This window comes from Mercurialis annua, linkage group LG7 (genome assembly GCF_937616625.2).
Source record: "Mercurialis annua linkage group LG7, ddMerAnnu1.2, whole genome shotgun sequence".
NCBI classification, from domain to species: Eukaryota; Viridiplantae; Streptophyta; class Magnoliopsida; order Malpighiales; family Euphorbiaceae; genus Mercurialis; species Mercurialis annua.
The window spans coordinates 45,011,237-45,250,055 of NC_065576.1; the positions used below are offsets into that span (position 1 = coordinate 45,011,237).

The window sequence follows — 238,819 nt, forward strand, 5'->3', positions numbered from 1 at the left end:
TTGTTGTATATGTAGATGATGTATTGCTTGCAGGTGATAGCATGCAACAGTTAACCACTGTGAAACAGTTTTTGGATTCTAAGTTCACTATCAAAGATCTGGGTCCTTTGACATACTTTCTTGGTCTTGAAATTCATCGTGATTCTCATGGTATTGCTTTGAATCAACAAAGATATGTTCTAGATATTTTGGCAGATTCTGGCTTAACTGGTGTCAAACCAAGTTCTTTTCCTCTTCCTTCCAATGTCAAGTTGTCTGCTACTGATGGAGATTTGTTATCTGATCCAAACAAATATCGCCGGCTCATAGGAAGGTTGTTATATCTGAATATCACCAGACCAGACATCAGTTTTTCAGTAAATGTTCTTAGCCAGTTTCTCAGTTCTCCTCGTCAGTCTCATTGGGAAGCTGCCATACATGTCCTCAAGTATCTGAAAGGTTGTCCAAACTTGGGGTTATATTATCCTGCTCATTCTGATTTACAGCTTCAAGCCTACAGTGACTCAGACTGGGCTTCTTGTGTTGATTCCAGACGTTCTGTAACTGGTTTTTGCATTTTTATGGGAACATCCCTAGTTTCCTGGAAGAGTAAAAAGCAAGTGACAGTTTCACGCTCCTCAGCAGAAGCTGAGTATCGCTCAATGGCTTCTACCACCTGTGAACTGCTCTGGCTCAGTTTTTTACTCAATGACTTACAGGTTTCCATTGCAGCTCCAATTGTATTACATTGTGACAACAAAGCAGCCCTCCATATAGCTGCTAACCCAGTCTTTCATGAGAGGACTAAACACTTAGACATTGATTGTCATCTGGTTCGTCAACATTACAAAGATGGGTTCATTCTTCCTACTTTTACTCCCTCAAAGTTTCAGCTTGCTGATCTCTTTACAAAGTCCCTTGGTGCATCTTCACATCAGTTTTTATTGTCCAAGTTGAATCTTGTTTCTTACCAAGATCCAACTTGAGGGGAGGCTATTAACTACTGTATTTATGATTAGTAGTTTTAGTTACTTAGTTACTTAGCAGTTAAGTTTTTTTACTTAAGCTAGAATGCCAGCTGATGCCAGCTAATATCCAGCTGGCTCTTTACTTGTATATAAACAGTAGCTTGTAACTAAATAGCGGTTATCATTTTTTGATCAATACAAAAATCTTCTTCTTCTTCTCTCAAACTTATTCTCAAATCCAGATTTAACAAATAACTTTTGCGATAATACAGACTTTCATGTTGCGGATTCCTAATGAATAAAAAGTTTGTGTAGATCCAAACAATTATGTAATGTTATCTTTTTAATGTTTGTAAGGTGGTTTGCAGTCAAGGTGTCTGTAATATAAGTGTCTTGTTCAACGTCAAATCATTATAAATTTTCCAGTACTGGCTTTTGCAACTGTTTTAGTTTTGAGCTAATATGTTGATCTAAAATAGGTATTATTGAATTTTTTTAGAGTTTTTACATATTAAATTGTAACTTTTTACGTTTGTAACAATTTAATCACATTATTTTAAGACGTTGCATCATATATTTTATTCTTTTTAAATTTGACATTCTATTGCATATTTTTGTTTTTGACGAAACATAAAGCTACGAAATGTGCACTAAACGGTATCGTTTTGTATAAAACAATGCCAAAAAAACGGAAATGTGATATGAAATGCTAAATTGAAAAAGAATGAAATGTGTGATGCAGCGTTCTAAACGACGTGCTTAAATCGTTACAAAAGCAAAATGTCAGAATTTAATATGTAAGTAATTCTATTTTTTATTGGAATTAAATATCAATGGTTGCGTCCAAAAGAAGTATGTAGTGGGCAATTAACACTGAAAATAGATTTTTTTTGTTACTGTTTTGATAATTAATTCTGACAAAATTTAATTATTCGGTTAAACAAATATCAATCAAACCAACCAAATTATTTTAGTTCGATTATTGTTCACTTTGTATGTATTTCAATTACAATTCAGTTAAAAAAATTCACTTACTCGGCTTTAGTTAATTCGGCGCGATTTGATTTGATGACCAATCGACAAATGCACACCTCTAACCGTGAGAGCTAATAGATGAAATTTACCAATAAATAATAATTATATTTGTATCCCCGGACCTCGACACCAAATATGGCTATAGAACAATTCAAAAGCATCAAGTTCGGTTCAATTTCAACGTTATAAATATTTGAAATCAGTTTCGGTTTGATAAATTTTTTTTAAGTTGGAGTAGAGGAGGTCATGAACCGGTTCAATCCGTAACCAGCGCGGAACTGAGAAAATGCCAATTTCTAATCGATTCAACATTTGTTAGAACCAAACCCATCAGTTCTGGGTACAAAACGTATTCTTAGAAATAATAATAAAAAGTTCCTATAATACATATAATGAATTTATTGCATATATAAGTTCAAGTTCTTTTATTGTAATTTTCTAAAATTAAGAGAATACTATTTTATATCAATAAAAGTTTAGTCTATACCAAAAGTTATTGAGTTGTTGAAATATATAAAAAATTATATTATGAACAATGAGCAAAACTAATTTTATATTTTTTTTTAAATTCGAAGTCACATTATTAAATCAAATCATCAATAGTGGAAAACTTTTTTTATTAGTTAAATATTTAGTTGTACTTATTAACTATTTAAACTAATTTTATTTCAATTTTAAGTTATTTTTTTCGAACGGACCGGAATCAAAATCCTTAATCAGAGCCGGTTTCAATTTTCCTTAAACAGTGGCCCGGTAGTTCCGAACGGGAACCGCCTAACTGTGAACCTTCACCACCTCTTAATTGGAGATCTAGTATATGGGTCAGCAAATTGTCTGATCGATCGGATTAACTGACCGACCAATAATTTTTGGTCGGTTCAATTCAATTAGAATTTGAGTCAGTCTAGTTTTGATTTTAATTTTAATCTTAAAAATTAAAATTAATCGAAACGGATGAATAATCATTTTTTTTCAAAATGTTTTTTGAAATTTTATCTCTTTTAATCGAACCGACCTATATTTCATAATTTTTTATTTTTGGTTTAGTTTGGTTCCGATTATTCTTATCTGTTCATTTTTGGTTAAAATTTTAAGATGATTGGTTTTTCAGTTGAAAATATTTAGTTTAATTTTAACTGATCTGACCGAATCCTCATCCCTAGTGTAGTAGACCATGTGAGCTATGCAAACTAGATAAATATAAGGTAAGGAGACTCAAACTCGACCCTCTCAGAATTCTCACAAACTAACTGAAAATATCAATCAGACCACTCGTCACAATGGAATTTTAACAAACCGATTCGACTTTCAGACCGAACCCGGCCCCGGCCGGGTTAATGCCAAGCTACCCACCCCGTCCAAAATTCCATGAGAAAAAAAAAACGCCACCAAACGGGTCAATGAAATGGATCATCTCTGCGTGCTTAAATGCAGAGTTGTTAGTTTGTTTTGTTCCTCACTTTCTCACCTCTCTCTCTCTTACTTTCTCTCTCTAAAACGCAACTCTTTCTCTTACTTTCTCTCTCTACTGCAATTCTCATTACCAATACGGTTCTTGTCCTTCTAAGGTATTTATTTCACTTCGATATCTCCAATGATACAATTTTTATATTCTTTGATCTAAATCTTCTTACTCTTCTTGCTGTTCATCGTAAGTCATAATGTGTTCATTGCAATGTTCACTTTCAAATCAATCTTTCAAATTTGTTTGTACAAAGCTGCACTTTTGAGTAAATTGGATTTATTTTACAATTCAAAGGTGCTTCATTTTTGTTTTTATCATTCGCGCTCATGGGAGGAATAGAACCCATGATCTCGCAGATTGCTGCTTAACGCTTACACCATTTTCATTGGTTTTTATTAGCTATTTTAACATTCTTTTGTTGGTTTGTTTTGTTTGTTCCCTTATTTTCTGGAAAGATTTATAACCGTCTAGAGTGAGTTGGCTGAAAGCATGAAACTTTAAAAGTAACAGATTTTTTTTATTGTCAGTTATTAGTGAATCATACTTTTAGTGAGATCTTAATTAAGCTTAAATGATCAGAGTACTAGTAGAGTAGAACAGTCTTAATTAAAAGCTTGAGCTTACTAATTTTAAAATTTGGATTAGATTGTATATATATTTAGCAAAAAGTGATTGCTAAATTTAGTGCTTTTCTACTTTTTGTAGATTTTGACTATTTAGCACTAATTCATGGCTCCAGAAATTAAGCCTAGAGGTAAAAAAAAAGTTTTAGTTTCCTATATTATTATAGTTCAAGTTCAATTTAAAATGCTAAACTGAGTTGTTCAATTTGCCTTGTGCTTTTTACTTATTTTGAACAGATGTTTGCATTGTTGGCGTCGCTCGTACGCCTATGGGTGGTTTTCTTGGTTCATTGTCGTCTTTATCCGCTACCAAGCTCGGATCTATAGCTATTCAAGGTTTTGTTTTTATATATAACCTAATATGTTTTGTTCTTTTTCTGGTTATTCTTTGTTTGTTTCTATTAAGTTGTTGATTTCATTTTGGCTAAATGCTGTTTTTTTGGTCAATTTGTACTGTAGCTGCTCTGAAAAGGGCCAATATTGATCCATCACTTGTACAAGAAGTTATCTTTGGTAATGTTCTTAGTGCAAATTTAGGACAGGCTCCTGCTAGACAAGCTGCACTAGGTGCTGGAATTCCTAACTCCGTAATCTGTACAACTGTTAATAAAGTTTGTGCCTCCGGAATGAAAGGTCCCTTCATTGTGCTTTTTGGTATTTTTTCTCTTCTATTTTACTCATTTTAAAGCGTGATTAATATGTTTGGCGTCTGTTCTGTTTCTTTTTGTGATTATGTTGCAGCTACTATGCTTGCTGCCCAGTCTATTCAATTGGGCCTCAATGATGTTGTTGTTGCTGGAGGCATGGAGAGCATGTCCAATGTTCCTAAGTATTTGGGAGAAGCAAGGTTAGTGTCGTTCTTATTGATTTTTGTATAATTCTAAAACTCTATTAGGTATTCCCTGATTCCTTTATAACAATCAGGAAGGGATCTCGACTTGGACACGATTCACTAGTTGATGGAATGCTTAAAGACGGGCTGTGGGATGTTTTTAATGATGTTGGTATGGGGACTTGTGCTGAGATATGTGCAGATAACCACTCAATTACAAGAGAGGACCAGGTATTGCATTCACTTCCATCTGTTCCTTCAATCTCATTGTTCATTGGAATTGGATCATTTACTTTTCTACACTCGAAAATATGTTTTGTTGGACAAACTTAGCAAATCATCCATAGTATTTGCTTGTACTGTCTAATCATAAAAAACATTTTGGAGATCAATCATTAGTAACCTGCCACTGCAGATTCATACTTTGGTAGTTTAATCATCTATAAGGGATTAGGATGGTTTTATATCCCATCATTTGTGGAATCAAAGTGTGTGCTCAGCTAAAGTGCCAAGACACCAGGCACAAAATTAATATGCAGCCGTATTAACTGCATTAGAAAATGCATTAACCAGTAGATCACCGGTGTTGATTATTTTCTTTTGTGTGCTATAACTTCCTTTTATCTTTATTTTAAGAAGTATGTTGGGGATTCTCGCAGGATAATTATGCTGTTCAAAGTTTTGAGCGGGGTATTGCTGCACAAGACAGTGGTGCCTTTGCATGGGAAATTACTCCGGTTAGATGTCTGTTTTTTCTAAATTTTGATGGAATCTTTGCATTTTGCTGTGAATTTATGTTTACTCGGGATCTTGCAGGTTGAAGTTTCTGGAGGTAGGGGAAAGCCTTCTACAACTGTTGATAAAGATGAAGGCTTAGGAAAGGTACTTATTGTCTATCCATGTTCACTGACACATGAAGTTTTGGCACTTTTATTTGTCTGAAGCTCTCCATGATATACTTATAATCTGGTGGACAAGAATACATGAAAGTCCTAGAATTTATTCAATGTTTTCATGTAATCTTTTTAGTAAGTTGTTTTGTTTGATTCAAACCTAATTACTGTTGTATTCATAAGGTTTTCATGTACTCTTGGTTGAGAGTAAATTGGTCTATTTGGTCCACAACCAATTAGCGCCATCCCGCTTGCTCTGATGTTATTTCGTTTTGCTGTTGTCTTATGCCAGTTTGACCCTGCAAAATTGAGGAAGCTCCGACCAAGTTTCAAAGATAATGGAGGAACAGTGACTGCCGGCAATGCCTCTAGCATAAGGTTTGCTATTTCATAGCTCCAGTTTTCTTGAGCATCTCAACAAATGGATTTCAATATATTATATGCTTTACATGACCAACAGCACATTTTTATCACTCCTGTAGATGTTTGCCCCTTAGTAGTCCATCTTCAATTGTCTTAACTATTTGATGTTTGTAGACTTTTGTCTTGTTATAACTATCTTGAGAGTTATCGAGTAATTATGCTTATACATTATGCATTATAAGCACTATGCATTCTTCTTCCAAAGATTGCTGAGATGTTTTTGCTATTTGTTTTATCATTATGTATATGTCCTCTGATGAGCTTCAATAGCTTAGATTGTCGTTTAGCTTTTCTTCTGTATAAATCTATCGTTCTGTCTTTCTGTTGGTTGCGCAAGTCTTATTGAGACATAGGCCTAAGATTTGTTTTGAATCTGATATTGTCCTCTTTCATAGTGACGGTGCTGCTGCTTTGGTTCTGGTGAGCGGAGAGACAGCAACTAAGCTTGGATTACAAGTGATTGCGAGAATTTCAGGATATGCTGATGCTGCTCAGGTAATCAATTTATACATGGAACTTTAAATCTCCGGCTAGAGCATGGACTGTTTGATATTATGCAGTTTAAGTTCCTTTGTCTTATGTTTTTCAATTCACTGTGCAGGCACCGGAGCTATTTACAACAGCTCCAGCCTTGGCAATACCTAAAGCTCTATCAAATGCTGGCGTGGATGCTTCCCAAGTTGATTACTATGAGATAAATGAAGCCTTCGCTGTAAGCTTTCAGACCTTTTTCTTTCATCTTCCATTGTAATTGATCTATGAATGAGAAATCTTAATATGCGGAGGTTGCTTTACGCAGGTTGTGTCTCTTGCCAATCAAAAGCTACTTGGAATTAATCCAGTGAGTAATTTAACTTTAACCCATTTCCTCCATTTGTTTGTATGTACTGGCTATAGGTAAAGAAAAAATTGCACATTTCGTATCGGGTATGAAATATATGAACACTAGACTTGTATGAATCATTAATTCAGTTCTCTGTCTCTCTTGGTCAGTTACAATCAGCAATAGAAATTCTCTACCTAATTTTGTTATTGACTTCTATTTTTTTAACACTTCCCAGGAAAAGATTAATGTGCACGGTGGAGCTGTATCTTTGGGACATCCACTAGGTTGCAGTGGAGCTCGTATATTGGTCACACTTTTGGGGGTATGTAATTTCTGGGTTACTGTGTCAATCCCATGGTGCACTACTGGCTGCTGCTTCTCGTACTGTTTGTTGTGTTGTTCTATCGTTTTTGCTGCATTCGAGTGTCGCTATTTTGTTACTGATTGGTGCAATGAAAATGCAGGTGTTGAGAGCGAAGAACGGGAAATATGGTGTTGGTGGAGTTTGCAATGGTGGAGGGGGTGCATCTGCTCTTGTTTTAGAGCTTCTATAGGCCCTTTGTATGTTTGGTAAGTCGTAAAACTCTCCTACGCATTGAACTAAAAACCAATTTTTTTAACATTTTCAGAAAGAATCGAACCAAATTTGTCGGTTCTGTTTGGTTTGCTTATTTGATTTGTTTTTCGGTTTTTCCACGCTTCTATCATTGACTATCGATGTGATTGTTTGCTCTGTTCTTTACAGGCTCAACAAGATAAAATCTCCATGGATGTCTAAGTTTTATTGTTGTGAAATTTTACTGTGCTTCTTTTTCAATTTTTGTTGTTCTTTTTAGTTTGTTATCCAATAAATTAGAAATGTAGCTATATTTTTAAGAAAATATATTATCATTCCTCCATGATGTTCAATTTCTTCCCCTGTTTAATGGACAGAAAGATTGTTAGTGTTGTTTTTTAGTTCATACCTGCTCTTCAAAATGTTATCCATTTTGTTTTTTGTTTTTGTTTAAAGCTAAACTTTATTCAATTAAGTGCTCAATAATAATAAATGAGTAATTAAAAAAAATGAGTTGATCAAAAATTAAATTATTATTACCGCAAACACAGTTATTTATGAAGATATTTTAGCTACCGAATGAATCATTCAACAATTATAGATACAATGTGCAAATTGAAATTTAGTTGAAATTTAATTTTAAAATATTGAGAAACTAATTATCAGTCGAATATTTTTATCGTCATTTATAAAAAATCTCTTAATTCTTAAAAAAAATGAAGATAGAATAATTCGTATAGAAATATCAAAATTTCAATGTGTTTATCATAACATTGTTTTTAACAGATATATTTATGATAACGTTAAGCTCTAATCAAGATAAAAAAATATCAACTATTAAATGTAGTTGTCTTGTATGATAATTTTATGTTTTTACATAGTTCATGTTACTTTAATATTTTTAATTTGTAAGATACCAACATCAATGAAAATTAGTGTCATTTTTTCTTGTCCATTGAGAAATATATATTGCAAAAATTCCCCTCAATATCAAGAGCTGGCTGTTGACAAAAAAATGCACGAATCTTTGCAATATCGGTTAAATATAGAGTGAATCATAATCATTACTTTTCATTTAGGCATAATCACTCATAATACTCAACTTTTTTGATCTTCTTTTTTATGTTCTTGTTTTTCAAAATTTTCAATTTTAATCTATTTTTTAATCTTCATTTCCAATTATAGCCATTGTTTAAATTAAAGTGAAAAAAGGTTTACATAAACTTCTCATATTACTTCACTATTAAAATTAATTATGATAAACATGCAAATTGAATAAATATGAAATAATGTAAATGACATATTTGAACTTTTTCCAACCCAAATTTAGATAAATGGCTATAATTGAAAGTGAAAATTGAAAAATAAGCTAATATTGAAGATTATAAAAAATGAGGCAATAATGAAAAAAATCGAAAAGGTGGGATATTTTTGAGTAAAGATTAAAGGAAGAAAAATCAGATATTCACTTAAAGTTTGACTTAGGATCAAGTAAGCCCTCAACGTCCGTAAATGTTCAAATATGCTCTAATGTCTCTAAAAATGAACAACCAAGACCCTAACGTCTCATTTATGCGTCAAAATTAGGAGTTTTTAACTGTTGGAGGTATATTTGAACCTATCATGATGTTGCGGGCTTACTTGATTCTGAAGTCAAATTTTAGGGGCATAAATGATCCTTCTCTCAAGATTTAATCATCCAAAAATATTCACTCTTTTTTACTTTTTTTTTATAGTCCAAACTTGCAAAATTGTCAATATTAGCCAATTTTAGTCAATTTTTAATTTTCAGTTTCAATAATAGCCATTTTTCAAATTAGAGTAGAAAAAGTTCAAATATACCCTTCATGTTGCTTTATACTGTTCTAATTTTCTTTTTACCATAAAAATTTTAAATATAAAGGATAATTTATACCTTTTTCTATTCCAATTTAAACAATTGGATGCAATTGAAACTGAAAATTAAGAAATGATTTAAAATTAATAATTTTAAAAGTTTAAACCTAAATGATAAAAGTTAAAAATGTGAAATATTTTAAATAATTAAGCTTTTTTAGTTACGCCAAACTAAAACTGTGTAAACCAAACATGTCCTTATCCCTCAATTTTTGTTTCTCTTTTTCTTTTATTTTTATTATGACCATTTTTTAGGTTATTTTCATATTGAATTTTAATATTTTATGTTTATAGCAATTTAATCTCATTTTCTAAAATATTGTAGAGTACAAGTTGTACATTTTTGGCATTGTTTAGCACATTGCTGTTTTATGACAAAATGGCGCCGTTTTTGTATACATTTTCTAACTTTATTTTGGATAAAAATAACTACATACTACACAATGTAAAAGCGTGAAAAATTAAAATGTGTGATGCAATATTTTAAAAATAAAATTAATTCGCCACAAACGTGAAACATTAAGATTAAATATGCAAATAATTTTTTTATTTCTAACAATAATTTTTAAATTTAACAATACAAAAGATTATTTCGTCAGTTCATTTTCGATTCTATCAATTCAAAAAACTGACGTGGAGCTTAACCTAAAAATCTATTTGGCACGAGAAGTTCATATCTTGTCATTTCAATTTTTACCGCCATAAACTATGTAATTTGATTTTAATTTTTTAAATAATATGAATAGTATTGAATATTTATTTATCTAAATATTATGTTCTACGTTAAGAGGGTGTTTGGTTCAGATTTTCGGTGGAGTTTTTAGCTTTTGCTTTTCAAAAAGCTCCACCAAAGCGTTTGGTGAGATTCTTTTAAGAGTTTTTTGAACTTCCAACATCTGTTGTTTGAAAAACTCTAAAATGAAGCTTTTTGCCAACAACTGATAGTTGTTTCAATATTTTTACTTATTTAGACAAAATTACCCCTAATTAGAATATATCATTATTTTAATATATAAAATTATTTAAATTATTTTTAAATACTCTAATTATTTATAAATTTTATAAAATTATTTTATTTATATTAAAACAACTATAATTTAATATATTTAAAAAAAAATTATAAATTTATCAAAAAAATATATCTAAATAAGTTCAAACTAAATATTGTTTTTTGTAAAAAAAATAATTATTAATATTTTTATTAAATATTATGTAATATAATTTATTTATAGTTAATAAATAAAAATAAAAATTATAACCTTTACGGTTATTTTATATATAAACAACATCTAATCAAATCTCACCAAACACGTATGATATATCAGCTATCAACTAGCAGCTAACATCTAACAATTATCAGCAACAACTAATAGCTATCAAATACAAAAAAACAACTGAATCAAACAGGTCTTAAATCAATAAAAATATAATGTCAACATCCATAACTATTTAAGATATAGCTCAATAAAAATGCTTTTATTTATCCACTTGGTATTCTAAATTTCCAACTTTGTTTTAGGTGCTCAATTCCAAAACATAGAATTTCGGAATAAATGCCTCTGTATATAAATATCGTGCAAACAAGTCATGTGCCTGTTTATTTAGGTTGGCTTGCCAAATTGCATTTTATCATTTATTTTAATTTAATCCATACACTCTCACTTACAATTGGGTTTCTTAGATTTTACATTAAATACAAATTTCATTGCTTTATTTTATACTCCCTCCGTCCCATTTTATTTGTCCACTTCCTATTTACACACATATTAAAAAATATTAAATATTAACAATTCTTTTTTTTTTGTACCTTTTTTGGTTCTTGAATTAATTTAGAATTACTATATTGAAAAAAAAATAGTCAATACAATAATAATAACATTAAATGCCAACAAATGCAAGAATAATATCCATTAATATTAAGGATAAAAAAGGAAAATATGTGTATATAATATAATTGTGACAATTATTTTGAGACATCTAAATATTAATATAGTGGACAAACAAAATGGGACGGAGGAAATATATAATTCTTAGATTTTATTCCAAAATACAAAGTTGACCTACCCTTTATACTTTTTGAATTTTTTAGACATATCAATTTATACGTTTAAAAATTCTAGTATTATATTTAACTATTTATTTGTGCGTATCAAAATTATAAGGCTCAATTATTTAAAAATCACCCACTTTGAATTTTTTTGTCGTTTATACCCTGATCTAGGAAAAAATTCGTTTATACCCTGACGTATGTGTTTATATTTCACCTCTACCCCGAAGCACTAAATTAACCTCTTTTCATTTAAAAAAAATTTAAAATAGTTCTTCATTTAGGAAAAAATTCATTTCTAATCAAATTCTAATTAGCTTAGGTTAAAAATGAAGAATTATTTTAAACTTTTTTCTTAATGAAAAGAGGTTAATTTAGTGTCTCGGGGTAGAGGTGAAACATAAATACATACGTCATGGTATAAATGAATTTTTTCCTAGGTCAGGATATAAACGAAAAAAAAGTTCAAGGTGAGTGGTTTTTAAGTAATTAAGCCAAATTATAAATACATCAATATGGCTAGAAACTATGTAGTTTCAAACATTTTAGTGTTTGTTTATTTTCAGAGGACCATTCAAGAAATATGAGTATAATGTTGGACTATATAATAAGAAATAATTTTTCAATCAATTTTTACATTAAATGTTTTGAGATGACATTAGTAAATAAAAAAGATATACAGTTATGGAATTTGGGAGCCAGTTTGGCTTTGTATTAGTACTAAATTTCATGTTTTATGGTGGCACTACGAAGAATAGGTAAATTGAAATAAGTATTAAGTCAATCTATTTTGATTAAATTGAATTTTTTTTTATAAATATATGTTTTTTATTTAACTTTATTTTCTTAACAATAATTTTCAGTTCTCATTTTTTTTATACAAAAAAGATTGACCAAAGTCAGAGAAACACCTAAGGAGACCAGCACATACGGGGCATTGAAACACCCGCAATGCCGTTGGAGATGAAACTAGAGAGGCTAACAAGCATAGTGTCGTAGACAATAAGGCCTAAGTTCTGAGAAAAACTATTAGTTGCCATTCTGTCGACATAACGAATTTTAATATGCCGGATGCTAACACGCCAATCACTTTAAAAATATATTTAATAGCATTCAACAAGTTAGTATTAGCGTTAATCAAAATGTCGTCCTTATGAATAGCCCCCACGACAAGCATGCTAATGTCCCTGAATCCTCTATTTCAAACAATCTCTAGATCATCATAAGCTCCCCAAAGTTCAGCTTGGAAAATCAAACACTGACCGGTAAATCTACTATAGCCAAACATCCATTCTCTGTTATTGTTTCTAGCAATGCCGCTAGAAGTTGCGTTGTTCTTCGGGGGACGAACAACTCTGCCCGCGTTGATCTTCAAAACAATCAGAGGAGGTGGATTTCAGCAAATAAGGTGCTCCTTTTTATATCCCAGCCATGCCAGACCTAGAATGAGGAGGTAACAATGAGTTTGAGTAGTGAAATGCACAATCTGACGAATATGAAAAACAAATGACTCCGAGCTGCGACTGGAGTTATTAAAAATCAACTTGTTACGTTAATGTAAAAATTATGATTAGGGAACTTTGATATTTGTTTAAAAGATATTTGTATAAAAAAAAAAAGTCACCATCTATTTTTGTATAGAAAATTTGATTCAACTTGATATTTGTATAAAAAATAAAGTCACCAAATATTTCTATAAATTAAAATATTTTTATGAAAAATCGCACATTATAATATTATCCAGCCCCCTCTCTATGAAGGCCCAATAGGCCCATATATACTTCTCCCTTCATTTCCTTCTTTCTTACAGACAAAAAAAAGAATCTATTTTATTTTGTCTTCCATTTTCTTTTTTGCATTTTCACCACCACCTCCATCACCAACAAAGGGCTAATTTCGCCGCTGATTTTCTCCCTCTCAAGTCTTCCCCTCATCTCCCTTAGATTATATCATGGCGGTAATTTACCTTTCTTATCTTTAATTTTTATGTTATGTTTTTAATTTTTGAGATTTAGGCTAAATTTTGATAATTGATTGCTTTTTTCTTTCTTTAATTTTTCAGATTTTTCCTTTTTGTGATGGGTTTGTTTTTAGATGTAGATTCTTTCGTAAAGGCTGTATCTTTTCTGAATTTATTGTTATTATGGAAATAGAATTTTGAATAATTTAGTTGATGGATTTCATGCTGATTTGTTGCCATATTTTGAATCTGTTTTCATTTTTTTCCTTAATGGTTTGTTGTTATTAGATTCTAAATAAGGGGTGTTATAATATCATTGATTAAATTCTAACTAAAAATTTAAGCTTTTTGCCATTTTGTTTCCCTAATTATTCACTAATTTCATGTAATAAATGATATTTGTATTGGCCCTTGTGTTTAGATGCTCATTGGTGAAATTTGATTTCTTTCATCAGTTTCCTCTATTTGTGGGGAAAGTTTTTTAAACAATATTTGCTGTTTGACTCTTTGAGGAACAAAAAGCTTCATCACCTGTCCGACTAGCCCACTGTTTTCAATGAATGCTCACTATGTTGATTTTCTTTTCTAATCCTTAGTTAGAGCTTGTTATAAGATTGCAAACAGAAAATCCTTTACTGTAGTTCAGTTGCTTTTACGGGCATCTCTTAGATGGACACTTAACGGAGAACCTCGGAAAATAGGAAAAGGGAAGTTTAGGATGTTGGACAGATTTGAGAAATCTATCCTACAAACGGTTCAGTAGCCAAACAGCTGAAGCAACCATTAGTTCAGAATTTCAGGTTTAGAAATTAAGAGAGTAAAGGAAAGATAGATAAATCTTCTAAGAATAAGACCTAGAAGGTATAAGTTGCTATCATACCTTTTCAGTTAATGCTAATTTGGTTGGGTAGTCAATATCCAGTGAAATCTCAAACTACAATCATGAATAAGTGGCTCTTACAAGTCACTATAAAACATAGTTATAAGTAATAATCATGGGTAAAGTTGCTTCTAATTTTGTTTAAGTGTTTATTGGCATTCCATTTGTCTAAATCAAGGGTGTCCATTGTCCCTTATGAGTGCATAAGATTCACTGCCGCTACCTCCAAACTCATGAGAATGCACTACGTTTCTGTATTCAACTAGTGTATTTGCTAACATACCTTTTCAGTTCGTCAATATTTAGCTTCAATTACAAATACTCTTAAGCGGATGGGTCCTATCTTCCAACGTTTTATGATTGTTCATTCCTGTGTATTATCAACACAAACCATCTGAACTTTCCAATAGTACATTGTCCTGTTTGAGTAAATCGTTGTTTTAGAGACACCTATGTCCATTAAACTTTACGATGATGCTGGTTACTTGTTTTAGTATTAAACTATATGTCGAGTACAAAAGTGACCATGCATGGGGGGCTTGCCACATCATTTACGTATGAGGTTACAGTTTGACATTAGCTTAAATGTTGACAAAAACAGAATGAAGTCAGTTGATCAATTTTAATCCTAACATTCACAAAGCGTAATTTACAATACTTATTAGTCTGGTTCAAGCATTCACGTATATGTTACAATATTATCACTAGGTTGGTTGGAATGCATGTTTCGGTGTTTTGCATGCCACATTCCTTGTATTATTTAGCGACTGTCTTCTATTTTGATGACTGAATTTTCAAGTGAACATTAAATTCTATCAGGATAAGGGTCAACCATTGCCCAAGTTTGGCGAATGGGATGTTAATGACCCAGCATCAGCTGAGGGGTTCACAGTTATATTTAACAAGGCTAGGAATGAGAAAAAGACAGGTGGAAAGCCCGACTCACCAGCAAAAGACAACTCTGGTTTCAAGCATGGCACTGGTACTCTTGGTGGAAAACCTCAGTCTGTAAGTTGGAACCTTTTTTAACTTTATTTTTCTAAAAAATAACATTTTCCTTAGTAAATTATAACCATTGTGCTGCAAATATTTTGTTTAAAACTGCCAATTATGTGCCTTCATTCCTGAAGGTGACTAGTTTCCTGATGCCATGTACTTCAGTAAATGATATAGTCTCCGTAAATTTTTCTCAATGGTTTTGTTTGTTTTCATCCTGAATTCTCTATTGTTTCAATGATTAACACTAAACTCAATTTTCTGTCGACTCGATTTGTATATTTTTGGGAATGGTTTTATTATTTATAATTACTGCTGGGTACCTCAACTATTCTCGATATAGTGGGATGTCACTGTCTATGGCATCGGTTGTCATGTTCATAGTCGCCTATATTTAGAAGCGTTAACATGATTAGTGGAAATGTTTAACTAAAATGAAAATTTTACTTGTATCTGATTATTTCAAACTGCATTATTGGGTTGCAGAAAAAATGGTTTTGCTGCATACAATCTGCTCAGGCAGAATAATGAGGCGACTCTTACCTGGTAAGAGCACTCAACGGGAGTGTATCGATTTATGTATAGCTGGCCCTAGCTTATAATCCAGAAGACTGGAGCTGTATCAGAGGCTGTGATGGGTCCTGCTGGAATTTGTTTGTTGTGACTTTAAGCTTTTTGTGATGATGTGGGCATGGGGAAGTCTGTAATGAAAGAACAATGTCATTTTTATATTTATATATACTGGTGGCTTATTTATTGAGGTTTCTATTTCTTTTTTATTTTCACTATTCTGTGTTTTACCATGAGTCAATACTGTCATGACATTGAATTTCTTGTGTATCCATTTGCTTACACATACTGAACCTCTCATCTTTTTTTACTTGAGATATGAAACATGGTGCTTACTGAGCTTCTAATCTTGAAATTCGAACGACACAACAAAAGTTTCATGATTTACTTTAAGAGTTAAAGAGGTGGAAAAAGGATGTTAAACGGGGAAGGGGGCATAATAAGACGATTAATTAGAAAAGAATGATGTCGGAAGGTATAAGGAGATAACTGGTGACTAGCTGCCGGGGGGAGACTACTCACATTATCTCTAGGTTCAGCGCTTGGTTGTTATGAAGAAGCAGCGGTAAAAAGTGGGGGTTAAAGTTACTTGTGGTGAATTATAAGTTTTTTACACTTTGATCGTCATGTTATTTTTTATATTTAATGACTAAATTTTTATTTTTCTCAAATGAGAGGTTACTATAACAATTCCGGCTAATAATTGCTCATTTGTCAACTGAAAAATTGGGTAGCCACATCTAGTAGGCTACATTAGCAATAGTTCGTCTTGAGTCTACCAAGTAATCTCCCGTTGTTGAAAAATTAGGATTTGGTTATTAAAATGTAAAAAATAGAAAGATAGTAGTTCAACCGTAAGAAATTTTAACCCCAACAAGCAGATAGGAAAAAAAATCTATAAGAAATACTTGCAAATGTTGTCTGTTGTACATCATGCATTGCCTGAATGACCTCGGAACCAAAAATAAAAAAGCACGCCAGAGACGGCAATGGGCATCAAAAAATGATGTTTGTGGGCGCTCAACAGATGAGTAAATTCGTGAAGTTTTAGACTCGGGACATGTGAAGCTTCCGATCAAACAATCGTTGCATAAGGTATATCTGAAGAACGCTTGCCCCGATTAGGGCAGCCGATTCAAACATCGACTTGTGCAATGCTCTTCTGCTCATGTTATCATTCACTGCAATTACTCCATCCATATATCCAACATCAGAAACAAGTAGGAAAAATTGACTCTACTAGTAAGAAAATAATAGTTAGTCTTATTGCATAGCTCATTCGACGATTAAGAAAACGTACGTATTACTTGTCGGTCGGTTTGAGCCTCTAACCAATGTTGTTCAAATTGGATGTTGTAAAGAGCTTCCTCTAATCTTGATATCTGCTTCAACAAAGGAGCAAAATGTTCTGCACAAATTGCACATCCTTGTAAAGCTCAACTTAGAGTCAATTAGAGTTACAACATATGGACCTAAGTATCAATTTACCCCATGAACTTGCGCATAGTGGATGATTCACACCAACATTAACTTTTTTTTAATTAACTAATCCAATTAAGGTTCATTTCGACCTTGCCAATTTGAAATAATAAGTCGAAACAATCTAAGTTCGTGACTTTAAAAGAAAATCCACAATTTGTCAAATTTGAATCATCTTTAACCGTCAAGACTAACGTCAAATTAGAATGTAACTGGTCCCAAATTGTCAAGTTGAGGGTATGGTTTTCCCAAATCACAAACTTGGACTCTTCTAATGTTTTTGTTCCAAGTTGAAGAGTCGTAATGAACCTTTATTGTAAGTAATCCTATGATCTTGTTAATTTCTATCTAGTAGCTTAAATTTCGATCAAATTAGCTCAAAATTTTAGTCAATTAGCTCCCTTGTTTTCAAGATTGATACATATGATCTAATTGATAAAAATTGACAATTTTAAAATACTAAGTAATAAAATATAGTTAAAACCGTGATGTTAATTGCTCGTTGCGTGCAAGTTCATGGGGGTAATACTCAAAGAAAAAGGGACTCACCATCTTTGGCATGTTGATCATGGTAAGTGAAGTGACCAACATGAACATCAAAATCAACGGTTACAAGAAAAGGAGAGTTGTTGGTGAAACAAAATTGGTAAAGCCCTTTTTTGTATACAACAAATTCATATTTTTCACTTGTCTTATCATGTATATCATGTAGCTGTTCTCCTGATGGTCCCTTTACCTGTACTCATTACATGCCAAATTCATCAATTATAATAATAAGCTGAATCGAAAAATAAATCAAACCGACTGGTTTATTTTGATTCGATTTGAGAATTTAATTTTTACAAAATCATTTTGGTTCGATTTGAATCAAATGTACATGTTTATACAGGCTATATTACTTGATGATCATAGCAAAAGAGGAAGACCATACATAAATCCATTGCAAAATTTACGATGGATAAAAAATTGTGATGTCTTTTTAGCAACGATAAAGATTCGCCATAAACAACAATTTGTGACGGATTTTGCAGCAACAATTTGACTGTTTTTTTTTTGTAGTGCAATGAGATGTCACCCAATGGCGGACCTAATTTTTTTTAATAAGGTGGGCGAGATAATAATAGAAGTATATAACAAAAAAATACATTTATAATTCACATCTATGAGTTTTCATATTATGATAATGCTTGATTGTTTACTCTATTGAAAATATATTTTTCATTATATGTTATTAATCGATCACTCAAAAATTGATCACCAATTCAATTCCATAAATTGAGCAAATTTTAAGATGATATCATTAAATTTCATTTTAATAACTTTCAAAAAGTTATAAGGTGGACAATCGCCAACCATACTCTTTTTTTAATTCCGCCCATGCAGTCACCTAGAATCGTGATCAGCAAATAGACCGTAAAATATAACCCCATATATCGTAGCGACAAAAAGAGAAACACATACCAGAAGATCAACACCAGAATCCGCAACATGAGAAGGCGAATCGGATTTGATCAAAACGAAAGAGAAATGAAGAATGTCACCTTCACTTTCCACTTTATGAGAAACACATTCTTCTTTGTCTATCACAAATCTAATCCCATTTGCACATTTCATTCTCCATAACAAACTTATTATTACAATATATCTCCACAAACACATCTCCATTTCTTACAATGCACTTCTTTAGGTTTAGTTTCAGTTTTGTTGTTTTACAAATGTTGTTTCAGTTCTGTTACTAACAGCTAAGTGAGGTGGTTAAGATCTTAGTTTGACTGAAATATGTTTTACTAACTCATAGTGTACGTAGCTAGGGTATATGCACATAGGATTTCGGTTAGATTCGGTTCGGAAGTAAATTTGTCAAAACTGATTAGTTTTAAAAATTATTAAATCGAATTAAGAGTAGTTTAATTATTAATTTTATTATAATATAAGTGTAATTTTTCTTTCCTAAATAAATAAGGGTTAATTGCAAATTAATACACGAACTTTACCCTAATTTGCAATTACAACATAAACTTTGAAATTTGGCAATTTAGCTCACCAACTTTCATTTTTTTGACAAATTAGTACACCGACCAATCATACAACAACACGTGGCTGTATATGACAATGTCCACGTTAGTGTTTTTCCAGTTTGGTGTGTCAATTCGCCAAAAAATAAAATCGGTGTACCAAGTTTTAAAGTTCGTGTTGTAATTGCAAATTAAGATAAAATTTGTGTATTAATTTGCAATTAATCCAATAAATAATAATAACTCAAATAGCATATATATCATATATTTTAATCTCTTGAACACATAAATAATTCACATCTTATATCTTTAAAGATTACATAATTTATTTTTTTTATTTATTCTGTTCTACAAAATTAAAAATCAAACTTAATAACACAATTTATAATAAACAAACCAAACCAATCATTTGTAGTAAAGTTCAATTAAATTTTTGATTAGTTTAATTCGATTTAATTTTTTGATCAGATCAATGGACTTTTTTTTTTGTGATCCATAAATTGAGGTGAAACATTTATAATGTGCATGTTAAATAAATTTAAAAAAAAATGTGGACATTTTTCTTCTTCAAGAAGTAAATCAACTCTTGCACTGCAATAGAGGAAGATCTTACTGCATAATTTCTTTTAAATTCAAGACCCATCAACAAACAAAACCTTGATCCATAACACACTATAACAAGAAATTAAGGAGAATTCAGGAGCAAAGACAAAATTAAGAACACTTCCCCATAGCTAAAAGAAGTTACAGAAACTGAGAATTGTATTTCCTACCGAGAGAGGCGCAATGTACAAAGAACTACAGTCGTTGCACCATCAAAAACAACATAATCGATCAGACAATGCCGTCTTGCTAACAAAACTTCCTATAGATTATGTTTGTATGAGCCACTACCTATTTTTTCTTTTCAGTAATCTTTTTGTAATAATATGCAAATTTCAGAGGTTAATTCGTTCATATATATCCCTTCCTAATAGATGTACATTAATAAGGGAGTGGTAGATTTGCTAATGTCAAAAGTGATGGCTGTAACTATACCGGCCGTGTGTGACGCATACCAACAAGCTTTACGTCTTTCAATTGCAACTACATTACCAGGGACGGCTGCAAGATCTTTCTCTCCTCAAAAGCTAGTGACTTGTGCAATCTCTCTTGATGTTTGGCAAACTCTAAAAACAAATCTTTCAGCTGCTTTGCCAACTTGTATTCATCTGATCCGGAATGAACAAGTTTTAAATCCTTATGTTCTAGCTTGTCCTGTGGATTTACATGCAAAAGTTAGCCCAAAATATAAAAAGAAGTCCAACTACAAAACTGAAAACCTTTTTCTACCAGTGCTAGCATTTCAGGAAAAATATTAAACTGAACATGCACATTATTTGTAGTTCCTGGACATATAGCGCGTTATGTTTAGTATTTGCTTTAACAAAATGATATAAACAAAAGGGATGACAACAGTTTATTCTAACACTTTAAAGTTCAGAATATTATTGATATCACTGGAAGTCTGGAAGGGGAATAAATTTACCTGTATGATTTACCAGAAACAAAGTGACTAAAAATACACAATAAAGTTGTAGATTTAAGGAGCTTTAGGCTTAAAGTTTGAACTATGTGATTTCCCTAACAAGTAATTAATACACTTAAAAAATTCACCTGATAATTGGGCATCAAGTTCCCAAGGGGCACCAAATATGAATCATGCCCGGACAACCTTGCAGTGATCACCCACGGCCTGTAGATGTAAATGAACATCGTCACTAATTCTTTTTAATTACCAAAGCTATAAGTTGGAAACAATATTAACCTAATGTTTAATAAAACTTAAGAATATACAACAAAACTATATTACGGCCCTGCCCATCTCTTGACTAGGCGCTATATAGTAAAATACCATGCACAAATTCAACTTTAAATTAAAGATACCATGTAATAAGTCAACAGGCAATTACTACAGAGAAAGGTGAGGGGGAAGATACCCAAACAACCATTAGTTCTAAAAGCAAAATAAGCATTCAACTTTAAGTTTAGTTTAAAGGTCTTCTTCCAAAAGTGGCGCTTATTTCGAGCATTTAGTCAACTTTCAAAAATGTTGAAGCAAAGAGAATTCATGTCATATTAAGCAATAAGCGCACTCAAGGCGAGATAGTTCTTATATTGTCAACGCGGAAGGTGCAAAAAAATGAATCTCCCGAGCCAAGTGAGGCACAATTTTTTAAAACATAATTTACAGCAAAATTGTCTCTTCCTTACAAAAAAAAATCATAAATTAACTTAGAAGTCGAAAACTTCCAGAATCCCCTTTCCTCCAAAAACTCCAAGTCACTCGCCTAACTGAAGGCGCCTCGCCTTCCAGGTGTATAGGCGCCTTCAATCAGCAGTACCTCGCCTTTGCGCCCTTACATGCAAAACGAGCGCTTTTGACTACATAGATTAAAATCTTAATTACAAGCAAATCAGCAACACATTATGAGTCAAATGGCAATAATGTATCAATGAGGCATTAATAAAGCTAGGCCAAACCCATTCAAACGTTTCCAGCATTAGTTTTTATTTCATTTGATCCTTACAGATTTTTTTAGTTTTAAAGAGTCCATTATACTAATTTTGTGTACATGTGATCCTTATTTGGACGGAATTACTGAAGATATTGTCGTTTCATGCAAGTCAAAACAAAGAAGTTTCATGCAAAAAAGAACCACATGTTAACAGTAAAAGACTCGACAAAACAGAGTAATTTAGGTAGGACCAAGTAGAAAAAAGCTAATAATACATAGTCTTTTGGTGGGTTAAGAAAAAAAACCTAGAAGTGTTCCGGTTTAGTGCTAATTTTGGTGATTATAGAGGTTGTATGAACTAAATATGCATGGAATATTTGATATGTAGTGATTTATGATCATATAATAGGTACAAGGCCATTTGAAATAACATCATGCTCAAATGCATAATAAAGAACAAAGGTCGAAGTTGCTCAAGAAGTGCTCGAGCAACTCCTCGAGCAACAAAGAAGACAGCTTTCATCTCGATCAAGCAAAACAGGCAGGAATAAATAACTTTATTACATATTGTTATAAATTTATCAAACCTGCACAAGAACAACATACCTCCCTCTACAGGACATGATGATGTGATCTGGACTATTCAAAAATTCATATAACTTCTGAAAACTTTTCTTACAGTCCAAAACAACAGCTCCTTTCGTGTATGTTTCTGATGACAAACTTGGGAAGACATATGCTTGAACTATGACTGAAGTCGTCCTGTGTATGAATTCCATAATTGTTGAAGGCGATAAATTCTTATCCAGATTGTCAATCAACATAATATATTGGTTGCCAATCCCTCCAAAATCAACTTCCTCTCTGATTCTCTGGGCATGGTCAAATATCCTCTCTGAAAGTTTAAACAACGGAAGAAGAAAAAAATAGTGGAAGAGCAAATCAGGGGGAACAGTGTCAGTCCATAATTATACAGACATAAACTTGATAAAACTAAAAAATATGAAGAGAGATGGTAACTAAGATGAAAAGTGATAAGATCCATGCACAAAATATATGTGATTATTTCTTAATATATGTCAATAACCAACTCACCTAAAAGTTCAAGTTGTTAGATGAGGTTTGTTGAAGAGGGAGTATTCCACATTGGCTGTTTGTATGAATTGACATGTGTTTAAATATTGGTTAGGTATCTCCACTTAACATTAATTGGTTTTAAGATGGAATCTAACATAATATCAGTCTTATCTCACGCAATTTGAATTTGGCCTAACCCATGTTAGATGTGTGAGGGGAGATTGGTTGCTCGGTCCGGACACACTATGCATGATGGAGAGTATTGAAGTAGAAGTATCACACATTGGGTGTATGTATGAATGGTCATGTGTTTAAATATTGGTCGGACATCTCCATTAACACCAACTGGTTTTAAGATGAAATCTTATAGGATTCAAACTATAGTATTGTCTTTAACGCACTCACACTCGCACGCGATTGTGATAGGAGTAGAACTAGTCCCATTTTCCTATATTGTTATAGTGTAATTATCGTATATTCATGTTTGTTATTTAGCTTCTTTATACTCATTTCATGTTTGAGCATTTCAAGCACAATGCTTATGTGTTTCGCGAGTTTCAAACCATTTGAAAGCCATTAGGATCAAAAGTGAAGTATAGCGAAAATTTGTGGGAAGAACCGGTGGGAGCACAGAGAGCACGGTTGCTTATATGCGGTTCTGACCCTTTTGAATTAAGTGAAGATTCTAAAATTAATAGAAACGTATAATGAATTTATATTTTGAATAAGAAATAAACTAGACATCCTAAACTTTTCAAAGAATTAAGAACCAATTTATTCGGAGGTATCTACATCAAGTCATGAAGTTTTGAAGTTGGTGGTCGAACAGTGAGGCAGTGTTTGTCCATCCATTTTTGTCCGTTTTCACTTGTTTTGGCTCTGTTTTCACTCGGATTCGACTTTAAGTAGAGTCACTGAAACACATGGGACAAGGGAGAAAACCCTAATCTAACTTAACATCACTATAAAAGCAATACAAAAGTTCAAAGCAAAGAGTTACCTAGTTTTATTAGTTTCATATTTACACAAATAAGCTTTAGGGTTTAGGGTTTAGAGTTTTACAGCTTTCCACCATCAACAAATTATCCATGGAGTCGAGGCACGAAGACGAAGATGACACTATTCAAGAGAAATTTGCTTCATTTTAATTTTCTTATTATAAACTCTTTATATATTTATGTGTGGTTTTTATCATTATGTATAATTAAACCCTTTTTTGGGAATTGACACTTAGATTATGCTTTTTTATAATAATGTGATTATGGATTTTAATGACAACTGTGTTTCGGTTATTGTGCTTAATGCTTAAATTTAACATGACTAATTAAATTTATGTCTTACTTTTACTCGAGAGATCCAATTATGCGAGAGTAAATTGATGAATGTGTGTGCAATAAGTTTGATTAATAATTCTGAAAATGTTAATTAATTGAATGTATCATATTATGCGGTATTGAGTTATATGTTTCTTAATCAATTGATTTAGGGTTTTACTAGTTTATGACTCGAGAAAGCGTAATTAGTACTTTAGAATAGCGTGAATAAAGTATATGAAAAAGTGTTAATCCTTGATTGTTTTAATATACTCCTTTGATACTATTTGTCCCAAATTATAGGCAGTCATTTATTGCTTAAATGATAAAATGGCATAAATACTCTCATTAATTATAATATATTACATTAAAAAAGGAGCAAACACCACTAGTAGTCAAGTCAACACTACATTAAATAAGGGTAAATGTGGTATGTTTTTATGAAATTACTCATCTTATATATATTTACTAAATTTCTTAATACTTGTGTTTGTCCTAAACTGTCTATCAATTTAGAACGGAGGGAGTAGTTTCAATCTGTTTAATTTCAATTTTTTATTTATTATTCTTAGATGTTAATTTTAAGGGTATTGGCAAAACAAATCTTAACGTTTTATTTTTTTTCGCGATTTAACCCTAACGTTTAAAACTTTACGAAACGAATCCTAACCTTTTCAATTTTTGCATATTGTAGCCTAAGCCGTTTTCCGGCCATTATTTGCTTATGTGGCAGCCATATTATTAGTATATTAAATCTCAATGTTTTAAAATTTTGCAAACAAAATCCCAATGTTCTGCATTTTTGCAACTTGTAGCCTAAAAAAAATGACAAAATGGCTGGAATTAGAACTTGGGCTACAATTTGCAAAAATGGAAAAAGTTAGGATTTGTTTCATAAAGTTTTAAACATTAGGCTTAAATTGCTAAAAAAAAATGAAACGTTGAGATTTGTTTCACAAATACTCCTTAATTTTATTTTTTGATAATATTCAATTCAAAGTTTCTATTCTTAGACAAATGAAAGTAAACTAATAGGTGGTTAGATAGTTAATCTATGTGGGTACAATATCTGAACTTTGATCTATATTACTTGTGACGACTGCATTCTCTTGCGGATTAGCCTATCGCAATGTCTATCGGGCATGAAGCGTGAACAAACAAACACATGTACACCTCATTTTGTACTCAAATATTTTAACTAATCAAAAGGGAATTGCTAAGGATTGAACTCTAGATTTTTAGATCATAAAAGTAAGGGTTATCCCCTTAAAAACCCCCCACCTTTTAGCCCCAATTCGTTTGCACCCTCACGTTGTAAAACCACCAAATATACCCAAATTACGGCCTTTCACTTTCAATTGCACCCTCAAGCATCAAATTGACCTCTTTTCACTTGAAAAATGTTCAAAAAAATAGTTTTATTTTCGTTTTAAATATAATATTAAGACATATTTAGAATATATGTTAAAATTTAAAGTATTAATTTGAACATTTTTCAAGTGAAAATAGGTCAATTTGAGGCTTGAGGGTGCAATTGAAAGTGAAAGGTCGTAATTTGGGTATATTAGGTGGTTTTACAACGTGAGGGTGCAAACGAATTGGGGATAAAAGGTGGGGGTTTTTTAAGGGGATAAACCTAAAAGTAAATACGAAAGACAAACCTTCAGAAGGCGAAGTATTACTCAGAGACTGGTGTTGGACAGTACGCTTTGTTTCCTATAGACAAGAAAAGAAAAAGAACACGTCATAAGAAGTTGTTACTTGCTAGTCAAGAAAGAATTCGATATCATTCAGTATGAGAAACACTTGCCTTGTCTGTAAACTTTCCTAGAGAAGTTGATTCAGGTTGTTTCACGGACATGCGATCAACACTTTCACCACAACGCAAAGTTTTAGAGTTCAAAAGCAAATCAATTTTAGAAAGAGTAGCAATTTGATTTTCAAGTTTCTCTCTGACTATCTTTGAAAACATAGTTATACTAGAGTCAAGCTGAGCATTAGACTGAACAACACATACATTCTCTACTCTTTTATTGGACAAACACCCAGAAGCTGGACCATGTTGCAAAATAACCACAAAGGTGCACTTGCATTGTTCATCTCCGTTATCAAAACTGTGATCTTTCTTAACCACCTGTTTAAAATATACTCAAACCCCATTTACACAAGTTAAAAAAGAGAGAGCATTGCATTTATAATATAACAAAAGAAAACAGTCAAATACTCCCTCTGTTTCAAATTGATGAACATATTTTTATTCTTTTGTCTCAATTTATGGAGAGTAATTTATAATTTAAATTATTAACTGTTATATATACACACCCATTAGTTATATTAACATACACTAAAAAGAAAATAAAAGTAACTAAAAGACAAAATATAGAACACACTAAATATGGATAGGAATGATCCTTTTTTATAAATTAACTCATTTTGCATCGACATCGACGTGCACATCAAACAACTTTAGTCCCAAGCTAGTTAAAGTCGGGTATATACTCTATAAACTACGATTTTGGGCAATCTCTTCCGACAGGCCAACAGCTGTAAAGTCACTTTGAATTACTCCTATTTATGTTTCTTAGGCGTTTTTCTCCATCTCTGGATTCCCCTTACTTTAATATGTTCAAGCTTTTTAAACGGAGAATCAATTTATCTACGACTCAGATGACCAAACAATTTAATCTATACTCATTATGTCCTCAATAGAATAACTCTTACTTTTTTTCAAATACAATCATTACTTATTCTATCCATGTTTATATGATTGCACGTCCATCTTAACACGCTTATCTACGCTGCACTTATCTTATATATATGTTGCCCTTTTGTTGTCCAACATTCACTACCATAAATTATATAGTACGATTAAAAATACCTTTTAGTCTGATAAGAATCTTACGATCACACAAAAGTATTGTGGCACTCCTCCATTTCAACCAACCTTCTTTAATACAATGACTAGCATTCCCTAACCTCGCTCAAGGTAACTCCACATTCTTCCCTACTCTTATGCTCACTAAATGTACAATGGATATACTCAATCTTAATCCTACTTACCTTAAACCTTTTAATTTAAAAATAAGATCGATTTCATATTAAATCACTAGCTTTATACTCTTTTTTCATTTTTATCACTTTAAAAGTTATCATATAAAACCACCACTTTTAAAAAAATACAAATCTATCACAGTTTGAAAGAAAGGATAAAGATGGTGACCTAATATGGAATCAAACCTTAAAAACAAATGAGCTATACTTCAAATTGTATAAGGACTAGGCAATATTATACTATATCGTGGGTTCATTTCCTCCCACGAGCGCTCCACTTCCTCAATTATCAAAAAAAGTACATCTTTAAAATACCCCTCTAACAATATTGTATACAAACATTTTTTTCGTACACCAAAAAGTATCACCTTAGATACAATTTCTCAATTCATCTATTATAATCATTATCAAGGAAAAGAGGTGGGAGCTCAATGCTAGAGGAACCGAAAGTAAACACTAATAACTGCCCCTGCAATCTGCATACAAGCCCTTCCAAGACTTATATATCTAGCCGACGCTCTTTTACACTCTCAAGAACCCTCTTAAAATATGCCTAAAAACTTTATTGTAAGCTCTGTCCATCTATTATGCAAACATCTACAGAACCAAATTACATATAATAAACCTAGTTGATAATTTAGTTTCACTAAAAATTAAAATTAAATCACCATGATAACTACATTGTAAACAAAAATTCCCTGTAAATTTTTCCTCTGCCCTGCTCTTTCAATCTACAAACTTCATAGTATTATTTTTTTTCTTATCATTACTAGCACATTATTATTACTGCATAATTTTTAAAAGTATTGCCTATAATTTAAAGCAATACAGCTAAAAAACAAAAAAAAAATAAAGAGAAAAAGAGAAAATACTGTACAGTAGTGTGAGCTCGTAATTTACATCATCCACAACGGCGTCGTAGAAGAGGACGTCGGAGCCATTGAAAGAATGAGAAGCGCAAACAAGAGTGCCAGGTTTCAGCCGTGTACACTCTTTGTCCTGCAACTGAGCCGACACCGGTCTGAACCGTTTCTCGAACTGGTCTATTTTTTCAACCGAGTTAAAATCATCCGCCTTGAAGACATTGTCGTGTTCGTCGCCAAAATTGTCGTATTTGACTATTAATTTCTCTCCTTTGAGAATAGTGCGGACGCTGTACCAAGCGTCGTCCGGAATAGCGCGGAACTCGACGTCGTAGGCCGTCGCCGGCTTCCGAGGCGGAGGAGGAGGAGGAATGTCGCCGGAGGAGGAGAGTTTTGACAACGACATTTGGAGGAAGAGAGGGAGAAATGTTTCAGTAGTGGCTTTTTTTAAATTTTTATCGTGTAGAAGGCGCTGCTTGACACGTGGCAACTTTGTTTCCTTTTTGTGAATACCGCAGAGGGAACAATTATGACTGTCACGCTGCACCCGTCACTCAACTCGGCGGTGCATGTCTGTCAGAGAAATTGGAGTATAGCTAAAGGGTGATTTGTATTTTGAATTTGTTCAATCACACTCATTTATTTTTAATAATCTAATGCATAAATTTAAAAAAAAAAAAGGGTTTACTATTCGCCGCCCCAAATTACTACCCACCGTCCAAGTTTTGACTGAAATGCCCCTAACATAATTTCAATTCGAAAACAAAAAAACAAAAATCCTCTCAACTCAAAATTCTCTCAAACTCAACCTAAAATCCCGACGATAACCGGAGCCGATTTATGTCGCAATCAACGAGAAATAAAAAACGGGAACCTCCGGTAATTAATTTTTTTCGTTTTTAACTGTTTTAATAAAAAAAAAAAAATTTATTTTTTTCAAGGGCCATCGCCCGGCGATGGCGATGGCCCTGTGCACCATCGCCTGGCGATGGCGATGGTGCACAGGGACAATCGTCTCCGAGGGACGATTGTCCCAATGGACCATTGTCCATGAGGGACGATGGTCCCAGTGGACCATCGTCATCTTCTGGCGATGGTCCACTGGGACCATCGTCTTCCTGGGACGATTGTCCACTGGGACAATCGTCCCCCTAGGACGATGGTCCACTGGGACAATCGTCCCCGATGGACGATTGTCCCAGTGCACCATCGCCATCGCCAGGCGATGGTGCACAGGTCCATCGCCATCGCCGGGCGATGGCCTTTAAAAAAAATAAAAAAAAATAAAAAAAATAGTAAATAAAAACCGATTATTTACCGGAAGTTCCGTCTTTTATTTTTAGTCGATTTTGACATTTTTATTGTAAATTCACTCGGATATTCGTTGGGTTTTTAATTGAATTGAGAGAATTGAATATTAAAAAAAAACTGAAAATGGCTTAGGGTATTTTGGTAAAAAGTTGGGCGGTGGGTAGTAATTTGGGGCGGTAAATAGTAGTTCACAAAAAGAATTATACTATCTCCTCTTCTTTAATTTTTTTCAAAAAACTCACATTTAAAAAAAATAAATGTATACACATTAATAAAACATACACCATATGCTTTTGTTTGTTTATTTTTAATCAAACAAAACTACTTATTTAAAAAGATGTTAGTTTTATTTTAAATTATTATGTAGTTTTAGTTATTGAATTAATATTTTAATTTATTACTCCCTCCGTCCTATAAAAATAGGCCACCTTTTTATTTTTGGCGTTCCAAATTACAGGCCACCTTCAAAATTTAGTAAGCAACTTAAAAACTTAAAGTCTTATATACCCATAATAAATATGCCTAGTTATCCTCAAATGAATTAATGATTTCATGTTCTAATACAAAACTCACCAATAAACAAATTAGTCATTAATATATTATTTATATATCTAAATATTATACAAAGATAAAATTGGAAAGTTCAATAAAAAAACCTAATTTTAACAAACTTAACTATATTTTTCTTAAATCTTGTATTTGTCTAAATGGTCTAACTTTGTGGGATGGAGAGAGTATATAGATATATGAAGGTAGAGTTATTAAAAAACTATTAAAGTCTATCCGTAAAAAACTATAGATGTCAAAAGTTTTTCATTTATTTTTCGTTTCAGCAACGGTTAATGGTATATTTTAATCATTAGCAGTAGCCATTTTTTTATAATTTAATTTATATAAAATAAAATAAATAGCCGACTTTTTTCATTATTTTTATTTTGTCAGTAAATTTATCGACGACGCATCAATTTTACATATATACGAATCAAAAATTAAAAATAGATAAGCCAATCGGTTTCGTGTTAAGTATCATTAACATCCACTTGTATGTCACTTCAATTCCTCTTAATGTGGGATTCATTCACATCTCTAACACAATTATTTTAAGTTATAACTGGATACTGCATTGATTATTTGTTTGCCCGCACGGGTTTGGTCTAATGGTCTAAGTCTAAGCCATCTGGGCGCCAAAGGTCGTGGGTTCGAATCCCGGCTACGCCCTTTCTTAATATGAAGTGGTTGAAATTGGGTTGCTGGCCATTATAACCCGGATTTACCAGGTATGTGGACTTGCGGGCGGTCCACATCCCAGGGTTTGACAATAATATTGAGTTTCGGTTCAGTAGAGTGACTCCTCGTCACCAAAAAAAAATTAAAAATTGATTAAAATTGAAGATGAAATCATCTAGAAGTTATAATAATTTTTTATTATTTTTTATTATAGTGATTACCTTTCTTTTTAAAAATTTATTGTCCTTTTTACATAAATGATTTTTTGTGTCCGGCTTTTTTTCATGAAAAATAGGCGAGGGTTGGTGAGTCTTCTATTAGACGGCAAACAATTAGACTCTTATCATGGTAGATCAGTTATCTAATGTTGGTTTTTGTTTTATAAGGTGATATGCAACCAACATTTAGCATCTTGTTTTATGTTAGATTATTAAAAATTAGTATACCATTTTAAATTTTTTGTAATTGTAATTGCTTAATTAATGAAATATTATTTTTTTATGTCAAAAATATATAAGAGACTCCGTCTGTTTATTTAAAAAGTCTCATATTTTATTTCGAAATGTCCTATTAAATTTTTGAAATATTTTCTATTGAACTTAGTTTGCCCTTTTTAGGTCTTTTAGGACTAAGATATGAAATAATATAAAAAGGTAAAAATAATAAATATATTTTTAGTGTGTAAAAATAAAGAAACCTATAAAATGAGATGGAAGGGATATGTGATTATAAAGACACACATTTTATTTTATAAGTTTAAACCACATATTTAAAATAAATTTATAAAAAGTTAATTTGAAAGATAAGTGCTAAAATTATTTTTCAAATTTGAGGACAAATATATTTGTCTAGACTGACAATCTAATGATTATATTGTTTATTTATTCATATTAATTGTTTTTTTGAAATTATATATATCATAGATTCTCTTATAAAATATATTGAACCAATAAATAAAAAAATATTACAAGAGGAAAAATTATATTAAAAAAACATTTTTTTAATTAAACATAAAAAATGATAAAATATCTTGATCCAAAAAATATTAAGGTAATATTTTAGGATACCATGTTTTATACTCCCTCCGTCCCAATAGAGTTGTCTACTATGAGAAATTTTTTTGTCTCAAAATTCTTGTCCACTTTAAAAAAGTAACTAACTTTTACACTTAATTTTTCTATATTACCCCTATTTAAAATCCACTAATGAAGAAATTGAAAGTGGGCCCTATATTAAATAGGGGTATGACAAGAAAAGTACGGAAAATTTATCAAAACCCATGAACAATAATTGCTTTTTTTAAATTGTGTGATAAAGACAAAGTTGACAACTTTATTGAGACGGAGGGAGTAACATAATTACCACGTTATCATATTTTTGGATTCATTTTTATTTTATATTTTTTTATTTATCAAGTGACCTTATTTAATATTTTTAATTTTAAAAATATATTTTTACTGTCTTTCTTTATCCAATTTTTTGTTTGTATTTTTTGTGGTTTTTTATAATATTTTTATGGTGTATTCATTGTGTTTTTCTATGGTGTTTTTTATAATGTATTTTTATAATATATTTTTATAATGTATTTATGATATATTTTATGGTTCTTTTAGTGTAAAAACACCATGAAACATATATAAATTCGTTGTGTATAAAATCAGTAGTAAAAACACCACAAAAACACAATAAAAATATAAATAATTCGTTGTGTACGAAATCAGTAGTATCAAAATAAGAGAATAATTATATGAACAAGAGAACAATTATATTGATAAGAGGACAAGAGATCTAAAATAATATGTGCACAAAAAATCTAAACAACCACAAAAATCTAAAATAATCTAAACAATCACAAAAAATTAAAAAGCGGATCGACGACAATGATTATAACCAACGGAACGAATACGACGGTGATAAAACCACCAGAAGAAACAAGAAGACAATTAAATCACTAAAAAAAAGACGATTAACAATCGAAAGAAATAATAATAGCGTTAATGCTTGTAGATTTGAGAGACAGTGACTCTTTGTGCTCGTAAATCTAAGAGGAAGAGAAGAAGAGAGGACGAGAAAAAAATGAATGTTGCGGCTGTGTGAGAGAAATTGAGAAAAAAGGTATAAAAAAATGTCATTTTTAAAATTATTTTGCCAAACATGGTAGTCCTAAAAATTAGACAAAGTATAATATTTTATAGGCATAATGTTTTAAAAAACCCTGACCTTTTAGCCCCTTTTCAATTATACCCTGACGTTGAAAATTTGTCAATTTTACCCTATTTTTCATTTTTGTGTTTCAATTGTACCCTGAAAAATTAAATTAACATCTTTTGCGTTTGGAAATTTGTTTAAAACATTCTCCATGTCTCGCATATATTAATTGTATATTTTTAAAATTTATTTAAATTTATTTAAATTAATTAATAATTTAAATTAGTGTTAATTTGATTATGGTTTTTAGTTAGTTTTTAAAAATAAAGGACTTATTTGTACTTTTTTGAATAAAAAAGAATTTAATTTCATGCTTAGACTTAATTAATTGAATGATTTCATCATTTAAGTAAAAAAATTAACAAAAATTAAAATATTGGGGTACAATTGAAAACGGAAAATTCAAAAGTGGGTAACATTGACAAATTTTCAACGTCGGGGTGGAATTGAAAAAAAGTTTAAAGGTGAGGGGTTTTTGAGTGATTAGGCCTATTTTATAAATAATCCCAAAAATATCACGTAATCATACATTTTTAAACTAATTTAGTTCAATAAATTATATTTCAAATATCTTAAATTTTTTGTACACGTAAATTTAATAAATTGTTTTTGATATGTCTTACATATTTCAGTATTAAATTTTGAATTCAAAATAAACTTAACTTAATTTAAAATAAGAATAATATAATAAAAATACTTTTATATTTATTAGATATAAGTAATAATGAATTAAATTCACAATCGAAACGTAAATAAATAAAATTAATTTTTTATTACAAATTATTCTTTAACTTAATAAAAATATTATTTAATATTTATTTTATTATTATTTTCTACTATTTTAAATTTTTATAATGACTTTGAGAATGAAATCAATCCTTCTTTATTTTAGCATAACTCAAAATAATACGAACCAAATCAGAATTATCCAAACCTTCAATAACTAAAAACAATCTAAATCCGACCAATAAACTATAACTCAAACGATATAAGCGAAGGTCAATAGTCTGGTTTTGCTTTCAATTCTTGCACTGTACTCCCCCTTCCAATGATCAAAAATAGAATAATTTAAATCCGAAAAGATCCAACACAAATATGCTCAATCAATCAAGAAAAATCACACATGTTTCGTAACTGACTTTCAACAAAACCTAAATTACCATCCAAAATGGAAATCAATTATATGAAGAAAAGAAAAATGAATTGGTGTTGTGAAAAGAGATATCACAAGATATGAAGAGATACATCACAACATACAAAAATAAAATAAATTTTTGTTTTATAAATTATTTTAGATTATCAATGTTCTGAAACCGATATCAATAATTATTCAGTGTGTTTTGATGAGTTACAACAACAAAGATTTGGTAATACATTTTATGAAGTAAAATGTTAAATTCAATTTCTAAAAAAATAAAATTAAGAAAGGCGTCCGGAGGTGCAGAAATTACATATGATGATGAATGAGCTGTGTTTATGCCAGTTCTATTACTATGGCAGCTGCTGCTGTAACAACAGCTATTCCATTCCTTTTTTTGATTCACAATGAAATATCTTTACCAAAAAGTCCAGCTATTCCCTTCCCAGGGTCACTCTGTTTCACAAGAGATTCCCCAACCAAAACCTGCAGTTGTAACATAACAGATTCAAACTTTAAATATGAGACACGGATCAGTTAAACCGTTCTAACACGGATTAACATAAACACGCAATGAAAGGCATTTAGTTCGGATGAGATATTCTGAAATTCGTTTTGACTTACTGCTCTCACACCAGCTTCTTGTACATAAGCAATATCGTCGGGAGTAAATAGACCGGATTCCCCAACTATCTGAAAAATTCCAAAAAAAAGTTGATTATGAGATCATGTGAGCAACCGAAAGCATTTGTTTGCTTCTAGCCACAAGAATAGCACACATGCATACTAGTGAAACCAATTCAGCTCACGAAAGAGGAGTTGCTTACAATTATGTCTCTTTCTCGGATAAGTTGACCACGTTCTCCTTCAAGGAGCTTCTTTGTATTACTGATATCGACCTCAAATGTTTCTGAGGGCAAGGAGAGTAAACAAGTGGTTATTAACTGATATAGTTCTCATATGGAACCAACTATACTGATGCTGAAGAAGCTTACCAAGATTACGGTTGTTGATACCAATAAGTTGAATTCCCTCTATTCCGAGAACACGATCCATTTCCCTCTCATTGTGCACCTATAGATAAACATTAAAACAATTACACTCCAAAGTACATGCAAACTCTTTTATCGTACCTATTTCAGTGGACCTTACAGTGTCATAATGAAAGTAACAAACGATGACGAGAGAAAAGCACAGAAACATTTTACTAGCAACAAAAACCTTTCAAGAAAAGCAGGCATAAACACAGAAACTACCTATCCCGATACAAAGTTACCAAGGCCAAAACTTTGCTGTAAACTTATCTATGTTACACCTTTCTATTATTTGACAATGTACATCAAAAAATTCACTTCAATGCATGGTGACAGCTGGTGGATTTAGCTATTTGGGACTTGGGAGATCGTCAACCACCAAGGATGAAAGTTTCTTTCAACAAAATTGCTAGGACTAAACCTCCAGCAATACAACGATTGACTATTTGGTATCTGGGATGACTAATTGCCTATTTACCCTGGCCATGCTAACGTCATGCACTAATTTATTTAAAAATGATCTCGTCTCATCATTTTATTGGCAGTTGCAGAAAAGAAGAACTTGGGTTCAGATGATTTCAACAAATATTCAAGTACTATAAAAACATTCAAAAAAAGATATAATGCTTGATAAAAGTACATTAGTAGTTTCTGTCAAAAGCATCCGAGTCTTCAGAACAAGTAAGTTTCCTTAGATGAAACGAATATATAATTCTTATGCAAGTGTCATACTAACCTCGACAAGTACTGCCAAACCAAGCATTTTGCATATCTTAGTCATGTACTTGATATCAAGATCAGGCAAAACAGCAGCAATTAAAAGAACAGCATCTGCGCCTTTAGCCCGAGCGTAGTAGAGCTGCCATGCATCTATGATAAACTCTTTACACAACAGTGGGCACTGAATCAAATGGTAACAAAAGATGATGATTAATACTTGATATGACTATAGAAAGCATGTAGAACAGATGATATGCAAATAGCAAGAAGATAACACACCTTAACTCCTGCATTCCTTATGGCCTCCAGGTTTTCAAAACTCCCCTTAAGGAAAAAATAACCATTCGGTGTTAGTTACGACATTCATTCGTGACAACATCCAGAGTCGGAAAATGAAATTTAAAGGAAAAAGAATAATACAATGCACATAAGAGATAAGAATGACCAAAAATATAGCAGGCTTACCTTAAAATACTTTTCATCAGTCAACACACTAAGACATGCAGCGCCACCCTTTTCATAAGCTCGGGCAATTTCAACCTATCGTTAAGAAAATTAAGATTCATCATCAATAAACATAAAATTTCTGATCACTGCCTTAGCAAACCAATGCAAATAAATAGCTTGGCTTATGGAAAAGTATCAATTGCAGCACTTTTCGTTGGATAAAAAGCTAAATATTGAGAACCACGCTTGCATTAAATTACAATAACAAGTGTGAACGAAATAAACTATAGACTGATGACATTTATTATGGAAGTAAAAGCACAAGCCAATAAAGAAAAGAACCAAAACAAAGAACATATCAAACTGATCTCATCCAGCATGTGAATTCTAGAAAACTCCTAAGACGGCATTTATAGATCCATAATATGATAAAACGAATATGAAATTATACACGAACAAAGAGGAGAATAAAGAAAGTCTATCATTACCGGATCAAAATCCTCTCTTAGAATCCCTCTACTTGGCGAAGCCTTCTTAACTTCAGCAATCAAACCCGGAAACCCAGTTCGAGCACTAGCTGCCTTAAGAGCTCCAACAAAATCCCTAGTAGGAGGAGCATTCGCCAAAGATTTATGCAATTGAGCAAGAGGCTTTCTCTCTTTCAACTACAAAAACAACAAAACTCCAATATCAATCACAAATCCAATGCCATAACTGAAATTAAACAAATAAGAAAAAAAAAAAAACTTTTCATTACTTGAGCAACTTCAGTATCCTTATGCCAAACAATTTCCTCAAGAATATTTCTAGGAATATTGCCCTCATTCTGAATACGAAACTCGAACGGTCCAACATAATGCAAAGGCCGCCCAGTAGGCGGGCGGCGCCTAATTCGAATCCCTTGAATAGCAGCCACTTCATTATGAAACATATTCACTTCCCATTCCTTCACTTTTAGCACACTCGATTCATCCAACTCCTCTTTTACCACTGTACCATCTGTCTCCGGCTACAAAACATTCCCAAATCAAATTTTCCAAGCAATTATAACAGAGCTATAATATATAAATATATATGAAATCAAATAATCAATTAAAAATGTGTTACCTGTTGAGCTCTGACTGATAAATTGGAGAAACGGGCGTTAATGGGAGAATTGAGGTTGAATAAGCGGTTAATTGAGGAATTGGATTTGAAATGAAGTGAAGGAATAGTTCTAAGAGAAACCCTAGGTGAAACCAATCCTTCCATTTTCTTGTGGATTTGTTTTCTGATTAATTTATTTGATTTTTGAAGATGAACAGAGTTGACGGTTAGGTGTTGGTTTGGTTTTTTTTGGCTCGAATGTGGGTATTGATGTTGATTTGCAAAATCGAATTACAATTAATATATAATTAAGATAATTATTTTTTACTTATATTTTATTTGACATAATTTTCTTTTCTAAATAGGGTAATGAATTTTTTTTTTTGATAATTGGGGGAGGGGGAGCGCTTGTGGGAGGAATTGAACCCATAACCTTAGCAGTTTTCTGCTGAGCGCTTATACCATTTGAGTTACAGCTCGTTGGTATTGAAAACATTATTTTATTTTCAGTTCTTTAAATATCAAACGTGCCATTATCAAATATAGTATATTTTTAAATAAACATTAGGCACATGTGACTTACTAAAAATATTGATTTCATACCTTATTTAAATTAGGCATCTTAAACATTAGGTTTCTAAAAATTCTTTTAAAGTATCTCTTATAGCGAAGTTAGATATTATGAGTGTTTTTCTTTTCTAAGCGCATGTATATTAGATATTTTTTATTTTGTGGTACTCTACCAACAATGGATGATGATTCAATTTTTTCGTTTGTATATATAAATTTAAATGTCGAACCATGTAATTTTTTTGTATTATTTGTTTATTTTACTTGTTGTTTGTTGAATACATTTTTGATTGCTACCAAATAATCTTAATTTTGCTGCGCAATACTATTTGGGAAAAATCATACTACTTAACAACTATTGTGTTATATTCGGACAACAAACTAAAAATGTATTATCCATATGGAATATTTAATGATAAAAAAATAATTAAAAATATTTTTAGATATAATATGGCACAACTATTATATGGGATAAACACTCCCAAATCCCAAATCCGTTCACCGCAACATGACTAACCCAAATGAATTTTAGAAATTGAACAAAACAAGGGTAAGTGACCAAATATCCAATTCAAATTATTACAATGTTGTCTGCAATAACAGAAATTGGAGCCTAACCCTCTCTGGTTGGCTTAAATATGAACTATGAAGTAACACTTGAATATATCATTTGAAAAGGTTTCTAAACCCTTCAAAAAGATTCAGAGCTTTCAATTCACCCTTCCTTATATCCCTCAATCTTGTCCGCAATACCTGTCGGAAACGGAAATTGGTGAATGTTATTTTTTTCAAGAATATGTTATATTGATAAAGTTTCGTAGTTTCAGAACTGGTCAAAATGTAAGATTCGTCAAGCTTCCGTGTAACAAAGACGAATAGAAAGCGTGCTTCGTTGATGGACCAATAATCGAGTCACCACTTAAAGAAGAACTAGCTAGCATACTGTGAAATCAAGAGAGAAAATATTCTTACATTTTGAGCACGAAACAGTATCCTCCGCTCGCTGTTACACAAGTCTACTGCTAGCTGTTTTAGAAACAATCTTCGGTTAAGTTGTTTCGGGGATGTTACATCTAAATCCATTGATCCGCTTTCCTAGAATGACCGAAGGTGAAGAACAACATAAGATCATTTAATTCTGTTACTATTATGTATCTTGTGAATAAAATACTCCTCACCTGCAAAAATTTGGTGTATTTTGATATGCTTATTTCACAACTATCCAATACAAATTGCAACGCCTTTTCCTCCATTTCTGGGAATTTGACATCCTTTTTGCTGTTCGTCTTATTTGATGCTGCTGCAGCCAGCTGGACGCAACGAAGCACTTTTAGAAATATTGTAAGATAGACAATTTTATTTCATAATGTAATCATATGCAATTAAATTAATAAAGCACAAACCTCATCGAATTGCGTACTCATACTTGGAGGGCTTACTGCTAAATAAGCGAATGCTATTAACTCCACCGGCCAACCAGTGACTCGAACAGGGAAACATTGAGATCTAATAATCAAACAGAAATATTCAAATTCTTTGAGAACAACATTTGGAGGACCTTTCAGGAGTCAGGATATGAGTTGATGTTATATGAACGCATAAAGATATTAATTGAAATACTGTAAGCAAAACTGGTGAACGAAGCTGAATCTGATTAGCGACACTTACGCTGACAAACCGTGCTTCTTAAGAGCTGCTAACTTCTCCTTGTAGCATTTGTCAGACTTCTTCAGAGACAATGACAATTCTACTGAATCACTAGGATTAGTGCCTTCCCTTGGAACAAATCCATATGATAGCAACAGCTCTCCATTAGATTTTCTTCCGTATGATATGAACACCTGTATACAAGTATCATCGTCGCAAGCTCTTTGGAAAATCTCATGTCTGTTTTCAATATTCATGTTTCATATATTTTACAGAAGGTTTTATATGCTAGCTATATTGCATGGAAATTTATCAAGTCCAGAGGTTCAATATTTTGTTCCCATTTCCGAAAATGCTTCTGAAACTCTATATTTATTACTTATTCTTGTAAAAAAATGTTTTGCTGTTTTCTGTTTCGGCACGTTTTTTGTTTCCATTTCCGTACCACATAATCTGTTCGTATCTAATAATGGTTCAATATATAAACTATGTGAAATAATTACTAACATTCTCATCTTAGGCAACAATCCATTTTTAGAGAGGATGGATTGCGAAACAAACATCACTACTCTTAGTAACATATGGTTTCAGCTTGTGAAAGAAAGTCTTCTTTACCTGCTCGCGTAGCTGGTATTGTCGATCTGTTGTGAAGTAAACACCTTGAGATGATTTATCATAATCCAAAAAGGTCTCAACCTGGATCAGTTAAATGCATAATTGCTTATTAAACACAAATCTTTTACCATACCAGAGCAAATTTCTAGACAGACACAAATAAATTACCTCACAACTATGGTTTAGCATATCTGCCCAAGGAACCAAGGCAACTTTTCCATCCATTGAAGGTAAACGAACCTATATAGAAGAGAGGATTCAAATCAAACACACTGCTACGTTTCGGATTATAAAACGAACCCTTAAAATTAATTTGATGGCATTGATGAGAAAAAAATAAATGTAAATGGAATGATTCCAGAAACATGAAAAGCAACATATTAGGCCCGCCATTTGCAATCTAATATAATGCTGGAAAGATCAACTTACCAAGCGGGAAAAAAGAATGCCAAATGACCACTTGAAAGTCTCCAGGTTGAATACCTGTAGCACATTAATAAATATTTATATACGGACAAGAAATTGGTAACAGAATTCATACATGTAGCATTCAATAGAATACTAAGATTTTGAGCGTTATCAAATGTATATGGATAAATTAACAATGAAACTCAAGGTGTTTGATAGAAGACCAAGGATGGCTAAGGTGATTAAGCTTAATTTAAGTTATCAGACATACAAATCAAGGGAAGCTCGACCTATCTCAAGAACATATGTCCAAAGAAGTCAGCTAGCCTTAAATTGAAATCATGGAAGGATAGTGATAAAAGGCTCTACAAATTCTCAATAGGTCCTAAATTCCTAATCCCGTAATGTAATGCAAATTCCACTTCATTTTGCAGAAGAAAGGAACTACATACCTCTTCAGGAAACAAGTCAGGATGCTTTGAAAAGATCCTAAGCCTTAAATCGTTGTATCTGCAAGGGAAAGGGAAAAGGCTCAAGAAAACTCAGGAACTCATACATTCAGCAATTTCCTCAATAGAAAATATTGATCAAATCAACACATAAATTAAAGTAATGCTCAAAATATAGACTATTGAGAAACTTTATAAAGAAAATAAAAAGCATACGTTCCGATAACATTGGTAATCCTTTCAATTGCACGCACTCTGATCTGTGAAGCTTCCAAGTACCTATCTAGTTCTGCACGTGTCCTGAAATGATATATAGAGGCTGGAGAGGAAGAAACTGAGACAAGACCCTTTCTATATACAACAAAAAAACTCTGGAAAAAGCTCTAGAACATGAGCAACAAGAATTTACCAGTACAAAAGAGAATAAGGTTGTCGAGGGAGCGCTGAAATGTAACTGCTCCATCTAGAAGACTGCTGAAGATTTGCCTCACTAATCAAGTAGGTCGCAAGATAAGGCCAATCAGGAACGGAATACTGTTTTAACACTTCACCAGCCTCTGGACAGGTCCATTCCTAGCATTTACAGAAACATAGCTACAATAATCACACACATAGATTCACCGCATAACTCATATCTGGGTTCCTGCACTATCTCACTTTTAACAATCGAGTCTTTGTATTTAAAAAAATGTTTACATTGGATTCCTACATACCAATTGCATACATATTGAGTCCTTCCGTACACTTCTGTTAGAGGCGAACTCAATGTATTTGTATGGATGGAAATGAAGGGAAGGACATAATTTAGATAAAATTGATAGTGTAAGAACTCAATGCGGACGTTTTTTTATTAGTGTGACAGTGGAAGGACCCAGAAATGCATTAAACCTAGACTCACATCTTACAACTTAAACCACTTAATGTGCCATCACTAAAATACAATCTTAAGCCTCTTGATAACAGTGGCGGAACCGGGATTTCTTTTCAGCTCGGGCTAAATTTTATCAAACTATTTAGTTTATTTCTGAACTTAACTTTCATCTAACCTTAATTTCACTAAATTTCACTTCAATATAATTTTACTTAATTTTACTTTTTGGTAACGAGAACTCACTCGACCTCCCGAGCCGAAGTCCAGAATAACTGGCAAATCCCAACCGGGGTTTGACCCGCAAGGATGGTGCTCAGATAGCGAGACTTAGACCACTAAACCAAACCCGTGCGGACACTTAATTTCACTTTAATAAACCTAATTAAAGACAAAAAGAAACGAACTTTATTCACAAACTCACCGAGTCAGCAGTGATAACAAGAGAAGGAGGAACAAACAGCAACTTCTCACCATTCCTAATATTCTTCAAAGCAACCAAACCTCGTTCCCCTACTTCAACTTTATCAATACCCATTTTCTGATCAGGCAAACCATTACCATACAGCCATTTTTCCAGCGCCGCCGCATTCTCTAAAGAATCTACGTCACAACCCCAAGGCACCATCTGGGGCACAATTGCTGTCGCCGTCGAAACTGACGGTGCCGATGATGATGAGCAGCGAATTGCTGTAGTTTGGTGTTTTTTGTGTACTGAATTTGGTGGGTGGTGGTGGAAGATAAAGCACGGCGGTGGTTTGAGGCGGAGAGGAGATGGGATGAGTGTGGTTTGGAATATTTTAGAAGCTTCCGCCATTGCTAACCTTATCTCTTTCTGAAGAAGAAGATGAGAGTTCTGCTTTTTTATGGATGAGTAGTTTTTACTGTTGGTAAACGGTCGTTTATTTTCTTCACGTGGACGTTTTGACAGTTAGTAAACGGCGCCAATAGATATATAACGTGAAAACGGTGTCGCTTTGTCATTTTTTTAAGGGAAAAGGTTTGTTTATGCCCTTAATGTTTACCCTAAGATCCGGATTGGCCCTTACGTTTTATTTTGGCTGAAATGAACCCCTAACGTTTCAAAACTGGCCTGTTTAACCTCTCAATTTTGACGGATTAACATTTTCAAATTTTCCGTCCTCTCTTTCCTACGTTGATGATGACATGGATGACAAGACTGGTACACCTAAGCACACGTTTGTTTATGCCCTTAATGTTTAACACAATGCCCAGATTAGCCTTAAATTTAAAATTAATTATAATTATTTTAATAATAAATATTGAAGGGCTTTTAAAAAAAAATTACTCTCCAGCAAGTTCATCGGAACAAAAATTGGTACGAAATCGTAATTAAAACGTAATTAATCTTTATAATTATAATTTGCTTAAATTCTAATTAATCAAAAAAACCGTTCATCCATAAAGGATGAACGGTGGTTGTGGATGAACAACCACTATTCATCCTCAAGAGGATGAACAACCAAAAGGATGAACAGTGTCTGTTCATCCCCAAGAGGATGAACAAGTGCTATTCATCCTCTCTGAGGATGAACCCTCTGAGGATGAAAGATCATCCTCATTGAAAATGAACCCACAATTCATCCTTTTTTAGGATGAACAACAACTGTTCATTCTTTTTGAGGATGAACATCCAAGATGAACAGTGATTGTTCATCCAAAGAGGATGAATGGTACCGCGATGGTGCGATATGTTAAATTAAATTGTTTTTTATTAGAATTTTTTTTTCTAAAGTTGATTTTTTTATTAATTAGAATTTTGATTAAGTTATAATTATTTATGATATTTTGTATCAATTTTTATTCCGATGAAATCGTCGTAGCTACAGAGTGTAATTTTTTCAAATTAATCCTTCATTTTTTATTGAATTTTTTTTAATTATTGTTTAATTTAAGGGCATATCTGAACCTTAGAGTAAACATTAAGGATATAAAAAAACTTGTGCTTAGGTGTACCAGCCATGTCATCATCCACGTAGGAAAGAGAGGACGAAAAATTTGAAAAAGTTAACCCCGTTAAAATTGAGGGCTTAAACAGGCCAGTTTTGAAACGTTAGGGGTTCATTTTAGAAAAATTGAAACGTAAGGGCCAATCCAGGCCGTAGGGTAAAAATCAGGGGCATAAACAAACCTTTTCCCTTTTTTAATGTGAAAAGATATTTTTTATTTCGTCGCACAGCCCCGTTTTATTGCGACAAGTAACAGGGGCTTTTTTGAGTCAGTTTGGAAACATTAAGTATATTTTTGAGACACAAAAATCATAAGGTGCCGATTTGGTCCTTCGCGAAAACATTAGAAGCATATTTGAACCTTTTTTTTTAAATATATAACTCAAATTTCCATTGTGCAACCCTATGGTATCTCTTCAATGGAAAATCAATTAGGATTAGAGATTCACCTGCACTAGCTCTTGCTCTTCAATATTTTGATGTTTGTAGAGTTCGATATACCGGCACTCGCGCTTGTCCTAAGAATGTAAAAAACAATGAAGATGTGGGAAAACTTGCCTGAACAGGTTTTAGTTCAAATAGTAAGCAGATTTCCTGTCAAGTCCATCATAAAATTCACTTACGTCTCCAAGTTATGGAATTCTATCATTAAAAGCCCTCATTTCATCGTGACTTTCTCATCAAACAAACATCGCCATTACATCTTATTGCGTTACTCCTACGCCTTTAACCAATACTCTTTTCGTTTCGACAACAAGGATTTTGATGAGTACCTCTCACTCCTTCCCTCTTTCAACGAAGTGAATACCTCCACTGTGGTTGGCTCTAGTAACGGTCTTGTCTGTCTCTATTGTAACTCTCGGGACCATTTCATTTACAATAAGTTTATTATCTGGAACCCTTCCATTAGAAAATCCTTGATGATACCTGACTCACATTTTCGTCTTCTTGGTTCGTCCTCCAAAAAATTATCAGGGTTTGGTTTTTGATTCAAGAACCAATGATTACAAACTGTTAATGTTTTTAATTGAATTTTTATTTGAATTTCTTTACAAAAAATTCTATATTTCTAGCATATATTAATTAATATATGTTTTAAATTTTTTTAGATTAAATTAATTAAGAATTTAAATTAGGTTTAATTTAATTATATTTTTTTATTAGTTTTTAAAGATAAATGACTTATTTGTACTTTTTTGAATAAAAAAAAGTATAATTTTATTGTTAGACTTAATTATTTGAATGACTTCGTGGTTAAAGTAAAAAATAATTGTCAAATTGAAAATCTAGGAAACGACTGGACCACGAAAATATAAAATAAGATAAAATTGGTGATATTTCGAGGTGGTGATAGGATCGAAAAGGAGATAAAGGATGAGGGTTTTTCAATGTATTAGCCCTTTTAAAACTAATCAATCATAAATATGATTTAAATTTAAAGACACATTAATTGAAGATAATATATATCTATAACATGGATAGTTTTGGAAATTTAAAAAATATATATGTTTTATGACAAAAAAGTGAATTGTTATGGTTAAAAAATTTAACGAATTTTGGTTGAAGTTTATAAGTTATGAAAATTTAAGAGTCCTAATTGATGTTTATTTGTTTTGGATTATGATTAGTTCCTATTAATGTCTATAATATTATGAAATTAAATTTCTAAAATAAAATCAAAAAAATATAATAAATTTTATTAATATAAATTCATGAGACTAAAATTTAGAAAGGCAAAAGGTCTGAAAAACCCTTCAACTTATGCATGAGGAATTAATATGTCCTTAAACTTTGACTCGGTGCGACTCAGCCCCAAAACTTTCAAAATTGGATTAATTAAACCCTTTGGACTGAATACGTCTATTCTGAACATAACACCGTCCATCCTCCATCTTAAAAAAAGGCCCAAGGCCTCAAAAAAACCCGAAATTTAGAGGAATTAATATGCTCTTAAAATTGTTTTAAAATCTATAACATGTTTATAAATATTTTATATTTATATTTATATTTATATAATATTAAATTATAATTATAATTATAATTTTTGTTATTAATTATTCAATATTAAAATGAAATTTAAGATTTTCCTAAATAAATAATTTTATAATATACATTTATATTTTATGTAGAAAAATACATTTTTTTTGTTTTAAATGTACATTCTCATTTTAAACAATATTGATGCGACAACTTTATATTGCTAGAAGGGTTTTTTTGTTTTAATTAATAAAAAAATGCTAACTTGTCTAATGTATAATGAGATAGAAAATGATTATTTTAATTTTATATGTTGAATTTTAAAAAATAATCTCACATATAATTTAATTATTTTTTTATTGAATTTTAATATATAATTAATTAATTAAAAAAATGTGTGGTGCTCACTAAATCTACCACTATATATATAAGATATTTATTTTTAAAAAATTTAAAAGAATTAAACTTTATGAAAAGAATGAAAATATATTATATAATGGTATATATAGTATAAAAATGAGGATTTTTAATATTCTTATATTAAATTGTCAATATATTTTGTAAAATGAAAGTTTACGATAACGGATAAAAAAATTAAAAATGAATAGAGTTTTATTGAATTAAAAATTTAAGGACATATTATTTAGTCAGGCATAAGTATAAGGGCTGGTTTGAACGTTTTGCCATTTAGAAAGCACTGGCGGGAAGCTCTGTTTGCCGTGGATGAAATCAGAATCTGACGGCCGAGATGATAGCGGTTATTTAACGGGTACAAAATAGAGTATAACGAGCTCACAAAACCTCAGTAACAGAAAAGAAAAAAATCAAGAATTCAAGAAACCAAGAACTCATTTCTCAGTTTGGACTTTGGAGCTTTAAGTCTTCGTTTCAATTCAGTCGCACACTCTCTCCGATCAGATAACAACTCACCGGTATCTGATTACGTCTCTGTTTGAGTTGATTTCGTGTTCTTTTTTAACATTTTGATTATAATTTGACGTTTGATTTGATTTCTAGGTAAGATTTTTGGAGATAATAATGGAGATTTCTTCCGTAGACTCAACTCCGATCAAGATGATGAGCCACCAACTGGTAAGTTGCATTGCACTTTAGTTGATCATATTTTTACATGTTAGTTAGTAGCAATATGATAAGTTATTGGATTGATTTGTTTTTTTAATTTCAATTTCAGTAGTGTATTTTGAGTTATATATTGCAAATATCTGTTTCTTTGTCGTTAGTTAGTGAGTTCTTGGATTTATTTGTTTTTTTGATTTCAATTTCAGTAGTGTATTTTGAGTTATATATTGCAAATATCTGTTTCTTTGTCGTTAGTTAGTGAGTTCTTGGATTTATTTGTTTTTTTGATTTCAATTTCAGTAGTGTATTTTGAGTTATAATTTGCAAATATCTGTTTTCTTATCGTTAGTTAGTGAGTTCTTGGACTAATTTGTTTTTTTGATTTCAATTTCAGTAGTGTATTTTGAATATCATAAGTTCTTGGATTACATAAAAAAACTTTAAAATGACACCGTTTCGCCGTGTCCAAGTGCCCCCTTTCCCCGTATCCGTGAACTGTTGTGATAACAAAATATCTAGGTTGTGTAAGACTCTTGTGATAAAAAAATTTAGATTTGTTGAATTGCGCTGTTCATAACTTAGAGAAAATAGGTCTTATTACATGCTTTGTATATTAACTCTGTTTTTTCTCAGGCTGTGTCGTCTCTCTCCCCTCCTCCCACGGCAGATACTTGTATGCCTCCAGATCTTCCTCCGCCTGCTGCTCCAGCTCCTCCTACTCCTACTGGTGGTGGCGGCCGCCGTCGTCGAGTGAGGCCTGTCCGCTTATTTTACTTCAATTCCTACACCACCCTTGGGCCGAACTGGGAGGAATCAGCTCAACAACCACCTGTGGCTGCAACACTCCATGGACAAACGTGTTATGGGAACAGGAGGGCCAACAAGGAATTGTGCCATGCAATCAACAAACGTTTCGGGTAGTACAATCGAAGTTCAACAAAGTACTGTCAGTCCAATGTTGTTTCTATAGTGGTCGGTCAATACAGTATTCCTGATTTCCCCGAGTCATCGTCATAAAGGTTTTGTATGTACACCATTTTAGTCGGTCAATACAGTATTCCTGATTTCCCTGAGTCATCGTCATAAAGGTTTTGTATGTACACCATTTATGAAAATTAACTCAACTAGATCTGAGAACACATGTTATATGGGAGGCAATAACATCTTAAGAGTGACATACACATACTGTGATACCATTTAGTCCTTACCTTTTGCTAATAATATTGTTGTTCTCGTCTTCAATTTTGAAATCATCAATTCTTCTTCGATCACAAAGGTCAGGAGCTACTCCCTGAAGGTAGTTTGTAACCTTTCAAGAGGGAAAAAAATGAGGAGAAAATGTCAGACTTCTCCTTGTAGCATTTGTCAGACTTCTTAAGAAACAATGACAATTCTACTGAATCACTAGGATTAGTGCCTTCCCTTGGAACAAATCCATATGATAGCAACAGCTCTCCATTAGATTTTCTTCCGTATGATATGAACACCTGTGTAAAAGTATCATCATCGTAAGCTCTTTGGAAAATCTCGTGTCTGTTTTCAATTTTCATGTTTCATACATTTTACAGAAGGTTTTATATGCTAGCCATACTGCATGGAAATTTATCAAGTTCAGCATTTCAATATTTCGTTTCCGTTTCGGAAAATGCTTTCAAAACTCTATATTTATTACTTATTCTTGTAAAAAAAAAATGTTTCTCTGTTTTCTGTTTCAGTACATTTTTGTGTTTCCGTTTCCGTGCCCCATAATCTTTTCGTATCTAATAATGGCTCAGCTTGTATAAACTATGTGAAATAATAACATACATTCTCATCTTAGGCAACAATCCATTTTTAGAGAGGACGGATTGCGAAACAAACATCTCCCTTCAGCTATATAGTCATTTCATAAGTAGTTTAAATTCACAGTACACTCCAATAACCAGTTTTCCTATCATTCTCTTAGAACCTATGGCTTCAACTTGTGAAATAGAAAATCTGTTTTACCTGCTCGCGTAGCTGGTATTGTCGATCTGTTGTGAAGTAAACTCCTTGTGACGATTTATCATAATCTAGAAAGGTCTCAACCTGGATCAGCCAAAAGCAAGATTGCTTAATAAATACGAATATTTAACCATGCCAGAGCTAATATCTAGACAGACACAAATAAGATTACCTCACAGCTATGGTTCAGCATATCTGCCCAAGGAACCAAAGCAACTTTTCCATCCATTGAAGGTAAACGAACCTATATGGAAGAGATAATTCAAATCAAACACACTGCCACGTTTCGAATTAACAAATGAACCTTTAAAATTGGCTTGTTTATATTGCTGAGAAAAAATATTAAATGTTAAATGTATTTGGAATGCTTCCAGATAGAAGATTGTGTCGTCTCATTTCCTCTAAGCAACATATAAGGCCCATCTATTATAATCTACTATAATGCTGGAACAATCAGCTTACCAAACGAGAAAAAAGAATGCCAAATGACCACTTGAAAGTCTCCAGGTTGAATACCTGTAACACATATAAATATTTATTATACGGACAATAAATTGGTAAGCAATATCATACATGTAGCATTCAATAGAATGAAAAAATATTTTGTGCTTCATCAAAAATATTAACAATGAAACTCCAGGTGTTTGCTCGAAGACCAAGGATGGCTAAAATGATTAAGGTTAATATAAGTTATAAGACATACAAATCAAGGGAAGCTCGACCTATTGCAAGAAAATAAGTCTACTAGCCTTTACTTGAAATAGCGGAAGGATAGAGATAAAAGACTCCACAAACTTTAAAACGGCTCTAATCCTACCCACGAATCCACTATAGAGATCCAAAAGTAAGCATGCATGTGTTAAAGGGATCCCTCTGCTGAATTTAATTCTACCAAATATAGCTATGCAATATTGACAGTTTCACACCATACGCCACAAATTCCCTGCGCATACATATAGCTATGCAATATATGGGATAAACACTCTCAAATCCGTTCACCGCAACATGACTAACCCAAATGAATTTTAGAAATTGAACAAAACAAGGGCAAGTGACCAAATATCCAATTCAAATTATTACAATGTTGTCTGCAATAACAGAAATTGGAGCCTAAACCTCTCTGGTTGGCTTTAATATGAAGTAACACTTAAATATATCATTTGAAAAGGTTTCTAAACCCTTCAAAAAGATTCAGAGCTTTCAATTCGCCCTTCCTTATGAAACGGAAATTGGTGAATCGTTGTTCTTTTCAAGAGTATGTTATAATTAATAAAGTTTCGCAGTTTCAGAACCGTTTCCGGACTTGTAAATGGAAAGTCAAAATGTAAGATTCGTCAAGTTTCCGTGCAGCAACGACGAATAGAAAACGTGCTTCCATGATGGACTATTGATCGAATTACCACTTAAAGAAGAACTGGCTAGCATACTGCGAAATCAAGAGAATAGATATTCTTACATTTTGAGCCCGAAACAGTATCCTCCGCTCGCTGTTACACAAGTCTACTGCTAGCTGTTTTAGAAACAATCTTCGGTTAAGTTGCTTCGGAGATGTTACATCTAAATCCATTGATCCGCTTTCCTAGAATGACCGAAGGTGAAGAACAACATTAGATCATTTAATCTGTTATTATTCTGTCTGTTGTGAATAAAATATTCCTCACCTGCAAAATTTTGGTGTATTTTGATATGCTTATTTCACAACTATCCAATACAAATTGCAATGCCTTTTCCACAATCTCTGGGAATTTGATATCCTTCTTGCTATTCGTCTTATTCGATGCTGCTGCAGCCAGCTGGGCGCGACGAAGAACTTTTAGAAATATTGTAAGAATAGAAAATTTTCATAATTTGATCATATGCAATAAAATTAAGAAAGCACAAACCTCATCGAACTTCATACTCATACTTGGGGGGCTTACTGTTAAATAAGCGTACGCAATTAACTCCACGGGCCAACCAGTGACTCGAACAGGGAAACATTGAGATCTGATAATCAAACAAAAATATTTCAAATTCTTTGAGAACAACATTTGGAGGACCTCTCAGGAGTCAGGATAAGAGTTGATCTTATAAAAATGCATAAAGATTTGAAATATTGTAAGCAAAACTGGTGAAGGAAGCTGAATCTGATTAGCGACACTTACGCTGACAAACCGTGCTTCTTAAGAGCTGCTAACTTCTCCTTGTAGCATTTGTCAGACTTCTTAAGAGACAATGAAAATTCTACTGAATCACTAGGATTAGTGCCTTCCCTTGGAACAAAGCCATATGACAGCAACAGCTCTCCATTAGATTTTCTTCCATATGATATGAACACCTGCATACAAGTATCATCATCGCAAGCTCTTTGGAAAATCTCGTGTCCGTTTTCGATATTCAAGTTTCATATATTTTACAGAAGGTTTTATATGCTAGCTGTATTGCGCGGAAATTTATCGAGTCGAGCGTTTCAATATTTCGTTTCCGTTTCTGAAAATGCTTCTGAAACTCTATATTTATTACTTATTCTTGTAAAAAAAAAATGTTTCGCTGTTTTCTGTTTCGGCACGTTTTGTGTTTCCGTTTCTGTACCACATAATCTGTTCGTATCTAATAATGGTTCAATACATAAACTATGTGAAATAATTACTAACATTCTCATCTTAGGCAACGATCCATTTTAGAGAGGACGGATTCCGAAACAAACATCACTCATTTTCCCTTCTTGCAATCCATTATAACAGATGGTAATTATGCTTTTCCAACCCAGAATTCTCACTGGCAAAAGTTCACTTTAAAACTTTGCATAAATTCAAAGAAACATAATGTATAATATAGTTGATGATAGTTCCTCCACTTATGTTTTCCTCCCTTCATCTATATAGTCATTTCATAAGTAGTTGAACTTCACAGTACACTCCAATAGGCAATAACCAGTTTTCTCATCATTACTCTTAGCAACCTATGGCTTCAACTTGTGAAGTGGAAAATCTTTTTTACCTGCTCGCGTAGCTGGTATTGTCGATTGTTGGCGAAAACCGCAAGTGTACGGTGTCGCAACTAGTAATACTCGGTAAGACCGAGGTCGAATCCCACAAGGACAATGGATTTGATGAGAATGAATCGATTCTAAGTCTCAATTCGTTTAGCACACAACAATAGTTGATTTGGAATTCGAACAATTAAAACGTTAACTAAAGCAAACACAACTACTAAACAATTCAACTAGTAAAAAGCAATAAGCAAGCGACTGAATGATTAAGATAAACTATGAATAACAAGCTTGAGGGTTGATACTACGATTAACCAATTACTATCAAGGGGTCGGACTATGGCTTCTAAACGCGAACCGAGCTTTTTCTAAATCACAACTCCCGCTCTCTCGAGCCTCAAAGAGTTACAAAACCACAACTAATTAAGCTTAACCTACTCTCGTAGCACTAAACACAATTAGAGGCAATTAGCAATTAAACACAACTCATAGGCCACCTAATTACTAACTCACTCTCATGGTGTTACTAATTAAGCATCTAATTAATTAATTCCAATTAATAAACCCTCTCTCAATGTGGAAATTAATCTAGCAACAAATACTAGGTGATCAATCTAGAATAGGCATTAAGCAATTAATTAGAACACACAAGCCAAACCCTAACCCAATCTAGCAATTATTCAACCATCATATCAACCTCCAAACATGGGGGTTTAGCCAATCATGTTAACATCACATTAACTCCTAAATAAAGAGAAATAAAATATAAGAAATACTTACTTGGAAGAATAAGATTGAAATTAAGCACTTGCATTCAAAGATAAATCTTGTTCTTACAATAAGTAAAGCTCCAACACCACAACAATGGTGGAAAAGATGGAGGCACAAGGCCTTAAAATTAATCTACTCCTAATTAAAAAAGGAAACTAAAAAAGTAGGTGAAATGTTCTATATCAAGTCTATACCTAATTTGGAGATAAGGTGCCTTATATAGGCAATACAAAGGAGGAAATAAAGACAACCATGTATAAGTTGTGTCTAGCCAAAAGAGGAAGTGGTCCCAAGTCTTGTTTCTTTTCAATTTTAGCTCCCAGCCACATTTTTCACTAAGGCTCGATCGAGCCCTTCACTTATGAGGAAGGGCTCGATCGAGCCCTTCATTCTTCACAAGTTCCCTGCTCGTTTTTTGCCTAAGGGCTCGATCGAGCCCTCCCCATAAGTGGGGAGCTCGATCGAGCTCTGCTGATTTTCTGCTGCACAATTGCTGACTTCGAACCTTCATAACTCGATGTAGAAACGTCCAAATGAGTTGGCTCTTGAACCCCTGGAAAGCTTAGGATGTCTACTTCATTTCTTGTGAAGAACACAAACTCTTTAGAAGCCTCTAACTAATCCAAAATCTTCAATTAGTGCAGCAGGGTCAGATTCTGAAATGTGCTTTCGGCATCTTTTTGTTCCAAGACTTCGCCCTTTCTTAGATTCGTTGATTCTTCCATCTTTTAGGCCAAAAGGACTCCGTTTTGCTCCATTTTCCCTATAACACACACGCGCGCAATAAGGTATACAAAACAACCAAAAAGCACGGTGAAACATAGCAAAAGCATGCGGAAAACAACTCAATACATAGGAGTATTTTACTCCTATCAAACCTCCTCACACTAAATCCTTGCTTGTCCCCAAGCAAGAAATGAATCTCACTAAAGCTACAAGATTAGCGACCTTAACGACTTGAACAAATGTCACAACCATACTCCCGACCGATGAAAACGTGAAAGCAAATCATCCAATGCCAACAACTAAAAGGCATGCAAACAAATGATGTATTCAATTATAACGACGTGTTCCTATGATATTGAGGCTACAACCATGTCAATAAAGCGCTACTCAAAACAATCAAACATTGCAATCATAGGCGGGACATGCAAACATTTGGTTAACTCAAAACACGGCAAGCATGGCATATCATTCATAGGCATTAGACAACCATTTTCTCTCAAGATTTCACTCTAACGCTCAAGTGTTTCGGGTATGAAAATTAAGCACAAAAACATGCGGAAATTCACCATAGGCTTGCTCTTAGTCCGATCTCCACTACTTAGTTCGGTATTACTCATCATATGGACTTTTGAAGGGTTGTAACTTGGTCAAGGGTTTGGGTAGGTAATTTGGATACTTGGCTAAGATTCAACTTGAACAACAAAAATGCTTCATTCACTAACAATGATCTACACTCGGAACTTTTTATAAGTGAACTACTTCCTTTTTCCATATGCCTTTATCTTTTTTTTTCTTTTTTTTTCTTTTTCTATTTCTCAACTTCCTTTATTCTTTCTTTCTTTTGTTTTTCTTTCTTTTTCTTCAAGGCATTAACTTATATTTTTAGCACTTGTTCACTTTTCTTTCTAATACATCGAGCTAGTATCATATTTTTCTTAATCCTAAGTTATTCAAGTTAAATCCGGGTGTTTAGAGAGGTAAATTGTTGAAAGGTTAAATGTGTAGTTGTGTGGTTAGTCAAGAAGAGGTTTAGGCTCAAAATTGTGCTAACTAATGGAAAAGGGGTAGGCTTTTAAGTTGTCTTTTGAATTGTGTGATCCTAATGCCATAGTCATCTAAGTTGTCAACACTCAACCATATAATCTCAAACGGACACCGAGCAAGTTCTAGGAATTCCGACACTTATACACAAAAACAATAGGCTCGAATATATCAATCAAAGAAGTGTCATGCATATAGTTATTTAATTCCTATGAAAAACATGCCAATTATGTCCACAAATTTTTGAAATTAACACAAATTTGACAATTTGAAATACATATCATGCATCCGCCTCATGTTCAATAATCGTGCTAGAGTTGGTCAAAATTTAACAAATGGTAACACCCTAATATCATCAAAACAAGTTACACAAATTGACTTTCATTAGGCAAGCATACACTTTTAATTGTTGATAAAAGATGCAAACATTCAACATTTTCATTAACCGGGGAGTACATTTGTTGACAAAATTTCAAAAATGCTAAAATCACTAATCAAGCTTATCACACTACAAGCCAAATTTAAATTTGCTGTGGAGATAAAGTGAGGGGGTTTGGTTTTGCTGAAGAAGATTAACAGCTCTATCCATCTCCACTTTTATTATTTTAAGTCCTTCCACTTTTCTTATTTTTTATTTTAAGTCCCTCCACTTTCATTTGTCTATACCAGGTCCTTTCTTTGTATCCTACGTTCTTGCACTTTCAACCAGATTTTCAAACTTTTCAATTATTCCAGTTTTAGTCCTTAAACTTATAGTTTTCCAAAAATTTATACACTTTGATACCGTCAACTGCGAGCCTACTCTTACAAAGGCGGAATTCAAGAGTTACTCAGAGATCCTAAAATTTCGGTTCGGTTCGGTTTTTAAAAAAGGCCTAAATTAGGTTCGGTTCGGTTCGGTTTGAACCGAATGCACACCCCTAATAGTTAGTATTATTAACCATATTCTTCAGAACGGACTTGAGGAATTCAATATGAAGAGCTTTCTTTGCGATCTTTGATTCTTCGTACATTTTCCATCTTAATTTTTGATTTTGACTATTAACTTTCTGGGGTTCCACAATCTCTCTGTTAGTAACAGGACGATTCCCAAACTTGATAAGGTTATCAGACCTTTCCATCCTCTTCATATTCCAGCATTGTACTTATAATTTAAAATGTAACAAACCTAGATGTCTGTTTAACATAACTTAAAACTATTTGCACAATTTCTGGAAATACTGACCGGGGAGTTTCTAAATCCACTTCTAATATTGAAGTTAAACTTGCTTCTGTAAATTTTAGACTTTCCACCACCATATCTGCTTCAACTTGCAAGCCAGGCCATCCATGTGATTGCCAGTGGATATAAGGTTGTAACATAGAACATTCTTTGAGAGAACGATCTATCGAATCAACTATTTTCTTCTTGATGGTGTATCTTACATCTGGGGGCAAATACTGATCCATTCTTTCTAGAAGTTTTTTCCTCTCAGAAATATGTTCAAAGAAATTTTCTTCTCCTGTTGAACGGAGTCCAAGTCGTTTTTCTAATTTTAGGATGTACTAAACAACTTCTTTTGCAAAGTGTGAAATTTGCTGAAATTTTTTATTTTGTTGATTTTTTTTATTTTAGATTCATCCTTTTAGACCTACACACAAAATAGATCCGTCTTTTGAAAGGCTAAGAATTTCGTCTTTATAATAATACCATGTTTTTTCAACCTCAGGATTTTCTAATGGTGTAAGAAATCCTCCAAGATTAATTTCTTCAGATTCTATCTGGCTACATACTCTAATCTCAATATTTATATGCTTATAATGTCTACCTCTCACTCTAATTCATTAACACCGGTGATCACACAGTCCTATTGTTGCCTAATAGATAGCTCGTTTCAATGGATCTTCCTTGGCTAAGTTTCATACTTAGTGCGACTTATGATTTAAAACAATTGAATACATATATTTAAAAGTAAACAAATAAACTCACAACACCGCCATATCTGATACTTAATCCCGAGGTATGCGTGTCAAACTGCCTATGGTCGTGGTCTGACTGCTGGCTAACTGGTCGGACTAAACACATAAAACAAACAGGATAAAACATCAAAATATATTTCCTATATAATTTCTAGGTTCAGAAACCTATTTCCCGATAAAGCATATAATCATTTAAACACATAACACTTATGGTCTCTTTTCTTTTAAAACCATATTAATAATTCTCATTTTGAGAAAACGTTCAAACTTCTCTCTAGAAGTCATTTTAAATATAACAATACCTAAACAAAACTATTTATAGTATAAACTTAGTTGTCAAAACAATTCTTAGTCATATACTAAGCCTTTAGCAAAGCCGATTGCTAAATCCTTATAACCGTTTAAACGTTCACTTTAACTCTTTTAAAGTCCGTTATAAACGTTTAACTTTACTTTTAAAATCTCATTTTAAAATTTTTTAGGTTTAGATTTTAAACTCTTTTCACTTTACTGTAAAAGAAATTATCACTTTTAACGTTTTTGGATCAACAAAATTATGTCAGATCCTTAAGGCAAAAAGCCCTAAAAAGTCCCCTCCCTTCAGCCAATCGGTATGGTGCACGATCATGCAGCCCAGGATGCACGGTGGTGCACCCTGGATGGTGCATGGTCGTGCACCTCCAAATGGTGCACGTTCGTGCATAAAATGTGCACGTTCATGCACCCGAGTGCATAACCCCGGAAAACTCAATTTCCCGGGCTTTCCGACGTGCTCTAAGCTCATTTATCCACTCCTAACATGTATACAAAATCCAATCTATCCAAATACATATTTGGAATGTAAAAACAAAACGTATACGTTCAATTCGATACGGTAATCGTTTATAAACAAATATATTCGAAATATATCAAAATATATTGAAATAACCGTTTAATACGGGTATAATACCTCGATTACTTAAGTAATCGTTGAAGAAACGAAGTTAGAAACAAGAAATCGTCGGAACGGATTCGAAACCCTAGTTTCGTCGCTCTAAGTGGCTCATTTTGTTCTTTCAAATCAAGAAAATGAGCTTCTGATGCTCAATTCATTTGGTTTATAAAATATATATATATATATATATATATATATATATATATATATATATATTTGGCAAAAGTGCGGTTTAATACTATCTCAATCATGCACTTTAAACCAACTTCTTAACTAGTCGTCCGTAGCCCAAACGGAAACGACTTTCAAATTTCGTGAAAATTTACCTAAAAATCTAATAAAATATAAAAAGAATAAAGATATAATTTTTATTCTCATCCGACTTATATTTTATTTTTAATAAATCATTTTTGATTTATTAAGTCTGTATTGACTATGTTTGATAAAATTTCTACTTTTAAATTTTATCAAATTTTCACAGTAATCTTTGTAAAATATTTCGCGAATATTGGCACCAAAAATATTCGCTCGGAACTTATGAATTATTATGCACTCAATTCATAAGTTTATTTTATTCCCGCTAACTATATAGTTAACCAAATTTAAATTTCAAAAATTTAAATTTGCAATCCTATTGCTATAATAGAATTTTAGAGACATTTATAAATTAGATATATCTTTAAATCTAATTTATGTACTCCCGTCTAATAAATTATTAGACACGTGGCAATATTTAATCCTTTAAATTTTCGGATTAATACATTCCCTCGCTCTTATATAAGTTCGTCATTGAATTTATATACGAAGTTATATATACTTATCTTTTTACTTTATAATCTAAACATCACTTATACTTATTTTTTCATTCTATGCTTCAGAAAGCATTGCACCATTTTAACTGACATCATCAATCATATCTTTCTTCTTACTACTTTCTCATTACTTCTTTCTTCCATAATACTTTCCTTAACAGCAGTACTAGCTGTGAATTCAATCTCAGTTTATTACTTAAACCTTCCAATTTAATAGTTCGCATGGTTGTACATTTTGTTGTACACCCCATATTTGAGTCTTATAGTCTTTCTACAACCTTTTCATGTCCTTACTCCCTTTCAGGGTAATACTATTTAAATACTTGATCTTTACTGTTGCTCTTATCATTTCTCTGAACTTCTGTTGGCAAATAATCGCAAGTGTACGATATCGCTCAAGTAATATAACTTGGAAGACCAAGTATCGATCCCACAGAGACAATGGACTTAATCACTAATTTCAAATATTCTTTAATCGGCTAGCTAGAAAAATCAATAGGGTTTTGTAATTTAATTAAACTAATATAAACTGAAAACAAATAATAAAATAGGGTTTAAAACAATAAGATTAAAAAGTTCAAGGATTGATAATCCCAAATAAATAAGTAAAATTATGGAATAGGATTTCTTAGTGATTTTATCGTGAATCGAGCTATTCTAAAGCACCGAATCCCGCCCTCTCAAGCCTCAAAGATCCGAATAAAATCACAACCTAATTAATTAACCAATTATTAACTCGCTCTCACGATATTAAAATTGAATTAAATAATCAAATTATAATTATGAAGCAAACTCAATGACTACCTAAATTCCAACCCGCTCTCACGGCGTTTTTCTTTAAGTTCTTAATTATCTATGTCTATTTAATTAACAATCTCTCAATTAGTTAACTAAACACAAACTCATGAACTAAGTAGCTAATTTAATCCAAGCAATAAGATTAATAATTAAGACACGAATTAATACTAATCCATCCAATCCAAATAATTACCAATTTATAAGTTCATATCAACCCTCGAACAAGGGTTTTAGTTACACATATTAAAACTGAAACAAAACAAGAAGGATGATGAAGAAGAAAGCATAATTAAACAATAAATACCGGAGTTGTCAATTTCGGAAAGAATCGTCTTGATTAAACTTGAAATCTTCAACAAACGTCTTGCAGAAACTAATTATAAACTACTTATAAACTGCTGGAAAAAACTAAACTAAAAGCTATTTAATGAAAACTAAATTATAACTAATGTAATCTAATGTCTAATTTATTCTACATCTTAAATTGAGTCTAGTACAAGGTCTTTATATAGTAGGAGAAGTTCCGGAGTCTTCTAATTCGTATTACAAATCAATTTGTAATAGGAATTGTAATTGTAATTTGAGGAGGAATTTCAGTCCAATTCAAAGTCTGCTGCACGCGTAATTTCCTTCTTTCCCGTTCGGGAAGCCATAGTCTCGTTCGTGACATGCCCAATTTTAACATGGTTCCCGAACGGGAGCCTTATTCACGTTCGAAAAAACGTAAACCGAAAGCTTTGAGATGTTGATTTCTTCTTGAGTCCCGAACGAGACAAGGCCTTCTCGTTCGAGACTCATGCTCATTCTGCATGGTTCCCGTTCGGGAAACCTTTGTTTCGAACGGGAACAACCTAGTTTTGCTCAATCTCGTTCGTGAAACTTCAATTTCTTCGTCCGCAAGCTACGCTTTACTCGTACACGCAATCCACCATAAATTTGCCCCAAATAGTCGTTTTTCACCTAATTTCCACTGAAACACTAACAAACACTATTAAACGTAAAAACGCCAAATAATGTATAAAAACAATACTACACATGATGAAAACCGAGTAAAATCGACCCTAAATATAGGAGTAAAATACTCCTATCAACTTCCGTTCCACAAACAGACTATCAATTCTATATGCTTCCCATGATCCTATAACTTATACATATATGAACATATTGAAATTTTATTAATATTAAATAAAAAATATACCAAAATTACACATCGTATATTAAAGATTAAACAAAACAAATGTAATTTAAAGATGTGTATTTGTTGTTTCAAAGTAAACTTGTAAATTCCTAAATCATTGTAAGTTAGAGTTTATTTTTGGAAAAATTCAACCCTTATAAATTAGAGATTAGTTATAAATTACTAAATTTGGAGTTAATTTAGAAAACTCTTTGTAAATTTCAAAAACTTTAATTACGAGGAATAAGCGATTATTCTTTCTTCAACTCTACTCGACCAATTTTCCTTTATTTCTGATCATGTCATTCTCCAAGTAAGCAAGGGGTAATTATCAAAGCATATACATGACAGGCTTCAGCTATGGCAAAGCAATTTTCGGTGGCGGTGGATAGATAATTGCAACTGACGCCTTTCTCTTTAGCGGTAAACAGATTTTGTTTTTGTTTTTTTTGTTTCGTTTTCTTTACTAATTATTTGTAAATTTAATGCATCATAACAAATTTTTAGGAGATCATAACATTTTTATGAATCTTGGTAATTACGAAAATGAATAATTTCTTAGATATGGCTACGCTGAAAATATTTAGTAACCGTTTTTTTCTTGCTTTTTGTTAAAATAGTAACTAGTTATCCTTCATTATTTCTTTAGTTTTTTCCTTTTAATTCTTTATTTCTTAAATTCTTTTCATGTTTCTGAGTTTCAATTACCATTTTTAAAATTTTAGCATTTTACGAGTGGATAGTTCTTTGCTGAAACTGCATTTTTTTGAAAATTTTATTTTTGTTACTGTTCAATTGATTAACTGCAAAACACTTTTGAATTGACTAACATGCCAACTGCAAATTGTTTTTTTGTCAGTTAACCGAGATTTCATTAATAAAGGCTAAAAAACGCCCACCAACAACAACCTAACACTGCTAATACAAGCTGTTACACCCAATAGCTATTAACATTAGAGTCTATGCTAAGATTAAGTTTACTACAAACAGCAAACCTAACTCTTTTGATAACTTCACTTTCCTTTGGCCTGCAACCTTTGAAAATTGCATTGTTCCTTTCCATCCAGATGTAATAGACAGAAGCACATAAGGCCAGCCTACACAGACTATTCCTCACATTCCTACCTTTAAACTTCCTGGAAAACCAGCTGATCTCTCTACTCCATCTTAATGAAATTCTGATGATTCCACAACCTTTAAGAACACCCCTCCATACTACATCAGAGAACTTACAGGGAAAAAACAGATGCACAACTGTTTCCGTTCCATCATTACATAAGGCACAGCAAGGACTGTTGACAGAACCCCAACTGCAAATTTTGCAACCAATAATTAGCTTTCTATACAAAAAGGGTTCAAATGGTTTGAATATCATGATTTCTATGCATATAATATGTTTGCAATTTCTTCAAGAACACGATATATGTTATCTTGATCCGATTATTATTTCATCTGTCATTAATATAATTTTATGCGACTATCATTCTTGCTATTATTACTGTTTTATGAAAATTTTGAAATTCTCATAAAAATTTATTTTTTTATGTTTTTATTATTATTTTGGCTTAATTGTATATCATTATTCACTACTAGAATACTGCTCATTAGCGACAGATATTTGCGACGAAAAATTATGAAATTTGCGACGAACTTTGTGGGATTTGCGACGGACATGTCTGTCGCCAATCGCCTCGGCCTTGGAGACAAAAGCTGAGGCATTTGCGACGGATATGGTCCGTCGCTGATTTGCGACGGATAAATCCGTCGCAAATGCCTCATCTTTTGTCTCCAAGGCTGAGGCGATTGGCGACGGACAGTTCCGTCGCAAACCCCACAAAGTCCGTCGCCAATTTGTCTCCAAATCATATCGTTTGGAGACAAATTGGCGACGGAATTTGTGGGGTTTGGCGACGGAAGTGTCCGTCGCTAAATTAGCCACGGACACGTTGTTGGTCGCAAACTGTATTTGCGACCAAATATGTTGCGACGGAAAACCACATTTGCGACGGATTTGAGGGCTTTAGCGACGGATATTTCCGTCGCTAAAGCCCTGTTTTCTTGTAGTGATTTGCGCCTAAGAAACACAGATACTAGAAAACACAAATATTTTAATATTTTTGCTTTTTCCCTTTCGGAAACTGAAAACTATTGAAAACTCATTCGATAACTAATCTATTATTATAATTTTTTTTATTTAAATTACCTACTAGATATTTCATGTTTAAATATTTATAGTATTACATATTATTTTTACTCATTCGAGATCTCACCTGTTATCTATAAAGTTTACTATTCAAATTATCTAAAAGATATTTCAAATTTAAATAGTTGTAGAATTATATAATATTTTTGTAATATTTTTAAAATATTAACTTCATTTTTTAATAAAATTTGAAGATTTTTATTTGTTATGAACTTAAATTTTAAATATATTTAAATGACATATTTCTGTAATTTCCATAAATATATAAATTAAATTTAGTATATATAAAATTTACAATTTTTATTATTAACATATTTTTTCCATATTTCATGTCTTTTGTTTTTTTTAAATGTCATTTGACCATACCTGTTTTATGTCTTTTTTGTATCTGTGCTACCTAGTTTTTGGCGTGATTTTATATCACTATGTTGGCGTGATTTTATATCATCACTAATTTGGCGTGATTTTATATCATCGCTATTTTGGCGTGATTTTATATCATCACTATTTTGGCGTGATTTTATATTATTATTTTGACACTATTGTTTTACATGATGAAATTGTCATTTTTAACAATTATATTATGTATTTTTCTTTTAAAACATCAATGACAACGATAATTTTATTCTATGATCAAATAGAATGCATTGTTTTAAAATTATAGTATCTTAATATTTAGAATTAAAAGTATGATGAATCAATATTTTATGGCTATTCTATAATTATTTTATAAAAAAAGAATTATGTAACTATTATATTATTATTTTACTAAAACACATATTACTTATATATAATCATTTAATAGTTTATTAAATCATTATAAGTATTAAAATAAAATAAGACTTTATGGCAATAGTTTATTTATATATATTTAATGACTTTCTATAGTTACTTTATTTTTGTTTATTTTATCTATTTTAGTTTATTAAATCATTATAAGTATTAAAATAAAATAAGACTTTATGGCAATAGTTTATTTATATATATTTAATGACTTTCTATAGTTACTTTATTTTTGTTTATTTTATCTATTTTACCGTTAGATGAAAATGACTTCATCTAACGGTGAAAAATGGGTAACCTTTAATTTGTTAAAATTAATAAAGTAACTATATAAGATGTATATGCAAGTTGGCAAAATTATTTTATCTTGGCAGGCTTGGCGTTTTTAATTGTGGCTGAAGCATTGAGATTTCAAATGCTAATAGAGGAGCTGTTGTTCACAGACTATCATCATTTCATGATATCAGAAGTTCTTCTTTTAATAATCATAGAATTATTTGGGTGATAGCTTTTATGAATACATTGTTACTATCAGTGGTGACCCATTGGTGGTTGAACAAGCCCTTTTGGATGGCTGTGTTTGCAGTATCATCATTTACTTTTAGACTGTTTCACTCATATTGTAGAGGAGTCACGTATTTATGTGATTTTGACAATTCTACGAACACTACAAGAAATTTGACTTATTGTGATGAAAACAATTATCACGATATAATCAAAATTTGTCACAACTTCCATATTGTGACCAATTATTTTTATCACTGAATTCGTCAAAACAACCTTGTCTCAATAACATTATTATTATGATAAAAAACGTATTTGTCACTATAATTTTTTAATGATGATGAATATCTTTTGTCATATTAGATATAAATTATGACGGTCGATTATATCACAATAATAAAACTTTTGTCATAATTAATATTGATTTTTCGTAATATATACCTATTTTTTGTGACAAAATTTATTTTTTTGACGGACAAAATTTCTCACAATAGTTTGTCAGTTTTGATAAATTTATTTTGTCATAAAGATTACTATAATTTTTATGATGCAACTTATTAGTAACAAATTTTTATTTGATAAAATATATAATCACAAATTTTTATATTGATAAAATTTATTGACTATGTAAAGTCAAAGGATAATATTGCGGATCCACTAACCAAAGAGTTAAATCGAGAGTTAGTTGATAAATCGTCGAGGGAAATGGGATTAAAGCCTATAGTAAAATGGATCAATACAATGGAAACCCAACCTAGTTGACTGGAGATCCCAAGATCTAGGTTCAAAGGGACAACGTAAATTGTAAAGACCCAATACGATCACTGTGGGGGTTACCCCAACCTATTCCTATGATGCAAAACAGTGAAACCCGTAAGGAAAGGATAAGCTATTAGCTTTTAATGATTCTTGTATCGAATTCTTTGGAATTCGAATGAGTAGAGTAAGCGGGTTACTCATATGAATACTCAAATAAGAAATCACCTATGTTAGAGAGAAGTGGGGCCGCTTTAGAGAAGAATTGTTAAAGGCTCAATTCTTCAAAAACTCTTGCAGAACCAGGCAGATGATTCATGGCCAAAATGAACATAACCATGAGAACCTGATTATGTTAGGAAGGATATTGTGTGACATATATTGTCGTTTACACAAACGGTTAAAATAGTTTAAGGATAATCAAATCTACTATTCCGCCAGTAAGCTAAGTATATTCTTTCGAGGGAAGGTTCAAAGGATAACACCTACCTATCCTATGCTATATCCGACCGTTGAACTCTATCATTTCTGTGTCAGTTTTCTACTTCATCAATTTCATTCATGTGGGATTGTTGGAAAATATTAAACATGGGTGTTAAAATGACATAATAATTTGTCATTTTAATGTTTAATTTTGAGATGGACCTACTATCCGAAAGTCTTGGTGGTTTTGTATTCTCTACCGTGAGTAGATCAAAACCGTATATTATATGCTCAAAATAGTTCAAAGGGTGAATGAATTGATGCTCAAAAGTCACACCTTAAAAAATGAATTTGAAAAGGAAATTATCCATTCCCACATTTGGTTGGGAAACTTCACTTGATGTAGTTTATATTGAATTATTCATTATCTTATTTACAAGCTAGTGAGTCTAAGGGCTCACAATTCAATCAACCAACTTTAAGGGACAATGAGTGTGCGCTCGATCAGTGCACACGAATGCAACGATAAAACTAGCCTCATGCAACTTTTATTTTGCACTTTTAATTTTCTTTTTAAATTACATAACACCCGTTGTTTTATTTTTCTAACTTATCAATTTAAATTTTGTAACTTGCTATTTAAATTTTGTAACATGTCTCCTTTATTATACAATAAAGGAGATGCATGTTATGAAATTTTGATGGCTAATAAAGCTATCAATTCCAATACAAAAGAATATAAAAAAATAGTTTTAATTTTGCGCTCCAAAATTTTCATTATTTGTGATAGAGTTCGGACGATGATTCTGGTTCGTTGAGAACAACGCTTCGGTGTTGTTGTGTTTCGTTTTATCCTGAAAAACAGTTGCAATTCACATACGGTGGGGCAAATCTGTTTTAAGGAAAGCGTGTGATACACGTGACTCGATTCGATTTAGTTACATTTTCTATTTTCAATTGAATTTACTATTTTTATTTATTGTTTATATTATCAATAAATTATTAATTTTGTCTGCGTATTATTTTGCCTAACACTTAGCTACATGAATCAATAAAAGCAAAATTTACATTGATCTTGTTCTTTCGTTCACATAAACTAAAATACTTGGCGTACTTTCCTCAATTATAGCAAAATAATATAGTGTACTTTCCTCTTTATTATATGTCCATTCTCCATCCATAATGTATTTGCCCAACTCTTTTTGAAAGATCTTCTGTAAATTGATTACCCTGTAAGAGAATATCTTAATTAAAATATAAAACATTTAAACTCCAAGTGCAGGAAAACCAAAAGATAATTGATTTCAAATAATGAACCAATAAACACATATAGCATTAACACAAAGTAAATAAATCAAAAGAACGTAAGAAATTACAAAAAAAAAATTATGTAGCTGTGCGGCATAAAAATTATGTAGCTGTGCACCATAACCACATAGCACATTTCAATTCACTCCATATTTCCTACCATCTTTTCAAAATATGAAAAACCGATACTAATTTTTTTAGAGTGGTTAGTGAAAGGCTACATGTTTAGATTAGAAGGATTAAGATTAATAGACGTGGGTAGTTGTTGGATTAGCCATATTTATTTGCTTACCATTATTAATATTTTATTAAATAATATAAATTATTTAAAAAAATAGATATACAGAACATGTCATTAGTATATATTATATATTGTACCACTAACAGAATTTTTTTAATATGATTTAATTTTAACATAAACAAAAAATTATTATATGATTTATGTTTTTATTTTAATTAATACATTTTTTATTATAACATAATTCCATATTATGATAAAAAAATTATCTTCAAAAATACTTTTATAAATATTTAATGACAAATACTTCATTATAAAAAAATGATTTTTTTATAGTGATAAAAATATTTGATGAAATATAAATTCGTCATAATATCATTTATTTTTTCTTTATTTGCAATCAAAAAATTGTTGTCACAATAAAAATAGCGTATTACGATAAAAAAATAAATAATTTTACGGCAAATACTTCGTCACAAAAAAAAATTATAGCGATAAAAATATCTTGACAAAATATAAATTTATCATAACATTGTTTATTTTTACATGTGTTGCTACAAAATAAATATTCGTCACAATAAAACCACATATTATAACAAATTTTATTTTATCATTAATTTTTTTTATCACAATATAATGAATTTTTTGTAGTGATCATAAAACATCTGTTTATTCTGTTTGTCCATATAATAATATAATATTAAAAGATAAAAGAGCAAAAAATAAATATGTTTTTTAATTGCAAAAGAACCATATCACATAAAAAGATTTGATAAATATCGTAAGTATTATAAAATATAGTACCCGATTCACATTTTATAATATTCAATATTTTAAAAATATGCATTGATAGAATTATTAGAATATATTTATATTTTATTTTTCTTTATTAACTTAAACATTACGGATTTTTAGTTTCTTAAATTATTTATATTACCTTTTTTATTTAGATAATCATTTAAATTTAAGATAAATTTGATTCCGCGCAAATGCGCAGAATTACGACTAGTACTTATATAATTGAGAGGACCAAATGAGCATTCTCATAAGTTTCCAACTTAAATAAAACAGTTATTTAACTTTAAAAGTTGTTATTAATAGATAATTAATTAATTTTTTATTAGTGTCCAATTTAAATAAAATACTTACTTAAATTATAAAAGCTATTATTAGGTGATGTTTAAAGCTTAAATTTAGTTAATTTCATGATTAATTTTTTTTTATAAGAACATGATTAAATTAATTATGCGTATATGTTAATATTTTAGGCATGTGCTGCTGTCATGAAGTATATCTGCTACTTATTTTTTTTATTTAATAAAAAATTATTTTTAAAATTAGAAGAGCAAGCTTAGTCAATTTTAAAGCATAATATGCATGTAAAAAAAATTGCATGAAACTTAACATCTCACAGTGAAAGATTTTGTATAATGTATAATAATATAGTAAAAATCCCAAAAAAATTGACAAAAAACTCAAAACAATTCACATAAAAAATGCAATTTGGATATTATTGCAATAAAATAATACAATTTGGATATTATTGCAAAAATTAAAAGGTTTGAATATAATTGCAACAAGTCGTAAAGGTTTGTGTTTTGTTTGCCATTAAGCCTTATATTTATATCAAATTAAAAGTTATGATTAATTAAATTTTTGTCTTGTACTCCACATATTAAAATTATGATAAAAATTAATGAAATAATTAAATTAAAAAAGTACTTTTAAACAGATAAAAGGTAATAAAAATGATTATTTGATGAGATTTAATGAGACGACCTAAATAGATTAACTTCTTTAAATTTTAAAAATTATTATTATTAGACCTTTACCAGTACTTTCAATTAATTTTTAATTTAAATAAAATATTTATTTAATTTATTAAAAATACTAATAATAATAATTCTTATAAATTTTCATTTTTTATAAACCAGTTATTTAATATTTATTTTTTCTTTTTAATTATAGAACTTATCATTAATGGACAATTACGATTATTATTATTACCAATTGTTTTAAAGGTATCATTTTCATGAATTCTTAATATAAATAAGCTACTTATTTAATTTTAAAATAATTTATATTATTACAGGTTTGCAATTTGTATTATCTATATTTAATTATAACTTTATGTGTAATTATTACGAAAGTTATTAATTTCTATTATAAAAATTATTATTTTTAAAAAAATTACCATTCACGCAATATTTTTTTATGAGTTTTAAGTTTGTTAATGTTTATTTTTTTATTATATAGTTTTTATTGATATAAAATTATTTAATTTTAAAATTAACTTATATTCTCATGATCTCCCAATTTATGTTTTTAAGATTACATAAATTTTTATATTTTTTTCTTATAAAAGTACTATTAAAATAAAAATAAAAACTTATTGAAATTCACAAACTTTTAAAATAGTTTTGAGTTCTCAAATTTTAAATTATTTATATTAGATTATTTTTTAAAGAACACAATTTTAAGATTGATTTAAATTATATTTATAAATTTAAATTAGGTTAAAAGAAGAACAATTGTAGTTGATTCGCGCTCCTGCGCGAGTATAGGACTAGCTATCTATATATCCTTAATCCTATTTCAAATTTAAAAATAAAAAACAAAATCTTCTCAACTCATTCAAAACCCGAGGAACAAATATAATAAAAATATAGGAAACTAGCTGAGATAAAGGAGGGGAACCTCCGGTAAGTGATCGATTTTATTACTAGTTTAGGGGTTCAAATAAATAACAGGCAGTCACAAGTGGTCTTAAAATTTTAAATTACCAGTGCCCGTTCATAACAGTAATCCCAACTCCCAAGCCAATTAAGTTCAGTTCAGTTTCTTCTTGCTGCGATCGATCGGTGATTTAGCAATGGAGAGCGTATCTATCTTTTCTGTTAATAACCTGTTTTTGTCATGAATTCACAGAGCCAGTGCCGCTGCTAAAAAATACTATAAGAATAACTTCACGACATCAATTTCACTGAATAAAACATCTCCACGATTAAGGTTGTTTGTTGTAATTTTTTTAAATAAATTTGCAAACAGTTGATACATTAGATGAATGAAAATTAAAACAAAATCAATCTAGGTAATTTATAAAAAAATTAATCCATGTCAAACAAAAAGAGGTTCTTGTAGCTGCTCCTGGGTGAATAATTAGGGATAGGGTTGCTCCCACGAGCGAACAAGTGTCGAGTAGGAGTATCGTTTTGAATGGGGTGACAAATATCGGAAACAACTAAATCAGAGTTGTTAAAGTAGATTCGCGGTTTGCCTTTTACCAAGAAGGATGAAAATCTGTCGATGCACCATGCTGTGTCCTTCGTATCACTTTCACATAATATCTCCCACTCCATCTTCTTCTCATTTAGTTTGTAACATGTCAAGTCCAGATACCATGTTTTTTTGCTTTTTCCCCTTATAACATAAAACTTATAGTTAACGTCCAGTCGAACAATCCCATCTTTATCTTCCGCGATTCTTGTCCAATCGCACGGAAAATCATTCAATGCTGGTATTTCCATATACCTATCTTCCCAGCCCTGACTTTTCATGTTGTATATTTTGACCCATCTTCTTTCATCAACGCAGTATATATAATCTCCCACTACACATAGAGCCAAGATTTGTCTCTCGAAGTGGAGATGACAGCTAGAGCGGCCCATCTCTGTCCAACAAGTATCTCCAGGACGCCATATTCGTAGAATAATGGTATTCTCTTCGTATGTTCGAACCAGATCAGCAAGTAATACAAATTTGGGCTTGCCATCCACAACTGAAATAGCAAATCGGTATATGCCGGTGCCGGTACCAGGCAACCAGATTTTCTTATTGGTTAGTGGATGGAGTAAAAATAGACAAGTTAGGCGACACTGGTTCCTCAGTACATGATCATAACAATCCTTAGAGTCGGCCGCCGTCTGTGCCTCCGTGGCCAGTAACCATCCCTTCCGGGAGTACAAAGGAATAGTGGATTGATGATGGAGTAGCTTTTTATCAATGCGGAGCTTGAGCGCGGTTTGAGCCGTTGAAACTCGAACAATATCCAGATTATCTTGAGCCTCATCGTTGGGGCTTTTATTTATCATCAAAAGCCAGGGAAGTTCATCCCTACGGTAGTTGAGCTTCGTGGGCAGAGTGGTGAAAGCATGTCGAAAATCCTTACAAACCGCCGCTAATCGAGTGTTATCAGTCAGGTGTAACTTTTCCATAATCAACCAAATTATATCCACCGGTAATTCTTTCCAGCCTCCAAAGTTACTACTAACATCCATTAGATTTTTCTTTTGTTTGTGCGGTGGGTAACGTGCATGGTATTTACCTATATATAGGCATAACAAAAAAAATTCCTAAACATATTTAAATTTAATAGAAATCTTTTTTTTAGTAGGAATCTAACTCTTTTTTTGATATAAGAAACGATTAGGATTCCTATTCAATTATTCTAAAAAACGTTTCCTAATATGAGTTTAGTTTTTATAGAGGAACTTACACCATTATCGTTAATGAGAATAATATTACAAATATACATTAAACGAATTCACATTACAACACTAACTTTTACTCTTTTAAAATTTACTATTTGAATTTATTCTATTTACAAATTTATTGTTCTTCTATAAAATGTTGGTTGTCGCAAGTGGAGAGGAAAGTTTCTGAAAATTTTGGTTGTCAATGGAGGAGTTTCCGTTGAGTTTTAACGGTGAGATGAAAGTTTCGTCAGTGTTCACGGTTGGGAGATAATAAGGAAGAAGATAATAGAATGCGGGGGCTAAAAGAGAAATAATCCATACTGAACAAGCCACAAGGGACAGCTTACATATTGTAAAAAGTCCAACTTAACCATCAAAATATTACTTTGATATGTAATCAGCTCCTAAACTTTAGAATTTAATATATTATATATTTATTATTACACTTATAGTAATAAAAAAATAAATATAAACCAGTTTATAAACATCAACACACACTAAAATTATACTCTCTCCGTCCCAATAGAGTTGTCCACTTTTCTTTACTTTTTTTTATCATACCCCTATTTAATATAGGGTCCATTTTCAATTTACTCATTAGTGGATTTTAAATATGAGTAATATAGGAAAATTGAGTGTAAAAGTTAGTTACTTTTATGTTCCAGATTGTATATGGTAGCAACTATAATTAAGCTATTGCTAAATTTGCTACTACAGTTTATTTTGATAGTGTGTTTTAATTTGTGAATTGTTGATTGATGCTTCGGTATCGCTTTCAAATTCTTATAAGAGATCAGTTAGCTATGAGAAGATAGAGACCCAGAAGATTGCATGCATATTAAGAGGCTATTTTGAACTAACAGATATGTTACCATTTTTCAGGTTTTGAACTTATAGTTTTACAGGCAACATATGCTACCATCAGAGGCGTTTTCAGAGAATTGAACAAATTGTAATCTGTTTTCTTGAAAATGAAAAAGAATACAATCTTCAGCTTTTATAGTTAGCTGGAAAACTAGCAGAAATAACTGCTCATGACAGATGTCATGATTACATTGGATAGAAATCTAACAAACTAATCACACACTTTACATCATTCTATAACTAACTCAATCACACTAAAAGGAGCTGACTTCATACACACAGCATCAATCCAGCTCATCAGTCCAGCTCAGCAGCAGAAGATATATCTGTTAATACCCCCTCTCAAGCTGGAGTATACAGATTTTGGATACCCAGCTTGGATATAGAAGTCTTGAATACAGCAGGAGGGAGTGGTTTAGTGAGAAAATCAGCCAATTGGTTTTCTGAAGAAACAGGCAGAAGATGAATGACCTTTGCTTGAAGCTTTTGCCTAACTAAATGGCAATCAATCTCTATGTGTTTCGTACGTTCATGAAACACAGGATTCTGAGCTATGTGTATAGCAGATTGGTTGTCACAGAACAACAACACAGGCTTGGAGTGTGAAATACCAAGATCTGTTAACAAATAAAGAATCCACTGAATTTCACAAGTTGTTGCAGCTAAGGCCCTGTATTCAGCTTCAGAAGAACTTCTGGAGATGGTAGATTGCTTTTTAGACTTCCAGGAGATTAATGAAGAACCAAGGAACAGACAAAAGCCTGTTATGGATCTCCTAGTGTCAGAACATGTAGCCCAATCTGAATCAGAGAAGGCCTTCAAAGTTAAATCTGTAGCAGCAGAAAAATAAATTCCTTGTCCAGGAGATGACTTCAAGTATCTGAGCAAGTGATGAACTGCTGTTAAATGGATTGAAGTTGGCTTGTCCATGAATTGAGATAGTTGCTGCACAGTAAAGGAGATATCTGGTCTAGTTGTGCACAGATATATCAATTTGCCAATCAATCTTCTGTAGACAGAAGCATCTGCAAGAGGTGTGCCAGAGGAATCTGAGAGTTTCAGAGTTGAAAGCATGGGAGTGGAAACAGGTTTGGAGCCAAGAAAACCTGTTTCCTGTAATAGATCAAGTGTATACTTCCTTTGACATAAATTGAGACCTTTTTGAGATCTGGCAATCTCTAATCCCAGAAAAAATTTTAAATCACCCAAGTCCTTAATCTTGAAGCTGTCATGAAGATGTTCTTTGATAGACTGAATCTCAGAAAGACTATCACCAGCAAGAATTACATCATCTACATAGATTAGGAGGGCAGTAAAAGAAGAAGCAGTTTGTCTGATAAACAAGCTTGAATCTCCAGCAGCTTGTGAATAACCTTTTTGAGAAAGAGAATGAGATAATTTTGAATTCCATTCCCTACTTGCTTGCTTAAGTCCATACAAGGACTTTTGTAGTTTGCACACTTGATTAGATGCTGAAACAGAAAAGCCCTGAGGTGGTGTCATGTAAATTTCTTCATGTAAATCCCCATGAAGAAATGCATTATTAATGTCAAGTTGATGCAGGTACCAATTCTTAGTAACAGCAACAGCAAGTAAGAGTCTGACAGTTGTCATTTTGGCAACTGGGGAGAATGTTGCTATGTAATCAATACCTGCCTGTTGTGTATATCCTTTTGCAACCAACCGTGCCTTATGCCTTTCAATAGTCCCATTTGAATTGTATTTGGTCTTAAATACCCATTTACAACCAATTGCTTGCTTATCTTTAGGCAAAGTAGTAACTGTCCATGTTTCATTTTGTAATAGAGCATCCAATTCAGCTTGCATTGCATTTCTCCAACATTCATGAGTAATAGCTTCTTTGTAATTCTTTGGTTCAGGTGTGGTTGAAATAGAGACTGAAAAAGCTCTATGTGAAGGGGAGAGTTTGTCATAAGACAAAACAGAATTAAGGTGATGAGGAGTAGAAGAAGCATAAGGAGTTTTTATATTGCAATGATAGTCCTGCAAAAAGGTAGGTGCATACCTTGTTCTGGTAGATTTTCTAGTCTCAACTATAGGTGGTATAGAAACAGAAGTAGAATGGTTTGGGTCAGAAACATGCTGAAAAGATCCAGAATTGGATTGTGTAGGTGAATTTGATAGATTTGAAATGGCTTGTGTATCATTATGTGGTGTGAAATTTTGGGGTATAGGCAAATCTTCAGAAATTATATCAATATCATCAGTGAAAGATGTGTTCATAGCAGGATTAATAGAACAAATATTGGTAACATCAGAAAAAGCATTTGTTTGTGCCATAGCAGAAAATGGAAAAATACTTTCATAGAAGATCACATTGCGCGAAAGAAAAATAGTTTTGGTCTGTAAATCATAAAGTTTAAAACCCTTTGTAGTTGAACTAAAACCAATGAAAACACACTGAGATGCTCTAGCATCAAATTTTGAACGCAAGTTATTAAGTGTACTAGCATATGCCAAACAACCAAAAGTCTTCAAATTACAGAAAGTTGGAATGTTATGATTTAGAAGGAAATAGGGAGTGTTGTTTTGAATAATGGGTGAAGGGGTTCTGTTTATGAGATAAACTGCATGAACAATGCAATCTGACCAGAAAGAAAGGGGAACAGAGGATTGAAAACGAAGTGCACGAGCAACATTTAGGATATGTTGGTGTTTTCTCTCTACAACACCATTTTGTTGTGGAGTGTAGACACAACTTGTTTGATGAATGATACCTTTTGATTTGTAAAAATGAGGCATACTGAATTCTAGACCATTGTCACTTCTAATACATTTGATTTTTGATTCATATTGTCTTTCAATAAGAGCAATGAAATTTTGAATGAGACTTTGAACTTCAGATTTGAATTTCAGCATATAAATCCATGTATACCTTGTTTTGTCATCAACAATGGTAAGGAAATACTTGTGTCCATAATGAGAGCTTATTTTGAAAGGACCCCAAATATCCATATGTATTAGATCAAAGTTGGATTTTACAACTGATGTACTAATTGGAAAAGGAATTTTCTTTTGCTTTGCAAAATGACAGACTTTACAATGATGAATTTTTGGTTTTGTGATTCTTGAATCTATTGAATTCAATACATCCATTCTGGAATCAGAAAGGTGGCCTAATCTATAATGCCAGAGTTGAGAAGGTTCAATAAGAGGTTTGAAAGATTGATGTGAAGTTGTAGTAGCTGCAAGCTTGATTGTAGGAAAATGAGGTTTATCCAGGATGTATAATCCATGTAGCTTTCTAGCTAATCCAATCGTCCTCATTGTTTGGATATCCTGGATGAAACATATATCACAATAGAGGAGGATGTAAATCTGTTTTGTATCTGTCAATTGACTAGCAGATATCAAGTTGAAGGAAAAAGCAGGAACATAAAGGACATTTTGAAGAATGAAAGAGTCTGAAAGATGTACAGTACCAACATGAGTAACTGGAGTCTTTTGATTGTTTGGTAAGTTTACAAAACAGTTTGAAACAACTTTATATTGTTTAAAATAGCTCAAAGAGGAAATAATATGGTCTGTGGCACCACTGTCAATGATCCATTTTTCCTTTTGTGAACATGATTTTTCAAAACATGATAAAGACATTATACCTGATTCTTTGCCTATGGAGTTGATTGAAGTTGAGACTGTGTTGACAGATGGTGATGAGACATTTGCATTCTGCAGCAACTGCATAAGCTGAGAGTATTGTTCCTGAGTAAACTGCATACAATTTGTCATTGCAGAATCCATATTCAAACCCTGAGGTTCAAACTGATGATGAGGATCAGTTTTAACACTTTCAACTTGATTAGCATAGGAAGAATTCTGAGATTTTCCTTTTGGCTTATAGTTTGGAGGAAAACCATGTTTCCTATAACAAATGTCTATTGTGTGACCTGAATATCCACAATGAGTGCACTTCAATGTGCTATTGTTAAAAAATCTCTTATAATTTCCTTTCTTCTGAAAATTTCCAACAGCAGAAGTAGAACCAGCAGAAGTAGAACTAGCAGAAGTAGAAGAATTTGCCTTAGTATTGTCATTCTGAGTATAGAAGACACTTGGTTCAACAAGTTTTGATGAGCTGCCAATGACTTGCCTTTCATGTTGACTAGCTAAGGAAAAAACTTTGTTGAGATTTGGTAATGGATCCATAATCAAAATTTGAGACTTCAGTGTGCTAAAATTCTCATTCAACCCTTTCAAAAACTTTATCACAGCATCATTATCTCTATAACTCCTTATCTTTTCATAACCCCCACACTTACATTGAGGATCACAGCTACAACCTGGAATAGGTCTCAGATTGATGAGTTCATCCCACATTTCCTTCAAATGTGTGAAATACTCAACTACACTTAATGTGTTCTGCTTGAAATTATTCAACTCCTCTTGAATATCTGAAACTCTATATGCATCTCCCAGTGCAAATCTTGATTCAAGATCAATCCAAGCTTCCAATGCAGCATCAATCCATTCTATACTCTTGCTGATAGAAGGAGAAACTGAATTCTGGATCCAGGACATTACCAGATTATTGCTTCGTTCCCACACAGAATGCAGAGGATTGTCCTTAGAAGGAACAAAAATTGATCCATCTATCAATTTCATCTTGTTCTTGGCCAAAAGAGCTCTCTTCATGGATCTTGACCAGGAATGGTAATTAACACCATTCAACAAAGGTGTAACCAAAACAAGAGCTGGATTCTCATTTGGATGAATGTAAAATGGACTAGCAGGATTCTCTTCCTGTCTCCATGGATTTTGAGTAGCAGCGGTTGACATTTTTGCAAGAAAATTTGATCGCAAGAATCACAGCAATTCAAGGATTCTGGATCTGTAATTTGTTTGTGAAAAGAAGAAGAGAATCAAGTGATTATGGTGTGTTTGTTTCCCGAGAAAATTAAAGGGAAAGAAGAAAACAGTAACTGCCAAAAATATGCTCTGATACCATTTCAGAGAATTGAACAAATTGTAATCTGTTTTCTTGAAAATGAAAAAGAATACAATCTTCAGCTTTTATAGTTAGCTGGAAAACTAGCAGAAATAACTGCTCATGACAGATGTCATGATTACATTGGATAGAAATCTAACAAACTAATCACACACTTTACATCATTCTATAACTAACTCAATCACACTAAAAGGAGCTGACTTCATACACACAGCATCAATCCAGCTCATCAGTCCAGCTCAGCAGCAGAAGATATATCTGTTAATAGGCGTAGCCAGAAATCGAAATTAAGGGAGATAAAATAGAAAAAAATTCCTATAATATACAAAATTTAAAATTAAGGAGGTCAATATATAATAATTACCAAATAACATTATAAATGTTAAAAAAAATTATGTGACAAATTTATATTTTAAAAAAATTAAAAGGAGCAAATGCCCCTCTTGTCCACCATGTGCTCCACCACTGGCTACCATCATAAGGTTTTGAACTTGTACTTTCCATGCATATTCTCAAGTAAGCATGGAGTAAACTGTGAATAATTTTATTGGTGCTTTTCATCTTTTTTCTTAGGATTAATCCATTTTAAGGTCTTTAAATTTCTTTTTTAGTTTGTATTATTTCTGAACTTTACGTTTTTGGTTCATCTAGTACATGAACTTCCATTTGGTCTTATCTGATATTTGCACTTTGATTTTTTTTCTTCCTCGGATGTCAAACGGATGAAAGTTCTGGGACCAGATAAACTAAAAAATATAAAGTTGAAGGATCAAAGTTCAAATGGAAATTTAGGGATCTGATAAATTAAAAATCTAAAGTTCGGGGACTAGATAAGGCCAAATGGAAGTTTAAGGACTTGATAAACTAAAAACGTTAAGTTAAGGGACCTTAATGGATTAGTCCTTTTCTTTTATATTGTTTTAGTTGGAAAAAAAAATACTGCCACGGTGCCGCTTTGTCACTTTGATGATTTACATTTTACACACTTTAACTTAGAAATCACTATTTACGCCTCTGCGCTTAATTTTTTTATTATTTTTAATATTATTTTATCTTAATCAGTTTAAAATTTAAGCCAAATGTTGTAAAAAGTCAAACCTTTCACAAAAGTTTCACAAAATCCTGACCTTTCAATTTTGTCGATTTTGGCCAAAAACTGATTATTTGGTTTCACAAAAGTCCTGACCTTTCAATTTTGTCGATTTTGGCCAAAAATGGATTATTTGGTTTCATAAAAATCCTGACCTTTCAATATATGTGCATGCCACGTAGGCGCCACATAGGCAAATTGAAATCAAATTGAGAGTTGGCCACAATTGAAACCAAATAATCTATTTTTGGCCAAAATCGACAAAATTGAAAGGTCAGGACTTTTGTGAAACTTTTATAAAAGGTTTGACCTTTTTACGACATTTGGTCTAAAATTTCAGATCTAATTCTAAATTACATACATTCAAATGAGGCTGTCAATTATTTTACTTGATTTTCTGGCAATATCTGGCTTATTTCTCAAAAAAGAAAGCAACTAAATTTGTATTTATATTACTTCGTGCTCTATCTTTTCTCTACACCTAGAGAGAAACTTTCTCGGGAGCGGTCATTTGATTTTTTTTTAATTTCAAGCATACAAAACAGTGATTTTCAGCTTTTAGCCGAAATCATCGTCTCTATAAATTTATGTCTATATTTGTGTTTTTTTTTTATAAATTGTTTTGTTAACGAGAGATTTTTGTGTTTTTTGAATGTGTTTTTGCTCGTTCTCTGTTTTGTTTATGTAGATCATTGGCTCGTTTAAAATTTTTCAGTTTTTGATTAAATTTCAACTTCACATTCTTAATAATTTAAGGTTTTTCTATTCTCGTTCGAAGTATATTAGCAGCGAAACCGGTGGTTAATAGAAGTTACGATGGTCCGATGGTGGCAAAAAACTCTTAACACTTGAATTTATCATGTTTATAGTCATCTATCGAATTTGTATTTTTAAATTTCTATTAATGTTTCGTTTTTTTTATCATAGATCTATTATAGATTTCCATTATTTTTATTTTTTTTAATTTTAGTTTACGACGTATTTTAATGTTCGGGTGTAACCGTTTGCTTATCAATATATAAAACTACTTTTTGACACACACAAAGAGCAATTCTATTTCTCTGAGAAACAAATGATTACTGCAGCAAATTAAGATAAATGTTAACCGGATTTAACCGTATGCACACCTGAAGCATTATGGTGCCATATATATCAATGTGTCAACTATTCAGGATTAAATACTTTTTAGGTCACCGAACTACAGTCGACCCTCTAATAGTTAATATTTAATAAATTAATAATTTTAATAATTAATAAAAAATTAAGAGAACCAACTTCGTTCCACATCAGATAACTAATAATTCTATTATTTAATAATTAATAAAATTTTAAATATATTTTATATGAATATTAATTATTAGAGAGATTTTTTAAAAAAAATATAACAATTGATGATTTATTTGAGGCAATACTAACCTTAATTCATAAAGTGGAAGCTAAAATACCATCAAATTATGGCTTTTTTATTCGTTTGAGAAATTTTAAAGGAAGTTATTAGATAAACAAGTCAAAGTAAGTGAAACATCTCTAGTATAAAAAGATATTAAAAATTATTTTATTTTATGAATACAACTTCTTAATAATTATTTTTAGTTTGATATCAATTGATATTTTTTAAATTAAATATAAAATTATTTTTTTAAAATTAAGTGATTGTAAAGTGTATTTAGTTAGTTTTTTTTATAATATAATATTAATATTAGGTCAATTAGTATAGATGCTTTAAAATATTTTTTATATTTTATACAAATTCAATAAATTAATAATTCTAATAATTAATAAATTTTGATCCACCATGTGTATTAATTATCATAGGGACGACTGTATAGAGTTTTTACAAAATGGTTACCGAATTATAAAAAGTTATGAAATGGTTATCGAACTATAATTTTTTCACAAAACGGTTACCGAACTATAAAAATTTATAAAATGGTTATCGAACTATAGTTTTTTTACAAAATGATTACAGTAATATTATTTTTTTACAAACGGGTTACCATCTTAATGATGTGGACAAAGAAAATATGCATAATAAGATAATCTTTCTGTAAAAAAGTAACAATTCGGTAACCTTTTAAGGCGAAATCTTTGAAAAAAGTTTCACAAAAGTTTAAATTTTTCAATTTCATCCAATTTGTCCTGAAACGCATGATTTCGTTTCAATTTTGTCCAACATTCAATTAGCACATGCTTTTGCTGATGTGGCGTGCCACCATGCAATTATTAGGTTAAAGTGCAAATAATTTTTTAATGTTTCAAAAACTTATCAATTATATACTTATAATTTTTTTAGCACATTTCACCATCTTCTTAATTTAAATATCAATAATATTTAAAGTTAAAATAAATTAAAACTAAATCAAATTATTCAATCGTATCCGCCACCACCTTTTTTTGGCCACTGCCACCCATCTATGGCTGGAAAAAAAATCTGTTCAAACATTAAATAAATAATTAAAATTATTTTTTTAACATTATAAATAATTATTTATTTATATTAAATACTTTTTTAAACGGAGAAGACGAACGGGTGGACCGTACTCGGAAGTAATCAATGATCGTTAAAACAATTATTCGGTTCAGTTTTTACACAACCATACTCGGAAGTAATCAATGATCGTTAAAACAATTATTCTGGTCACTGGAAGGAAATGATATTTGAAAGGTAATCAAGGATTATTAAACATTCATTTTTTTAATCAAATTCTATAAATATATTTTTATTTTCAAGTCTCCTCTTTTTGTTTTGTTATTTTCTGACTCTTTTCCTCAACTTATCCACAATGATAATAATTAGCCCAAAATCTGTGCTGTTTATTCATTAAATTAGTAATATTCCTGTTTTATAATTAGGAAATTAAAATTGAGATAGATAGTAGTGTAAAATTTAAATGTTAAATTTATGTAATAAGTAGAATAAAAATTATTTTAAACCATTAGCTTGTTTATGTTTTGAGATTCGTACTTGTTTGAGGACCTGAGAAAGTAAAAAATCAAAGTTCAGAGACCTTAGAAAGCAAAAGATTAAAATTCAGAGATCAGCGAAAACAAAAGTAGAATTCAAAAATCAAATAATCAAAAAATAAAAAATTAAGGGACATTAAAATAGGTCAATCCAAATTTAATCAATAAAGCTCCTAATAATTCAGATTTTATGGATCAATATAATCTAACATAGCCTATAAAACGACGTTGTTAATTAGAAGCATTCAGTATCAGTTCAAGCTCAAAATAACTGTCCAAAAGAGATTCATTATAATTGTCCAATGTTAACTACCACTGACCTGTTTGAGCCAGTTTGGATACATTAAGTCTGTTGTTGAACCACAAAACTCATGAGGGGCCAATCAGGTCTTTAGCCAAAACATTAAGAGTATATTTGAACCCTTTTCTTTAAATATATAACTCAAATTTCCAATGCGAAAGCCTATTGTAGCTCTTCAATGGCAGCAAATCAATTAGGGTTAGGGTTTCACCTGCACTAGCTCTTGCCCTTCAATATTTTGACGCTTGTACCGGCGTTTCGCTTGCCGTAAGAATGAAGCAAACAGAGAAGATGTCAGAATACTTGCCTGAAGAGGTTTTAGTTCAAATATTAAGCAGATTGCCAGTCAAGTCCATCATAAAATTCACTTGCGTCTCCAAGTTATGGAATTCTATCATCAAAAGCTCTCACTTCATCTCGACTTTCTCATCAAACAAACATCGCCATTACATCATGTTGCGCAACTCGTATGCCTCTTACCAGTACTCTTTGCGTTTCGACAACAAAGATTTCGATGAGTACCTCAGTCCATCCACCTTTCAACCTAGCTAATACCTTCCATGTGCCTCTGGTTGGCTCTAGTAATGGTCTTGTCTGTCTCTATCGTATCTCCTTAAAACATTTCATCTATAATGAGTTCATTATCTGGAACCCTTCCATTAGAAAATCTGTGAGAATACCTGAATCTAATTTTTGTCTTCCTCTCTCGTCCCTCCAAAAATTATTTGGGTTCGGTTTTGATTCAAGAACCAATGATTACAAGTTGTTAGTGTTCTCAATTCATGCTATTAATGATGCGGTTCTCTATTCACTCAATTCGAATACTTGGAAGAAAGTCACTAACTTTGCTTACAAACAAAGAAAGACGGAGAACTGGGTGAATTATCCAGCTTTTGTCGATGGACGATTCTACTGGTTTATGGAAGCTGAGAAAAAGAATATGGTGTTGGTGTTCGACTTACGGAATGAGATGTTTGGAGAGATATCATTGCCTGAAGATTTGGAAGATTTGGAAGATGCTCGGGACACATATTTGAAAATAAAAGCATTTGGAGAATCATCTATTGCAGTCATCCATAAAATTTTAAGGGACGGCTTTTACGAGTCTGATATATGGGTGATGAAAGAATATAACAGTGGTGCATGGATGAAGTTAGCAACAGTTGGAAACCGTTCAGTAGGAAGTTCAGAGGTGATGGAGTTTAGAGATAATGGTGAAGTACTGGTTGGGTTCTATACTGGAGGACTAAACGTAGCCTCGTATAATTTAAAGAATGGACGGATCAAAAATCTGATAGCTTTGCGTAGTGTATATGGCTTTCATTATGCGTATAGGCATGTGGAGAGCCTAGCATTACTTGACAAAGGTGATAATATATTGATATCTCACTCCATGGCCATTCATTGTTGAAATCAAATATTTATATTTATTGCCTGAATTGTATTGTCAGTTTCTTATTTTCTTTTTTATGTTCCAGATTAGCTATATATTGCTACTGCTGTTTATTTTGATAGTGACTAGAGGGAGGACTTTCATGAATATCAATACAAAACCGGTTATCCAAACTGAGCGAAACTAAATGATCAGCTACAAAATTCGTTTCTCTGAAAAACATGCACAACACGGATTTCCCAATCTCTCCCTTATAACGCACGGATCGCCGCTAGGATATTAAAGTGTAACCCAGCCGAGTTGCTCGTATTAACAGCTATCACTACATTTTTATAATCAACTTCAAGAATTACTCCTCTCATTCGTAACTTCCAAGCCAAGAGGAGACCACGATAAACACCACGTAATTCAGCTTCAAGCACAGATCCTATTCGACTGTCATACAAAAACTGCCTATAGACACTGACCACACCAATCTCTGATTAACCCACCGGCCTTAGCAATAGAAGCAAATGAGATCTAAATATTCAAATGAGAATGCCAATTATTTTATTTCAATTTATGATTTTTTTTAGCAGAAATATTAATATGAGTAATTGGTTATATCCTTTCCAAACAATAACTCAATCTTAATGTTGTAAAGCGTATACTACTAGTCTTTTACAAGATTGAGCTACATTATGTGCTAACCTATTATCATTTTTATATGTATATTTTTATTTTCAATTCTTCTCTTTTTCTTTTGTTATTTTTTGACTCTTTTCCTCAACTTTATCCACTGTACGTGTGTTATCAATTACCCCAAATTTTGTCCTTTTTAATCAATAAATTAACAGTATTCCTGTTTTATAAATAGGAAAATATAATGAGTAGTGTATAATTTAAAACTTGTTCATGTTATATTTACGACAAGCCAATGAGTATTTAAAATTAAACTTTGACACAAGTTATAAGACATACAAATCAAGGGAAGCTTGAGCTGTAACACGAAAATAAGTCCAAAGAAGTCTATTATCCGTAACTTGAAATCGCGGAAGGATATAGATAAACGACTCCACAAACAATCAAAAGTGTTCTAATCCTATAATATAATGCAAATTCTACTTCATTTTGCAGAAGAAAGTGACCAAATACCTCTTCAGGAAATAAGTCTGTATGCTTTGAAAATATCCTAAGCCTTAGATCATTGTATCTGCAAGGGAAAGGGGAGAAAAAGTTCAAGAGAAAATCAGGAATTCACAACATTCAACCTATGTTGTACGAAAACAGAGATATTGAAATGGAAATTCTGAAACAGAAAATGGCGAAACTATTTTGTATAAGAAGTTATAGTTATAAGTTTCAAAGTTTCAGAAGGATTACTGGAAACGGAAATGAAAAGCCAAAATACAAGACTCGACAAGTTTACGTGCAACAGGGCATTCTACAGTGTCATCCACTCAATTGAAAATATCAATCAAATCAACACATGAATTAAGACAATGCTCAAGATGTAGATAATTGAGTCACTTTAAAAGAGAGAAGAAAAAGCATACGTTCCGATAAGATTGGTAATCCTTTCAATTGCATCCACTCTGTTCTGCGAAGCTTCCAAGTACCTATCTAGTTCTGCACGGGTCCTGAAATGATATAGAGAGGCTGTAGAGGAAGAAACTGAGACAAGACCCTTTCTACATAGAACTAAAACCTCTAGAAAAGGCTCTAGAATATGAGCAATAAGAATTTACCGGTACAAAAGAGAATAAGGTTGTCGCGGAAGGGCTGAGATGTAACTGCTCCATCTGGGTTTTTGATATTTGGGTGCCTCATAGGCACCCAAATTTTCATTGTTGTGCCTCTTTTGGAAGAGTGCCTGGACCCACATGTTCCGCATTCGCATTTCTAGAATGCGGAACATGTGGGTCCAGGCACTCTTTCGGAATTATATCTGAAAGAGGCACTGATCCGGAAATTTGGATGCCTTTGAGGCACCCAAATATCAAAAACCCGCTCCATCTTGAAGATTGCTGAAGACTTGCTTCACTAATCAAGTAGGTAGCAAGCAAAGGCCAATCTGGAACGGAATACGGTTAGCAAGCAAAGGCCAATCTAAACAATAATTGTTGAAGTCAAATATATAAATTTATTGCCTGAATTGTTTTTGTCAGTTTCTTATTTTCTTTTTTATGTTCCAGATTAGCTATTGCTACTGCTGTTTATTTTGATAGTGACTAGAGGGAGGACTGTCATGAAAATCAATACAAAAACGGTTATCCAAACTGCGCGAAACTAAATGATCATTGTCAAGAGTTAAAGTTCGTGTTTTAATTGCAAAACACGTTAAAGTTCATGAAACCCTTAATTATATGCTTTATGAAAACTTTTTGAATTGTATGTTTCTCGACATTTTGTTTCCGAAATGTTTATGAAAGTGTGAAGTTCTATATTTAAAATGTGTATTTGTAAAATATGGTTTTCATGTTTCTCGTTTGGGCATTTCGGTTTCAGCATTCGTCGTTTACTGCTATATATATTGCTAATTGGACATGTGTATTTGTTTTTCTCAGTCAACAGATATGTATTTCTTGGAAAAGCTGCTTAATTTGAAGGGGGGTGATGGCTTTGAGATGAATCAAGTTATTGTAGCTTTATGGTACATTATGGGTTTATGGCCTTTAATGTACAGCATGATTCTGCTTCCTACCGGCAGAGGGTACATTCAGTTTCCCTTATGAACAATGATCTTATGCAGCGTTTTAGTTTGGATTGATTACCCTGCATCTCAGTTGTTAGAATCTTTAGAGGGAAAAGTCATGATTAATTTTCATCTAGTATGATTTATAAAATTATGTTTTTTTTTGTATTAACTTATATTGCACAACTTGTCGGATCCTATGTTCTAGAGTTTCAGAATTCTTTTCCATTTCCGGACACTTCTGAAACTCTAAAACTTTATACCTATTTCTGTAAAAAAAAAAATCTTTCGCCATTTCCGTTTCATCGTTTTTGTGATTACATCTCCGGTGCAGCATATGTATTAGTAATAGATTGTACATGTGGTGACGGTCGAAATCCACCTGCATATGCTCTTCTTCCCTATTTTGTTCTTTGGAGACCACTGCCACCGCCTGTTGAAGAAAGTGAGCTTGGCAAGTGGTCTCTTAATATTCTAGACTCAAAGTTGACTGGCGGGGTAAATTCTTTTAACTTCGCCTTGGTTGATCTTCCATTTATTTTGATTACAATATATTAAGGATGCTATTAGATTGCGGTATAGGACTCTTAAATACAGTTGATGACTTCCAGAGTTCTAGTCATATCAATAGAAATTAAGATATGTTTCAGTAGGGTGAAAATGGTTCCTTTCTCTGTCAAATTTCGGCTCAGATTTTGTTAATACTCATGTGGAAGGTTAAGAAAGATTGTTTGCAAAAAAACATTCGGCAACTTCTACTTAATCAATGTATTGGCTTTGTATTCATCTGTGTTCTACTAAATGCTGTTTTCCGAGAGAGTTCTGTAATCTGTAATAGGATTAGTGTGATTTCTGCATGTTGCTGCTGATAGTTTATTTGCAATGAAAAATTCTTGAAATCTGAGTGTTTAACAAGGCTTTAGATAGTTTATTTGCAATGAAGAATACTTGAAATATGAGTGTGAATGTCATGGAATTTGAGTGTTTAACAAGAATTCGAAAAGCTGATGGCACATTAAGCAAACCTTTTCTGTTTACTGCAAACTCAGAAGGTTAGAAAGTGGGCAACCATATGAAAACAATGTACAGCAGCAGTAGTGTTTTCCTGAGCAATAAGCTTTTTTTGTTGTCTTGTAATTTGTTTTGTTAACTTTTGGTTTGGGTGTTTCCTAGCTCACCTCTAAGTTCCCTCTCACTCTCAAGAAACTTACTAGTTTGGAATAATGGGTGTTAACAAGTCCATTGCATTTTCTTACTGTTTAGCTTCTTCATCGATCACTCACTTACTATTCGTTGCGATCTTCAGAATGACGCTTTTTGTTCCTGGTAAAATATAGTAAAACTTAGCTGCCTACATTGTTTTATTTTGGTGATCAAAGTTGGTTCTTAAGGATACTGAGGTGTTTCTAGGACGCTTATTGTTGGCTGGATACTGTTCCTCATCATCATTGTCACTCATATAGGCATATACCTTTCTTTTACACATTTTTAGTCTCTTCTTGTGAGAAGTTCCATTGTCAGCATGTACTAAACTGATTCATTAATTTTCTTATAACTTTTAGGTGATGGAAGGTGGGGTGAATGAATGGGCATTTTTTCAAAGGAAAGATGGGGAATTTGTTGATAACAAATCCCATATTATTAATGTAAGTATTTTGAATCATATCTATTACAAAAGTTCATATTATGTATTTAATTTATTGGTTTAATGTATATGTAGGATAAGATACAAGCTGGTGTTAATCTTGCCAGTCAACATGGAACTATACCTGTAGTTGACATTAACGCGATATATTATGATGTTGTTGGTGGTGAGAAGAAGAGGCGTGTATATGGATTGGGATCTCAAGCATCGGTCTTTTATCCTCGACATTTGCCATCTACGTCTACTCCGTCCAGTTGTTCAACCTCTGATGATGTGAAAAGGACGATCGAGTCTTTGAAGGAACAACATAAGCTCTTGTCTAAGAAGGAAGAAGCTGTAACAAAAAAGATGAACTTCTTAGTTGAAAAGGAAAAAGCTATAGAAGAGAAGATGGAAAAATTAGAACGTATGCAACAAAATTGTTTGCACGGTTTTCAGAACTTTAACAGTGATATAAAGGTTTTGGCGGTTGTATCACATCACCGAAGACTTTACCGTAATAGTTTTTTTATCGTTGTATTTTGTAATATTCGTACTTAGAGTACTTTTGATATTATTAAACTAGTATATGTAGCTATATTTTGAATTTAATGAATAGCTACCATTAAATTTATATCTTATTTATTTTCTTTTCTTTAGGAATTTTATTTATTGTTATAGTAATTATTTCAATATATTAGAAACAAAAATATAATTCTACTGTAAATCCATCACAAGTTTTTCAAGAATTTGTGACGGATTTAAAAAGTTTTTGTCACAAAATCATTGCAACTTGTGATAGATTTGTGAAGTAATGTTCGTCAGAAAATATACTCCTTCAGAAATTTGTGATGGACTTGTGACGAAAAGAATAGTCACAAATGAATTTCCTTCACAAATCCGTCACAACATTGTGTCGGATTTGTGACGGACAGATCCATCACAAATGGCATTCCGTCACAAATACGTCACAATAAGTGACGGATTTGTGAATGAAATCCGTCATAAATTTGTGACGAATTTTTTAATAATCAACCATTGACTTTGGCGACGGACATATGCGTCAATAACCCGTCACAAATTTGTGACGAATTATTTTTTCCGTCATAAAATCTTTGTGACGCCTTTTTTATGACGGCTTGTAATCCGTCTTGCCTGTTTTTTTTGTAACTTCCGAGCCAAAAGAAGACCATGATAAACACCACGTAATTCAGCTTCAAGCACAGATCCTATTTCCGCTGTCATACAAAAACTGCCTAGCCACTGACCACAACAAACTCTGATTAACCCACCGGCCCTAGCAATAGAAGCAAATGAGATCAAAATTAGTGTCAATTATTTTACTTTAATTTATGATTTTTTAGCAGAAGGTAATTATATTAATATGAGTAATTGGTTACATCCTTGCCAAACTATACTAAATCTTAATGTAGTAAAGCTTATACTACTAGTCTTTTACAAGATTGGGATACATTATATTCTAACCTATCATAATTTCTATAAATATATTTTATTTTCAATTCTTCTCTTTTTCTTTTGTTATTTTTTTTGACTCTTTTCCTCAACTTATCCTCTATGATGTAGCCCAAATTTTGTCCTTTTTATTAAATACATTAGCAGTATTCCTGTTTCATTAATTGGAAAATTGAGATAATGAGTAGCGTATAAGTTGAATGTCATAAATTAGAGTATTTTGCGATACAAAATCTTTTAAATATTATTTATTTTTTTACCATTAAATTTTTCATGTGGCTAACATAATATTTATTTGTTGTACGGACGACATGGTGCAACGGTCGTACTGAATAATTTTTTCTATAAATTATACTAACATGTATGAATGTTTAGAGTAATTCGCATTTCAGGCAAACTCTCCTAAAAGAGAAAAATTTAATCAATGAAGCTCTTAAATAATCCAACATAGTCTATAAAACGATGCCGTTTAGAATCATTCAGTATCAATTCAAGCTCAAAATAACTGTCCAAAACAGATTCTAAGAAAAACATATCTTGCAAAATAAAATGTCAACTACCACTAACCTCATCTCCTGCAACTTCACTTCTCTTCCTCTACTCCACAAAAAAACTCCAAAGCTCAAATCTTTTCTTAAATCCCAAGTCATTAACCAACCCAATTCACTAACTTTTAAGTGCAATTCCAACTTTTTCAAACCCAATTTCTGTAAAACTTCAATTTTGCCTTGTAGAAAAAGAAATGGTTTTTTTGTAGTGTGTAAAAGTGTAGTAGATTCTAAAGATTCTGATAAAGATCCAGTCTTTAATGATAAAGAGAAAGAAGGGAGAGATTGGACTACTTCTATTTTGCTTTTTGTGCTTTGGGGTGCTCTTATTTATTATGTTTTCAATCTTGCCCCTAATCAGACCCCTGTAATTTTCACTTCTCTCTCTAACTTTGTGTTTTCTCTCTCTTGCTGTTTTAGTTCTTTATTCAATTGTTTTATTCTTACTGTCATTATTGGTATTGTGTTTTTTTTCTTTCTTGTTAATTTGCAGTTGTCATGTGTATGTTATGCTGTTAAGACCAAAATACTGAGCAAATTTTAGGAGTGTGAGACTATTATCTGATTGAATTTGGCATGCCAGTATAATACAATGATCTCCGATCACAATTTCTCTTGTTCTTGTAGTTAATGATAGGCTTAATTGTTTTAAAAATCACGAATTTTAGACAAAAACTTTCAATTTTGGCAATGTCCGACATTGACTTTTGAATTTTTGCAATTCGAAACACCGAGGAATTTTTTATTAGAAAAATGCTGGTGTGGATGCCATATCGGCATTTTTTTAACAGAAAATTGCCCGGTGTTTCGAATTGACAAAAAAACGATAGGTCATGTATTAAATTGTCAAAACTGGAAGTTCGTGTTAAAATTGCAAAACATGCTAAAATTCATGAATTTTAAAACAAGCCTTACTAATATGGTGTACGGTTTTCTATGTTTTTCGGTATTTCATTCCCGAAATGTTTCTGAAACTGATGTTTTATATTTATAACTTGTTCTTGTATGAAATATGGTTTTCATGTTTCTTGTTTCTGCATTTCTGTTTCGTGCTACATGTATTACTAATTGGATATGTTTTATTTGTTTTTCTCAGTCAACAGATATGTATTTCTTGGAAAAGCTGCTTAATTTGAAGGGGGATGATGGATTTGAGATGAATCAGGTGATGGTATCTTTATGGTACATTATGGGTTTATGGCCTTTAATGTACAGCATGATTCTACTTCCGACTGGCAGAAGGTACATTCGGTTTTCGTTGTGAAGAATGATCTTATGCAGCATTTTAGTTTGCATTGATTAGTCCACACCTCAGTTTTTGGAATCTTTAAAGGGACCAGTCATGATTTATTTTCATATAGTATGATTTACAAAATTATGTATTTGTTTTTTCATATTGATCTATGCTACACAGAAACGTATTGAATGTCGAGTCCTACGTTTTGGAGTTTCTTTTCCGTTTTCAGAAATACTTATGAAACTCCAAAACTTTATATTTATTATCTATTTCTGTAATAATGTTACTTAGTTATTTTCCGTATCAGAATTTCTCATTTCACCATTTCCAGTGCAACATAGGCATGAACAAGAATGAAGTATCAACTTCAATCTGATGTGTTCGACTCATATATTTGCAGCTCTAATAGTAAAGTTCCAGTTTGGCCGTTCCTTTTACTCTCATGCTTTGGCGGTGCATATGCTCTTCTTCCCTATTTTGTTCTTTGGAAACCACCGCCACCGCCTGTTGAAGAAAGTGAGCTGGGAAAATGGCCTCTTAATTTTCTAGATTCAAAGTTGACTGCCGGGGTAAATCATTTTAACTTAGCATTGGTTGATCCTCCATTTATTTTGTTACAATATTAAGGATATTATTAGATTGCTGTAAAGGACCTTTAAACACTTGACAGTAAGGACTTTTAAATTTAGTGATTACTTCCAGAGTTCTAGTCATATCAATAGAAACTAAAAATGTTTCAGTAGGGTGAAAATGGTTCCTTGATCTGTCACATTTCGGCTCATATTTTGTTAAGACTCACTCCCGAGGTTAAGAAACAAAGTTTGTAAATCATACGCAACTTTTACTTAATAGATGAATGGCGTTGTATTCATCTCCATTCTACTAAATGCTGTTTTCTGAAAGTAATGTCAGTAATTTGTTATTAAAATCTGCATTGTTTCTTAATTTTAATGGAAAATCACAAGTTAATTCTGTTATGCATCAGATATCACTTGCTGCCGGACTAGGCCTATTCATCTATGCAGGTTTAGCAAATGGCGATGTCTGGAAGGAGTTCTATCAATATTTCAGAGGAAGCAAATTTGTAAGTGCTTGTCAAAGTTTCTTCTTCTCATTTCTGAATAAATGTCATCATGCAATTCTCAACAAGATGTAGAGTGTTCAGATCTGTATCTTGTCCCCTTTGCGAGAACTTGATGTATATGCGTAACTGGTGTGTTTTGCAGATTCACGTCATGACAATTGATTTCACCCTATTATCTGCATTTGCTCCTTTCTGGGTTTACAATGATATGACTGCCAGAAAATGGTGAGATTCCGGAACAGATTGCTTAATTATCTTGAACTTTACTTTCCATAGCACAAGACTCAATACGAGAATGTCTTATGTAGATACTGTTCGCCATATTATCTGTGAACAAATTTAATTGAATTTCACTCCATCACTAAATGATGATGTCTTATCAAGAAAAAAATGAAAGTAATATTTTTTGATACGATGAAATTTAAATGAATTATTCAACATATAACATGGAGTACAAAAAATTCTTATGCATATATTGTCCGCCGCTTCATTTATAGATAAAACCAATTGATTTTCACTAATTTAGAATGATGTCATATCAAGAATAGTTAGAATTATTATTTAGTGATATGGTAAAACTCAATTGGATTATTTCACGGATAATGTGATGGACATAGTATTTGTCCCTCAATACATTGTTGTTGTGCTTTTCACAGGTACGATAAAGGATCTTGGCTTCTACCTATATCATTGGTGCCAGTCTTGGGTCCTGCACTATACCTGGTTCTGAGACCTTCATTATCAGATATGCCGGTTTCAGTTGGGCCACCGTCGTCAGAAAATGAGTAATGCTGTATATATATAGATCGTTTTTATCAACTGACAAGAAAAAAAAGGAGCAAATGTTGGCTACAGGATTGACCAGGATGGAAAATAGTTGTTAGCAATACGGGATCATTCATCCTCGAAGTCGATTCTACATATAAACAAGAGAAGGATGCAGTAGACATTATAGTACTTTCAGTTCAAATGAATGCCGTAAAATTTTGTAAAATCCATTGTAGATTCATATTATTCAGAAGCGAAATATATTTTGAAGATTTTGCTTGAACACATACTGGGGAATGTACTGCTGTTTTAACTTTTTTTTGTAAATCAAAATTTATATTGGACTTAATGACCACTACTTTGTTTTGATCAAGTGAGATAAAAATCAACTTTTTGAAGACTTTTTTACTTCAATTTTAGGACATTTAATTAGTTTGATCTTGATTTATTTTCTACAGCAAGTATAACATGGCCTTGACTTTTTTATTTATCTAAAGTACATATTTTCTTGCATGCATAATACTAGTATTAATATCAAAAACATCAGCAAGTTGCCTTGAGAAGCAAGCAAAACGAACAGGCAAGATGCTTTATTAATGCAGTTCTCTATAAAACATCAACATACATTATCCTGGTTAGGAGAAAAGTATATTTCTCTAATAATTTAGAGATCAAATTAATGTTCAAACCGGCAACTTACATTCTGTCCCACAACATCATCAACTGACAAGATTCAACCGTCACAACCGCCAAAACAGACCTCCAAGCTCCAGCAGAGGAGCATACAAACCCGTCTACTGAAAAAGCTTCATAGCAGCTACAGAATTTAAGTGCCCAAAAACAAGAAAGAACACATATTCAACATCATTTCACTCGTAAAGCTTTTGGAGCTCTTCTTTAAATTTGGCTTTCAGCTGTTCCCTCTTTATTTTGAGAGCAGCTGTAACTAAGCCGGACTCCGGCGTCCATGGTTCCGGTAGCAGCTTCACCTTCACAGGAATTTCAAACTTGTCCAGTTTCGAAGCTTTCCCTGCCTGCAGACACACAAAGCCCTTAGATATGCAGCATAGTCTTTAACCTTTAGAATCTGGATTTAAAATATTCCACGGAAACTTTTTGAGTCCTATCTTTCAGCATTTCATTTCTATTTGCGGAAACGCTTTTGGAACTTCAAAACTCTTTATTTATAACATATCCTTATAAAAAAAATGTCAGTTTCTTAGTTTTTCCGTTTTAGCATTCATGTTGTTTCCATACGACTCTAAATGGAATGCACCACAACAAAAGTAAGAACCATTTGCAACCTACAGGACTAGATCCAACACGGAGTAATGTAAAACATACCATGTGACGTATTATGCAAGAAATAGTAGAAAGAGCTATCAAACATAGCTTGAGCGGTAAAATGGTTTTTTATATAGTCTTAAATCAGACTCGCTAAAACAAACTAACCTTGGAAAGAGATTGTAGAACCTCAGCAACAGCTTCTTTCTTGTCACAGAGCTCTGAAAAATTCTGGTATTCTATACCAGCTTCCCTGGCCCATTTCTCGAGTGCTTGATGTGATGGGACCACTAGAGTAACACAATAGTTCTTCAAGGGATCTGCGTATACCATTATATTATCTACATAGCTACTCGATACCAATGATGCCTCAACCTGCAGTTACAGCATCCATCAACACAATTAGAAAATTACAGTATATATTTGTTTCAAAAATATCCAACGAAAAAATCCGAATGAAATTTTTTATAACCTCGAAAGAAGGGGAATATTAATGAAGTTGCATACAAACCTTTCCGAGGGAGACATATTCACCATGTTGAAGTTTGACAATATCCTTCTTCCTATCAATAATTTCAACGCAACCATCAGGGTGAATGCGTCCAATATCACCTGTGTAAAACCAACGCATGCCACTATCATCAACCTGTACAGCGTGCAAGGAACTGAGATTAAATTTTCCAAGGGTATAGATTTAAGTCCCGTACAATGAATAATATATCCTAGAAACACAATTACATGCATAAGACACGCAGATTATACCTTGTAGACCTCGTTAGTCTTTTCTTCATTATTAAAGTAACCAGAAGTTATACTGTGTCCCCCGATTACAATCTCTCCTCGGGGCATTGGCTTGTCAGATGTCAAATAACTACCCTCTTTCCAAGACACAAGCTGCAAAATTAACATGAGAAAGTTCTATTAGACCAATTATGCAGTGAAGAAAGCTTGGAAACCATTGTAACTTCCAGAAAATCCAGCTTATGATTAGTAGTTTTCCTATAAAAATCCTTTCCCTTCAGATGTGTTAATAAATATTGAAAAATTCAATGTATGTAATACCATTTGTATAATCTTTTTAATAGGAAGTATTTTACTGAATCTGAAATTGAACTAATTTTTCTTTATGGAGAAAAACGCCAGACCTTGGTATAGCAACAAGGAAGAGGAGGTCCAACACGGCCCACAGACGTGTCATCCCACTCAGAAAAGGTACCTCCTGCACATGTTTCTGTCAAGCCGTAAGCCTGGCCAATGATAGCCCTGAGGATTAAGATCATGAACACCAAATCAGGCTAAACCAGTCAAATAGTAAAGAAAAAATGACGACTGTACGCAGCTTAAGAAAACTACCGCAAAATTAAAAGATCTACAAGTATCATTTTTTTTTAAGTCAATGTAAATTTAGCGACTTTTCACAATGTTTTATGTCACCAGCCACTACTACATATTGCTTTATCAACTAATCCAGTCAATAAAATGAGCTGTAAGAACTGATAGTCTTTTTCATAACAATCAAGAGCACAACCACTGATTGCATATCGGTGAGAAAAAATTCAAATCAAAGCAAGCAAACTTCACATACAAGCATCTGTAAGCAGGTCAGCTCAGCTCACAAAATTACTAATGAAGTAATAATGCATTTCAAAGTAAGATATCACTGTTACACATTTGACAAAACTCTATTTTCACCGAACATCAAGAACAGAGAACTTCTAGCCACATCTGTTCTAAGCTTGCAAGCATCATACATGATCAAAAGTGACTAATTTTTATTGTTAACTTCTTCATGCAATTATTAGTCCAATTAAAATGTTCTTGGAAACTATTTGTTAGTTTTGTCTAACATAAGACTCACTTAACTGATTCCAGTTACAGAAAAATGACATGGACAATTATTTCGAAGGCAACCAAAGGCAATCTTGAATAATATGAAAAATTCATATATGTCACTTATTATATGAATATTACATGATAATAGCTATGCAAACTTGTCAATGAACAGTTATCGTCATATCAGTGAGAAAGTAGAATAGCATGAACCTTACTATTTACTCCCCTCCGTCCCAATTTGTTTGTCACCTTTTCATTTTCACACATATCTTAATAGAAAAAATATTATATATACATTTCCCTTTATCCGTCATTTTTATCTTGGAAATATGATATAATTAAGTATCTCATTTATTTTACCCATTGATCTATATTTTAAACTCATAACTGATAAGGGTAAGGAAATATGTATTATTAGTACACATGTGACATTCTTTTTGTGACATCAAAAAATTGAAAAAATGACGAACAAAATGGGGTGAAGGTAGTTAGCATCGCCAATAATAAGAAAATTTCTTTAACATTCATAAATTTTAGTAAGTTAGTTTATGGACGGATAAAAGAATATCTGAAGATGAAGCCATTACCCCATACAGATGTTGATGAACCGCTGAGAATCCCCGGATAAAGGAGCTCCACCACAAAGCATGAATCGAACTTGTCCACCAAGTACTGCACGAACTGGTTTGAAAACAATAGAATCCCAGAGCATTCTCTCTGGTCCCCAAGCACCAAACCAGCTTCCTTCTATGGCTTCCAGCCGTCGCTTATATGCAATGTTGAAAAGCTGTTTTGCTAGTCCCCCCTTCGCATCAACCTGGAGCACATTATAATAATCAGTACCTAGAAGGAATATGGTATTTACCTGACATCTTAAACCTAGATTGAAGCGCCAATTAGGGGTGAGCATATTCAGTTGGTTCAGTTAATTATCCCAATCAAATTAACTGAATTATTTTATCTATTCAACCAAACCGACTAAATTGACCAAATAACCAAAAACCGAATAAACCAAATTACCAAAATTTTAAAAAATCAAAATAACCGACCAAATAAGTCGGTTAATTTGGTTAGATCAATAAAAATATTAAGAATAATTATAAATAAAAAAATCCAATTAAGCATATTTCTAAAACCCTTAACCGTAACCGGGCTGTATCAATGTTTTTCATAAATCGAGCTGACCAAAATATTGAATTAACAATAATAGACCGGTTAATTTGGTTTCGGTTATTTCGGTTAATATTCGCTACTCCTAGCACCAATTACTGTAACGGAAACCTCATAGAGAGCAGATAGCAGCATTGATTTGGTTCACACCTTTTTCTGAACTCCTTCCCGGACACGATCTAGTATAGCTGGAACTGCAGCCATGAGAGTTGGCTTTAGAACAGAAGCATCTCCTTTGGTTCCTTTCTTGATTTTATTGGACGTGTCTGTTAAAGTCAATGCGGAACTATAGCCAATTGCACAGCCTGAAGTTAACATTACACACTGTACAACAACAGAAATATGATTACCATCTTTCAGAAATAGCAAAGATTATAAGAATATAGATTTTAAGTTACCTCAGCGGCCAGTTCAAGAACATGTGCTAGGGGCAAGTACGCCATATAAACATCGTTCGTACCAATTTTTGGGATTACTGACATAACGCCTGCAGTGGTGGCTACAATGTTGCCATGAGTAATTATAACTCCCTGTTGTGTTAAACAAGAAATGGTGTTAAAGCAAACTACATCATATAATTTTGATAATGCACGAATTACGACTTAACTCTAGTCTTAAGATAGAAGGTAAACAAAAAACAAAAAAAACCTTAGGTAGGCCTGTGCTGCCACTTGTATACATGATAACAGCAACTGCATTCTTGGAAGGTAGACTTGGAGGAAGAGGTTTATCTTTTCCCAGTTTCTCAACTTCAGAAATAGATGAAACTGTCCAGTCGCTCATACTTTCAGGGATAGCACTTTCCCCATCTTCGAAGTAAATTATATTCTTAATTGCCGTTAATTTTGAGCTTATAGCAGCCAACTTTTTCAATAGCTTGGAATCACAAATCAAGGTTTGCACTTGAGTCTGGCAACATTTTAAAAATAAATATCAGGAATATCAACAGTGTAAGGCGAAGGATAATACCGTAACAGACTACAGAGTTACATTATATGGAGATAATTACTACAATGATATTGAGATCTCACAAATGAAAGGAAAAAAAAGACGAAGTCCTACCTCGTTGAGTGAATGGATTAGGGCCTCATCACCAAGTGAAGAATATATAGTAACAACAGTAACATTTTGCCGCATACATCCCTGGATTCCATAATCAAACTCAGTATTGTATACCATAAAATTTACGAAAATTAACAGAAAGTGTAAAAAACAGAATACCTGTAAGGCAATGAACCATTCTGCTCGAGTATCGGAAAAAATTGCAGCACGAGCATCCTGATCATGGCCCAATCCAATAAGCCCAGAAGCAAAATTGCAAGCACGATCAAACACTTGACCATAAGTTTGCCATTCATACTCTCCCAAATGCAGCTTCTCAAACTTCTTACCACTACCGTCACCAGCTTCAATAAATTCCCGGCTAATTTGCTTCCTAACTCCAAGAAACCGATATTGCGAATGCTTTTTACAAGACTGCTCAAACAACGCGGCCATGGTAGTTGCCCCCTCCCAAGGGACTTCGAGCAAGCTCGGATGTTTAGCATTTCTAATGGTATAACCTTCCCTGTCGCCAACTTCTACGGGAACTCCTCGTACCTTCATAACCTTCTTCTTCCCCACAAACACAACAGATATCAATAAAGGTATAAGAATAACAACAACAACAGAACCAACAGTTCCATAAGTTCCATATCCTGTACTTACAGACGAGTGATCACTAGACCCTGAGTCTTCCATAATAAGGGCACTTCGTTCGGAATCCGCCTTTAAATAGATGAATTGATGACACAATGATCTATAGCATTACTTTCCAGAGCAAACCAACTAATTTCCTACAATATTAAACAAGAATTACTCCATAATATACCATATCCAAATTCCTTCATCCCAGCAAAAACAACAAAATATCACCAAACTTGAAATCAAAAACCTCAAGAAATCAAAAACTTTTGAATCAACCCAAAAATACACTCATATCAAACTCTTGATCTCACAGTCAAACTTCATAAAAACTTCCCTCATCACAGCAAATTTAACAACACATCAAAGCAAAGAACCAAACTTTAAATCAAATAATATTGTTGAATCAACCCAAGAGTAAACTTATATAAAACTCTTGATCCCCACAATCAAACTTCATAAAAAAAGTTGAACTACATACAAATAAATCCAAGATCGGGCAAAAAAAGTGCTAAAGACCAAACCAAGAAACAAAAGTTCATATAGACACAGTAAAGCTGAAATTTTGAAGCACGAAAATGAAAAAGTACTGATATTTATACATATTTTAATTACCTTTTTAAAGCAAAAGCACAAAAAAGAAGAATCTGCAGTTAAAAAACAAAGAGGTGTTACCAGAAGAAAAAAAGTTGCAGAGAACTCAAAGTGGTAGAATACTAAGCGTACGTATGTGGTTATATATAAATATGAAGTCTTTGTTGAATGTAGAAAAACTTATTTATAAGGGCAGTTCTGCTTTGTTTGTTTGGGAAAAATACAAGGGGCAAGTTTGAGCAAAGTGGGACAATTTCACTTTGATATGTCTCTTTTTTAAGATATTCACAAAATTAACCTTACACCTACTCCCAATTTATTAGTACATGACAAGTGCTGACTCAATGTAATAAATAATTAATTAGTCAATATCTAATAATGCAATTTAATTGAGATATTATTTCTGTAACTGATTAATCTATCAGTTCAAAAGAAAAATATATTGAGCAAAAATATTGGTGTTGTATATTTTTAAAAAATACATTAGAATAATAAGGTTTGATTCATTCAAATAGATATTATTAACTCTGATGATAAGCTCAATTGCGTAATATTGACTTCAAGTACAAAAAAGAAACTTAATTTATATCTGTAGAATTAGTCCTAAAAATAAAAACAAAGTTTCAAATTGAATTTTTATATTATACATTAACAAATATAGTTGTGATCTATCATCTAATTGACAAAAATACTTTTTTATAGAATGATTTTGACTTTTTCGGTTCTCGATTTTATAAACTATGATAAATATATTTAAAAAAACAAATAAGAAATGAAAGTCTAATTAATAAAAATAAATATTAGACAATTAATATAAATTTAGAAAATATATATTTCAAAAATAATTATATTTAATTTCTTAAAAATCATAAAATATCAATTTTCATAAAATCAGTTATACAATTCTAAATTTTATTATTTTAATTATAGGATTATTTATTATAAAACTAAATTAAAAGACTAATATATATTTTATTTTTATCAATCAGATTCTTCATTTTTCATTTATTTTTTATATTTAGTTATCAAAATTTATAAAATATAAATATATAAAATAATTTTATTTATTATTAATAAAAAGAAAAAGAAAAATGGAAGTAGGATTGCGGTCTTTCTTTACTGATTTTGAACAATCCAAACACGGCGTTAAATTTATAGATGTGAAACAGATTAAGCAAAATTTTGACCACCCGGTATCCATATTTTGATACCATGTGGACCGCCATGAAAATGGAGTCATGTTTTTTTTTTTTTTAGAAATTGGAGTCATGTTTTTTGTACCCCCATTTAAAGGAAACAGCATTGAAGTCCGGTTAGGGGCAAAATTGAACCAATTAAACTCCATTTAAAATTATAAAAATATATAATTTTAATGTAATTCAGTTTTAAAATTATTAATTGCTTCGTGTTTTGTAATTTTAATAATGTCGAACACCAACTTTCAGATTAATAATTAGAAAACCAAATTATTTTTCTTTAAAAAATATTGATATGGACGCTCGAAACAGTGTTTATTCTGGTGCTCACGTCTTCATTTGTTGGCGAATAATTAATCGGTGATTCGAATTGCAAAAAAATGATGGTTTTTGCATTGACTCGTCAAAACTGAAAGTACATACTATATAAATTACAAAACACGCTAAAATTGAATTATACCTTTAGAAACAAAAAAGATCAATTGACTTTTGGAAAAAATGATCTAGAAAAATCAATTGTTTTAATAAATTTGAATCGATTTTTTTTAACAAAATTAGAATTTATTAATATGGAGAAAAACAATTGAATTTGTATAAAATCAATTCAATTTAACTTTTTTTTTTAAATTATTCAATTCAATTCTGTTCTAACCAAATTCACACCTTTAACACTACCACAAATAGAAGGGAAACATGTCTGAAATGGAGCATGTGGAGGCACACACCTCTATAGTGCATCTAAGTCAATCAATAGTCAATGGTAACAAACTTAATAATAACCAATAAATTACTCCAAATTTTTCAAAAATACCAATAACTACAAACGACGTCGTTGATAGAAGGTTCTATTTGTAGTAATAAATAGGTAGAGTGAAGAATGGGCGTGGAATTTGTTTAATGCAAGAAGATGAAGGCTACAGCTAGATAGAATAGAAAGAGACAGATGACAAAACTGCACTTATGTTTTCTTTCTAGAAAGTCAAATAAATGCTGTGATGTGTGTAACAGAGATCCGTAAGCACATCGATACAGGATTGATGGTGATAGAAACGACATAATTCAACAGGTCGGGCGATTCAAATGAGCGTAACGTAGAACCTATCAGGCGAAAAACACCATTTGAAAGACTACAATTGATCCTGGAAAAAACAGCATATATTATGATACGTAGAATTCGGAAAATGTTTCATTTTATAGGACCATGCCGAACCTTATTTTATTTTTCATTGTAGAACATAATAAATAAATTCAAAATGAAAGCAAACAATAATAGACTATCGTATCAGCTAGACAAGAACACGATTAATAATTGTGTTCGACTTTGTTTCAGGATATGCTTATGTAATAGAGAGAGGCAGAGTAGTAAAAATGTTTCTGCACATACTAAATAATAGGGTTGTCTACTGATTTTCTTCACATCCTTTCACCTATGTGCTAATGTGCAGAAACAATTTTATGCATGTATGATAGTATTCAAAAAGTTGCGGACTTTTTCCAGCACGATTAGTCATGACTTGCTTTTAACACTTTCTTCAACACGCGTGAGTGCACCTGTGAGCACGTCAATTGTCCAGTCCTTCACATCTTGCTGCAGGTAATAAGCGAGAACAAAAAAATAAAAGGGTTAGCGTCTGTGGTCATATATAAATACTATGATACATTACGGAACATAGCATTTTGTTCTAGGGAAACTGTTCGGTAAGTTTGAGCACAGGCATGCAAGTCAATTTCCTTTAATCTATTCTTTTGCTGGACAAACTAGAACATAGGTTTCAATAATGTAATCAGTGGAATAAATTTCTTAGTTCTCTCCTTACAAATAAGGATAGCAACATTTGTTTGACTAAAACAAGATCAAGTATGGTTTACTAAACCAAGTCCTGGCAGAATTTTCTTTCATGGATGCCACTACAGAACAATCCATCTATGAGTGTGCAAAAACCAAACCAAACTGAAAAAACAAACCGAGTCAATTTTTTTCGGTTCTGTTAGGTTCTTGACATAAAAAAATTTAGTTAAGTTGTACTATAAACCGAACCGAAATAACCAAACCAGACCAACTGAGCCGATTGATTTGGTTCCATTTGAAAAAATATAATTCCTAAAAAAATCAGTTCATTAGATTTTGAAAAAAAAAATGAAAATTTCATTTAGGCTCGGTTTGAACCGAATGCATGCCCCCACTAGTCAGGAGGACACGTCAATGCAATGAATATTATATAACATTGTACAAGATTAGAAGTCAAAATTACCACTTTCAAAGGTTTATGACATAGAAGCGAGCTTCCTTAGGGTATTAACACAAAAGAAGAAATCAAGGAGTATCAGAAAATGAACCATCATAAAACCGGTCGTAGAAATGTTTAGGCAGAATAGGATATTTACATCTATGGTAAAAAAACAAAAAGAGTATTAAGATTGTTAAAAGGCATCTCTATCACCTGATTACATCACATGAAAGGCTAAAAGAGAAACCACATATTTTTTGCATAATTTTAAAAGGTAAAAGGACCAAGGCAAAGGGTATTGGAAAATATCTTAGAAAAATTGACTCTGTGTTTTTGTGCAAGGTTAATTACCGAGAGATATTGAGCTTATAAAAATTCATCAATTGAGGGAAATAAGAAAATATATTTCTAAGTTTAATAACTAGGAAATTTGTGTTTTATTGATAAAACTATTGTTGAGCCTCACCTCACAGTTTGACCTTTTGGGTAAATTGGTTATTTGATATAATATCAGAACTTTTACAATCGAAAGGTCTGGAGTTTAATCCTCAGACAAGAGAAAGCAGCATGTACGAACTTTTTGGATGAATTAGTTATTGAGAATGTGCATCAACTTGCTCCTCCTGTATATATAGGACATGTATGTCCTTCAATGAATCATGGTATCTTAGGGAAAACATCTAACAAGCAGGTTGCACCACTTTTAATTATCAAGGAAAAGACGGATCCTTTAAAGAATTATAGTATCTGAGGGAAAACATCTAACAAGCAGGTTGCATCACTTCTAATTATCAAGGAAAAGACGGTAACAAATGAAGTGCCAGCACCAGTCTTTATGATCACTTCCTAAATGAAACCATCACATGGTACTCCACTACATCTTGTTCACTGATGAATTATAATATGCATTAGTCCCCTTTAAGGCTGTAATGATATCTCATCCAAAAAGTTATATGAGAAGAAATTATGGCATTTCATTTCAGTTATTCATAGAAAAAGAAGTAATAGAAGGATAGTAACTCACCATATGCATTGGTTCTCCATTTCTTATTCTTGCATGTGGACGAGCAAGCTTGGATTCAAAAGGAGTCCTTGGCCTCACCTCTCTAAATTCCTCCCACTCCTCACGTGTAAGCATCCTAACTGTTCCTTGACCAGGCGGAGCATTTTGTATTTTCCGTTCAATCGTTTCTTGGGATTTCGAATCATCATACTGCAAATATACATAACTAAGTATCCAAACCACAAGATGGAGCATAAACCTTTAAAATCTAAATAAACTAATCAGCTTGAGAAAATAAAATTCATTTCTGGTGCACATGGCATTGAAATTCTTGAAGAAGTTTCAGCATTCTAATGTGCAAGCTAGTAATTAGCAAAACCAACAAAAAATAATAAAACAGATTATTTCTAACAGGAAATAGATCACAGCCCTATACAAACAATTTGATCTTTATGTGGATTTCACAATTCACCATATGAAATAAATAAGCTTTATCTAGATTTCACACTCTAGGTAGCACAGACACTTCATTCGGTCAACGTGTCCCGTTTGAGAAACGTTTCGGACACTTGACATTCCGGACACGAAACTTCATTTTCAAATAGAAACTTTAAAATAACACCGTTTCATGCAGTGTCTGTATCCAGGTGTCCCATGTCCGTGCCCGTGCTACCTACTCTAGTTGTACATAACCGAATTTGAGACAAAGCATAGAGAAACAAACCATCATGAGGAGCTTTGTGAACAATGCAGTACCAACAACGACGAGATACATCGGCAAAGTTGCTGTGTCAAGAAACGATTTCGATTCCGGAACCTCCACAAACACATCATCCTTCTTTAAATTCCTCTTTTTCCTTTTATTTTTCCCCAATTCAGCAACCCTTCTCTTCAGTGTTTCCGTGGGAGCATCGCGAGACAGTGTATGCAACAACCGCCTACTATACAGAAACATTTTTTCTCTAACCCAATATATTCTCAAGACATAATCAAAATCGAAACTTTACTCAATAATCTCGGTGGGTATCCTTGAAAATGAAGTGCCCCTATGAAAACAAAGAAAAGGGCAAGCATAATGTGAGTTTGGAGGTTAAAATTTAATCAAGAATCTCTCAGAGTAATTTTGACAAACACTTTGTGCGCATTATTGAAGTTCAATCAAGAAATATAGCAGAAAATGAATCTACTTGTAACATCAATTGTCAATATTAAATTGATAATAAACTACTTATAATCAAAGGAATCGAAATTCGAAGGCATAACTAACCTTTGACTTTTTATGGACTTATATTGTTGAGCTTTAAAACTTAAATTTGGTCACCGGAGGTATGTATTCAGTCATGTGAGTGGCCGGGAGTTATACATTTCATTTTATTATTGTTCCAACAATTTTTGGTTCAATTAATGCTGAGATAACTATTTTCTCATTAACTAATTAAAGAAATTAAATTTTCGGATAGCATCGTCTTTGATAATTTATTTAACTAAAAAAGTAGAAAAATTATCTCCCTAGTTAAATAGAAGTTGGACCCTCAACTTTTTGTATAATAAAATACATAAAATAAACCAAACGAATGATATTTATTACTAGTTTTCAAAAAATTCTATCGATTTACTGTACTTACGAAACGGAAAATAATATAACAAAAAATGCTGAAACGATATTTTTTAAGAGAAAGTGTGAATATAAAGTTATAAATTTTAAAATTCAGAATCGAAAACAAAAAACTCCAAAATAATTATATATACAAGTCTTATTTTATTTTAGGTTAAATTCATATAGCAACTTTTTTCTTCTCTCACTTCCCTCTTTTTTTCAAAATCCTCTCTTCTTTATTTCTCTTTTCTGTTTGATTTTCCGTTCATCTTTTCCAGCTTTTATTTCGTTCGCGCTTCCGTTCACTACTTCATTGGATTTCTCATTTTTCGGTCGTTTTTTCGTTCGTCTATTATGTTCACGTTTTTTATTCTTCTCTTCCGTTCGCGATATGACTCTCTCGACATCTTTTTTATATTTTTTTTATAATTTTTAAGTTTTTTATGATGATTTAAATATTTTGTAAATAAATTATTATAGACCCGTTATTTTTTTATTTATAAAATTTTTTTATTGTTCATATAATTATTTTGTCTTGTTTTTGTTCATAGATTTTTTTTATATTGATGATACTTATTTTGTAAACAACCAATGATTTATGGTGTATTTGCAGTGTTTTTTGGTGTATTTACGTTATAATGTATTTTTAGTTTATTAATAGTATATTTCTGGTGTTTTTCTTATTTATCCATATTTTTCTGGTGATTTTTGGTGTATCTATATTTTTCTGGTGTATTTTCAATATTTTAATAGCACACATTATAAAAACACTATAAAAAACACAAAACATGTACTATTGATACACTATGAAAATAATATAGTTACACTAAAATAACATAATAGATACAATAATAAAAAACGATAAAAAAACAGAGCAAAAATCAGTAAAAATAATTGAAAAAAAAAAGTATTTTTGAATTTAAGGTGTTTTTGGTAAATAAAAAACGTACGACTTGTAAATATTTTTGAAAACAATGTAAAATTGTAAATAAAATACAAAATTGTGTATTGTATAAAATTTTATTTTATTATAATTATAAAAAATTATAAATAAAATATTCAAGTTATAATTAAAATAATAATTTATTAAAATTAGTTTATCTATAGACAATTAAATAATAATTAAATATTTAAAATAGTCTATTTTAATTAGTACTTAGTACTCTATATAACTATCTTAACATAAGAGTTTATTTTAGTTAATACTCTAACTTTAATAATTATTTTAATAATTTATAATTTATAATTATATTTTTAAAATAAATAAAACATTAATGTAAATGTGTATGTCTCTCCATCCATATTTTTATATATAACATAGATATAAAAAAATTTATGAGAAAACATGCAACAAAATCCGATCATCCTTTAGAGACAGAGTCTGGCCACTTGAATAAACCGTCAGGAAAAAAAATTAAAAGATATAATTTACTCATTATACTTTGGAATTTTCTAAAGTTATTTCGTTATCGTCAAATTTATGTATTACATAAGTATAAATATATATTAATGGCTTGATGAATTTAATTTAATTTTTTATTAATTATTAATTTTACTTATTATTCTTTTACTTTTTAAAAGTAATTTATTAAATCATTAATTTGGAATTTTTTATATTTATGTAATTAAATTTCTTAGTGGACTAACATCAAAAAACTAAAATATTTAAAACAAAATAGAAGTGGAAGATCATTATATCATTTGCTTTTAAAATAAGATGAATGAAAGTGTAAATTATAATAAATAGTAGGCAAGTCAACTAAGAGATTTAACTAATGAAAGATGAAAATAACAAATTATATCAAATATTAGGAATAAATAATTGAACTTTTAAAAGTCATGAAAATAGTAGTATTTCATAATTAAATTCATGAGATTAATATTAATTATTCCTTTATAATTAAATCTATTTTTCTTAAAAATAAAAATAAATATAGGGAAATTTACATATTTACCTAAAAAATAAAAATATTTATATTTTTTGCCTTAACAAGAAAAAGTTATAAAAAATACCTCATATTCTTTTCGTATTTATATTTTAACTCTGCGTATTAAAATAATATGATTTTACTCTGTTATAATATAATTGTTAGTGACATTATCATCTCGGTATCATAATTTTTCTGTAAAATTATTTTTCGTACTTATCATACTATTATCTTTAATATTATCATACTATTATCTTTAATATTATCATACTATTACCATAACTTGTTTTTATAAATGTTATCATAATATATTTTATGATAACAATATCATAAAATGTTATCATAACATTATCATGGCATACTTTATCATAATAATATAATATTATAACATTATCATAACGTGTTTTATCATAATTATATCATAATATTTTATCACAACCTTATCATATTATTATCAAACGGTATCATATTATTATCTTAAAATTTATCATGCTATTATTATATTGTTATCATACCGTTATTTATCTATTATCATAATTTTATTACTCTATTATCATAACTATATCACACTATTATCATAATCGCATAGTGTTATGATATTGTTATGATAATTATTGTACATACATGCTAACGTTAAAGATACCGAAATGATAATCAAGCACATTTCTTGACAGAAAACCGTTTTTCTCTGCAGTGTTATGATACTGGTATGATAACATTATAATCATATCAATATGATAATCAGGCGCTGTTTTCTGCAGAAAACCGTTTTTTTTTAGAAAATCATTTTTGCCATCATAAAATCGTTTTTAATGTAGATTTTTAGATCTTATACTGAAAACATTCAAGATCAATTTTTAAACTGTTTGAAACCTTTTGTAGACAGTTTGAAATTGTTTGTTTGAAATCGTTTGAAACTGTTATTTTGAAGGACTATTTGAAACTATTATTTTGAAGGACTATTTGAAACTGTTTTTAACTTTTATAATTTTTTTAAAACCTTTAAAGAATATTTAAAACTGTTTGAAACCGTTTTTAGATAAATATTATAAATTGTGATTTGAAAATTGTTTAAATTTTTTATAAACTGTTTTATAACCTCTGTAAACCGTTTGAAACTATTTGAAATCTTTGTAAACTGTTTTAAACCATTGTATAAACCTTTTTTTTAAAATAGCTGCAAAACTATATTTACAAACCTTTTTAAAACTATTGGAAACTGTTTGAAACTGTTTTTAATAAACTTTTAATCAAAAATAAATAAATTATTACTTTATAGTGTTCTTTCATTTTAGAAAAAATTATGATCGTTGAATTTAAACTCGAAACAAAATTTGAAACGATTTAGTTACGAATTAAAAATTCGAGCGAATCGAAAATTAGATTTGAAACTAGGAATTAAATTTAAAAAGTAATAATAGCCTCCCGGTTGTCTAATGCAGATCAAAAATTAGATTTGGGCTTACCCCTGTCGTCTAAGGCGGTAAAGGCTAATCACTGGAATCCGATTGTTAACAATTTTTCTTCTCATCTCGCGACTTGGAAAAAAAACATGTTTTCTCCTGCAGGTTGTTTAACCTTGATAAAATCTGTTTTGAGTAGCCCCCCGGTCCATTATTTGTGCTCCCTCTGAATTCCTGCAGCGGTGATTAAATCTCTTTAGCGTTCTATGAGATGTTTCTTGTGGAGTGGATCTGCAGACCATGTGGGTTTTAGTAAGGTTTCTTGGCACGATGTTTGTCTTCCGATAGAACATGGAGGTTTAAACATTACTCCTTTGCGAATCAAAAATCAGTCTCTTCTCTTAAAGTGGATTTGGAAGCTAAGAATGGGTAACAAATCGACTCTTTGGTTTACCGTTATTTCTTGTAGTTCAGGCATCTCGAATTGGCGTGGTATTGAAACAATTAATTTGTCAAAGCTATCTCACCTTTGGCGTGGGATTTATTCCACTTGTGTCAAAAACATAGATGTTTGGGATGGATTCAAAGGAGGCATATCAGTTCGATTAGGCAGCGGAAATAATATAAATTTTTGGAATGATATCTAGGTTGGAGAGCGTTCATTAGCTTCTTACTATCCAAGATTATTTCAAATAGTTTCAGAAAAGAGAGCTTCAGTTAAACAATATTTTGATTCAGCTTCTCAAACATATTGTCTGAACTGGAGCCATAGTCTTCGTGTTGGTGATCGTGACCTTCTCGCCAGACTTCAAGCTCAGATTTGTCATCTTCAGCCAAGAGAGGGAGCTGTTGATTCAATTTGTTGGGAAAAATCTGATGGTTATACTCCGACAGCTCAAAGGCCAGTGATGAACTCTTCTACAATGGCAGTACAAAATGCAGCGGTTTTAACTTTTACTAAGTTATGGAAAATTAAACTCCCGCCTCGAATTATTTTCTTTTTCTGGTTGCTGTCGAGAAGCAGAATTTCCTCATTCAGTTTAGCTTACAAAGGCGTAATCTTATGGGAAAATACGGGCTGCACATATTGTTCTTTAGAGAAAAATAATTTGCATATTATCATGCACTGTCACTTTGCATGGGAGGTTTGGAGCAAGCTTCTTCATATGTGTAATACTAGTTCTGCTATGCCAAATTCTTTGCTTCATTTTTTACAATTTATGGGAATCACTTTCAGATATGAAACATCGTGTTTATGGAGGACAATTTGGTTTTATTGTGTTTGGGATTTATGGAAGGCAAGAAATAGACGGGTTTTCAATGATGAGATTATTGAGGCAGATTTTGTGGTTTACATGATGATTAGCAAAGCGGTGAAATTTTACAAATTGACTAATCATGGATTTGCTTATTCCGGAAATGATGTTTTTCGCAGTTTAGTATTTTTTTGTAATCATGCTTGAATTCCTTTGCCTTTTTTAGAATTTTGCCAATCATGGCTTTGTGATTGAGCTAATAAACCCATCATTTATCAAAAAAAAAAATCACATGAATCAATTTATTGAAATGTTATGAGTTGAAGATTTAGAATTGATTTTTTAAATTGTTAATTTTTTTAGAAGAAGAAGATGAAGAAGAAGGAAAAAAATAAGAAGAAGAAGAAGAATAACAAGAAGAAAAACTGCTGTGACGTAAATATGGAGTATAAAAATAAAAGAGTAGGGTAAAAAAATAAATATGACACACGTTGAGATACAGAAATAAAGATAGAAAATCAGAATTAAAACATACTAATTTTTTTTTTGAGGCATTCTCCTAATTGTCCAAATATTTAATCATCCATTGAAAAAGATGATTGATCCAATTTAAAATTGTATAGAGAAATTTTGCTATAACTATATAAACATTTGGAACTTTACAATGAATTTACAAAATTAAAGTTTTGATAAATTTAAGCCAATTTTTTTTTAAAAAAAATTATTCATTAGTCAGTAAAATTTATAGTAAATTGACATATTTTTAGTCAGAATGTAATTAATAATTTATCTTTTAAACAAAATATTTTTTATTTCTTAAGATCAAATAGAAAAACATCAAACAAAAGAGTAAGAATGAAGACAACGCCAAAGAGAAAAAAAATGAACGAGCAACTTGAGTAAAAAATAAAGATTGCTCTGAGGATAACATTTTATATTAATTGAGATGAGACCAAGTCAAAAATAAAATATTAAAGAGTTATTATATTTTGAATAAAATATTAAAGAGTTAAAGTATCTAAAATGTTTCGGGGTTCATTGTAGTTTACAGGTCAAAAGGGGGTAAATTTATCCATATAATAAAGTTTAAGGGTGAAATTGAACCTTATTCCTGACAAATGTTCTAAGATATTCCCTCATAGCTTGTAAGTTTCAAACGAAACTCACTTGAATTCTAACACAGAGCAATTCAGAATTTGGAAAACACAATTTTATTTGACAATACATCTTTAGACAATTTCCATAATTTTTCCAAATTGCAAAACTATGACCCTTTCCATTAATTTGTATAGTATTTGTTTTTCCTCATAATTTTCCTAAAATTATATCTTATTATATGATTTAATGTAGTCTATTTTTTATAAGAAAAGACGATAAATGTAAATAGATATAATGATCTTTAGCGCATTTTACATGTAACAATACGGATTCAATTGGTTCAAATTAATTTTAAACTTTAATCTATTCGTCAAAATGGTTAAACCATATCAATTTACTAGTTGAATTCTAAATATTATAAACTACTCAATCTATCTTCACATTTTTAATATGAAATTTTATATTCACCCCCTTCTTAAATTTACGACGTAACAATTCTACCTTTGTGAGATGAAAAAAAAAATGAATTGGAGAGTTTTCAAAGGGTTTAGCATAAATCTAATTAAAGATAATCAAGATTTTGTACTATATAACGACAAGTTATAACATTAATGATGTCTAACTTTTTTTCTTCGATCACGATATTTATACTTTAATTCGTCATTGAAGTATATTTGACCACCAACAAACCCCAACTCAGCATAATCTAGACAACATTTTACCAAGATCGTGGGTTCTATTCCTCCCACTGTATTTTGTTAGTAAAGTTTTAGTTTTGTTTAAATAGAATCGTGTAAGCGTATTTTGATGTAAATAAAGAATCGTTAACAAATAACATTGTAGTTAGGAATTAAAGTTTAAGTACCGCCTCGGTAAAGAAAAGAAAGCTCAAGTACCGTTTGTGAACATTTTCCCTATCTAACATATGTTCCGAAGTAATTCCTTTTATAGTTAAAACAGATAATTATTCCTTTTGTAAGTTTCAATGAACCTACATGATTCATATATGCAAATTTCATAGAAATTACTTCACAATACGCTTTCATTTAAGAAAATCCATTTCATTAAACTATTTCTAAGATTGCTTGAAATTACAACAATAAGCATCCTCTTTATTTATATGTATACTTTATTTTAGTAGAAAAATAATCATATCTAAGAAAACTCAGATTCCAATCTCCTCTGGACGACTCTTTTTGTAATATTATCACTAATTTTTAATTATTTCACTCAATTTTATGAAAAATACACTTTTTGTATTTTTTGGCAATTATATCAATGTAGATTAAGCTTTACAAAAAATTCTTCTTATTATTTATTGAAAATAATAAAATATTACAAACTTATCTCAATAATAGAGGTATTATATTTATATATGAATCACGATATTTCCTTTTTTTAACTATTATAATATAAAAAACAACCATCCTCAATTTTCTTTTAATTTTGTCTACAATGATACTTTATTTTGTCACTTTTACAGAAATATTATATCATCTCATAAAATTAGGTATAACCTACTATTTTAATATTTAATCATTAAATAATTAATCTTTTAATTGAAAATAAAGTTTAATTAAACAAAAGTAAAATATTAAAAAAGTAATATTTTAATTTTAAAATATTAATTTGATCCAAAATGTGAAAATATGGTAATTTCCTTATAACACAATTCATTATAGAAATTATAAAATATTCATTACAAGAGTTCCTCATAACAAAATTATATTAATATGTGTTAGTGCAACCAATGAGCTGTATTTTAAATGTTATAAGCGTTTGACAGCAAACTGTTAAGAGTTTCTCTTCTCCAATTATATTAAAAAAAAGTGTGTTTTTTTTTTAAATTTTTTTTTATAAAAAAAAAGCCTTATGACATAAGGCTTCAATAAAACACTAGCTCCCTCCTATTCATTCCATTCTTTTCTTTCTCATTTGGATCAAAAAAAAAATTGAAAAGAAAAAAATAAAGAAAACAAATAAAAACACTTCTCTCCATTTTCACTACCTATAAAATCCCTTCTAAAAACCTTCCATTTTACATATTTATACACATAAACAACACTCTTCTTCCTCTTCTTCTTTATATTATAAATTACAAATTACAAATTACAAATAAATAAATAAAGATTGCAACTTTGCATAGACCCAACACCAAAAAATTAAATTAAAAGATTAAGAGAAGAAGGGTTTGTTTAGAAGTGAAAAAATGAGCGGTCTTGGGGTTAAGATTTCAATTCCGGCCACCGTCCGCAAGACGATCCAAGATATTAAAGAGATCACCGGTAATCACAGTGAAGAAGACATTTATGCAATGCTTAAAGAATGTTCTATGGATCCTAATGAAACTGCTCAAAAACTTCTCCTTCAGGGTAATTTTATTATTAATTTTCTTGGGGTTTCTTTTAATTCAGCTCATTATGTTCTAATCAACTGCATTTTTTGTTAGTTTGATGGGTTTTCTTTGTGATCCATGTTTTTTGTGGAATTTTGATTGTAAAGTTTGGGGCTTTGGATTTTGTTTGATTGGATTTGAATTGGGGTTTTATGGGTGCTTACTGTTTTTCTTCACTTTGTTTGTTTATTTTTTCATTGTGGAGCTATGTTTGATTTTACAATGGTGATGCCTTTTTCTAGCTTTCCAATGAAATCGATTTGTTTTGAAATTTCTTTTATCGCTGATTGTGGAAATGTCGTTTCGAGATGTTAGTTGAATTGAGTTAATGAAGAGAGTGATACGTATTTGTCTGAACTTAAACAGCTGCAAGCTTAAGTAAAAAAATGGTCTTCGTGAAGAAATAATTTAACCAAAATGCTTGATGTCTGAAAGGACCACTTTCTATCAAAAAATGCATTTTCATTTCAAGTTCATCGGTTTCTTTTGAGCTATACTTTGGAGTTTCTCGTGAACCTAGCAAGTATATATGAAAGAAAAATTTATTTTAGATTGCTATTGTGCTGTGTGTTCTCCTTTGTTGTCCTATTTTTAAATGTGACATAAATATGTATGTATTTTCACAGATACGTTTCATGAAGTCAAAAGGAAACGGGACAAGAAAAAAGAGGTATGTTTATTGTTTTTTTCTCATTTCTGCGAGGGTCACGTATATCCCTGATTTTTCTATTGCAATAACTTCGTTGAGCATGCTTTAGTGTTTTATCAGGCATATTTTCTTACGAGCTTCTTTGATGACTGGACTAAGATGATGGTTCTTGTACTTGTAGGCTGCTTTGAGTTTGACATCTTGTAACTTTGTCATAATAAGCTTTTATCGCGTGTTTTGTTTATTTGGCATCAGGATATAGACATGTTCACTGCGAATATACTATATTGCTTAAACGGGTGTATAAAGGTCGTGTTGTGTGCACAACCTTGGAAGGGGAATGGAGGTATTCGAATTCTGTGGTATAGTGTAGAATATTTACTAAATATTTGATAGAGAGGGATAAGTAGATATGCTAAGGTGCTGTAGGTTGATCGTGAATGAATGCATGTTTGGGTGGCAGGGGTTTGGGATTAGAATGAGGGAAGGCAATAGGTGGTACCATCGTGTTTCATCAATTTCATGTTTTTTTGTAAAAAATTACTGTTACTGTGCGTTAGCTCAAATGTGAGATCTTTTATTTTCATTAACCACTTTAAGTTGCTGCAGAATGTAAACAACAAAGAATCTGGAGATTCCCGACGGAAACCTAGCACACAAAGTCGAGGTAGTAGGGGTGGTCGTGGAAACTTTCCATCCCGTTACACATCACATGGTAAATCACTAAATGAAATAGTTGGTCATAGGCATGATCTTTCTGCTATATTTAGTTATAGTCATTTGTTGGCTGTATATATGCACATTTAAGCTTATAATTAATTAATTACTAGTAAGTGAGAGCTAGTTGCCCGGTCTAGTTTCTATTTTTAGCTCTTCATATATTATCAGATTAGTAATGGCTTTATTTTATGGGTGGGGTTGATCCTTCATGTAATTATTAACTCTGGGTTTGGCTCAGATGCTGGTGGCAGCAGGGTTCCTGGCCCTGCAAGGGACAATGTAAACAACCAAGCTGCAGATAAGGGAGCGGGCATTTCTTTGCCAGCCTCTCAAGAGAAAAGTAAAGAAACAAGTCCATCACCAAGGTGACTACTATTTTCAAATCGACATTCCTTTTTAAATGTGGTTGTTAGGTATTATGTTCTGTATGATTGTTAATTTTTTTCTTGTCTCACAGCTCTGCTGGTGTTTTGGCCAACGATGCTACTGCTGAAGCTTCTGCAAGCACGAGTGTAAAGCCTAAATCAAATTTTCCTGCTGGCAGTGGCGTAAGTAAAAGCGAAACAATCTCATCAACCATTGTTGATAAGATGGGAAGTACAGTATCTGCTGTTGATGCAGACAAATCCCCTGAAATTGCTTTTGGAACTGGGGACGCACATGGGGGGCCCGTTCCAATCTCTAGTAACTCGGTATCTGTGGCTCCAACATCTTCATCAGCTGTTTATTTCTCATCATCAGATCCTGTACTTGTTCCATCTAATGATCTACGAGTTCCTGTGGGTACAATCAAACGTGAAGTGGGTGGTCATCGAACTTCTGGCGATTCAAATGCAGTTATTCCTATTGAGAAATCAGGTAAGCAAGTATGGTTTCATTCTTATAGATTTCAGTTTGAACTTTTCTGTTTATCTCTCTAACTCTAAGACAAAACATGTCGCTTGCTGATCACAGCTTCTGAGACTAGTTCTGCTTTTCCTCAAGGGAAGATGCCAAGTAAATCCCAGGTTGGGAAGGGTCAGCTCAATGACTCTTCCCAACCCTCATGTGCACCAATCCACGGTGGTTCTTCTGGTAGCAGGCCTTCCTCTAACTACAATAGCAGGACACAGCAAATTCCTGCACTTCAAAAAGGTATATATATTGTTTGGATTTTGAATGAAATAAATTCCAATTATTGTTCTGTCATTATTGAGGTGAAAATGCACTTTCTGAATTTATTAATTCTGCGTTAGTTTTTTTCATTTTTAAATCGATATGCTGCATTGTAAACTGTTTGACCTGGAGAAGTTAGTGCGTAAGTGTGCTCTCTTTTATTTTACTTTGAGTGTTGGTGTTAAGAATGTCTATCTGTAAAAGGAGCTTGTAAACAGGTAAGGTGAATCACTGAAGCGAAATTACCAACTGCAACATGCATTAGCTTCACATATAGAGTTTTATATTTTCAGTTCTGCTCTTCTATTTTTTGTTTCTTTGTAGTTTAAGCATGTGTATACATTTAATCACATGTATTTCACTTAATAGTAAAGTTTGAGTAGGTTAAACATGCATGTCTCATATTTTCGCAGTTCTTAATAGGCATGCATACTTAAGGTTGGGACATAGATTTTCTACATTTGTTTGCTTGTCTTCTACTCTCAGTTACTTGCTGTTAGATGTAGGAACACTCTTTGGCCTGATAGTGATAGATTAGATGAATAATTTAGATGCTCTGTTAATACATTTGAGGTTTTTAACCTAGAGGAAAAAGGGAGGAAAAATGTTTTTTCTTCTATGCACATACCCGTTTGGTTGGTACTTACTATCTCTATCTTGAAGATAATATGATGTGATTAGTTCTAAACAAGAAACATACACTTGCTGTCTTCAACAGTTGGTTCTACTAAGGAGTGGAAACCAAAGCCAGCAAACACAAATGTGAATCAGGGTTCTGGAGCAGCTGGTTCATCTGATATACCTAACATTCCAGTTGAAGTGCCACTGCCTCAATCACATGTCCTTGATACAGAAGAGGCAACCTCTAAACTGCATAAGAAGTTGGAGGAGTTGCATCTTCCACAACGTCGGCATGTTATTATTCCAACCCATATTCATGTTCCTGAATCTGAAAGAACAAAATTGAGTTTTGGAAGTTTTGATGCTAGTTTTGCAATTACGAGCTATGTCAGTGGTCCAGGGAGTGACAAGAGTTCTACACCTTTGTCTGAGACTTCTGAGGGTGTTAACGGAACTGTGGAGGAACATGTTGCGAGGTATGCATATTAACTGTAGTAGTTTTATATTTATGTGTTCCAAGCTTCTTGATCTGCTTGCCCATGTAGCTGTAACACTTTGGGGAATGTTTTTGGGTTCAGCAATCAAGATACATTAGAGACTGCTGAGGAGGGAGCCTACCCCGATCATCCAGACTCACCTTCGCATGCACCTGGAAACTTCTCTTCTGAGGGAGATGTCTCGTCTAGTGCAGTTCCTGACTACAATGAGTCCAAGCAGGAGGCTGCATTTTTGTCTGGGGGCCAGCAATATTCAGTGGTACATACTTCTCCGAGCTATGGTTTTGGTTTTGTGCCTCCAATGCTGGGTACTCAGATTTCACCATTTGAAAATTCTGATTCTCAAGCACGTGATATGTCTCGCCTTCCTAGCTTTGTTGTAAGTCTTTTGCCTTGGGGACTATGTTTATGTATATTATAGACCAAGTTAGCTGTATCTTATTTATGTTTTAAGTTTTTCTTTATTGATTATTTATTTGTTCTGGAAAGTAATAGATTTAATGTATTGCTCAATTCTATCAATTTTTTTGATGCATTTCGCAATTCTATGAAATGTTTTGTACGATATTAATCTCATTATCTCAAACTCTGATGTTATCAATCATGCTAAAACAAATTTCATTGTAATTTGACATGCCTAGCAATCATTAAAACCAATAACTTGTGATTTTATGATCTCTCTCTAGGTTCAGCAGCCCATTGATCCTGCTTATTATGCCCAATTCTATCGTTCTGGCGCTGATACTGATGGCCGGGTTTCTCCGTTTACTTCACCCGCAGTTGCTGCTAAATACAATGGGAATGTTGCAGCGTTGCCTCAACATACTGCTCAGTCTACTCAAGAGGTCTCAATACATAAGCTTTCTTTTAATTATTTAATTGAGTAAAGCACTTCGAGTGGCTAGGCATGCTTAGAAAGAGAAGAGTAACTTCTTGTTTTATTGCTTTGAGCGCCACATGCCTGAAAACCGTCTATAGTTTTTCTGGTGCTAATCATCTCAATCGTTGCGTATCCTTTTTAGGTTCAACGCCAACACAAATACATTAATAGCTGAACAGTAATTATGTTTGATGTTTTCTTGTCCTAGCTGAGATTTGTCATTACCATTTCATTAGTTGAGAAGTAAGTGTCTGGCCACATGTACTTCGTAGTTTACATGAATAATGCATGCGTTTTAGCAGAACACTGTAAGTTGATTATGAGCTTTCAGCAAGCTGGGTGCTTCATTATGCAATATGCATTGTTTTATTTTTCAACGTATATGAACTCTGTTTTCTGCTTTGTGTGATTGGAAATGGGATTCTATTTGTAGGACTTCTATTGCGGTGCAGTATAGATCTTTTCCAACAACTGATTGTTTTGGTCTTTATATGTTTCTAGATCCCATTTCTAATATGTATCTAATTGCAGGGTGGGAATTCTTTAGTTCTGTCAACAGCGGGTTTAACTCCAGTAGCTACTCAAGCTGCTGGGCCCATGCAAAGTTCTATGGCTGTCAGTCAGCAGCAGCTTCCTGTCTTCCGTCCCCCAACTGGGTTACATATGCCGCACTATCCACCAAATTACATCCCTTATGGTCATTATTTCTCCCCATTCTATGTTCCACCTCCAGGCATCCACCAATTTTTAAGTAATGGTGCATTTCCACAACAGCCTCAAGCTGGGGGTGTGTATCAAGCTCCACAGGCAGCAGCTGCCATTGGTGTCAAATATTCACTTCCACAATATAAACCTGGAACTAATACAGGAAACTCAACTCATATGGGAATGCCGAGTGGCTATGGGCCATATGGCTCCTCTCCAGCTGGTTATAATCCCAGTTCTACAACAGCAGGCGGAAATACTACAACAAATGAGGATCTTGGCGGTTCCCAATTTAAGGAAAGTAACGTCTACCTCACTGGACAGCAGGTAGGATTTGTTTACCATTTTTTTTATTTTAACAGGCTTTTCTTTGAAAAAAAAAGGCATTTTACATGCTTAATTGCATAGATGAATGCAAGATATACTAAGGTGTTTTGGTGCAACCACATTGGACGCTGTGCAATTGTTTCTTTTTTTGTTTTGGTGGAGGTAACAGTCTAATTTTATTTGACAAAATGTTATCTAATAAAAGTTCATTTTGCCCCTTCAACTTGAGGCAAAAAGTCAAAAGAGTTCAAGTTTGTGTTTTTGGACAAAAACACCCAGAACTTGTTAAATTTGGGTCATTTTATACACCTTTGACAATCAAGAATGACGTTAGTTTAGGGTGTAAGATGGCCCAAAATTGACAAGCTGTGGGTTTCTTTTGTCCAAAACCACAAACTTGGACTCTTTTGATCTATTATCCCTAGCTGGAGGGGTGATATGAACCTTTGTTGAAATGTTTTCCATGCAATCCGATGCTCCGTGTTCTTTGCTATGTTGCTAGATCCTAGAAATCTAAAATTTGCTGTGTATCTCCTCTTAAACCCCTGTTAATACTGTTCTGTTACTTGGTTGTGGTTTGATTTTCTGTGGCATATAAGTGATGCTACTTTTACATGGAGCTATTAATTACAATACCCGGGACCAAGTTACTATTTTATTTTTTTTTGATATTGTGTTAATAATATTTTTAATAAATGATTTGCATAGGTGTACAGCACATCACTTATATCAGATTAATTTTGAGATATTCATCGATAATGAGTTGAACCATTCATGTGCATGCTATAGCTCCTAGAATGTTTGCCCTGTGCTTGCAAACCAGCTTTACATTTTTATGAGCTCATGAAACTCCTTGACTAATTTTTCACCGCCATGGTTTGATGTATTTTGCAGAGTGAGGGTTCAGCTGTGTGGATCGCTGGACCTGGTCGAGATATGTCTAGCTTGCCTAGTTCCTACTACAACCTTCCTCCTCAAGGTCAGCATATGACTTTCACCCCAACGCAGGCTGGCCATGGCACATACACAAATATCTATCAGCCCACGCAAGCAGTAACCACGCCAGCTGTTCATCCACTTCTGCAACAGTCTCAATCAATGGGTGGAGCAGTTGATATGGGACCTGCAGCCACCGTTTACCAGCAACCTCAGCATCAACAGATTAATTGGCCTAGCAACTACTGAAAGACAGAAATGACTTTTATTTTTGCACACCAAGAAAAACAAGTCCGATCCTGGTATATTTTTTGGGAACTCCAATGAGTTTGGATAGATGGAAGCCGTGAGACGATAGATTGGCTGGATCAGGGAGAGCAATCTAGAGGAGTCTCTATAACAATTTTTCCAATGAATGCTCGGACTTGAAGGTATAAAAAGTGCAGTTCACCTGTAACTGATAGACGTTGACGTTTTTAAGTTAGTCGAGGTAGGCATGTGCAGTTTTCTCTTGTTGATGATGCCATATGGTGTTACGGTATCATTACGTAGTCGTTTTCTTTTTCTATAAGCGCCTTGGAACTTAGGGTTTATATTGTTGAGTGGTGAGAACCGTTCCATTCTTTTTTGACTTCGAGGTTTTTTTCTAGATTGCTGGAAGGTAATATATAGGTTGATGGAGAATTTTCTGATTCCTTTTCAGTTCGTCTTTCCGCTACCTGTAAAGTGAATTTTGATAGAGGGGAAGGATGTAGCTAACTGTTGTAATTGGTATAAGCAAAAGTGAAAATTGCAATTGTTTTATGCTGCCTCATATATCATGTATGCTTGTTTCTGTTCAAGGTGGTAGTTTTCATTTGATATTAAATGAAAAGGCAGGTGCTTAGAAGTTAATTACTCGGAAACTTATTACTCGAGTAGTAGTAATAATTTTACTCGGTTTGCTCTTATTAACATTTTTATTAAGCAATCAAGTAAGTTATGCAATTATTATCATTTTTAATTATTTGTTTTAATAATGAAATAGAATTCATTGGATCAGGTGATGTGAATGTGGTAACAAAGCTAAACTACAAAATTTGTTGCAGTTTTAGACTGCTTTGCTTTGTCACCCTTCATTGATATTATCTAACCCCATATTTTCTCTCTTATTTCTTGTCGCCCATCTCATGCAAAATTTCCAACCTTATTTAAACTTATCATTGATCTAAGGTAGGAGTATGCTTTCGGTTCGAATTGAGTCGAGCCATGCTTAACAAGTTGCTCAAAGTTGCACCTTTCTCACGAGCTAACCACTCCAAGCCCGCTAAGCTTGACAAATTTTCATGCAACATAGCCGAAACAGCCCATCATCGAGAAGCTGATGGTTCATCCTCGGCCTTGAGGATCATCCATGAAGGCGGCAAAGTGGAATGTTACTATATGGCAATGCCTGCATTCAAAATCTTGGAGAAGTACCCCTATTATGTCCTAGCCAAGCCTGAGGTTTTCAGGAGACCATGGGATTCCGTGGTCCGACCGGAGAAAATCCTCACTCCAGGCCGGAAATTTTTGCTTGTTCCACAAGCAACTGTGGATAAGCTTCGACGAAGAAATAAAAAACCCGGTAAGGATGTCGTTCTATCGAATTCTTTTGCATCGCTAGTCTTCGGTGACATGAGGAAGAGAAGTGGAAGTAAAAAATGTGTCACATTCGCCGGCATTGATGCCAAGCAGAAGCAGTCAACAGGATCGGAGAAGAAGAAGAAGGGCTATAATACAAAAGATGGTAGCGGAAATTCTCAATCCCAAAGAAGGCTCAGGCTCTCTGATCAAGCATGGCAGCCATCTCTTGATTCAGTTACTGAATGCCAAGGGAACTAAGCATCGGGCGGACCTATATAAAATATAGAGTAGGCAATTGCTCTTAAATTTAATTTTTTTCATCATAAAAAAATAAATTCTACTTTATGAATGCTAATAAGCTCGCATCAATGGCAGCACATATATTCTTTTGCCCTAGAATATATATTTAGTTTGCTTTTCAACTTTATCAACTTGTTTAGAGCGGACTTGATGATCCACGTGTATAAAATCACCCTAAATTGTAATATCGCGCCACGTCATTTACAAACTAAAATTAAATTTATTTGGCAACATTTATTTTAAATGGACCAAATTAATATAATATATTTGGCGAACGAGGTTTAGTGCTAGGTAGATAATGGAGATAAAAGTAAAAAGTCATATTGTTTGATTATAAAAAAAAAATGACGAAAGTGCAAATTATAAGATATATAGAGAACCCGAGAGTAATTTGTTCAAATAGTTTCTACAAGGACCAAATTAAATAAAAATGAATAGTATATACGGGTTTTCAGTTTTGTATTTAGAAATTGGGATTGAAATTGGGATTAAATTAAAATTCATAAACCCTCGCCACTGTTAGACGACGAAGTGATCAAGTAACAGTGAGAGATGATTATTCCAGTTCGCTGCTTTACCTGCGGAAAGGTTTGTGTTTTCATTGCTCCATTTTTCTATTATTTTGCTGTTTTTATTGGTTAATTTGATTATTTATTGTCCGTCTAGGGTTTCTTTTACTGTGAAATTTTTGTTGTTTCAGGTTATTGGAAACAAATGGGATACATACCTTGATCTTCTTCAAGCAGATTACTCTGAAGGGTATTCTAATTATCCAACTATTTTGCCTTTATTTCGGGTTAAAATTTAAATTCGGAATGCTTTAATGTCTGAATTTTAAGTATGCGAATGTGATATCTATGAGCGAAGTGGCGTGAACACTTCATTCAATCATTATCTTTTTGTTTCGGAAACGTGTTGAAAATTTGTCGTATCAGACACGGAACTTCATTTTTTAACATAGGAAACCTTAAAATAACACCATTTTACTGTGTCCGCATCCAAGTGTTTCGTTTCCCCGTGTCTGTGCTGCATAGCCTGTGGGTCATAATTTTGATGGTTTCATTGAGATCACTGTGTTTTTTCTATTTGTTTCTCGTTGCTCCGTCAAATTTGCTAGGAGAACTATCCAACAGCCTGGCATTATTTCTAACTGACTGTTGACAGTCTTATTATTCATGTGAATCTGAATTGTGTATGAATAGAAGATGAAGAAAGCATATTGAAGACTGGTATTTATATTTTGATTGCCTTGTGCAGGGACGCTCTTGATGCATTAGGTTTGGTCCGGTATTGCTGCAGGCGCATGCTCATGACGCATGTTGACCTCATCGAAAAGCTTTTGAACTACAACAGTAATTCTCTCCTTCTCATTTATCTTTGTATATTTGTATAATTTGAATGTATAATGCAAGTATAGTTTGCGGTCAAGAGGCAGCTGTGATCTTATGTATTCAATTAACTACGTTTTCTGCAAGCCATGCTAGATTAGTTGATATTAGTATCTTCTGCCAGTGAATGTTAAGTTTTGCTCAATTACATTTTCGTTCGCTACTAGGTTTTTCATTGATTAATTTCAAATATTTTCAATCAGTCTAAGTAGCTTGATCATGCTTCTGACATATTTATCATTAACTTAATGGCTAAATGTGGTCAATTGCTTTTAGCTTTTCTTTTTAGAGACGTAAAATGAATGCGAGATTAGATTTGTTTAAGCATGCACTTTGCTTGATATAATTTTATGCGCCAAACCTGATTTTTCCCCCCTTAAGCTTTACTAATGATAAATGTTTTTGCAGCTATGGAGAGAAGCGAAGGATCCTAAGGGAGACCGTGGAACTAACTACTGTTGTCATGAGTGAACGGTTGTCAACTATAGCGGGATTATAAAAATTGGAGAAGAAATTTTAGAATATTGCTTAAATGTTTATCATTATTGCAGATTGTTCCGAATGCAAATCTAAATACTAATTGATGGGTTGTGAGAAACATTTTCTAATGTTGTGAAAAAGTAGTGTAATTGCTTTGTATGGATGTTGAAAATCTTGTTTGAATGACTTGTGACAATGGTGTAAAAGCTACTGTGATCTTTCAGATCGTTTGTTTGGGTGATGTTAAACATCTTTGAAATAGTGATAGTCACCATCATAATTAGTCTGATAATAATAATTAATTATTTTAATGATTTTTTTTATAATTATTTTAATGATTAAAAATAACTTTTATGCATTTTATGAGTATTTTAAATCTTTGTTTAATAAAAATATATTAAAATGATGAATGAGTCAATTATTTATTAAGGATATTATAAATAGTTAGTTTAATTTTAATTAGAAGAGATATTTTTTAATATACGCGTAAATCAGATAAGTCTATTAATTATGAAATAAATACTAAAATATATGTAGAATAAAATAATATGCAATGCTAGTTAAAAAATATAATAAAAAGTAACTGAGTTAATAGAAAATTAAATTAATATTTTAATTTAACTATACAAATTAGTAAGTTTATCAATATCTTAAAATATTTAACATTAAAATTATCTATTTTTATGTGACTATGTGAAGTGAGTATGATGTATCAGGGGACTTTTTTTTGGATGAATTACTCTTGTTAAAAGAAATTAGAAATTTAGAATTGTTCTTTTTGCCCATTAAACTTTTGAGCAGAGGGTCACTCCGATTATTAAATTTATAATTCGGAATAAATAACTCACCATTTTAATCAATTAAGAATCATAGTATCTTTTATACTATCAATTAAAGACAAACTTTGATCATTCCGCTCTCCAAATTTGTTTATGTTATATAATTTTAACTAATTTAAAATAAAACGTATTATCCATAATTGATAAAAATAAACCGAGAACAATTTATTTGATCTCGTATTACAAATTCGAGGATCAAGTCGACCCTTTGCTCGTTAAATTTTCCACACATACAAAACGACATAGAGGATAACAAAAAAAACAACCACAAGAAAAATGAAACGTTTTTCATTATTTCCTGGGTTTCAGACACAAAACATAACCTCAATCATCAAAAAATGAAGATAAACAGCAAGAAAATGGGACAAGAAGAACCAGAAGAAGAAACATCATCGACCCAATCAAACAATTCAAGAACAGACCTTGAAGAAGAAGAAGAAGAATGGAATTCAAAGAAACAAACCCTAATTATAGAGGTATCAGAGAGACTAATCAAAGGAGATCTAAATACCCAAATACAAGCAGCTAAAGATATACGAAAATTGGTCAGAAAATCGGCTTCTCATTCTAAAACCCGCTCTAAATTTGCTGCCGCCGGTGTTATTCAGCCGCTTGTTTTCATGCTTTTTAATTCTAATCTTGACGCCCGTCACGCTTCTCTTCTTGCTCTCCTCAATCTCGCCGTGAGAAATGAACGGTCCGTTTGCTTACTTTTTTACTTCTCACATTATTGCACTTTCTATTTTTGTTAAGTTTGTTTATTATGGATTTAATGCTGATTAATTAATTATTCTAACATTCTGGGTGTTTAATTGATTGATTGAAGATAATTAGTATTGTAGGGATTGTTGTTTGAATTGGTGTTTTTTTCCTTCTTAAGATTGGAAAAATTGCAGTAGATTCTGTTGATTTGATGCTTATTAGGTAGGAACGGGAACTAACGTTGTTATTTTAAGGTTCCTATGTAAAAATGAAGTTTCGTGTCCAAAACGAGTGTCCGACAAGTTTTCTGAACCGGAGACGTTGGTTAAATGGGGGTGTCTGTGCTATCCTTTTAGCTAAATTGATGCATTTGATTCAATTATATGCAGTATACTTAATCATTATTGTCAAATTGTTTAGAGTTCTTATTAGTTACTCCAAATGCAAGTCAGTATTGTGCAGAAGAAAATGATTTCCCTTTTCTTGATCTGAATGTAATAGCCTAAGGTTTTAGATTGATTGGCCATTGTTGTTTTTAGAAAGATATGCTTTTTTAACTCGAATAATGTTATAGTTGTCTGATAATGGTTGCAACAAGAGCGAAACTTTATATCGTTATGTGCACTCTTTTTATCCGTTTTCCTTATCCGTCTTCTTTTCGTTTATTTTTTAGGAATGTTTTAGCGCTCTTGGTATGCCATCAGTTTTTTCTGATTTAGTTTGTTTTCTGTATTGTGTATATCAGAAACAAAATCAAGATAGTGACAGCGGGTGCTGTCCCTCCTCTTGTGGAGCTTCTCAAGTTCCAGAATGGTAGTTTACAAGAATTAACCGCTGCTGCAATTTTAACACTCTCAGCTGCTGAATCTAACAAACAAACAATTGTAGCTTCAGGAGCTGCTCCTTTTCTGGTCCAGATTCTGAACTCTGGGAGTGTTCAAGGAAAAGTTGATGCTGTAACAGCGTTACATAACCTCTCGTCGTGCACGAAGAATTCCCATCCGATTGTGGATTCTAAGGCAGTTCCCCCTCTCATTGAACTCCTTAAAGATTGCAAAAAATATTCAAAGTTTGCTGAGAAAGCAACAGCACTGCTCGAAATCATTTCCGACTCTGAAGAAGGGAAAATTGCAATCGCCGACTCAAAGGGTGGTATTCTGACTTTAGTAGTGACTGTTGAAGATGGATCACTTGCGAGCGCAGAACACGCAGTTGGCGTGTTGCTCTCTTTGTGCCAGAGCGACCGAGATAAGTACAGAGAACTAATTCTTAAAGAAGGTGCAATTCCGGGACTTCTGCAACTAACTGCAGAGGGAACCTCTGAAGCTCAAGAAAGAGCCCGAATGCTCTTAGACTTGCTTAGAGAGACTCCCGAAAAGAAATTGGCATCATCGGTATTAGAGAAACTTGTTTATGATATTGCTGCACGAGTTGATGGCTCTGATAAAGCAGCTGAAACTGCCAAGCGTCTACTACAGGAGATGGTTCAAAGAAGCATGGAGATCAGTGCGGATCGCATCCAGTGTCTGACTGCATCTTGTACAACTACTGAGATTTCATCCACATGACACACTGACCTACTGGTTGAAGGACTTTTACACGTAACCCGGGTTAGAGTTTTAATCTGAATCTTTATTTTATTTGAGCAGTTAAAACTCTTGTAATCATAACTGTTGTCACCATCAAAGAAGATGAATGAACAAACTAATACACTGAAAGGATTTCACTAGTTTCTACTTTTTTGAGGTAATATACTCCAACCTCAACAGACTGTTGTATCCATCGTGAACATTGGCGGAACTAGGTGGCAGGGCAGGTGGGTGGCTGCCTCCAGCCATCCGACGCCCCTTACCCCCCACTTCGTTGACTGCTGATTATTTGGCAAGTTTTTCTTCTTTACACCTTTTTTTTTTCATCGAAATAATCTTATGTATCCATAACTTTCACCATTTTGACAAATATATTTGTAAAAAAACTAGACAGTCTAGTCGGTCAATTTTATAAATTGGAACAAATATATCTAGAACATATTTGGTCCGATGTGGATTTACTTGTTTGGTCTTATGTTCTAGTCCGATGTGGATTTACTTGATTGGTCTAGTTAGGAAAGAGAAATTCTGTATTTTAGATCTAATTTGAGTTTTGATATAACTGTTTCAACTTGTCAAATTGATGAACCAGACTGTCCAAAACTTTTTCAGGAATACATTTATCAAAATGGTCAAAATTATGGATATAGAAAATCATTTTTTTCTTCTTTCATCCGTTGTATTTTGCCTCCAACCAGTAATCGGTCTTTTTGTTTCCTCGCCCCTTCCGGACTAATATTTTCATGTAAATTCGTCCTCTCTAAACTTTCCGGTTCCACCAATAATCATGTGTAGATAAGTCTAAATCTAAATCTAATATATGTACATTTCTTCTCATTTGGATAAGAAAGTGTTTTTGATGAATGAAAAGGTGGGTTATGCACTTGGAAAGGAAAGTTTTAGTCAATAGTCATGTGCATAAGACAATTATGTAAAAGCTAACCTGACCCTAAGGAAGAGGATTGTTGATCCAAGAAACTCTCTCTTTATGATTTATTGTGTGATTGATACCTTCCAAGCAGTGTTTTAAAAACCGGACCGGACCGGCCGGTCGGACCGGTTGAACCGCGAACCGCGAACCGCGAACCGGCCAGTGGTCCAGTCTGAAACTGCAAAAAACCGGATATTTTGGTTGGACCGGGTTGGACCGGTTGAACCGGTAAAAACCGGATGTTGAACCGGACCGGACCGGATTGAACCTGTAAAAAACCGGTGAACCAGAATTTTTTTTAAATTTATCAAATCGGTTGAGCCGGTCATTGAACCGGTTCAACCGGTTCGGTTTTTAAAACACTGCTTCCAAGTGCTTTAAAATGTAAAGAGAGTTTAATTATGGGGGGAAAGGTGAAAAGAGAGTTTCAGTTGTTTTTTTTTTTAAATATTTTGATCTATGATGTACTTCGATGGTAGGATGTAATATGCTAATCTATTTATATTACTATCTTTTGGCAAAAAAAAAAAGGCGAAAAGAAAATTGATATTTTTGTTCTTTTTTAATCATTAGAAGATTGTAGTAGTTGGGGCTGAAACAAAACTATAATTAATAATGATAATAATAAATTTAGGTATCTTCTTTCTTAATCATTAGAATCCTGTATATAAAATAAAAAATTACACCAATATTAATATTTTGGCTAATTTAACCCGACATAAATACTAAGTGTATAAAATTGTGTTGCAGAAGAGCTTAGATGGCTTTTGGAGCACCAAATTGGTTATATAAATTAAATTTAAAACTCGTATTTGCATAAATTACCATTTTATTTATATTTTTATTTCTCATTGGGGGAGTCGATCTTAGCAGAATTCTGCGTAGCACATCTTCCATTTGAATTATGACTTACTAGTGCATAAAATCAGCATTCTAATTACACATTTTAAAACTTAATTTTGCACCGTACAAAATTAACTGAGATGTTTTAGGATTCAATTTCACATAATAAACATTCCTGTGAGGCTAAATCTGTCTAAATATCATATGGATTCATTTTAAAAAAAAAAAAAAGTTCACGAACTAAGTTGATAAAAATAGTTCAAATTTTATTATAATAATAATTCATATTTTTAAATAACAAATGAATCAATAAAAACCACTTGCATAATAACCTCATTTTTACACCTTAAAATAGTAGAAATAAACAAATTTAGACTGGATAGTCTCATAAGCTTCACTAATTAATCTAAAACAGGCACTTCATTAACTACTGGATAGTATATATATAGAGAGAGAGAATTGGTAGGGTTTATTCTCAATACCAATGTCAAAATTTTCATTTGATTCCTATAGTTATTATTGCAAATTATTGTTTGGCAAAGTCTCATGTCCATCTATTTCAAGATTTAACATTTAAGGTAAGATTTCATTTTTGTAGTTTTCTTTTTATATTTTATATACTCAAACTTCATGGCTTGCTGCATTTTCTAATAATATTCTTTATTTGGATTAATCTAGTGACTTTCCGGTCTTTTCAATATCGGAGGATTAATATCTAAGGGTTCTGACTAACTAAATTATACAGAATTTTCATAAAAGTATGAGAAAAATTAAATTATTTAAAAATGTTACAGTTCTCATCATTCTACCTTTATTTCATTCAAAATTTAATGATACAGTTGCCAATTAAAATTATATTTATACCGATCGTTTTCTACAACGCAGTGTCTATCAATGCTTTTTCCTAACGGCATGACCGACATGCCATTAAATTTTAAAAAACGAAGATGCTATTGTCAAAATAATATAAATATAAAATAAAAATTGTAACAGGTGGAAATCGAGGAACTATAAATAAAAATTGACAAAACATATATTTAGATCTTTAAATTGGGTTCTTCCATATTTATTTGTCAATCTTGCGTTTCTCACTTTTATTTTTTTGGACATTAGATTTTTCTGTCACGGAAATAAGGTGCGTGTACTCTACGCGCTATTAATTGATTGAAATAAAATTTTTATTCATTTTTTACGTTAACAAGTTTTTTGGATTAGATTCTTCTGTTTTTATTTTTGTTGAAAGTAAGTACATAAATTAGATAATTTTTGGTATGACTCACTGTTGACACTTTTTGTGACGGAAGCATCTAATGTCTATAAAATCAAAAGTGTAAGGGATTCAAAGTATGTAAATTATAGTAAAGGGACTCAATTCAAAAGTATAATAATACAGGGACCTAAATGCAATAAAAATTACATTAAATTAAGAGCAAATTACTCTATGACCCCTCATATTTGTCATAATTCACAGTTTGATACCCTTTATTTGAAAATCAAACGATTTGGTACCTCAGTTTTGATTTTATAAACTATAAGGCCCTTCTGTTAAATATAGGTACCAAATCGTTAACGGAATGAAACGTGAGGTACCAAATCGTTTGCAAATCGTTTTGAAAATGAGGTATCAAATTGTTTATATAATTAAAACTGAGATACCAAATCGTCTATATAATTAAAACTGAGGTACCAAATCGTTTATATAATTAAAACTGAGATACCAAATCGTTTGAAAGTAAATATCAAATTATTAACGGAACTAACAGAAGAGTCTTATAGTCTAAAAAATCAAAGCTGAGGTACCAAATCGTTTGATTTTCAAATAAGGGGTACTAAACTGTAAATAATGATAAACATGAAGGGCCTTAGAATAATTTGCTCTTAAATTAATACCGACAAATGCATTTTCAGATCTAACCTGTTATTTACCTTTTTACATCACTGCAATTGTCGGTGTGTTGTAACGAATAAACAAACAAAAATTCATAAACACCGATCCCATGTTTTGCAATATCATGGATTATACGGATAATTTCAAAATAACTCCAATATTTTAAACATTATAACAAATTAAACCCTAATAAATTCTTATAATCAAATAAATTCCAAAATACTTTTATTATTCAATTAGAAATCATGTGTAAAGTATTCAGAACAAAAATTAATTTATTCTCTAGAATATATATAAATTATAAATTACTTTAACAATTTGATTTGTATTTTTAATAAAAATAAAATAAATTAAAATTTATAAAATAATTGCATCATATATTTTATAATAAAATATTAATTTATTTTTTCTAATTATTTGGCCTTTTATTATAATTTTATTGAACAAACATGTCTTTTTCTTGATCATTTTTACCAACATTATCGACCGAGTGTCATTTTTAAAGCATTTTTTTAAAAAAAATATTTTGTTAATTTTTTTTCAATGGTGCTTGATTAGCTATAACCCCTAAAGATTAGGGCTATTTTGTGAAATTATCCCTATATTATAAGTAGGCTTAATTACTTAAAAACCACTCACCTTGAACTTTTTTTTCGTTTATACCCTGACCTAGAAAAAAATTCATTTATACCCTTACGTATGTGTTTATGTTTCACCTCTACCCCAAATTTCAAAAAAAAAGATGATTTATTAAAAACAACTAAATATAAGGATTATTTTATATTTTTTCTATTAAAAAAATACAAAAAAATAAGTAAGGATTATTTAAAACTTTTTTCTAAATGAAAAGAGGTTAATTTAGTGCCTCGGGGTAGAGGTGAAACATAAACACATACGTCATGGTATAAATGAATTTTTTCGTCAGGGTATAAATGAAAAAAAATTTCAAGATGGGTGGTTTTTAAGTAATTAAGCCATTATAAGTATATTTTAATAATTGGTTAATATTTTATTAAACTCAACGTTCTTGACTTATATAGGCTACTGAATGCTTCCTTGCTCACAGCTCATAATATCTCTTACTTAACCACACACACAAAAATTTATGAATCTGCTGCTTATTAAATTTTCTTGATCTGACATTCCTATGTCAAGCTCAATGTAAGTTTCTCAATTGTTCCTCATTTTACATTCTTGGTTCAATTCTTTGATTTATATGTTCTAATTGAGTCAAAGTTTGTAACTTTATTTCAAGATCCATAAACCCTCTTCACTGCTAGATCTAAAACCCTGTAAAAAAATTATGTTTTTTTGATTTGTTTATGCATTTTAATTATCTGGGTTGTTTTAATTTGTGCAGTTTTTGCTAGATTTTAGTTAAAGTTCGAAGCTTGTTGGTGTTAAAGATGTTGGGTCGGTCTAGTTTATCAAGAACAGCAAGTTTCCGGCCAGAGAATCTCGGCCAAAATGCGTTGGCTTTGATTGGGAATCTTTGCTTTGCTTTGTTTGTGATTGGAGTTTTGATTTTCACTATCATTGCTGCTACTTATGAGCCTGAGGATCCTCTTTTTCATCCATCTACAAAGATTAATGATTATCTCACAGAAACTTTGAATGCCACCTTTAAATCTGATGATTCGTTGGTGAAAACCGGGGAGGATTTCATGACGTCGAATCAGACTGCGGTATCGTCGATTATTAGTATTTCTGATATCGAAGAAACCCCGGCTGTTCTTGTTACTGGTGGCGATCCTGATGCTAATGCGGAATCAACTGCAGAATCGACTCCGGAGAATTGTGTCGGTCCTATAGATTGTAAGGACCCCGAAGTGTTTCACCTGATGATGAGAAAAGCGATTGAGTACTTTAAGGATTTTCATTTTTATCGGTTTGGGAAACCGGTTCGCGGCGGTAATGATACTACTTGTGATATGGCGTGGCGGTTTAGACCTAAGGATGGGAAGCGTGCGTCGTTTTATAAGGATTACCGGCGGTTTGAGGTAGTTAGGTCGGAAAACTGTACACTTAATGTTGTGGGGGTTGGGGAATATCATTCGGGTGTTAATGCACGGAAGAGGAAGAAGAATAAGAATCAGGAAGGTGGGTTTGAAAAGACACGTCCCAAGAAAGAAATGCAACCGTTGGTGCCTGATATAGGGAGCGAAGTGAATGATTCGCTTCCGGTGGTTGAATCGGAGAATTCATTTAGTCATGGGAAGTATTTGATTTACAACGGCGGTGGTGATAGATGTAAGAGTATGAATCATTACTTGTGGAGTTTTCTATGCGCATTAGGTGAAGCACAGTACCTAAACCGAACATTGGTTATGGATTTGACGATATGCTTGAATTCAATGTATAGTTCTTCAAACCAAGACGAAGAAGGGAAAGATTTCCGGTTTTATTTTGATTTTGAGCATTTGAAGGAGGAGGCGTCGGTATTGGATCAGGCTCAGTTTTGGGAAGATTGGGGCAAATGGCACAAAAAGGATAAATTGGGTCTGTATCTCGCGGAGGACTTTAGGGTTTATACGCCTATGAAGCTTCAAGACATTAAAGATACATTGATTATGAGGAAGTTTGGATCTGTGGAACCTGATAATTACTGGTATAGAGTATGTGAAGGAGAGACCGAGTCTGTTATTCAACGACCATGGCATTTGATATGGAAATCCAAAAGGTTGATGGATATTGTTTCAGCAATTGCTGCAAGATTGAATTGGGACTACGATGCAGTTCACATCGAGAGAGGAGAAAAGGCAGCTAACAGGGAGCTTTGGCCTAATCTCGCCGCAGATACATCTCCTGACGCACTGCTTTCGACATTGTCCGACAAGATTGAAGACGGAAGGCATGTTTATATCGCTACAAATGAACCCGAGACATCCTTCTTCGATCCTTTGAAGGACAAGTACACGACCCATTTTCTAGACGAGTACAAAGATCTGTGGGATGAGAACAACGAGTGGTTTTCAGAAACAACGAAGCTTAACAAAGGCGTTCCGGTTGAATTCGACGGTTATATGAGGGTATCTGTTGATACGGAAGTGTTCTTAAGGGGCAAGAAGCAAATTGAGACTTTCAATGATCTTACTAATGATTGCAAAGATGGGATTAACACGTGCAATACTGCTGCCAGTTAGCGGCTATACTCGAGTCGATTTGATGCTTTTCTGTTACTGTAATTGTAGCCATTATCTGTGTTGCTTTGAGAATTGTTAGTTTTTGTAGAATTGGATCGAATTTTGTACTTTAGAATCATATAAAACCAGTTCATCACTGTTTCATTACCATTCTTGCTTCAATGTATTCTACACTAAGTGATTTCTTGTTATTGTTTCAAAGTTTTCTTCTTGGATAACCAACCAAAAAATCAAATCGAATTGAAAATTGGGTTTTGCTTTATTAATATACTAATTAAAAGTTTTTAACTTGGTTTGGTATTAAAATTTTAGGTGTAATGTCATAAAATTCACCAACATTTTTCTCAATTTAATCATGTTCTTTGAAACTTCCAGGTGTTCCGCAATAGAGTAATGCGGATAGGGGTGTAAATGAACCGAGCCGAGCCGAGCTTTGGAGTGTTCATGTTCGGCTCGTTTAGCGAACAAGATGTTCATGTTCGGTTCATGTTCAGTCGAGTTTTGAACAGAGTGTTCATGTTCGGTTCGTTTAAATTTTATAGTGTTCCTATTCGGTTCGTGGTCAGCTCGTGTTCGTTCGTTTAGCCGCTAAACGAACAAGTTCGCGAACGAGCTCACAAACGAGCTCGATAAGTGCTAAACGAGCTCGCTCGCAAACAAGCTCGCGAACGAATTCGATAAGTACTAAACGAGCTTGTTTGTGAGCCTGCTCGTTTAGCGAATAAACGAATACAAACTTTTAAACGAACAAACACGAATATGAGTTGAATAAATTAAAAACAATATAATCGAACTCGTTCACGAATATGAGCTGAATAAATTAAAAACATAATTATACAAATTAATCTAAATATGAATTAGTTCACGAACACCTAATTGAGTTTTTAAACAAGCTTGTTCGTGAACTATATACGAGCTCGTTCACGAACTTGTTAACTCTTAATCGAGCTCGTTCACGAGTTTCTTCATGAACTCTTATTCGAGCTGTTCGCGAACATAAACGAGCCGAACACCACTATGTTCATGTTTGGCTCGTTTATATTAACGAACATAAAATCAAGTCCACGCTCGGTTCGTTTAGAATACGAACGAACATGAACCGAGCTCTTATCGAGCCGAACCCCGAGCTACTCGCGAACGGCTCGGTTCATTTACACCCCTAAATGCGGAACACCTTAATTATGCCATGATGACACTTACCCAATGGTTGGTTGTCCAATCATTGGGTAAGATTAAAATATATATATATTAAAATTAAAACATTAATTAGAGATATATTAATTAAATATATTTACGTAATTTTTAGTTTTAAAATATATTAATAATTAATTTTTATCAATTTTAATTTATTTTTAATATTTCTTGCTTTTATTAATTTTAAATCAAATAAAATAATTAATTTTTAGTTCCGATTACGGAGAGAATGCGGAAAATTGGGATTATTGTACATACACTATTAATTTTTATCAATTTTTAAAGTTGTCAATTTTAAAAAAATTGAGATTAATTTTTAATTCCGCATGCGGAAAATTGAGACTATTTCATTTCATTTAAATTGATAACAATAGAAATTAATTTTAAATGAAATAAAAATGACATCACCCTCATTGAAATACTAAATGGACAACTAATTAGAGATAAATATATTTCGCTAAAAGGACAACCAAAGAAAACAGAGGAAGTAAAACATTTAATTAATAATTATAATTAAAAAGTATAATCTTAATATATTTTTAATTAATATATCAAGCCAGATGTGAGACTTATCTGACATCCAAGACAGAAATTTGAAATTAATATATTTCTAATTAATCTCAATTACTAAAATTAATTTCAATTAATTTCATTTCATTTAAAATTGATAAAAAAGGAATATATGAATTAAAATTGATAACAACTATAAAATTAATTATTTTCATTTTATTTAATATGCATTCCGTTATAAAATTAATTATTTTATTTCATTTAAAATTAATAAAAGCAAGGAGTTCCAGTTTAACCTTATATTAATAGAAATTAATTTAATATGCAATCCCTTAAAAAATTAATTATTTCATTTTATTTAAAATGAATAAAATCAAGGGACACTAGAATTAAAATAGATAGAAATTAAATTTTATCTATATATTTTAAAACTGAATACTACAATAAAATAATTAATTTTATAATTTTTATTAATTTTAAAATTGTAATCTCAATTCTGATTATGGAGAGCACGCGGAATAAATAATTAATTTTTGTTTCATTTAAAATTAATTTCAATTCTTATCAATTTAAATGAAATGAAATAATCTCAATTTTCCGCATGCGGAATTAAAAATTATTCTCAATTTTTTTTTTCAAAATCGAAAACTTTAAAAATTGATAAGAATTAAAAATAGTGTATGTACAGTAATCTCAATTTTCCGCATACTCTCCGTAATCGGAACTAAAAATAATTATTTCATTTGATTTAAAATTAATAAAAGTAAAAAATATTAAAATTTAAAATTGATTAAAAATAATTTTTATTAATATATTTTAAAATCAAAAATTATGTAAATATATTTAATTAATATATTTCTAATTAATGTTTTAGTTTTAATATATTTAAATTTTTTTCAATCTTACTTAATGATTGGTTGCCCAATCATTGAGTAAGTGTCATCATGGAATAAATGCTCATTTAGTGAGCATTTGTGCCCTGGGCAAGGAATGCCCTTAATTATGAGGTGTTCCGCATTACTCTATTGCGGAACCCTAAGTGGTTTTTTATATATTTTGGTTAAATAAATTCTTCGGCTTGATTTCGTAGTTTTTTGGAGCCAGTTATGCTCTAGGTTGATTTTAAAAACATTTTTACAAAAATTACATTTTCATTGATTTCTGGATTTTGATGGATTTTTGAAAATATTACTTATATTTTATTGGTTAGGATAACATAATGTTTCTGAAAATATATATAGTTTTTTGTGGTTTTAGCGAAATCGTTATTTTTACGAGATTTCATGTTTTAGGCCTCGAAACGAGTGTGCGATGCTCTTAAATTAGAAAATGATTTTTGAAAGTATAAAATATTTTATTTAAATATTTTACTCTGAAAAATAATTTTTTTATCGTTTGGAGCGTAATTAGAATTCAGAAATTATACGAAATTGCAGTTTATGTGTTTTCAAAGATTTTGAGTTGTTTTGTGTTTGCTTGCCTTGTGTGTGGTTTAGAAGTCTCTAAAATGAGGAGATTTATATTCCATATTTTAATTTGAGTTTTTGGTAAACTCGTGGACTTCACATGGAGCGGAGTCGGATCGGATCTGACCAGAGCTTACATGGAGTAGTTCAAGGGAAGCAAGTTGTGAGTTGATATCATATATTTATTTATTTAAGCAATGAAATGCTAGCGACTGTTTTAAATTGTTTTTGATAATGATATTTTAATATCATTATGGGAGCAATGGAACATGCTTTTCTATTGCGGCAATAGAACTACGTGTGCACTAGTTAAATCGATTTGATTATATATATATATATATATATATATATATATATATATATATATATATATATATATATATATATATATATATATATATATATTGACGGATATGATTATAGTGATAGTAGTCGATATATTAAGTTCTCGGGCTACGCGCTAGTGATGTACTCGGTAGATTAATTTCTCGGGCTTCACAGCTAGTGGATTAAGTGAAATCGGTGATGTACTCGGTAGTTTAAATTCTCGAGTATCACGGCGCCTTGGTTATCAATTGATTTGTGGATTAAGGGATCGATTGGTGATGCATCCTGGTAGATAAATTTCTCGGGAGTCACAATCATTTGGATTTCAGATATTGTGGATATTTGAAGTTTAGCGCTACAGTTGGCTCCGTAACAATGATATTAAATATTTTTCCAAATATTTTATCGTTTTACTTAATATATAAATATATTTGTATTAACTCACTCAAATTTTTATCTGACCTGTGGATTTTAACATTTTCAGGTGTTTTTATCTTGGCGTGGTACTTCCGACGTTTCAAATTTTCGTAATGTTTTAAGCTTTTAAACTCTACAGGCGCAGTAGTATGTAGTTGTCTGTTGATCAGTTTAGTTTTCCTCAAGTTTATGTTTGATTATGTTTGATTAGTTTGGCATATGTTTTATCATTTATGTCACGCTAGATAAGAGTTGAGTCTCGATTGTCGTCGAGCATCGTGGATTGTATAATGATTTATGTATGTTTTATTGTTTTCTAAGGTTTACACCGGGTTCATAAAACTGATTAGGTGTTTCATTTGGTTAACTCTTTTATTTCTTTTAATACTTCTATTATAGTAGTTCATCCTACTACTTTAGGAGTGGCAGTTGTTTGATTTAGAGAAATGAATCCATTTTTGCTGATAAGTGAGCTTCTGCGGTTCAGACGTTGACCAAAACTGAGAGACAGGTTAGTCAAATTATGGAAGCTTGATGTTTGAGTTCTGTGAATTGTGTGCAGGGTAGCAAGAATCAGAAACATATCAGCTGGCGTTCTCCCGATTTGAATTGGTTTAAGATAAATACGGAAGGAGCGTTTAATCTGTCTTTGAAAACGACTATAGCTGGGGGTCGGGGTCTTGCAAGGGACAACTACGGTAGATAGTTTCAATGCTAATCTGGGCATGGGGACTGTCCTTGGTGCCGAACTTAGAGGAGTGTTACATGGATTAGAGTTGGGATGGGACTTAGGTGCGAGGAAAATTGTCGTGGAAGTGGATAATAAGATTGTCGTTGATACTTACATTCCAAACCTAATCGAATTTTTAGTTTGGAGGCAAAAAACCGCACCATACTGAACCGAAAATTTTGGTTCAATACGGTTCGGTTCGGTTAAAATCAAATTTGATTACTTTTAATTTTTTTTATATATATATTAAAATTAATTTAAATATTAATTAATCACAATCTAATAAACTTTCATATATATTTAAATAACAATTATTAATTCATATATCAACAAAATTTAGATATAAAGAAAAAAAGAATAAAGGGTCAACGCACTCCCTGAACTTGTGACACGGGATCATCGAATCCAATTTATACTTTTTTGAGCAATTAACCCCAAAACTCTTCATTTTTGAGTCGAATAACCATAATTTATATTTTTATTTCAAAAAATGTATTTCGGATAATTATATAGCAACAATTAGGGAAGTATTAAAAACTTTTTTGCATCCCTCACCTCCGATTTATATTTTACGCATTTTAAAAATACTATTATGGGTTATTTGACCCAAAAATGAAGAGTTTTGGGGTTAATTGCTTAAAAAAGTATAAATTTGGTTAAATGACCCTGTGTCACAAGTTTAGGGGGCGCGTTGACCCTTTGTTCAAGAAAAAATATATAAATATCAGTATATATGTACATTATTTAAAAAAAAAATTATATATTTTATATTAAGTCCTATTTATTCGGTTTTCAGATTCCAAAACAAAAATATAAACTTTACCTAAAGTAGAAACGAACCAAACCATTTTCACCAAATAACTGAACCAAACAACAAAGTCCGGTTCAGTTTGATGTTTTGATTTGGTTCGGTTTTTCTCAGCCCTAGATGGAATAAACACCCTCTAATTGCAGTTGCTACTTGCAACAACTCTTTTGTGGCAATGCTGTACGAAGAATTCTGTATCAAAACAAAGAGCTTCGAAAACTGCATTATTATTAATATTGCATAAAGAAGAATGCTCATAGCAAAATTGGTCGACCGGTAGCAGTACACCAACACTAACTGGTTTCAAGATTCTACTATCAGCAAAATAGGTACAGAAATCCTGCCCGCCATGAATGTGAAAACTACAGTGACGATATAAAAGAATCTAGGAAGAATGATGATACAGAATTGGCAGGTTTATTTCCTCCCAGCCTTGCCCTTTTTCACCGGAACGAGTGTTACTTTTTTGCCTGAATCAATAGTTCTCGTCTCAGCTTGTCTTAGCAATGATATTGTGGCTTGATGCAGATTTTCGTTTGCTTGCTCGCCTGTAAATGGTTTCACCTCAAATGCTCCCCTGGTGAAGCCTCTAGCAACCTGAGGATCAAATCTTTACCGATCAATGTTTAGCCAGATTACAAGATAATTAAACAGAATATTGCAAGCAAAATTTATTTGTAACTTTCCATGTTATCGACAAGCTTTTATGCTGCACAAAAACTTGTTGAGTTCTACATTTTGGAGTTTCGTTCCCGTTTCTGAAAAACTTTTGATACTCCGAAACTTTATATTATAAACCTAATCTAGTAAAAAAGATCATTTCTCCATTTTCTACTTCCCATTTGAATGTTTCCCATTTCAACATTTTTGTTTATGTGCCACATATCTATATATATAAAAAAAAGATTTATAACAAAATTATTATGTTATGGACAAGCTCTATAAATTTGTGGCTGAACTATCTGAACATTGCAGGACTATAGTTCAACCATCCTTGAGTTGGTAAATTCCATAAACTATTATAGATAATTTACTAACTAACTGGTGCATTTATATGCTTCTTTCTAAAAAGTTAAAAACTTTTGCTAAACGCAGTACACACGTAGAACTTTAATAAAGGATCTAGAAAAAAGACTCTGGAAGATTATACCTTTATTAGAATCCAAACTTTGAGAGAACTACTCAAGATTGCAAGTCTGGTCCTTTTCCCAGCAGTTAAGTAATTACACATGTGGTGATCAACCCTTAAGAGAAATCTTGGCCAAGTCTTGGGGTCTTCAGGATCTGCCCTCTGGTCCATCATTGCCTATCAAAGTCAAAAAGGAAACCAGTAAATTATTGAGATATTGAGAGAATCACAAATAATTCCAATTTGTAGCTTTCTAAATATTAGCGTCGTCCAACTCTGCAACTTTTAGTATCACAGCTTTTAGGCGTCAAAATGGATCATGACATGGAAACACGATTCATCTTGACACGGAAATTAAAAACAGGTTAGGTTTGAGATTAAACGTGTTCGTGTCACGAATGGATCAACCCTGGACAAGCTCCAATAATGAACTATGGAGCTGATGCTGCCAATAGCTTTGCACGGGTAGGGATATGCAAAACAAACCAAAAAACTCGGTTCGGTTTGACATTATAGAAATTTTTTTAGTTTTGTTCAGTTTTGGAGGTAAAGACTAATTAACCAAATCAACCAAACCAACTAGTTTGGTTTGGTTTGGTTTGAAATATTTTAGATTCTCGTAAATTTCGTTCGGCGCAATTATGAAAAACTAAAATTTCAATTCAGTTTGAACCGAATGCACACCCTTATTCATGAGATCATGAACACAGGCCAATACTAGGAATCAGGTGGTCCCTTCACCATAAGGGAATGACTTAAATTCTATGGTATCTTCACCATCAGGGAATGATTCAAATTCTAAGAGAAATAGGATTTATGCGGTACTTACAAGCGAACGGCAAATTTCTTGCTCAATCTTCGAAAAGGAGGTCTCTAAAGCTTCAACTCTCCCAGTAGCATGACAACAAGTGCAAGGTTCGCTAATCATAAAAGTAACACTGGGTCTAACCTGTTCAACATCGGTCCATCGTTAGATAAACAAGTTACTGTCAGTTGAACCAGTCTAGCACTAAGCCAAACATTATGAAATTAAATAAACAAAAATCTTTTTACACTATGCTTTCATTTTAAGTTGACTTGATTAGTTAATTCAGCATTTTTCATCATCAGGCCTCGTGGCAAAATAAAGGAATATTAGATATTAGAGAATATAATTCCAAGATAGCAACATACCCTCTTTCTAGTAATTTCCATAAGACCGTGTTTCGACAATTCGGAAACTCTAACTGTTGATCGGTCTCTCTCTACAGCTTTCTTCATCTCTTCATAAACTAATCTCTTATTTGCTGAAACATAGCAGCAAAAGAATTACAGAAAAGAAAGATCTCCACTTTAAATAATATCCGGTGATCAATTTGAAGGAAGAGAGAAGAATCTTTTCCCCCAAAACCGTACCAAAGCAACTCACTTTAGTTTTCTAGTATCCATGTCCAAGGAGACTAATTGAAGAAAAAAATCTTATCAACTCTACCTAGTCTGTTATCTTACTGTAGCAAGCTTTTGAGGCATTTGAATGTCTTGAACCTTTTCGGAAAAGAAAAAGAACAAGCATTTTAAAGAAAACTCATTCTCTTTACTTGAGGGGGATGCCTATATTCTTAAATTGTTACTAAGACAAGAAACTGGGCAAAACCAAGGTTAGTACAAACTGCCGATGCAATTTAAAAAGCTTGTCTTTATTAGAGAAGCTGCAAATTTAACATATATAGTTCCCCTCTATGATCAGCTATTCTCTTTAATCTTTATCCATGCAGGAAAACTGTTGAAATTACCATGATCATCTATGTCGGAGTCCTCTAGCAGAATGCAGTAGTTCATAAACTAATGTAAAAAAGGAATACAAACTATAGTTTTTAGTCAAAAATAGTAGTGCTAGGCTTGGAATTATATATGGAAGCGAATCTCAAGCTGCTGATCCTAAGAAAACCTACAAATTGATCAAGCAAAAGAGCCTACTCAATCTATTTCCTGTCAGATGTACAGGAAATCAGATCCAGATATGTATACTCATGCCTTGCATACAACATAAAAAGAAAAAAGGAGAGAAAGAGCTTAACTTACAATCATCTACCATATCTATGAAGTCCACCACAATAATACCACCAATATCCCTCAGCCGTAATTCCCTTGCAATCTGCCAACAGAATAATCTTATAGAATGAAAAACTTTAGTAAATTCAAAAGCATTATCCTATTCTTCATCCAGATAGAATATATTGCCAGTTAACTATGATCAACTAGGATTCTGGTATGAATATTTCATGAGAGTATATTTCCAGGTGTAGGCCTCACCCATCCTCCGAAAAATCGTAAATTCCCCACTTAAATTTAAATGTACAAGTTTCATTTTCATATCTCATGCTCAAGTACATGACATAGACATATTCAAAACCAACATAATTTGACTCCTTCCAATTCTACAGGAAAAAAATTGAATTTCTTACTTTTGGTAATAAGTTCCTCCATTATTCATGATGCTGTCCAGTGTTCACTTCTCTAATTTATTGAACTGTGATTCTCTTTATAAGTACTAGTCTGCTAGGAGTCTAAGAAGGGTAGGCTTGATTAACAATGTCCATATGGGATTTTGAAAAACTTATTAAAATAGACTTGGATTCTGGCCCTAAAAGATTTTGCTGCTCCTGTTGACAATGCCATTTACAATGACACCCAAAGGCCAATACAGAGGAACCATAATCCACAAGATCAACTGATATGAGAAACTGACCCATAGGAAAGATATTGATAAAATAAACAGCTATTAGGAATCTCCAATTGGTATTAAGTGGAGGTGCCCAACCAATATATAAACACATGTCCACTCACACACACAACCAATGTGGGATTTCCCACTTTAACACTCCCCCTCACGCGTAGCGTGTACGGGCCGAGCAACAAAGTCCCCCCTCACGTAAATCTCACGTGGGCCGGGCCAAACTCAAATTGTGTGAATGGACAAGGCTCTGATACCATGTTAGATTCCATCTTAAAACCAATTGGTATTAAGTGGAGGTGCCCAACCAATATATAAACACATGTCCACTCACACACACAACCAATGTGGGATTTCCCACTTTAACACTTACTAACAATGGTTGAATTGGTTTTAAAAAAGGCTTAATCCATATAGAGGTCCCTGTACTTTACACATTTTTTTCTGTAGGTCCTTACACTTAATTTTTGTATTATTTGGTCCCTCTACTTACCTATTTTTGATTTTCATGTCCTTTATGAGTATTTTCCGGTCCTTTTGTGTGGCTGGAGGAAACAAAAATTGTAAGTAGAGGGACTGAAGGAAACAAAAATTGTAAGTAGAGGGACTGGAAAAAACTCACAAAGGACCTGAAAATCAAAAATAGGTAAGTAGAGGGACCAGATAATACAAAAATGAAGTATAAGGACCTACAGAAAAAAAAGTGTAAAGTACAGGGACCTTTATATGGGTTTGGCCTATAAAAAATTGAACGCAAACCACAAGAGTCATAAAGATTATTGCACAACCACATTGGCATAACTGAAAAATATAACTTTAAATGTTCATTCAGAGTAATGAGAGGAGTGGATAGCCAACATACTTGTTTTGCAGCTTCCAGATTTACGTCTAGAATAGCTTTCTCTTGTGAAGTCCCTTGACCAAACATTACGTGTCCCCCATTCACATCAATTGAGACTAGCGCTTCTGTTTGCTCAATCACCAAAGAGCCTCCTTTAGGGAGTTGAACCCTGAAAGGAAAAAGATTAACATTAACCAGAGAGTAGATACATGTCAAAATTATAAATTAAAAAATTATGGATGACGCATTTTAGAGGGTAACTTGTTTGTTCAAATGGCAAGCAATGTAAGGATCCAGTTAACATATCCAAATTTCGAAATCGTCAATGCATGATTATGGCATGAACATAATTATGAGAATGGGTGGTGGTAAGGGCCTGTATAAGAACCAGAACATGTAGGGTTAATAGTTGCTCCATTGATTAGGATTAGTATATAGCTATTGAAGGAGCTTTAAAGTGGCATAAGTCCGCAAAATATAATCTAAGATCGGAGGGTAGTTCCATTTAGTCGTTCAATACAATACTTCTGATTTTTCTTGAGTCGTCATGCTAAAGGTTTTGTATGTACACCATTTATGAAATTTAACTCAACTAGATCTGAGAACACAAGTTATATGGGAGGCAATAACATCTTAAGAGTGACATACACAAACTGTGATACCATTTAGTCCTTACCTTTTGCTAATAATATTGTTGATCTCGTCTTCAATTTTGAAATCATCAAAAAGAGGAACTTTTCTATCATACAACTCCACTCGATCACAAAGATCAGGAGCTATTTCCTGAAGGTAATTTGTAACCTAACAAGAGGGAAAAAGAAGAGAGGAGGAAATGTCAGTTGATTTTCATAGTTTATGAAAAAGTTAAATTTGGTATGAATAAACATTCAAATCTTAAAAGATGACTATTGTAGCACAGTTCACAGTTGCACTCCAGGAATTAAGATGATAAAGGACAGTCAGAATATTAATGTGTTGTGCTTGCACAATAAGAGGACTGCTCAAACGATACATATATCCAAGTAATTTGAAGTTGTGTGTAACAACTTGAACTTTTCTGACCATTCTAGACATTATTTACTACACTTCTCTAAATATAGCAACTTGCCTACAAGAAAAATGACAAAATGAAGATTGAAAAAATTAAAAATTGCATCTGATTATAAGCACAGAAAAAGTTTCTTCTTTCATACATTTAACAGTAAGCATGCATGCCAAAGACCCCACAGACCCACTATAGAGACCCAAAAGTAAGCATGCATGTGTTAAAGGGATCCCTCTGTTCAATTTAATTCTACCAGCAGTTTCACACCACATGTCCACTAACTCCCTGCGCAGACATGTAGCTATACAAAATTGGCCCGCTGCCCCAGCTCATCCTCAATTGGAAAGCAATCATACAAACCATGGAACTAGAAACAGGCAAATCGTCTTGTTCATCTCAGCATACATATGCATTCTTCAATCAGTAATAAGATTCTGTCAGCATACCTCATGATATGTCCTTGGGGAGTCAACCACCATTTTCTTAACCTGGGAAATTATAATAAACAACAAGTCAGGAATTGAAGAACTTTGTGATCATCTGAAAATTTGATCAATGATAAACCATCAAAGAGAAGATAAATTAATGCAAGTGTGGAAATTTAAATAAACAAGAAAATCACCTTTTCATTAAAATAATCCTGAACAACTGAGAGAGTTTGACCCATTGCCCTATGAAGTATAACAGGAATGGCCCCTTCTATCCCTTCATCCGCTGCAAGAGCAGCAGATTTTGCATGTTCCAATATATTTTTCCAAGTCGAAAGTAAACCTTCCAAGTCCTTCTGCAATTCCTCTAAACATTGACCAGAAGCAACAGTCCTTGCAGTGAGACCAAAACCAGCAGGCTGCAAAGTTTTAGCTATTACTCTTAGTCGCGTGCGCTCAATGCCCAAAATTTTTTTGGAGATTCCGATTCTATCACATCTTGCATGCAATACCTGTAAGCCAGCAAAGTGCTTCAGACAAACGGTCTAATGAGTTAAAAAATAAAAATATTTGGAAAAATAAATTTTTACAATAATAGGGTATGCGCCGCTTGGCAAAATATACCCAGAATCTGCTTCTCAATTTTGGATAAGCAGTCAGAGTAGGACCTTTTGTACCCAATCCCTCTTTGACAACTTGTACAACAATTTTGGTGCCTTTACGGACTTGAATCCACTTATTTTCATAAGCTCTGTGATCAGAATCCTTCCTGTCTTCTGGGTGAGAAATTAGAGAACCATTTGATCCTTCTGTTTCCAAAGGAACAAGCCTGTTCTTAACTTCACCTTCTAAATGCTGTTCCACTCCGCCCAAAAGGTGCACAATGTTTGTGTTTGCTTGACCATAATCAACGATGCTGCCATTTACGTTATCCTTGACATCTGAAATATCAAAATCTTCATCAGCGTCATGCTCCTCATGGTCATCCTGTAGAAATGGTATCAAACCTTTTGGGGAGATGAACTCTGCAACATCATTAATGTCTTCAACATCTTGATGCTCTTCAGAAGATTCAAGCCCAGATCCAATGACCTTACCTTTCTTTGTCTTCTGATTAAAGGGTGGAAATATGAATGGCTCCCTGTTTTGCTTTATGTCCATTAGAGAAGGTCTGGAATGCCCAATATTTACAAATGCACCCCCCATATGGGGTACAAATTTTGTAACCACCCCAAGATACACACTATCAGACTGGACATTTGTTTTAACTGGTTCCAGTAATAACTCGACCAATTTCTCCTCTTCCAATACAGCAATCCTTTGCATGGTACATATTGAAGAATTAATCAATATGATAGTAGAAACAGAATCATCCTTCAAAATGAGATTAGTACCATTATCAGATGACAACATATCTTTAACTTGAAGATGTTGCCTACCGTCGTCATATTGCATTGCATTATTGTCTGCAGTGTCATTGCTTTCTAATTTATCTGGCATGATCTCATCTTTGGTGACAAGAAGGATGATCGACCGTTCGAGTAACCACGGCTCTTCAAGAGGCTGGTCTCGTTCAGAGAAAACCAAGTTTTGTCTGCTGTCTTTAGCACCACTTATGTGCTTATTGCTAACATACGATTCGTCATCAGATTTGAGATTATTCAGGAACTCCTTGGGTTTTTCTAAATTAACATCAAAGTTGGTCACAATCTGATGCTCATCTGTCAAAGCACTGGAAGCATTTGAGTGTTCAGAAACAATTTAAGGGAGGAAGCTCCATATAAAAGAATGCCAAGATGGGGATATTACCTCTGGTTTCAGCAGAAATTAAAGGTTGCACTGGTACATCCATCTCCCCTATCCATGAATCCCATACCTCAGGTGGATATCTTTTAATGTTATACTTCAACCATGAATCTTTTACCATAATTTTTCTATCTTGCTTGACATCTAGAGGAATGGATAAAGAAAATTCAGGGCCTGGTCTCCAGATGAGGTCACCTGAAGGCTGTCTTTCGTCTTTGATGAAATAATTATACTTAAGGTTGACACCTGAAGGAATCTACAAAGCAGAACAAATGATTATGATGATTTGACATTGAACACATATCAAAATTACAAAGAAAAAATATATCAATCATTCGTGGACCTAATACCAAAGAATGAGAACTCAACAACCATGCAGACAACAAACCAATATTTTGATATAAGATTTATGATTGTTATCAGCATGTAAGAAGGTGTTAGTCCCCTCCCTAGTATTGTATAGCTTTGAGCATGCACATAGTTGCTTATGTTGGAGTGCATAAGTGAGTGCATAAGTGAGTGCATAAGTGTGTGTGTGGGTGGGTGAGAAACAGATAGAGGAAGGGGGAGGAATGGATGAAGGGAATGCCATTTATAAAAAAAAAAGGGGAGGAATAAGCACATAGTAAGAATTTAAAAGAATTTGATTTTATTGTTTATCAAGGGGAAAACAAATAAACAAAACACCAATTAAGTGGAGAACATTTACGGCCTCTTTGACATTCAGTTCTGCAAGTCTGCACCTGGATTACTTTTAGAATGATACTGTATCCAGGTCCTACATATATTAGGTACTCATGAACCAGAAATATCACTACTCATATTCGAACTTCTAGAATAAAGTTAGTAGCTTTCAGAATATATCTCATGCTTCTTGAATTGTCATTTACATACATTCTAGTATAAACATCACATCTATGAAAAATTACCATGACTTCTGTTTCCCACAGATTTTCATGTTCGGTACGAGACATTGGGAGAGCCATATTCGGCTGCCAAACACCTAATGAGAGAGGTTCTCCGGTAACATAGAGAAGCTGACCAACTTCTAAATCAGCTTCTATGGTCCAAACAACCGAGCACAATTCCTTTGAAGTAGTGACTGAATGACCTGAGAAATCAGAATGTGCACAAGATCCATCAGCCACTCTACACTATGAGAAAGAACTTCCTGAAAGGATTTTGCCAAACAACAATACATATTTAGAAAACTATGCTCATCCATTACACAATAAGAAAAATGTTGGGAGATTTCCTCTCAAATGTAGATGTTAAAAAAGACTGGAAAATGATTTCACGTTAGGTAGACCATAGTTGTGTCGAGGACGAAATTTTATACATATGTCTAACAAGTTGCAATGAAAGACAAATTCAGGATATACTGTTCTTTTTCAGACAGTCCATTTCACATCTCCAACTGTACACTTTATATTCAGTACATACAGAGATAGTCGCATTTAATTTCAATAAATGCAGCACATGAATTGTGTCCCGACAAGTAATACTTCCATGCAATGCAATGCAATGAATAAGGAGCCAAAAATTACAAGCATTAAAGTTTTATTAAGTGAGAATTCCCTGAAATCACCTTTCTTCACGGACATTACAGGACTCATTAGGGAGCAACAGGTTCCTACAGAAAGCGCAAATCTGCACACATTTCTGACAGAAACATCACGGCAAGTGTACCTATTACAGAAGTAGATTCAATAGAAATTTTAGAGAAAATGATGTTTTATGGGGAGAGAGCAGCCTCTAAAGTAGTAAACAATTAAACAAAAAATTCATTTAGGACAAAATTTGAAATACAATTTTTTTTTTGACAATTAGAATTTGAAATACATTAGTCTTTACACCGAAATATTTCAGGCATAATCAGCTCTTACTAGAAAGTTTATGAAAGAAAGCATTTCAAACACAACCAATACCCAATGGCAACATTAGAAACTTTCTTACATTCCCCGACCTAAAGCTAATGAAATGCTAATCAAAAGCATAGAAAATGTCTATGTCGAAAGCACACCAACACTATTCCCCATCAGCAACAACTCCAACAGCTTCCTATTCTACATTTGATGCTATTCTTCAACCCTATTTTCTAAATCGACATGCCACTACCAGACTCTAATTCATTTCAACACATACATAGAACATAAAACTTTGAAGTAACCCACATAAGCAACAGTCATTAAAACTCAATAAAACTCCAAAAATTCAACAATCCAATTCAATTACAAGTAAAAAAAATGCATTGCAACAAAAGGATAAAGAAACCTGTCAGGGGCAAGAAGGGAATTGAGTGTGCGAGGTAAATGAAAGTGGGCCCTAGGAAGAACTTCTGACACTTCCATGGTCAACCTTCTTAAAGCTGTTGCAGAACGGAGCTTAGCGGCGGCGGCGGTGGTGGTGGTGATCACCAATTAAGAAGATTGAAATAAAAAGTTTAGTCATTTAAAAGTTAGGATTATAAATATTAAAAGGTTGTGTTTGAGCTCTTTATGAAAAAATTATAAGAATGAATTAGAAAATTTACAATGAAGAATAAGAAGAAAAATTAATTTGTGTGTGGAGATAAACTGTGGGGGTTTGGTTTTGCTGAAGAAGAACTGGAAATGGATAAAACATAGGTATATGGAGTCTTTAATTACTTGGCGCCTTGTGGCATAATGTGCAGATACGCTCTTCAACTTTTGATGAAAGAATGTATATTGCTTTTTAACTCTAATTTTGTTCAATTCGGCCTCTAAATTTATAAAACCGGTGAAAAAAACCCTTTTTTAACGAAAAATAAATTGAGATAGTCTGACTATTTGATTGGCACCGATTTTGTAATTTTAAATATCAAGTTACACCGAGTTAAAATTTAAAGATATATATATTCATCCAAAAAGTTTAAGAGCGTATTTATACTTTTTGTTTAGCGACGTATCTTCAACTTTTAAAATCTAATTTAAAATTATATTATTTCGAATATAACGAGTAATTAATTTTATTGTTGAAATATATAAATGATCAGTTATTCTAAAAATAAAGAATAATTCAATAATTAAAAAATATAGTTTAATTGTCAGGTAGTTTACAATTTTAGCAAGAAACTGTAGCAAGTGTGTGTAAATTGCAGGCGTGCAAGGAATGGATTTCAAATTTGTGTAGAACTTGACTTCGTAACAAGCAATTGGGGGCTTGATTGACCTTATAACAAGTACTTCAAAAGTTTGCTAAGTAAACTTGAAAGAAAATAATGCAAATAGTTTGAATTAAATTTTTAATGTGTTTACAAATTGATAAAATGAAAGTAACAAATATTTGCGTGTATTTTTGCCTGTGGACGTGTTTTTTGGATGTTTGATCAGGGCCGCAAATAAGGAAATTGTCTTCTATTTATATTGGTTATGGAGGCAATTAAAAGTTTTTCAAGGTGCTTGCGGTTTTCTCAGAATTTCTTGATAGCAATCCCAACCTCTTGATAAAGTTACCCACGTTGTACAACATGTTTTCAACTGTTTTCAAACTTCCACAAGACTCAGACCACGTTCTTAGAGCAACTCCAACAATGCTCTCTATTTTAGAGAGCATCTTTAAATAAATAAAGAGCATCTTTAAATATAGAGAGCAAAAATTTAAACCCCATTTACTGGACTCTTTAAATTTATTCACTTTTACATTTATTTGATTTTCCCTCTTTTTTTATTTTCAGTTTCCCTCTTCTTTTAACTCTACGTTATCATTTTTGACTTTCCTCCATTGCTTCTTATCATTAAAACTGAACACACAGCCATAGCTAATATTTTCACCATTCAAACATTGAAAATAAATTGAATTTTTTTATTACAAAACTGATAAAAATAAACAACAACAAAGTGATTATCACCATCACATGCCTCTCATCAAGAAAAGACGTGATATAGAGCAGTAGCTGATGCTCTTCCGCTTTGATGTTTTTTAAAGGTAATCCTATTCCTGCAATTTAATTACATATCAATTGCAATAAATAGAAGAATCAAGGAGGACATGACAATAAAAAGGTAGAGAGAAACTCGTGTGATATTTGAGGCCTTAAGAATTCATTTCAATTGATAAAACATGCTCTCTTCAAGTTTAATTAATATTATTTTTGATGATTCTGATTCCGACGATGATTTAGAAATGACAATATCTAGTATAGGAGAGTCAGTCAATAGATATAAAAGAACGTCAATATGCCGCACGTCAGTTTTTGGTCGTACCTATATATGGTGTAACAGATTGCAGGGCCATTACAAGCTTTATCATGATTATTTTGGGGAAAATCTTGTTTATTCTCCTAGTTTATTTCGGAGGAGATTTCGAATGAGTCAATCTCTTTTTCTTCGTATACAATCTGCTGTAGAGTCTTATGACCCATATTTTGTTCAAAAAAGAGATGCTGCTGGATTTTTGGGTTTGTCTTCTCTCCAAAAAATTAATGCTGCAGTAAGAATGCTTGCTTATGGAGTTGCAGCTGATTATGTTGACGAATATGTTAGAATTGGTGAAAGCACAGCAATTGAAAGTCTTAAAAAATTTGTGGAGGCAATAGTTTTAATTTTTTCAGAACAGTACATGAGATCACCTACGAAAATTGATACAGATAGATTGTTACAAGAAGGCGATAGTCGTGGGTTTCCTGGAATGTTAGGAAGTATTGATTGTATGCATTGGAAATGGAAAAACTGCCCAGTTGCTTGGAAAGGGATGTATGTTGGTCATGTCCGTGAACCAACGCTAGTTCTCGAAGCTATCGCTTCATATGATCTTTGGATATGGCATGCGTTTTTTGGACTCCCTGGATCACATAATGATATTAATGTTTTGGAGCGATCTTTCTTATTCACAGAACTTGCCGAAGGCCGAGCCCCCCCGGCTAACTATTCGATCAATGGTCATGAATATAAAATGGGGTATTATCTCGCTGATGGTATATACCCTTCATGGTCTACATTTGTGAAGACTATTCCATCGCCACAAACTAATAAGCACAAACAATTTGCTGCAGCCCAAGAGTCGGCAAGAAAAGACGTTGAACGAGCATTTGGAGTGTTACAAGCACGATTTTCCATCGTTCGTGGACCAGCTCGTTTTTGGCACCGTGAAACTCTCAAAAACATTATGAAATCTTGCATTATATTACATAATATGATTGTTGAAGATGAAAGGCATATGAAAAATCCAGATTATAATTATGATGCTTTTGATGCCATTCCGAATATATCAGTCTCGCAAGAGCGTTCAGCAGAGCTTTTGGATTTTGTTCAATGTCATCGTCGGATTAGGGATAAAGATACCCACTTTCAACTACAACAAGATTTAATAGAGCACATTTGGAACAAACATGGATGTCATAATTAAAGAGCAGTATTTTTAGATAATTCGTTGGACGTGGAACTTGCAAGTAAGTATGTTTAAAACTTGTTTTTATATTTTATAAATAAGTAGTAATCTGTTAAGTTATTAATTTTATTATTTTAAGTAATACATATTAATTTTGACCCAGTTATGTTGTTTTCATAGAGTTTTCTCTCACACGATAATGATTATCATAATTCATTAAAGGAAGTGTTTGATACTACAAGATTTAGTAAAATATGTCAACAGAACCAAAGAATTATTTTTCTATTATTCAATTGGCAAAACCAAATGAAGCACGGCATATGTGCATGTGAGTGCACATCATATGACCACTTTGTTAGATTGTGGTTGTTTAAGACTTTGGACAACGCCACAAATCAATTCACAAAACAAAAATAGAACTTATATGTTTAAGCATGGCATGATTGGAGAAAGTAGCATACAAATCGTGTAAAATGAATTCATAAGTATTAATCATAAATGTGTTTTTAATGAATAATTGAGTTAGTTTCATCTGTTCTTAGTTTAAGCATTTGACAGCTTGTTGTCTTTAAGAAATGTATTGATATCTTTTTTTCCCGTAATTTTGCAGAACATTTCATGTTTGAGCTGGAATGTAGATGGAAACGCCTTATTCAGCGTTATAGCGATGGTATAATTCGACTACGGAGAGCTGGTCATTTCTGAATGGACCGAGAATCAATAGTGAAATTTAATTCTAAAATGTTAAACATAGGTTGTTATTTCAGTAATTGAAAACTTTATTAATTTTTCTTTTTGACATTGTTGTTGCTAAGCTAGAATATCATCCTCATGACTTTTAGCTCAATATGCTTGTTACTAATGTTAATTTCCTTTGATCTAATTGAGCTTTCATTTATATCCTTAAAGTCTTACTATATAGTTTTATTGCAGCTAGTGCATTAACTGGTTTTTCCACATTTGTTTATGCATCTCTTTTATATCAGATGATTTTCAAAACTATGCCAAATCAAAGTATTTTTTAGAATTTTTATTAGATGCAGGGCACATGAAGTAAAGCTAGATGATTTTCAAAACTATGCCAAATCAAAGTATTTTTTAGAATTTTTATTAGATGCAGGGCACATGAAGTAAAGCTATAGAATTGCAGATGCCTTCATTATTTCTTACTTTTGCACTAGAATCCTATTGTTTGGTCATTTACGTTCTTCGTTTTTATGCTATATAGTACAGAGTTGATAATCAATTGGGAGGCTGTTGAATTTTGTTAACTATCATTTATTTAATTTCCTAAAATCAAAAGCAAACTGCCTCTTCCATAAAAGTGGAATCGCAGAATCAATTTTAGAAAAGTTGAAAATTGCTAGAATGCAGCTCATGAGCAAATAGAGACTGATTTTGTCAAAGCCGTAAGAGCCCATCACCTAACTCCGACATGGGAAGCACAAGCACTTGCTAATATAACTTCAGTATCACATCGACAATCATGATCAAATTCTAATACAGCTTCTCTTATAAGAAACTCGTAAGCTCAAGCGAATCAACAGAACAACCATATTCTACACTCACCTGCTAGTCTTACACCTAAATTAGTTAAGATTGAAAGATTAGCAAAATTTGTAGACATAATATTACTTCTAAAATTCTACAGGCCAAATCCAAAAAATATCCTAGAATAAAAGTCAGTTGTATTAATAATCTAGTCCCAAGCAAATGAAATTATGAAAGCAACAAAGCAGTTCAAAAACTTTATATTATTCTGAAAAACTTAAAAAGAATAACTAAAAAGAAGCATTTAAGTCCCTGCAACACTCTTGATCTCATCATTGCTATTACACATATCTTAATTAATAATTTTCAAGTTCAAGTAACCTGCTGAACAAATATTATCACTGTGCAACTCAAAAATTCATTCTAAAAACCTAAGAAAAACCATACTCATAACATAATTTATATATACATAAAAAAATATTACAACATAAGATCACCAATCATAAAAGATTATGATTCACGAATTCAATGAAAACACAAACTGCAAATAAAGAAAAATAACATTGTATTAGAAATCTCTTAAACAATCACAAATTTAAAAATTATCACTCCAAAATTACTAGAAAAACAACTAACAAAGTATCAGAATTCAATACAAACACTAAAATTTTACTGATTTCTAGATTTCCTTTCGATGATCTCGCTTTGACATCGAACATAAAAACTTGTAAGCACTTCCGACATCCCAGTTGTATCTATAGCCATTATTCTTTCGTCCTCTTTTAGTTGTTCTAATCGAAGCTTTTCTTGCTCATAAGCAAGTCTCTCTTGTCCTTGAACATATACCTTTTCAAATAAATCTAACTTTTTTTCATTGAATTGTTTCTTTTCCTCTCTTATTTCCTGTAATATATTGATATATGAATCTGACGAATTATTTTCCATCTCTCGCTGTTTTCTTTTTTCCTTTTCAGCTTTTCTTCCCGGAGGTCGCTCTAGATCGACAAAATTTGTACCTGTGATATGGTCATCTCCTAAGTTCACTTCAGTCTCTGCAGCCGAAGTATTGACATGAATCTTATCCTTTTTTTTCGCTGGTTTCTTCTTTTCACAATCTTCTAACCATTTTGGCTGAAATCTTAATATATTCCAGCAATGTTCATATTGAAATTTGTTCTTGTTTAACTCTTGATACAAAAGCTTTGCATTAGCAATCTGGTAAAAGAAAAAGAAATCAACAGTATATACAATTTTTTTTGCCAAAGAACAGTATACAGTCATAACCATATTTTAAAATAAAACACGTTATGTACCTTATCTTGCTCGTTGATTCCACTTTGGTTTCTTGATTCGATTTGAGCATAACATCCACAAAATTTGTTTGTAGCTAATTGAATTGTTGACCACCGATTCATCAAAGAAAGATGTGTACGCTCGGATTCAAAACTTTTATACTTATGAAAATGCTCCCATAATCGCGTCCAATACGTTCTATGCTTTTGTTCATTTCCTTGCAAAGCATCAATACTAATATTAAGCCATGATGAAACAATGTGAAGATCCTCTTGTACAGTAAAATTACCGCTACGCGCTCTTTTAGAATTGGTGGTATCAGATGGAATAGAAAATCCAAATTCTGAATTGTTAGTAAAAATAGAAATATCCTCTGAGTTTGAATGTTGGGTTGAATAATCAGGAATTGGATTGAAATTAATATCTATAATTCCATCAAAAGCTTGCCAATTCATTTTAGTAAATGGAAAAAAGATGAACAGTAAGAGAAAAATTGATAAACATGAAGTTTGCTTTTTGTTAAGCACGTCCAGAGTGATTGAAGGAGATGATTTTTAATTCTAAAATTAAGGAAAAAAAGGAGGAAAGTGGTGAGTGATAAAAGCACGTTATTTTTTCTTTTAAAATAAAGAGTTGGTTTGGCTCTCTAGATGTGGAGAGCCAAACAGACTCTTTATTTTTATTTTTATAAATAAAGAGTCCATTAAAGTAACAAATTGTAGTTTGACTCTTTAAAAATAAAGAGTTTGGACTTTTAAAGAGGCCATTGTAGTTGCTCTTAGCCTTCATATCTCACGTCTATCATCTTTATGCATCGAGTAGGAGTTTTTCCCACGCTTTCCTTCTTTAATTTCTTTAAATCCTTAATTCTAACTTCCCACGTTCTACCGTTTTGTTGTTTATTTAAAATTGTTTTCACGTGTATGGTTTCATAGTTTTTTTTTTTCCAAAGCTATGAATTAGATAGATAGGATCAAGTTTACAAATTGATGAAAGTCATATTAACAAAATCTAACCATATGAACTTTCAAAATGCAAACCAAAAACAATCAAAAATACATATGAAGCTTATAGAAAACAAGCAAAAAATAATCGAAAAAGCATAATCTAAGCCGGAATCCGCTAAACCTAGCACTTGAATTTTTCAAGAGAGCGGGGTTAGATCCATGAACTCGTCCGATTTCGCCTTTGAACTCGCTTGCTCCCTACCTTCATCCGCATCTTCAACAAGTCCCAACAAAGATAGAACAAACAAACACCATACCCACATCAAAACTTCTTGGATCATCAAAGTTTGAAAATAAAGCTCCAACAAACACTAAAGATCTTTGAAATAATCCAAAAAATCCGACATGCAACTAGAAAAACCATCCTAAAAAATTAATTCAACCATAAAAAAGCTCTAAAGGGAAGGATTTATTGAATAAAAGGGTAGAAAAGTAAAGAAATAAGAAGTCAAAAAATGGAGGAGATGGTTTTCCGGCCAAGAGACCGGAAAACCACCCCCTCAAGCACAAGGTTTTGATGAGAGGTTTTTAGAGAGAAGGGAAAGAGAGTTTTTTAGAGAGAGACTCTTTTAACAAAAGAGTGTATGGTTTCATAGTTTAACTCCATAACTTTTTCATGTGTGTTTGTAAATTCCTTTGCACGTTGGAGAAAGTTTTCCCTCACATTTTACTTCTTTCTTTGATATTAGGAAGTAGCAACTCTTCTATCTAAGCTGGTACAAATATATATCACAATTCCATCTTTTTGTTTTAAGATCTAACCTTTTGTATATTTTTATAACATCTTAAATCTTTTCATGTTTGTAATATCAGAGGTTTATACTTAGCCATAGAGATTCAAACTAAGACGGTTTGGCCAAGTATTTTGTCGTTCTAAATAAGAAAGTGTTTCTCATTTTCCATTTTACACTCTCATAACCTATAAAATATTGTAAAACATAGCTTGCTTCATTTGCCATGAACTACAATTATTTAAGGCATTTCAAGTTTCCAACCTCTTGAATGTTATAATTAACCTCTTCTTCTTTAACTCACATGCACGTCCACAAAGTAATTCAACATTTTCCTTGCATGATTTTAATATAGATTTTTTGACCGAGAATCAAAATGGGCTTAAACCTACATTTGTGAGTTTTGTCAAAAAAATTCAAGAGAAGATTACAAAACTATACAAAAAATTAACAAAGTTTACAAAAATGCTAACTAAACTCATTTATTACACTAGCACTTAAAAATTTAAAAACTTTACATGTTATACCTAACCACTAAATAGGGGACACGTGTCTTACTCAAAAAAAAAGCAAACAAAACGTGCAAAACAGTTGTCTAAACGCGTCAAACAGCTGTCAAAACGCGTCTGTCGCGCGTCTTACACGTGCGTCAGTCACGCATCAGCATAGGTCAACATATCAAAAAATATTTGGATATGTATCATTTATGTATTTTTTATGTATCAGAAATGTAACAAACACGTTTTTTATTATTATTTTCTTTACATTTCTAAAACAAATATATATATATATATATATATATATATATATATATATACTCATATTATTTATATGTATTAGTAATGTGTCTCTAAGGTGTATGTATAACATATTTTAAATTAAAAATACATGTATCATATATTTTAATTGAAATTCATGCATCAATAACCTCTTAATTTGTTACTCAATATAAACATCTTTATATACATGATATATACACACAAAAAAGAACTAAAACAATATTATCCACTTCATCAAATTTATTAATATATATCTGAAAATTTATAAAAAAATATAAATTTTTATAATTTTTTGTTTTACAAATGAAAATCAATTTCAAAAACAACTCTGATACATATTAGATACATTTCAAAAAAAATTAATTACACTATTAGCCATCAATTATATAAAAAAATAAAAAATAAATCAACAAATAATAACATGTTAATAGATATCATGTAATGCATACAAAATACACAAATGATATGTTTGACTCAGTTAGCTAACACTAAAAAATGGTCGGAAAGACTATGCTGTTGACGAATTTATACATCTCAGATACTTATCGAAACATATGATACATTTTAAATATACTTATTTAAAACATTACAATAAAAATTATGTGTATCTTTTATGTATATGGAAGATATTTCCATCATATTTTAAGTATTTCTTTTCATATATCTATCAAAATATATGACGTGTATTTGAAATGTATCTATGGTATATCATCTTAAAAAATATGTGTTAAATGTTAGAAAAACATATAAATTAAATTATATGTGAACGAGAATGCATTTGAGCTATTTCTGATATGTATAAAATATGCATCTTATATGTATAAAATTTATATCTGAGCTGTATATTTAACGCATTGAATATTATATATATATAATTTATGGGTACCTGAAATGTATTTATAACAAATATTAAAATAACACATGTGTCACATGCTCTAAACATGCCAATAAATATCATATAATGTATTTTGATACACTATTTATACATAATACATCTCAAGATACACAAATAATTTATGCTAAAATGTCGTACGATTCACTAGTATAAAAATCGATCGATGTATCAACGATGTATCTGTAATGTATTGTTGATGTATTAGTGATGTGTTTATAATGTACCGGTGGTACATTTATGACATATCATGTGATGTTTTGAGTTGAAAAGATAAATGGAATTTGAGATCATCTTTACTCCAAAAGCTTCTTACTTTAATAAAAGTAATTAAAAGCAGTAGACAAAAACAATTATGAAGTAACATCATATTCCACGATTCAAACCTGGTACAAAATTGTATACATCAATACTAAAAATTCACTATAAAAACCTTCACTACCAAAAAATATTTATAGTTTTAAAAAAATTTAGTCTGCAATGTATCATAAGAGGGGATGCTTTACTAGTGGCCTCATCTTCTAACACTCTCTCGCGCGTAATAATTAAATTGACTTGTGATCGAAGATTAAATCGTGTTAGCATATAATTATCACTTGTATGGGCTAGTTCACTAGTATAAAAATCGATCGATGTATCAACGATGTATCAGTAATATGTATTATTAATGTATTTATGATATATCGGTAATGTATCTACAATGTAACGGTGGTACATCTATAACGTATTGGGTGATGTATCTAATATGTATATATATGATATATAAATAAAAAAGATGAACCAATAACAATATAATGCCGTCATAAAATTTATTACAAAATTGAAGTTAATCTTTTAGTTTATATAAAAAAATATAAACATTCACAACTTTGTATTTTACATAATAAATCATGCTCCCTCCGTCACAAAAGATAGGCTGATTAATATTCTTGCAGGATACATCTATGATACATATTTGATTCAATAAAAAACACAGAAAACTAAATATAATAATAGAAGAAAAATAAACACAAACTAAGTTACATTTCTCATATATAACATATACAAATAAAGAAATTTATAATAATAAGACTGAAAATAGAAGATACATCTTCTATACATATTTAATATGTGAAAAAGTTAATCAATTATTTAAAATTATTATAACATTAATATAATTATTAAAAACAGATAATTTTTTGAAAAACAAACAATATGACCATTAATTAAAATAAATCCAAAAACATTTACACAACCACTTAAGAAAAATATATTTCCAGTTGAAGCTCCTTCACTTAATGTAATATTATCCAAATCTATTACTAAATAATCAAGAACCATGCCAAATAAAATGAAATTAAAAAAAACTACCTTACTCCACTTTTCACTTCACCTGATTACAATTTTATTTTTTTAACTCGTTAGAATGAAAATTGAAATTTAAAAGAATCCAAAGAAGAAGAAAAATTAAGATATGCTCCATACATGATTGTTTTATCTGACACACTTCTTTTTCTTGCCTCCTTTAGTGGCATCGTTTCCATCGTCGTCTTTTCTCTTTTCATTAGATTTTGAAATTTTGATAAAATTTTGAATCTTTTTGAATATCCATTTGGAGATTTTTTATATCATACTCACATCGTAACTCACTCGGCATAAGTAAAGAAACAATAAGTTTCCGACAATTCAATAGCCTATCTCTTATGATCTTAAAAAACTGGGTTCATTTTTTCTATTGAGTTCATTTTTTTTATTTGGATATTCACTGTGTTCATGAAAAATAGAGAATTTTTCTTAAAATATATGTGAGTTGATGAAAGAGAATCAAAAAATTACATGTTTGATAATTTTGTGTTGTTAAACTTTTACAGAGAAAAATTGTGAGAACAGTTAATGAGAAAGAAAAAAAATGGTGAGAATTCTAAGGACAAAGAATATAGTGAGTTACATGTGTTGGTCTCCTACTCTTTTTTTCCAATTAAAGTGACACGTGTACAACTGAAATGAAGTATGTAAAAGGTGTAATAATTTAGCGTGTTTAGCTCTTTCATGTAAATTTTAAATTAGCATTAATGAAAAGAAATTGACAACTTAGCAATTTTGTAAAAGAGACCCGCATTTAGCCTAATCCTGTAGTTTTTCCGAAATTCAAATATGGGTCTAATAATAATATTTTTCAAATTCCATTGGAATAATATATTTGAAAATTAACTGCCTAATTTTAAATATAATTTGGAGTAGACTATACAAACAATTATAATTTAAGTGATTGAAAAATACATATATTTTTAATATTCAATTTAAATTGAAATATATATATACAAAATTAACTTCGTCAAATTTCTTAATTATATCGATAAGATCATTTTAACATGATTCTTATTTATTTTATTTTATATTTAAAGTTAACTTTATCAAATTCCTTCTTTTTTCCGGTTTTTCATATGTCGCTTCGATTTTAAGGGTGTAAGGCGGTGATCTTCGTTTTATGGCTGGTTTATCACCGTCTCTCCATTCTTATGTATATATTTTATATCTTTTAATTTTTTGAAATAAGAATTTCTTGTGGACAAATATTAGTTTTTTATTTGAAGAATTTTTCTTTTTTATGGAGATTTATTTATGTTTTGATGTGTTTTGTGGTAAATTTTTGTATTGTAAGAGTGTTTTTAGGTTCAATCAAGATCTTATCATTCTGAGCGGTTACTTGTTATATTCCTTCATGAATTTTATTTTCTAAAGCTTTATTGGTTTATTCAAGATTTTTTTGATGGTTATAATTTATTTATTGCAACTTTCTATTGATTTCAACAATTTTTGCGATGATTCAATTATTTAGGTGCAGATTCATAAAAAAATCAAACTTGTATTTTACTTCTGCCGCGCAGCTATTTAATTCATTTTTTTATAAGTTTATCAGTCAGATATGTGATTAAGTCATTTATGATTGTAGCATATGCCACTTTTTTGTCAGATTTATATTTATTTTGCATCTGAGTTATTACATAAATTTTATGCATCTTATAAAATGAAATATCACCAAATGTGTGATTATTAGCGCATTGTTCATCAATTTATCCATTAGTTTGGTAAAAATAACATTGTCTTTAAATTTAGAGTCTTGAATCATATTTTAAAATGTCATTTGCAATGAATTATACGTGCAAAAATGTCAAATTAAGAGAGTTTATAAAATAATAATTATAAAAATAATATATATAATTAAAAACATTTAAGGTCCTTTATTGTTTTTTAAACTTCAATTTATTTTGTATAACTTCTCGACCAATTTTGACATAAAATAAGAACTTCAACTGATAATAACTCGAGATACAATTTAAAGTATGACACTTAATATTAAATATTGATTCAAAAGCTACAATCAAATGACCAACATATATTTTGTAATAAGGTTTAGGAATGAAAACGTAATCATATCAACTTTACACCAAGATAAAATATAAAAATCATTTTTTTGAAAACTCTTCTAATCATAAATTACTATGAAACGCAACTCATATTTGGTACTCATCTTTTCTTAATTCTTCTCATCTAAGAAAAAAAAGCATCTCTTCATCCATATTCATAATATCATATGAATAACAAATGATTACACATTTTATTTACACTTGTGTTTTAAATTAATTACTATAACATTTTTAAATTATAAAAATAATATCAGTGTAGTGATTAATTAATAAAGGAACAAAATTTTCCTGCTGCACATGCAGCAGGAAAGTCCTACAATACAGTATGTGGCTATTCTTTGAGCTGCCACACATGTCTCATTTCCTTTCCATTAAGTGGTTAATTAATCAATTTAATACTAGTTAATTAACCACTTTAAACACTAAAATTGCACATTTTTTTAAGTTCTAAACACTAACTGTTAAGTTATTACAATCACACACTCTAATTATTAGGCATTTTATTCTTCTTTAATCTTTAAAACTATGCTATAATTAAAATTTCTAATTTCTATATATGTTTTTAAGTTCTTATTCCTCAAATCGAAATTGTATTAACAGATGTATAAATAATTCCTACTAGTAAAAAAACATTTTAAATAATGAGATTTATTTATTTATTTTATTTTATTTTATTTAGAACCTTACATTTTATTTTACTTTTTCTAATTGATAGACTTATAAGTTATATTTTTAGCTAAATAATTAAATTAAAAAAATCTGGATGAAGAAATCAGTCAAATAACTTTGAAAATATTCTTAACTTTTATTTATTAAAAATTTCATAAAAATACATTGTATCGAATATACGCATATTTGATATTTTTATTTTATATAATGATGGAGTGACTATTTAGAGCTACATATATCTTTTTTATGTGATTGTCATAATAACTTTTAAATTATTAAAAAATAAAATAACTTGATGAGTTTTACTAGTGATATATGAATTAAATTTCATTGGTCTAATTTTTACGTTTATGATTAAGTGTTAATAAAATATATTGTATCATTTGAAAAGGTACAATATAAAAATACTTTAAAGTTAGAATTAAAATATACTTGTAATAAAATATAAGGATTAATGCTGTATTTTTTTGTCAATTTTCGTTTATTCCCAAAGGCAACCTATCAACAGTGGGCACATGTATGATTGCAGGAGTTTCCTGCTACTTGAATTGCAGGAAAATTTTGTTCATTCAATAATAATTGAAAATGATACTGTAATACTTTATTAAGAACAAAATTTTCCTGCAATTCAAGTAGCAGGAAACTCCTGCAATCATACATGTGCCCACTGTTGATAGGCTGCCTTTGGGAATAAACGAAAATTGACAAAAAAATACAGCATTAATCCTTATATTTTATTACAAGTATATTTTAATTCTAACTTTAAAGTATTTTTATATTGTACCTTTTCAAATGATACAATATATTTTATTAACACTTAATCATAAACGTAAAAATTAGACCAATGAAATTTAATTCATATATCACTAGTAAAACTCATCAAGTTATTTTATTTTTTAATAATTTAAAAGTTATTATGACAATCACATAAAAAAGATATATGTAGCTCTAAATAGTCACTCCATCATTATATAAAATAAAAATATCAAATATGCGTATATTCGATACAATGTATTTTTATGAAATTTTTAATAAATAAAAGTTAAGAATATTTTCAAAGTTATTTGACTGATTTCTTCATCCAGATTTTTTTAATTTAATTATTTAGCTAAAAATATAACTTATAAGTCTATCAATTAGAAAAAGTAAAATAAAATGTAAGGTTCTAAATAAAATAAAATAAAATAAATAAATAAATCTCATTATTTAAAATGTTTTTTTACTAGTAGGAATTATTTATACATCTGTTAATACAATTTCGATTTGAGGAATAAGAACTTAAAAACATATATAGAAATTAGAAATTTTAATTATAGCATAGTTTTAAAGATTAAAGAAGAATAAAATGCCTAATAATTAGAGTGTGTGATTGTAATAACTTAACAGTTAGTGTTTAGAACTTAAAAAAATGTGCAATTTTAGTGTTTAAAGTGGTTAATTAACTAGTATTAAATTGATTAATTAACCACTTAATGGAAAGGAAATGAGACATGTGTGGCAGCTCAAAGAATAGCCACATACTGTATTGTAGGACTTTCCTGCTGCATGTGCAGCAGGAAAATTTTGTTCTTATTGAATTATGTGAAAATTTATCAAATATAAAAAGGAATAATATGCATGTTTATTTTTATCTAAGTAAATATATAATTTAAGTTATTCAGTGTAATTTTGGTTATACATTTCGATACAGTTCGATGTGGTATATGAATATATACATAAAGTACAACCACATTTTTTGTTTACTCTAGTAAAAAAGAATCAATTTAGTTAATGAATATTTTTCGACTTTGGATACTTTGATTCAAATCACTAATAATGAATTTCACATAACGTCAAAAAAATTTAAATTTTTCAAGTATGAAAACAGATTTAGTTTGGACTAATGTCAAAGTTTCTAGTAGCTTAAATTTAAGACTATATTTATAGAAGAAATCTCCACTACATGACCATACCACCTAGTAAAGGAAAATGTTGTTAAATGATTAAAATATGTAAATTTTGACTAAATTCATGATTTATTAATGTTTTATTATTTAATTTCTTAAACAGTAATTTGGCGTTTTAGGGTTTGGGTATTCGAGTGAAATACTTTTTGGTAATCTTAATATTGAGTGAATTAAACTTTTTAATTCGCACATGTACTTGATCACTTCACGAACTATATAAATTTTATCTATTCTTAGCTGATTTTTCAATTTGATTTTTCAATTAATTCTTTATTATTTCATTGCGTCTGATTTTACAGCTATATCACTAATTTTTGGCTTAATTCCATAAAAAATCATGAACTTTACACGAAATTTCATTTTAATCACCACTTTTAAAAATTGTCATATAAAACTATGAACTTTCATATTTTTTTCAAATTTATCACCAAATCAATTTCCGGTGTATTTTTGCTGACGTGACCACCGAGATCCGATGGATTTGAAAAAACATGAAAGGTAAAATTTACTGGAAAAATAGTCGGTGATAGATTTAAAGAAAAAGAAAAGTTCATGGTTTTATATGACAATTTTTAAAAGTCGTGATTAAAATGAAATTTTATGTAAAATTCGTAACTTTTTTAAAAAATTAACCATTAGTTTTTAATAAAGAAAGAAAAAAAGTGTATTATTCAATATTGTCAAAATCGACCCGGCCATTGAACTAGTGAAGACAGAGAGTGAAGGGTTAGAGGTTCAACTGGAGCCTGATTAACCTTTCAATTTCAACGGTTATCCGGCCGGTTCAGTTAGAAAAAAATGAGTATTTAATTATCCGATTATTGGTCCATTTCGAACCAGTGCTGTGATCGATTCCTGGTTTACCGGCCGAACCGGCCGATCCGATTCGGTTCTGACAACCATGGTATTAATTGATATGGGTTTTTGATATTTGGGTGCCTCAAAGGCACCCAAAAATCCAGTATAGTGCCTCTTCTGGAATTAATTCCAGAAGAGTGCCTGGGACCACGTGGTCCGCATTCTAGGAATGCGGACCACGTGGTGTTCCGCATTCTAGGAATGCGGAACACATTAATCAGCTGATTAATGTGTAATCAGCTGATTAAAGAGTGTTCCGCATTCCTAGAATGCGGAACACTCTGACTTTACCGTTGGGAGCTGACAGCTCCCAACGGTAATTAATGTGTTCCGCATTTGACAAATGCGGAACACATTAAATTCCGAAGGCTATAAAAGCCTTCTCCAGCAGGTGTTTCATTCACAATTTGAACCAAAAAAATACTTAAAACATAAAAGTTCGAGGGAGACGGTTATTATTTTGAGCGGAAAAATCTTGAACCGAGGTGCTTTTATTTCGAATCTATATTTTGGAGTTAAGGAGTTATATTATTTAATACTAATTATTTTGGAGAACTACAAGAGGTTAGTACGTTTAATTATTTTATTTATTGCTTTAAATAATTTTAGTATTTGTAAATATTAGAAATGCATGTATAAATTTAATTATAATAGAAAAATATTAAATTTTAATTATAATTTAGAAATACATGTATAAAAAAGTTTATAATGTAGAAAAATGTTATCTTAGCCTAATAGTTATTTAGAAATGTATGTATAATATAAAAAAATTATTATAGTTTATTAAAATATTGTTAATTGTTAAAAAAATTAATTGTAAATTGTTATTGCATACAATTATATTAGGATATGTTTAATTTAATTTTATAATATATAAAAAAAATATTAGAAATAAAGTAACAGTAATTACAATTGATATGTTAACGCTATAAATTTAAGATTAGCATATTAAATATAACGGTGTTAAAATTTGCTGTTTATTAATTAGAAATGACGAGTCCAAATATACCTTTGTTGATATGGTGTGATGGTCGTATTGTGAGTTCTCCGTGTGGAATAGAATACCACGGGGGTCGTCCGGTTAATATGGCGCTTAGCGAGAGAATGAGTTTCGAGGAATTACAAAATATTTGTAGAAGAGCAGTTTCTACCGACGGGGAAGTAGAAATTTCAAAAATCTACTTCCGGCTTCCAAGAATAGTTGGGGGTGCGATACGCTCGTACTCGTTGTTTTCCGTGGAGAATAACGAGCATGTGTTTGGAATTTTGAACGAGGTCGTGCGGTATCCGCAACTCGAGATTTTGGAATTGTACGTGGAATACGAGGCCGTGGTTCGCAACAAGACTTTACTAGATCAGTTGGTCTTATGTGATTCAAGCGGGTCTGAGAGGGGTAGTGGTGAAGAGGAAGAAGAGGATTTCTACGACAGCAACGAAGAGGATGTCGAGGAAGACTTAGGAGCAGATTCACAATATGAGTCGCAACTTCCTGAGCATGTAAGAACGGCGGATCTTTGCGACTTTGACGTCGCCCCGGAGGATGATGAAAAGATTATGTGGGATCCTGGGATGGAATTCCGAGTAGGGATGGTATTCCCAAATCGCGATGCCGTCCGAGCTTGTGCGACTACTTATTCGGTCGGGGTGGGAAGAGAGTTCAAGGGTCGCCGGACTACCAACTCGACAATAGTGTTGGCTTGCAGGCAGAACCCTGTATGTAAATGGTGGCTGCGCGCTACACTTCTGCAAGCAACTCAGACGTGGACGTTGACAAAATATATTGGCCCGCACACGTGCAATCAGCTGTTACCTGATCCAAACCATCGGAATTTTGGGTCTATTGCAATCGCAGACTATATCAAGGGTCAAGTAAAGCTGCAACGTGATATACGGATCGATACCCTCAGAGCTGGAATTTGGCAACAACTTGGAGTTAGGCCTCCGTATAAACGAACCTGGAATGCAAAGGAAAAGGCAATAGCTGATGTTTACGGTGGCTGGTATGAATCATTTGGTATGGTTCACAAGTTCATGAACGAGATGATGCATGTCAACCCTGGATCTTTCTGGGATGCAGAAGGTATACGTAATAACTCTAATTTGTTATATAACGAGTTGCTTCAAGTGATAATTCTAATTTTGTTGAACTTGTGATTTGTAGGCGCCGAGGTGTACACCGACGGGATCCTTCAGCCGAAAGTCGTAACGTTCATCCGAATGTTCTGGACTTTCAAACCGACAATTGAAGGGTTTCGTTTTTGCAAGCCAGTTTTGTTCGTCGACGGTACTCATTTGTATGGCAAATACAAAATGACCTTGTTGATCGCGTCGGCAATCGATGGGAACAGTCACATCATGCCACTGGCATTTGCACTTGTTGAATCTGAAAGTACTGCCAGTTATGAGTACTTTTTTGAACATTTGCGTGAGCACGTGATTTGCGAAAGGAAAGTGGCCATTATATCTGATCGGCACGCTGGAATATTGTCGGTTCTGAAGCGTCCTGAATGGGCCGGTGTCGCCCACAAGTTTTGCATCAGACATTTCTGTAGTAATTTTCAGACCAAGTTTAGGAACAAGGTTTTGAAGAAGCTGGCAGATAAAGCAGGTAATGATTTTTTACGAGTCATTATAAACGCTACATAGGTTATTATTATGCGCTAATATTATGGTTTGCCACATAGGCCGAGCATATCAGAAGCACAAGTATAAACGCTACATGACAGCGATCGAGGTTAGAAGCCCAGAAGCGTATGCATGGCTGACTAAGCAAGAAAAGCGGCCTAAAGAAAAGTGGACAAGGGTGTATGACAAAAAAGGGCAACGGCACAATGTGATGACAACTAACTATGCTGAGTCTGTCAACGCGACACTGAAGAATATAAGGGGCTGCGTTACGACGATGTAAGTTTTAATTTTTTTTTTGAATTTAACTAACGTCCTGACAAATGTTAACTAAATTTTTAATTTACGTGCGCAGATCGTTTGGCAGCCATACTCCGACGACGTTCTCCAGTCCATCCCACAGATGTACCTGACAGGGCGACATATTTGGCGTGCCCGAGTGCCAATGATCTACTATCACATCGTGGAGTGGCACCAGCCGGATAGGGTTCTGCAGCAGTTCGGCTTACAGCAGCCCATTCCCCTGCCTGCTATGCAAGATCGGCGCCTTCATAACATCCAGTATCAGGGGAACTACAACTTTGATGAACTGCTCTCAGATTACATTCAGATTTGGAACAACTGAGCGGCTTACGTTGTTCAGGGTTACCAGCTCCAGCGTCCACCTCACTACCATTCAACGTATATGGAGTGGTTTCGGAGCCGCAGCCGGCGTTGGATTACCCATGAGGGCGCAGCGGCCGGACAGAGTGTACGTATTTATTTTATTATTAAATTTCTCTTATTATTGTATACACTGACAATTTGTTTCTTTGATGTAAACAGCGCGACACTTTCGAGATGATCGCCCTTCAGAGAGAGGCGCGTGCGTCTAGGATTGGGACTGCTGCACGCAGTTCTCAATTAGCTTACGGAGAGGAGCGCCGTGACGTCACACTGCCCCCACCAGAGCCAGCAGTTCCGGCTTACGTACTACCTCCTCTCCCTCCCCTGACCATCGATCTGGCTCACATCAGGGGAGCGCGTAGACGGCAGCCTAGAGCCGCCCCGCCTCGCGAGCGCCCGGCAGACCCTATCCCCCCACCGGTCTACTTCCACTTCGATCCTACAGCCACTACAGACAGACGGGGGGAGTACTATGGCCCGACTCAGTACTACGGTTCCACTTCCACTTCAGCATCACAGCCTCCGTGGCATCAGACCTATTTCCCACAGGTTTCATGTCATTTCTAATTTAATTTATTGCTTTTTTAACTCGTAGTTAAATATATATTTTAAATGTTGTGTTTTTAACTTTGTATTTCAGGGACCCCAGGTATCATCGTATCAGGTCCCGCCTTCGTCGATGCCGTTTTTTGAGCCGTCGTACGGACAGACAGCATATACCACTTCTCTGGGCACACCACCGGCGTCTCAGTTCCAGCAGGCCACACCACCGGCGTCTCAGTTCCGGCAGACCACACCACCGGCGTCTCCGTTTCAGCAGACCACACCACCGGCGTCTCAGTTCCAGCAGGCCACACCACCGCCGTTTGCTGCATCAGATCAGTATTACCGTCCAGCGCCATATACAGATGCTCAACCGTTCACGTCTTTCGATCAGTGTTACCGTCCCACGATGCCTTCGGATGATCAGCCGTCGACGTCACATCCGCGGCCATCTTCTTCTCACCAGGCCCAAGATCCATCACAGCTACATTTTACACTATCAGAGTCATGGTTATTCGGTCCGGAGATCGGTTCAGAGGCGTACGAGGAGCTTTTATCACGACCGGATCTCACACCTCCATCTTTTAGACTTCTACCGCCCACACAGGAGGAGACCGGTACTGCACCACCAGCAGCAGACGTTCAGCATTCAGCTCAGGACGAGGACGCCTCCGACAGCGGCGAGAGCCCTCCGGTACCCAGACAGTTTCACTCGATCACAGACAGCTCGCGGCACCGACGAGAGACTCACGGTTTGAGGGTACAGAGACCGAGGACTCGTAGATATGAGGATTAGATTTCATATTTTTCTTTATTTATCGATTTTTGTATTTTAGTATATGTTGTATGTTTACTATATTATGTATATTATATTCGTGTGTTATAATTGTTATTTTGTTATCAATGTCTGTTATAATCATTAGTTAAATAAAATAAATATTTATATCGTCTGTTAAATTTTGTCGTTTATTTATAAGCGTTTGTTAAATTCAGTATCGTCTGTTAAAATCATTAGTTAATATCGTCTGTTAAAATCATTAGTTAAATAAAATAAAATTATTTTATATTAATTTTTAGTTTATAATTATTTAAACAATTTTTTATTTTTAAAAATTTAATAATCAGCAATGATTGGGCATTTTAGTGCCCAATCATTGCTGCCCCAATGATTGGGGAGACAAAACTGTCTCCCCAATCATTGGGGAAGCGTGTTCCGCATTCCTAGAATGCGGAACACGCTTTAATCAGCTGATTATTAATTAATCAGCTGATTAAAGCGTTCCGCATTCTAGGAATGCGGAACACCACGTGGTCCGCATTCCTAGAATGCGGACCACGTGGTCCCAGGCACTCTTCTGGAATTAATTCCAGAAGAGGCACTATACTGGATTTTTGGGTGCCTTTGAGGCACCCAAATATCAAAAACCCAATTGATATCAAGTGCTATAGAAAACAAGACGAAAGTGACAGAGAGCTGAGGCAAATTCGCACAAGTGATGGGTCCATAATGTAGTGTTCACAATACATGTCAAGTTCATGAACCGAACAAAGTTTTGAATGTTTGTGAAAATTTGTGACATTGATACAAGTTATCTTATTCCTAAGGGTCGCAGGGCGATCGATAATCAATTATGTATATATTGTAGTATAAATATCTCGTTTCATGTTAGATTATTAGATAATTTTAAATTTTTTACAGTCACAACTGTTGCAGTCTTTATCTAGTACTCTCTCATGTCATGATATTGGTCATATTTGAGAACTTTTATTAGTCTAATACTTGTCATTTTAAAATATTAAAAAAAAATGCTATTTTTATAAATTTGTCCCTATTAATAAATAACTCTAATGAGACTAAACATACAATCAAACTTCAAAACAGTAATCATTAATATGAACAATTTAATTAAAAATGTAGTATATAAATCAAAACATATTTATTATCTTTTTAATTTATATAAAATGATAAAATGCGATAAATATTATGGACCGAAGAAAGCATAAAAATTGATATTTTACCAACTTTTTTCTAAAGAAAACTGTGAAAAATACAAAATTGCAACTACAATTTTATCTTAAAATCTAAATATTCAAATACTTATTGATTCTAAATTTGTTGTGTTATAATAGACAATGCAATCATAAATTCGTCTAATGACGCCATTTGAATTGAAATTTTTTAAATCAATAAATTTAATAAGCTTATGAAATTTGTGAATTTAGAAATCAATTGTTTTATAAAAAATCCATTGATAAAAAGAAATGTCACAAAAATTTATAATCGTTTTAAAAAATTCATCCTATTAAATTTAAAATCTGATCTTCTTTTAAGTAAATAGTCAAATTTTATTACTTTTTCTTATAAACAGCAGGTTATTTTGAAATTTAATTATTTTAAAGATATTTTTCAAAATACATATTTATATATTTTGTCTAAACACTAAATATTTATACTAGTAGATTTTAATAAATTTAAATCTAAGCGGCGCCTAAGTCTAAAGTGGTAAAGTTTAGTAAGAGAAGGTGGACCATACGAGCACACCGATATTCATCACATCAGAAACATGCTTAATTAGTCATTACAATAACTTTCCATATTTGGACTTATTGCTAATAATGGTGCCAATTGACACGAGGGCTATTTTTCACTTTCATCAATATTTTATAAATTTCATTTTTATGAGTCTAGTCAACTTCTCCTTTTCTTTTACATGGTCATGAAATTTTCTAAACGAATCTCAACTATGAAATCGCAATTTTTAAATTTTGCATATTCAAATTAATTCCTATCCGAATGGTGCAGGTCTCTTGCGGGAGACAGACTCTGACCCTTAAATTTTAAACAGTTACATACATGAATACGGTTCAAACCCGCGACCTCATTTAAGGTAAGAAAGTGCCTTACCAACTCATTAACGCCTTGAGATTAATTTTTTTTATTTTTTAATTAAAAAAATATATTTAATGATCGTATATTTTTATAATGACTAGTGTCGCTTTACGTGTTTCACACGTGGCTCGTAGTGTGACTCGTTAAAATATTCTAATTATATTTAGTAATTAATTATTTTTAATAATTATAACTTTAAATCTTTTCTCAAAACATAAATAGACACTCAATATATTTAACAGTAGTACCTGTATATACGTGTTAATCTTAAATTTCTAATAATACATGACTATATTACTTTTAGAATTAGAAGTTGTAATATTAATTTAATTATGATTGGCATGACATTAAATCAATAATACTATAGTACAATACTATAGTCTACAGCAATGTCTATTTGTTGGTTTACAGTTTGGTCATTTTGTGACTCTTTTAGTTTAAGAAAAATTGTATACATGGAAAAAGAGATTTGAAATCAATAGGATTCTATGTTATCAATTAACACTATAATTAGATGTTTTGCTCAACTTAAACTTCTTATTTAAAATCGATGTCATTAATTTCCACTCTTAAATTATTTAGACAATGACCATAAAGTCTCTATTAATTTATGAATTAGAAAGGGCTATTAGGTAAAAGTGTTTGTCCCCTCCCCATCCGTGCTTTTATATATAGTACTAGTTTTTCGCCACGTGCTACGCACGTGAACGGTATTCATATGACCCGTTATATATAAAAAAATTTAAATATAGTATATTTATGAAAATTTATATGTATCCCGAAATTAGACTTGCACAACCATACTACACTTTCTATATCTAATTTTATCTTAATTATCATCCTTTTCGTGATATTTTTTTATTTATATATATATATATGTTAATCCAATTAAATTGACTCCTATTGAAAAGTAACCTCTTATAATATTGTGTTATTGTTATTTTAACGATGGTTCGCTTAAAATTAGCTAGAGACTTAATATATATAATATTATCTTATTAGAAACAGACTTTTATAATTTTTTTAATTATTGAAGGGTATTATATATAGCATTCATGTTGATTTTTATTTTTGAAAAGACAGCTAGACTTAATATTTCTATAACTTTTTTATAAAAATTAAATGTCATCCACAATATTTGTATATTATTTAAATAGAAACATATATTAAACTCTTCTTTGTTATCAAAATTAAACTTTTCTTTCTAGGGTTAATATGCTAGTTATGATGTCCATGCGAGATAGAGTATAATGGCAAAAGAATCCGAGTCACACTAATCTTTTAGAGTTTGGAAAAACATCGCACACTAATTGAACATGAGTAATTATAATTATATTGTATAACAGCTACTAAAGTTTTCCTTTATTTCATATATAATTTCCATTAGCTAGTTAACTTCTTTTTATTAGAATTAGACTCCTTGTTAGCTTCTATTAATAAATTTATTAATTTGTTTTATTTAATTAGGATTTTCTTTTGATTAATTTTGTAATTTTTTAATTATTGAATGCCAATTTTTGCATATACCCCTTTAATTTTTGCAATGTTATTTAACTTAAATATGAATTATATTATTAAATATTATACTTAAGTTTTCAATAAACTATTTTAGTTAAATTAAAAGTATAACACATAAATAATAATTATATGACCCGTTAAATAAAATAAATTAGTTAAATTATTAAATATAAAATTTTATTATTTTATTATTTTCTTAATTTTTACAATTGATTTTTTCTTTATATATTTTTCAAAATAAAAAATAACTTATTTATCTATACTAAGATATGGTACGTAAATGATATTTTATTAAATATAATATTTATTTGATTAATTTGAGCTACGTGTAGAATAAGCAGAACACATATATAAACGTAATAAAAAATATAAAATTAAAGAGTTAATCATTCATCAGCACATAAATATATATATAAAAAATAATTAATAGATTTAAAAAGGATATGGATAATTAGTGATAATAATTTTATCATAGATGGATCTACCGAATTAATCACAAAAATATGTAACAAAAGCAGTGTTCCTAGGTCCTAGGTAATACGAAACAAAAAAAACACTGCACTAATCTCCTTAAAGATAATTAATTAATATGTTAAATCAACAACCATACAAGCTTTTTTTTCTTCATAAATAAAAATATGAGCTTCTCTTGGTTCGAACTTGCATAGCAGATCTATTTGGATGATTTATTTTATAAATTTTTATATCAAAAGATAAAGTGCCCAACATTAATCATTATATACCTTGGTTTCCTTATTAAAGTCAAACTCTTAATTACAATTTATAGGTTGTAGAGAGTCATTATTAAGGTATACTACTACTATTTTTTTTCCGTAGAATATACTACTTCTATTGGTATTAGGTATTTTCCGTAAATTTTGTAATCTAAAATTTACATGTGTAATATTATTATTTTTTTTTTTTTAAAAGACTCCTATTAACTTACTTATTATATTTAAGCAATTATATATATTTCCGATTTTGCTGAATTTCTCAACCACTTCTACCATAATTAAACTTCTTTTCTTTGTTAATGTAATATTTGGTTTTATTGGACTCTAATATCGTAATTTTGCCTGCCCCCCCTTCACACTTATAGAATAGTTATAGATAGATATGAAGTTTAATTTTCACTATTCTGCTAATAAGCTGAATAATAATAAAAAAAATATGATCATACATATTTGTTATTATTAATTGTTGCTTTTAAATCATATTTAGTCAATAATTATCTTATGAATTATGTTTAACTATAAAAATTAATAATAAAAAAAGTTAAGCTTAAAAATTCTCAAAGTGCAAATGAAGCTTTTTAAACGGGACATTATAAAAATTGTAATAAAACTTTGTAAATGAGACAATTAGTATATAATTTTTAATATTTAATTCCTATAAATACATAAAAAAAGTTATTTTATTTTAGGTAATGCGATTACAATTGTGTACCCTAGTCCTTAAAGCTAATAAGAAGGCAAAAATTAATAACATAACTATATATTACTTAAATAATGCTAATTGCTACATGATAGTCCATAAAAAAAGTTGTATGTATTAATTATAGTTAATTTATTATAATATTTTTAAAATATTATTTTTTAAATAAATTATTATAGAATTACTATATTTAATTCTCATATAATATAATTATGAACATATTTTAATAATATAATTTTTAATGAATATCAAATGTGACAATTTTGTTTATATATTTATGAGACATCAAAAGTGATGTTTTACATTTTTGTAGGATAGATGAAGTATAATATGATTAACTGAATTAGTTCTGTTCAAAATAGCATAATAATGAGAATTTAAATAAAGATTGTCTGTATTTTACTACCCATTTAGATAGATTTTAGTAGTCTTGCAGCTTGGCAAGTAGAGTAAGTCTTGTGCCTCCGGCGACAAGTGGATACCTTTCTCTTTCCTGTCAGTTTTGCTCCCTAGTCTTAAAAGCTCACTTTTATTAGCCAATCATTTGACTATCAGTTTTGTTTTTTAAAGAGTTTGCCTTTCAGTTGTTCAGAGAATTGTCGGCCATTTTTTCTGTGTTTGGGTATCTGTGTTTTTCCATGCATATTGCTGGTTACGTGATTTTTAGTCTAGAAAAGTTACTCCTTCACAAAAGTTTATAGGGTTCTGTTGTCTGTTTTTCTGCGTATCATGGCTGGGTTTAAAGGAGTAGTAGATTTAAACCTTCGATTACCAGTAGAGGACGAGGAGGATGAAGGTCTGGATTTTTCTGGGGTTGAGGGAGGCATAGAGACGGATGAGTTTAAATGGTGTTTGGTCGGAAAGTTCTTAACAGATAAAAATGTTAACTGTGTTGCTGTAAAATCTGTTTTACCTCCCATTTGGAAACCAGTGAAGGGTGTTCAAATAACAGAGGCGGCACCGAATTTGTTCTTGTTCCAGTTTTTCCATGAACGTGATATGCGAAGGGTGATTGACGATGGTCCATGGACATTTGAATTTCATTTATTCATTTGTCGGCAGTTAGTGGTTGGAGAGACGGTGGCTGAGGTTGAATTATGGGACGCAGATTTATGGGTCCATATACTGGATATTCCATTAGGACTGGCTTCCAATAAACTAGGAGAAGATGTTGGTAATTTCTTGGGGAAGTTTGTGAGTCACGACACTCGTGCAGTAAGACCCTCGGAAGGTAGTTCGATGAGAGTCCGAGTTAGCATTGATGTCAGGAAGCCCCTAAAGAGAAGGATGAAGATCAAAAGGAGTGCTAATGCGTGGTGTTGGTTAAATTTTCAGTATGAACGTGTTCCTATGTTTTGTTTCTACTGCGGAATTATGGGTCATTCTGAGAAATATTGTGCGAAATATTATGATAATCCAATCCCGAAGGAGATGTTACCGTATGGAGCTGAAATGAGGTTCATATTGAAGAAGGGGCAGAAACCTCTGTCGGAAAGATGGCTTCGAAACTCAGGTCCGGTGGAGGAGGGGATAGAGGTAGGGGATGATGACGTGGATAATCTTAATGAAAGGATCACTGGAAATCTTGTATTAGCTAAAAAATCTCATAATGTTGAAATTCAAAATGGCAGTAAGGGTGAGAAGGAGGCGTTTGTTGGAAAGTTAGCTGATTATTCGGTTAGTGAGAGCAGAAGATCTAATCAAATAATTTCAAAATTTGGAAATACTAGTTCAGCAAATGATGTAGAGGATATGCTGACTATTGAGTCCAAAAGGAAAAGATCCAATGTGGGAGGAGTAGGTGGAACGCATTCAAATGGGCCAAATTTTCTAGTCTCTGATATGATTATTGACCCATTATCTTACAGTCCGGCGGGCCTTGATAATCAGGCCGGCCCTAAGCAATGAGTTGCTTAAGCTGGAACTGTCGCGGGATGGCCAACCCGCGAGCCATTCGGTTCTTGAGAGATATGGCCAGAAGGTTAAATCCTTCTTTTCTATTCTTGTGTGAAACTATGATTTCTGGAGTCAGGATTGAGGTTTTAAAAAATACTATGGGTTTTGATTACTGCGTTGCTGTGGACAGTGTTGGTAAAAAGGGGGGTTTAGCTTTCTTTTGGAAAGCTGAATATGATGTGGAGATTTCTAGTTCTTGCGATAACTACATTGACTTACTGATTAAGGGTGTGGATGGTCAATCATGGAGACTTACAGGCTTTTACGGGTACCCGGAAAGATGGAGAAGGAGGGACTCTTGGAATTTAATTCATAACTTAAGCCAGGAAAACTCAGCTCCGTGGTGTGTTATTGGAGATTTCAATGATCTTCTGTCCCATGAAGAAAAACGTGGGGGAGCTGCTCATCCTAACTGGCTTGTGAATGGGTTTCGTGATACTATCTTAGCTAGTGGTCTGTTGGAGATGGAGGCCACCGGGTATAAATTCACTTGGTCAAGAGGACGAAAAGATGCGGGTAAGGTTGAAGAGTTGCTTGATAGAGCTTTTGTGACGAGTGACTGGATTGACCTTTTTCCGGAGGCTAAGGTGGTGAATCAGGAGATGTCCACGTCGGACCATCTGCCTGTTTTGCTGTATCTTAACCGGTCTGATGTGGGGGCTGTTAGTAAAAAATTTAGATTTAACAATGTTTGGGTTACTAAAAAAGATTGTGTGGATGTCGTTTCTGAAGCTTGGAGAAGAACGGCTGATGGTGATCTTTGTTCAAAACTTAAAGAGACTGAAGTTAGCTTGAAAGGTTGGGGAGGAAGTTTGGGGCCAAATTATAAGCGAAAACTTGAGATGTTAAGGAAAAAGCTGGCTGTATGGCAGAGAAGGACAGACCAATGGGGAATGCATGAATTTAATAGATTATCAAACGAGTATCATACTTTGTTGGGTGAAGAGGAGATTTTCTGGAAACAAAGGGCAAAAAATTTCTGGTTATCGGAGGGAGACGCAAACACACGTTTTTTTCACAATTTTGCTTCAACCAGAAAGCGTAAAAATCGTGTAGATAAGCTGAAGGATGATTTCGGTGTATGGCAGAGTTCGAAGCATGGAATGGCAGAGATTATTTTGAGGTATTTCAGCAATCTATTTACTGATTCACAAACAGGAAATATTGATTTTATTGATATTTTGCCTCGAGTGTCTAATGCGGATAATGTTGATTTAATGCGTCCTATTTCTGAATTGGAGGTTAGGAGGGCAGTTTATAGTATGCATAATGATAAATCGCCGGGTCCAGACGGTTTTAACCCGGCATTTTATAAGTCGTACTGGAATGTGGTAGGAGGTGATATAGTGAAACTTTGTAGAGATTTCTTTGTTAGAGGGAGTTTCAGAGAGGGGTTAAATGATACTGAAATTGTGTTAATTCCTAAGATCAGTAGGCCAGAAACTATTACTGACTTTAGACCCATTGCTCTTTGTAATGTGGCTTACAAAATTATTGCTAAAGTAATGGCGAATAGGATGAAAAAATTGATGCCTAAGATTATTTCTGAAAATCAAAGTGCATTTGTTGAAAATAGATTGATTACAGATAATTTTCTTATCGCTTTTGAAATAGGTCACTATTTGAGATGTAAAAGGAGAGGTAAAAATGGTTTAGCGGCTCTCAAGATTGATATGAGCAAGGCATACGATAGGGTGAGATGGGTTTTCGTTGAGTTTATGTGTCGGAAGTTGGGTTTTTGTGATGCATGGATTAGTTTGATCATGCACTGTATTTCTTCCGTTAGATATACGGGTATTGGTGATTGTGTAGGTATGAATCCTATTATTCCGAGTAGGGGTTTGAGACAAGGAGACCCGCTTTCTCCTTATTTATTTATTTTGTGTGCGGAAGGGCTTAGTCTTATGCTAGCTCAAGCGGAGAGGGAAGGAAAAATTCATGGGGCGATTATTTGTAGAGGAGCTCCGCCTATTAGTCATTTATTTTTTGCGGACGACTGTTTCCTATTTTTTCGAGCTACTCCTTCGGAAATGAAAGTGGTTAAGGATGTCCTGGATGATTATGAAAATTGGTCAGGTCAAAAAGTGAATTTTAATAAGTCTAACATTATTTTTAGTCCTAATGTACCTTCTGATTACAGGGAGGAGATTAGGTTGGTGATGGGCATTGTTGAGGTTGGTGACAGTGGCAAATACTTGGGGCTCCCATCATTGGTGGGTAGAAATAAAAGCCATATTTTCGGGTTCATAAAAGAAAAGGTTTGGAATAAAGTCAAAGGGTGGAATTCCAAATTTTTATCTAGAGGAGGTAAGGAGGTGTTGATAAAGACGGTAGCGCAATCTATGCCAAATTACGTGATGAACGTATTTTTGATTCCTCTTAGACTTTGCGAGGAGTTGGAAAGAATGCTAAATTCGTTTTGGTGGGGTAGAGACCAAGCGAAAAAAAAAGGGATTAGTTGGGCGAGATGGGACAAGCTTTGCGTTCCGAAGAAGTTTGGTGGTATGGGGTTTAAGAAGATACGTGATTTTAACCTTGCTATGTTAGCTAGGCAAGCGTGGCGTTTTATAAGCGTAGAGAGTAATTTGATGGTTAAGGTTTTTAAGGCGAAATATTTCCCGAACTCATCTTTTTTTGATTCTAAATTGGGTTCTAATCCTAGCTATGTGTGGCGTAGTATATTTGAGACAAAAAAATTCATGAAGAAAGGAGCTAGAGTTAGAATTGGGAATGGAAGTAAAACAGATATATGGGGGAGTCCTTGGTTAAATGGAGATGTCGGTTATGTTACTACTCCTAGGCCGGACAACTTGATCAACGCCAAGGTGAGTAATTTATTGGACATGGATGGGCAGTCTTGGGATGTGGGTTTGGTTAGAGACGTTTTTAATGACAATGATGCGGAAAATATTCTCAGCATTCCTATTAGTTGCCGAAGGTTGGAAGATGGGTGGCGATGGAATTTTGAGCCGAAAGGAAATTTTTCGGTTAAAAGTTGTTATAGAGTAATTAATGGAGAATATGGAGGAGAAGTTAATCCGGTCTGGAATAAAATATGGAGATTATCGGTTCCTCTTCACGTTCGTAATTTCATTTGGCGTGCTAGCTCGGGTTATCTCCCGACTGCGAAATCTTTGGCTACTCGGCATGTCTTTATTAATGACCAGTGTGTGGTCTGTTCTGCAGGTGTTGAATGTGAGTACCATTTATTTTATAAGTGCTCCTTAGCCACTGCTTGTTGGTCGGGCTTGTCAGTTCCTATGTTTGTGGAGAATGGAAATTTCTTGGCATGGGTGAGTGATTGGCTAGAGGGACCTGATGTGGAGAAGCAATCTTTAATTGCTATTATTTGTTGGCTATTGTGGCAAAATAGGAATAATACCGTGTGGAATAAGAAAGGAGGGACATCAGATACTATTCTTATTAATGCAGGTATTCAACTTTCTGCATGGAAGGTGTCCAGATCCCAGGTGGGTCAACTGAAGCGAGCCGAGTTGCATGAGGATGACGGACGTGTCCGGTGGTCTCCTCCGAAGATAGGATGGCTTAAGGTAAATGTGGACGCAGCGGTTTTCTCCAGGAATGAGGGCATAGGAGTCGGCATCGTCGTAAGGGATTGGCGTGGGAGTCTAGTTCAAGCAAGACTAGTGAAGTTTCATGGGAATTATTCTCCGAGAGTGGCAGAGGCAATGGGCATTCGTGAAGCTCTGAGTTGGCTAAAGGATTCTAGCAATATTATTATAGAGTCAGATGCTATGGAGGTGATTTTGGCTATTCGAAATCCGAGTCTTATAGAGTCCGATTTCCTTATTGATGATTGTTTGAACTTAGCAAAGCAGTTATGTAACGTTTCTTTTGTTTTCGTGAGACGATCTGCGAATCAGGCAGCGCATTGTTTAGCGCAAAACGCCCGTTCCTTGTCAGGTCATCAGGAGTGGTTTAGCAACTTTCCTGATATACTCACAAATGTAACTGCTTTTGATTAATGAAATTTATTTGACGTTCAAAAAAAAAATAAAGATTGTCTGTAAGTGGCTAATAATTACCGATAACACTCCAACTGAGACCCCCTTAACACAAAACCCCCCAGATTTTTAAAATGGTTCACTAATCTCTCTAAACTTTATTTAATGATCAATTAAACCCCTTTTTTTCGTAAAATGATCAAAATACCTCTAAAATATGTAAGAAAATAAAAGTAAATCAAACCAACCAAACCTAACCAAAACTAAAATCACTCACACAACCAAATCAAACATAATCCATCCATCCAAGCAAATTATGCCTAAATCACTAATCTATCCAATTGAATTAAACCACTCAACCGGAAACCGCCACCCGCCGCCGCCACCTTTTTCCAACCACCTCCGCCCATTCATCGTCGGAAAATAAATTCGTTCAAAAATTATATTTTTAGTAATTGGGTAGATTGGTGATTTAGGTATGATTTGATTGGATAGATGGATTATGTTTGATTTGATTGGGATGGTGTTAGATTTCGTTAGGCTGGGTTGGTTTGATTTATTTTTAATTGACTGTAGAGGTATTTTAGTCAATTTTGAGAAAAAGGGATTTGCAGCAGTTTTGAGCAAAAGAAATTTAGTTGATCATTGAGTAAAGTTTAGGAGGTTTAGCGAGCCATTTTGAAGTTCAGGGGGTAATTTTCACCAACCGTCCTTGAATTTTTGTCTTTTTTCTCCAACCATCCCTGAACTTGAACTCATACTACAACCAACCCTGAATTTTAATTTCCTATCCCAAAGGTCCCTAATGTCACTTTTATAGTAATTCCGTCCAATATGCTAACCTAAAAATATGACTAGGCGCTTTTATTTTTTATTTCTCCAAATAAGTGTCATCTCACAATTTTTAGTTTGCACCATCTAGCCTAGTCACGTTTTCAAGTCATGGACGGAATTACTATAAAAATAATATTAGGGACTTTTGGGATATAAAATTAAAGTTTAAGAATGGTTGGGATACGAATTAAAATTTAGAAACGGTCAGGGAAGAAAGATAAAAGTTCAGGGATAGTTGATAAAAATTACCCAAGTTGAGAGAAGCAAAGTTGGAGTGTTTTCGGTGATTATTAGCCTCCTAACTCCTAAGTAGTATCATTAGGGAATTGAGCTTTTAAAAGTAATAAGCTAAGTATAAGAAAATGAGCTGAAAAAGAGGAGCAAAACGGGGATAAATGATATAAAGTAACTAGGGTTAGAAAATGAGAAGATTCCGTGAAACACGGAAGACTAACCATGGTTAAGAAAACATGTTAGATTTTGGTAATAAAATGTTTCTCTTGGCCTCTATATAAACCCCAAACCTTAAACAAAACCAAATCTATTCAGACACAAACCAGCAGCCTTTGATCATATCAAAGTATCATAAATCAATTTAAAACTCAATTTTTCTAATTCAAAATCTCACTTTTTAGTGTAAGTCTCATTAATTCTGCTCTAATTCTTCTATTTTGTTTCAATTTGTGAATTTCTTGTTTTATTTTTCTTCTATGAAACTTCGAAATCTTTTTGAATTGGGTGTAAATGTTAGATCTCAGTATCATTGATGCTTTAGTTTTAATGGTTAATTTGATTTAGCTGAACTTATTTTATCATAGTTTATGATTTAAGCAAACTTTATGCTTGTTTTTCTTGTTTTGTTTTTCATTTTCTCTTGTTTTGTTTGACCTTCAATTTGTAATAATGGGAAATCTGAATGTTTGATCTGTATCAATTCAAATTATATGTTATTATGATAACTTTAACATTTTTATCATAATTTGGCTGCTTTCATTTTATTTATTGAGAGATTTTTATACTTTATGAAGCCTATGTTGCACGCGGAAATGATATATTTTCTAGGATAGATTATAAATATAAAGTTTTAGAGTTCGAGAAGCGATTTCAGAAATGTAATGCTGAATACCTGACTCGCCCAAGTTTCCGTGCAACATAGCTTTAAGACTAGCCCGTAGGAACAGCTTATTTTAGAGATTGTCAGTTGTTTCCGCTTCTTGAAAGCCGTATTGAAAGTAATCATCTTTCCGTTAAGTTCTTCAGGAGATTAGCTTTATTTTTTCGGTTTTTATATCATTTTCGTTGTGTTTTGAATTTATTGCAATGTCGGTTTTTAGCTTGTTTGACACGATTTTAGCCCTGTATTTATCATATAGTCATCAAATACAATAACATTTGTAGTTTGCAAATATTATTTGATTATTCTCTACTTTTTACGATATGCTAATTTCTCTTATCAATGCATCTTCAGATTGCAAACCGGGAAAGGGAAGCGATTAGCTCTGTCCGTATTTATCTCCTCTGTGATTGATTAACGTATATGTTTTTACTTCCACGAGTGGCAATTAATCTAAAGAAATGGGCCTCTCAACTCTTCCAGCTCCATCTGATGGTATACTGTGCGTACTTTTGGTGAACACCGCAGTATCAATCTCCATATTCAAAGGGATCGTGAGGGCGATTCTTCATATTGTTGGAATTCGGTTATCATTCTTCTCGTCTTCAACCCCATCATCAGATTATACAGAAGACCTTACTGACCCAATTGAATATCGTTTCCCTCAATCAGAAACATATATTAATGAGTTCCGGAGCAGGACTCCAACAGCAAGATTTGATTCTGTGTCTAACTGTAAACAGTTGGAACATCATGACTGCTCGGTTTGCTTGACTCAATTCGAGCCAGAATCTGAAATAAACTGCTTGTCTTGTGGCCATCTTTTTCATAAGGTGTGTTTGGAGAAATGGTTGGATTACTGGAATGTTACGTGCCCTCTTTGCAGATCGCCGGTGATGCCTTCTGAAGACGACATGTCTTCATGCTACTGGTAAGCATATAACCAAATGTCTGCTAGTCTAAGAAAATGTTCATATACATTTTGTAGCGTATAGGTACTTGAGTTTGATAGCATCAGCCAAAATTTCGTGTTGTATATATATATATGTCTACTGTCCGAGATTAAGCATATGTTCATGGTACTCGAGAGACCAGAAAACCCGTTGTATATAATCGCGAGGTTCATGATGTTCCATGCGTCTTTTCAACTTCGGTCTCCAGTCCATGTTTGAATAACATTGTGATTTAATATGTGGGGAAAGCTACGTGTATGGTCTTTAGCTTCCGGCGAGTCCCGGTACCTCCTGAACGACCAATTATTTTTTTATTATGTTTTTTCTTATTAGGTATTTTTAAAAAATATTTTGATGTCTCCGACTCGTTCACATAAATGGAATGATTTCTTTTTGTCTTGATGATTATGTTGCTTCAATTGTTGTTGTCTTTATAATAAGCAATGACGCATATAGACTTTTCTTTTAGGAGTTCAAATTAAGAATATATAATACACTTTTAAATCAAAAAATATAAATTAATAATTCTTATGTTCTGAAATCGATGCATAATAGCTCCATTATTAATTTGTATAGACACGTCTTTATAACGTAAGTAATCAAATACTCAATTTATTACAACAATCATTTCGTGTAACTATCAATATTTTTTATTTAATTATTTTTTATTTTGTAAATTTCGTAATTTTGTAATTTTTAGAGAAAAATCGTATTGAAATTACAGTTGATTTTGGCAAAACTAGTTGAATGATCTTGTTTGATTTTTAAAATAATTGTTAAATGTAATGTTTAAAAAACCAGACTACTGATCAGTTTAGTTTTTAAAACACCCGTTAAAAGTAGTGTTTTAAAATTTGATCTGGAATAATAGGTTCAACCAAAAAATAGAAATTGATAGACTAATTTTAAAAAAATTAATTTATATTTTATTAATTTTTAAATACTTAAATTGATAAAATTTCAGTTTTCATATCATTTATTTAGTCACATAAAAAGGGAAGAATATTACATTTTTTTTTCTCGAGGAAACACAAATATTACATTTTAATTTGCTTAATCTAAGAAAAAATTAGAAAAAACGCTCTAAATTTAAATTTATTTATAAAATATACATCAACATGGAAATCTTAAGAGAAATACTCACCGTTTGGATTGAGAAATTTTACAGGATTAAAATTCATAAATTTTGCACAATTCATAAATTTTATGAAAACTCATCGTTTGATGCAAAATAATATATTGAGAATTCATAACTTGTAATAATTCCTCATCCTTTAAAATTTATCGTTAAATTTTCCACTTTCTAGGTGAGAAGTAAAAGTTGAACTTTATTGTTTTTAATGAATGATGAATTGTATTACATTCTTTTGGATTGAGGAATTTTGAAATCTATGGATTTGACAGAATCAATAAATTTAAATTCTATAAAATATGAAATCGACAGATTTACAAATTCCATCGTTTGGATAATTACTAAAATTAATGGATTTATAGGGGCAATCACTGCTGAAAGGCGCTGTTTAGCGACAAATTTTTCATGAAAGTTTCATAAAAGTTCAAAACTTTCAATTTTATCCAATTTGTCATAAACGCAAGATTTCGTTTCAATCTTCTAGAAGTTGAAGATTTCACCTTTTATGTTGTAAAACAAGTCAGAGTCGAATTAGGATTGATTTTCGATGAATTTAGCGCATTCCGAATGAAATTTTCATCACTTTTAACTTCACAGATGATCCCGCCGGCCTCCAAATCCTGCCGGTCGTCAAGATTACTCAATGGACGGCAGGGATGTTGTCCAGATGTGATTTTTTCCGGCCTTCCGATCCTGTCGGTTGTCGGGATTGCTCATGGCTGGCCGAACCGATTTCAGCGCAGCCACCAATTTCGGAAAGCCATAACTCTTTGCATACAACTCCAAATGACTTGGTTTTTGATTCATTTGAGCATTGCCACATAATCGCCCGTAGGCGCCACATAAGCAAAATTGCGTAATTGAATATAATTGAAACGAAATCATGCATTTCAAGATAAAATGCATAAAATTGAAAAGTTTAAACTTTTGTGAATTTTTTTTCAAAGGTTTTTTTTTTTGCCATTTGGCTTTTTATTTATTATGAAACAGTAATAGTTAGAAATATGTTGAATTTAAAAAATAAAAATGAACAAAGGATCACTTTCACCCCTGAACTTGTGTCAAAGTATCAAAAAAAATCCAAAGCTGGGAGATAGAATCACTTAATCTCTGAACTTGTGTATTTTTGCTTAAAAACCCCCTCCCCAGTCTCACCTCGGAGAGTGAGGTACACTCTCCAATTTTGAATAGTGGTTTTGTTGGCAAAGTGATTTTTTATAATAAAAAGGTTTAAAATAGCCTTAGATTTTTTTAATTTTTTCTTTTAAGACATAATAATTTTAAAAAATAATTTAATCCATTTAATTTTAAAATTATATATATTAAATTAATATTAACTAAAAAATTGAAGGACCTTTTTATATTTTTTACAAAAAAAATTAAATTTTTTTAGGTCTCAGGCGAGGAGGAGGAGCCTCCTCTCCTCGCCTGAGACGAGGAGCAGCAGCTCCTCGATTCCTTCTTCCTAATGGAAGAAAGACCCAGCGCTGGGTCTATATTGGAACTGAGGAGCTAATACTCCTCACCGGAGCAGCAGCTAGGGATGGCAATGGGCAAAATATAAATTAAAAATTTTAAATTTTTACGACTTGTTACAATTTAAACAAACCTTTTAACTTTTATAATAATAGGCAAATTATATATTTTTTTATAATAATAGTCAAACTTATATTTTTTGTTACAAGTTTGGCCACCAATTTGACTATTATAACAACAAAAATTATAATTTGACTATTATTATAAAAATTAAAAAATTTAATTTAAATTGCAACAAGTTATAAAAGTTTGAATTTTTTTCACCATTAGAGTTTTTTCAAATTAAAACTGTTAAAAATATAAAATTACAACTACAATTGTATCTACTGGTCTGAATTTTCAAATTAATCAATCATTTGATAATATTAAAAATATTATAATATGATGGACCATGCAACTATGTAAATATATAATAGTACTAAGGCAACATTTATATAGAGAAATTTTAAAAGTTAATAAATTTTGTATAGATCCTTAAATTTATTGTTTGATAAGAAAAAAATATCACGAGAATCTATAATTTTTTAAGAAATTCACCTTCTAAATGAAAAAAGCTAACATTCATTATTTCTTTTTAAAATTTAATTATTTTAAAAAGATATATGAATTTTATATTTAATATAAACTGTAAAATTATAGAGTTTAAATTTTTTAGATTTAAGAGGCGCCTAAGAGAAGCTGAACGATATGAGCACACCGCTCATTCAACACATGCTTAATTACGATTCAGCCTCCAGATTAAGACTTACGTTAATATAAAATGGCAACTAATGGTGCCAATTGACACGAGGAACACTTTTTACTTTAATCAAATTTTTAATGATCACATTCATATGAAATTTCTTTTAAACGACTAATTAAAAATAGCTAATTACTTTAGGATGTATCATAGCATCTTCCAATTAAAAATCAGTAAACCTACTATTGTTTTTCTACGCAAAAAAGGATTACATATTAAAAGAAAATACAATTAAAAGTTGAAATTATTTCCAACTCTTTATAAATTGTCACTACTAAAATAAAATGAAAATTTAAATTTTATAAACTATTAATTTTTTTTGGATAATTAGAAAAGGAGAGAGCCCGTGAAAAAAAAAATCCACAATTTTAAAAAATTGCAGCTGGGCGCTTTTTAAAACAAAAATAAAAATGATAAAAACACTTTTTAAATGGTATTTGTGGCGTATACTTTTTTATATTTATTTCCTATACAAAATTTGACCACCAAATTTTTCATGCACAAAATTAAATAACAAAAATAACATATTATACATATAACATAATATAAATAAAGAAGTTATTAATTATTTAATAATATACTCATTGATTCTATCCATAACAAAATGATAAGAATCCAAATAAAGACATCTCCTATTTAGTAATCCCTCTAAACTACAATATTTATTATATTTGAAAAATATTTTTAGTTTATAATATTTATCATTTTAAAATTTTAAAAAACATTTATTGTTATTCTTTTAAGTTTATATTTCTCAATAAATAACCCAATAAAATTTAAAACACTAGTCAAATACAAAAACAATAACAATTAATAAAATTAATTTAGTAAAAATATATTTAAGTCAAGACATAATTATTTTTTGATAATCGAAAAGAGTGAACACTTGTGAAAGAAATTGAGGCAGGTCTAACAAATTGTTGTCACGCGCTTAAATCATTTGAGATATAATTTTTTAACTATTTATTTTTTCTAATTGTTATAAATGATAAAATACAACAAATATTATAAATTGAATGAAGTATATAATTAGTAAATGAATTTTTTAGAAGTAATTAATAGGTTAAGCATGAGAAAATAAGCCGAACAAGAGAAGCAAACACGGATAGATGATATAAAAAGCATTTCCAATGATACTATTTATTTTAAAGATCATATTTGTTAAAATAAAGAGCATTTTAAATATAAAGAGTAATATTTTTATATTTATTTTAATAAACTATCGAATAATAATTTTTTATTTTATTTTATTTTTATTTTTATAAATAATATTAAAAAATTAAAAAAATATTAATAATATTAATTTATTTATTCAATTTTTAAATTTAAAATTACAGAATAATACATTTAAAATGAAAAATAATTAATTTACTTTAAAATTTGAATTTTTATCTTTTTGAAATGAAGTAAATAGTGAAAATGAGTATTCACATGTATGGAGCCATTTTCGCTCTTTATTCTAAATTTAAATTTTAGAAAGTCTATTAGACTTTTAATTAATTGATAAACTCTTTAAATTAAAGAGTTTGTCAATTTTAAAAAGTACATTGAAGATGTTCTAACTAATGAATAATTAGCATATAAATTATTTTTATAGACAAATCAATCATAAATTTGATATTGTCGATTAACTTTATTTTGACAAATTAGTTTATAAATTGAAGGAGTAAATTATTAGTAATTGAAAGGGCAATTAGCTTACAAAGGAATAAATTACTAGTTAAAAGGATAATTAATAAAATAATTGATCATTAATTGTTTATTGATTAAAAGTTGAGCATGCAATATTTCTCATATAAGGTTAGAAAACAAGAAGATTCCTTGAAACATAGAAGACTGACCATTCTTAAGGAAACGTGTTGATATTGGTAATAAAATATTTCTCTTGGCATCTATATAATTATAAACCCCAAACCTTTAACTTTGATCATATCAAAATATCAAATCAATTTCTAATTCAAAATTTCTACTTCCATATCCCATTTTTAGTGTAAGTCTCATTATTTCTGCACTAATTGTTCTATTTTGTTTGAATTTGTGATTTTTCGTAATTAATCTACAAAATATGGGGCTATCAAGTCTTGCAGCCCCATCTGAAAGTGTACTGCGCTTGTTTTTGGTGAACACTGCATTATCAATCTCCATATTCAAGGGGATCCTGCATGCGATTCTTCGTATTGTCGGAATTCGTTTATCATTCTTATCGTCTTCAACACCATCATCAGACTATACAGAAGACCTTTCTGATCCAATTGAATATCGTTCCCCTCAATCGGAAACGTACATTAATGAGTTCCGAAGCAGGACTCCAACGACAAGATTTGATTCCGTGTCTAACTCTAAACAGCTTGAACATCACGACTGCTCGGTTTGCTTGACTCAATTCGAGCCAGAATCTGAGATAAACTGCTTGTCTTGCGGCCATCTTTTTCATAAGGTGTGTTTGGAGAAATGGTTGAATTACTGGAACGTTACGTGTCCTCTTTGCAGGTCGTCCGTGATGCCTTCTGAAGACGACATGTTTTCGTGCTACTAGTAAGCATATAACCAAATGCCTGCTATGTTCATGTTCATATACATTTTGTAGTGTATAGGTACTTGAGTTTGATAGTATCAGCCAAATTTTCGTGTTGTATACTTGTATTTTGTCCGAGATTAAGCATAATAATATGTTCATGGTACTCGAGAGACCAGAAATCCTGTCATACATAATCGCGAAGTTCGTGATGTTTTACGGACTACGTGTCTTTTCAACTTCAGTCTTCGAATTACAATGTGATTTGATTTTGTCATCTTTTAGTATTACGCTGTAATTTAATATAGTGGATGTATAGGGAAAGCTACTCGGTCTTAGCTTCCGGCGAGTTTTGGTACCCTCCTAACGAGCAATTTTTTTTATTTATTATGCTTTTTTTACAATATGTCTCTAAGAAGATGAAGAAAAGAGCTAGTAAAAACGTAACTGTCACACAAATTTCTCTCCAATTTCATCACAATCTTTCATCTTGCTTGCTATTAAAAACGTATCTATTGTACGATTTTCTATACAAATTCCACTACAAGAAACTGCTTCATTAGCGAAGGGAAAAGTGGTCGTAAATTCATTAAAAGTGGTCGTATTATGTTTATTGGGACGGGAAAAGTACGGTCGTAAGCCGTCGTAATAGGCTCCGCCGTAAAAAGTATTTGGGACGGAAAACATATTTCCGGTCGTAATGTAATTTGCGAAGGTAAAATTTCCCTTCGCTAAAAGAACATTAACAACGACGGAAAATCCGGTCGTTATTCAATTAATACCTTTGTAATTATATAATGTAATTGCGACCACAATCTGAAAACCAATTACAACCAAAATCCCTTCGCAAAAAAAAGGGATGTTTACAGCACAAGCAGCAACAGCTCAGTACACTAAAAAAATTTCCAAAATAATTCCTGCTATTAGAAATCTCCAAACAGTATTAATTTACACAAAACAATTTTAATACTATTAGAAAGCTCCACACAGTATTAATTTACACATAAATCATAAATTCAGTACTTAATTGTTAAAAGTCTGCTAAAACAAATATCATATGTAAAAGTCTATAAAGTCTACTAAACTGAGATCATAAAAGGCCGTTAGTGTTCCAAGCAAAGATGAACATAAGGTCATTGGGATTTCCTCCACATGCAATAGAGTCTGGATATTAACACATCTAAAGTAGAAGCCTCTCTTGCACAAGAAAACAAAAGCTGCAAAAAATAACAAGAACCAAATAAGAATTCCTAATTAATTAAACCACCAAATTGCAAACAACAAGTAATATCCATTTCTAGTTATGCTACTCCCAGTCACTACCAAAATTTTATATTAAGGCCAAGTTTTAGATTTTGCAATGCAACCATTTCAATTCCTTTCTCTTTTACTAGTTTGTTTTTCTGCACTGTCAAACCAGTTTAAAAATTTAAATGACAACTAATTTAGATGTAAAGCTGCATATTGTATGTTCAGAAAGGTCCACAAAGAAATAAAACTCATTTATATGAAGTTTCTCAAAGAAAAAATAACACAATCATATGAAATAAATTTTGTATTGAAAAATCATAATAGACAAAGAAAAAAATGGAGTACGATCATGCCATAAACAAAACCAAGTACAATATAAGAAAATAGTAGACAGCTCTAGCAAATATGCACAACACAGTCAGCAATGAACAATAATTAGATAAATTACGGGAATAAATAAGAATAATACTCACATTTTTTTTATATAATTAACTTTGTTGGGTATCGGTTGTATAAGATGAAGTTGATGGTACGTCTCTTTTTTCTTGAGCGGCGAACATTTCTTCGAACTTTTGAAATCTATCTTCCAATGTACTTAAACGACTTTTCAATAGTTGATTTTCTTCTAGAAGTTGAGCTTCACGTTCAGCCTTTTTTGTTGATGGACCTTTCAAATGTTTTAGTTTTACTCCACCACCGTAGCCAACCACATGACCGTGGCTTTGATTTCGAAAACATTTTAGGACTACCTCAACATTTGAAAGAGAGGGATCCGATTGCATTACCTCGCATATTTCATCCTAAATAAGAAGAAAATGAACAAATAATGAGAAAACCAATGCGTTAAGACAACCTTTTTTGACGAGACGTGCTGCTCAATCAATGACCGTCTGATAATGAAAGAATTTGGAGTGACGAGCTCGTGGATGAAGCTCATTACCATACCACAAGGACCTAGAGATCTCACAATTCCATTACCACTTCATCATATGAGCAAAGCATTTTTCCTAATTGATGACATATTTAGTAATACTGCTGATCACATGCTAAGTATAAACCAATGTAGATCAGTGTCAGATGTAAGTTAATAATTTATACTTAGCATGTGATCACGGCTTCATATCCTTTTCCACCCTAAAATGATAAGTATAAACCATCTTTCCCACCCTAAAATGATAAATCATATACAATAAATATAAACAACAAAAATAAGTCATATATAAAATATGTTAAAATACTAATTCATTACCATTTGATATATTATCTCCCTCATCGGCTTGCTTCCAATACGATGAGGCATTGTCAAATTGCCTCTATTTTTTGAGTTCCGTTGACTCGCTTTCTGAACAAACATAAATGTAAGTGAGAAGATTTTTCAATTTACATGAATTTTCATATCGAATATATGTTAAAAACATACCTTGAACTTTTCAGTATAAAAATGGTTTTTTATTAACCATTCCCAATCATCCTTATCAGCTCCGTCAGGCACTATTTTCAAACAGAAAATAATCAATAGTGGATACTTTTACCTTTCAAGAAAAGTCAGTTGAGTGATAAACAGGCTTAAAAAGTGTTAGCTGATCTCCCTCCTATATCTGTTAGCAAGAAATATTTAAATAAAAGAACATTAATTCATCTGTTCAGCAAAAACAAAAAATTTAAGGAAATCAATAGAGAAGTTCAGCAAGTAAGAGCATTGATAGTACAAAACATGTTTGAGTAGAGAGTTTTGATTGCTTAAACTGCATTTCACTCAGTGTAAATCTAACATATGATAACATTTTAATAATAATTCTCCAAGATTTCCAACATACATAGCCACACAAATAGATAACAAATAACATGAATCCTTAGATTTATTAAATACTGTAATTTACATGCTTAATTACAGTGAAAAAAATCTGATAAAGAATTTTAATTTTGTTGATGGAAATCTATTAATTTTTTAAAAAACAACCTTTATCTTTCAAATCTATTAAGTTTAGATCAAATTATATTTATTACTAATAATCATAGCCTAAATAAGACTTTTGAAATAGAAACACACAAGAAGAACATCTAAAAATCTACTAAATTACAAAATAGAAAACTTGTTGATATAAATCATAGATTTAGTAAGATATAATAAATTAAAGAGAAGTGAAATGATTGTCTTTGAAAATGTAAGAAGTATAATTAGATGTTGGCCAATTGGTGTTTCTATTTTCTGAACTTAGTAAAAAGAGAAATGTCCATACTGACCAGATTATGAAGCCTCTGGGATAACAGTCTATTATATTAGATAGTTTCATAGATTAATCGAACAAGTTAGATCATTACATAGATTAATCAAACAGATTCACTCCTACAGTACTATCTTCACATTGCAAGATATGCTATCAAATTGGACTAAATAAACAAAAGAAAACACCAAAAATGACAAAATTTCTTCAGTAAGACACATTTCCATATACAAAAAATTTATGAAATTTTTTAATAACTGCTTTTAATATCATGCTCTTGAAAACATACAAACCTAGATCAAAAAATACAGTAAAATGGAAGATGGTAGTGCATAGAAGCAAAAAGAAAAATGAAAAAGAACCTGAAACAGAGGTAATAGTGGAGTGGAGTAAAGAAACTGAAGTATTGACAAAAAGAGACTGTACTCAGCTTTCACTCTAAATCCGAGTACCTGCAAACAGAATGACACAATTTTATCACAACATATTAACATAAATCTTCAACTCTATCAACATAAATCGCAGTTAAATCTCCAACTCGATACATAAATCGCAGTTAAATCTTCCACATTAACAGTTAAATAACAGCTTTCACTCTAACACTTAAACTCCACTAACAATTAAAAATCAAAACCCTAAGTTAATAAGAAATCAAAAATCAAAACCCTAAGTTGAGAAGAAATTAAAAATCGTTTTGCGCAATCGTTTATGAAATCAAAACTCTAGTTTATGAAATCAAAACTCTAACTTAATAAGATTCAGTTAATGAAAACGCTACCTGAGAAGAAATCAAAAATCACAATCGTTTAGCAGAGATTCTTCAACATCCCAATCGCTTTGCTTGTATGGTTAGGTTTCATATGATAGCAGAGATTCTTCCATTTCATTGATATCTTTTATATTTTTTTTTATGATTTCTGGGTTTATGTTTCATAATAGCAGCAATCTAGGTTTTAGTCGTGATATTTTTGATATTTTGTTTTAAGTTAGAAATATTTAATTATGATTAGACTTAGCTTTTAGTAATTAGGACGGGAGTTTTCTTTTTCTTTTTGGAAAGGAGTATAAAAGTGGTCGTAATATAAAAGTAAAATTCTAAATAAAGACCGGACAGTGAGATGGTCCTTATTGATACCAATATTACGACCGGATTAGGAGCCCTTCGCAATATATTGGTCCCTAAAAATCCATTTTCCTGTAGTGTTCATCACAATCCTCCATCTTACTTAAACACACAACACATGAATGAGAGATATGTAGTTGATATTTATTGTTCATGTACTATTGTTTTCATCGCGAATTGTTTCTAAATTTTAAATATATTATTTTAATTGTTCATACATTTTTATTCAATAATTTGATTGTCCGTGCCATTACTTTAATGTTCCGTCGATTTTAATGACTGATATGCCAAATGGAGTCTTATTTAAATGACTAAAATTATAATTGTTCTTACGTAGAATTTTCCGTGTTCGTATAGAACTTTAAATTGGCACCTCCTATCATTAAAATGGACAGAAGTAGCATAATGACATCTGAGATTGAATTAAAGTTTATAAATGTTCAAATAGAGAATGAATGTCAGTGTTCTTTTTAACCAATATAGAAGGCAAACAAAGCTAACAATGATCTAAACGACAACTTGACTTGTTTAGCCCAGTTACGAGTTTCAAAATTCTATATTTTTGAGTGTGCTGGAACTTCGTTGATACGAAGCTTGTCGAAGATGCCAAATATCATCACAAATGCCCTGCCATAGATGCTTTTTAAAAATATCAGAATTTATCGTTGCGGTTACTTGGAGAGTATCATCTTCGAGTATAATTTTGTTCCAACCATTACTGGGTGTCCAATTCAGCGTTTCACATAATGCCAATATATCTAGATTACCCGGGTACTAAATATGAGGGCTAAATATTTTTTAGGTCACTGAATTATATTATTTTTTTTACTAAATGTTCACCGAATTATAAAACGTTATCGAACTATAACTTTTTTACAAAACGGTTACCGAACTATAAAAAGTTATAAAACAGTTACTATAGTATTTTTTTTTTAAAAATGGGTTACCATTTTGATGATATGGATAAAGAAAATATGTACTCCATTAAAATATGTACTCCGTTATGATATGGATAAAGAAAATATATAAGATAACTTTTTTTGTAAAGATAACAACAGTTCGGTAACCTTTTTATAATAATATTATAGTTCGGTAACTATTTTGTAACTTTTTACAATTCGGTAATCTTTTTGTAAAAACACTATAATTCTGTGACCTACAAAATATTTAACCCCAAATATGCTGAAATACAGCTGAGAATTTAGCAATGATGCATAACTGATCATTCTTTACAATGACAGCAACTTCAAAATTTAGCAATGATGCATAATTGACTCCGTCATTGATAGAAACAAAAATAAGGGACCATATTGTTCGATTTTCAAACAAAAGAGAGAAAAGTGTGAATTATGACATATGTAAGGGCCTTATAGTAATATTCTTTTTATACTAACATGCGGTGTCTAATTCACAGATCTACATACGAAAATAAAAAAATAAATTATCAACTATTTCGCTTATAAAGTGCGATTGTCGTTCAAATTTCTCCGGCACCTGATTTATAGTATCAAAAACTACAACTACGACATCCAACTCAATCACCATTTAACAAACCTTTCATTTGACTTATTCCTAGTTTAGGGGAGTGAGTCCTCATAAAAAAAATATAAATTAATTAGCCGATAAAATTAACCAAATAATAAAACCGAATGAATATAAAAACGTTTAATTATTTAAAAACCACCCACCTTTATTTTTATTTTTTTGCGTTTATACCCCAATTTAAAAAAAAAATCAGCTGTACAGTTGTTTGGATTTTATGTTTCACCTCTATCCCAAATTTCAAAAAAAAAAAAAAAAATTATTGAAAACAACTAAATACAAGGATCATTTCATATATTTTTTCTATTAAAAAAATATAAAAAAGTCCTTCATCTTTAAAAATATTTAAGTACGTCCTACAAATTAATTTATTTTTCCATTAAAAATCTTCCATCGGACCCGCCACCCGACTTTCTCGTACCCGTCGCCGGAATTCCTCAGATCCGCTGATGTCGTCTTTCACTGGAAGGAGGAACAACCTCCTTCCATGGAAGGAGGAGCCGGTGGTCCGTCCGATAATTGATTTTTTCATTTTTTATAAAATTTATTTCGTTTTGTTTGAAAGTACTTTTTACGGTTTTTGATTATAAATATTTATTGATAATTAAATTTAAATTAAATAAAAAATTATTATAGTTTGTTAAAGAAGAATGTCTTTTTGTACTAATAATAACTTTAACATCTAATTAAAATATATGCTAAACATAAAGGATTATTTTTTTTAAATGAAAAAAGGTCGATTTAATACCTCGGGTAGAGGTGTGAACCATAAAAACCCAAATAAGGATACAATTGATTTTTTTTTAAAATCAGGATATAAACGTAAAAAAAATTAAAGGTAGGTGGTTTTTAAGTAATTAATCGAAATAAAATCAGGTCTTAAAACGGGTAAAATTTTAGATTTAAAGAAATGTCTGGGGCCTATTAACAATATTTCATACCTTATGGGTGTTTCCGTAAGAGTCATTACCATCATAAAGGAAAACAAAACCAGACAAAATTGAAATTTCTTAGGGTTTATCATACTGCAGTAAAACCCTAGATTAGAGCAAGAACACAAACACTCAAATTAAACCATGGCAACAGAAACCCAAATGGAAAAATCAGAAAATTCATTCAGAAAGAGAAAATTGGGGCACAAGAAGGGCAAGAATGTAAAGAAGCAGCAGAAACAGTTTCACGGCATGAAAGAACGAGTAAAAAAGAACCCTAAAGTTATGAAATTTCTTAGAAAGAAAGCTCGTGATTATAATTCTGATTCTGGTGGTGACGATGATAATTATGGAGTAGAAGAAGAAGAAACCCAGTTTATTTCTGATAAAAAGATTGATTCTTTGAATGATAAGGAAAATTTTGAGGATAGTGGTGAGGATGATGATGGTGGTGAGAAGAAGAATCTCGGCATTGAACTCGACGGGTCGGAACTCGAAGAAGATGAAGAACATGGTGAAGTTTTACCTGGAATTACAAAACTTAATGAGGGTTGTAGGGCTTTTAGGATTGCTTTTAAGAATATTATGAAAAAGAGTGTTTCTGATAACACATTGGTGAGAAATGTTTTTTTATTTTTTGTTGTAAGTTTTGGAAATTTGATATTTTTTCTTAATTTGTTTGCGGGATTTGGATTTGCAGGGGCCAGTGCTCTCAGGGCATAAGAAGCTTGTAGCTGAGAAGCTTGCCGAGGACGAAGCAGAAAGGAAGGTTAAGGGAGAAGCTAAGAAGGAGAAGAAATTGGTAATTCGCTTAATTTTATTAATTTTTAGGAGAAAGGTGTTATGTTTTGTAGCAATTCGAGTAATGGTGTTATTTGTTTTGACATAATAGATGGAAGAGAAGGGGCATGTAAAGCCTGCTAATTACTTAGATGCTCACGAAAAGGAACTAATAGCTCATGCTACAAAAGGGGGTAATATGTTTTGATTTATGTAAGAATAGTAATCTCAGTTTGTGTTTTCAGTTTATTAGTAGTGTATTTCTCGTACTGACATCGATTTTATGTACTGTTTATGTTGCTGTTGGTGATTCAGTGGTCAAGTTATTTAACGCTGTAAGTTACTTGCAAAGAACTTATTATTCTGCTTCTTTTTAGAATTGAAACTACTTTAATTTAGACTGGTTATTTGTTTCACTCACTGTTTTTTTATTTAGACTGAGATTTAACTGTTAATTATCTAATTCAGGTTAACAAGGCACAAAATGCACAAAAAGGGTTGAATCCTTCAAGAGTAAAGGATGCTAAAGGTATGCTTGTGAATGTGGAAAATAAATATTTTGGCTGTCCTACCCTCATTAATCCTGGATCCTTGACATAGACTAGTATTACAATTTTCTTTTATTTTGAAGTTTGATTAAAAGTGAAAATGGTATGTTGTTATTTCGTTAAATATAACATTTTCCTAATTGCTGGTTCATGCTTAAAAAATTTAGTTGGTTGTCACCTTTTCCTTAACTCTGTTGTTTCTGTATGAGCCACTAATCATAATTTTACGCTGCACGTTTAGTTGCTCTAGTACTCCATTCAGATCCATAATTAAGTTTCTTTTGAAGAGTTGAAAATGTCTATAAAGCCATGCTTTGAATTTTAGTTGCTATTTCTTTTCTCCACTTACAAGCGAAATTAAATTGTTGTGGAAAAACTGAAGCTGTGGTATTTCTATAAGTGACATGTAGCTCCATTTCCCATGTTCATATTTGAGAGGCTCTCTCTTCAGTCTTCATCCTTAGCTGAATCGTATCTACTTTGTTGAGGCTGTGAGCATATTTTATTGAGTCATTCGACGGAACAGAATCCTAACTTCAGTTCATGCTTATTGCACTTAGAAGCGCAAAGCAATAATAGGATGCAATGCATTCTTCCCCCCATTATAGGCCAGATTTTAAGATTGCATTTTATTTTTTATTATGTGAGAAACATTTCCATCTTCTTTGTTTGGTATTGCCAGCGTCTGGCTTCAGATTGCAAATCTCTTATGATATGGTTAATCCTTCTGCAATTTCATCTGTGTTTATCCTTTAACATTGCTTCTAGCTTTCTGCAATCTAACTAAATATTATCTGAATCTTGTCAGTGATAAATAAGCGGAGGAAAGAAGCTTTCTTTTCTGAGTTGGGCAGGACACCAGTTTCTAACGCTAAGGTTTGTTGTTTCTGTATCTGTTCATGTTATGTCTATCTTACAAGTGCTATATCAGTATAATTCAGGCTCTAATAATCTTTAAAAGATTATTTAGGTTCCACGCTTGTTTTGCTTGACAGTCTATTGGATAAACTGAACTTGTATGCCAATATTGTTGCAAAATAGCCAACTGGACCGGAAAATTTATGTTTGTCTTTTTGCTTGATGCACCATTTTGGCTGATAAAAAGTGGATTCTTGTCGTCAAATCTCGTAGTTTTTTTCTTTCCTCCCTACAGTGGAGAGCTTGTTCTATTCCACTGGCAAGATCGTTTATAGGTTTATACATTCTTTATTTAGTGTAAACTTCATTTATTTGCATATCCATACTCATATAATTGACTTATAGTTTTATGAATAAGCAGGTAGAATATATGAAATTTTAAAATTGATGAATTATACAAGTGTGCATCACTTTTACCTATGACGTTAATCTTCTATTCCTCTCCCGGTTAAATTTGATTCAAGAGCTTAAAGGAAGATATAACTTGATAAATTTTTACTTACAGAAGTAATTCAGTATTCCATTTGTTTCTTCCACGGTTCTTTATTTATCAAGTACTAATGTACTACCATCCATATCGAAAAGTAAAATGCTATCCGCTCAACTTTATATTACGTATTTGTAATTGTCTAGTCCCTCTAGTGATGAATATCAATAATGAGGATTTGAGATTGCTGATGTCACTAAATATGCAGGCTGAAGAACCATCATGGGCTCCGTTACGTGATAACTACATGCTGACAAATTCGAAGTTGAAGGACTGGGACAAAATGCCGGTATGATACTTATTCTTACAACCTTTTTCAAAAATATGATGATGGAATATCTGCTAATGTCTGTCGATTATCTCTCTTATATGCATGTGCAGAGGCATACTTCACCTATTATTTTTTTGCCTTTTCTCATAAAAAAAATTCTACCGTATGATGCAGGTTACAAGTGTTGCTGCTGATTTGGGAAAGATATCCGAGGATAGTGGTTCTGAAGATGATTGATACTGTTGAACACCGGGATCATTCATCGATATAACGATATTGTTAATGCATAGCAAAGGTCACTGCTCTGTTTTTTTTTTCCTCGAACGTTTCAGAATGAGATATATGCGTTTCTGCTATTGCTGTCTGTTTTCAATTTACTGGAGTTTTCCTATTGTTTTTATTCTTTTATGTCGTTCAGTTTCATAGATTCTGAACAGAGATTTTGACAACTAGTGTATAAATTCTAAAAGTAATTACTCATTTAAAACAAAATGTATAATTATTTGATCACATTTTAGCAAAACAAAAAGATAACGAACATGTATAATGGGATATCGGAGCAAACACAGTTAGATTGCTGGTATCCCCATCTTCTTCTAATGTTAAAAATAGTTGGCAAGCTCAGCTTAAGGTACGTGAAGAGTGCAAACTACAAAGTATGGGTTAAACCGAAATAAATTTTTAATATTATAAAATCAAACTGAACTTTTTTTTTATAATAATTTTAAATATTTATACTGATTAAAATGGATCATTTTTTGTTTGAATTTTTTTCACTTGTATTATTATATCAAATTAAAAAATTGCAGTACCATTTTTCTATATAATTTCAAATTAAACTGAACTATCGGTTTATTTATTTTAGTTCGACTTTTGTACATTCCTAAGTATAACAGTATAAACCTTTTCCTCAAGAAAGAAAAGGTATCGTATGAACCTTGGCTCCTGAATGACCGAAAGGACAATCTCTAAACATATCCACACAAAAACTGAAAAGGATTATCCATCATTGGGATAATTGATTTGCAAGGTACCTAAACAATTGCTTTATTTCAATTTGATAATGAAACTTCGATTTGTTTCATTTTGATTACTAAATCTTAATTTTATTTCAATCAAAAAATTTATAGGAAAAATTTGCATTCATGACATTCGATTTTCGCTTAAAAACTTATCATGTATGTATAATATCATTTCAATAAAAAAAATTAGATCGAATAATGCATGTTTCTCTCAAAAAAAAATTCTCTCTCTTCTCTTTAGAAAAACTCTCATTTTCTTCACTTCTTTAAGGGTGGGACCTAGCCGGAAATCATCTTCTCCCCGCCCATAGTATTTATTATTATAAATCTACAATTTCTTTCAATAAATCCTTGTTAAAATTTTAGTTTTGGTTTGAGTCTTTATTTTGTTCATCTTTGAAGAAATAATAAGGTCTTTTATATCCTCATTTGTTTATATTTTTTAGATCCTCAAGAACATTTAGTGTTTGTTTGAACTTTAGATTCAAATTCTTGTAGATCTAAAAAATGGTGAGGTTGTGGATCTATATTTTTAGGATCTAAATGAAGATGGAGATCGGAAATAGTAGGCTTCAACGGATCAAGCAGATCGACGGGCAAATCGAAAAAAGGAATCATCTAACACCCGCTCAACGAATCGTTGTGTTTAAATTTCGGGACTCAAGTTTAGATTTTTCTCTATTTTTTTTGATTTTTTTATAGCTTGTATTTGAATTGTTGCTTATTATTTACTATCTCAAAATTAGAAAGATCATATATATGACTTTTGTTATATGACTTTCACTTGTAATTTAATCTTCATCAATAAACTTTGGGAAGAAAAAAAATTGATTGCTGCATATGCATTTTTGGCCGAAATCATTGAAATAAAATTAAAGTTTAATAACCGAAATAAAATAAATCAAAATTCGGTAACCAAAATACAATAACGCAAACCTCCATAAAACCTGTAGTAATTATCTAAAACTCTCCTGTCTCCAACTTAGTTTCTGCACATTCAAATGCTAACGACAACAAATGAATAAACAAATAACCTAGACAGAATATTACATGTATTTTATCACTACCAGCATAAATCATCCTGTGCTATCTGTGAAAACAAAAGAAAATTACAAGTTGATTTGTCTGAGCCTCATACCTCTTTAAGCCAGAAATACTCTCTCAACTAAGAATATAGATTATGTACTATACACGGAACCGAATTGAAAACGGAACACAAAATTACAACTGCAACAGCTCTGGTCGATCAAGCGACCGAGTTCAGCCACCCGCCATGCTCGTTGTAGCTGCATTTACAAAAGTGACCAAAGCAAGAAGCTGGAGACTCATATTATGAGTTTGTAGTACTTTTATGGTAGCACAGAGATATTTTCAGCCTAGAGAAGAATCGAACTGAAGCTGTTGTTGTTCAGGGAAGTGGAAAAAGGAAATCGAAATTTCATAATCTAGAAACGAGGAGCTCTATAAGGGACTTTTTGGATGATGTCATAAATATTTGTGCTCTATAGTAACAGATACTTCGAGCATCAACAATTTATTGATGAAGCACCAGAAACGAGCTCCTTTTTTCCTGGTTACGATGACATAGATGCCTGTGATACAATCATACAGCTGGTCATTGCACAAGCAGTAGAACTACACCTCATTTTCTTTCATTTTTCTTTTTCGTTCTTTCTAGAAGGATGTATAAAAGTTGTACTCTCAATAGCTTCTTGTTGGGCTCGCTGGATCATAATCATATGCGTCACCAGCTTTCACAAACCTCCCTTTCACACGTCTTCTTACGTCAGCCCTTGCTTTGCGAGAGGCATACCTCACTTTCTTGTCAAACCTATAACAGAATTAACTTTACAATTAAACAATGAAAGCTTGAGTGGCAGAGCAATATCAACAAGATTCTGAAAAGCAAACATATATTCGACTGAATACAACTGTTTTAGCTATTGAACTACATATGAAGAGAATATATCACTAACAGTTATTAGCAAAGAATAGCAACTAGACATGCATATCCAGTCCAATCCAGTTCAGTCATCCGGTTGGACCGGATATTCGTTTTTGAGAGTTGTTGGACCTGACAGCTGGCCTGTTCCTGTTTGAACCAGCAGGTCTGGTTCTTCAATCACTGATTTAGAAGTGATGGTAGTTGTCAAGGTAAACATCCTAAATGGAGTTATTATATCATTAAATAGGCAGAACACTTACTTGCGCGTTTTCTTTTTTTCCTTGTAACGCATTACAGCATCATTCCGGTTAGTTGATGATGGGAATGAACTCTCTGGGCAAGGGGGACACCATGGAGGCTCTCCCATGAAAAGCATCGAAGAGGCCCCACAATCTTGATAATCGGCAGCACTACTATCTCCAGCAAGGCCAGAAAATGAGAGATTTGAGCGGCCTGGCCCTGCCGTAAAACGAAGGATGGGTTCAGTTTTAGCACTCATCGTGGAATCAGCAGATGCTTCCAGTCCAACTGATCCCTGCATAAATATAACCATAAGTAAGTTCAAGTATAATTTTCCAACATATGCATCCAATTTAATGGCTATCAATGAGGAGTAAAAGGCCAAAGGGATCATTACCGTGATCCTGTTCTAAAACCACCCAATTTAGTAAACAAAAACAGTAGCATATAGCACATAAACAAACATTATCAAAATCATAAACACGGAAACCTATCACATTTAGATTTTACTTGGGATATCATAGCGGCTAGTGGTATATACATAAAATTCCACATGTGGGTTTTCTACATTACTTTTTGTCCGGTGGGTGCACATGATTTTCGCAATTTTAATTACGATTCTTTCTAGAGTCTAGATGTAAATTGGATTATGATACATCATATGCTTCTGCATTCAAGTTAATTCAAACTATCATCAAATATAAGAAAAGGTGAATCTACCCTGTTGTTTGAGAAAGAAAACTGCATTCACAGATGAAATTGACTAAGTTAAACTATTATATAATTCCCATCGTTAGTACTTTGAAGGTAAACAGCATAAGCCAGCCATTGAGCAGATCAAGGGGAAGCATCATGCCTCAACAAGCAATTAATAAAATAAAAAAGAAGCAAGACAAATAAAAAAGCTGTGCCAATCAAGATATGAGCAGCACAATTATCGGACAAGAAAAGCAAACCTCAGCTGCAACTGCACCCTGACAGTTGGAATCAGCAGCAGACATGTCCTTTGTCCCAAATAAACTCTCCATGCCATTATTCTCCAAAAGCTCTTCCGAATTATTAAGGGCCATCCCGAAGAGTTCTTCATAGTTTTCAAAATGCAAATCCATTTCATCCATATTAAAGTCCTCATAAATATCGTCATCTTCACATGCAGGACCTTTAGTTCCAGGACATGATAACTGCATTTTAATATCGATAAGCTTGTAAAGTTCTTTAAGAAATAAGACATTATAATTATAAAGGCACGTGCACATACAAGTGAAGAAAATACTTCAACTTCTTTTTTGTAAATTTTTTACACAATAAGATTTAATGAACTTTGCTAAAAAAGATGTCCTAAAGCTCAAAGCCAAAAAAGACACGACGGCATAAAAGCAAGTGTACTTCGCCAATTTGCAATTGCAGTTATGACGAGAAAAGAGGCAAAAGTGTCTATCACAATGAGATGTAAAAGCTCCATGAAGCCATCACCAAAACTGGTAACCTTCAGGGGTTGTGTTTTTCATGATCAGCTTCTCAATTAAGCTTGCCTATCAGTTACGGACGTAATTAAAGTCTCCAGTTAACTGGCTGATTGACTGTATGAGGGTAAAACCAGTAAAAACTACAAGTTCCTTATCGCAAACAGTTACTGCTACAAGCATCATGCTCATAGCATGCCAAAAATGTTAGTCCAATAGTTTTAACATTAAGAAAGTACAAGAAAAGCATATTTCCGTAATTGAAAAATCAATTAATATTTTCAAATAGTAAGTAGATATGTTTCAAGAGGAAGGAAGAGCTCATAAGCATCATTATTTATCTACAAAAAGATAAAGAAAAGTGCAAAAGGATCTATCTCAAAAGTATTCAAAAGTTTAGACTTTAGAAAAAGTGGAATGGTCCAGCAATCAAACATGATGATTTTTGTTTTTGGCATGGACTTCAAATTTTGTATAATTATGAATGTGTTACTTAATAGTCAAGCTATCTATAGTGACATAGATTTCCCTAGAAGACAGAAACTTGAAAGACTATACTCCCTAAAAGAAAATCTAGTTACACCTTCAAGACAATGAATACTTCAAAGTACCATGTACCTTAGGCAAATGAGCATCTGCAGATCCCGTTTGCTGATTTAGATTATTCGGCTCTGAGACCATTTCTGGAACTGAAGAAGTCCCACCATAACCACTTGATTTAGCTATTTCACAGGCATCGTTAACGGTATTGTCTGAAGGACCCCAAGCAGTAGTGGAACTATTCTCAGCAATGCTCATCAAACCCATTTCCTGCTCACAAGCAGATTCACCACCAGCAGAAGGGATGTCTAAAACAAATGACCACAACGAAGAAAACTCGGAAGCTGATGGACAGCCAGAGTAGCAATTTATCGATTGCCTTTTATGTGTCGAAGCTGAATTTGAACTACCATGAACCAACCAATCACAATTTTGACAAAAAGACATTCTTTCTTCAGCACATCTAGTGAATGCTGGCTGTGAATTACATCTTTCACATAACAAAGTTCGCGAATGTCGTTTCGATAAAGCATTAGCAGAATGAACATTTCTATCACATGATAAACATAAACATGCTGCATCGGAACGGCAATAGACCATAGACCTCTGATCACCACAGAAATCACAAATGTATCCCATATTTTCACTTCACTCTTTATAAAACTAACTCCAATTCAAACTTATGATGTTAAACCTACAAAAGTACAATAAAAATGGTAAGTTTAGTGTTTCTGAAACAAACAATTATCCACAGATAGATCACAAACATAGACCGAATTGTACACTAGCAGGCTAGCTATAATTTCACCTATACATTTATAGCAAGAAAACCAAAAATAAACAAATACAGGAAGTTTCTTCAAGCAATTGACAAAATTGAAGATTGTTGTTTTTTTGCTCAAAAAAACAAGTGCAAACTTTATAAATTCTAATTCAAACAATAAACACAGAAGTCGAATCTATCAACTATTTATGGATATTTTTGCTTAAAATATAAGCACTTTTCAAACAAGTATATATAGCTATATACTTTATGTTTTTATCAGAATTCACAGGAAAATTAATAAAAGTCAAATTATGAGCTACTTTCTTCAAATAAACACACTGACACATGAAAAAAAAACAGTTGAATTATGGTAACACTAAAATACATCACTAACAATTTCTTTTTTAAAATTACAGGATCCAAAAACACCAATCAAATAACAGAATCAAGAGCTGCATAATCAAAACATAGCAATAAACAAGAAAAGAAAAAGAAAAAGAAGAGAAAATTCACCAAAATTCAGAGCAATCTTCAACTTTCTCAACCAATTCTTGAATTCTCTTGTTCTAAATCAAACCCACATAGAAAAGCATGAAAATTTACCAAATAAATGACAAAAACAACACCAAGATCTGATCTTTTTTTACAATTCAAAACAAAAACAACAAGATTTTACAAAAAGCTAAGAGCTTTACAGAATCTAAGTGACTAAATTTTCAATATTTCTTCTTCTTCCTCTTGAACTTGTTGTGTAATGCTTAAAAATGTTTTAAAAAAAGCTAAAAAAAAGTTGGGTTTGTAATAAAAAGATGAACTTTATAAAAAAGATATTTTATTAATGGGAAGAGAGAGAGAGATAGAAATTGGGTGGGTGTGTGAAGTGTACAAATTTGATGCATAGAAATTTGTGAGATATGAAAAGTGCAAAGAGAGAGAAATCAAAAAGGACATGTGGGTGGGGGAGGTGGGGCCCTGTCCTTTTCATTTCATCACAGGCACAACAAGTTAGGCTTTTCTTTTTTAATCTAAATCTGTCCTCAACTCAACTAGTATATTATTATTGGTTAAAGGGTCAATTTGGTCCTTAAATGTATGCTTTAGGGTTAAATAACTCAATTTTAATTATTTTATTCAATTAAGAACAATATTTGAGGATTAGATTAAATAATACGAACAAATTTGGAGGCTGGGATTATCTATTTTTATCCTTAATTGACCTAGATGAAGAATATTATTTTAATTGACCTAAAAGTTTAAAGCATTGTCCTTAATTGATCAAAGTAGCTGAGAGTAACTTATTTGACACTGGACTGTAAATTTAAAGACAAAAGTGACTCTTTCTTCTATTGTGATTTATGTGCTTTGTTGTTAAAAAATAACTAAAATTAAGCTACTAAGAAACTAGATAATTATTTACTCTATTTCAACATCTTAATTTATTTAAAATTTAAAGATATAGATTACAAAATAACTATAATTATGATCATTAAATTTTATGTAGTTATTACTAATAAATATAGTTATTTAATAAAATAGAATAGAAAATAGAAAATTATATAATATTTTTTGAATTATATGAAAATATTCTAAATTTACTAATTAATATTATAAAATGCAATTTAGTCATTAGTAATATAAAATAAGAATTTTATAAATAAAAATTAATGCTGTACTTATTAGTTTTAGATATTGTATTGAATATTACTAATTTAAGTGAAGTCCACTCGTTATAAGATAGATTTAGGACTCCTCTAGTGGAGATATACCAAGCCTAGTGCCACTACACTTGGATAGGTCCATTCAATTTTTTAAAGTAAAGTGAAGCCACATAAGAAAATAAAATATCTGCTTTATTATTGTTCAGTTTAGATATTTAGATGAATAATTTTATATTGAAATGGACATGTGTAAATTTAACTTTGGTCCTTGACTTAATTTCATCTGTCAACTTTTAATTTAACCAAGTAGATACAGGAAAAAAATAATTTAGATCCCTATATTTGAACTCTCACTTTTATGTATTAAACTGAATCTCTACATATTAATTTTTTTTAGACATTGAATCACTCCATTAGGAAAGGTGTAAATAAACCATGTTAACTTGGACTAGGAATATTCAATTTAATTCTAATTTATCTACTTTTAAATAACATATTTTTATCAATTATATCCTAGTGTTATTTGAATATAATTCAATTTATTGGGATTTTTTTTTGTGACGAGGAAACCTCGGCGGAGCCGACCACCTGGGTAAACCCTCGGAGAGGCTAGTCTCCGGACCCCCCCACTTAATATGAGTCTTTTAACTATTCATTTACAAATGCTTCCAATAAGTCCCATTTTGTAGAATATGGGATACGAACTTAGGTTCTTTGAAGTCTCATGCTTATTGTCCGCACTTGTAACCAATTGAGTCAATTCATATTGGGTAATTTATTGGAATATTAAAATATAAATAATTAAATTTTATAACAGTTATAAATAATTTTTATATTTTGAAGTAAAATAATAACAAATGTATTAAATTATATTTTGATCAATGTTTATAATTTTTAATTAAAATTGAAATTTATTTGGATCTATTTTTTTAAGAAAATATATATAAAAAACTGAATTTGAATATATTTCATTCTAACATTTATATATAAAAAATATAATCATAAAGTAGAAGTAAAGCTAATTATTATTTTAAATAATAATAAAATAAAAATAAATTATAGTGAAAATTCAAAATTGTAAGTTTTTTCAAATTTTAAATAACTAAATATAATATATATTTAAATATAAATTTCAATTTTTCGTGATCAATTATTATTAATTAGAATTAATTAATTTCAAAGTTGAAAATCTTATGATTTAACTAAAGCATCAAATCAACCACTCTAAAATTCGTACAGTCGACCAAATGAAAGAGTTTAAGACTTGTAAATATTTCCGTACGAAACTCAATCATCCAATAATTCAGTGTGCTTTACTTGACCGAAGGAGATATTAGATTCATTAATCAGCTCATATATACAATTTAGTTACCCATCACAACAAAAATTAAATTAAATATATTACCAATCCTTTTATATAGACATGTATAGTTTTTATTTTATTAAAAATATTAAATAACTACAAATATTTTTAAAATTGCTAATGAGATTTAATATCGACTGAAGTAAAAGTACAAGAACTAAATTTTAAGAAAGTTGAGGCACAAAAACGAATAATTTTTACTGTCTAAGCCGTATATAACAATGTGTAAAGTATATACACTTTTAATTTTCAAGAAGGACCTAATGTGATCAAAATTATTAGTGCAAAGGCTTAATTTTAACAAATAAAAATACAAGGATACAAAACCAAAAATGATAACATTATAGGTCTCGAATTACTTTTGCCAATAGATATTTTGATCCACTTTCACTTTCGGTTCCTCCCAACTCACGAACTTTTTGTTTTAAGTAAATTGAACAAAGGATCAAATCGCCCCCTCAACTTGGCACGAAATATCAAATAAGTCATTCTCGCCGCTTTTGGTACAAACAAACCCAAAAGTTGCGTTTTTAGCTCAAAAAGCTCCTCCCCCACTCTCACCCAAGCAAGTGTGTTACACTCTCCATAAAAAAAATGAAAAAAGTTTAAAAAGACCCTTAATATTTAATTTATCTCTTAAATTAATTCTCAATAAATTTAATTTTCATTTACATCTTTTAATTTTTAAAAATTCAGTAATTAATTGAATTTTTAATAAAAATTTAAGGGATCTTTTTTTCTCTTTTTCCCATTTCTTCTTCTTCCCCCTTCTTCTTCTCCCTTTTTCTTCTTCTTTCTCCTTCTTTTTTCCCTTCTCCGGCCACCAACCACTAACCTAAAACAGATTGTTCATCTTTTTTGGGATGAACAAGTAGGTGAATTTCGGTGGCGGCGGGTGGCGGTTTCCGATGTGTTAGAATTAGGTTTATTTAGGTTTAATTAAATTTAATTAGTGTTAAATGGGGTTTAATTGTATTTAATTAGGATTTAATTAGGATTAATTACATTTAAAAATTATAATTAGTAAATCCCACTCTCTTGAGGGATCTTTTTGATATGAAAATACAAGTTGCGGGTTTTTTTGATACGAAAACGCAAGTTATGGGTTAGTTTGTACCAAAAGCGGCGAGAATGACTCTTTTGATATTTTGTGCCAAGTTGAGGGGGTGAATTGATCCTTTGTTCTAAGTAAATTTAATCTTTTCAAATAGGCAAAATATATTTTGGGTCCCTGCACTATATTACTTTTAGTATCGAATCATTATACTGTAACTTGTTAAAATTGAATCCTCACACCTATAATTTTGTAGCTATTGGGTCCCTAGACAGTATTAATAACCAAATACCCAGTTTTCCCCTTAATTTTCTAGTTTTAAGTAAATTATATTCTTATTCTTTATTTTGTTCAAAACAAATTCTAATATTTTTTATTTTTTCAAAACAACCTAACATATTACACTATTCAAACTTAAGTCATTGATTTTATTATTAATTATGAATAATTATCATTTCTAAATAAAAATTGCCTAAAATTTATAACATTATTTTATTATCAATGTCAAATTTAATTAAATTTTTTGACTAAAATTAAAAAAAGTTGTCTAAATTTTATATAATTAGTAAAGAATATTTTTTGCTGATTAAATAAAAATTAGTAAAATTTGCTTAAATCAGCTCCACCATGTAATAGGAAAACATGTTTGTAATTAAGAAAGGTAATAATCGAAGATAAGTACCAAAATTGGTATATTTGGCAAAGTTTAAGAACCAAAGAAGTCAAATATATGAAAAAGGCATCTAGGTGGGGTCCTGTCGTTTTCATTAACAAATGGAAGAAAAGTTGGGTCTTTTGTTTTAGTTTCCTCCTATAAACAAATGGTTTAAACTTTAAATTATTTATTCATTGTCCATTTTTTAATTACTATTATCATTATTATTTAGCAATGATTTCAGACTGCTATGTATAAGCAATCAAAAATTGCCACTTAACTCGTTTGGGATGTAGATTACTAAAGTGAAATAGTGGATAAAAGATGCATGTTAGCGTCGATTCTCTAGTCCATACCAAATCATCAAATTAAAATTTTGAATTTTTTACAAATATAACTGTTTTGAGTTCTATTTAATGAATTTGACGTATTTAAAAAATTTACTTTACAAAAAACAAAACAACTATAGAAAACACCTTATTTCAGTTATTTTATTAGAATCGCCTTGAGGAAAATAAAATTTTCCCCCTCTCATTCTTAGGTGACTCGAATACAAAACATAGAATTTGAAAGTATAAAATTCCAACTTAAGTAGAAGCTAATTACTTAAAAAGGTTACATTGATGTAGTGTAAAGGATTAATATGTAGATAATAAATTTTAGTTGGGCAAAAGGGCTTTGCTTGCTTGCAATGTAATTTCTGATTCAAGAAACTTGACGGCCATCAAAAGGAAAGTGTGATTGTTTTGTCTTCAAACTTTGGAGAAACCCTCTTCGTGTGGGCGAGGCAACTTATTAAATTTTAGTTTTCTTCAAAAATTATAACTCCTCTAAGGTGAAGGAAATAAAATTTGGCCAAATTTACACTTTTCATCCTATCACATTCTTGTATTTTAATAAATACAAAGTAGTGATTTAAAATTTAAAAGGTGTCTTCTCTCTAAAAAAATTCATCCAAACTTGGGAGACGGGTAATTTCCTCAGTTTCTAGGCTTTTCTTTAATGAATTGATTAGTTATTGAGATTTATGCGATTTTTATAATATAATTTTATATTTCAATATGTCAATCTTTAGTTAGATCAAGACTATTTAATATTTATTCAGACATCAACTTCAAATTTCTTAGATGAATCAAGAAAGTTGACGAATACATTGAAATAAGTTATGTTGAAAATGAAAGTTTAAAGCTAAAAGAATTCTCAACACTAACATTCACCGAATTTTTACACCATCAATTTTTTTTTTATTGTTTCATAATTTTCCAAGTAGATTAATTCTTCAATTCAACTCAATTTTTAAATATTTTATATCGATTGGTTTACAGTGCACTTTGAATTTTATACTTGAGATTTAAGATTTATATGTATAAATGTCATTTACGTAGTATATTTGAAGCTAAAAATAGTTAAATCAACAAAATTTGCTTCTGATTTTTTTTCGAAGTTAATTAGTTTTTAGAACATTACAATACAAATATAACATTAGAATAAGAATGACACTATTTTAAGTACTTCAGACACTTATTTGCTAACAAATCTTCAAAGATTTCAATAAAATAATTAAAAAAAAAAATCAGATACCATAATGTAATTATCCCATAAATCTTTGCACATTATGTGGTATTGCACAAACATTAATAAATAATATATATTAACTCATTAGATTTAATATTGAAAAGGATATGTATTCCACCAATTAATTTCACTCGGAAGATCAAAGATCATAAGAGAAGTTCATTTAGCATTTTGTTATCCTATATATAATATGACTAACCAAAACGTGCATTTTATTGAGTAATAAAAGACATTGCTTTGATCAAAGAACTAGTAAACATGCATGGAATTAATTATCAATTAATTAAGTATAATCAAATATTTATCAAATTCAGCACTCATTACATTAATTAAAAAAATCAAAAAAATATTTTAAATAGTGTATTAGGATTCATTTTTTCTAATTAAATAAAGATGACATCATTAATGTTCTCTTAATTACCAATTCAATGTGCTCACCTGATGCTCCCAATATTTCTACCCATGTCATATATTCATGTAAAAATCCATTAAAATATGTAAATGGATTTATCTCATTTTTTTAAACATAATATTTCATTATATACACACTCCATCTTTACAATCTAATTGACATAATATTAGTCTTTACTTGTTTCATTCTAGTTGATACTTTCTATTTAGGATTATTTGTCTATACAATTTTAAACTTTAATGTTTGCAGCAAATAAGCACATTATTTAATTTTAACATCATATTGTCTATTGTCGTTTCACGACTATTCGATGCCTATGTGGCAAACCAAAGAGAAACCACATGCCAACTCAACAACATCTTGACACATTTATTTGGAGTTATTTGCATATTATATATTGACAAGTTTGTAACAATTTAAGCATATCGATTTAAATTTGGCAACTCAACTCAATTCTGTTCATTATATTGGCTTTTAACAGTCGGGAAACAAAAACATGCTTCACGATATAAAAATTAAAAAGGATGAAAAATGCCACATTTTAAATAATATGCTCAAATTGCTACATATATCGATCAAATTTGCAAATTTTATATAAATAACTCTTCCATTTATATATTTTCACTTTTTATTTTTTACCTTTTCCATTTCATAACTTATGTTAATCTTTTTAATATAACATAGACATATAAGAGTAATATTATATTATTAGTATAATATATTTTAAATAATATACATATATTTTTTTAATTATATTGCAATACGGAATATAGTATTTGCTATTTGTATACCTTTTTTTTCCAATAAACATAGAACTTGATACTAGTTCAGATAAGGAATTTTGTAAGAAATAAGCCACTTGGAAAGGACAAAAAAATGACATGTGAGATTCAACCTTACCCTACAAAAAGTTATGCACTTTTCCAATATTTTATTGAACATCCCAAATTTAGCCTCCGATATTTCAATTATTGACATCTTATGCCACTAAGGTGAAGGGACCTACACTCTCTCTCCCTCCTATTAGAGGAATATATAATAATTCCTTGGTCTTTACTATTTTTATTTAGGTTTGGATAATAAAATTTTAGGTTAGATTATTGATGACATGGATAATACATTTAACCATATTTCACTTTTGCTATTATTATAACAACCCTTTTGTCCAAATCTAGACACATATCTTGATTTGTAAATAAAATATAGACACATATCTTGTTTCAAAAAAAATCTAGACATATATCACCAACCTAAGTTATTGACTCAGAGTTAGGACTTATTCTCTTTACAATTATTATAAAGGTAGCAAACACTGATTTTATGAGTTTTGCATTAACATTATTATTAGGATTAATTTCTTTTATCCCATGAATTAGGTCCAAACTACTGTTTTGTCCAAAAAAATTAAAATATTATTGTTTTTTCCTTACATATTTTTGAAAACTAAAATCTCTCTTTATAAGTTGGTTTCAATTATATAAAATACTAGAGTCTAAAGAGAGTAGTGTTTTACAAAATTAAAGAGAAAACAGTAATTCAAACCTAAACTCATGAAGATGATAGTAATTAACTCTTAATTATATAATTATCGCGAAAAGGCTCGTCCTTAATTTTATCATGGCTCGCTTAAAATAAAAATATGAGTCATTAAATAACAAATGTAACTATGTAAGTACTAAAAACTATTTGGATGGAAATGCATATAATATTTCCTGGGGCTTTTTAAGCACTGAAACAAAAGAACTGATTCTCAGTGCAAAAAGGAAAAAGAGAACTTACAATATGAGTGTTAAGTAGCCTGCCACTTGCACCATCAGCAAGGATGAACTCTGGGTATTCCAAAAGATAAAAAAAAGTTAGTTTCTGTTGTATTAGAAACAAAAATTAAAACATAAAAAGTAAAAATTTAATCACATATGTGAACAATCACAATCCTCAGCTGTCCATATTGGACATGCATGTCAAAGTGGTCCTGAAATTTAAATTTTACAACCCATAATAACGTTGACAACAACCGAACACCAGAGACTGTTGATCAATCAAAATTTGCTGCACACCATGTAGACAAATAATGTAACATTAGTCCTCATTTCCCACATCATTCCATGTATGTCGAATTTTCCGGATTTGTTCCTCGGCTTCATTGCTACATCTGCTTCTGATCTCAGCATTAATTTATTCGAGTCCTTCAGAATTCTGAAAATCCTTTACCATCAAACTAATGATAACAATTTTTGCAGCAGAAATAACAAAGTCCCTTCTAGGAACTTCAAATGCCGCCTAAAGAATAATAGCACTAGAAACTGAAAGGATAAAACGAGACATAATTTTTAACAAACAAAAGTAGAATGGCTAAATAGAATCACAAAGCTTGAAGCCTGTAAGCATAAAGATGCAGGAGGGGTGCATCCTCAAGCCACAACTTGCCCATCAGTTCCATTGCATCAACAGCAAGTTATATGCAGTAATCGATATTAACTTTACTACATATTTCATGGGCACAAATCTGTTTGGGCATTAACAGAGATGCTTAACCCTACAAAAAATGAACAGGCACACGAAGAAAACCCCGAGAAAGCAAATCTAAAAGCAGGTTCATGTGCTCGAGGACTCTAACACCTGGGAAATACACTTGCAAAGCCTCATAATCCTTGAATACCCAACTTTAAGACCATCTGCTGCATCTTTTATTTTAGCTGATAGTGTCTCAGGAAGTGACATGTATGCCCCAGCAACAAAAGCTTGTAACTGATATGGCAAGATGTCTGAAGGATAGACCCCACTGTTTCAAAAACACAAATGTCAGAAGATCTAATATTTTTGGTGAGTATAAATCTGCACATGCAATGCTCATGGGGTATAAAAATAAACCGATGCATAAGCTAGTTGCTAATCCAACCATCTAACAATCAAATTCACCAACTTGCACCATGACTTAGCATTATCTAATAGCTAAAATAATCATATTTTTTTCCTGGAAAAAGAAATCGTTTGATATTATCATCGTACTACTTTCAAACACCAAATAAAAAATCAATTAAAAAAAAATAGGCAAGACTACAGGAGACCTGTCTATTAGTAAAAATAAATAAGCCTGCCAATTTAGATGAGAATTCAAAGCGTCCCGTCGGTATTCTGCTAGTTTAAACATATCTATTCTTGTGGAATGCTTTAAAACAAATGCAAGAGTAACTAATCTCATTCTTTTTTTTTTGCATGTATTCTTAATTTCTTAGCTGCATTCATCCCCAATAGAAATAATGTGAAAAAGCCAAACCCCCATTTGTTTCACTGCAAATGATTTTACCATGAAGAGTTTCGAAACCAAGTAATAGTATTCCTTAAGAAATGTTAATATATGAGGCAGACTCCCGTTTTAAAGATCCAAAACCTCCAACTATACAGAAGTTAGAGCCCTATCCTCAATTCACATAAAATTCTAAGCATAATTCTATTAGCTGTCAAGCAAGCACTAACCAGTCTCTTCATGTAAAGCAGTAAAGACAATTACAAAATCTAGCGAATCTGAAAGAGTTAAAAATTATGAAATAGCAGCTGCACTGATTTACATTTACTTAAAACTGATGAGTAGGCAGTTGTTTTGGGGCCTGCCCTTGCTAGATAACTTATGCAATACCAATAACAGCCAAAAAACCAGTATCCTTCAGCTTGACCAGTCCAACTATTGTGATACTAAAACAATGCATCATTTTTGCAAAACCTTAGTAATGATGGAATACTAGTTTATGTGAGCATTACCGGTTCAAACATGCCATATCAAGTGTCACCATCACCTTCCTACCATTGTTAAAATCAAGGAAGGAAAGCTGCAAATCAAGCTGCTCAACTGGAGGTGAAAAGAACAAACAAGACAAAAGTTAGTTCTGGTCTTTGATATATAAAACTACAATTTGGATCCAGAATGATTCGAACAAAGTGAATGAAAGAATTAAAAGCACCTAAAGCTAACTTATGTCCTCAAAAATCAGAAGTGCAAATCCTTCAATTGCTGGAGCCCAAGACGACTCAAGAGATTGCATAATAGGCCTAGTGGATTAAAACAATAAATTCATTTCAGGTTTAAAATATCATACAGGGAAAGGAAATCATTGGCCATAGCAGAAGGGGAGTCAGCATATCACACAGATAATTCACTGAGTTCAAGTTATCATTCATTAAGGTTTGAGAAATTTTAAAAATCAGTAAGCTTGTCTTCTTTCTTAAGCCAGTGTGTAAGAAAAGCCAGCTCATCAGCATGTGCAAAATTCATTGAAAAAGTTATAGTACTGTTTTAGAACCAAACTAGACTGGCTAGTTCGACCAGGAATCAAAGGTCAGTCCAGTTCGGTTCTTACTTAAATCCAGATTCGGTATCAATAAACCGAAAAAAACTGCAAGAACTGGAAGACTGTCGAGCTGGTTGAACCGTACAAACAGTCCCATTCATTGAGACTTTCATCCTCTCTTCAATTTACTATGCTAATCATCTTTCCTGTCCACACAAACTTGTCCCTCTCAAGCCTTTCTTTGATTGTACTGAAGCAATTGTCAAATCTTGGCCTTTTAGTTTCTTAGTTTCTAATGATAATAATACTAATCAAAATGACGCAGAGGATGTTTCTTGGCTTTTGCTTAATCCGACATCACCAAGTCGGAGATTGAGATGGAGAATCACCATAAAATGAAATTAGGTCACGGTTGTGGCAGCGGTTCGTTTTTGGCCAAATCAGTGGTATATTCAACACAAAAACAATGACGACCAAATGATAGGGGCCAAAGAGGAACATTGTCTTTCCCAACATCATAAAGAAGAAGTGGAGAAGTAATCTGGAGGCCAATTAGAAGGGATAATTAAATCTGGAATTTTGCATGTTTGTTATGTGTGTATGGCTGGAGATAGAGATCGTCATGGAGAGATAGAAATTGGCATTTCAAAAGTTGCTTTGGCAGAAGGATGAGTTCAGACAGAAAAAAGGTCCTAGATTGCTCAAAAGCTTTGGTTGGTCTTCCTCTACTACCGTATCTCCTTTGCTTCTCTCTAAACTGTCCAAACATCTCATGTAAAAGGGAAAGGTAGGTTGGACCGACAGTTGAACCGGTTAAACCAGCTGAAACATGAACCAGTAACACCGGTAGGTCTGGATTTTAAAACTCTGTTATGACCAGCTGTTTTATTACAGCTGTAATAACACAGTTCCTATTTTGTTAGCTAAAATCTAGACTCTTAAGTAGGAAGTATTTTATTTCTATTATTTAGGAAGTATTATTTATACTTATTAGGAATCCTTCTTAAGTAGGAATTCTTTTCCTTTTGTAGTTTTAATTCTCCTCTATTTATAGGAGAAGATTATATTCAATAAAGTAATCAATAATTCAGTCAAAAATAAAGAAAAGGAGAGTTGGTGATCTCTTGAACAAATCACCATTAACATCTCAAAAATAGGTTTATCGAAGAACAGGAAAAACAAGGGAAATCGACGAGATTTTCCGAGTAGTAGACCTGTGACGAGATCCTATTTGCGGGACCATATCAACTTGGTATCAGAGCAGATCGTCATGGGTGAAAATAACCAATTGACTGCTAGGATGCAAGAGTTAGAACACAAAGTTTCAGAAACACAACAAGATGTGCGCGATATCAAAGAGAGCATTAAGGAGCTTCAAAAATTAATAGAATTTCAGGTCAGTAACAAGGCTAAAGGAATAGAAGCAACAGCGGCTACTAGTAACAATAATACAAGCGCTTCTATGCAACATGAGGACCGAGTCACACGATTTGCAGCTACAGGGAACAATTATGTTCCAAGATATACCAAACTGGAATTCCCCTCATATAATGGGACTGGAGATCCTCTAGGCTGGCTGTATCGGTGTGAACAGTTTTTTAATAATCAAAGGACAGAAGAAAGGGAGAAGGTAGGGCTGGCAGCATTCCACATGACGGACGAAGCACAACTATGGTACTATCGGGTCGAGCAAGAAGAACCAGCACTTACATGGGTTGAATTTAAAGATTATTGTTCGCTGCGTTTTGGGCCTCCTATGAGCAGCAATCCATTAGGCGAATTGGTTAACCTAAAACAAACGGGAACAGTGGAGGATTATCAACGTCAATTTCAGACCTTGTTGGCTAGAGCTGCTTCTGTTCATTCAGGGCAACAAGTTGATTTGTTTACTGCAGGACTAACTGAAACTTTACGGATGGATGTGGAAATGCAATCTCCTCCAAATTTGGTCACTGCAATGAACCTAGCACGCGCTTTTGAGAGAAAGATGCAGCTGAATCGGGGGGGATTCAGTGTAGGGCGACCACCAACCTTGACCAGCTCGAAACAGTTAGGAGCAGCCCCTACTCTTGCAAGCAGCCAAGAACAGAAAATACAAGGCAACAATTCTGAATCAGCTTCCAACTTAGGAAGTGAGATTGTTACACCACCAATTAAGCTTTTGAGCAAAGCTGAGATGTCAGAGCGAAGGGCAAGAGGGCAATGTTTTAACTGTGACGCACTCTATTCTCCAGGACATAAATGCAAGAGACTTTTTTGCCTTTTGTTATACGATCCTGAGGAAGAGGGAACCTTCCTATCTGAATGCTAGATTGGTTCGAGCTTGAGGACAAGCTCTTAGTCGAAGAAGGGAGTAATGTTATGACCAGCTGTTTTATTACAGCTGTAATAACACAGTTCCTATTTTGTTAGCTAAAATCTAGACTCTTAAGTAGGAAGTATTTTATTTCTATTATTTAGGAAGTATTATTTATACTTATTAGGAATCCTTCTTAAGTAGGAATTCTTTTCCTTTTGTAGTTTTAATTCTCCTCTATTTATAGGAGAAGATTATATTCAATAAAGTAATCAATAATTCAGTCAAAAATAAAGAAAAGGAGAGTTGGTGATCTCTTGAACAAATCACCATTAACATCTCAAAAATAGGTTTATCGAAGAACAGGAAAAACAAGGGAAATCGACGAGATTTTCCGAGTAGTAGACCTGTGACGAGATCCTATTTGCGGGACCATATCAAACTCTGGTTTGAAAAACAAAAAGCGTTGACTTTTAAGTAGGCCAACAAAGCATTCAGCTAAACATAAGGATGTAATAAACAAAGGAAAAAATACACCAAAATTTAAGCAAGAAGCATAGAGTAAGAAGAAAAAAACAGAAAAGAGAGAAAAAAAACAAATACAAAAAGGCAAGTTCATGCTAATAGCATCTCAGTTCGTAATCATTTTACAGAATAGATCCAACAGTGTTTTAATTTACGGATATTGATGTAAATCATACACCGCCATTATTAGCAAGTTGAAGAATTTAACACATAGACACGCAGTGCCTTTTTAGTTTCTATATGAACTACTAGAAATCCCTGTTTGCTGATATTATACTTATTTTCCTCCCTTATAAAAGTTTCCCCCCTCCCATCAGTAATTTAAATATACTAAGTTATGCATTTTGCCAATGTCATGATACTAAAAGCATAGACAACTAAAGAATATTAGAACATTAAAGAATCCCAAAGGCATCATTATTTACCCGAAGAAGATTGAAAGCTTGTGTGGATCAAATTTCTAATTTCTACTCGTGCATGTTGTACTTCTCCAACCACATCAAGCAGATTATGTAGAAGTGAACAAGTAACCTGCATGACAAATATGGCATTCCTATGAACAAAACTACTGAAAGCATTTAAAAAATCATAGGTTACTTTAGGCACTTCACCCTCCAGAACACTGAGCAAATTATAATATATAAGAATAATAAATGAAAAGAGAGAGAAGATGTACTTTTTGGACTAAAGTACCGATTAAAAACCAGCAGCCATAAGATTAAATATCATAACTTATGTACATCAATGGCTTGCAGTAGGATCTTAAATGCATGGAGAAAGAAAGTAAAAGTTAAACACGCAAAAGGATCAAAGGCAACAACGACCCAAGCCTTACTTGTGTTTCTTGAGCAAAACTTTTGTACCCAATATTTTTCTTAATGGTCTTGGTATTCAGAACGCATGAAAATGCGACACAAGCATCCATGTTTGGGAAAATCTAATGATAAGAAAGAGTGAGTTCCAGAAATGAGTAAAACAAATGAAACTAATCAAACAGGTATTATTATAGAGCTGTTTGGCTACATTACCTTTGCAATATTCAGGTCATCTAATTCAGCTGAAACAAATATGTTAGAAATAGGACCACCATTAATCGCAAACCTGTATCCCATCACAACAAATAATACATATAAGGGCAATGTTGTAAGTGAATTTAATATTATTGTATCAACTGGAGATGAAATACCAATAAGGTGGATATTTTCACAAAGAAGCAACCTTTGGGAGAGTAAGCCTTGATAATCGAGAACAATAGTTTGTTTACCATTCTTCCTCGCGAATTCATCAACTTTCCACAACTGTAGAATTACAGACTTAACATCAATCTGCGCAATAAAGAACATTATTAAAAGAATTCTTCTACAAGTATAAGCACCTGCAACTTCTCATGTATAAGCCTGCAAGAGCCTTTCGTTTTCAGTTGATCATTTAGCAGTGCAAGAGTCTTAGAAATGCTTGGTTCTCCTTTCATTTTGCAGTAACCGTGAATTTCTTTTGTGAGATGCACTATTTGTCTATCTAAAGCTTCAAATTCATGCTTCATTGTAACTACTTTGTTTCTGGAAACCTGCACATTGACAAAGCATGCACCTGTCCATAAAACTTAAAACGGACTTGATATTCTTACTCGGACAATTGAAGATATTCAACAACCAAAACAGAGAAGCCCATTAAATAAGCAATTGTCAGCAGATGTTAACAAATACAATAAATATATGAAGACAAGGAAAAATCAACATAGGTTATGGAGACAAGGAAGGTAGAACTAATATACGCGAGTCCAAATTTTGTACTGGCAATTGATTACATATTCACATGCTATGCATTGATGGATCTGACTTCCATTAATAAATTCTGACTGGTAAATTATACATGAATTGTCAAAAGATGGAAACCATTAAGAGATCCCCTTTTCTCCTTGGCCATTTAGAATGCAATACAGCATCAAATAAATTCTGCAACCCAATCTCCACACGAGAAACACCTTGCGTTCTAAATTAAATCAAGGAAACTTTAAAGTCCTTGGGATCTGGGAAGCCGCATATACAGATACTGAAGTTCTCAACTGTTAAATCATTTTGAGTATTTTTGAGAGCAAGAACATTCTAGGAATGTAGTATTAATGATAATAATATAAATATGATATAAAAGACACAAACTCACAATATTATTTTAGTGTAAAATATAAAGTTTGATGTTGGAGATGACCTAATGTTGTCTCAAATAGGATCAAAATATTTAGAAAATAGCAAATTTCTGTTTAAATTGAACTTTTAGTCCATTTCTAGCACTTAATTTATCTATCCTAGTATTACTAGTTTAGGAGGATATTCTCCTTAATACCACCAGAAAACTGTTTTGGAAAAGAGTAAACAAATTAGCATCTTTCAACTCGTGTAAATACCTCATCCTTTTTGCTCAAATTAACTCCCACTGGATTTTTAAGATTCCCATCAATAGCAGTGTTGTCATTAGGTAAACATAGGCATTTTCTATTTGAGTTCAGCATATGAGACTTTTGCACTGCCAAGGTAAGTTGTTCTGCTCTTTTCTACAAAAAAGAGTAGGAGAAGATGTCAGATAGCATGCATAACTAAAGACGTAAGCACAAGTAGCGGATATAAATACCAGCATCTTTTCACGAGTGACAGACATCAATTGCTGCCTTGCCTTTCCATATGCTAACTTATATAGCAACTTCATTGTTTCAGCAATTCTGTAATGTTAAATCACTGATTAACATTTCTTATGCAAAATTAACTTGCCAGTTGCTGATAATGACCTAAAGACCACAGTAACCATGTTCATAACAATAATAACTAATAATAACAAGACAAGTAATCACCTGTTTTTCCTGAATTCATTCAGCTGATCACATATTTTCTGTGTAAGAAATAAAAGTACAAGGTCAGAAGAAAAATGATTAGTCTGCATCCCGCACAAGAAGATGCACTGATAACCACAAACAAGCACATGTGATTTAATGATCCTTTTAACTCATTTAGCAGACCTGAGGGCATAACTGGGAGCAGAATGTATCATACATCTTAGTCCTCTGCAGGTGAACCAGAATATCTTGCAGCAGATCAATCTACACAAACAAAACCGGAAAAACAACATTAGAAGAATACAAACAGAAACAACTAAACTTGTTATAAGTTATAACAGATGAGAGAAGCAAACTTTACCGAAGTTATCTTTAGCTTATCAATTGATGGAGAGAGCAGCTGTTGTGTCTCTGCTGAGAATTTTAGTAAAATCTGCACAGTACATACTGAAGTCAGAATGAATGGCAAAACAAAATAATATTAAACAAACGAGTGGTGTAGTCCATACACCATTTCTAGTTTTAGACAACTTCCACTCCCTAAAAATTGATCAAGCATCGATTACCTTAATTTGACTATTTTTTTAATAATCATGAGATTTACTAAGTAGTTTGACATGTTGGTTCATCTATACTCCTTAGCACTAAACCAAATTTATCCAAGAAAATCATATCATGTAGATATCAACAACAGTCGGATCAAAGTCCAAAACCAAGTTAACCTCTATAGAAGCACTTCAGCAAACAGGGACAAACTGTCACATAAGCAACACTGAAAAAAGGAAGAAAAAAGACGGGCATAAATTTACCAAATTCTACTTTCATATATGACAAAAAATGGACATGTAAGTTGCATTGTAAAATATATTAGTTACAGATAAACGTACATCGCTCCAATGCTTCATCGCGGTGTCACTTCCAGTCATTTTCTCGTTATTGTCACTTCCACTAGCACATTCCAACATCAATTCAGAGTTAGAGATCTGAGTTGTATGGATATTTGGACTCATCGCAGTCCTCTTGAATTTATCTGCATGGCTTGCTTCCACAGGAACTAGTTCCTTGATCTTTCTTTTTCGTATGGAAGAGTTTGGTAGATTTTGTACAAAAATATCACTATCAGAAATATGGAATTTCATATGGCTGTCGCCATGAACAGGTCCATTGGAAGTGGGTTTTGGAGACAGTGTGATCTTCATAGTCAAGGAATGCACATTCTCATCATTCAATACCTTGCCAAGATCTTTCCTGCAGGGACTTTGAAGTATCTCTTTCTCAAAAGGGATCTGATTTAACCATAGCATCATACTTAAAATGTCAAATTTCATAAGCATCCCAAGAATGTTATCACTAACAAAGGATAACATGTCTACACAAAATCAAGATATGGAGCAAGACTCTGCAAGTATACATATGTGAGAGAGAGAGAGAGAGTAGTGACCTTCATGTGTGATGGCTCATTTACAAAACCCCTCAGAATGCTGGGGGAAGATGGCACACCAGAAAAAGTTTCATTCTTTTGCACATTAATGTCCTGTCCTGAAAGGATTTGGCCAGTTGTTAAGGGGACATTCTTACCAGGGCTTCCTGAATGACACTTCAGGGAATTCCTCACCCTTAATGGAGTTACAAAACTTGGTAGAGTTTCAGATGTCTGCTGCATATCAGGAGAACAATGTTGTGGTTCATGCACCTTGTTCTCCCTGAAATGAGAAACCTCTAGAAGGGGTGGGTTAGACTGTATTCTCCCTTCAGCAGATAACATTTCCAATTCATCTGTTACTGTATTAAAATGGCTGTCACCGGAAGCATTAGCTATCTTATCCTGCCCCAAGACAATGCCTGCAAGATTATCATACTGAAGGACATATGAGAGACTGCCTGGTTGTTTCTTTGATGAAGATAACTTATGTTTCAACTTTTTTGCTGAAGGAGAAATCAAGTTGTCCGGTGGATAAGTATTTGCATCATTTCTATGATCCAGCTTGACTGGAGATGATGGCGAATCTGATCCAGAAACAACCACATTTTTCTGTCTGGACTTCTCTGGTATCAAACCATGCTGCTCGGCTTTCTTATGTGACGGAGCAGAATATAAAGGCGAAGCCACTTCAGTTGACATCAGATTAGCTCCCTCCTTTGAAATTAGAGATTCCCCATCCTCTAAGAGGGTTACAGCTCCCTGATTTATGGTCAAATTGCCATAGTTCTTTGGGTTGCTAATATCAGCAATACTCTTATAGCCAGAATCCTTATGATGTATATTCTCCCGATCAACATTAAATAAATGCTTTTCTAAGTTAACAACTGGAGTCACCATGTTCTTATTCCTGATGTCGTTGCATTTCTCTTCAGCAACATCATTAGAGGAATGAAACTTTGATAATCTGAGTTTTGATCGTTCAATGCCATCTTTTAAAGTATGGGCAAGGGGAGAAGGCTCAAAAAGCTTGATCCTAGAACTGCTTTTGTGAATAGACAACACATTCTCACTGATCTTTACATTTTCCTGGCTGAAAAAGGAACCAGGTTGCTTTGGGGAAGGAGTAACATATGATAATTGTCCACCGGATTTAGCAGCATGCAAAAATATTTGCTTTTGTGCAACAGACACTGGGAATGAGGAACCACCTAGCGGAGATCTAAGTTGATCAGAACTCTGAAAAATGCCATGATTGCCTCTTCTATCTTTAGGAGAAGATTCTTCTAAGCAGCCGCCATTTGGATTTTGTATAGATTCATGTTGTGCAAAAGAATTAAACTGAGCTATTTTACCATCGATACTCTGGGGAGCAACATCACTGATAGTTGGAAAGTTCATCCCGTCCATATATTTGGTACAGTTGTTATTCATCTGCAATTGATAAATAAGAGTCTTGTACATAAGCCATTTACTTTGAGTTCCAGCATAACACAGGATACTCAATAAATGTTCAAAGAATATATGAATTTGTTTTCCACTTTTAGTGGCATGGTAAAAGCAAGAAAATGTGAAATGTGTTGGAATCTGCATAAAGCAATCATGAAAATGCAGTGAAAACACATGGCACAAAGATGCATTCAACACCAAAAGTACAAATTAGACTGAAACATAAATGTAATACGAAACAATACCAAAATAGTGATTATAAATTAGCTCTAAAAAAAAAAAGGATCTTGCTGAGCATTAAATAAAGAGAACACAAATAAACTATAAAATTAATCATACAAGACCAACCAAGTGCATCAATTTATTGTATAAGAAATAAAGCACTGGGGAAAATCCAATTGAAAACAGAGGTCTTACATTGCTCAGTTGGTTAAAAGTTTCCATTTCTTGTTCCACAGATACATCAGCTGTAAAATATTCATTTTGGCGAGATGTGTAATCTCCAGTATTCTGATCCACATGATTGCTTGACAAAGAGCCATTCGCTTCATCTAATTCCATTTGACCTTCAGATACATCAACAGTAGTTTTGCCTGTATTACCAATTTTGCCTGCTTCTTTTTCTTCATAATCTTCTTCATCTACTTGTCCGTTCAAAATTTCATTAGACAGAAAAGCCTCAGCCCTCTTTAATAAATTTTGATTGGTCGAATGAGAAACAGATGCATCGTTTAAATCTTTGCTACCTTCTGCCAATAATGTTTCTAAGTTAGGAGATAGTTTTCCATAATCATAGTTACGCGGGTTTTCAGAAATTAGACTCATGTCGTTTGAATCTCTACCGCCACTAGCTTTCTCAACAGAAAGACAAAACCGTGGAAGAAGCTTCTTAGCCTTTGTTAGATCCATTAATTCTGAATCAGAAGGAGTTGCTATATGGGAGGGTGTTTTCTTTTCAATTGATGTGTTTCCTCCTGATTCCGACCTTGCAAGACTACGAAAATGCATCGAAAATGCTGTTGAATCCATTGTAACATCATGATTATCATCTGATGCAGCAGAATCAGAGAACCTCCCATGTCTGAGGAAACTGACTGATACAGGCCCAAAAAAGTTGTCCTCTAAAAAATACAGCAACAAGAAAAAATGTTTCAACAACTCTTGTCTATATATTATTGGTGACTAAGCAGCTATAATAAGAAAGGATCTATACTTTTTCAGTTCATCTATTCTGAGACATCTTGAATAATATCCGATATACAAATTACAATAAATATTGAGGCCAACTTACCGACTCACTGCATAGCTAACTTCATTCATTAGGCACTCATCCTTGATAAAATGACAAGGAAATCAACAAATTAACATTAAATTACATTATGTCAAGTTTTGGTTGATCTGGTATTTCAATTATGGAATAAGATTTCATTTTCTTTCTCAGTATAAAGGAATCTAATATTTTAGTCTATTAATAATAAATTCAATTTCTAATGGAGAATGTAAACTGATATATATGTACATTTTTTTTCTTAAAATACCAGCAGATACCTAGGTAGCACAGACACCAACACGGAAGAACGAGTCACTTAGACATGGACACAGCGAAAGAGTGTTATTTTAAGGTTTTCTATGTAAAAAGTGAAGTTTCGTGTCCGAAACGGGAATTGTTGATCGAATGAAGTTTCCGATAACAATATCCAACAAAAGCACAAATGACAGAGTACAAAATAAAATAAAATAAAACAGCAACAAACCGTCATTCGAAGTAGCAGAACCGGCAATAGTACCACTGCCACCGGAAGACGGAGATTCAACCGTTCTAAAAAACGAGCTCCTCAAATTAACATCATCCACATCCTCATCATCCTCATCATTAGCATTAATCGGAGAATCTTCTTTACAATCATCAACATCAGCGAGGTCTCTGAAGAACCCTAAAAGTTCATTTTCTTCATCGGATAGATTCTTATTCTGCTGCTGCAGCAGCAAATTTTGACCGGAGGAATCAGGAGGAGTTTCATAATCCTCGTCGCGGTTGAATATGTGTACGGACGTGATTTCGCGGTCAGCAAAGCTCACGCGCCGTGAACGTTTCTTTCGTAACGCGATGGTTTCTTCCTCCGTTGCGGAGTTGCACGGTGGTTCTTCCGGAGTTGAGGCCATGATTTTGTTTTTGGATTTTTGGAATTGCGAGATTTGAATTAGGGTTTCATTTGAAATTTTGACAGAGTGAACGGAAGTGATAAAAAATGCGGGAAAGCACTGAGCAGAGATTTGAATCGATCAGTATATTGCTCTTCTAATTTCCTTATTTGCCCTTCCTTTCACCTTTAATCAAATTTTTATAGTAGTACTTGTAAATTTTTTAACTAACTTAACTATATAGTTTTCATAAAAAAATTTAAAAGATTGATATATAAAAAAATTAACTCATGAAAGTGTTAAATAAATTTTGTTTACCATATAAGATTGTAAATTATTTATTAATTGTGTAACATATGACGTTATTGAATGTGATATTTAATCAGCGTAGAAAATTTTAAAATTTTAAAAATTAATAAATTAATTTAATATTTGATTATCCGTATTTAAATAATTATGCATTATGTAGTAAATTGATGGTTTCAATTCTACATTTAGTTTCATGTAGGTATCTTTTTTCACTATGATTGTCATTAATATTTTTCTCCTCTAACTAAATCTCTAAACACCACCACTATATTGTTACATTTCTAAAAGCAAATTTCAGCAACTCAAATTATAACATGGCTAATATATATCGGAAAATGTACGGAATCATGAACAAGCATAACAAATATTAAAACAAACATAAAAATAAAAAATAAATCTAACAGGTAATAAAAATCAAGAGCATTGAAGATGATGTCCCTTTAAATGTCCCCAAAAGATGTGAAGGCCCCAAATATAATGACGGTTCACATAAAAATTAACAGACTCAATTTAAATTGAGATGAAATTATAAAATCAAAAGGTTTAGTTGTAACAACAAAATGCAAACAAATTAGAATTAATCAGTCACTAGGCCAATAAAGAATAAGAATGAAGTGTTAATCTCCTTATCATTCCAGAATCGAGCTATTTTTCCGCAAAAGAATTTAATTGCCAAATTCGGAATGTGTAAGAGCAGTTCCAATATGTATTGGACAGCCAGTGTCAGCTCACAAACAAACCCCTGCTTGAAGCAGATAAAAAACTGGAACTGTTGCTGGTTAGGAACATCTAAATTAGTCTTACACACATGAACAAAATTACATAACTCCAAAATCTTCACAAATTGTTATGACATTTTAAGCATTATACTGTCTCTAAAACTATCGTATCAGAAAAGGATAGGGATCCAAAATTCTTCAACTGACCAAACTACGTACATCTACAATCAGCCATATAATGCTTTCCATGGCTCCTTAGTGATAGTATCCTTCGATGCATTTCCAGGATTCCAAGAGATTTTTTCCCTCAAGAAGTTTAAGAATACAACGTTTGCCAAAAGCTCTCCCATCTCGTAGAGTATCTGAGAAATAAACTTTCTCGTCATTTTTATTACATGATCAGAAACATTATACAGTTTTTCGTTCATAAGCTGAAAGTTGTTGAAGAATGATGATTACCTCAAGCTCCTCATCTGCAGCTTTATTGGACAGGCTAGGACCTGTTCTTCCAAAAATAACTGCTGTTGGCAGTTTCAGGACACGAACTAATTGAAGAAAGCAGGCCAAAGGTTCATAAATAATTTGAAGTGAAGATGGAGCTTTTTGTGTTCTTGCAGTAATTGCCCTGGTTACATCTGTTTCTGGTCCTATTTGAACACCGTGTAGTGCAACTTTACCATCATCAGCTATCGGTGTTTTGCTCTCCCATTTAAATTTTGATGTCAAGCCAGCAGCAGGAACTATGAGTGTTGGTATGCCCAAAGACACTTCTTCAATCATAGACAAAACCGTGGCCACAGCACATACTAGAACCGGTGGCTCGTGCTTCTCCATAAGCAATACAGACACCTGCTTTAGAAAACGCAATCAGATGCGAATACGCGCAGGTGCTTGGACTTCAATTTTCAAAATCACACATAGATTCATTTGAGCAACTTGTCAAAAAAATGACGTGGATACAAAATAAATTGACTCCATATCACAAAAGCTAAAAGCCAGTTCTGTCATAAATATAGTAGAACAAAGGAGAAAGATCCACACAGCTGACCAAAAATAATGAGGAAACTAGGATGTAAACGAATCAACTTGTTGCAGAGGCATATAACATTCTAAGAAACGCCGGAACTACACAGCTTTAGATATACAACATCCTGGTCTCTGATTCAGATTTATCGTGGAAAATTTGGCCTCTAATGGAACATCACAAGCAAAACAAAACAAAAGCTACCCGGATAACACTTAATAGAATGGGAAACCATGCTCAAACAGCAACCCGTGTCTCAAAACCGGCAACACACTTATCAGCAATTCAAATATACGAATACAACCTCCGACCCTTGATTTCCGATAGCTTGAATATGTTACATTTCCTACAATCTACTCAACTCAACTCAACTAAACCTTAATTCAAAGTTAATTAGTGTCCGGAATATAGATTCGTTTCTTTCAGTCCGCACAATTGGTTCGAATCTTCAAAAAGGTCTAAAACCTTTAAACCATCTTAAATCACTCTCCTCCAACTTAACTTATCTCTACCCTATAACTCTAAATGTGAATAAAACAAAACAAATTCTTTCATTCGGAATCGTAAAATAAACCGGCATAATCTCCAATCCAATTACAATAATTATAATTGAATTTTCAAGCACTTAAATTAGACAGAACAAAAAACATAAAAAAACAAAAAATGTGAAAATGGAACCTGATAGTTGCCATGATTATCGATAAAATGAATGAGACTACCACTGGCTTTAACATCTCTGATTCCGTATTGGTCCAACGACAGCTCGAACGACTCCTCTCTGTCCAGATGTAAGAAATTTCAGAAACAAAAAAATAAAAAATTACAAAACAATTAGCGAGTGAAATTAATAATAATAACTTACAATTGGTGACGAGAGGAATTAGGTATAGGGTAAAAAGCATCCGCGACGGAAGATGCGAATCCATCGCCGTCGTTGAATAGAAATACAATATTTTGAGCCACTTTCTTCATACTCGTTTAGCCTTTATTATGCTCGCCGGAGTTATTTGTTTAAGTAACCTCTAGGCTCTAGTAGTAAGTGGTGTAATTTATTGGAAAAATTGCATTAATGGTGTACCAACTTTCTAAAATCTTCTATATTGATGTATAGACTTATTTTTTGTTCATTTAAATGTTTAAACTTTTTTGTTTAAGTCGAATAAGTGTTTGTGAACTATGAGTCTATGATAGCATGTTTTTCAAACTAAAGCGAAAAACTAGTTAAAACTTACTTTAAAATTATTTCATCGAAATTACAAAGTGATTAGTTTTGTAAAAATTAATAAGTTAGTGTTAAAATTGAAAGATATGCAAACTTTAGGACTGTTTTGAAAATTAAGCCTTGGAAAAACATGAACAGAAAGCATCGCCATTTTTTTTAGATCCAATAGTAACTGAAACTGCAAGTAAAGAATTAGAGTTAATTAGCAGAATTTGCATCATCTGCTACATACAAATCGTTAGGTTTCCGGCCGATTAGCGACGGAGTAAGATGGACTCTGCGACACTTCTATATAACGAGCTCAAGGTTCTTTCACACTAACTCGTTTTCTTATTAACATTAGATTTTGTATGTTATTGCAATAATTATAATTTAGGGTTTCAATTTTGGATTGAAACAGGCTGCGGAGCCGTTTTTCTTGTTAGCTGGACCGAATGTGATTGAATCTGAAGAACACATTTTCAAAATGGCAAAACATCTTAAGTTTATCAGTACCAAGTGAGTGTTTCTTTTCTGTTATTAATTAAATTAACAGCAAATTTGTAATTTTAATTGATTCTGAGATAATGAATGTTATTGAACTCTCTAGTGTTAGAAGTTGATTTTATTGTTCTATCAATCTTGTTAGGCTTGGGTTGCCGTTGGTTTTTAAGTCTAGCTTTGATAAAGCTAATAGAACTTCTTCAAAGTCGTTTCGCGGTCCTGGCATGACTGAAGGCTTGAAGGTTTTTGTGCTTTGTTATTATTAATTTACGTTCTTCCGCATTGCATTGCTAATTTCCAATTATTTTTAAAATGAGAAATGTAATTGATTTTGGAAGAAGTTCACGAGATAAGACGCATGAGTGCTCAAAATAAGCATGTTTCAGCTTCAACCATTAGCATTCTGTTATACTTTTAGTTCTAATCAAACATAAGAATTTTGTAATTTCTAGCTATCATGCTTGTTCTGTTGGTTATTTCCGTGAATGCTTGTGATTCCTTGAGAAAACATTTAATGTCCATGATATGAAGAAATGATTAAGTTTTCTTTCTGGCAGATTCTTGAGAAGGTTAAGACAGCATATGACATCCCCATTGTAACTGATGTGCATGAAGCTATTCAGGTAACCACTTGTTTTGAGCTCTTTGAATTCTTGTTACTTGTTAGGTTTTGTCCATCATGTTTACTTTGTTATAAGGATTAATTTTTGTGCATCGAGAACAAGACTTTAATAGCTTAAGGCACAATACTAGGTGTTGTCCTTGTATGCGTACACTCTTGTTCTCTTTTAAATAAAATAGGAAAACGAAACAATAGCATAGTAATTGCAGCTTAAACATCTTATCACCCGTGTAAAGATACCGATAAATCATTTAATTTCCTTTTGGATGATTTAATGTATTAGCAACTTTGCAGATCTCATCCTCCACAAGTTTTCCTCAATTTTCAACAAAATTGTTTTCCACATCTCTTTTCTGCATTCAGTTCTACAACTTACTTTCTCTCTGAGAATTAACTTTTGGTCTGCACTTCCTTATTAGTTTATAAGTAATCCTACAGGACTAAGCCTACCAGCTATCTTTTCCAGCTTATTGTTATCTGCGATTTTAATTCCCTATGGCTCTAGCAATAACTTATTCTTTCAAGTGAAATTTGGTGCTAATATGATTTTGTGAGGATGTACTTTTGAATTCAATATAGCATTAACTAATTTCAAGCATTGTATTTGGCCAGTGTGAAGCGGTTGGTAGAGTTGCAGATATCATACAAATTCCTGCATTTTTATGTCGCCAGGTGAATTTGGTTCTTATCTTTCCTGGAGCCAAGTGATGCATAATAATGAATTTATTTTTAACATAAAGTACGTTGTTTATCATTTTATTACCAAAAAAAAAATCTACCTAACACATTTCTCAATTTTAACAGACAGATCTTCTAGTTGCAGCCGCTAGTACTGGGAAAATTATCAATATTAAAAAAGGCCAGTTTTGTGCTCCTTCTGTGAGTATCCCTCCTTCCTTATTTAGAGAACTATCAGTGAGATATGTGGACGTGTCTTAAATAAGATAGCATTTTATTGATGCTAACTAATTTTTAATCACAAAAATGTGCAGGTCATGAGGAATTCTGTTGAGAAGGTTAGATTGGCTGGAAATTCAAATGTGATGGTCTGTGAGCGAGGAACTATGTTTGGCTATAGTAAGTTATAAGTAATATCTTAAACAATATATCCCATATGTACTTTTGATAAGATGTAACTAGTTTTGATTGTGCTTTTCTTCTCGGGTTTGATTTCATCTTGTATTTTGCTTTGGTTTGCAGATGACTTGATTGTTGATCCACGTAACTTGGAGTGGCTCAGGGAAGCTGATTGTCCAGTCGTAAGTCAAATATGCTTTGCAATGTATTTTACATTATGTGCTACTTGGAATCCTTTGATTAAATTATAATCGTCAGCAACAAATCCCCAAGTACCAGGCTGGTTAGTTCACTGGGGAAAAAGTGGGGAAATAGAAATTAATTTCTTGGGTCAATTGATATCCAAAAAAAAGTTGAGAAAATCATCAATAATATTTCAGTATGATGATTTAGATAAACTCCTAATGAAAATTTAATATAGCTCTTTTCTTTAATTACTTAACAGCAGCACATAGGAGTTTCCAAAGCTTTGACCATTTCATTTTGTCGCTTTTTAGCATTTACACTATGAGTAATAGAATATTGACCAGATGTCATTGGAATATTGGCTAAATTGTCAAAGAGTTTTTGTGTTCTTACCAGAGCTGGATCGTTTAGTGAATGTGACATACAAAAGAGGAGTATGTCAAGTAAACATCAAGTGATTCTCTGATACATAATCCATCATTGAAAGAAAAATTGAGACTTTGCATTTTTTCGAATTATCAATGATTATATTGTAATATTGATAGGCTTTAGATAATTCCCTTGTCAACTAGTACATTCTAGGACAGTGGACCTAACATTATACCCAACCCAACTGACATACAAGCTCAGGCTGTCTTGAGTTGTTCTTGAACACGGCCATATTATTCGGTTTAGGTGCTATAGCAAGTATGACTTAATCATGTGATGCTTCACCACAGGTAGCTGATGTGACACATTCATTACAACAGCCTGCTGGGAAGAAGGTGAGAATTTTCTTTCATATTATGCTGCATACTATGATGATGGTGCAAGGATTCCTTTTTATTATGTCACTTAAACAAAGTTGTATTGCACACCAATTTCAAACAGCCATTTCACTTAGATGAGAGAAATGAACCTCTTAATCAGTTTTACACATTTTGATGAAATCATTGCCTTTTATTTTCCTTTCAAAGTTGACGCTTTCTTTTATTTTATAGCAGACATACACATCCTTAGGTTTTGTATCTATTCTTTTTCACTTCTTGAATTTGTTTTTCTCTTTACATGGTTAAATATTTTATGTTTTCTTGTAGTTGGATGGTGGAGGTGTTGCAAGTGGAGGTCTTCGTGAACTTATACCATGCATTGCAAGGACATCAGTTGCTGTTGGGGTGGATGGCATTTTCATGGAGGTAAATTGGATATTGCAAATGATAAATTTAATATTAAAATAATGCTAACTGTGTTGAAAGCAAATTTCAAAAATTACACGCTTTATAATTTTCTTTGGTTTGTCGGTATCAAAGTTACTGGCATGAAGGAATTGTGTAGCGAATCTTTTATAGTTCTATGACACTATTAACATTTTAAGGATAACAGGTGTTAGAATTTTAACCCCCACTCCCTATATTACTAACCTGGCACTTGACCATTAGAATATGAGCCCAGTTACTTCTACGCAAGTTATTTATTATCATTTTATTTTTGTGGCTCCTTTTTCCTTCTAGCATGAGTGTGACTCTTAACGTGCTGTAGTTGTGACCTCTGAAAGTTGCATTTCAATTTTGGGTGTTTAGGTGCATGATGATCCTCTGAATGCCCCAGTGGATGGTCCAACGCAGTGGGTGAGTTTTCTTTTATGTTGCGCTTGCCATAAATTTATGTAGCACTTTTTTCTCAATAAGAAGTTTATACAATGACACTCACAAACACTGATATTTTATAGGCCAGAATTGCTTTTCTCAGTAGTTCATCATCTAACATCTTGTTGTTTTTATAACAATAGCCTCTGCGTCATTTGGAGGAATTGCTAGAAGAGCTCATGGCAATAGCTGTAAGTTCCTAGTCCGTCATTAATGAGTGCATGCATTCACATTCTGTTTATGTTCAGTTTTCAGCAACTCTTATTGGGACATATGGAACTGATATTGCATAATTGCTTTCTAATTTGGATGTGATATATATGGGGCTCAGTATCTCCTTCATTGTCTATCATTTCCCCTTCATGTCATATTTAGTGTCTTTTCCTGTTTTAATATTTCTGCTTATCTATGTGAACGATTCACAATCAGAATTCTTTTTATTTCTATTTCCTTTAAAATTAAAGTTCTTGGCCAGTTTCTCTTCCTGTTCAAATGCTAATTTGCTGCTTTTCTTTTCTACCGTGACGCTTGAGCCGTTCCTCTTGCATAATGCTATCTATATAACACCTTTAACGGGATGATTTTAGTTTCCTAATTAGTATTCCAAAATCTCCCCATGCTTATAATCAGAACACACTTTTATGTTGTGCATGCTCATTCCCGTAGCTTTACTCATCAAAAAGGACAAAGAAAAGGAGAAGAGAAAAATCCCTAGAACTTCTTTTCAGATGCAACCGTGATATGTTTCAGTTGTTATGTTATGATATGATGGGCCTATAACCAAGACCTTGCTATCTATTACAATAGATTTTGTGCTAAACTGCTAATCAGCTGTTCACTCATTATTCTGTATCTTCAATCAATTTATATCTTAATGGCTAGCTGGCTCTTCAAGAAAAGAAATGAAGAAAGAAAGAATGCTAATTGTATACTCTCATGATTCTTAATATGATATACAGTTGATCTCTTTCTCTCTCCCTTTTCTTTTCTCATTCCATTGTTAAGGACTAATTTTGTGCTCATTCAACAGTCATGGGCAAAGTCTAGACAGATCAATCATCTTATGCAAATTAATCGAGCTATTTTGCATTACCCATTACAGTTTTGTGTGAATACTATTTCTGATCTAAAATTTTATATTGACACGAATGCTTTTGTTGTTGGATTTTTATAGAGGGTTAGCAAGGGGAAGAGGAGCATGAACATTGATCTCACTCCATTTCATGGGTAGAAAAGCTTGAAGGTCTCTCTCAAGGAATAGCAAGATATAATCACACAATTGTAGGCATTTCTTTCCCTTATTAATTAGCTCATTTTTTCCATCCTGTGATATGAACTTGGGTGCTTCTCTAAAATTAGAGAAGTCAATCAAGTTAGGTTTCCCTTATGTTATTTTACATTTGAATTGCTGGAGTCAAGTTCTTAACTCCAAAGTTTTTGGTTATTTCAAGAGATGTTATCTCTATGAATCAATACAAATTGGAAAAAATTGCAACCAAATCTTTTTAGGCTTATCTAGTAACTTAAAAGCAATTATGCATAACTCGGAAAGGAAGGGCGTTTTGAAGAATAGTAGTGGTCTTTGCAATGTCTTTCGCAACTGGTTTATCTCTAGCCATATTGTTGACTTTGGATGCTCGTGGTCCTCACTATATGTGGGTTCGTGGATATGGTGTATAATCTTTATTTTTGAAGAGGCTATGGTGTATAATCTTCATAGAATCAGTTTTGATCATTGCCCGGTCCTGATTCGATCCCTTCTTTAAGCTCAAAACTCATATAGCTTATCATAGATTGGAGGGAGTGGCATATCGAGGAGGCTTGATCAGAGATGGTAATGGCCGGTGAGTTAATGGATTTGTGATAAACATTGGTTGTTGATCATCACAATGGCAGAAATTTGGGGTGTGTATCAAGGATTATGTTTAGCTGGACAATGAGGCATTCAACATTTGTTGGTAGAAGTTGAGGGCCTATCGGCAGTTCAGATGATTATAGGTAAGGAGGTGGCATTTAATGTGAATAAAGCTTTGGTTTTGAAGATTTAGCAAATTCTGCTCCAGGATTGAACATTTCCGGGTTCAGATTCTTTCTGCATGTAGCTGCTTTATCTTAACTTGTGCTCCTCTTCGAATGTGATCAGCTTTTTTTTTTTTTGCTAATTGCTAAGTTTATAATTCGACTTCGATTTTATGTTATGTAATTCTTGCGACTTGTTTGTTGGAAGGTCGTTGAACATGAGCTATAGCAATGAGAGATAATCTATCCATCCTCCATGCTTCTGCGTTCTCCGTATTTATCTTTGAACTAATGAAATTTCTAATAGAAATTAGTCTATGCTTACTGGCTTTTCCTTTTCAGTTAATATTTTTTGTCGGAGATATGGTTAGTTGGTATTTTAAATTTTTACGGGTAAGCTCTGATTTTATTGCGATTCAATTATTGCTTAGTACATTTATAGAAATTTCTGTTCTATTCAGGTGAATGTCTACAAGATTGAGCCTAGCCTTACGCCAAGATCATAGGATTTGGCACGTAATTATCCATTACTTCTATACTAACAAGTTCGTGATATTGTTGTACCAATTTGGATTAATAATTTACTTTTACTTGCTTGTGCTAATGCTTCAATACTATCATTTCATTCAACATATATTATTGATGTGGTTGTAATTTGCATATTGATAGTTCTTCCGTAGGAGGTACTCAATCTTTTTTATTATCTAAATTGTAAGTGCAAGTAATTTATTAAGGAAATGCTTTACTAACAATTATTTTTATAAATTAATAAAAAGGAACCGTCCTAGACAAAATATACATGTAAACTATTTCTGATATATACAAAAGATGTATTGAATATGTATAGTATTTGTATGAGTTATATATTCAATTTACGAGTAGTTGAAATGTATCTATAACATATATGTCACATGCTCTGTAAATTGTATAAATTATTTATCAATTATATGTATTAAGGATTTATTTATCATGTTTTAAATATATACGAAAGATGTATCTAAAAAATACATCTAAAAGACATATATTTATATAACATATATTTAAATATTCTTTAATCTGTTTCTGATATGTGTTGATGATGTATCTGAAATGTATCGAAAATGTATAGGAGATGTACCGAAAATGTATATCGAAGGCATTGAGGTACCATCATTGACGATAATACACATATGAAGGATATATTTATCATGTATAAATTATATGTTAAAAATTTATCTAGTAAATACATTTAAGAAACATGTCAAATTCGTTTGATGAATTAATATATATTTAAAAATAAATATATTTGAGCTGTTTTTGACATGCTTCTTATATGTATAACATATTCATATTAGTTGTAAATGAAAGATTTGAAGAAACGATGCCTCAACGGTTGATGAAACTGCACGATAAACCTACAAACAACATTGTCGTTAACGCAATAAACTACGATGTTGTTAACGCTGCAACGAGGGGAAGCTCTTATTCAATTTCCTTCGAATGTCAATGCGACCCCTTCCGAAATCTTATGCCAGTGTGCTGAATAATGGTGCACATTGTTTTAAACATGTTTGGTCTGTTCCATCAGTGGCGGAACCAGGACTCCAATCTAGGAAGGTCGAAATTTTTATGTTCGGCTATTTAGAAAAATAAAACAGCAGTAAATACGTGTAAATTTGTTAATTTATAGTTTTAGGGGCGGTTTTAACCGCCCCTACAAGGGAAAACCGCCCCTAACACATGTAGGGGCGGTTAACCGCCCCTACAAGAAAAAACTCAAAAAATTCTATTTTTTTTTAATTTTTTCCCGGCGAGGAGGGTCGGCCGACCCTCCTCGACCCTCCCTAGTTCCGCCCCTATGTTCCATGAAGATGTTTCAACAACGAAATCTGGTTCGTATCATTTGGTAAAAATTAACTCTAACATTTACAAAATAAAATTAACTCTTTGGCACGATCATTTGTCTCCTTTGATCACTTAATAAAAATAAACCCTTATCGTTTTTTTTTTAAAAGTCCCTTATTGGAATGGATACATAACATGTTGTAATTAATGCAATCAACTACTTTTAATAAAACTGTGAAGATCGTGGGTTCATTTCCTCCACAAGCGCTTTCCCTTTTCAATTATAAAAAAAAACTATTTTTAACAAAAACAAACTACATTTTTTGAAATTAATTACTTCTAAAAAGGATAAATAAAAATATAAAATAGATAAAATAAAATAAAATAAAACAATTTGAGTTTAAAATGGTTTTTTACATTATGAGAATGTCAAATATCTCAGCTTTTCTATTAAGATTGACTAAAAACTGGATTGAACCGTTTTTTTAAAAAAAAGATCATATCGAAATTCAATTTATTGTGGTTAAAATATTTAAAAAATGATTGGTTTATATGTAACATATACAAAATTTGTAGATTTTAATTTGATTTCTATTATTAATTATCAAAGCGAAAAATCAAATATCAAATATTTTAATATTTTAAATGGACAACCTACTTTCTGCATATAACTTCCTAAAATTTAAAAACTTATCAGTTACTAAAAAAAAAAGAAGCTAATTCAAGTTCTAAAACAGTACATTTTTATAAATTCAAACACCACTATTACAATTTCCATAAAAATAAACCGAACAAAGGATCATTTCATCCCCTAAACTTGGCATGAAATATTAAATACCCCCAAGTTCGTAAAACGGGGTCATATCACCCCATAACTTGGCAAAACGGGATCAAATCCACCTCTCGGGCACTTCGTTTGAAACACACTCTACATGGTAACAAGTCTAAAATAATCTTTATTTTTTCAATTCTTCAAATTAATACTTGAAATTTTTTATTTTTTATTTTTACAAATTTTGGAATA

The 238,819-nt window shown here is 32.2% G+C and overlaps 31 protein-coding genes and 2 long non-coding RNA genes across 41 annotated transcripts; 20 read left to right on the top strand and 13 right to left on the bottom strand.

Annotated features, from left to right (window-relative positions):
* The first annotated feature begins 3,418 nt into the window (after positions 1 to 3,418).
* Positions 3,419 to 8,006, top strand: LOC126655808 (acetyl-CoA acetyltransferase 2). 2 transcript variants are annotated; one of them, XM_050350120.2, is made up of 15 exons: positions 3,419 to 3,550; positions 4,153 to 4,201; positions 4,308 to 4,406; positions 4,530 to 4,703; positions 4,812 to 4,917; positions 4,995 to 5,133; positions 5,562 to 5,639; positions 5,719 to 5,784; positions 6,088 to 6,173; positions 6,614 to 6,713; positions 6,820 to 6,930; positions 7,018 to 7,059; positions 7,280 to 7,366; positions 7,509 to 7,614; positions 7,790 to 8,006. In XM_050350120.2, exons 2-14 carry the CDS (start codon positions 4,177 to 4,179, stop codon positions 7,596 to 7,598), a joined length of 1,203 nt encoding a protein of 400 aa, XP_050206077.1. In that variant the 5' UTR covers positions 3,419 to 3,550; positions 4,153 to 4,176; the 3' UTR covers positions 7,599 to 7,614; positions 7,790 to 8,006. The 2 variants fall into 2 exon arrangements, with proteins under 2 accessions (XP_050206077.1, XP_055959687.1); XM_056103712.1 differs by lacking the exon at positions 3,419 to 3,550 and adding an exon at positions 3,615 to 3,633.
* Positions 8,007 to 13,341: 5,335 nt separating this feature from the next.
* Positions 13,342 to 16,135, top strand: LOC126655810 (protein NOI4). The gene is made up of 3 exons (XM_050350122.2): positions 13,342 to 13,500; positions 15,203 to 15,391; positions 15,866 to 16,135. The coding sequence occupies exons 1-3, from the start codon at positions 13,495 to 13,497 to the stop codon at positions 15,905 to 15,907; spliced, it is 237 nt and encodes a 78-aa protein (XP_050206079.1). The 5' UTR covers positions 13,342 to 13,494; the 3' UTR covers positions 15,908 to 16,135.
* A 696-nt stretch (positions 16,136 to 16,831) lies between these two features.
* LOC126655809 (transmembrane emp24 domain-containing protein p24beta2-like) lies at positions 16,832 to 19,208 on the bottom strand. The gene is made up of 4 exons (XM_050350121.1): positions 18,890 to 19,208; positions 17,978 to 18,164; positions 17,250 to 17,357; positions 16,832 to 17,130 (listed from the first exon to the last, which is right to left on the bottom strand). Exons 1-4 carry the CDS (start codon positions 19,091 to 19,093, stop codon positions 16,997 to 16,999), a joined length of 633 nt encoding a protein of 210 aa, XP_050206078.1. The 5' UTR covers positions 19,094 to 19,208; the 3' UTR covers positions 16,832 to 16,996.
* A 979-nt stretch (positions 19,209 to 20,187) lies between these two features.
* Positions 20,188 to 28,830, bottom strand: LOC126655807 (uncharacterized). 2 transcript variants are annotated; one of them, XM_050350118.2, is made up of 6 exons: positions 28,283 to 28,827; positions 26,142 to 26,465; positions 25,993 to 26,047; positions 22,548 to 22,836; positions 21,100 to 21,178; positions 20,188 to 20,700 (listed from the first exon to the last, which is right to left on the bottom strand). In XM_050350118.2, exons 1-6 carry the CDS (start codon positions 28,649 to 28,651, stop codon positions 20,530 to 20,532), a joined length of 1,287 nt encoding a protein of 428 aa, XP_050206075.1. In that variant the 5' UTR covers positions 28,652 to 28,827; the 3' UTR covers positions 20,188 to 20,529. The 2 variants fall into 2 exon arrangements, with proteins under 2 accessions (XP_050206075.1, XP_050206076.1); XM_050350119.1 differs by lacking the exons at positions 20,188 to 20,700; positions 21,100 to 21,178 and adding an exon at positions 21,536 to 21,867 and having other exon boundaries at positions 28,283 to 28,830.
* A 5,423-nt stretch (positions 28,831 to 34,253) lies between these two features.
* On the bottom strand, positions 34,254 to 37,666 carry LOC126657376 (indole-3-glycerol phosphate synthase, chloroplastic-like). Its single transcript, XM_050352050.2, has 10 exons — positions 37,438 to 37,666; positions 37,088 to 37,339; positions 36,819 to 36,995; positions 36,349 to 36,423; positions 36,163 to 36,207; positions 35,900 to 36,064; positions 35,125 to 35,203; positions 34,957 to 35,039; positions 34,754 to 34,822; positions 34,254 to 34,615 (listed from the first exon to the last, which is right to left on the bottom strand). The coding sequence occupies exons 1-10, from the start codon at positions 37,579 to 37,581 to the stop codon at positions 34,532 to 34,534; spliced, it is 1,173 nt and encodes a 390-aa protein (XP_050208007.1). The 5' UTR covers positions 37,582 to 37,666; the 3' UTR covers positions 34,254 to 34,531.
* An 833-nt stretch (positions 37,667 to 38,499) lies between these two features.
* Positions 38,500 to 42,841, bottom strand: LOC126656511 (ribulose-1,5 bisphosphate carboxylase/oxygenase large subunit N-methyltransferase, chloroplastic). The gene is made up of 12 exons (XM_050351095.2): positions 42,398 to 42,841; positions 41,515 to 41,678; positions 41,322 to 41,405; positions 41,109 to 41,166; positions 40,678 to 40,731; positions 40,417 to 40,488; positions 40,249 to 40,329; positions 39,655 to 39,827; positions 39,390 to 39,492; positions 39,165 to 39,296; positions 38,959 to 39,081; positions 38,500 to 38,739 (listed from the first exon to the last, which is right to left on the bottom strand). The coding sequence occupies exons 1-12, from the start codon at positions 42,788 to 42,790 to the stop codon at positions 38,653 to 38,655; spliced, it is 1,524 nt and encodes a 507-aa protein (XP_050207052.1). The 5' UTR covers positions 42,791 to 42,841; the 3' UTR covers positions 38,500 to 38,652.
* Positions 42,842 to 46,718: 3,877 nt separating this feature from the next.
* Positions 46,719 to 48,161, top strand: LOC126656515 (uncharacterized). The gene is made up of 3 exons (XM_050351099.2): positions 46,719 to 46,852; positions 46,938 to 47,012; positions 47,634 to 48,161. Exons 2-3 carry the CDS (start codon positions 46,959 to 46,961, stop codon positions 47,919 to 47,921), a joined length of 342 nt encoding a protein of 113 aa, XP_050207056.1. The 5' UTR covers positions 46,719 to 46,852; positions 46,938 to 46,958; the 3' UTR covers positions 47,922 to 48,161.
* On the bottom strand, positions 47,517 to 55,941 carry LOC126657247 (uncharacterized). Its single transcript, XM_056103811.1, has 11 exons — positions 55,661 to 55,941; positions 55,434 to 55,560; positions 51,963 to 52,022; positions 51,128 to 51,300; positions 50,867 to 50,969; positions 50,645 to 50,776; positions 50,440 to 50,562; positions 49,446 to 49,499; positions 49,156 to 49,227; positions 48,987 to 49,067; positions 47,517 to 48,487 (listed from the first exon to the last, which is right to left on the bottom strand). Exons 1-11 carry the CDS (start codon positions 55,939 to 55,941, stop codon positions 48,278 to 48,280), a joined length of 1,416 nt encoding a protein of 471 aa, XP_055959786.1. The 3' UTR covers positions 47,517 to 48,277.
* A 25,293-nt stretch (positions 55,942 to 81,234) lies between these two features.
* On the top strand, positions 81,235 to 85,154 carry LOC126657248 (F-box/kelch-repeat protein At3g06240-like). Its single transcript, XM_050351914.2, has 2 exons — positions 81,235 to 82,414; positions 84,994 to 85,154. The coding sequence occupies exons 1-2, from the start codon at positions 81,517 to 81,519 to the stop codon at positions 85,152 to 85,154; spliced, it is 1,059 nt and encodes a 352-aa protein (XP_050207871.1). The 5' UTR covers positions 81,235 to 81,516.
* A 3,552-nt stretch (positions 85,155 to 88,706) lies between these two features.
* On the top strand, positions 88,707 to 92,221 carry LOC126656513 (uncharacterized). Its single transcript, XM_050351097.2, has 6 exons — positions 88,707 to 89,126; positions 89,856 to 90,001; positions 90,397 to 90,565; positions 90,982 to 91,080; positions 91,223 to 91,305; positions 91,737 to 92,221. The coding sequence occupies exons 1-6, from the start codon at positions 88,761 to 88,763 to the stop codon at positions 91,867 to 91,869; spliced, it is 996 nt and encodes a 331-aa protein (XP_050207054.1). The 5' UTR covers positions 88,707 to 88,760; the 3' UTR covers positions 91,870 to 92,221.
* A 196-nt stretch (positions 92,222 to 92,417) lies between these two features.
* On the bottom strand, positions 92,418 to 98,597 carry LOC126656508 (long chain acyl-CoA synthetase 8). 4 transcript variants are annotated; one of them, XM_050351091.2, is made up of 13 exons: positions 98,434 to 98,561; positions 97,843 to 97,970; positions 97,357 to 97,749; positions 97,198 to 97,278; positions 96,784 to 97,044; positions 96,534 to 96,665; positions 96,286 to 96,459; positions 95,553 to 95,782; positions 94,278 to 94,395; positions 93,895 to 94,026; positions 93,644 to 93,778; positions 93,301 to 93,507; positions 92,418 to 92,882 (listed from the first exon to the last, which is right to left on the bottom strand). In XM_050351091.2, the coding sequence occupies exons 2-13, from the start codon at positions 97,873 to 97,875 to the stop codon at positions 92,718 to 92,720; spliced, it is 2,061 nt and encodes a 686-aa protein (XP_050207048.1). In that variant the 5' UTR covers positions 97,876 to 97,970; positions 98,434 to 98,561; the 3' UTR covers positions 92,418 to 92,717. The 4 variants fall into 4 exon arrangements, with proteins under 4 accessions (XP_050207048.1, XP_050207049.1, XP_050207047.1 ...); XM_050351092.2 differs by having other exon boundaries at positions 97,357 to 97,746; positions 98,434 to 98,560; XM_050351090.2 differs by having other exon boundaries at positions 97,357 to 97,970; positions 98,494 to 98,597.
* A 2,184-nt stretch (positions 98,598 to 100,781) lies between these two features.
* Positions 100,782 to 104,300, bottom strand: LOC126656514 (uncharacterized). The gene is made up of 4 exons (XM_050351098.2): positions 104,107 to 104,300; positions 103,564 to 103,885; positions 102,861 to 103,049; positions 100,782 to 101,196 (listed from the first exon to the last, which is right to left on the bottom strand). The coding sequence occupies exons 2-4, from the start codon at positions 103,792 to 103,794 to the stop codon at positions 101,116 to 101,118; spliced, it is 501 nt and encodes a 166-aa protein (XP_050207055.1). The 5' UTR covers positions 103,795 to 103,885; positions 104,107 to 104,300; the 3' UTR covers positions 100,782 to 101,115.
* A 3,818-nt stretch (positions 104,301 to 108,118) lies between these two features.
* On the top strand, positions 108,119 to 109,230 carry LOC126657249 (uncharacterized). The gene is made up of 2 exons (XM_050351915.1): positions 108,119 to 108,124; positions 108,415 to 109,230. Exons 1-2 carry the CDS (start codon positions 108,119 to 108,121, stop codon positions 109,228 to 109,230), a joined length of 822 nt encoding a protein of 273 aa, XP_050207872.1.
* A 2,882-nt stretch (positions 109,231 to 112,112) lies between these two features.
* On the top strand, positions 112,113 to 119,820 carry LOC126656507 (GBF-interacting protein 1-like). The gene is made up of 11 exons (XM_050351088.2): positions 112,113 to 112,493; positions 113,143 to 113,186; positions 113,775 to 113,880; positions 114,124 to 114,250; positions 114,343 to 114,743; positions 114,840 to 115,019; positions 115,759 to 116,137; positions 116,240 to 116,537; positions 116,845 to 117,003; positions 117,570 to 118,070; positions 118,965 to 119,820. The coding sequence occupies exons 1-11, from the start codon at positions 112,331 to 112,333 to the stop codon at positions 119,253 to 119,255; spliced, it is 2,649 nt and encodes an 882-aa protein (XP_050207045.1). The 5' UTR covers positions 112,113 to 112,330; the 3' UTR covers positions 119,256 to 119,820.
* A 1,538-nt stretch (positions 119,821 to 121,358) lies between these two features.
* Positions 121,359 to 123,038, top strand: LOC126656516 (DNA-directed RNA polymerase subunit 10-like protein). The gene is made up of 4 exons (XM_050351100.2): positions 121,359 to 121,499; positions 121,612 to 121,670; positions 122,169 to 122,263; positions 122,708 to 123,038. Exons 1-4 carry the CDS (start codon positions 121,464 to 121,466, stop codon positions 122,731 to 122,733), a joined length of 216 nt encoding a protein of 71 aa, XP_050207057.1. The 5' UTR covers positions 121,359 to 121,463; the 3' UTR covers positions 122,734 to 123,038.
* An 822-nt stretch (positions 123,039 to 123,860) lies between these two features.
* LOC126656512 (U-box domain-containing protein 15) lies at positions 123,861 to 126,049 on the top strand. Its single transcript, XM_050351096.2, has 2 exons — positions 123,861 to 124,315; positions 125,066 to 126,049. Exons 1-2 carry the CDS (start codon positions 123,957 to 123,959, stop codon positions 125,886 to 125,888), a joined length of 1,182 nt encoding a protein of 393 aa, XP_050207053.1. The 5' UTR covers positions 123,861 to 123,956; the 3' UTR covers positions 125,889 to 126,049.
* A 4,572-nt stretch (positions 126,050 to 130,621) lies between these two features.
* LOC126656510 (uncharacterized) lies at positions 130,622 to 132,905 on the top strand. Its single transcript, XM_050351093.2, has 2 exons — positions 130,622 to 130,732; positions 130,932 to 132,905. The coding sequence occupies exon 2, from the start codon at positions 130,978 to 130,980 to the stop codon at positions 132,712 to 132,714; it is 1,737 nt and encodes a 578-aa protein (XP_050207050.1). The 5' UTR covers positions 130,622 to 130,732; positions 130,932 to 130,977; the 3' UTR covers positions 132,715 to 132,905.
* Positions 132,906 to 136,279: 3,374 nt separating this feature from the next.
* Positions 136,280 to 138,913, top strand: LOC126656517 (uncharacterized). The gene is made up of 2 exons (XR_007633252.2): positions 136,280 to 137,420; positions 138,313 to 138,913. It is a non-coding gene; the product is annotated as an uncharacterized LOC126656517 (long non-coding RNA).
* On the bottom strand, positions 138,378 to 148,739 carry LOC126656506 (ribonuclease E/G-like protein, chloroplastic). Of its 2 annotated transcripts, XM_050351087.2 has the most exons (14): positions 148,403 to 148,533; positions 147,717 to 147,817; positions 147,058 to 147,239; positions 146,132 to 146,384; positions 144,947 to 146,043; positions 144,517 to 144,834; positions 144,341 to 144,382; positions 143,526 to 143,650; positions 142,871 to 143,018; positions 141,357 to 141,429; positions 140,469 to 140,581; positions 140,125 to 140,244; positions 139,317 to 139,472; positions 138,378 to 138,763 (listed from the first exon to the last, which is right to left on the bottom strand). In XM_050351087.2, exons 1-14 carry the CDS (start codon positions 148,477 to 148,479, stop codon positions 138,584 to 138,586), a joined length of 2,985 nt encoding a protein of 994 aa, XP_050207044.1. In that variant the 5' UTR covers positions 148,480 to 148,533; the 3' UTR covers positions 138,378 to 138,583. The 2 variants fall into 2 exon arrangements, with proteins under 2 accessions (XP_050207044.1, XP_055962481.1); XM_056106506.1 differs by lacking the exons at positions 138,378 to 138,763; positions 139,317 to 139,472; positions 140,469 to 140,581 and having other exon boundaries at positions 140,127 to 140,244; positions 148,403 to 148,739.
* A 1,120-nt stretch (positions 148,740 to 149,859) lies between these two features.
* LOC126656656 (uncharacterized) lies at positions 149,860 to 152,324 on the top strand. Its single transcript, XM_050351266.2, has 2 exons — positions 149,860 to 151,538; positions 152,088 to 152,324. Exon 1 carries the CDS (start codon positions 150,212 to 150,214, stop codon positions 151,493 to 151,495), a length of 1,284 nt encoding a protein of 427 aa, XP_050207223.1. The 5' UTR covers positions 149,860 to 150,211; the 3' UTR covers positions 151,496 to 151,538; positions 152,088 to 152,324.
* A 1,255-nt stretch (positions 152,325 to 153,579) lies between these two features.
* LOC126657634 (glutathione S-transferase T3-like) lies at positions 153,580 to 154,886 on the bottom strand. Its single transcript, XM_050352345.2, has 2 exons — positions 154,282 to 154,886; positions 153,580 to 154,183 (listed from the first exon to the last, which is right to left on the bottom strand). Exons 1-2 carry the CDS (start codon positions 154,714 to 154,716, stop codon positions 153,638 to 153,640), a joined length of 981 nt encoding a protein of 326 aa, XP_050208302.1. The 5' UTR covers positions 154,717 to 154,886; the 3' UTR covers positions 153,580 to 153,637.
* A 10,489-nt stretch (positions 154,887 to 165,375) lies between these two features.
* LOC126657250 (uncharacterized) lies at positions 165,376 to 167,800 on the top strand. Its single transcript, XM_050351916.2, has 4 exons — positions 165,376 to 166,630; positions 166,712 to 167,158; positions 167,235 to 167,443; positions 167,531 to 167,800. Exons 1-4 carry the CDS (start codon positions 165,541 to 165,543, stop codon positions 167,798 to 167,800), a joined length of 2,016 nt encoding a protein of 671 aa, XP_050207873.1. The 5' UTR covers positions 165,376 to 165,540.
* Positions 167,435 to 169,284, top strand: LOC126657691 (extensin-like). 2 transcript variants are annotated; one of them, XM_056103723.1, is made up of 4 exons: positions 167,435 to 167,454; positions 167,531 to 167,926; positions 168,001 to 168,390; positions 168,482 to 169,284. In XM_056103723.1, exons 2-4 carry the CDS (start codon positions 167,861 to 167,863, stop codon positions 169,178 to 169,180), a joined length of 1,155 nt encoding a protein of 384 aa, XP_055959698.1. In that variant the 5' UTR covers positions 167,435 to 167,454; positions 167,531 to 167,860; the 3' UTR covers positions 169,181 to 169,284. The 2 variants fall into 2 exon arrangements, with proteins under 2 accessions (XP_055959698.1, XP_050208384.1); XM_050352427.2 differs by lacking the exon at positions 167,435 to 167,454 and having other exon boundaries at positions 167,503 to 167,926.
* Positions 169,285 to 174,955: 5,671 nt separating this feature from the next.
* LOC126657251 (uncharacterized) lies at positions 174,956 to 176,134 on the top strand. Its single transcript, XM_050351917.1, has one exon. The coding sequence runs from the start codon at positions 174,956 to 174,958 to the stop codon at positions 176,132 to 176,134; it is 1,179 nt and encodes a 392-aa protein (XP_050207874.1).
* Positions 176,135 to 176,160: 26 nt separating this feature from the next.
* Positions 176,161 to 180,168, top strand: LOC130014852 (uncharacterized). Its single transcript, XM_056103812.1, has one exon. The coding sequence runs from the start codon at positions 176,161 to 176,163 to the stop codon at positions 180,166 to 180,168; it is 4,008 nt and encodes a 1,335-aa protein (XP_055959787.1).
* Positions 180,169 to 181,506: 1,338 nt separating this feature from the next.
* LOC126654555 (probable E3 ubiquitin-protein ligase XERICO) lies at positions 181,507 to 183,450 on the top strand. Its single transcript, XM_050348458.2, has 2 exons — positions 181,507 to 181,617; positions 182,450 to 183,450. The coding sequence occupies exon 2, from the start codon at positions 182,557 to 182,559 to the stop codon at positions 183,028 to 183,030; it is 474 nt and encodes a 157-aa protein (XP_050204415.1). The 5' UTR covers positions 181,507 to 181,617; positions 182,450 to 182,556; the 3' UTR covers positions 183,031 to 183,450.
* Positions 183,451 to 188,400: 4,950 nt separating this feature from the next.
* On the top strand, positions 188,401 to 189,275 carry LOC126654556 (probable E3 ubiquitin-protein ligase XERICO). Its single transcript, XM_050348459.2, has one exon. The coding sequence runs from the start codon at positions 188,521 to 188,523 to the stop codon at positions 188,989 to 188,991; it is 471 nt and encodes a 156-aa protein (XP_050204416.1). The 5' UTR covers positions 188,401 to 188,520; the 3' UTR covers positions 188,992 to 189,275.
* A 691-nt stretch (positions 189,276 to 189,966) lies between these two features.
* Positions 189,967 to 193,532, bottom strand: LOC126656494 (uncharacterized). Its single transcript, XR_007633250.2, has 6 exons — positions 193,225 to 193,532; positions 192,809 to 192,898; positions 191,642 to 191,819; positions 191,471 to 191,563; positions 190,695 to 191,021; positions 189,967 to 190,187 (listed from the first exon to the last, which is right to left on the bottom strand). It is a non-coding gene; the product is annotated as an uncharacterized LOC126656494 (long non-coding RNA).
* A 2,539-nt stretch (positions 193,533 to 196,071) lies between these two features.
* On the top strand, positions 196,072 to 199,559 carry LOC126654583 (uncharacterized). The gene is made up of 8 exons (XM_050348498.2): positions 196,072 to 196,658; positions 196,744 to 196,845; positions 196,936 to 197,017; positions 197,139 to 197,158; positions 197,292 to 197,352; positions 198,180 to 198,247; positions 198,985 to 199,065; positions 199,222 to 199,559. Exons 1-8 carry the CDS (start codon positions 196,188 to 196,190, stop codon positions 199,282 to 199,284), a joined length of 948 nt encoding a protein of 315 aa, XP_050204455.1. The 5' UTR covers positions 196,072 to 196,187; the 3' UTR covers positions 199,285 to 199,559.
* A 1,431-nt stretch (positions 199,560 to 200,990) lies between these two features.
* LOC126655665 (zinc finger protein CONSTANS-LIKE 9-like) lies at positions 200,991 to 205,832 on the bottom strand. Its single transcript, XM_050349912.2, has 5 exons — positions 205,537 to 205,832; positions 204,336 to 204,951; positions 203,211 to 203,435; positions 202,275 to 202,549; positions 200,991 to 201,900 (listed from the first exon to the last, which is right to left on the bottom strand). The coding sequence occupies exons 2-5, from the start codon at positions 204,894 to 204,896 to the stop codon at positions 201,771 to 201,773; spliced, it is 1,191 nt and encodes a 396-aa protein (XP_050205869.1). The 5' UTR covers positions 204,897 to 204,951; positions 205,537 to 205,832; the 3' UTR covers positions 200,991 to 201,770.
* A 7,792-nt stretch (positions 205,833 to 213,624) lies between these two features.
* On the bottom strand, positions 213,625 to 226,846 carry LOC126655347 (uncharacterized). The gene is made up of 16 exons (XM_050349482.2): positions 226,298 to 226,846; positions 224,961 to 225,664; positions 223,116 to 224,528; positions 222,562 to 222,960; positions 222,036 to 222,107; positions 221,858 to 221,938; positions 221,693 to 221,730; positions 221,476 to 221,563; positions 221,252 to 221,398; positions 220,223 to 220,414; positions 220,066 to 220,145; positions 219,876 to 219,948; positions 219,683 to 219,784; positions 219,273 to 219,378; positions 215,500 to 215,587; positions 213,625 to 214,522 (listed from the first exon to the last, which is right to left on the bottom strand). The coding sequence occupies exons 1-16, from the start codon at positions 226,704 to 226,706 to the stop codon at positions 214,336 to 214,338; spliced, it is 4,179 nt and encodes a 1,392-aa protein (XP_050205439.1). The 5' UTR covers positions 226,707 to 226,846; the 3' UTR covers positions 213,625 to 214,335.
* A 904-nt stretch (positions 226,847 to 227,750) lies between these two features.
* Positions 227,751 to 229,756, bottom strand: LOC126655866 (uncharacterized). The gene is made up of 4 exons (XM_050350208.2): positions 229,600 to 229,756; positions 229,416 to 229,515; positions 228,173 to 228,562; positions 227,751 to 228,075 (listed from the first exon to the last, which is right to left on the bottom strand). Exons 1-4 carry the CDS (start codon positions 229,707 to 229,709, stop codon positions 227,941 to 227,943), a joined length of 735 nt encoding a protein of 244 aa, XP_050206165.1. The 5' UTR covers positions 229,710 to 229,756; the 3' UTR covers positions 227,751 to 227,940.
* A 348-nt stretch (positions 229,757 to 230,104) lies between these two features.
* LOC126655865 (2-dehydro-3-deoxyphosphooctonate aldolase) lies at positions 230,105 to 236,633 on the top strand. Of its 2 annotated transcripts, XR_008789456.1 has the most exons (14): positions 230,105 to 230,265; positions 230,360 to 230,457; positions 230,588 to 230,684; positions 231,000 to 231,065; positions 231,677 to 231,736; positions 231,869 to 231,943; positions 232,057 to 232,141; positions 232,265 to 232,323; positions 233,047 to 233,091; positions 233,404 to 233,502; positions 233,887 to 233,934; positions 234,096 to 234,143; positions 235,127 to 235,233; positions 236,433 to 236,633. XR_008789456.1 is itself a non-coding variant. In XM_056103588.1 (13 exons), exons 1-13 carry the CDS (start codon positions 230,230 to 230,232, stop codon positions 235,181 to 235,183), a joined length of 873 nt encoding a protein of 290 aa, XP_055959563.1. In that variant the 5' UTR covers positions 230,105 to 230,229; the 3' UTR covers positions 235,184 to 236,289. The 2 variants fall into 2 exon arrangements, 1 of the variants encoding a protein (XP_055959563.1); XM_056103588.1 differs by lacking the exon at positions 236,433 to 236,633 and having other exon boundaries at positions 235,127 to 236,289.
* Positions 236,634 to 238,819: the final 2,186 nt, after the last annotated feature.

Coding starts and splice junctions, on each gene's coding strand:
- LOC126656506 (XM_050351087.2), bottom strand. CDS start 148,479: ATGGAAGTGTCAGAAGTTCTTCCTAGGGCCCACTTTCATTTACCTCGC. Junction 146,385..147,057: donor TGTGGGAAACAGAAGTCATG/GTAATTTTTCAT, acceptor TCTGCTTTGTAG/ATTCCTTCAGGTGTCAACCT. Junction 144,835..144,946: donor AATTGAGAAGCAGATTCTGG/GTATATTTTGCC, acceptor GCTGGCTTACAG/GTATTGCATGCAAGATGTGA.
- LOC126656514 (XM_050351098.2), bottom strand. CDS start 103,794: ATGTTTCTGTATAGTAGGCGGTTGTTGCATACACTGTCTCGCGATGCT. Junction 103,050..103,563: donor TCACAAAGCTCCTCATGATG/GTTTGTTTCTCT, acceptor GTATATTTGCAG/TATGATGATTCGAAATCCCA. Junction 101,197..102,860: donor ATGGAGAACCAATGCATATG/GTGAGTTACTAT, acceptor TATTACCTGCAG/CAAGATGTGAAGGACTGGAC.
- LOC126655810 (XM_050350122.2), top strand. Junction 15,392..15,865: donor TTGGTGGAAAACCTCAGTCT/GTAAGTTGGAAC, acceptor ATTGGGTTGCAG/AAAAAATGGTTTTGCTGCAT.
- LOC126654556 (XM_050348459.2), top strand. CDS start 188,521: ATGGGGCTATCAAGTCTTGCAGCCCCATCTGAAAGTGTACTGCGCTTG.
- LOC126657251 (XM_050351917.1), top strand. CDS start 174,956: ATGGCTGGGTTTAAAGGAGTAGTAGATTTAAACCTTCGATTACCAGTA.
- LOC126655865 (XM_056103588.1), top strand. CDS start 230,230: ATGGACTCTGCGACACTTCTATATAACGAGCTCAAG. Junction 230,266..230,359: donor TTCTATATAACGAGCTCAAG/GTTCTTTCACAC, acceptor GGATTGAAACAG/GCTGCGGAGCCGTTTTTCTT. Junction 230,685..230,999: donor GCATGACTGAAGGCTTGAAG/GTTTTTGTGCTT, acceptor TCTTTCTGGCAG/ATTCTTGAGAAGGTTAAGAC.
- LOC126655809 (XM_050350121.1), bottom strand. CDS start 19,093: ATGGAGATGTGTTTGTGGAGATATATTGTAATAATAAGTTTGTTATGG. Junction 18,165..18,889: donor ATTCTGGTGTTGATCTTCTG/GTATGTGTTTCT, acceptor TAATGAGTACAG/GTAAAGGGACCATCAGGAGA. Junction 17,358..17,977: donor TGATCAACATGCCAAAGATG/GTGAGTCCCTTT, acceptor CAATTTGTGCAG/AACATTTTGCTCCTTTGTTG.
- LOC126656656 (XM_050351266.2), top strand. CDS start 150,212: ATGCTCTCTTCAAGTTTAATTAATATTATTTTTGATGATTCTGATTCC.
- LOC126657634 (XM_050352345.2), bottom strand. CDS start 154,716: ATGAATTGGCAAGCTTTTGATGGAATTATAGATATTAATTTCAATCCA. Junction 154,184..154,281: donor GAATCAACGAGCAAGATAAG/GTACATAACGTG, acceptor TTCTTTTACCAG/ATTGCTAATGCAAAGCTTTT.
- LOC126655665 (XM_050349912.2), bottom strand. CDS start 204,896: ATGGGATACATTTGTGATTTCTGTGGTGATCAGAGGTCTATGGTCTAT. Junction 203,436..204,335: donor CAGATGCTCATTTGCCTAAG/GTACATGGTACT, acceptor ATTAAAATGCAG/TTATCATGTCCTGGAACTAA. Junction 201,901..202,274: donor GAAAAAAAGAAAACGCGCAA/GTAAGTGTTCTG, acceptor ATTCTGTTATAG/GTTTGACAAGAAAGTGAGGT.
- LOC126656515 (XM_050351099.2), top strand. CDS start 46,959: ATGGAGATTTCTTCCGTAGACTCAACTCCGATCAAGATGATGAGCCAC. Junction 47,013..47,633: donor AGATGATGAGCCACCAACTG/GTAAGTTGCATT, acceptor GTTTTTTCTCAG/GCTGTGTCGTCTCTCTCCCC.
- LOC126656511 (XM_050351095.2), bottom strand. CDS start 42,790: ATGGCGGAAGCTTCTAAAATATTCCAAACCACACTCATCCCATCTCCT. Junction 40,489..40,677: donor GCATTCTTTTTTCCCGCTTG/GTAAGTTGATCT, acceptor TCTTCTATATAG/GTTCGTTTACCTTCAATGGA. Junction 39,493..39,654: donor AAGAAGCACGGTTTGTCAGC/GTAAGTGTCGCT, acceptor TTTGATTATTAG/ATCTCAATGTTTCCCTGTTC.
- LOC126656508 (XM_050351090.2), bottom strand. CDS start 97,875: ATGGAAGACTCAGGGTCTAGTGATCACTCGTCTGTAAGTACAGGATAT. Junction 96,666..96,783: donor GCAGCACAGGCCTACCTAAG/GTTTTTTTTGTT, acceptor TTAACACAACAG/GGAGTTATAATTACTCATGG. Junction 95,783..96,285: donor GGGAAGGAGTTCAGAAAAAG/GTGTGAACCAAA, acceptor AATGTGCTCCAG/GTTGATGCGAAGGGGGGACT.
- LOC126655866 (XM_050350208.2), bottom strand. CDS start 229,709: ATGAAGAAAGTGGCTCAAAATATTGTATTTCTATTCAACGACGGCGAT. Junction 229,516..229,599: donor AATTCCTCTCGTCACCAATT/GTAAGTTATTAT, acceptor ACATCTGGACAG/AGAGGAGTCGTTCGAGCTGT. Junction 228,076..228,172: donor CTGCAGATGAGGAGCTTGAG/GTAATCATCATT, acceptor TTTATTTCTCAG/ATACTCTACGAGATGGGAGA.
- LOC126656513 (XM_050351097.2), top strand. CDS start 88,761: ATGTCAACTACCACTAACCTCATCTCCTGCAACTTCACTTCTCTTCCT. Junction 90,566..90,981: donor ATTCAAAGTTGACTGCCGGG/GTAAATCATTTT, acceptor GTTATGCATCAG/ATATCACTTGCTGCCGGACT. Junction 91,081..91,222: donor ATTTCAGAGGAAGCAAATTT/GTAAGTGCTTGT, acceptor TGTGTTTTGCAG/ATTCACGTCATGACAATTGA.
- LOC126656510 (XM_050351093.2), top strand. CDS start 130,978: ATGTTGGGTCGGTCTAGTTTATCAAGAACAGCAAGTTTCCGGCCAGAG.
- LOC126657247 (XM_056103811.1), bottom strand. CDS start 55,941: ATGGATCAGTATTTGCCCCCAGATGTAAGATACACCATCAAGAAGAAA. Junction 52,023..55,433: donor AGTCCGTTCTGAAGAATATG/GTTAATAATACT, acceptor GAGTATTACTAG/TTGCGACACCGTACACTTGC. Junction 49,228..49,445: donor GCATTCTTTTTTCTCGTTTG/GTAAGCTGATTG, acceptor TCTTCCATATAG/GTTCGTTTACCTTCAATGGA.
- LOC126654555 (XM_050348458.2), top strand. CDS start 182,557: ATGGGCCTCTCAACTCTTCCAGCTCCATCTGATGGTATACTGTGCGTA.
- LOC126657376 (XM_050352050.2), bottom strand. CDS start 37,581: ATGGAAGGATTGGTTTCACCTAGGGTTTCTCTTAGAACTATTCCTTCA. Junction 36,996..37,087: donor AGGATACTGAAGTTGCTCAA/GTAATGAAAAGT, acceptor TTGTTTTTGTAG/TTGAAAGAGAGAAAGCCTCT. Junction 34,616..34,753: donor AAGAAGCTGGTGTGAGAGCA/GTAAGTCAAAAC, acceptor TTACAACTGCAG/GTTTTGGTTGGGGAATCTCT.
- LOC126656507 (XM_050351088.2), top strand. CDS start 112,331: ATGAGCGGTCTTGGGGTTAAGATTTCAATTCCGGCCACCGTCCGCAAG. Junction 112,494..113,142: donor TCAAAAACTTCTCCTTCAGG/GTAATTTTATTA, acceptor GTATTTTCACAG/ATACGTTTCATGAAGTCAAA. Junction 114,744..114,839: donor TATTCCTATTGAGAAATCAG/GTAAGCAAGTAT, acceptor TGCTGATCACAG/CTTCTGAGACTAGTTCTGCT.
- LOC126656512 (XM_050351096.2), top strand. CDS start 123,957: ATGAAGATAAACAGCAAGAAAATGGGACAAGAAGAACCAGAAGAAGAA. Junction 124,316..125,065: donor CTCGCCGTGAGAAATGAACG/GTCCGTTTGCTT, acceptor TGTGTATATCAG/AAACAAAATCAAGATAGTGA.
- LOC126655807 (XM_050350118.2), bottom strand. CDS start 28,651: ATGTCGTTGTCAAAACTCTCCTCCTCCGGCGACATTCCTCCTCCTCCT. Junction 26,466..28,282: donor ACGACGCCGTTGTGGATGAT/GTAAATTACGAG, acceptor TATTTTAAACAG/GTGGTTAAGAAAGATCACAG. Junction 21,179..22,547: donor ATCATGTCCTGTAGAGGGAG/GTATGTTGTTCT, acceptor TTACATCTACAG/GCCGTGGGTGATCACTGCAA.
- LOC126654583 (XM_050348498.2), top strand. CDS start 196,188: ATGGCAACAGAAACCCAAATGGAAAAATCAGAAAATTCATTCAGAAAG. Junction 197,159..197,291: donor TGGTCAAGTTATTTAACGCT/GTAAGTTACTTG, acceptor TATCTAATTCAG/GTTAACAAGGCACAAAATGC. Junction 197,353..198,179: donor AAGAGTAAAGGATGCTAAAG/GTATGCTTGTGA, acceptor GAATCTTGTCAG/TGATAAATAAGCGGAGGAAA.
- LOC126657691 (XM_056103723.1), top strand. CDS start 167,861: ATGGAGTGGTTTCGGAGCCGCAGCCGGCGTTGGATTACCCATGAGGGC. Junction 167,927..168,000: donor GCGCAGCGGCCGGACAGAGT/GTACGTATTTAT, acceptor TGATGTAAACAG/CGCGACACTTTCGAGATGAT. Junction 168,391..168,481: donor ATCAGACCTATTTCCCACAG/GTTTCATGTCAT, acceptor TTTGTATTTCAG/GGACCCCAGGTATCATCGTA.
- LOC126656516 (XM_050351100.2), top strand. CDS start 121,464: ATGATTATTCCAGTTCGCTGCTTTACCTGCGGAAAG. Junction 121,500..121,611: donor GCTGCTTTACCTGCGGAAAG/GTTTGTGTTTTC, acceptor TTGTTGTTTCAG/GTTATTGGAAACAAATGGGA. Junction 122,264..122,707: donor AAAGCTTTTGAACTACAACA/GTAATTCTCTCC, acceptor ATGTTTTTGCAG/CTATGGAGAGAAGCGAAGGA.
- LOC126655347 (XM_050349482.2), bottom strand. CDS start 226,706: ATGGCCTCAACTCCGGAAGAACCACCGTGCAACTCCGCAACGGAGGAA. Junction 219,949..220,065: donor CAAGGCTTACTCTCCCAAAG/GTTGCTTCTTTG, acceptor GATGGGATACAG/GTTTGCGATTAATGGTGGTC. Junction 214,523..215,499: donor GATATGGCATGTTTGAACCG/GTAATGCTCACA, acceptor TTTTTGAAACAG/TGGGGTCTATCCTTCAGACA.
- LOC126657250 (XM_050351916.2), top strand. CDS start 165,541: ATGACGAGTCCAAATATACCTTTGTTGATATGGTGTGATGGTCGTATT. Junction 167,159..167,234: donor GAAGCTGGCAGATAAAGCAG/GTAATGATTTTT, acceptor TTTGCCACATAG/GCCGAGCATATCAGAAGCAC. Junction 167,444..167,530: donor TGAAGAATATAAGGGGCTGC/GTTACGACGATG, acceptor TTACGTGCGCAG/ATCGTTTGGCAGCCATACTC.
- LOC130014852 (XM_056103812.1), top strand. CDS start 176,161: ATGGCCAACCCGCGAGCCATTCGGTTCTTGAGAGATATGGCCAGAAGG.
- LOC126657248 (XM_050351914.2), top strand. CDS start 81,517: ATGCCTCTTACCAGTACTCTTTGCGTTTCGACAACAAAGATTTCGATG. Junction 82,415..84,993: donor CCTAGCATTACTTGACAAAG/GTGATAATATAT, acceptor CTCAGTCAACAG/ATATGTATTTCTTGGAAAAG.
- LOC126655808 (XM_050350120.2), top strand. CDS start 4,177: ATGGCTCCAGAAATTAAGCCTAGAG. Junction 5,134..5,561: donor CAATTACAAGAGAGGACCAG/GTATTGCATTCA, acceptor GGATTCTCGCAG/GATAATTATGCTGTTCAAAG. Junction 5,640..5,718: donor TTGCATGGGAAATTACTCCG/GTTAGATGTCTG, acceptor GGGATCTTGCAG/GTTGAAGTTTCTGGAGGTAG.